The sequence below is a fragment of the Tyto alba genome, unplaced genomic scaffold (assembly GCF_018691265.1).
Source record: "Tyto alba isolate M040663 unplaced genomic scaffold, T.alba_DEE_v4.0 Super-Scaffold_18, whole genome shotgun sequence".
NCBI classification, from domain to species: domain Eukaryota; kingdom Metazoa; phylum Chordata; class Aves; order Strigiformes; family Tytonidae; genus Tyto; species Tyto alba.
Genome location: NW_024881280.1, coordinates 13,806,029 through 14,049,821, shown reverse-complemented (window position 1 = coordinate 14,049,821; position 243,793 = coordinate 13,806,029). Strand labels below are relative to the sequence as shown.

The 243,793-nt window shown below is 37.7% G+C and overlaps 3 protein-coding genes and 1 long non-coding RNA gene across 5 annotated transcripts; 1 reads left to right on the top strand and 3 right to left on the bottom strand.

Annotated features, from left to right (window-relative positions):
* Positions 1-365: 365 nt before the first annotated feature.
* Positions 366-14,711, bottom strand: LOC116959590 (fibrinogen-like protein 1-like protein). Its single transcript, XM_032984719.2, has 6 exons — positions 14,695-14,711; positions 13,480-13,530; positions 8,924-9,145; positions 7,469-7,664; positions 5,557-5,725; positions 366-2,105 (listed from the first exon to the last, which is right to left on the bottom strand). Exons 5-6 carry the CDS (start codon positions 5,702-5,704, stop codon positions 1,405-1,407), a joined length of 849 nt encoding a protein of 282 aa, XP_032840610.1. The 5' UTR covers positions 5,705-5,725; positions 7,469-7,664; positions 8,924-9,145; positions 13,480-13,530; positions 14,695-14,711; the 3' UTR covers positions 366-1,404.
* A 7,178-nt stretch (positions 14,712-21,889) lies between these two features.
* Positions 21,890-32,130, bottom strand: EMC7 (ER membrane protein complex subunit 7). 2 transcript variants are annotated; one of them, XM_042790998.1, is made up of 5 exons: positions 31,830-32,130; positions 28,672-28,791; positions 26,616-26,754; positions 25,989-26,069; positions 21,890-23,874 (listed from the first exon to the last, which is right to left on the bottom strand). In XM_042790998.1, the coding sequence occupies exons 1-5, from the start codon at positions 32,048-32,050 to the stop codon at positions 23,722-23,724; spliced, it is 714 nt and encodes a 237-aa protein (XP_042646932.1). In that variant the 5' UTR covers positions 32,051-32,130; the 3' UTR covers positions 21,890-23,721. The 2 variants fall into 2 exon arrangements, with proteins under 2 accessions (XP_042646932.1, XP_042646933.1); XM_042790999.1 differs by lacking the exon at positions 21,890-23,874 and adding an exon at positions 25,305-25,433 and having other exon boundaries at positions 31,830-32,094.
* Positions 32,131-44,730: 12,600 nt separating this feature from the next.
* On the bottom strand, positions 44,731-64,181 carry KATNBL1 (katanin regulatory subunit B1 like 1). Its single transcript, XM_042791078.1, has 10 exons — positions 64,065-64,181; positions 56,018-56,145; positions 54,404-54,444; positions 53,755-54,034; positions 52,291-52,409; positions 52,056-52,106; positions 51,885-51,974; positions 51,228-51,317; positions 50,726-50,819; positions 44,731-49,213 (listed from the first exon to the last, which is right to left on the bottom strand). The coding sequence occupies exons 2-10, from the start codon at positions 56,129-56,131 to the stop codon at positions 49,181-49,183; spliced, it is 912 nt and encodes a 303-aa protein (XP_042647012.1). The 5' UTR covers positions 56,132-56,145; positions 64,065-64,181; the 3' UTR covers positions 44,731-49,180.
* Positions 64,182-65,743: 1,562 nt separating this feature from the next.
* LOC116959585 lies at positions 65,744-190,213 on the top strand. The gene is made up of 3 exons (XR_004405961.2): positions 65,744-65,800; positions 173,510-173,618; positions 190,129-190,213. It is a non-coding gene; the product is annotated as an uncharacterized LOC116959585 (long non-coding RNA).
* The last annotated feature ends 53,580 nt before the right edge of the window (positions 190,214-243,793 follow it).

The following is a 243,793-nucleotide window of genomic DNA, read 5'->3' as shown; positions in this document are numbered from 1 at the left end:
TTCCACTTCCCAATGAATTTCTCTTCTTAAGGAATCCTGGCAGTTGTGGTCTTCTCAAAACACAATACAATTTATTTTCTGTGAAGTAATTTTCATGAAAATTATGATATTCTATTTCAAAATTAAAAAGCAGGAGTTTTCCAGCATCTGTTGGTCGAGTTTCTGTAACTGAAATATCTAAGAATACATACAAGATATTCTGTTGTTATCCTGACATTTTGTATAATGCAACAATGAAAATTCTTCAGTTGTCATTCAGCTATTGCAATGATATAGAAATGTGTGAAGTAACCCAAACAGCTGTAAAAGAAAACAAGGTCTTCAGGGTTATCAAAACAGAAATCCTCCTATTTATTACTTTAAAACAGATGAACTTATCACGAATCTTAAAGATTCTCTCTTTATTTTTTAATCAGATAAAAGGTACTGTTTAAACAATGCCAAGGTTGGGTACCAAAACAATTGAAGCTAGCAAATGTGAAATAAAGCCAACGCTCTTTTCTTTTCTCACGGTGGTATTAAAAAAAAAGAAAGCTGAAGCACATCATGGAACAGGGAGGAGCAACAGTCAAAACATGGTAAACAAAGTGGAGTAATTTTCAGAAAAAAAAAATGGAGCAATAAGTAAACAATTACTACATCAATTTGATCTTTCAAAATATGTTCACCGAGTTTCTTGGGGAAAAATTCAGACGACTTGTAAGCTTTGGATAAGTAGCTTTAAATGGGAAAGCTGATGATCCCATTAGCTGTGGGTACTCTAAAAAGAAGGAAGAAACCTGTGCTGAATACTTCTTTGTGTGTGGGATCATTAAAAAGTAGCGATAAAAGGAAGAGTCAATGAAGGGGAAAAGAAGCCATGGGAGATGAGGCTAATTCCAATTTTATATAGTAAAATACTGTTCACTAAAGGTAAAAAGGAAAGTCCTGGTGCTGTCCTATGGTACACAATACTCCAATATGCATTTTGTAAACGTAGGTGCTTCACTGGAAGTTTCCTTCCTGCATGATATGTGAAGATGTGCAATTATAGGAGATCAATCACGAACATTCATACTGGAGAAAAGCCTTCTGAAATGAATGTATATTCATGTATATCTTGTACAAGACATCATATCCTGGATTTCATATCTGACTCCTCTTACAGCTAAAATACTATAAAATTAGTTATTTAAATCTTCTGGTAGAGGCCTCGGTTTTTGACAGTAACTTCTTCTCACTTGTGTGGTTGGTAGATGTCTATGTCCTGGTCCAGTCCTGGATGATACGCTATCATAAAGCCCCTGCAGAGGCCCAAATTAAATTTTCAATCATGATTACTTATTGTGATTATTTAATCAGTGTGAGTTCACTTCAGTCACTGGACGAAAAATCCATGTTCCTTTCAAAGTACGCGTGCCATATCTACAGTTCAACTTTCTGACATGGACAGGGCTTGGTTGGAATTGACAGGCTGTGGTCAATGGGTTTGATCATCATCCATGCAAACTTGCACATGCGTTGCTTGTTGCAGTCTTTTTGCCAGTATATCACGTTCCTACGATTTAGATTTGCTCCAGCACAGGCATCGTACCACCAGCCTCCCCCAGGAATGCCATTGTGTTCCAGTTTAGCACAATTCTGAAAAAAATTGTCATTGTCTCTGTCCTTGGTGGTGAACTTCTGATTGTCATGGAGATAAGCTTCTGTGTCCAGGGTCAGAGCATCAGTGGCGTTGCCTTTGTATAGACCAACCCTGATTCGGTATTGAGATTCTTCATCTTCAATAAGAAATGGTTCATACTGTCCCCACTTGATTTCAGCATTTAGGTTTACAAGTTTAACTCCAAGTATGTATTGCACAGAGCTGCTAGTTAACTGATGCATATATTCATTTCCTAACCAGTGGTTGTCATGAACAGAGCCAAATCCATACTTGTAATCCTGCCAGGTCCTATCAAAGTCGACAGTACTATTGGCTGTAATGTGCTGGATTACTGTCCAGCCACCATCCTGCATGTTACAAGAGACAACAATTGGGTCCTCCTTTGGCTGGATGATGTAAAGACCATCTCTGGAATTTCCGTTGGAGCGCTGAAAAATCTCAAAACAATCCCTTGGATAGTCTGAGAAGGAAAAAAAAAGAAGTTTTAAAGTAAATTTCAGTTCAAATAGTAAATTTTCAATATTGAATTCTGTCATTCAGAGCGAGTAAACAATTGCTTTTGGACTGGAAGCCCACTCTGACTTTATCCCAGCTGGTGGGCAGCTAAAGTGATTTTGCATTTATGGCAGAAATGTAGATGAAAAGCTAAAAGTTATGTACAGACCATTCCTTTTCCTCCTGCACTCTTGCAGTTTGAGTAGTCGGAAAGTTTGCAATTCCCTGTGCCCTGTGTTGGACCATTGTGTTTAATTACTAGAGCTAGCCTTATCCTCAACAAATAAATCTAATTTCTCTTTAACCAATTTATGCTTCAGGCATCTATAACATCCTTGCATCAAATTCCAATAACTATGCCATGTGTTCATTTATAAAAGTGAGATATTAAAGCACATTTATTGCTAATACAAAACTTATAAACATCTGAGGATTTTCTTAGGAACAGTTCTCATGATTCAAACTCCAGGCTAAATCTTACCACTGATTTGCAGGTGGAACTACAGTGCTGTGCAGTGCTGAATACCAATATCAGGAAAGTAGGTGAAAGTGCTTTTCCACTTATTGCTTATCCAGTAGACTCAGGGGGTGATAAAAATGGCATATAATCCTTGAGATGACCCTCTCTGTTGGGCTGAAATATATATACTGTGTTTTTTAAATGTAACTTGCTTATAAGGTAACTTCTTGCTGTAGTATAGTATCAAGTGTTTCTGAGACTAAGGCACAATACTCTGCTTTTTACAATTGATTGTGAGACTTCTAAGAGCCAGGATATAATTTAAATATACATTTATGTATGTATGAATTCATATATAAAAGATTCCTTCTGTAGAGAAGGATGCTATTCAATGTCTGTTCCATTACTCAGAAACACATTTATGAATTGAAATCACTCACTTTTCCATATAGTTGAAAGGCATGTCATTATGTCATTATACTATGGAATATGTGCAATTTATATTTAATAAAAACCTGACAGTTTTAGTATCTCTATGATAAAAATTCCTACAAGACCACCTGTGATGTAAAATGACAGTTTTCAGATCTATGAAATCCTATGTTCTGTCCTGACAATGACTGATAGGAATTTAGATACTGTATTTAGAACTTAAGTTTTTCGTCTGTGAAACTGGGATAATTCAGGAAAACTATGGCAAGATGTCCTATTTTTTTTTTCAAAAATTTGCAAAAAATGATTAAGGAAAAATATTTCCAAAGATAAAAATTTAAAATAAAAGCTCAGAAAAAACTCTCCTCTGTCCAAAACACTGACCAGAGAACCTCTGCCGTCCCTTTTACTGACCACATTGCTTTTCTTTTCCTGAACACACAAACAGAGCCTGAAAAGAGTTAATCTCATTGTATGGTGTTGAGACCAACAGAAAAAAAGTACACTGAACAGTTTGGTTAGTGTAAAAAAAAAAAAAAAGAGCACCCCAACTTTCTGGAAGGAGAAAGGGACCATGAGTGACTATTTTATCTACTACTGGTCCTGTAGGGAATTATATCATGCAGTCTTCTTCAAAGAATTATTACATTTCTTCTCTTCCAACTGGAAAGCATTGTAGACTTCAGAAACTGTCACTACTCTTGGAAATACTCAACTGGTTCCTAGTCTAATTTTATCACTGTCCACTGTCCATCTTTTTCTTCCTTGTGTCATGTTGTCCTTTAGTTAAATAGTGCTTCTTCCTGGGTGATAAGCCCTGATGTACCATGAGGACAACTATATTTTTAATCAGCCTTTGTTTTGTTAGGGTAAATTCTGTTAGGTTAAATAGTTCTTTTTATTATTTAATTCAAGATAATTCTTCTGTTCCTTAATTATCTTAGTAGCTTTTCTGCACCTCTTCACTGCAAATGAATCTCCTAGAATGTTGGTAAAATTTGCACAGTATTGCAGATGGCCTTATATAGTGCCACTGATTCTTCCCAAGTCTTATTGAAAAATATCTGTTGATATATTCTATGATTGCATTTGTATTGCTTAGTTTCCTTTAATCTAGAGTCTGGCCTTTGGATCTTTATAACTGGTAAGGTCCTCACCTTACAGTAAAACCTATAATTTTGTACCTTATTTTTCATCCCAATGGTATTACTTAAGAACATATGATTTTTTTTTTTTTTCTGTGTAATAGTCTGATTTTTTGTATTGGCATTTCTCTACTTCATGTTATCATTACATTTTATCAGCATATTCATATTTTTGCATCACTATATTTAATAAGAATACTGAAAAGATCACTTATAAGCAAATACTTCCAGTCTCACCTTGACTTTATGGATTACTTTTCTACTCAAGTCACTGTCATTTTCTTTTCAATTTCTACTGAAATTATAATGTAATCCTGCCTCCTCTGATTTAATATTGTATGAAGTATTGTATCATAGGCTTTGTAGAAGTCCAGATGGACTAAACCTTTTAAATAGTATTATTCATCGTAACAGTACTGTGTTAAATATAGTCTTTTATATTTGATATTTAAAAGATTATTGGTACTTCTAAGCCACTCAGGACAGATTTACAGGAGTATATAGGCTTTCCAAGGTCTTACTTTTATGCCTTTCATTGCCTAATAAAATCCACAGACACTAATAGAGTATTTTAAATCTCAATACTATCTGCATGGTATTATTAAATATCCCGAAAAAGCAGAACTCTGTACATGACTCTGTACCCCAGCAGTTAGAACATCCCCCTAGTAGACATCGCCTGACTCCAAACCTGATCCCATGATTTTATAGACTGATTATTTAAGCGATTTATATAGTGATGTCCAAGACAGCAATATATACAGTGACATTTATATTTGCCCTTCTCAGTGAATATTATTCATGCAAAATACAACAAACTCTATCAACAGATAATGAGAAAATCATTTAGGTTGTTGTTACAGGATTCACTTGGAAAGTGAATTTTATAAGACCTCAAGTGCCATCAGTCAGAGGAGGAAAATGAATCAATCCCACTACTCTTTTTTGTGTATATTTTATGTGGGATCTACTCTGGCAAATGTATTAGAAAACCTAATTATGTATTATAAAACCTAATGTATTACAAGACCTAAGGTCCAGACCTTGCAAGCTAGCTAGGCAGAGGGATGCCTCAGTTATAGGTACCAATGGAATTTAGGTACTGAGGTGTCAGATGTAATCTAGATATAACTGTCCCAAGAATAAGTCTTCAAATGCCATAAAATATTTTTTTTTTATAAAAATACTGTTAATTTCTTCTGAATTAGATGGCAGCTAAGCAAGGCTTTTAAAGATTTTGGACTTTGGGGCAGGATATGTTCACATTGAAAAGTATTTTTGCAGGGCTAACTTTCAGACACGCTGGCTGAAAATGTTACAGCAAAGCAATAAAATAAAACACAGCATGCATCCAGATCACTCACTGTCTTCACGAGTACCTTTTTCATTGGCGTTACCCAGTCTCTCATAGCCTCTTTGGGGTAGAAGGTGGGCATTAGCCAAGACCACTGCCTCTTTGGTGCTCACTGACACAACGCAATGAGAGAGTAAGAACAGAATAAATCCCACTGAGCTCGTCAACAGCATCTTCCTTCCAAGTCAGTCCTCCTGCAGCAATTCAGAACTGTTACACAGACTGGAATTGGAAATGTAAAGATTTACAACTTTTAGTATGAAAGTCCTGAAGGAGAAAGGTATTGAAATACTTAGCTTCAATATAGTAAGCCTCTGCCAAAAATTGGCTTCTCCCATCTTTCAGGGACCTCTTCTTTTCCTCACACCCTATTTCTGCCTGGTCATTCCTCTGACACAGAGCACTGTGCTGCAACACTTAGAATGTCTCTCACATCTGTCACCCTGTGCCATGCTGGGCAATGAAACATAATGTAATTTTGTGTGTGACAAAAAGCCACATAAAGTAATGTAGTGACAAAGAAAAAGCACATCTTGTATTTATCAGAACCGAATTTTGCTTATTCCTCAAGTCCAAACTGTAGCGAAATAGAGGCAGCAATGGTCAAACTGTCAGAAACAATAAATTGACTCTGATGACTGTAATTCAAACCGTTCTCAGAGATATGACTTTCCAAGTGCTGGGAATATTTCCATGCACTGAAGAATTCACTTCAGCACATCTGGACTACGTTTGTTATGAATTTCAATCTACAGCTTTACATAATAGGTCACAGGTTTAAATCAGCTTTAAAAAAAAAAACATGTTCAATAAATAAAGCAAAAAGAACTCTTCTTCAGCTTCTTCAAACCCCACAAGGGTTCACTATATTAAATCTAAACAGTTTTGAGCCTCATTTTGGGGTTACATGTCTAGCAACCCTCCATCTAACATAGCAAGAAGGCTTAGGCTGTTACTGAACTAAATTCTGGGGTCCTCACTTAGGCAAATCCCAGCTTGACTGAAGAGGAACTTCTGTATCAACGACAGCTTAGACTGAATCAGGATAACAAATGTTTCCTATACTCTCAAAGGACACAATTACTTAGACTTAAGCCAAACTCTTTTCATTTTTTTTTTTCATTTTATTTTAAGGACTGAGCTCCCCACAGTGGCTTTGATGAGTGGCAGAAAATAGATGTAGCAAGCAGCTCACTGTTCAGAGCTTATTTCCTGCCAGCGTCAGCACACAGTCTACAGAGGCCAGTACCCTTCTCCACAGTGGTTTATGTTGCAACAGAGCCACATTCCTTATAAATCTAATGACTTAGCAGCAGATTCAGCAGTTTTCCAGAGTGAAAAAATATTCAGCACGTTTTTTTTTAAATGTCCAAGATAAATCATTGTAATAAACTTTAGGTTTGAGAGTTAATTTTTATACCTAGCATACAGAAAACCAGCAAAACAGAATTTTCTACTGTATCTGAAACTATTCAGTAATAATTCTGATTCACTATTAACATGCGATTTGTTATTTTATGCAAAACTGGTCATTTGTCATCGGGATCATAATGAACTGGAAAATTACCTTCCAGGAAATTTGGCACAGGGTTTTCCTTAGAGCATTTAAGTTCTGCTGTGCCTGCATTTCTCACTGTAATGTATCCTTTCCCCTGAAAGCTTCTATTATTGTTATTATTATTATATTATAAATAACTTAAAATCAAAACCAAACCCACAAGCCTCACGAAACTTTAGGAAATCTGTACTTGGATCTGGAGTTAATTTTTCAGCTGTTTTGTTTTTCTTTTACCATTTTTGAGTGAACCAGTCTTTTTTCTTCCCTCATATTTACACATTGAAATGATTTACAGATCCATTTAATTCCAGAAGAGAACTTGGTATTATAAATTATTAACATAGCAACTGAGGAAAACAGCACTAGGCAGGCACCTTACCTCTTTCAAGTGAAGCTTGGCAAAGAAAAATGTGTAAAAACGAATGACCTCATACTCTACAGTTGCACTTTGCCTGCTACTTAAGTCCAGGTGAATAAATCAGCTCCAACATGCTATCTCAAATGCAGCAAAATTGCATCTTCATTATTTCACACTGTGCACTTACTCTGGTGGACTTCGCTCTGACATATTACACCTGCAAGTAAGTATGTATGAATTACAAAGTACAAAGTTCTTCCATAAGGATTAAAACAACATAGTAACTAAACTAAATTTCCTTGATTAAAAAATAGACACAGTGATCGAAAACCATGAAGAGGTTTTAGCTAAGAAAATTACTTATGTTGCTTAAATACACACAGGCAGATTCTCAAATTTACTGTGTCATTTTGCATGAGTGAATTAACTGGATGCTATACTGCTAGTCATATTTAAAATTGCATATAGAGAACCTGATTTTTAAGTATTAGGAATAAACCAACCATAAAAACCTTGTTACTTCATGTTTTAATGCGAATGAATCAGAAGCGGTGTCTCAGAGCTTTAAAAAGGGGGGGGGGGAGGGAAGCAGGTCAACAGGTTTCTATTTTAGTTTATTTGGATCAACAAGATTTAATTGACATTAATTCAGATGAAAACTGTAATGCATTAATTGTTGCTATATATCTGAAAGTTGGACTGTCTATCTGCATGGCCTTTAGATGATCTCTAATCCAGAATTTACCCTTTTCAAGAGGATTCAACACCTACATTTTTTGTGCTCTTTGATCCAGTTTGCAACCCACTTTGATCAGATTCCATCCCTGAAACAAGCCACAATTAAAATTAATGGAGCATCTAAATTCTGTACAAGATCTGCTTGAGGATTTGCACTATCCATAATTTCTGTTCTTCTATAATTCACCCTCAGTTAAAGCACAACATGTGAGGATTTGTAGTTCATGGACAATTAAATAAATACATATAGTAAATGTTTTTGGGAAGATTTGCTTGTAACATTTAAAATTCAGTGATATCTCTCTTCATTTTTAAAGTACAAGCAGTGCTTTATTATACATGAGGATGGCCACAGGAAGTCAGAACAGTATCTCTTCCCTGACACTGGTCAGTAGCAGAGCTACAGGGAAAAGTTTAAGAACACAGTCTCTCCACTTTTAGCATTATGCATCTCAGGGGATTTATGATATCTGTATGTTTGACATACATAATTTCTGGTTAGTACCAAGCTTTATAAACCTTAGTTAAGGCATGAAAATAGTGAAAATAGAAAATTGTAGCTTATGAAATAATAAAAGTTCTTTGAACAGATACAGATCCTGCTGAAATAGTATGCTAAGAAAGGGCAGAAGAAGGTACCTTTCCATTCTGCCCATATTGATACACTCTAGAAAATATCATTGACTTCACTGGTATTTATTGATAGGTCTCATGTCACCATGATATAAATTGGGGTACCTTTGTTTTGTGCCTTTGATGTCTACGTTTTCCATCACTGTTTATCTCCTCCCCCATCTTCCCATTCTTCTTGATGTTTGCTTCTCTTTGTTGATTTCCAAACTTTCATCGGAGTTGGCAGAGCAGAAGTGACATGGGAAGCATTTAATTAGAAGACAGAAGAAAGGGCAACAGCATTCATCCACTCATGCTCAGAAAGGCATCTATTTCTGTAGATTAAAACTTTGAAAAACAATGGAAATCATTACACATCTCTCTGCTCTTGATCAAGTATTTCAGCCCTGAAAATTATACAATGATCTCAAGGTAGGACTTCTTTACATAGGCATGGTTTGGTTGTATACAGATTTCAAAATAATGCATTATTATAATAACTTATTAGCCATGTTAATCAAGATACTTAGTTTCTCACCCCAATGACCACATATTCCTTCTCTACAATATGCTGAAGTTTTAACTATCCCTCTGATTCTGCTCAGCCTAACTGGCAAGCGTTCATTTGAATTTTTGCAATGCAGCCTCTCTTATGTGGAAAGTTTCTTTACAAGTTCTCTTTATTTTAATAACTCAAGGCACACCCTTGCAAAAGAAAAAATTGACTGAGATTGATCAATTTACTAACTGCATCCAGCTCTGAAGTTAGTTGCAAAGGCAATCAGGATACTATATTGCAACTGATCAATCAGACTCTCTGTGTAACGGACATGAAAAATATCCATATCTAACCCATATCATGAAGCCATCAGTTCTAGCAAGAGCAAAGTAGTGTCAATTTAACTTTAGTAGTCTGGATTATTATGTCAGTAAATACAGAATCATAGAACTGTTTAGGTTGGAAAATACCTTTAAGATCATCCAGTCCAACCATGAACCTAACGCTGCCAAGTCCCCCACTAAACCCTGTCCCTAAGTGCCACATCTACACACCTTTTAAATACCTCCAGGGGTGGTGACTCAACCACTTCCCTGGGCAGCCTGTTCCAATGCTCCACAACCCTTTCTGTGAAGAAGGTTTTCCTGATATCCAATCTAAACCTCCCTTGGTGCAACTTGAGGCTGTTTCCTCTCATTCTATCACTTGTTACTTGGGAAAAGACACTGACACCCACCTTCCTACAACTTCTTTCAGGTAGTTATAGAGAACGGTAAGGTCTCCCCTCAGCCTCCTTTGCTCCAGGCTAAACAGCCCCAGTTCCCTCAGCCGCTCCTCATAAGACTTGTCCTCTAGACCCTTCACCAGCTTGTGACCCAAGTGCAGGACCCAGCACTGAGCCTTGTTTAACCTCAAACAATTGGCCTTGGCCCATTGATCCAGCCTGCCCAGATCCCTCTGTAGAGCCTTCCTACCCTCAGGCAGATCACTGCTCCTGCCCAGCTTGGTGTCATCTGCAAATTTACTGAGGGTGCACTCCACCCCCACGTCCAGATTGTTGATAAAGAGATTAAACAGAACTGGCCCCAGTACTGAGCCCTGGGGAACACCACTTGTGACTGGCCACCAAATGGATTTAACTCCATTCAACACAACTTTTCAGGCCCAGCCAGCCAGTTTTTTTCCTCAGCAAAGAGTACAACTGTCCAAGCCATGTGCAGACAGTTTCTCCAGGAGAACACTGTGGGAAACAGTGTCAAAGGCTTTACTAAAGTAAACAACATCCACAGCCTTTCCTTCATCAACTAAGTGTCATCTTGTCATAGGAGATCAGGTTAGTCAAGCAGGACCTGCCTTTCATAAATCCATGCTGACTGGGCCTGATCACCCGGTTGTCCTGTACATGCCATGTGATGACAAGATGATTTGCTCCATAACCTTCGCTGGCACTGAGGCCAGACCGATGGGCCTGTAGCTCCCTAGATCCTCCTTCCTGCCCTTCTTGTAGATCGGCGTCACATTTGCTAACCTCCAGTCAGTTGGGACCTCGGCCGTTAGCCAGGACTGCTGATAAAAGATGGAAAGTGGCTTGGTTTCCGTCAGCTCCCTCAGTATGCTTGGGTGCGCCCCATAGACCGGTGTGTGTCTAAGTGGTGTAGCAGGTCGCTAATCATCTCCCCTCGGATTATGGGGGCTTCATCCGCTCCTTGTCTTTTAGCTCAGGGGGTTGGGTACTCAGAGAACAACTGATCTTACTATTAAAGACTGAGGCAAAGAAGGCATTAAGTACCTCAGCCTTTGTCACTGTGTTTCCCCCCACATCCAATAAAGGATGTAAATTCTCCTTAGCCCTCCTTTTGTTGCTAATGTATTTATAGAAATATTTTTGTCTTTTACAGAATTAGACAGATTGAGTTCTAGTTGGGCTTTGGCCCTTCTATTTTTGTCCCTGAACAACTTCACAACATCCTTGTAGTCCTTCTGAGTTGTCTGCCCCTTCTTCCAAAAGTCATAAACAATCTTTGTTGTTTTTTGTTTTTTTTTTTTTTTTCCCTCCTGAGTTCCAGCCAAAGCTTTCTGTTTAGCCAGACTGATCTTCTTCCCCATGGGCTTGCCTTTCAGCACATGGGGAGGGCCTGCTCTTGTGCTTTTAAGATTTCCTTCTTGGACGAATGTCCAACCTTCCTGGACTCCTTTGCCCTTCAGGAATGCATCCTAACAGACTCTGTCAACGAGTCTCCTAAACAGGCCAAAGTCTACATTCCCGAAGTCCAAGGTGGCACTTCTGCTGACCCCTTTTCTTACTTCTCTGAGCATCAAAATCCCTATCATTTTGTGATCGCTATGCCCAAGACATCTCCCGCCATTATGGGAAAAGCTTTGACACAGACTAGCAACTTGCATATCCAGGGCCTTCAAAGGGCTTGAGATGGGTGATTTATGACTTTGTATTATTTCCAGAAACATGTAAAAATGCTAACTTTCATGCAATAAACTTGTTCAGCATACTAAGGAACTTAAGAGACAAAGTTCTGACAAGGCAAAACACATAAAATGTAAAAAAGGGCTCACTGAGTATCTTTCCTGATTTTATGGGTTTGTGTTTTATGGGTGCACAGCACAAGCAATTGCTTTGGGAAAAAAATGAAACAAAACAAAACACAAAAGCCCAAACAACAGAACCAGGCCACAGAAATACTTCTGCAACGATGAATGACTTTGAATTACTTTGCAACCTTGACTAAATGCACTTTCCTATCTTTGTATAGGATCAGTAACAGAAAAAAGTGTTCCTAACAGTTTTTACTTGTTCTTGAACTTCTGAGCTGGCAATGGCATATGAAATGCGTGTTTTGTCTGACAACGCGGAAAGCAGTTATTGACTGCTCAAACACATTGCACATAAGACTATTTTCAACACAGCTTCTAAATCTCTTTTTACACATTCATTATTTGTGAGATGAACCATTATTTGGGAAATGAACCAAGGTATATATTTTTGAATGAATGTAAAGCAAAAGAAAAGCTTCCCTCTTAGAAACATTTTACTTTTCAAATGTTCAGCAACTTTTTTTTTTCTATTTCTTTATGAAAATATTCCAGGGTCTGAAGTAAACACTAAAAACACACTCTTCATGTCTTCCTGCTGAACCACACACTAAATTCTAAAGGTGTAGAAACTTAATTGAAAAGGGTTCACTTTAACAAAAACACTGAAGTAGGACCTAACTTGAAAAATACATCCAAATCCATCATCATGGAAGACACTGGAAAATAACTGGTTAGCTGACAGATAGGACTAGTGGTAATGAAAAACTTAAGTTACTCAGGTAGCTTTAGAAAAGAGTATGATAGAACACATCTTGTATATTACATTTTTATTCTAAAGGTGGTAGAAATTGCAGGTGAAAACTGTTGGAGAGAATTTGTGTGAAATGCAATTTAGGTGGCACCTATGTTAATATGGTAAAAATTTTGATTCTGAGGAAAGGAAAAGTATGTACAGCATTGTAAGGACAATATATTTAAAAACAAACAAACAAAAGCAGACCAAGAAATTCAGGCAACTATTTTCTATCCTCTCTTGCCAAGAGTCTCAGAGAGAAAGGCTCTTTAAGGGGGCTAGCAATTAATAAAAGGTACTATAATGAACAAGAAGTGACAAACTATTTCTGATTAAGAAAGATAAGAACTATACTAAAAGTTCAAGAGGTTTGGTTCAAGAGTTCCTTAAAAATTTGAAAGTCAGAATGAAGTTCTGCAAATGAGTGGAATAAAAGGACAATTTACTGAGTAACTATATAGGAATTACACAATAACAGGCTAGAATAAAATTAGAGGTTAAAATTAAAAAGGTTATCATTAGCAAGGGACATAAAAAATAGACAAATATTCTGCAAATGAATTGGAAATAAAAAGTAAAAACCAAAAATCCATTATTTAATGGGGGAGGAGGGTAAATGGTGCAGATTTGATGCCTTTTTTTACTGCAGACTTTATAAAATGTGATCAGATACTTAATGAAATTAATTGTAATGATGGAGTAAGACTAGAGGCCAGATTATGCGAAAAACATCTCAAAGACACTGACGAAGTTTTGTATTTTCAAAGCGATAAGGACAGGTTAAATTCCACAGGCACCTTATGAATGAGGAAAAGTCCTCTCTAAACCATTTATAATTACCTTTTAGAAGTCATGGAGGTCCCAGAGTACTTCAGTGGGCATAGCAGAGGCCTATCTTTTAAAAAGGAGAAAAACTAAGATAAATAAGGAACAGTGAGCTACATTTAAAAACCCAGAAAGTAAGAGAACTACAAAAACTGGGGAGTGATAAGGTGACGAAAAGCATTCAGCATCGACTGGTGAAGAAGAAATCAAACCAGGGTTGCTTCTCCCTCTATACAGAATCCTCCCTTTCCCAACCTTTGGTCTTTTCTCTAAACATTCCATAGAAAGTTTCCCAGAGCCCATTAAAAGAATCCCATAATAACCTTTAAACAATTCCAAAGTGTCATTCCCCCTGCATTCCATAGTGAGTCCCCTGTAGGCAATACTTCACTCTTCAAGTAGTCCTGGGAGAGTTTCTTTGTGTTTCCCATCAGGGACAATGGTCTAATCACTCTCCTGTGGTAGTCTTAGGAGCAGTCAAGTCCGTGTCTTCCAGTTTTCACTGATTAGGTTAACTAGGGCTCCTTTGCCTGTCACTATTCATCTGAATCTCACCAGGCTTTTGTGTTTACCATGATTAATTGCATAGTCTAACATGGGCAATGAGCACAACCTGTGACTCGAGAGGTTCAAATTTGACGTTTGGGAGAGCTTGTTCACCAGGAGTAGTGCAGCATGGGAACAGCTTTCCCAGATGGGCTGTGAAACCTCCATGCTTGGAGGTTTTTAATACTAGCTAGACACAGCATGACTGAACTGAACCAGTGCTGGTGATAATCCCGCTCAGAGTGAGATTGACTGGAGACCACCAAAATGACTAATGCTTCTATCATCAGCTGTCTGGACTTCAGAGATAATAAACCTTAAAAGTATCTAGCATTTCAGGTTTGATCCAGATTTGGCATATTTCAAAATATGATTCAAACTCAGAGTCATATTTTAAATACTACTTATACTAGATATCAGTCAGCTTTCAGGATAATTTTAACTACAAAAAAGACATTTAGGAAAATCAGTAAAATTTAAATATTTTCCATCTCAATGCACCAGTTTTACCTCAAGTATTTGATCAAAAACAAATAGCAAAGGATATTTTATAAGTACCTGCACAAATATTTGACTGAACAATTTTAGCTAATTATCATCCAAAAGATTTTAACCAAACAATGTGCTGATCTTTGATTTGAATCAATTAAGTATACTGTATATTTTAAAACATTGTAGCCTAACCTTGTAATATAGGAGTCTAAAAATGATTTTCTCATCTGGGACAAGAAGCAGCTGGGAGCATTGTCATGGCAACCATCTCATTTCCAAAAGAGATTCTGTGACTTCTGTTGATCTCTAACAACCTCACAGCTGAAGTAGCATTGCTAAAAAAAAAAAAAAAAAACCAAGAAAAAAAGAGGGGCTTTTCATATAGAGCAATATACCATTGCAAGAAATGCTTGGATCAGAAGAAGAATGCTTCAGAACATAAGGCAGGCTTTAAATAAACAAATTAAATTCTCAGATGAGTTCAGCGAATAAACAAACCAAAAAAAACAAACCCAAAACACATCTATCCCATCACACGTGTCTGTGCAGCTGACTGTGGAATCAATCTCTCTTGGAAATTATGGTTATCACAGATCTCACTGTCTCACATTAACTACATTACTTAGTTTCTTGATCCTACTGTTGTTTAAGGAAAATGGATAGCAATGTGAATAATACACAGGGGGTGGATAGGGTAGGAGCAGAAAAATTTCTACTAAAACAAGAACTTTCACTGCCCACAGTTCTCCCCAAGAGGTTGAGATCACATCATAAGACTTAGATTGCTCAATGTCTACTGAAAGGTTTCAAGGAACTGGGGTATTAAGAACCTATAGTCTAAGAACCTATACAGACTAGAAAACCTGTAATATCTCTTTAACACACTGATTTTGAAACTTAACCTATAGAATTTAGAAATTAAGGGAAGTTCATGCACAGATCTCAGGGTTATGGTTTAAACTCTCGCTTATTTACTTTTGCTTCAGTTTGGTTAGCTTAATGAACTTTCCAAACTACTGCATTGTAAGCATTCCTGGTTACGGCATACTTGGGCCATAGATAATGGTCACTCAGAGACTATCTGGAAGTGCTACAGCAGTACAAGACCATACACACATTGAAAAAGCACATTCCTACAGTGTAGGCTAGGAGTTTTTCATCACCTACTAGCTGCAGCTATCATGGGGAATAGCCATAATGCTGTGTTCAACAGCTGAGACCAATACCCTTTGAATTGGCTGGAGAAAGAGTACTAAACTTCCCTTCAAAAGTATCACTGCATGGAAGAGCAAGACCTTCAGATGCATTTACATATTTTTCCACAGGTATTTATATATCCTGGCCACACTGGTAATTTTGGTCCATATTTTGTTCATAAAGGAGCTAACTGAAGCAAGTAAGCACTGCTAAAAATAGCAAATGCAGCAGAGCCCATTTCATGGTTTGGACTTCTGTTGATAAACTGTATTAATATTCTCAGTATCACATGTTGCTATTGCAGAAATTCCTGCTTATTCAAATTCCTAACTCAGAACATTCAAGAATTATTAGGCAGAAAAAGAATGTAAACACCAACTATATGTAAGTATTAAAAATACATGAAGAAAATGTAGACAATGTAAGCACCATTTAAAGAAAAAACCCCTGCAAACAGTGCTTAAATCAAGTTAGATATTTAAGTCTTTATAGCCATAATCACTTCCCACAAAGAACATCTGAGAAAGTGGAAGTTTATCTAGTCAAAAAAAAGTTTAGCAAATTTGAACAACGTACAGATTAAAAAAGGCTAACAAGGTAGTGCAAAGCTATAAAGGCACTTAATGAGCTTCAGAGGACAAGTTTAGTTCATCATATATAAAAGGTGCATAAACAGCTACAATGTATGAAGGAAAACATGCAGATTTTTTGTAATACAGATCTAAGATTGAAAGAGGCAAAATTCTTCGAGTGTGTTTCTTTCCTGTGTGATACTAATGAAGTGGACTGAAAGCAGCACGTGACTTACAGTGTTAGGTACTGGGATTTAAACTGACATTTTTCATGAGGAGCTACCCAGGCTCTCTGGATATTTTCTTCATTTTTTCCCCCCCAAAGGAAAAACTGTGAACAGTGCATTTTGTTAAACTTGCATTTTCAGTGAACTATGGCTGACTCTGTACAATCTCTCTGATACTCTCCACAGGGTACACTTAAAGGGTTTGAAAAAATTCTACAATAAAATAAGCCTCAAACATATTACAAAGAAATCACAGCAATTTGATCAGATCTTTCTAGGACAAATGACCTCTCCACCATTAGCTAGCTACCTGGTGATAGAAATAATTGGTTGCTACCACTGAAACACTTGAAAGCACAAGTGATGTATACAATTATTTCTGCCAGCACCAGCTGAATAGATTTTGCTACAGCAATTTCAACAACACCCTTGTAGTCTTCATAAAAACGGACAAATAGGAGAGAAAAACTGTGTAAATACCATGTGAATACAATTAGAAGGAAAACAAACCAAGACAAAAGAGGGAGTATCAGCACTACAATTCAAATCCAAAAATGAGAGGATTACAAAATAAGGTTTCTCAAGGAATCCCTACTGTCTGTAGATTCACATGCCTAGCATGTGGGTGACCCCTACAAAGCTACAGGCAGAAACATTATTTTCATGAAAGAACCATCTGGATCCTTTAATCGCATACCTAGGAACACCACCATGGTTCAATTCTCATCACTTTTGCCGAATATGATGGATGCTGCATTTACTCCACTATAAGCCTGTCTTTTAGTAACTGCTTCACCTCTCATCGGAGCTTTGTAGATGTTTAGCACTGCAATAATGCCACCTCATTAAGAGGCTTAATCTTGATCTCTGACTTCTTTAGCTACTCTTTTCCCTGAAGGGTGTTCTGCTACCATGGTCAAGAAATTATATCTTTATTAATGCATCATATATTTTCCACGTGGCAAGCTGAAGCATCTACAGATGGTTGAGAAAACAAACTGGTAGGAAAAGAAACACTCCACCCCACTCCCAAAAATTAGTTCAAAGTCTTAGTCTGTTCCAATCCCAGGAATAGGAAGTATTACTCCAAGTATTCAACTGGATTCTCATTGCATCTGCACAGTAAGCAGCAGTCCTGTGCCCTGCACACCAGACTATGAGGTTGGGTGTCCTTCTCTCCATTCTGAAACGCGAAGGGAAACAGTACACCTGTGTGCACCAGACAGCAAGAAGATTCTTAAAGAATCCAGAGACCTTCTGAGGAGAACATTCTAATATTTTAATCAGAAAATATTCTTTTAAAAACCTTTTTATTTGCTCTGTTTTCAAATGACTTTCACCACCTTTTATATTACTTTTTGATGTTTGTATTCAGCTTTAAAGAAACAGTTCAAAATCCAGTTTTGGTCAAAAAATGCCACGAAAGGTTTTCTCTTTGTTGTATGTTCACTACCATTTGCCCTTGACTGAATGAGTCTTTAATTATTTTTGTTCTTATCAGCCATGCAGAACCAAATACATAATAAAAGTGAGCTCAACTGTAATCTCTTTTTGTGCATCAATAACCAATCTAAGTAGATAAATTCCACTTGCACAGAAAATTATATTGTCGTTAAATCTTCATAATATTACTGAAAACAAAGTATTACACAAGGGTCACTGCCAGCATAATTTGAAGGAATAACCCTGTAATTTCAAAAGTAGACAGGTTTTCCTGAAGAATCAATATTTATTATGAGAGGATTCATAATCCTTTATGGATTTTGAAACAACAGAAATAAAAACCCCAACCTCTTCGCGACCTCAAGAAATTTTCACTAGCTTAACCTCAAAATAGACTAAAATTCAATACCATACCTACAGACAACTTTGTGACTGAAAGCTCCCTGAATGGTGTATCATTTTATGACCTGAATCACCAGATTTTACAAACAGTATTAAGTTCAAAATAGTCATTAAGATCTAAGGTCCTGTCTTTACAGACACTGAAATGATGAAAGCAGTAAGATCTTTGAAATTCTTTATTTCCCCCCCCCCCCCCCCCCCCCCCAATTGATACCACTTGCTTTTTGGGCTTTCTGGCACTTAAAGTGTAACAATGTGTTTTGTATTTAGTCAGTCCAATGGCAGAGTATCACAAAGAACTAAGCCAACACTAACAGTGAGGGAAAGGTGGATTGCTTGGTGGCTAGATTATACTATCTGGGGAAGAGCCCTAAACGGGTGCCCAGTTTTTATGTAGTGACCTATGAAAAGACTGATGAACTCTATCTCTTGAATGGCATAGCAATCTTACCCAGCTGGAAAGTACAATGCTTTTTTTTCACTCACGGGGATAATAAGCAAATTCAGAAGTCTGTGCTCCCCTAAAAACTGTGACTAGTTACGACATCAGACATATATGAGGCATGAAGTCCCAGCCATCTTCATTTGCTCTCTTATAATTGTTTGCCCATATATGCTAGCACTACTGACAATGTTGCAATCACCTAAAAGACTGCCGAAAACATCACAAACCCATTTTTTTTTAAGCTATTTTCTTGCAAATCTTAATACTTGGATCAAATCTGCCACGACAGCAATCCTTAAAATTTCTTCAGTCTTTTTCATGTCCTTACATTAGCTTAGGGGGTCTTTCTCCAAATTTTTCTCCTTTCAATCATCTACGCCTTCAAGTGTCTTACTAAATGAAACACTGCCAGAGAACTTCCCTGGACATGTGGATCTGCTGATTTGTATTACCAAGCTTGTGCAATAGTTGTCAATACACTTTTGGATATGTCAAGTTACAACAGCCTCCCTCCACTACCAGTAATTCCTGGATATGGTAAGGAAGACAGCATCGGCAAGAAACAACTCCTGCGATGCGGTGTCTACGTGCTGCTCTGGAGAGTACAGTGCGCACAGAAGTCGCTCCAGGCAAGCTGGCCTCAGTGCCAGTTCCCTGTTCAGTAACCAGCCTTTGGAGACACAGATCACAATGAAGTCCAGTAAATAGGATCCTTTCCAATGCCCTGTGCACCACCTGTGCACCTTGTGCTTTTCCTGCCCAAGAATGTGCAAAATGTAGCCTTTCAACATACTTTCTTCAGTAAATCTGCTTTGCCACTGATCTGAAGTTCAAAATTTCAAGTTCTGTATTCCTTAGCACATCAACAGTAAACACTTCAATTCTCCTTCAGTTCATTAAATAAGCATAATATAGATATGATGTGTTAGAATGAAAACCATGAATTACCTCTCAGGATCTATTATTATTTATATTTCCTATTGGTTATTTTCCAAAAAGAATTAAGTTTCAAATGAAACAAAAAGATCACAGGAAAACAAATTTGTCATCTACTATCAATAGCAGCAGGATTAAGGTCAGACATGATGTCTTAAAAATTAAAGTGAAATCCTCTTAGTACCTTAAGGTACTACTATCACTGTTAGCCTCTAAAAACAAGGTACTTCTATCAAACTGTGAAACAAACTTTGCCCTCTTTGAGCTACTGATCACATACAACCTTTATGCAATTAAAGGTCCATGAACACCCAAGTGGAAATGTTTAAATGGATCTTAGTGATTTAATACACTTTTCACCAAATTGGAAAAGAATACATACTTAAATTGCCTAGATTGTTTTGGAAATGACATGTGGTTACTTTAATAAATATGTATAAAGAACTACATGTAAATGCTTAATAAAGGTGCTCTTTGAGATTACTTACTGGATTTTCTTCAGTAAGATCATGCTATCCAAGTACCTGACACTCTTTACTGAATTTATCCTTACAATTACTTTTGCGAGACAAGTTTCTCATTCTTCATACACAAGAAATTGGAATAGAAATCATAAATGGTTTGCAGAAAGCCCGACAGTTGCATCAGAATCCAAGGCACTCGATTCTAGAGTTTTAAGTCCTCTCCACAGATACAAACCTTAACCACAAGCCAGCCTTTCTCTTTGAAACAATACATACACCATTTACAGAGCTGTTACCATCCCACTTCCTTAAAAAGATAAAGCATCAACGAATATTTTCTTTGTTTAGAAGAGTGAGGTTAGATATCTATACATTACATTTCTTCCTTATAGGTGAAGAATAGAAGCATCTTTGATTAAGTAATTGATACAATGATTTCAAACTGTTCTGAACACCTTCCAGGCCATCTTAAATAACTCATAGTTGAAACAGACTTTGGCAAAACAGACTGTGTCTCCTCTCCTACACAGCCTGCCATAAGCTCAAGAGCTGCCCACTGAGTCAGAACATGGCCAAATGAGCTCTTAGGCTGCAAATCCCTCAGGTGCAGTGAATTAACTGCATTACACTCTGCCAGAAACAGAGAACAGTTCCTGCTTTTGACTGCATGGCTCTGGTGCTTACTTTCTGCTGGCTCTGGTATTCCTTTGATCCTTCTGTGAGCTGATTTAACTCTAAAAACGTAACAAATTCAGCAGAAATATGGACAAACGTCTCTGGTTAAGTCAAAGAATGGCAAATCATGAGATGTACCAGACCTTGTAGACAGAAGACAGCAGGATTATCCAGTCCAAGCTGAAGGAGCACGTCTTCCTTCTTCTGGCAGAGGAAATCAGCTTGTCTGTAGTCTAAGCAAATCCTGTACAACTTTAATTTCTGTTCTGATATATCAGCTGCTTCAACTTACCATCTGCCTTATGCTATCTCAAGTAGCCTCCCTAAAAGGCAGTTATGGTTTTTGGGAAAACAGAGATGTGAGACCTAACACTGAAGACAGACTACTAAAAATCGGTAAATAATGACAAGGAATTAAAACTGAACTACAGCAGGCATTTACTTTCTGCATGAAGACAACCCTGCATTATACTAGTAACTGCAATAGGAAAGCTCTCAAATAAGTTGGTACCAATGTAACTAGCATTACTTCAGCAGCAGACTAATACACTTTATCACAAAGGTGTCTGAAAAGGAGAGGAATAGCATGCACGACTGAGGTAGTAACATCAAGTAACAAGATTTTTGGGCTTGGATTGTTCAGATAACAGGTTTCTGGGGGTGGGGTAGAGTCTTCTGTTACAGAGTTCTCTGTTGAAGGCAGGGGAGTGGTACACTGCATCTGATCTTGATGCACAAAGAAATCGCCTGGACCTTCATATATCAATTTTAAGAAAAAGAGCAGTGTTGAATATTCTATACGCTCCTTCCAAAGTTTTATTAGGATCCTTACAATTCCTGTCAATTTTTTTACTCTGAACTCTTAACAAAGACTTTCATCTTTTCATGGCCTGAATTCTCCATTCTCCCTTGAAGACAGATCAAGACTTTGAATAGACACAATGAAAGATGGCAGAAATACTGTTATTCTTACCTTTGTACCAAGGAAAAATGCACATGTGTGATTAATTATCAAACAAACTGTGATTAAAACAAGTTAATGCAATTTAATTGTCATTCCAATTACTGTTAAACAAAAGTAACTTGTGGCTTGTACTTTCCAGGACAGCATAGTAACAAAGCTAATTGCTCAATTTTTGAAGAACTGCTCCCTGGTTTTCCTATGAATTTTTCAGTAAGATGCTGCTGAAAGAGAAGGGGTTGGGTTTTGGGTTTGGGGTTTTTTTTTTAGTTGTTTGTTTCGTAGTTTGTTTGTTTTGAGTTGTTGAGGCAACCCATTTCAGTAAACCCTTCCAACAAGAATATCCAAAAATCCTCCTGTCTCTGTTGGTTATATTTTACTTAATATACAAAACAAAAAGACCACTCAAGCAAAACAAAACCAAGATTAAAAATGTGCAGCTTACTTTACAAAGACTGAAAGCTTTCATTGTCCAAAAAATACTGGTTTATTTCTTCTCCAACATCTTAAAATTTGAATTAATCCTATGAATGAGTACTTACTCTTTTGCAGCTTTTATGTTTCAGAGCATACTTCTAAGTATGTATTTTAAGACCATTTATAGTCTTCCTATGTGTTTGGAAGAACAAATTGTACTGCATTAGAATTGATCTTGCTTCATGTGTACTTTAGGTGAATGTTAAATACCATTTTTGGAATCAGATATACATTACCTATACTGCACAGACACTAAGAAGTTAGCAACTGTAAAAATGGAAAAGAACAGCATTTATGCTAAAACCAAAAAACCCCCCAAACAGACAACAAAAAAAGACTTTCAGACAGTTGTTAGTGTGTTTGGTGGGTATTGCTGTCATTTTAATTTGCAAATGTTCATCTAGTGAAAAAAGGTCAATTTTCTCAACTTTTCTCTGAAGTTACTGGACAGCTTGAAAAAATATTGTAGTACAGGCACACAGGCATGCTCAAAGTTTTGCCAGTGACACAGCATACCTAGAGATAGTCATATACTTTGGAACATAATTTTAAAACTGAGTGGGATTTACCTTCCTACTATACTTTTAGGTCTTTCCTTCAATTTTTAACATTTTGTTCTGTATTTGGCCTCAAATCTTACCATTGATAAGATGAATGCACAGCACACTGAAAACAGTAGAAACCAAAAGTGCTGAAGAAGTGATACATGTGATTTAGAAATGAAAGATCCAAGATAAATATTCATCATGTTATACAGATACCTTAGATTCATAATTAACCTTATAGAGCTTAGAAGACTTTCTGATGCAGGATGCTCTGCTTTTCCCCCTCGCAAAGAGTTTTTAGCAGAAAGTAGATCAGAATAAAACTGGGCAATAAAAAGTGGAAAGTCCTTGAACAGAAGTGTACATGCAGCAAACAATGTAAAATAAAATTATTTTATATGTAACATATATGACCAGCTGATACAGCAACTTAGTAAACCCACAACTCAATTTTCAAAGGAAATTTGTTCACTTCAGAACTCTACAGAAAGTGTGAAACATTAAAGCCATCTTAAGACTGAACTCCATTTCTATTATCTTTGAATTTCTTTTCATACATTGTCTTATAATAAGACATTCATTACTCTTTAGCACATCATATAATTTATAATAATTCTCTACAGAACAACATAGTTAATTCAGTATCATCAATAACTTTATACAGATACAGGATTGAAGCCATGTCCTCTTTTGCTCACTGTCAAGTACAAAACAGCTTATATAGACTAAAAAAAGCTACACACCACAGTTGTAGCATACCGTATTTTGTGCCTGATTAAGATTTACAGTAGTGGCTTTTTGATCTTTCAAGACAAATAAACATGATACCACATAACAAACAGTTGTGCAAACTCAGGCTTAGGAGGAACACTTAACTACCTCCTTTTCCCAGAACTACTTTTCCCTGCTTTACTGCTGCTACTACCAGACTTGCTGGAAGATTTTGAAGAGAAAAGTCTTGTCATGAATTCAGAGACATCTGGCAGCTCATGGTTGGAATTCAGCATGTTCATTGACTGCTCCATTTCCTGCACACAAAGATTAGAGAACCTTAATAGCTAGTAACAACTCTGGCTGTTTCTAAGGCATCAGTTGAAAGACTGTATCAGTAAGATGCCAAATTTTCCCAAATACTGTTTTACTATTTGTACTTCTCCGGAGTACATATTGCTATGTATTTTTATGCAACCACAGCCAAACACCCCACTACAGACAGAAACATAAAACAAAACCCCAAAACTAAAAGCACTGGTGTACAGAAAAAGGTAACCATGTCTTAAGCAGTCTTACAAGGCAACCGATAATAATAATAAAAAATCTAAAATAAACCCAATGCCATTACTTATTTTCAGCATTACTTTCCTCCATTTTAAAATTTAAGCTTTTGTTTAGTTTTCAGATCTGTGTTCTCATAGATTTCACATACTTTTGTGTTTTCAAATTCGTATTATTTATGCTAAATCTAGCAAATTTTTGAACCTGTTTAAAGGGATTAAGTATTTTCATTGCTCTACTTTGTAACATCAAGCTAGTGGTGTACAGTGGCTAAGTTTTCTTTGTTTCATGAAAGGAACGATTTTAATATGAGACCATTTTCCCAGCAAAGCTTAATGTAACTTTAGAGTTTAGCATAGTGGCTCTATGAGATGAATTAGTACAGTTTAAAACAAACAAGCCAACCCTGAAGTACTTTTAATGCATACAACAGCTGAACTGCACATCCACAGTGCAATGCTTATAGTAGTTGCCCACTTAATGCATGACTGTCGCCTTGCTCTTCTAGTTACCATTCAGGAAGATATAGCTTTAACTGTTTTCAAGGTACAAATGAAGCAAAAGCTGTTATAGTAGCCTTTGTTCCTATTGCATCTATACTACATCTGCACTTAAAGCCTCTACAACAAGCACAGTTACTAAACCACTAACTTTATATATAAACTAGTACTGCGCTGATTCCATAAAGAAAAAACAAGCTAACTTCAAAAATGTAATATAAGCTCCATACCCTTCACAAGCAAACTGAAGCTGGATATACACTTAAGAATTTAATACATGGTCATCTAGAGAATGCTATTACAACTGAGTTCTTAAAAACTACCTTCTCCTATTTTTTAAAGATAATTTAAATTACAAGCAAGATTCCTGCAACTTAAAATTTCTCCTTACCAAGTCATATCAGTCAGCTAATAAGAACTAAATCATCAGAAATACTGATGGTTTACCATCAGAACAGCCTGTCTGTAAGCAGCATCCCATCAGAGAAAAAAGTAAGGAATATGTGATTTTTTTAAAAATCAACTTCTAAAGTTCAGCTTGGTTTGAAGAACTTGCCACGGTTATCTAGCATATCTTCATATCCTGTTTTTAATCAAAATTAAAGCCAAAAGAGTATTGTATAGCTCAGATACTCTTTTTATGGGTATTACTTTAAAAAAAGACTCAAACACCTGTAAAGTACTACTGAAGACAGTGGTCATTCAGAGGAAAAGGAGTTTAAATTAACCAAGCCCTCAAAAAGCAGCCACCCAAGACAGACAAGAAAAGAATTAGCAAACACCTTGAATCTCCATTTTGTCCTAGCCTTCTGCTATTCGGCATTTTGCATGATGAAGGGACAATAAATCAGATAATTTAATGACTACATTAAGACTCCATTATTATATGCACTATTGTGACATCTGGATTTAACAGTCTCGTAAATGATGTGGTTTAGATTGATGGATAAGAGAACCCCCACACCATACTCTTCTCAACACACTTGACACTTAATAAATGATGCCTAAAAATGAAGCGCTAGATTTAAACATAGTGCAGAAATACACTGGCAGTTTCTATTTTTATAAATAGCCTTTGACAAATTAAAATTTATCGTTCTAAAGAAACTCTAGAAAATACCACTCATACTGTATAATACCATAATACTTTCAAAGCCGTGACAAACAACTGAACTCTGTGTTGTGCTGTTTAACAGCAAATTAATGAGTTGGAAATGTTAGAATTAATTGTTAGAACAGCAACACTGTATTAACTGGATAAACGATGCCCATTAGGGCTTCTTTAAAAGTCCAGTTTTATTACTTTTCTGTACCTTAAAATCTCATCATCTTTGTTCTCTATGTCTGCACCAACTGAATGTACTTACCCGTCTCATATCAGGATCACTGGTGTTGACAACTTTAGGCAAAAGCACAAATATCAGTAATGGAAGAACCATCATCATCACCTACACAGGAAACAGCAAGTACTTCTTCAGCTCGTTTGTTGCTCCAAACATATTTTAGACATACTGACATAAAGCTTTAGCTAAACAGCTGAATTCTACAACTACTGCATTCTGAGTCAGTAACTCATCTAACAGTAACCCCCTGGTCAGGAAATAAACCTGATAAGGAGGTATTAAGTTTTAAATAACAGATTTCAAAGTTGGACCAATAAAGTAAATGTTTGTTATGTCTTTCAACTGTTATAATTACAGTCCTGCAACGTGATGATCTTCACGCTACTAGAACAACATCATGTTTTCAAAGCAATCAGACTATGGGCTATTTCCAGAGAATGTATGTTTAACAGGGTGGGTATGTAGGGGAAGAGAGGTTACAGAAAAAAACTTTCTATTTTAAACAAGTAAGAACCAAAGAAATAAACCAATCCTTTCGGAAGAGCAAAGTGTGCACAGATTTTCTCCATTATTTTATCCTTTGTATTCTGAAGAATAGCTACACTTGCATCCCTAGCATACTTTTAACCTTTGTCTGTTGCCTATACATACCATAGGGTTCATGAGGAAATCTGTCCATCCCCAAGATTCTCTCTTTATAAAGTAAGAAGGAGGTCCAGAAGATTTCATCTGCAGTGGGTATGGCAGCCTGACGACTTCAGAGGTTTTGATGTAATTCACGTATCTTGCTCTAATGGGCAAAACGTAAATAATTAAAAATATAAATACAAGCTTTAACAACAACAAAAAAAAAATATTTAATAATATTCCAAGTAAAGTTTTCATAATAGGCTACAAACAAAACTATCTGCTAGGCAGTGTCAGACAGGCTTCACTTCTTAGAAGCCAATTTCTCTCAGTAACACCCTTTGTGGCATCAAATGATACTTTGCCTTTTTTCCAGGCTAGCTATTAAAGCATGCTGAAAAACTTTGTATGGAAAAGAGACTTGCAGATCAGAAATATCAGAACTATTTTTTCAAATGTGACTCCTGCAAAACATTTTTCCTCACCAGGGTAATGAGCAAAAAAAGCTACAATATTTAAAGAGAAGGCACAGCTTTGAACAGTAGTTTAGCTTAAACAGAGCTTGCTCCAGGCAATAGCTATTTTTATATTAATACTACCTTTTCCCTAAGTGCATTACTTTGCATTTATCAATACTAAATCTCAGTCTTTATTACTTTATAAGGTCTTTCCATAGTTCTTTCCTAGTATTCTTCACCTGGGCCTGGTATTTAGATAGTTACTTGATACTGTCGTCTAACTGTCACTCTTCACCCATTTTTCATGATTTATGAATATTTACAACTCCTTGTACAACTCCAGGGATGCCTCCTGCCCATTGCAAGAGAAATCATTTATTCCTTCAGAATTTTTCACCAATATTCATCCACAGAATGTCCCTCCTTCTTACCTTATGACTATGTATTTTCTTCAAAAGCTTTCAAGATTTTCAAGTAGATCTTATCAAACATGTATGTTATCTACATGCTGTTTCCTCTAAGAATTCTAGCATTTTAACGCAGAACTTCCCTTTGGAAAGCTCAGTTAACATTTTCCCTGTGTTTCACATTTTTTCACGCGTCTCCCAACTCTACTCCTCTTTATAGTTTCTACATGTTTCACTGGTAGAGATGTCAATCTAACGTGTACTTTGCTCTGCAGACATATTCCAGCAATTTACTTAATGTCAAATTTGTTACTTCTAGCCCTCAGATACCAACACAGTGCTGAGAGGTTACACACACTATTTTGTCTATTTCACTGAGTCCCTTCTGTATTTATTACATAGTAGTTGTTGCCAGTGAGATACTGTCTAACAAAGCATAAAAATTTCATAAAGTTTGGGAAAAAATCTAAGCACGAACAAGCTGCGCTATTATTATTCTAAACAGACTGTTGGCACCGTTTTTAGCTTTGAGACTTCAATGTTTAAGCTCCCCTAAAAATACTGCTGCAGCATTTATCTTGAAGTTTGTATTCCTGTAAAGTAACAGCATATTTTATTAGGTACCGTAAAAGACAAACTTGAAGTCGAAAGTGTGCCTGTACGAAGAAAAAAGTAACTACAAACATGTTCAAAATCACCTTATTAGATAGGATAGCCATTTCTCTGTATTACTTACCAAGTAGCATGCAATTACAGATGTATGGTTACAGTTGTTAAGGATAATGTAACTGACCGCAACAGGAAAAAAAAGCTAATGATGCTACAGAAATACTGCAGGGTGGCAACTACTAGCATTTGCCAGTAACTGTAAGGAGTACCTTATGGAGGTGTAACAGAAATATTTTAGAAAGATAAAGCCATTAATTGACTTATGTGTACATTTTATTTCAGGATATCTGTATAAGAAAATAACAAAAGTAAACAAATAGGAGGACTCTTTTTAGCCATTTCCTCTTATTTAAGGCCATAAATAAGAAAGGAAGAAAGAAATCAGACTTTGGATTTTAAGAAATGTGCTCCTAGATGTGATGTTAAAAGAAGCTGAAACATATGGTCAGAAATGGAACATCTGATCTACAGCACTGTTTACATCCTGTACTGTGCTGTCAGGCATACTTAATAGGTGAATACAGAAGCAAATCAGGAAAAGCTCACCTCATTTTGCCTTTTGAAGTTATGTCAACTCGCACAGGCTCAAATTTATGAGCAGGGGATATAACTTCCACTACGTAAGATCCTGAAGGTACATCGTGAACCACAAAACTTCCATCGGTCCTGAAATAACAGTAAGTTCCACTACATTTCAATATGCTCTAGTACACAATAGAGGGTTATTTGTTTGGGTTTTTAAAATAATAAACTGTAATATTATTTTATATTATAAATCTTAATAGAACAACAATGAGCAAAAGGAAAATTTAAATCATTCAGCACCCATAATATCAAGCCGCTCAAGGTCACCATGTGCCACAACAGTAGCTGAAGTTAACAATGAGGTTAAAGATTTTCTCATGCCCTCCAGCTATTGTCTTGCTGTAGGAGTAGTTTAACAGCCTAAGTAAAATCTGAAATGGTTAAGATTTCATGTATTCAAATGATGGCAGAATCAACTTACACCTTCCTTCCTCCTTCTGAAACACACACAATGAAGTTCACTTTGCTTCAGTATTTTACTGGAAGCAAAACCCACCAAAACTGACATCCTACATAGCGTAGGTAGATGTTAGAGATGACTTGCAATGCACAAAAATTGCAGTTTGTGCCTTTATTACAAAATAGAGGGGTTTAATTGCTCCTTTTAGGACTAGCCCACACTGGAAAGCTCTACCACAACAATAAGGAAACTGAGAGCTCCGAACATACACATAGAAGGGATCTTTAAACAGACTGCTTTTATTTTAAAATATGAAACTTTAATATTCGATGAAAATATTAGTAAAAGGATACTTGAAAGCTTCGGCACCAGTTGCCGTTAAAGTATAGAAGCTTGTAGTTTTCCTCCTACATGCTTCCAGAAGTCTCCAGGAAGAAAAACCTAGCGTTCTCTATCCTTTTAAAATTAATATTAAAAAATATCTCTCCCCTAAAATTAAGACTCAAAGTTAAAACAAAAGAAGATGTTCAAAGAGGAAAAAAAGTAATAAAACCTGACACTTTAGAAACTTGCATCAGGAAAACAAATAAATGAACCCTTTTAAAAGTCAACCCTCAAAAAGAATTTTGTCTGTATGTCCTTCACACAAGTTCTCGCTCTCAAAGATGTACATCACTGAAGGACCTTCCTACCATGAAGACAGAAGCATATAAACAGTACTGGGTAGGTGGGTTTCACTAACACTTTATGTGAGTATTTGAACCTCTAAGAATGCTTACACTATCTTATATTGCTACTGTTGTAAAGATCTTTCCCTAGGAATTTTAATTTTTTAGTCTTTACAGTATTATTTTGATAAAATTCAATTACAGTTGCTTCCAAAATATTTAGATGACAAAGCAAAATCTCACTTCATATAGTAGTATCCAATACTACCTTTTAGAAGAAAAAAAAGTTTAATTTTTATTATAGTGAGAAAGTTGATCAGACTTATGAAAACACTTGTACTAGAGAATGACTTGAAATACTCAAAAATCAACTTTGTCATGTCAAATAATTATTTTCCTCTTTTTGATAACCGGAATGGCATCCATGTAATATATAATCAAAACCTGCCTAAGACACGATGACAAAAGGTGGTGACAAATATATTTAAATGTATTTGGTATATCAAAAGATCTGTCACTGAAAGTGAAGGCTCTTTCTACTGAGCCTGAAATACCGTTATTTAAGAAAACTGTTCTTTCTTCTAATGCAGTTCCTACTAAAAGTATAATGCCATCCAATTTTGCACTTATTACAAGTGACAAAAAAAGTCCCAACCAGTATTAAAGAATTTTTGCTAAAAGGTACCATGCTTATGGTAGGGCAACATCTACAAATATATTTATCAAACTGAATAACCTATATAGTATTTATTGTTTGGCTTTAAGTTATAACAATGTAATTTGATAGTCTATAAATAAAACTTATCAAATTAACATAAGCAATAAAGCTATCTAGCTTACACTCTCATAAATATGGTATGCTCTTAGCTCATATTTCAGACAACTCAAATTCCAAGCAAGCATTTGGAAACTTACTAACTGCATGGTATTTATTAAATCAGTTCCTAAACACGGTGTCAGGCTCCCACAACTTGGTTTTACTGGCTTATCAGGTGCTATACTGACAAAATTCCGCAACTTTTGCAGAGTAAAATCTGTTGTGTTAACCTAACGACAGTTCCCAGAGTCAAATATCACTTCAACTTTTACTGCAGAGGGAATAATTAGAAATTGTTGGTATTTATGAGATGCTATATCTTAATTCCACACAAACTTTCTCACTTTAATACATAATTTTAAAAGAAGTGTATTATACTGTATTAAAAATAATAAAAAGTATTTTAGACTTAACCTCTTCTCTTGAAACCATCAGATAAATTCAATTCTTAATTCTGAGGATATTTTCCACGTTTTGATATCTCGAGATCCTTTGCTGACCTGAACACATCCACTACAACCCGAGGCTGAACAATCTAACGTGACGTTTTGCAGCTTCCAAATGCATTTGCATGACCTTATGTGAAGCACAACGTCATATCCCTTGAAATGGCTTTTACTGGTACAGTGAAAAAGTTTTTCACAGGTACTGTAATAGGTAACTACAACTGCAGCTTTCTGCCACAGACGTTCTTCCAGAATGAGTAAAAGCTTAGCTAAGGAGTGGGTCTCAACAGTGACAGTATTTGCACCTACAAAAGCTGAGAACAAACACTGTACTCCAGAATTAAATGTAAACGTGTTTGTATGGTTGTGTTTTATTTTATTAAAAATCCGCTCCAATTTTTTGATCGCCAAAAAGCCAGCAGCCTCAGTAATCCGTTCGTTTAGGCCCGCACCCCCTCACCGACAGCCCCACCGGCTCCCGCTGCAGGCCTGGCCGTTCCGTTTAACCCGAGCAGGTGCAGGTGCAGGTGCAGGGGTACCAACGAAGCCAAAATCGGGCGGGAGACGCTCGCCCCACGCTGCGCGCCGCGAACCGGGCCCAGGCCGCTCAGTCGCGGGGAGCGGCTCCGCCCTGCCACAGCCGGCCGCCATCTTACGGCTGCGGCCGGGCCGCCAAGCGCGCCAGGGGCGCGCAGCCGGCGGGAATCCCGAGCGGCACCGGCCCGAGGCCGGTGAGGGGCGGCTCCCGCCCCGCCGGGCCCGAGTCCCCCGCCCCGCCCGCCGCTCACTTCAGGAAGCCGACGTGCTCCTCCCCGTCCACCAGCACCCGGGCCCCCGCGATCCAGTCCTGCGGCTTCACGCCGGGCACCACGGCCCGGCCCTCGATCTTAAACCGCTCCCCGGGGCCCGCGCCGCCCGGCGACTCCGCCGTCCCCGCAGCCTCCGAGCCGCGGGCGCCATCGGGCAGCGGCAACGCCAGAAGCCAGAGCAGCGCCAGGGCCGCCGCCATCGCGCCACCGCCTACCCCCCGCACCCCCTCCCCTCACCCCGCGCCGGCCGCCTCCGCGCATGCGCCCGGCGCAGCCCGCCGTGCTGCGCATGCGAGGAGGGCGCGGGAGTTCGCGCGCATGCGCAGCCGAGAGCGCGGAGAATGGGCGGGAAGGCGTGAGAGAGCCGCCCCGCCTCCCCGCGCGCTGAGGGGGGAAAGGGCGGCTCCGCAGCGCCGGCCGGGTAGAGCTTCCCTCAGGATACCGCTCCAAGGAGCACGGGCTCGGGGGAAGCCCCTTACCTCGGGCACAGCGCCTGCATAGGCCTCGGGGAAGCTGCCCTCACTACGGGTGGTACAGGTGCTCCAGGGCTGGCTGGCATGGAGATCTTCCTGATCGTGCCGCTGGTGCTCTTGGCCCCTCAATGCAGCACAGTTGCTAAAGCTGTTTTCCGGAGCTTGCTCTGGCCCTGCAGTACATGTAGCTTGCAACCTGGGTAATATGTCCCTATACGCATTTTTTTTCAACGATTTGCGTAATCCAAGGTAAGAAATGGAATGGGTGCTGGAAAGTCATAAAGGGCTCCTTTGCTTTGCAGTTTGTGAGTAGCAACAAGATAATTTGCTACTTAAAATCTGGAAGGACACAAGCGTGAACCTGAAAAACATAAACGTATAAGAAGCAGATGTATCTTCCTTGGTAACAGATGAATCCATTTATAATTAAGACAGTTTTAAGTTAAATCTTAATAGTTATCATGCAAAGATTAGTAAGTTTTTCTAGGAAAAAGTTACAAAGGTGCTTACAAAATGAAAGGATTAAATTGGTCTCTAAATCAAGGCCAATAGTATCTTTTAACTAGTGACTTAGAGCACTGCAGTTTGTTTCTGATGAGTAACTAGAACTTGTTGAAAGTACAATAAATATGCTGAGAAGCCATTACTTAGGATTCTTCTGGTTTGAGACCAGAGGGCAATCGACCACCAGGCAGCCACTCACTCAGCCCTCCCAGCGCTGGGAAGGAGAAAATGAAGCAAAAAGGCTTGGAATCAAGAACAGGGAAAGACTACTCATCCGTTACAGTCACAGGCAAAAGGCAGACTAGGTAGAGGAAGAAAAAGAACATCACTTTAATTCAAACACTAACTAAACCAACACTCAACAAACAAGGTGAGACAATGAGAAGCGCCACCACATCCAAAACCACCTCCCCTGGTCCCTCCCTTCTTCCCTGGGCTCAGCTCTGCTCCCAATCTCTCTACCTCCTCCCCCAGTGGCGCAGGGGATGGGGGTTACAGTCAGCTCACAGCTCTTTCCTGCTCGGGAGGTGGGATGAACACCGCACATTCCTCCCCTGCTCCACGTGGCTCCCCTCTCACAGGAGACAGTCCTCCACGAACCTTCTCCAGCATGAATCCTCCCCACGGGATGCAGCCGTTCCCACGCTGATCCGGCATGGATCACCCCCGCGTGTTGCAGTCCTACCAGTACCAAACTACAATGGCGGGAACCACTTCTCAGAGACCTGGCCTCCTCTAAGCGCAGATGCCTGTCCTGGTGTGCGTCCCTCCTCAGGGAGCCTCTGCTCCACCGTGGACCTCCATGGGTGGTAGGACGGCAGCCCTGCCACCTCAGCATGCGATACAGGTGTGGGCTCTGCACCAGTGCACCTCCCTCCCTCCTTTCCTCCTCTGACCTGGGTGTTCACATAGGTGACCTTCTCATAACAATTCCTCACAAGTCCCTGCCCCCTTTTGGGTTCCCCTTCTTAAATATGTTATCGCAGAGGTGCAGCCACCATCGCCAATTGGCTCAGCCCTGGCCAGAAGAGCTTTGAGAAGCTTCTCCCAGGGGCCACCATTGTAGCCCCTTCCCCTGCTACCAAAACCCCACCACACAAACCTAGCAGAAATAGGCAGGCAGAGTTACAGGAGAAAGCAAGAGGGCTGTAATACCTTCCCTACCCCTATTTTCCCTTTACACTGCATGTCCTGTTACATATTCATTGTCATATTATGGCTGCACTTGCTTCCTTTTTACCTCTCTTACATCAGAGTTAATTACTGAACACATTGAAAACATTATTTAATTATTAAGCATGATTACGTTAGAGACGATGAACCTAGCAATCATTTGAGTGGCTTGCACAATGCTATTTCTAAGCTTTCATATCATGCTGTGGGTGTTTGCCTTCTAGGTGAAAAGAACAAATTCCACAAAAAAAGTAGTACAACTAGAAACAAAGAAATAAAAATGTCCAGGTATAAATTTATCAAAATATAACCAACTAATCATTTTCTTCATACATCATCTGGGAGATGCTATCAGATTTTTTTCTGGAAGTAATTTCACTGTTAGCAAAGTTGAGTCTGCAGCTTGATGTCAAGTGATCAGAAGACAGATAAAACTGCCAAGCAACAGTTTCAGTTCACTTGAAACAACCGAATGATTCCATCAAACTCCTAAAAGTGCAATCAAGGATGACCTCCATGTTTGATAGCTCTCTTCATTGATGGATTCACTCCCTAAGTGACAGCTACACAGAAACTGGCAAGTTTCTTAAAAGTTCTACCCTGCTCACAAGCAAAGTCTCGGTTTTGTCTGAGTTACTTCAACCAGCTGTCGCTAATGCTACAGAACTGTCAGCCAGATGGATGAGTTGACAGTCCCTAACGGGTTGAAAAAAGAAGATCTAAACTAACACAATGCCATCACACTGATAACACTAAAATCCGTATCTCCAGATCCTCGTTGCTTTTGATTTCATGTACAAACCGAAAAAGCAGAGGAGACCTATTCAATCCCTCTGAGGTCTCCCAATGCAACATCAAAATCCATGAGCATCATATGTGTTTACAGAGAATCATGTGGTCTAGGATACTGGTGGCAGTATATAGTAGCAAGAGAATTTTTCTCCCCTAAGAGTAAGAGGCATTTACAAAAAAATGTAGAACTTCTTTTTGTGCTGAATCCTTTTCACAGTCAGAATGCTAGAAAAACTTGCTATATACATTTTTTTGCTTATAGTTCACTGTTAGTAAAGCATTTAATTCATTTTTGGACATTTCAGTGCAACTGCTCTGAAAACTTCTATAAAGCTGCGAGCACCTTGTCTAGTATTTAAATATTTGCTTTTGAAAATGAACATGACCCTGTCATTGATACTGGTTTACTTTAATACACCGGACCACAAACAGCAGCAGCCCACCATCTGTTTTGTATGTGATTCAGGCAGCAATAAGCAGAGATGTTGACCTTCAACAGACAAGCAGGGAGCAGCTTCAGCCATCTGCCTCTAATCTTACTGTAATCTTTGAGTCAGTCCCCCAGTATAGGTATACAGGTAACACCCAGTGCACCAGATGAGCAATGCTGGTTCACAAATGTTCAGTGGAAGCAAAGACACAGCCCTGGCTGCTATAAAGAATAAGTAAGAATTAGATGTGCATCAGAATATTTACAATTACTTTTTTTTTTTTAATAAACTAATTAGAGGTGAGAAGAAATCAAAATGCCTACCTAAGCAAGCAGATCTGTGACAATACACAAACTGAAGGTAGATGGAAAAATTCAGCATAAAGGTACTGTGAAAGGCCACAGCCAGGTAACTCATTTACTGAGCTCTCTCCTTCACAAGGAGCTTTACCATGATTAAACACAGAATTAACAAAAATTGTGCAGCATATTACCTTCAGCACTGATTTTTTTTTTTTTTAATTTATTGTAGCGTGGAATCATTATGCCATCTATTGGCAATTTACAGTGCTACACTGGAAACATTTACTTTGTTTCATGTAAGAACATAGACAGAACAAGTCAGGATTGCAGCCTAGATTCAGTGACAGTCTTTGTGCTGTCCTGAATATCAGATGCCCTGAGAGGGTCCTAATTCTGACTTGGGGCAGAAGGGTGCGCAGGCCACCATCTTGACTTGCTCCAGAGTACCAGTCTGCTTCAGAAAGGTTGCCTGTCTGTGCTCTGGACATTATCCTGCATTCCATCTCTGACAGACCGTTGCATGTTGGGGTAGAGAATCTAATCCCCTGTAAACTCGGTAGCTGTCAGAATAATCTCTGCATCTCCAACACATACATCCCCTCAGCATGGAGTCGGCACATATACTTAAAGACTTTTCTGTCTCAGAGGGCTAACCTTCATCTACCCCCTTGTTTGCTTTCTTCTCAAGTTGACCGGAAAAACTTCACTGGAAACTTGAGATTCAGATACCTTCCCCAAGGTTTTGCTATATGCTGAAGAGCATCCAACAAAAGCTAAGTCATGGAACAAGTTTTTTGTACCCTGACACTCTGTGTTTTCAATTACCATACTGTACAGCTTCATGAAAAAAACCACTTTGCCTTTTCCTTAAAGGTGTTACTGGGTGGGTGGGCGGTAGAAGATCCAATGTTCCAGTACTCAGGATTGTCCCGCCTTCCTTTTCCAACAGCAATCATACTTGATACTTCTCTTTCAGGCTTACCTTACTTCCATTGTCCACCTCTAACTTCAGAACTTCTGTTTTTTTTTTTTTTCAGGAATTGTTTCCACCTTTCTGATAATCTATGTTCAAAAACATAAACATTTTAGAACACTCTTTGCAGGAGTTAGCAAACGCTGACATTGAGATTGCCAGATGATAGCCAGGTTTGTCTGGTTGCGATTGACTGAACCGATCTTTACTGAACTCAAATTTCATTCTTTGGTGTGAGAAATTTGATTATTAAGTGCAGGGAAAAGGAGCATAATTCTCCTGCTGTAAAAATTTCCAGACTCCATCTTGCAAGAAGAACAGATATAGGTGTAACACGATGATAACATGGAAGTTGCTTTACAGTACTCTGGTTGTTGTCCTCATCTGCTCCTGTTCACTGGACAGTTTGGCCCTACAGCTCTGTTAAGCAGCAATTGTGCATAAACCACACAAGCAGTGTGTTTAAGAACTACAGCATCCATTATGCTGACTATGTAAGAAGCAATGCCACACAGGATGGAGCTACACACGTCCTCAGATTCCTGTGTTGTTGCTTCTGTGGACAGCACCTGTAATCATTCACGTAAGGCTAGAATGACACATCACTCTGACATTTGGTTTCCAAAAATATAAGCAGTTTAAAATCCTTATTTCTTGCCATGCAGTCTAAATGCTGTGTTGTTTTTTACATCTGGATTCTACTTCCATAATGCCACAAGGTGGCCTCCCCATAATACAGCATTATCACATCCTTTACAGAATGACATGTATTTTTTTTGCTTTTACCACAGTACGGTTAACAGACCACCGCAAAACAACATGCCTTTCTTTGAAGCTCAAGATGATGTTCACATGCTGTGTAGAATTGGTTCACCTCAGACAGGAGGTCAGAGCAACACAAAGCAGCTGCGGGTGCTGCAGTAGGATGTTGTACCAGAGTGAATCCTGTTCAGGAACCAGGTGACACACAGTCAGAGCAAGTCAGCGAGTTGTCTGCCCTACAGAGAGTCTGGAAAATCCTGTGTCCAACAGCCCAAGCAGTTGCTTAAATTATGCTACAGTCGCTTCTCTGCTAGGAGACACTGAAGAAAGGCAGGCCAAAAGTGGCATGGGGCCTCCTTCTGGCTGGAAGTTTAGGCATCTCTGGTCTATCACAAAATTTTATGCTGATTTTCAAGGGGGTGACTGACCAGAAGCCACTAAAGATTGATTTGCACCATTTCAGTGCCCACCTTTCCTTCTTTTTTTTTTTTTTTTTTTTGGTCTTTATTTTACACAATTTATAGTGGGACTTGAAATTATAACATTGCAATTGTAATTGTACCAGCATTTTCTCAATGATAAACATTCTCTTTGGTGTATTAAATATGTTGTTACAAAAACTATTGCAGTGTGTACTGTTAGCAAATCTGGATCCAAACTAAATATGAAAGTAGTAAAACCTGTGCACTTGTATTATTTGACAAAGCAAAATAAACAAAGCTGGGCCTTCAACTCATTCTCTTATTTATAGAAAATTACAGTGACTCTGCATTCAGTTGGCTGTTTCTTGATCTCAGAAATGGAGAAATATTTCTGCAGTGCTTTGGGTTTTTTTCTGTATTTTAGCTACTCCTACTGCTTGTCAGCTTCAGCAGTAGCTGTAGGAACTTTTTTTTTTTTAAACCACATTCAAGCTGTTCTTGAGAAGCTGAGACCTGTTACCCTCCTTGGCTTTAAGTTCCTCTGCACCTATCCTTCTTGTACAAGACTAGCATTTGATATATATAACCTTACACATGCACAGCTGATACCTGAGGAGTTTATGAGTTGCTCCTTCTTTGAAATTCAACACTTAGAAGAATAACTGCTGATAGCTTTTTCCTATTGTTTCGTTTCACTGTATTGGCCTGTGATTCTTCTGTAACTATTCTCAAACTATTATTGAAATAAGCAACTTTTGTTCTTCTACCCTTAAATCTTTGCCTTGTTTATCTGAAAAATGTGGAGGTGCACTACAATTCTATTACATTGTAAGAAAGCTAAATATGAATCCTGTTTTTATGTTTAAAGTGAATTCCTTTTTATGCTGAATCATCAGACTGGGCAAATAAAGATGTGCCTTTATGAGCCTGAGTTAGTACATCACTGAGAACTGCTCAAATTAACTACAGTGGTTAATTGCACACATTATCTATCATTAATCAATGGCAAACAAGCTAATTTTCTATGTGTTGTTACATTGCTATTCAGTGTGTTAAACGGCTTCATTAAAGCAACATGATTAGCAGCTTTGCAATAAGTAGTGGCATTTCCTGTCTGACTCAAATATATCTATGTCAACCTTAGACTAGAAGTAAATAAGAGTCCTATGGGAGTACAGTGATTCTTTCTCTTTTTTTTTTTTTTTTTTTTTTAATAGTTCAGCCTGAAACAGGATTTTCCATTTCTCAGATCAGCACCGTGGGTTTAAAATAAGTAATTTTTAGATTCATAATACAAGATTTATCATATAGAATCTTTCCAATTGCAGCATGAAGTCTTGTACTTGTCATGTAATTCATGGGTTTGGACACCTACCTTTTTTTCCTCAAATTTGAGCTATGTAGGAATAGGTCATTTTTATATTTCCCATAACAGTCTGTTAAGTTTTTGGAAAAAAATAGTAGTGTAAGTCACCTTCAAATGCCTCTTCTCCCCCTCTAGCTATTTGCTTTCATTACTTTAAATGCATTTGACAGCAGACTCCTCTGGGAAGCTCTGTATAGTAGTAGCTTTGCCACAGATAGCAGGAGTCCTGAATTTAATCTTGTATTGTGCTTTTAGAACTTTTATTTTAGGCAGATAAAACAATGATCCACAGAAAAATTATTGCAGGATTTTGCTTAAACTTTTACTGTCTCCTGTAAGTCTGAAGACTTCAGCAAAGCATCTTAACAGTGGTGTTCGCTCCAGGTATAGGGAGTCTAGTTTAGAATTGCTTTTTGCAAGTGTGAAGATGTGCTTTTAGATATTGACATGTCAAAATAAGAAGTATTGAAAAGGGGAAGCAAAATCAAATAACTAGCATGGCTACGTTGTATTCACGCAAGAGCTGAGGGACAGGAAAGAAATAAAATGTATAAACTCTTAAAAAAATTACATCAATGAACTGAAGAAACAAACCAAAACAACAAATGAAACCACACAACAAACTAAAAGCCACCAACCCACTCATCTCCAAAACTGATAATCTCACTATACATGATAGCCCTTTCCTCCATAAAACAGCGTGATGTGCGATGAAAAAGCAACTGGACCTTTTAATGGCTGCAGTGCAGGAATCTGGAATAGAAGTATTTTTCAGCAAGGCCATGGAGAGCTCAAGCTCAGCAAGTCCCACTGCAGGGTTGCACACAGCCAATTATCTGGCTGGACAGTCTCTGTGGCAGACAAAACATGGGGAGATTAAAAAGTCTGAGCTTGTGCACTGAAAATTAGAAGATTCTCCTGGCATAAGAAGCATACAGTGGCATCTTGACCTAGAAGAGGCACATGCAGAAAACACGTACTTTTATAACTGATTCATGAATATAGCTTTAGATATGATTTCAAAACATCCTCTAAGGGAAGTTCTAAGAAAGAATCCTACTGAGGGTTCAGCAGAAGGGTCTCTGACTTTTTTAGCAGAGGCAATGCTGTGTCTGAAGCTCACATGGAGCAGAACAGGGAGCAGGGCTGCAGCTGGTCCACACATGCCACAGCTCTGCATGACTTACTGCTGGTGGTGCCACGGGGAGAAAAAGCAGTATACAAGACAGTAGCTGTGGTTGAGGCTGGGTTCAAATACTCTCGAAAGCAGTAATAACTGCTTATCTTCCTTTTATAGCTCTGCTGGGTGTGGGAGCAAAAGGTAGAGCTTGCTGGAGCCATCTGACTCAAATTAGCTGTTCCTCTCACTCAAGCCTCTCACTGTCAAGATGGTAGAATTATACTGCTGGAAAGCCACCACAAAACCTTCCTCAAAAAGCACAATGATGCTAAACACCTGTGAAGATACCATTTCAGGCCGTTAAAATCAGTTCAAGTTCAGGATGTGTTTCCTGGCCAAAAGACAGCTTCAAATAAATGCCTGAAAAATCTGACAGTTATGCTGAACACCAGGAAACATGGGCAGAAGTATCTTGGAAATATACCTCAGAGCTAACAGATAGAACCTGCTCTACAAAAGGTATGAAAAACAGCATAAGGTTAACAATAGTCAAATACTACAAAGGAACCACAGAACAATCCCTTTTGTTAGAAAAAAAAAAAAGTGCTAATGAGGATACAGAGAACTGTGGATAAAGAGATTTCTCCCTACAGAAGCCTATTACAATCAGGGTTTAGATTTGGTGAGTTTATGGAGGAAGAACTAAGGCCTTGCAGTTCCTTGCACATAAGCAGAATTCTTGGCATGAGAACTGTTTCATCCAAACTAGACTTGAGTGAGTCACCAGAGGCTAAATTCTCGTTTTCCAGAGCTCAGAGAACTATTAAATGAGGAAGCACGTATCAGAAGTATGGATGCCAAAGCCTGTACACAGAAATGCTGCAATACGCCTTGTTAGTCCCCAAGGTAAAGGCTGATGTTAGCAAGCTGCCAGTTGTGAAGACAGCTCCAAGGGCGTTCTCCTATTTAGAGCCCTTCAGCATAAGGTAGTTGAGGTCATGTACCAAATATTCAATCTAGAAAGTAAACTGCTAAATCACAATGCACTAATCCTAAAACCCCACAAATCTGTAATGTCAGAGAATCCTCATTCAGGGAGGCATTCTTATGTTCCCTTTTTAGTGAAAAATGGGTGGCAACATTTGTTGCCATCTGGCTATGGCACTACTTTATGCTGGAGACAAGCAAATTTTAGTTTTTCAGTTGGGGTGGGTTTTTTTGTTGTTTTGGTTCTGTTTTGATTTTAGCTCTAGTAGCAAGCTTCTCTGTTCAGCTGGAAAGCAACTGATACTCCTTTTTGAATCCAGAATTACGAGACCAAAAGAATCCCTTTACAGATGTTGAGACATGCCACTAATAGAAGCATAAATGCACTGGAGTGCAGAAGGAAGTGTAAAAGTGATACTCCTATATAGCAATGAGTGCATGCACATGCTTACACAGCATTGTGTGAACAAGACGCATCCTCACTCTGCCCAACTCCCTGATCATTTTCTGTGGGATCAGAAAACCCTAAGAGGCACAAACTTGCAAAAATAAGAATTCAAGGAGGCACCAACAAATTTAAAGACCTGTACTCAGAGGGGGAGGCAAGATGGTTGAAGAACAGGGGGGAAAAACCCCCCAAAACACTCGCCTCTAAGCAGCAGGATTTCTCCCTAACTAGTCACCAGCCCGTTTGTAAATGTTCAGAACTGTGGGCATTTTTAACTAATAATTGGTATAATAGTGCTAGAATATTTAAGTTTAAAAGCCATTTATATACATACACACAAACACTCCTAATACAACAGCTTCTTTGTAATCCTGGTGACTGAATTAGCCGTTAGTGTGCATCGTTCTGCTTCTCTAGTGCTAATGTAAGGGGTGAACAAAATGGTAGCACACACAGTTGCCATGCGTTATTCAGAGGTATGAGGAAGTTTTCACAGTTTGATGGCACTAAGCTGATAATTTGGTTTGTAGTGAGAACCTGGAAGACTCGAGCTACAAAACATCACTTGGGAAACCAGGTGTGCTGAATATGAAGACATTTGATTCTCACTTGGATAAGTGACAAGCTGGATGTGGAGCTGGGGCCTCAGCCAAGCAGATGTGCTCCAACACGTCAGAGGGTGGGAAAGCAGCAACTGGGAGGAAACGTGACAGCTCTGCAAGCACCAAGTCTCCAACCTTCCTTTGCAACTTGCCTCGTTGTTGTGGAATCAGGCACACAGGACCGGACAGACTTTCTGCATCACCAAACCTGAATCCCCAGCTATTGCAGGCAGTCTTCTCAGGCAACAGGAATTTTTGTACTGTATCAGAAACAAACCCTCCCCTTCCCTAGTTTTAATTTTCTACAAGTCCACTTCCTACACCAACAGGCCACCAGAGCAGCACACAGCAAACACAGTCCTGATGAGTTTGCCTTTATTCAAGGCCTCAACCCCCTTCAATGAATATTGATGCCACCACTCAGAAGGCAGTAAATATTTTTAGAGGGACCCCTTGCAGCACTACCTCATCATCCAAATAGCAGATCTAGAAATCATAATCTTCAGAATTCTCTCTCTAGCAGAAAGTACCCTAACTGTAGCATCTTTCAGAAAAAAAAAAAAAGGCAAGTTCACAGTTTTACTTAAAGTACCAAAAGGTTCGTTCCAAGACAATTTATTTCAGAAGACAGTTGTTCTGCTTGGCCGTGTTCACTTCACAACCAGCTACTCAGCTTATTCTTGTGCTAATGCTGGCTGTTGGCATAGAATTACTCTGGAATTAATGCTTCCACCAGTCATCACTCATTTTGGTTGATTAAAAAAAGTCAAGCTTTTAGACTTACCAGAACACAAGGCAGAGAACAGAACCTGCCAGTTAATCTTCAATCCTGTTTTGCTTTACTACTACACTAATAACAGCCAGAACCTCACAATGTCAAAAATAGTTTTACCACTACTTATACAATGATGGTTTATTATATTTTTGTAATTTTATTTACTTTTTTTTTTTTCTGCAGCTAGAACATGAAATGGCACAGTCATCCAGAAAAAAACTAATTCAGCAAGGAATTTTTTTTCATTTTCAGTCAGAAACTTAATGTCATTTTAAACAAACACACAAAAATGTCTGCACCTTTTAACTTGGAGACAAAGTACAATCAGCAGACATAGAAGATTTCTGCTCTCCAAACCAAACACACAATAGTTCTTTTTCTGCATTCATTGTAGCAGTTTCATCAGCATGGAAATAGCATTTTTTGTTTCTTACAGCCAAGAGTTGTCAAGACTTCAACTCCTCAATAATCCATCATTCCACTTTTATCTAGACTAAGTAGGTAATAGCACAGCTAATTCACACGTGATAAGACAACTCAACAGGAACGAAATGTGCATCCTCCTCACAGCTGACTGTATTTGTGCAACTTCTCCATTTAGAACCAAACATGCCACAGGCTTCTTGGATGTGGCAATCCCCCTCTGAAACAGTATCTCTAAAAATTATTTAACTCTTGAAGAAAACAAACTTGTCTCATGCAGAAGAGAGGTGTAATGAAAGCCTGTCATCACAAAAGACAAAAAGGCTGGCTGTTTTTCTGAAGCTGGAATACTTTTTGTACTAAGTCTTGCAATCCAGGGAATATCTGAAACAAGAGTGAAAGTGGCAACTGCAAGATCCAAACATAATTTAGACTTTTTGAAAGTGAAGATCAATAAATACAGCTCGAAAGAGCCATTGATCTAAATTACAAGAGCTATTTGAAAATGTCTGCAAGTCACTTTAAAGTATGATGCTAGGTTGCATGTGTATTCCAACACACACCCACAAGATCAGGCAGTCTTGGAATGTAACATTATCTTGATATTTAGATTTGATATTTAGATTTGTTTCAGCTGTTTCACGATACACATAGTACTCACCAGGAAAAAAAAAAAAAAAAAAATCAAGAATATGGTTGAAGTCTCAGTAAAATCCACCAGTTTTTTTCTTTCAAGCCTATACATACAGAAAACAGTCTCCTTCCCAAGTTCACAGAACACTATTATTCACAGAAGTGTATTAAAGCAAGTCATAAGCATATTTGTAAAAGCATTTTTATCACGTGTGTTTTGGCAGCTATCACTTGCGAAAGGGAACTGAAACTGCTTTAAGCACTGAAATTAAGGAATGGGGAGGTAGAAGAGGAGTGGAAAATGTGAACATGGCATCCTTGTATTTCTACAGCAAAGTACAGATGTTTCAGACCTCAGCAGTTGTTCATCTACACTGTAGCGCTCCAAGTAACTGAAAGTCATCTGTATGAATTGGAAACTACTATGTACCACATTCAATGTGAAAGTTAGCAGATCTCATTTTAAAGCAATATGATCAGCAGCTACAATTTACATATATACCACAAAATTCTAGCATGTCTGGAAACAAAAATATTCTAGCTCTGCAACAGTTGAAGTCTGTGATCATTTCTATTCTATCCCACCAAGGGACAGTGCTACACCTCCTGCCTCCCATACAGCAGGTTAGTATCAGAGTCCAGTTTAGTATTCAATAAAAAAAAAAAAAAAAAAAGAAAAATACTGCAGCTATGGTTAGAGTGAAAACACTTTATTTTTTTTTTTTCCAAGTTCAAACTCAAACTTGCAGCCATGAGCGCCCACTTCAGTAGGTATTAACAAAATGTGTGAAAAGTTTTAAAGGGAAAATTTTCACAATTGCTTCAAAATGAATAGTGTTAAATAGCTAGCCCTCTGTTTTATCTAGAATTTTCATCCTCCCCTCCCCACTTCCAACAATAGATACTCACAGTATATTTAAACTAGAAGAGGAAGACATAACATCAAGTGCTGAAGAATGAATGCGTGGGGGGGAAATAAATACGTGCATTTGGTCTCATTCTAAGACCAAGCCATTTAGCTAATGTGGAATAAACAAATTGTTTAAAGTAGTATAATATAAGCACTAACAACACAAGCATGCTCAATCTTCTCTGAGTGAATCTTTATCTGTAGCCTACAATGATTACTGTGTGTAGGAAGGCAGACTGAAGACAGAAATGAAACCATGCTGTCTGGCTTTTACCAAGGCTATTAATAACTGCTTAATTTTTTTTCCTCTTCTAATGCAACATCAGTTCAATATAAAGTTCCTTCACATAAGAACCAACTGCTTTCATAAACTAAAGAATTTGCATTATACAAAAGTTGGAATAACTTCACACCAGTAGCATGATTTGCATGGTTTTGTATTCTGAAATAGTTGACTATGAACCACCTGTTTCCCTTTGTACCAAGAAACAGGGCACAAAAGTGTAACTGCAAATCTCCACACTGACAGACATTCAGTCTTCTGTAAAACTGGAAGATCTGGCAAGATGAACTGGCAAAAGCAACCACTTGCTAGTTTCAAAATGCAAGCTTTGCACAATATACTTTCAAGTTTCTATGAACAAAAGCGTTCACCATTTCAAGAAAAAAAAACCCAGAACACACTACAAATCAGCACTATAGCATCCATCTTCAAAACCTTTATCTCGTCAATGCAAAGATGCATAAAGACCTGTAACTTCAAAGCTGCCTACTTCATGCACCCCAAAATGAAAACTAGAGCCTGCTTTAAGATACATATGGTATAATGCAGTGGGGCTGATGTCCCTCATCACAGGGCACGAGTGCTCTTTTTGTCCTTTCCTATTCTCCCATCCCTTCTGTACCCCAAGTGTTAGAACTGCAGCCTCTGATAACAATAAGGCAGCCTACAGAAAGGGAAAGATCATTTTAATTGTATCTCACAGCAGAAGGTAAGCTCCTGGAGGGCTGATGCTAATTTTTCAATAGCAGCAATAATTTGTAAGTACTATTAAGTAGCCTGGAACTGCAGTACCTGTGTAATACAAGAGTGTTTCACTGTAGAGTACTCTTTACTAAGAAAGAGGTGTAACTCCTTCAAAATGGAGCTATCCATAATCATTAAGACATACTAGCTTCTTTGTACCCAGCTAATTAATGGCGTAGCTTTTTCCATCTCCACTCTTCAGCAAGCTATCAGCAATACCTAAGCTTTGATTCTTATATTAACAGAATATTGTTTTGTTTTGTTTTTTTTTTTTAGCTTTGGAGAAAGAGGTAGTTTCCAGAAGGATTTTTTAATTTCAGTTTAGGGGATGGGTAAACCCTACTTCAAATAAAAACTCTTTCAGTAAAACAGCCTCAAGTACTCTCAGGGATCAGGGAGGCGACATACAGTTTTTCAAATACATTAACTTTGTATCAAGTAATAACAACATGAACAGCAGCTTTGCAGAGACATCCCTCATCCTCAAGTATATATATGCTTCTGCATCACAAGAACATACAGGATAAAGGATTAATTCTGCCTGCATCTTTTGGCACGTCCTAGAAACAGCATTTTCAGAAAGTACCACAAAGATTAGCATTTACAGACATGATTGTTCATAAACTTAATTCTTAGATTCACTGAGACAACTATGTGGATTCCATGGAGTTACACAGCTATTAAGACATTTCACTTATGTCATCTTTGAGCAGATATCATACATATACATTCTGTTACAGCAAAACTGATTCCTAGCCATTTGAGAACTAGAGCATACAAGCTGTGCCTGAGCATCAGATCATAACAGAAAAATTATTTCATAATGGAGAGACACCAGAATCCTGTTCTTAAAGTCTAGTAGCTGCCTGAAAACAGTAACAAAATTAATTTAAAATAAGGCACAGATACTAATGACTTAATGTTTAATACTGTATTATTGATGCTGTCAAAACACAACTTTTGGCAGTTAAAAATAATGCATTTTATTAGATATTTCTCATTAGTAATCCTGAAATCAATCTTATCTTACAACTAGAACAAAAGCACCATCCACAGTTATGATTTGGAAATCTGCACATGGCCATGGATTTACATTACAAGCCCACGTGTTTACATCTACATTGAAGGTGGATTTTTGAATACTAGAGTATTTAAAGTTAATAAATTACAATGATTACTTCTTGTATTATCAAAAATTAATGGCCATGAGTTACTCTGTCTATTAAAAAAACCCAGGAGAAAGTAAGATCTGAGTTTCCATCACCTTTACAGTATTCTCCTTGAGGAATAGTCCAAGTTTCAGCAATTGCTACCCAGATTACGAAGCTAGTCTTTATGTTACTTTTACATTTAAGTGCTCAACAGTAAAGCAATACAAGACTGTCCTCATACTGTAGTAACTTTAATTTCTTAATTGACAGCAAGACCATCTGGAAAGTAGTAAGTTCTATCTAAAACTGGTTGATTCTGAAATCTCTAATAGTACATAACAATTCTAGCAAAAAGAACTTGGCTATGTGCATATCTTGAGATTGTCCCAGAGAGTTCCATTTTGGGATGTCCCAGAAACTCTTCCCTGTAGCCAACTGCCCTGGGAAGTGCAAAGCCTTTGGTGGTTTAAAGAATATTCAAATAACTAGAAGCACCAAGTTCCAGTGACAGATTTCTAGTTGGCCTTTAGAAGTCAGCAATAATGATACGTAAATTCAATACAAAATGAAGCAACAGGAGGCCTAAAGCTGTTGACCACTACAGTTTAAAATTCATTTATTTAATCTGTAAAGCAAAAACCACTTGGGGCTATCGAAAGTCTTCTCTCCTGCACATCAATAAAAGTGCATATGCTTAATGCTAGGTATGAAAGCAACCCTTGGAAGTACTTACGTTTAAGGAAGCAGACAAGTTGGTGATACATGCTGTGCATGTATATTTATGTTTTAAGTGAACAACTGGCACTTCATAAATTTTAATTGGAAAAGCATGCTTCCTAATCACAAATAAAAAGGAGGCAATAGCGAGCCTAAAAAATCCAAACTCCCTCAGAGCTATTAAACTATAGCTTTTACATTGAAATACTACAGGATAGCAACAGGGCAGTGAAAGAGTTTATAGCTGCACTTTCATTGCTGTTGTTGGTATGACTTTGCATCATTCATCAGGATAGAACTTGATTAATTTTGCAAAAGCTCTTTGTCAGTTTCTTGAAGGAGGTAGTATAAAAAGGGTGCGATTTGAATAACATGGCCTCTCTGGCTGTAAACATTTCAAACAATAGACATAAATATCTATGATAAAAAGTACTGTGGAAGAGATTATTCTAGAAATTGTTTTTATGAACTTGAAAAGAAAAACAGTAGATACATTTAATATATTTACTTATTTGCATGTAGTTTAAATGATACAGAACAAGATTACTGTGTTAGAAATCCATGTACAATATAAAAACATTTGTTAGACATAAATTCACCATTCTGCTGACATTTGCAATAACTGTTTATCCAAGCTTAACTTCAGGTATTTATAATATTTTTTCATACATGAATCTTGGTATATGTGCAACGTTTCATTAACTACACAATGTGAAACCCTGATTTTTGTAGTTTTTCATCACAATCTGAACATAATAGCTATTTGCACCTTAACACATTGGCTTTTTGAAACACTAGTAATTAAGGCATCTTTGCTGTATAGTTTCTCAATAGTGCAAACAAAAACTGTCTTTAATAATTTGATTAAAACATAGAAGTAATTGAATATTCTGAAGGTTTTATTATAATTGAAAGATAGTTGTGCATTTTGGAGTCCTCTTGTGAAAGAAACGTTTAAAAGTTCTTAATGCTGATTGTTTTGTTGGTTCTTCTGTCTTGCCTTCATGACAGCATAATTCATCTTCTTTTATGAGACGTAGTAAAATACAGTAGCATTTAAATGAATACCTAGTAACTGAGTGAATCCCAAATGCAGCAAAGGCATACAGTTTTCATAGTGCACTTTCACCTCACTGAAGTAAAAGTTGCTCCTACTAGACATTTTTCCACTTCAATGTGAAGTAGATTGTTAGGATTTTGTTAGTGGTTTCATTAAACAGCTTGACAGTTCAGTTGTCTTCTGCCAGTATTTCTCAAAAGGCTTTTGGAAATAGTACATATTTCAGGAATACTTAGGGGATTGTTTCACCACATAAGCACACATAGTTTCCCAATCATGTCAGTGTAGCTGTAATAAATAAGCATTTACATCCTAGAAGGAAAAGAAAGGAGAAAGCGTTCGTCACATTAGTTATAGCTGTAACATTGACTGTATGTCTGAGAGAGGGTAACCCATCAGGACCATAATACAAAAATAATTACGTTTAGGCCAAATTTCAGAACAATTTCTCTCCAAGATTATTTTCAATTAATGCTTTCGATGGCATTTCTCTATATACTAAGAAGCCTGCAAGAACAGTGAAATTAGTTTCCAAAGCCATCAATTTAGTCTGTTTCCCCTCTGCTCCCTGAATGCACAGTAAAGAAAAACATCACGAGATAATGTATTTGAAACATGCTTAAGAGTGGTATTTCTTCATCCCATCCCTCCAACATTCTTGGACTACTCTTTTTGCTCCCAACTCGTTCAAAATCTATCGTGACATGTGTTAAGAAGCAGGCAAATGAACAGAAAGTGAACCTGAATCCTAGAAAAACAAACTGACACTGGCTGTAACTGCAGTGTTGATCTACCAGAAGAACTCGGTAGTCTGTATTACAAGCTCCCATTGCTCTACCAGTTGGGAGTTAGAACTCAGTTCTGCATCCCTACTGACTGAAACTCTGCAAGAAGTTTGTAATTATCCTTGTAGAGACATCAAAATTGAAGTCAGAGGTGCACAGCAGTCCCAGAACAAGAAATAAATTATTTGTTTGATACATCAAAGTGACAAATTCTGTAGAATTATAGATTCCACAAAGCTCCTTCAGATGTAAGTAAAGCATGCAATCTCCAAGTTCTTTTCAAGTTCACTCAAATCTTGCACATAACCAAGTATCTGCTTTAAGTCCTTTCTCACTGTCTACCTTCATCAGGTACTTCCATGTGAAGTTTCTCAGTGTAACTCTTAGCGCTCAACCTCAGGAAGCCGTTTTTATGGAGATGAGTATCATGAGCAGCAAATCATGCTTTTATCAGAAACACTCATTATATTACTGATACCACAACATACCAAGAAAGGCAAACGGGGGATTTATTTCAGATGGAGACACTCTTCTGCTCTCCACAAATGCTTCTCAGCATTTTCTAAGCACTAGGCCAGCAATAAACTTTAGAATTTAGTATGTTGTCACTTGCCCCAGCCATCTGATGTGCAAATGCTAACATTGCTGGGAGAAGACTTTCCATGCTGCATTCACTTACAGGTACAGCAGATTTTAGAGAAAAGGCCTGTCCTTTCACCATCTACCTACTCATCTGGGCCACTTTTTACATCAACTTTAAAGCTTATTTCTACTAGCTATTTTATTAAGGAGATGCTTTCTCTGTAAAGAAAACAAAAATGATAAAAAAAAATTAATTGTTAGCATTCTAAACCACACTACTATTAGCCTAGGGAATCCACTCCAGACTTCTGTAAAAATTGTGCAATATACTTGAGCATTAGTGGAAAGTAAAGGTGTTTCTATCTGTCAATAGTTTAGCATAAGTAACATCAAATGAGAGGCACACCACAAGTGATGCAACTATGTACATTACTAAACACAACTGGACTTGGATTACCTTCGCTATATTACCAGTATATCCTGGAACCAGAGTAAGATGATTCTCCTGTTCCCATAATACGCTTAATTGTTGTTTTAAAATATGAATATTTCTGAAAAAGAAATAACAATTTGTAACATATATACTACATTTCAGTAGATCTTTTGACTGAAACACATAATACTGCATATAAACTTATTCTATATGATAAATATTGACACAATATCAGAAAAATTTTGATCCAACTTCTACAGCATTTGTATAAGCCCTGATATGACTGTTTTCTACATGTATTAAAATTCCAGTAAAAAACCCCCAAAACATGACTATCCTTGAAGTTCCAAACACCACCTGTGTCTTAAGAACAGAACTTCAAGTACTTTTAAGCTTTTACGTTAAAATTGTGAGTATAATTTTTTCTTTTGTAGATAAGGTGTGCTCCTACTGATCAAAGTTAAAGAAGATTGAGATGGAATAAACTATAGAAACACATTTAAATATTTCCCAACACTATACTCACCCATCTTCTGCCTTTTCTGCATGTGCAGATAGTTCTGACCACCATCGTTTAATGACAGCCTGAAGCCAGTTTAAACCAACTATCACATATCTGTAAGAACATATTTTACACATTATGCTTTTTTCTTCCCCCCTCCAATATCTACAGGTCAGCTAAAGTGTCAAGACAAATTGGTAAGCAACTTAGAATAGCAAATGTGTTGCTTTCTAAGAGGATAAAAAGATCTAGACAAATTGGCAAGTTTAAATACTTGCCTATGTTTTCCATTTCAAAGTGATAAACTGAAGCACCTGTTGAAAAAGTACATATTCTTCAGGTATTTTGCCTGAAAATTTTGCCTTGTTTCCTTGTTATAAAGCACACTAAAACCCTGGTGCTATTCTGTTTTATTGTTTAGGATAACTAAGTCTGCACAAGGGCAAAGCAAGTCCTCCTTGGTGCTCAACCTTGCACAAGAGAGTTTTTGCACCACTGGGTTGTTAAAAGGCGAAAGGATCACAGGAAAGCTCCCCTTCAGGTAGGTGTTCCCTGAGAAAGGGAGGGCTGGGAGGAGGGGCAGAGGGAATAAGAGTCAGAGGACTAAACACCATTAATTTCTAGGGCACCGCATAGCCAGGGAGTAAATGTGTTTTGAAAAGATCTGAAACTGATACTTACTCTTCATATTTGCTTTTAAGCAGTGATTTCACTAAAGGCAAAAGATCTACACAGCAGCCAACTGAAATATATGGTTTTTCTTCCTGTAAACTTAAAAGACAAGAAGTTTCAGAAGCGCTTGAACTTCAGTGTGGTTATAATAGATTCTTATCCCCCACTTTTTGTTTGTACCTGTTTGTAAGCACAGGAAGGCAGTCTACTACTACTCCAAGATCCTGTATCCTAGAAACATTAGAATAAAATCAGAAATGTTACTAGTAGAGTACAAGTTGAAGCATATACTTGTTCATTAAATCATAGTGGAAGCATAACAAAGTTACAACATTTCAGGAACCCCTAAAAGTACTGCAGCATATTTGGGATTGATACCACTTTAAGCATACAAAACAAGAGACACTCAGTTTACCTCACTAAGTAGGCTACCAGTTCACTCATACTTCTCCTTCTCCAAAAGGTTAAAGCTACATTCAGCCTCAGATTCCTGCTGAAAAGAACTTGAGCCATCGTTTCATGGTCCTGAGAAACCTGTATATTTTTGAAAATATAGACATTTACCACAAGTAGTCAGCAACAACACAATAAGATGCTCTAATAGAGGAATTTAGTATATGAAAATACACTTTCCTACATGTATGCTGAGGAGTTTTTTTAGAGATTTGCCTAACAATGGCCTTAAAACCACAAATTTTCCTTAGAAGTGGACACAAATAGATTAAGACTACTTTACCCAAAAGCTGCAAGAATAAGGTCTGTAGATACCTAAAGAGAGGTATCTAATAATTGAATAGAGCTTTCATGAGCGTCAACCTGTAATTCTCACCAACTTTGAGAACTTTTTACTTAGATGCTTATTAATTTTGACACAATCTAGACAAAAGTAATTACGTGTATTATTCTGAACTCTGACAGAAAAAGTTTATTTCTGAAAACACTTGTTCTTGGAATGAAGTTTAGGTATTTTGTTAAAATAGACCTTGTATTGGAATAAACACTGCAGAGCTACCCACATCTCTCAAACCAGTTAAATAGTCACCTGTGGCCAATGATCTGGTCTAGTTTCTCAAAGGATGAATCTTCCCCAGTCTTGGTTTCTTTACCCTTCTTTCTGCAACCTTTCTATTCTAGCTATTCTGCTGCTCCTTCCTAGAAAGCATCAAATTTAACGGAGTGCAAGAGTGCCACAGACATGTGCCTCCAGCCCACTGGACTCTCAGGGCTGTCTCTTCATGGCAGCCCACGTTTATAGTACCATGATAAGACAGCATGGAGATAGGTCTTCAGTCTTATCTTCCCTGCCATACCTCACACTTTAAACACCTACAGGCCTTCACTGTCACAAACCCCGTTTCATTTAAATATCTGACTTTTATCCAGTTTCAAAAGCTCTGCAAGCATTTACTGGGTTTCATCAAGCAATCTTAAGAAATACAGTCTTATACAAACATTTTAGTTTCACACAAAGCTGGTACTGCTCTTGAAAATGGTCCTATCCTACTTCACCAACTTATCCCTACCCATACGCTAACACTTTCACATTTCCATAAACATGCATGTGGCTGTGTGTCATGCCAGATCACGAAACCTAACCAGGTCAAACCAACATTTTCATTTGGTGCTGGTACAATTTTAACGCAGACTAGCCTGGCAGATCTGAGCTTCTGTGCCCAGATACATAGGGAAAACTAGCAGTACTACCACTGTTGGCAACTGTATCACTGTAAGCTGACACACAGACTCTAAGTCACAAGACCTGAGCCAATCTATGTTAAGAAAAATTATTTTCTTTGAAAACTTTCACATCTAACCACACAAAGAAACTACAAGGAATACTTTTTTTTTTTTAACTAAAGTTTCTATAAACTACACTTACCTCTGAAAAAAATCCACTGTATTTGGATGAGGGGCCTTCTGTTTGAGATGAGCCAGAATCACTAGAATTCAGCAAGTGTGTACGACTGTCATGAAGTTTTGCTGGCAGATTCCCTGCACAAGCCAGTTCATTTTCTTTATTTGCCATGTCACAGCCCCTAGATTTAGGGAACTGTTTCTTTCTGTAACAAGGCTTTGGAGAATAACAATGAACTTTTCTTTTACAATATACTACTTTGAAAAGAGAGAGGGGACTGGTCACCGTTTTTCCAACTGTTATTCTGCAATAATAAAGCAGTATTTTAGTGAAGGTTACTCTAAACCTAAGCAATACTTTCTATTATTAAAATATATCATTATGAATTCAGAAGTCAACTTGCAGGTTATTTAAAACATTTTATCCCCAAGATATACTTCCATGACATTTGGATTATCAGAAGTAAGAGCTACCACCAATATTTTTCTCCTGCTTTTATTAATACAGAGATGCACTATTATGGAAGTAGATACAGGAACCAAGTATTGTCATTAAAGTTAAGATCTATCTTCCATTTGTCTCTGCTTGGGCACTGTAATAGATTTAAACTGCTGTTTCCTCCCTGCCTCCCTCTCACTTGAAACTCAGACTCTACACAGAGCAGCCCTCCTACCTGTTTGTGTATGAAGCCAGCTGTTTTGGAGATTTCTTACCCTGACAGAAAGGAAATAGAGAAGAAAAAAGCTTTATTACTAAAAAGGCTCAAATACTCCCACAGTTTGTCAAAAAAGTCCTGCTTTACCATGGCCTAAGTTTGCCACATATACCCTCCCTTCCACCCACTCTTCCTATTCTCCAACAAAAGCACAGCTACATTAGCCCTCCTATAATCTTCAACTATTTCACAGTGACCTACAGATGAACTAGCTCTGCCACACCTGTCCTTGGAGCACCACAGTCAGCTGTAGGCTCGGGGTATCTTTGGCAAGGGGTGAGACCATGACAGCACAGAGATTCTTTAGTTACTAGCAAACTAAAAACATGGCTAATATAAAAAGCCTACCGGAATCTGATGGCAAAATTGCATTACTTGTTTCCCACATACATTTAAAGGCCTGTAATATAGCAGATGCTAGTATTGGGAAGCATGACAGCAGAACATTTCACCACCAAAGCACAACAAAAAATCAAGACTGCTGTAGACAACACCAGCTTGATTATCCTGAATTCATTCATATGAAACAGATTAGCACTCTGACACCAGTTAGGCTGCATAGAACAGTGATATTCTAGAGGAATCACAAAATTTATTCAGGGTTGTGCCACACAGATTAGCAAAACCTTTGAAAAGTCAAGCAACACAATTCAGAGATGAATTTCTAAAGTCTTTTTATACCATAGTCCTCAATGTTTTAGAGGTCCATGTAAGGAAGAGTAGTTGAACTGTAACATTCTGGTCTACTTTATCATTAGTAAACTAATTATTAAAAATAAAAAAAGCACCAAGATGTTCAAGTTAGACATATGCATTTTCATATAAACAGGTACTACGCTCATACACTACAGGCATTTCAACTTGAAAATTTATACTACTGCTAACACTTATGTTGTGCACATCAGCAAAACAATGCTATGATTTTGTTAACACCAAGTCATAAAACCATGTGGGTTTTAATACATAATTTTAGTAAGCAAACAGACATATTGTCATCTTCACCACTGTCTGAAGCAATCTTACAGTAAATTTATCTCCCTAGTGTTTCCTCCACACTGCCCTGCCTTATTTTTCATCCAGTAACAAAGGTAAGAGGTTATGAGAAAATGTTTCTGACCAGCAAGAATCCAGTGAAAGTATACGTGTTACTAGACCCTGTGGTAGGTGAAGCTGTATGGTAACAAGATGACAGGGTATTTCACCTACCCCACCTCCCACTTGTGCCATGTAGTCCTCTTGGCAAGAGAGAGCTTTTTGATGATAGAATTCCTCTACTGAAACAGTTCTTGGCTATACTGCAGAAAAGCAGGTATGAGTAAAACCATACCAGTACCTACTGCTCACATGGACAATACGATGCATGTACCTGTACAGTCACTGCCTGTGCCTATTATAATGCATAGTTTTCATAACATAATTGCTGTTCATGCTAAAGTTCTACTGCACATCTAAACATAAAATGACCAGTAGTGCTGTGCTTCTACTTTTAAACAACTCATAAGTAAACATTCAAACAAGTTCATAGTTAAGTTTCATCAGAGGACATAAAAAAAATCCAAGAAAACAGCTTACCTCCTTCATGATCTTTTTAGTGGAAGAAGAGATTCTTTTTCTGGGGAGATCAACGGGATGCCCTTCAATATGTAATACTTTCTGTTTTCTAACATTGTGGGCTTCAGATGCCATAATCTCTCAAATCACTGTTTTCAAGGGAAAGATATTTAGTTATATTTTCTGAAACATTCAGTTAACTTTCTTCAAATGCAGCTGGCTAAACCAGTTAGAGTACCAATTATTCACAAGATGTTCCCATCATATAAATAATCCAAGACATCGTACTTTGGCAAGTGTTAGTGGGAGACCTTATTATTACTAACATACAGATGAGTGCTTCAAAATTCCTATTTAGTTTTCCAAAAAAAAAGGGGACAAACTCAAGCCCCTCCAAAGAAAGACGTAGAGGTCCTGTTTCCAGACCAGCTTAGTACACTGGCACTGAGAGGTGCCATACAGACAAGAATTCAAGTAAAGAATAAGGCAATTTATGATACTCCTTCCTCCACATCTCACACTATGAATTTCATCTGTCACCTAGAGAAAAATGATTGATCCCACAACTGTTGTCGATCGAAGAAAGGCAGCCAAATAATTCCTGTTTTTCAGGAAAAAGGCAAACTTCACCAAAATAGCAAAGGTTAAAAAAAATGGAAGCAAAAGATCTCCCCTTAATTTATTGGCAAATCCACCACCCGTTCATTTTTCTCAGCATATAACTTTGGCTATTTTTCATATTAAAAAAAATAAATTTTTATTCCACAGTTAACCAGTAAGAAAATGCCTAGACTACTTTGTCTTGAAGTATGCAAATCACAGAATCAAGAATCAAAACCAAGACTGAGACAGTTGTACATACTGTTTTGCATTTTTTTGTAAGCGATTCAGAAAATCCATTGCTTAAGATTAGATTCAAAAACTACATCATCATGGAGCACTAACTACTCTCAAGATGTTTTAGCAAGTCAGCCTACCTTACTTTTAAAAGTCAATTACTTGCTTTAATTTTATTGATTCCCCTAAATAGTAAAACTCTGGTCCCAACATGAGTGACCCAATCTCTCCCCTCCCCCTTTAGTACCAAGTTCTACCCCTTTTCCTTTATGTGTCAGATTTATCTCGCATTAAGAACTTCCGTATTTAAAATACTAAGACACTGAGCACTGAAAAAGCCAGATGGGAAACAGCTTATTAGCCACAGAACATCTTTCAGTGCAGTAGCTAAAGGCCACCAAACAAACCAAAACAAAGTAGAAGGTATATTCTTCACATAATGCATATTAAATTCCATATTGTAGGATACAGAGGAAACAAAACCAAATTATTTAAATCTGTAAGTTATTTAGAACAGGGTCAGTATTAAGGAATCTCATTTGAGATTGCGCTCAAAAAAATGAAGATTTACTGACAGAAATCCTTATCCTGTAAAAGATGGGAACATGGAACCCTCGGGTAAATGACTTGAGCATGCATTGCAAATGGCAGCATTATTTAGGTCAAGACCTTTAACAGTTGGTGATCCATACTTTTCTAGACACAAGGCTGATTTAAGACTTGTTCATTAATTTGACTCCTTTCCTGCATACTATGGGATGGTGACAGAATAGTTGTCACCCTGTGAGTGTTCTACACTTCCAGGGCTTCCAGCCACCAGGCTTATAAATAAACAGTAAAAAAGTTGTGTTTTTTTCCTGAAGTTTAAAAGAAGCCATAAGAAGAAACAACTCATCTTCTTATCAGACTGGTTAAAACCATTGTTTGGACTCAAAATGGGCTGTATGTTAAGATTTGAACTTGGAGCACAAGATAAACAACTAAACTTCTGAAGAAAAGCCCAACCCAACAACCCTAAAATCCAAAGAAATCCAGCCTTACATTCAAGGCTGACGAAGGCAGAAAACTAGGAGGACTTTTTTTTTTTTTTAATCTCCTAGTTGAGAATGTTGCAGAGGGGAAAGCAATAAACTCGAGAATAGGGAGTATACCCTGCAACCACCAGAGCTAAACCCCACAGAATCATCCTGTCAGATGCTTAAAAGAAATCCATAATCTCTGTTCTTGAAGAATAAATTTTGTGACTACTCCCATGACACACTGACAGTTTACAACTCTTCATGCATGAGTGATCTCTCCTTACTCACTTCTTTAATAAGTGACCTCAAACTACCCTCCTCTTTCATGATAAGCAGCAAGAATCTTATCTCCAGTACCTAAGAGAACTGTTAAGCTAGAATGCTTTTTACTTAATACAAGTGTAAAATATCAGAAGGCTAGAAAGAAATGTCTTACCAAGGAAAATCAATTAGCATATCAGTGTTTAATATTGGGCTCTAAAGAGCCTAAGACAACATCTCAAAACACCTGGAGGTATCTGAACTAGAGAGGTATTATCCTGGAGGGAAGGAAGTTCCCTACAAAAAGTTGAGTGTATCCAGGAGAAAAATTAAGAGACACCGACTAATTTGATATAAAACATAATGCCCCCATGCCTCCCAGTTTATAGAGGAAAAGACAACACAGTATCCATTCCCTCTTTAAAGACTGGGAACAGAAACCCCAAAAGGCCAACAGATGATCAGATATAAAGGAATATCCGATCAAGTGAAGTAAAATTGAAGTAAAATCCTTACATCTGTGTTTACTGTTCTATAGTTTAAAGAGGTTTCCATAGTTTAGCCAGTTTTGTGAGGGTCTCATGATGCAGAATGCAGCAGTGAGCATATAAGCAGTAATGAAACAGCTGTGTTGTTAACCAAGGTTCAGAACTTCTCCCTTAGAGCTGACAAAGCACCCAAGAAATCACATGTGGAATATATAGTCAGTATTTAAAGGTAGCCTAAAGGAAGATGCACACTGACATCTCTGTTGTGAGAATTAGTAAACAATGTAATCAAGGATAGAATCAGTGGACACGAACGAATAGTGTATTGGGAAAGATTCAACCTGGCTGTTGTGAAGGCAAGTCCTGCCTTGCAAAATTAATGGAATTAATTGAGAGTACAAAGTAGTACAACATGGATAAAGGCCAGCTAAATGATAGAGTCTACCTGAGGTTCTAAAGAGCTTCCAGAAGTCCCTCACTTAAATCTTCAGGAAACTAAGCAACCAAGTGATTAGAGGGAAAGCTTTTGCATGGAGAAATAGCTAAGAGTCATAAACTGTCCAAGCAATTCCCACACTGACTGCAGCCACCAAAGGAACCCTGCAGAAAAAATTGCATGGTTTATGCTGTTCAATATATTCATAGATTACCTCACAAGAGGGATGAGGAGTTAAATGATTATGACCATTGACAGTACAAAGTTATATCAGACACTAAAAATGAGGGCTAATTGAAGAATTAGAGAAGGACTGATGTACAATAAGCAGAAGCAATGATTATAGATTAATATAAAGCAAAGCCTGAGTGTCTGCAGGCATGAGGAAATTCTGGGTTCCCATATAGAACATTACAGGCTCTGAGCTAATAATTGCCACCCACAACAAGATCTGGATATGACAGTTTACTTTAGATCATCTGCATTGCTCGGTGCTCCATATGGAACAATAAATAGTTAGAAAAATAAACTGAACACTGTCATGACAGTATATAGAACTAATTCCTACCTGTGTTTCAAATACTGAGTCCAGGCTCAGTCCCCATCCTTTCAAAAAAAAAGCACCCCAAAAACTCAAAAGACTAAGTAAAAAAGAGTTCAAAGGCAAGTTAAAAAACAATATGGAACACCTTCCTTACATTCAACAACTGAATAGATTAGGCTTTTTCAGTCTGGAAAGGAGGCTTCTTGTAGCAGAGGTGGGACATAAGACAAGGGCCTACAAAATTAATGGCTCAGGGAAGCTGCATAGAGATTATTCACGGTCTTGTCCAATATAAGAATGAAGGGTCAAAATACACTAGCTGAAGGCGGGTTCAAAACTAACAAATGGGGGTAGCTCTTTGTGCAAACTATAATCACTTTGAACTTGTCACAGGATGTTGTGGACCCAAATGTCTACATGGGTTCAAGGGTAAACTGAAAATTCATTAAAAAAGATAGACACCAAAGTGGATTCAATACAGAAACCCAATCCAGGTAGCCCAGAGACAGAGCAGAATACAAGCAGAAGAATCTGGTACACCTAAACCTAACACTGCTATAATAAACTTAGTCCACTTCTCAAAAAACATGCTTCCAAAGGTTTAGTAACACATGATAAAGTACTCTCTGGCCAGCAGTTAAAAAGACAAATGCTAGAGGATGAAAGGCAATTTACAGGGCTCTGCAGCTTTCATTTCCTATCTGCTATCAAATGATATCATCTAGGGATAGCTAATTAGACACTACCACCCACTTATTTTGGGATATATATGGAGGATTTTTAAACTGGCATTAGATACTAATTTGTAGAGGACCAAACAACCTATACCTTAACATCTTGAATTTTTGCCTACTCCCTTGTGATGAGCAGAGCTAGTTGTATTCAGAACAATCTCTTATATCATCTCATTAAGGCCAGTGCAACTCCTCTGCTGTACAAAATTTTAAAAATAAACTAAGGATAGAACACAAGTCCCTTCAGCTCTGCCTTAGCCATTCATCATATAAGCCCAAATTGGTTTATAACCGTCACAAAGTAGACTACAAATCTGAACAGAGATGCACCATTTCATTAAGATGATAGGCTCACATTCCACCAATTTTCCCCATAACATGGGTAACTTCTCATAGCAGATACCAACCCTCCTTCCTCCCCATCTTACTCTCCTCAATTTTCAGGAAACAGTAGTACTAGAGTAGCAGCAGCCATATATCCTGGTAAATCAGCTCAGTTGTCCCCACAGTCCATAGCTAGTACCTGTGCAAAGTTTTCTTGGTGGGTCTACTGCTATTTTCCAACTCCGATCTCTCCCAGATGCAATACAACTCTTCAGGTCATACCAGAATCGTGTAAAGAAAGTCAGCATTAAAAGACTTTCAAGTGCCTATCTATCAAAGGCAAGTATTAACAACTCTGCCACTCCCTCCCATCATCCTGTGTTCTGGGCACGGCCCCCAGAGAGGGACAAACATTTCTTCGCATGTTATGTAACCTACACATGTATTAACATAACATTAATTTCTTACAGAACGCAGACTGGAGTAGTTTGCATGACAGCAAAGCTAATGTAAAATAGCTAGATTTTTTAAGACATCAGCAATACCCTTTAAAACAAACATCCTTCCTGTCCTACTCTTTGCCCAAATTCATAACAGCTGTTTTTTCCCTGCAGCATTCCACATGCACTAGCTATTGCAGATGTTCCCATGACTCTCCCCCACCCCATACTAAATCAGGTGCAAGTTCAAGGATGACAATATTAAACTCAGATGAAAGACTTAATTGTTACTCCCCAAGAAGGGGAGTTCATGCTTTGAATGCATTCAGAACAGGTATACATCAGGGAACCAGTAATGGTCAACTAATCTCACTAGTCATTATCAGATTAAAAATGCTCATGAGAAACTTCCAAGAATGGCTATTCCAAATTTACTTCCAAAAGGGTAATTTGTCTACAAAAATAAATCAGCACTATCTTATGATGTAGAAGTGATTCTGTAAGCTTGGCATAATTTCCTTTCGTTTTAACTCTGACAAATGTTACAGAATCCATCTGCCTCTCATTTTTAGATGGCTTCTACATCCTTTGAATATAAAACAGGTTGTGTGTTTTTTTTTTTTTTTTAAATTCTTTTTTCAGTAATTTATGCCCTGACAATTCACCAGGTGTTAAATACTAAATTCTCCTAAAGAAAATTAAAGTTCAAGATTCTAAGGAGTATGCTAATGAAAAAATTTTTCTGCAACACTATAAAAAGTGTTTCTTACATGCCAGCAGGACGAAGTTTTTTAATGTGCTATACCTGTCAGGCCTTTTGTTCCAGTTTAAAATTTAATGTGTGGAGAAAAATTACAGGAATTTCATCAAATTTGCAGTGGAGATGAATACTATTTGAGTAACTAGCTGTGGTAAGTTAGCTTATTCCTACAATTTAAGCTCATTTTCCTATTACTCTTACATATGGAATTTGTACGTGGCCCACTGGCACAAGCAGTCCTAATGAACCTCTGAAAATGACCACAAGTCAGTCAGGTTAAGTTTACTAAGGATGAATCCAGGTGCAAGTTCTCTCTCCTTCTGGAACTAACCTAAGAGTTTAATAACTGAATCTCATTCACATTCTGGAAAAAATTTTTTCTAGAAAATGTTCAAGTAAACAAGTACCCAATTTTCTGCAACTGGAGCTACCTACCCATTTACAGATACGTTAAACTGCCATAAAGTAATATTACTTGTCAGTCTTTTAGTCCTTTCTGAAGTCACCCTTCACTAGTGAAAAGATGCTTTTACCTGTTCATTTTCACCCTAGGAAAAATAAGGTTGGAAAATTTCTATTAACAACATTATCTGAGAGTTGTTATATAGGAAATAAAGTTCCAATATGCTGAAGCTCCCACATTAATATTTTAGAAAGTCTTTAAGAAACTACTCATCAAATTAAATATGGGAATTTTTTTTTCAATTCATTGCTCAACCCAAAGAGCTTCAAAAACCTGCAACAAGAATTTTAAATTAAAACCTAGAGCAAGACATACTGGAAAATCCCTCAAGCTCCAAATTTAGTGGAGGCACGGGTACTCACCTCATCCCCACTTGGCTGAACATACTCTGTGCCTACACTTCACATAGCTTAGGATCACACAACTTCTTATGCTACCCTCAAATACACTTCTATTATTGACTGTAGTCTGTTCATAGTATTTAAAAAGCCTTCTTAATTCATACCCAGTCACCTTACCCTGGGATCAATGCACCAAACTGTTAAAATTTTAAAAAGTTTGTTTAAATTATGCCAATGGAAATATATTAAAAAGTGAAGTTTCAAAACCGGGTGAGAGAGAATATATACACACACTATTGCAATAATACATACGTGTTAGTATACTCACACATATGATTTTTTAATATATATATAAAACACCTTAATATTATTTCTAAGATAGCATAATGAAATTCTGAAAGTTTAGGAATTCAAACTAAGGGTAACTTAAGCTCAATGAAATAACACTACAGAAATTTTCATCAAAACTAGATGCACTAATAATAAGAAATTAATGTGACAGCTTCTGACTAGAACAAGTTGTTCTTTCCAGTCAGCAAGGCCGAAGAGGCACTAACCTGACTTCTGTTATGGTTTAATTCTACTAAACACAAGCAATTACCTTTTTGCTTTCCTTTCCTGATTACAACCAGAGAATAGAAGGAACATAAAAACACGGGAGTTGAGAAGGCAAGAGTCATGTTCCAAGAAGAGTTGGAATAAAGTCGTTTTTAAGCAAACTGACTTAACCTTGCTCCAAAGCACAGCATGTTACGAACACTGCAACAAAAAGTTTCTAGAACTACCTCCCAATCTCCTTAACATATCTCACTACTCAGAATTTATTTGAAGTCTACATCCAACACCATGCCAAGCCACTGCAGCACAACGGGGCAGGGTGGTGGGGGAAGGCGGCTTTTTAACTAAGTAATTAATACAGGATCTGATCTTCAAGCATCTGAAGATTCCCCCGCCCCCCCCCCCCCCCCCCCCCCCCCCCCCCGCCCTTTTTCCCCACTGGAATCTGTCACACCCAGGGAATAAAACCCGTCAGCAGGCCTCACACCCAGCCCGCTACCCTCCCTTTCGGAGCGCTCCAGCCTTCCCTCCCCTCCGCGCACTTGCCTTCCCCTGCACACGCCTGCCCGCGCCTGCGGCCGCTGTCACCATTTTAGAGCAGACAGAGCTGCCGGCGCGGGCTCGCTGAGCTGCTGCCGCCGGCCGGAGGAGCCCCCGGGGGGGTCCCCGCGGTGCCGCCCGGCTCGGCCAGCGGTGCTCGGCGGGGGGAACCGCGAGAGCGGGACGGAGGCGGCCCCGCCGCCCGCAGCCCTGGGCCCACACCCCCACCCCCCCGGCCACGAGGGACCCCGCCCGCGGTCGGCTCGAAGCGGCAGCTTCTCGGCCGCGACCCCGGGAACCTCAACACCCCTCCGCTCACTCACGCGCCGCTCATGGTACCGGGCCGGGCCACGCCGAGGGGGGAGGAGGAGGAGCCACGGAGCCCTACCGCCGGGGCCCAGCGCCCGGAGCCTGCGCCATTCAAACGGCGCCGCGCTGCATGCTGGGCCTAGCCCCGCCCCGCCCCGCCCGCCGCGCCGCGCCGGCACGCGGCGCCCCCTGGCGGCCGGTGCTGCTGCTGCGGCTGCCTCGCGCCCCGCCCCTCCCGGCCTCGCCCCGCCCCGCCCGCCCCTCAGGCCACCGCCCCCTCCTGCCTGCCGGGCCCAGCGCGCCCCGCCCCGCCGTGCCCCACCTGTGCCGGTCGGGGTCCGGCTGCTCGTGGGGAAAAAACTCCTCGTCCTGATACGCTCCCACGCCTCCTCAGGGTTCAGCAGGCCGCCTCGCTTCCCGCGGCCCGCCCGGTGGCGCAGGTGTCGGGCCCTCACGCCGCGGAGCAAGCGGAGAGGCGGGCCGCTGCCCCGGCGGGCCCTGCAGGCCGCGGTCGGGGCTGTGGAGGGGGGGCCGCGTGGCGTTCCACTTTGGTGCTGCGCACCGTAAAGAAAGCTTGCCGGCGTCGGATTATCCTCGGATGTTTATGCTGTAGCAGGAACCTCGCAGCCCTTGCTCCCCACCGTGTCTGCAGGCTACTAATGACGAAGCACGGTCATGAGTGTGTGATGCTCAAACTGGCTGAAAAATCCGTGCTGGCTCCAGATTATTAGCTGAGTATGAATAGCGTTAGTACTCCTGAGGCTTGGGTGTTACTCAGGTTCTCTCTTTCATCTGGTATCACATCTCAGAATAAACATAAAGCTGTTGAGAAAAATGGCTTCTTTTAGTGATAAATGGAGGGGAAAATGAGGTTTATTCCACATCTCCACTCACTTTGCTCTTCCTTCCCATCATAAATTCTGTATTGAAGTGTGTTTTCTTGTGCTACCTCCCAGCATCCCTGTAAAATAGGGACTTAATCTCCCCCTGTTATAGGCATGTAAATTTTGGCTTGGCTGAAGTTTTTTTACCTACTGTACCTTAGTCTCAATTCTGGGGGATGAGAGGGCAGGATTTGACAAATTACATCCTTTCTTCAATAAGTTAACTGGGCACGACAGTTTAAATTGTAACTTGATTATTAAAGAACTTTCTCAGTGTCTGAATAACTCCAAGACTATCTGGATTTAATCAGAGGCTACATTACCACTTTTTGTGACCTGCTTTTCATTTTACAGTATCATCAAACGTTAAAACAAGGTGATCTATAAGATACTAGTTTATGACACACATCTGCAATACAAAGAAGGCATTTGATAGCATTAAAAATTAACTGCAAATATATAATTATGTCCTTAGGTCAGGCAGTGTTTTGTCTCAAAAGTTTAATAAACATATTGATCTGAAAAGTCATAAAAGTCTTTCACCATTCCAATTCCCAGTCTAAATTTATTAATGTTAATTCTTCTAGTGACAATATTACCCTATAGATTAAACAGTTCTCACCTTCTATCATGTCTATTTGCCATAAGAGAATAATTTTATCCTCTCAACATTTTAATTTTGCTAACGTAACAGTCTTATTCTCCTATTTCAGGATAGCCTTTCTGTTTGCTTAATCATCCTAACGTCGCTCTTACCTTCATTTTTGCAGATGTTGCAGTTTCAGTTCAAGCTGTTCTGTGTGCATAGTGTTTAATATATACATGGTTGTTTTACTCATCTGAGCATTTCAGCGGTGGATATCCAGGTACATATTGTCAATAAGCGTTTTTAAAAATTACTTTCTTTGAGCTGTGTGTGCTGACAAAAAATTCTATCAAAGGAAACAGATAATATGTTGTTTTAGAGGATGTGACAATTACCAGATGATGCACACTTAAAAATGCTTGGACTTTCTAAACCAGATCTTTCTTGCTTTCTTGTGAAGTTTGTCAGGAGCACATGGTTAGATACTGAAATGGATTTAGAAGATTGCCAACTAAATGTGGTTACGTTGGGTGCTGACGCAGTGGCAGAAGTGGCAGAAGCGCTTGTTATGTGTTGTCATCTTATGTTTAGCTTTTAAAGGGCAGAGCAACTGGTTTGTTTAGTCAAGGCTGTCAAACAGAATAATATTTTTGCTACTGGGCCTGGTTATTAAATACATCTTCTGAAAAGAAGCTATCCTGCAAGTCCACATAGGGGTCAGATTTTGTAGTAGTAATATAATTTCTGTCAAAGGCCCAGTTCTGTTTTCAGCAGCACACAACTGTACCCTAGCTACTTAGCAATGACCACGGATCATTTAGCTGCTAATATTAACAGGTTAATCATCTTAGGGCTCAGTTGCAGTCATTTCCATGAAGAATTCCCACTTCATTTATATATCTTCCTTGGATTCTGTTTTTGATATGCATACTCTCACCTGTTTTACATTTACATCGGGGCCTGGATAAACAGTCCTCTTACTTAAGCATCCTTATACCTTTTCTAAATATCTTCCTTAGCCTATTTTCTTTTAAATTACTTTTTGCTGCTGTCTTCTCCAAATTAAAGAAAAAATCGGAGTTTCTAGTATTACCTACAAGGTACTGAAAATTCATAATCTTTTTTGAAACTTTATTTTCCAATTCCACATTCCTTTTCATGATGTTTTAATTTGTGTTAATTTGATCAGTAGAGGAAAGATCTAATGTTGCTGCTTTTGCACAGAGCTAACAGAGGAGTGCCAGTATACTATACTTGCGGGATACTTTTAACAGGTTTGAAGTTTGCATTAAGAAAATAGTACTTCTCTAACTTTGTTTATTTTAATCCACTCGAGCCACATTTGCTACACTAGTATAAACAGGAGATTTTGGCAGAAGACATCACTCTAATTATTGAAGCTCAAGAAAGAAAATGTCATGCATTTTAAATAATTATTTGCAATAAATTAAAACCTTAACCAATTTTAGCTGCAGTCCAAATATCAAAAACTGTATACTTGAGGAATTTTTAATATTTAAAAATTTTTGGCAAGGCCTAATTATTTTCAAGAAAAAGAATTACCCGTGAGAGATTCCAGTTTATGTAATCTACCTTAGAAGAGTGTTTTTTACTATTATTAATATGACACATAGTGTGATGTGTTATGATGACTTTATGGACAAAAGATGGGGTATTTTCAGTCCTTAGAAACATCATAGTTGTAGATGAATTAAGCAGGTTATCATAAATAAAGCCAACCAAGTACTTATATATACTGCACGACTTTCTGTGCCTGCTGTAAGTGAAGCTATATGAAATAGGAAGTAAGGAATGAATACTAAGGCATTAATATAGCACCAAGGAGCTATGCTTACCCTTTCCCATCTCTCAGGGGCAGATTTTATAGTTACTTTCATGGTTCCCTTGTAAATAAGTTCTTTGTGCACTGCTTGACAGGTTTGAATAGTCAAATCTTCCAGATGGGTATAAGAGTATAATTAGATAAGGTAGTTACAGTGTAATAGAATTTTATAAGATCATGATATGTAATCTGAATCATGTTTTTCTGCAGGAGTGAAGGAAAATTGATCCAAATATATGCAGATGTAATGTACAGAAATGTAAACATATCTACATGTAAAAAATAACCTACTAGCTTCTTCCTCTTGTGTTCCCGTATTTTCAAAATTTATATTGGTATTAAATACATTTTCATTTTTAAAGAATTTCAGTGATTGAGTCTGGATATAGACAGACTCAGGAGTTCCTTGAATTGTTTCATTTGCAGTTACCTTGAACTCCAAGTTGTATGTTTGGTATCATTTTCACAAATGTAACAGTAGTTCCTCTAGCAATTTATGGTGGAAAATATAAATTTTGGTAGTGATTTTGCATGCAACAGAGAAGTCTAATGTATAAAAATTAAAAGCTAGAATGTGCAGCAGAGCAAAATATTTGTGCAGAGGCAAAGAAGATTGTGTGGATAGGAGGCATAAGTTCACCAAAAAAATCTAGTTCTGCTGTTCAGAACTGATTAAGATGTTATGACTGTGTAGCGTTACACTGTGATTTTTTTTCTGCAACCTGCAAAAAGGAGTTGCATCTTATTATTTCCTGCCTTTTATTTGTGTTTGCATTTCCTTGTTATGATGCCCCTTTCCATTTTTCCAGATTGCATTTCTCACAGTTACCTGCAGTAAACTTTTCCTTCCAGCTGTTACATAAGTACTACTATCCCAATTGATGCTGTTATTCTACCAGCAGCCTGGCTTTTTTTTTTTTTTTTATATTCCTCCTTAAGTAGAATTTAAATTCAACAAAGTGCACTGATGTTTATGTATCTCCTCCTAGATCTGCCCAATAGATGTCTGGGATGTGCAGTAGATGGGATATTTGAGGGACTGGTAGTTACTTCAAGACTATTACCTGTTTAATCTTTAGCCTGCAAGTTGGAGACAGGATGGCTCTGGCAGTTGGTAATGGGATAAAGATTTTCACCTCTGAATTGCCAACTCTTGGCCGGATTAGTAGGAACAGAATATTTCCACCATCTGGTGTCTGGTCAATGACCCATATGAGAGAAATCAGTAGCCATCCCTGCTACTGGTGAACAGCTTTACAATTAAAAAACCCAACAAACCCACTGTGAGAATGGTTGCACCAGAGACAGCTCCAAATGAACATGAGGATTAAAAATCCCACTAGAAACCTAATGGTCAGGCCTCATCACACTGAAAGGAACATAGGGAAATTTGTCACTGTGGGATGTCAGGAGGTGCTATTTCACTGGGAATATTCAGTTTATAGAAAACTATATTTTAAAAAAGCAAACAACTGATCATTCTTTGCTGCAGATTACAGCAGCGTGTAAGAAAAGCGACTTGTTTTTTATGTGACGCAGAAAAGCAGGTATCAACATCCTCCAGAATCCGATTGGTCTTCAAAATGCAAATATCCATCAATAATACTTCTGGTTGGAAAATGATGGCACTACGCAAATAGAGCATAGTTCAGCTGAAACCAATTCTCTATTCAAATGTGTGAAGTTTCTGCGTTATTGCAACCTGAGACAGGTTAGTTCAGGTTGACTTAATGAATAATAAGTTATGAATCAGTATGCCACGCTGGAATTCTTTGTAACATAGCACTTCTGAAGACTGCATCCATTTCCTATTTTAGAAATAAAATCAGATGTAATTACAGAATCTGTGATTTGAGCTAGTGTCTAAATTTCCATAATCTTCTGAAGCAATTTTATGTCTGAACATTAAATCGCCACTTAAGAGAGAAAGGAAAAAACTGTACTGTAATTAAAAAAAAAGGTTATATTGAAAATTATTATTATTATTTGTAACGATAATATTTTAATACGGAAATAATAAACCAATAATAACCACTTTAGGGCTTTATTTAATGTTCCTGAAAAAAACCCTGTGCTTTTAGGGTGATAATTTTGAGATAAACTAAACACCTAGGCCTTAATAAAGAGATTTAAGAAAATGTATGAAGGATTTAGGATCTGATTTTCTGGGTTGCTAACACTATTTGGTTTTGTTTGAATTCAGACATCTGAAGGACAGTTATCATAGTTTCAGACCCATAATTAATAATACGATGAGCTACTAATGCAGTATGCATTCATCTTCGCATGAAAACGATGCTGTTACACGCCGCGTCCAGTAAAAATGAATCAAAAATTGGTGTTAGACGTTGGTTTTCCCTGCTTCCCCGCCGCTGGCCAGGAGGTGGCGCCACCACGCCGGCCGCCCCCGGCCTGGCCCGCCTGGCCCGGGCCGCGGAGCGCGGCTGAGGGGCCGGGGCGGCCGGGGCCCTCCTCGGGCCGGGTCCCCCCTCGGGCCGGGGCCCCCCTCGGGCCGGGCCCCCCCTCGGGCCGGGCCCCACCTCGGGCCGGGGCCCCCCTCGGGCCGGAGCCCCCCCAAGACCTGGTCGCCCCCTCAGGCCCGGTCCCCCCCCAGACCCGGGCACTGCGGCTCCGCGCCTCTCAAACCAGCCCCTGGTGTGATCTTCCGTGGGCTCGTGCTAGGCCGAGCAGTACGGTTCAGTCAAACGCACCATTACTGTTTTAGCTGTGGTTGTGTATGTCTTTAAAGAGATGGAATAGCAAGAAACATACATTTAGAAAATATCTGTTTTGTTTATTTGTTCTCTCTTGTCATAGCTTTGTATTTTGAATCCTTTGTCCAGCTTCTTTATGCATCTACATACTTAACACTTTTCCTTCATTTTATTACTTTTCTCAGTAACTGATTCTTCTGCCTGCTCCCCCTTATCATTTAATCCTTTTTCTTGGTCTCTTGAACTTCTTTCAGACATCCTTACTGAGATGCCCAGATGTTGTTTAAGTTTAAAGATTATAAAAAAAAAAAAAAAAAGAAGACAGCTGTCATTAAGATATGCTTAAGTAACTTCAAATAAAAGATGGTATCTGTTTTTCAAGCCTTATTCTCTTTGTATAGCTTTGCTGAAATAGATATTCTCTTGCAATTGTGAGTGACTTTCATAAAAACTCCACACCTTTATTCGTGTAAGTTTAGCATTGTATACCTATGGTTATCTTGTTATTTTATCTTCTGTCAGTTTCCTGCCTCATGAGCTGTGGATCACCCGGGCATCATAGCCATTGAATAATTTTTTTCATCCACAATATTCAAGAAACAAAACCTGTAGATTTTCTTTGGAACAAATGTAGTGAGTTAATTCTCACTATTAATAGCTTACAAGGGCAGTAGGCTTTTAAAATAAACAAGCTTTGCAAGCTTTTAAAATAAACAAGCTTTGTAAAATATTGTAATTCAGGGTGGCATAAGGTAAATACTGAAATTAATTTTTCATGTGTATGGCAAGAATCTTCAGATTTCAATAACAGACTGTGATGGGTGTGATCTCACCTGTGGTTTGTATACCGGGATTTCACTTTCATAGCAGCTACAGAGTACATAATGGCGTTATGTTCTCAGATACAGAGAAGTTGGCCAAGGCATTTCACCTCAAATATGTGCTTGTTTTGTTAGGTCTTTAATGTCATAAACATACAGATTTTTTTTTTTTTTTTTTTAATACTTGTCTCTGCGGATTCACTTGCAGAATAGCAAACAAATACAGCAAAACCATGTTGCCTTCAATTGCAGCTATTTTATTTAACAATTCTTGTTTCAAAAACTTTACTAAATGCAATAACTTTTTGTGCTGCTTTCTATACCTTCATTCTTTTCAATTTAATTTATTTAATTTTCCCTTTAATCCTTCCATGTCCTTAAATCTTTTCATTCAGCCTAACCCTTCAAATCCTATAATTGCTCAAACAAAGCATTTTAACCTTGTGGCCTTCCTGGACTTTTGCCTGTTGCTTATGACGTGTTGGTCTCACTTGACTAATGATGTTTACTGCTGCATTTTCTTTCCTAGGATACTCATGGAAAATTTCATGCCACATACCTCCTGTTTATAGCAGGGCTCAGTATCACAGTATTACTATGAACACTGTAAAAATTGTAGTGGCTGCTTTCTACTATTAGAACAATTGTTTCTTTTAGTCAGCACGTATAGTTGACCTTGAAGTAAAAAAAAAAAATCCTATTTTCAGCATTAAGCATCTATATTAGTGAAAAATTCTAAACTGTTCTGAATATCTTGTGTAGTGAGAAAGATATATTTCTTTGGGGGTAATGATAAACAGAAAAGTTATTAAATCTGCATCTATATTCTGTGTTCAGCCATTCAGAAGCTGTCATGGAGCGTATATACACATGTTAGTATAGAGTTGTGTATAGATAGCTTGAATCCTATAAGATCAAATAGTAGAAGACAGTGCTTGTTACTGTTTTTATGACGTGAGCAAAATTCTCTAACAAATGTTTGAGCCACAGCTTCTAGTCCTCAATTGTGTGTGTCTTACGTAATTTTATACATCACATATTTACCAGATGTATATTCAGTGATTTTCTTCTGATGTACATGCATTACTTTAAACTGCTTAAGCAAACCATGGAAGCATTTATAAAAATAAGCTGGGATGAGTTTTAGGCACCGGAGTCTTGTACATCTGGACCTGACACAGATTTATGACCTTACCTTTTCCAATATGTCTTTGAGAAAAGTTCTGCCTAAGAAAACATGAGTTCTCCTTATAAGGCACACTAAGCTCAGCTGGTACCAACAGAATGCCTGGAACTATTTTCTCAGTGCAATTTCTTGGGAGGATATTTTTTCTGGGCTTGAGTAACCAAGCCTAGGCTATTGAAAATGAAAGGTTTGTAAATCAACTGCTCTTTTTTTCCTCTTTTTTTTTTTTTTTTTCTATTTAGAGTAACCAGTATCCTAAATTCACTTTCCTATCCCATCCCAAAAAGGACATAATTATAGGTACCAGAAGGGGGAAGAAACATGATAAGAGATAGGATGTGGGAGAAGAGGCATTTCCAGGAAAGAGACGTTAAAAAGGCCTGCACTGTACAATTTGTGGAGGAGATGTACGAGCTCAGATTTCCTCCCAGTGAAGTCAATGAGAGCAGAGCCATCTCATGAAAAAGCTTACTGATTAATGAAGAGCACTGAGAAAAACACATTACCCAGCATACATTTCTTGTATTCCTGCAAAGATTAAAGAAACCATGAAGCACCAATTAAAATGCAGATGCTGTGGCAAAATGTATAGTTAGAGATAATACAGTTTTTTAGACCAAGCTAATACTGTTGGAAAGTGGAAACCATTTGGGACGCACACAACTTCTGTGCATGTGAACCAGCCAAACAAATGTCTCTATCAGCACAGTTTAACTAAGCAGTTGAGTTCACCTCTGCAGGATGTTACTTAGACAAACAGCACAATATGATATGATATCATATGATTGAGAACAGGATTTCAGTTAGATTAAAGTTAAAATGTTACAAATACTGATAATTTGAGGGATAAGATTGTAATTGGTAGGAAAATGAAAAAAATTGCACCATTTTAATACTGCTGCAAGACCCATTATTGTCCTCTTCCCTTTAGAATTTGTCACTGCTGATAAAAATACCCTATATTTACTGAAAATATCCTAGACTACTACATTGCTTAACTGTTTAGGAGAATTCACAGTGCAATATCTTTGAGCTTGCCATTGCTTGCATGAAACTATTGCAGCTGTGAAGAGAAGATATAAGTGAATTAAATCAATTTAAGGAACAGCCATACTTGTTCACAATAAGCAATATTGAGTCCCTGCAAGCCTTTTTAGTAATAATCATAATAGGCATTATGTTCAATGAACATCAAAAGTCTACCATTATCAGAGCAACAAAGCATTGTCCGTTTCTTCATTTTAGACCTGATTCTTGCTGTTAATCAGGAGTAATTCATTAAAGAAGCAACAGGTTCTGGGATATTTTTCTCTTTTCACTGAATGTCAGCCACAGTAACTTAACATGCAAAACCCTCTGTGTCTATTCTACAGCTTAATCCTGTACAGATCCTACCCATCTTCATAGCTCTTTCTTGTTGGTTAGTTACCATCTTCTTATTATCTTTGTTGAAGCCTGTCAAGACAAAAGATGGTAATTCTTCAGGGAGTTGTGATTTGACCAGTTTTTAAACTTTTACTTGTTTTCTGCAAGTGTTGGCTATGACATCATGAACGTTTTGCCACTTTTGTAAAGGGTAAGGAGATACTAGGTTCTATTTTGATACTTTTAAATCTGGCTTCATTTTTATTCTTTCTGTGGCTGTTTATCTGTATTTTGCAATATTTCCTTTTTTGTCTACAATTTTTCCAATTTGGATTTTAAAAAATTGTGTAGATAACTTGCAGGCTGAGCCTTTTTCTTTAAGTAAGGGAGTTAAGCCTTTGATCAATCTGATTTATTATTTTCACATTGTAGGCTACATAGTCTGTTCTTTACCTAGTTCACTTCCATGAGATAGAGATTTGGAAGACTGATAAAATAATTCTTCCTGCCTCTTTTATTATACTTTTTTTTTTGCTGTGTACCTGCTTCTGTGTATCTGCCATCCAGATTGTCCCGACAGAAAGAGGAGCGAGAGCTGTAAGGGGGCTGTGTGGGAACTTCAGACGTCGTCTGCATCTCTGCCTATTTTGGTCTGTTGCTATGGGATTCTTTGCACCTCTCTGCACTTAATATGAAGAGTTGCTGCCTCCTCGTTCACATTTTAATAATGTGTCTTATGGTGTATTTAACGGCAATGGCATTCTTACACTGTCACTGTCACATCTGGATCTCAGATGATATCTCTATTTTTATTTTTAATTATATTTTGCAATCCTGTCATCCTTAGTTTTTAAAACATAAATTCTGTGACTATTGATTGAAGAGAAGCTTTGGAGACTTCAAGAACTATTTCTGTCATTTGCTGGTTTATTTAAAAACATAAGGATTCAAAGCAGATAGTTTCTGCCAAAATTTGTTAATGATGTAGGGCTTGTTTCTATTCAGGGTTATCTGAGACAATTTGTCATAACTTAAGTAAAACAGCTATTCTCAAAATCGGATTCAAATAGACTACATAAGTTGTTTTTAAGCTGCAGTGGAATTAAATGCTGAGGTTGAGACAGTCCCCATCCAACAGTGAGCAAAAATAGTGTGCAGCTGTTAGGCAACAAATGTGATCCAGGCCTGCAAAGAAAGAACAGGGTGAGGAAATGGCATTTTAACTGCAGTGCTGCAGTACCATCTCATAACTCTCTGTTCTCCTGTGCCTGTACTGTTTCTCTCTTCCTTCAAAGTATAGAAAGTTTAAATCAGGGCCTAAATGGTCTCAGACGTCAAAAAAAAAGCTGGTTATAACTAGTTTTGATCATACTTTACTTCTAAGCCTGTTATTCTGCATCCCTCCACATGGTGTCTTCATGGACTGTAAATCCTTAAAAATAATTTAGAAGCCAGTTCCCTTCGAATCCAGCCTTTCATTCTTCTTTCCTTCTGTCCCATGCACATACATATTAACACACAGCTTGTGTCTGAGCCATTCGTGCATTTTACGAGATTTAAAGCTGTTTATTTAAAAGCTAGATTTTCTTCTGAAGGAAGGTGATCTAGTAAATGAATAGTTTTATATTGCTTTAGAGACTTAAGACTGTTAGGAGAAGCTGATTTTAGTTTTGAGGGCTTTGAAGGGATTCTTTTTTACTTTCCAAAAACATACATTCAGAAGTGGTGTTGTTCAATATGCTACTGTAGGTGGGCTTCCCAAGTAAGTTAGTGGAAGGCAGCAGGTGAAGAATTCCCCTAGAAGAAAGGTCAGAGGATGGAGTTTGTTCAGCCTGGAGAGCAGAAGGCCTGGCGGCATCTCGTCACAGTCTTTCGGTACCGGAAAGGTTAGCTGTGGTGGAGAAGGAGGTGCTCTCTGATCAGGCATGCATAGGGACAGGATGAGGCAACAGGCCCAAGTTGCTTCAGGGGAAATTCCCTCTGGATATAGGAAAGATTTTCTTCACCATGAGAGAACCTAAACCCTGGATTAGATTGCTCAGAGAAATGCTGGAATGTCCCTCACAGGAATTACTCAAGACTTGGTTGGCAGAGGCCTGGATAACCTAATCTAAATCCCTGCTTTCAGGAGAAGTTTAGACCAGATCATCTTGAGAGCCACATTTTGACCTGGCCTATACTGTGATTCCATGGTCTTCTTGTTACCTAACTTGTAAATTCAAAGGTCGGAAATAATCTGCCTTTAGGGAGAAAAATAAAATATTACTGCTAGTGTGATGGTGAATTACTGTGATGAGAACCGAAAGCATAGTGGTACATGATATATAGACAGAGACATACAGAGAGACATGCAGAAAGACATAAGACATACAAAAAGAATATGATATATAAAAAGTCATCCAGTCAGGCAAAGTCCTTCGCAGGCTGCTTCTCCTATTTTGTGACAGGACCAGTTGCAGTGATTGTCTTAGTTACTGGGACTGTGGTGGGATAGAAATAAGCTTCTCAGACACTTCCCAGACTTTAGAAAGCCAGAATAGCCCCTGTTTTCCTTGATATTGGAGAGAGTGTCAGAGTGCATGGGTCATCTCTTCTACTGAGAAAGCTGTGTCTTCCCACCTAGTCTTATAATTCAAATACCTGTTGTTTATAAAGCAGTGATATATTTTGGTTTTGCTTTACACAGAATAAAATAATAATTTGCATAGATAAGAACTGCCTGGAGACCTGGGTCAGCTATTATACAAGCTAAAAATTAGTTTGGTAGTTTTGTGTTTTGTTTTGTTGTGATTTTTTTTTTTTTTTCCTGCAGAATTTTAGGATGGAAACAAAAAAAGAGAAGAGAGGACTTTTTTAAAATAAGTAACTAAAAGTATGATGGCTAGTATATTTATTTCTTTGTGTACATTGACATTAGAAAACTAGCATAAGAAAGCCTGGAAGTCCTCAAAAAGTCAGGATATAAAGGCGGTATTTCAAAAGATCAAGGTGAATGGAAATGAGGGGTTTAACTGAATTAGTATTCATTAATAGTAAATAAAGAGAAACACCTACCCTGCCTTTATTTGGTGTTGAGAAGGCTCTATGAGGCATGAAGCATAAAGCATAAAACTGTAAGTTAAAGGGAAATGGTTACATTTAAGAAATTACATCACAGCAAATTGCCGAGGACAATAAAAGACTTGGAAGCCACAAAAAGCAGGTGTCGCTATGCCTTTTATGTAGCCAGTCGCTGGTGTTCCAGATCCAGAGCTGTGTGTGATATACCTCAGCTCCCTCTCTGATGTGTGGGAACATCAGAATCTTTAAAAGATTATTTGAACATTTTTCACTCTGGATAGGGAGCCAACTCAGAAACAGTAAGTAGATGAATGTGCCTAAAATCCCGTGCCTTAGTGGAGCAAGAATACTTCATATACGTGGCAGGCAAGTTTTTCATATATTTATCTTCAGGTTGTGTCTGCTGCTGTGAGTGAGTACTGTGACTGCAAAAGTGATAGTGGTAGTGGGTTGATACTACACAGTCTCCCCTGTTGTGATCGGCCTGTATGTCCCCGTAAGTAGTCTGGGTAGGAGATAAAGCTCTATTAACTGTCTCCACACTCCACATTCCCCCAGCATTTGCCCTGCCTTCATCTAGATGTTAAAATAATAGAGCATCCTGCACTATTTTATTTCAAACCCCTACTGCAAGAAGTACCTATAATAGCTGCTGGTTCAGAGCACTTTTTCATCCAGAAAGTGATAGACACAGATTTGGTGCACTTCTTAACTGAATGGAGTTGAAACCCACTTTACTGCTTTCCCAGAAAATGTCTTAGTCACCGAATTGTTGGCTACACTGGTTGAAGGGCACTTTCTTGCTCCTCTGAAACTGTCAGACTGCAAAGGAAAAAAAGAAATTCCAGGCTCTGTTATAGAATGAGAAAGCCCAGAAGGAAATATGATTATTTAGGGAGTATTCTGGCACTTGCAAGGTGTTGGTCCCTGTTTACATCAATGTTTCTGCTTCTTCTATTAAGCATGCATTGACATTTAAAATGTAAATAAAAAGATTAGGGAGCAAAACATAGAAGCTGTGCTCCCCCACCCCCAGCTGAACTCCCACTTCCCTGATAGTTTTATCACCCTGCAAGTCTTACATTCCTTCCTGCATGGAATCATGCCACAGCTCCAGCAGGAAGGGAGGACATGGTAGTGTCTAACAGAGGAGGCAGAGCTCTGAGTCAAAGCTTGTAAATATTCTTATTAATCTTGTAAACAGTTTTATTATAATAAAGCATAAATTAGCTTACATGCAAGACAGCAACTTTTAAGGAGGGAGAGAGTTCTCTTCCCAGGTCCTTGTTGGGATGCACAACTAGCTCCTGCTGCTTATAATGAAAATGTTCCAGTATCTTTAGGTAAAGAAACCTACAGTCACATAAGATTCTTCCCCATGCTTCCTCCTTTCCAGGGATAAACTCAGCAAATTAAATAATAGTTTTGTCCATCAAGATCTTAAATCCTTCTAGGAGCTTGGATAAAAAACTGTCCACAGTGAAATAAATGACAAATCTTTCACAGTTATTGTTCAGGAGTAGGTTAGGAGTTCATGCTTGGCAGCTTTTGTAGTATGTTTCTGAAATTTGGTCATCAGCTGGTGCAAAAGTGTAGGCACACATACCTCTCATTCCATAAATTTAGATATTCTATGTCAATGTAAAGCCCTCTTAAAATCTTAATTGTTACTTTATAATTTTTTCTTCTCTCATCACTTCTTTATCACATGGGCAGACTTTTGTTTCAACTGCTTCAAGTAAAGTTCTTGAGAATCTATAATATAATTTAAATGAAAGAAGATTTGGGGCTGAGATTCCCATTTTGTCGGTGGTTTTGAGAATTCCCAGGTCAGCCTTGGTAATATAACAATAAGATATAAAGAGTATGAGTCATTAATAGGTGCCACTGGTTCATAGCCATTATGTTTAAATTGAAACAATTTTGCAGATACTCATAACCACTGTGCCATGACCTCAGTCTCTGAAACAAGTTTATTCTTAAAAAGCTCCACTTTAGCAATAATCAGAAAGAAGTGAAATCCCAAATTTTGTTAAATGCTTAGGTAAACAAAGTAAGTAAATGAGTAATGAGTAAAGGTTTAATTACTATAGTAGTCAATTTACATTTTAGTAAATTGCAGATGTGGTCAGTTTTTAAGATAATTTTCACAGAAGACAACTTTTTGTGAAGCATAGTGTAAAATAGTGCCCATTTTGTTACAGTCCTTGATAAAACCCAGTCATTCTCATTCAGTGAGAATAAAACAGTGCAGTACCACATATATTTCACCTTATTCAAATTCTGCTTTTCAGAAAAAGTAATTAATTCCCCCATCCACATTTTTTTTTTGCCTCCATCAATAATATCTCAGAAGTGTACAGATACTACTCATTTTCACCACAACTCTGCAAAAGGAAACATTATTAACCTTATTTAATGAAGGGGAAACAAAGATTTAAAGGACCATGTTCACACTATCTACTGTGATCTCAATTCAAGATAACAGTTAGTGGTTTAAGCCAATCACTCTTCAGGGCTGCTGGACCCTGGCTGCCAATTTTGCCAGCAAAGGGAAGCTAAGACTGTCTTTTTGGTGTTATGAATTGCACAGCAGTCTGGTGATCTTACACTGTATTAAGAAGTTTGAATATTGTTCAGAAAAATCAGGTAAAAATAAACATAAACTTTGAGTATCGAGCTTGGGGCATTCATGGTGTGATTTCTTCACTGAACTTGGCATTAAACATTTAATATGCTTAGACATGACTTCCAATATATTTTAGGTACATTTGTGACTGATCGGTATTTTTGCACAGCAGGCTGAAGGTATTAAGCTTGTCATCTAGAAGCATGTTCTACTGGCAGTCTGTGAAATGTTAAATGATTTGTCAGCATTGCACAGGAATACATAATAAGTGTGATATTGGACAAGGAAGAGCTGTGGAAAAAAGACTACATAATTAAAGGCTATATCATAGTGCAGTCAGAAACAATGATAATTTAAGCAGTTCCTACATTTCAAGTGATTGGTTCTACACTTAAATATTTTCTTAATGTATTTTTGTGGGGATAATTTCTTAGCTTAAAAAAAGAGAACTCAGAGGCCCCAGAAACTCCCTAGTGCAACATGGCAGTGAAGTACATAATCAAAGAACAGAAACAGTGCAAATTGCCACGCAAATATATTGAGCTAACAGAATAATCAATAGAACGATGTGGTTTTCTCTATGGAGCAACACTGGAGAAGAATGAAGTATGTAGCCAGTGGGTTTCACACATATTTATTGGTAGCAGATGTGTAGATAATTTGGGCACTTCTATTTAATTCCAAATTCTGGAGAGCATTCTTTTTGTGGACACAGACAATTTTGTTTGATTCTCAAATTGTTTTATTTTTAATAGAGTGGCCAAATTTAGGTGAATTTTCCAAGAACAGTGAAATTATCTTCCTGATAGAAAGACCAGTGTTTTGCTTCTTTCCTTTTAATAAAGCATGGGCACATAAAGGTGACCAGCATTTAAAACTGAAAATCATGCATTTCTGCTTAGCTTTTTCTGAGAATTGATGAAATGCAATGGTTGAAATATAAAGAGAAACAACATGGAAAATTTGAGCTTAAGTATCCAAAAATTGGCAAAACTTTAAGTAAATGTAAACATGTTTCTAAAAATTGGAACTATTAGTTAATCTCAACAGTAGCACAACCAGCCCTACATAAATTAAAGGTAGATTTTGAAAAATCCTTTATACCTCTAATTCCTCTGAATTAGCAGAATTTCTTTTATAGAAAATACTGTCTATGTTCAGTTTGTGGGACTAGGAAGAGTATCTTTTTTGTCTCCAAGTCTCTTTTCCTGTATTTCTCGAAGTAACATTTGAACTTACTGATAAATTTCAAGAAGGTTTTCCATAGGTGTAGAAGTCTTAAGGATACCAAATGTTTTTCAAGTACTGTGAAAATTTGTAGCAAAACAGAGAAAAATGACACACATCAGTGCTACTATGGAGAGATGAGGTAGAGCAGAAACTCTTCTTGGCTTGCCATGCCTCCTACATGCGTTTTACAATGAAGTATATCTACCAGATAATAAAAATAAATCCAAACAATTGCTGGATGTAATAAATTAGTTTTTTTAACAATTCCTTTATCTATACAATCACATTTGCTAATCCAATTTTTGTCTTTACTGTTTGAATCTTATATATATTACTCCCATCTTTATATTTACTAACCCAATCTTTATATTGCTATTTATTTTCCTCCATAATGATGCATCTGGGTGACTGTGAATGCCATTTTCTTAGAACACCAGCATAAATCCCCAACTAAAAGGAAAACAGAATTTCTTATGCTCAGTGGCATATCCAATAGTAATAGAAACATGAGACTGATCATTACATTTACACTACTTCTGTCCCCCATTAGTTTAGCTTTCGGCTAGATTTAAGTAAGCAGAACATCCTGGGGAAGTTCACTCTTTAGAGCAATAGGAGGAATAAGCATTCCTAATGACTATTAGAGATGAAAGATTGTTCAAACAATATAAAACACCACAAGGCAACAGTCTCTTAGGTCTGCTGCTTCTTCCTTTTCTTTTGATTAATTGGTTGGAAAATTCCCAGGACTCCTGAAATGCTTGTGGTCAGCTCAGCATTTCCTTATAATTTGTATTTTATAGATTACCTGTCCAACCCATATGATAGGTACCTCTTTGAATGACAGTAGACATCTGTGTAACACTGTATTGTGGGAAGTCAATTGTGACTGAAAAAATATAAAGTATATTATATTGATTTATAGTGTTGTGCAAGTAAACTCATCTTTTCTTCCCAATAGTTTTTTATACAGCTTAACACAAAACTATTTGAAGTGGACCTAACCTCATATGCTCTGGAAAAATTTAAGAATCAGCATGGATCTTTTTATATAGTGGTCAGAGAAGTAATATTTATACAGTCTTACTGTGTACTTAAGTCTGCCTTTTCTTTCCCTTCTCCCAATATATATACACTTGTTCTCAAGAAACAGTATGGTTTACAGAATAGAGAAATGAAGTTTTGTTATGTAATTTGTTATATTTTTGATGTTGGAATGTAGTTTGAGTTTACAAAGAAGACGCTGTGGTTTCAGCCTTTTACAGCCTCTCAGCATAACCCGATGTCTTACATGGTTAGCTCTTTGGAATAAAGCTTTAATTACTGTTTACCTTTCACAGATACCTATTGAGATTAAAGTACCACCAATCAATTTATTTGAATTCTTAGTTAGCAATGAATCCATTTGAGAAGGATTTTATGTATTATATGCATCAATCAACTTTATGAGAATTTAACATTTAAATTAAGGAATTCTAGTTCTTTTCTTTCTCTCTTCCATCTGCCTTGCTTCTCTATAGTTTATTTTGTGATGACTTGTTCTAACTTGTCTTTTAAATTAACTGTTCCAAGGTGGGTTATTGGGACATTTGTCCAAGTGATTGCACTTTGAGCCCTCCCTTATAACTTGATAAGATGTTTCTGCAAAGTAGAATGGATATCTATGATACAGTGAAGCTCGCACAACATTTTAAAATTTGTTTAAATTCTGTAGCTTTTCTCATCTTTAAGTATGCAAAATCTTTAAGGAATTTTTCTGTGCAAAACAGAAATCAAAGCAATGATAAAGTCTTTTTTGATGACATTTACTTTGGAAATGAAGTCATAAATGCTGTTGTTAAACTTGGCTGTTTTAACTTAATAATTCACGTGGGATTTCATTTGGATTCCATGTGGCCAAAATAGTTTTGTTTTAATAAAAATGCAAGTTGATTATAGGTTTGTTTTGTCTATCAAGTAGCTGGCTATTTTCAGCAATGTTTGTGGTTCAGATAAACTCTAGTGACTTGCCTCCAAAATTTCGAACACGTTTTTTAAGACTAAAATTGTAGCAACCCCCCTGAAATAGTCTTTGATGTAAGTGATTTTTTCAAGCAGTGACAGGTCAAAGTGACAAACGGGGACTTTCCTCAGAGAAGCTAACGAGTCTTTTCCCATTCTGCTCTCGTTTACACTCTGCCTGAAATTCTAGGAATCTTACCTGTCCAGCTACTGCTTTTACTGTAAGAAAGCCCCCATGGCTATAATCTGCATGGGTTTTATAAATCCCTTTCATAATCAGGTGTGTTGTAAAGAAATTTCTATTATGAACTTAATGAAGTTCTCTGCCAAACCCACAGAGAAAAGACACCAAACACAGGGAAAGAGCCAACACTTCTGACCCCATTCAATTTCTTAAAATTGATATTCCATACAAGTTCCAAGAGGGTATTTGTATTTCTGCTCATTAAAAAGATCTTAGTGAAAATAGGAGGCTGTGTTAACTGTCCTTTCAGACTTTCTACTGTAATTTTAATTTCCCTAATTCGTACCTGCATGTAGGTCCATATACAGTGAGGAATAAAGATACTATTTCACAACTCCTGGGTACACTGAATTTTTATTTTTACAAAGGTCAGGACTGTTTTGCTTCCCTGTCTGCTTTCCTCTTGTTGTGTGAAACATAACAAAACAGGAGCACCTTTAACATCACCAGAGTGCTTGCATAGAGATCTAGGCTAGATTATTCACTAAATGGCTTTCATGATGGGCCTGATATTGTCGTTCAGTTAGGTCTTCAATTATGTGGAAATTTTGGATCAATACAGAAACCATGGATAAAATTCCTATGAATGCTTCTGTCTGTGTATTTTGTGGTGTGTTTTGGTACTTGTTTTTGATATGAAAGGATATTATTTAAAAATCCTTGTTGCTCTCTCCCTTACATGATCTTCAAAGAAAGTCAAAAGCCCTTTCTATGCAGGTATTCTCTTCTACCACAAAACACAAATATTCTTTCCTGGAATGTTTCCTTCTAAGTAGCCGAGAGGGCTAAACTTCTTTCCTTTCTAATAGCTTGTTTTATGGAGAATACTTACAGGAAAGAACATGTCTTCTTTCCATTTGATTTTCATTCCTAAAGCAAAGATTTTAGCCTCTTTATCTACTTCACTTCATTTTAAGACAAGTAGGATGGTTCATTCTTTGTCTAAGACCCCTTAACCTTGTTTTTTTCAAGTGAAGTTAGCTTGTGTTTCAGCACTGAGGCTGAAGAATAAATTAAATCCTTTGTGGCGTTTGCAAATCTTTTGTAATACATATTGGAATTTGTGTTTATGTATAGTATGCCTCATTCTTCAACCAATTTGATAACTTACTGAAATATGTGGTTTTTAAAGGGAGGAAAAAAGCAAAAATTTTTATTAAAATTAGAAAATAAGTATTCTTTACATAGACTTTATAATAGCTGCCAAAACATAATCTGAGCAGAATTACACTTTACAATTAGTTTTTGGAGTAATTTTCAAGCATAAAGTGCTTATCTTATTCTACTGCCTTTGAAATTATCACTAAAACTGTCACGCACATGGATAGTGCAGAAAATTTATGAAAATTATATCTTTACAATTTATGTTTTAATATAGGAGCCTTTCATAAAAACTCTATATTTATTATGTGTATGAGGAGAAACTCACGACAAAAAGAGTTCTTAGTATTTTCCGAAATCCTACATATGATTTTTATAACTCTGGAAAATGATCTGTTTTAGAAATTCCAGAGGGACAAGTATTGCATTGGTCTTAATTTAGTTTTATAACACCTGCCCTTTGAACAGTTATGAAGTAAAACAGATGTCGTCCCCTAGCTTATCAGCATGAAACAGAATTCTAAGAAATTGTATATCTTTTCACATTCTTGTAGGCACTGTGATTTTCAAATTTATATTCAAAGAAATTGCATATATCATTTTGACATTCTAATTTACTGAAAAATTTCAGATAGTACCAAAACATCTTTTGTGAGCACACAGTTCTCATTTTGTACAGAACGATGAGTCATTTTAGCCTACTGCAATTGTAAACAAGAAGAAATTGTTCTAAGAGCACACATGCCTTCCTGCTACTGTTCATTTTAACATTTATGTAGGACAGGGTGGAGCAGCCACAGAATTTTCACTGTCAAATCTTTTCAATTGCTAGACTTCTATCTTATTTTAAATGCTTTTAATCCAAAATTTACACCTGTAAAATAAACAAGTTTTACAAAAAAATTATCCAAATATTTTTTTGTTTCAAATATTTTGTTCATCTTATGTCTTTCTTTTATTTAAAGAAATCAAGACTGAACTTAGGAAGGAAAATATATCTGAGTCTGCACTGTCTGATTTAAGTAATATTTAATACAGCTTTATTTCTATGCTGGCAGTATCTCAATAATTTGCCTTTGATGTTTTTATTTGGTAATGAGAAAAAAGAAAGGCTGGATTCAGTAAGGTTTGACACCACAACAATTAGTTTTTTAGGCACTTCATCCCTGGATTAGAGTTCAGAACCCAGTTTTTATTATTACACTCCCTCAACAGTAGGTTTGAAGTGAAAGATTTGTAAAGGTCAACTGCTAAGAAGGAATCTAGGCTAAGTTGAGGTGAGGGGCAGTCTCAAATCCCATTCCTGAGACTACTTCCTCCAGTCTGCAGGGACACATCCACTTACACAAGATCTCCAGCACTAAATGACCTCCTGGAGGTAGTCACTGATGTCTTTTTTTTCCTCAAAGCACAAGTTAGGCTTATTCTTTCTTTTCTGAATAGAGAGTGGTAGCTGGAGCATATTCTGAATTTAATTCTCAACTTTTCTGGAAGGTATTTACCCCTACATCCAACAGAATTTCCTGATCAGTAGGCTAGAGATTGCCTGGGCACTTACTACCTTTTCTGAAGAAGCTGTGCAAAAGATTATTGGAGGTTAGTCAGGGCCACCCAGCTGAGAGGTGGGTGATTGCTGAATTCCTGATTCAAAGCATAATTTCTGTTGTAGCTTGAAAGAGAATACAGAAACAGACAAGATTGAGAGTATCACAAATGTACTTACTGCAATTTATTCCTATTTGGATACCCAGCATTGATCACACAACACATGGCCACTTTGAAGAAACACAGACGAAAATTCTGAATAAAATTATGAGGCAGAATTCCTTCAGATATTTAGGGCAACAGCAATCTTTGCCTATGCTTGACTGGATTCAGTGCATTAGGTTGTAAGATTTTCTGTGGTGCAGATACCATTCTGGCAGAAGAGGCAGAGCCATAATAGGCCAGAGGCGATTGGAGTGTGAAGATGTATTTTTCTTACTCCCTTCTAAAGGATGCCCCAAAAGATATGTCATGATTCCAATTGACACTGTCTTTCTCAGAATACCTAATTCTGAGAATTATTAGAGAAGTGTTGTCCAAGAAAATGACCTGCTTCAAAGTTAGTGCTTGCTGTCAGGAGCCAGGGCTGTTGTGATGATTCAGTGTCTGCTCAGATGCAGTGTGATAGAGGGGACAGTCTCCTTTAGGGGATCTATACTTGTTTTTTGCTAGAGCCTCCTTCTGGAGATTTCATAGGTGTGGATCTACTCCTGTTCCCTGGCTTCAGAGAAAGCTGGATTTTCACTGCTGTTATTAAGAACAAATTTTGGGCTTGTGACTGTAGGTATACTTAGTAAGGTCAAGAATTGTAGTGAGAATAACAACACAATGTTAGCCAAGCCTTTGATTTGTGATAAACCTGAGTTTGTTTTCATACTTTAGGTAAATCGGGTTTAGAACTTAGTCATTCTCCACTGGAAATCAAGAGCAAGATACCCATTCCCTTCATAGGTGCAGAATCAAGCCTTGGAGGAAGTAATAGATGGCCCAAGGAATTCTAGCACAATATATAAGTAACCATGTCTGGAAAATATAAGGACAGTGCCTGGAAAATGGTAAATAATTCAATATACATATTTCTTACTGTAAGCCTAGTTTTTACTGCAGCTGATTTAGTGAGGATGTACTACACTAACATGTATTCCAGTATCTGCCCACCCAAAAGTCCAGACGAGTGATCAGTCATTTTAGGAGCAGCTGGTTGTAGGCATGTTTGTTTTTCATAAGGTGTTCTTGATCTTGGTATATTTGTTTCCTTCTCATTCATTTAAGAACAGAAGACAGTTTATGTAACTGCCTGATTTTCCATAACTTCCTATCTGCTTCTGAAATAAATGTTTGATTATTTAATTTACAGCTGAAAGCACCCAGCTTCCTATTCAAACGACCCTGTTAAGATGTGTGAGGAAGCTGTTCTAGTTGTTTCTTCAAAATGCTTTTGTTTTGACATTTCCCACTGTAATAAAGAAATGCACAAACTTAGATCTTTTCAAGTATTTTGCTTTACAATGTCTGTGAGTCATGTACAACTCAGAGAAAACATTTGTGAATTTGAGAAGCACTACATGTATATTAGATATTTGATTGTTTGTTTGTTTGTTTGTTTTCTCAAGGAATGTAGACTAAAGCTCACCACTTGGAAAAGTAATAAATTTAAAAAATATTACTCATTTTAATAAGGAAGAAAACTGTTAATAAGCTGAGCCTTACTTAATGTGAAGATCTAAGTAGTTGTACTGGATTTTTAAATTATTGTTAGGATTACTTCTGGACTATCAGCAGCAATACTAAACAAGTACCACTCTGTTGGAACATGACATTTTTTTATAGTATCATGTGAGTTGGAAAAGACTTCCGGAGGTCATCTAGTCCAGTGTCCTGCTCAAAGCCTCTCTAGGGTCCTTGGCTTTACCTCTTTTATTGCTTGTGGTATGAGAAGTGGTGGAGGTTCTTCTGTGCAAAGTATGACTTGTGAGCCACAGTTAGGACACCACTGGCTTGGTAGTAAGAAGAGTATGTTTGTCTTTTTAATTAGTCTTTGCTTCTCTGGATCCATTGTCCTTTGAAGCTCTGGTGAGTAACCTGATGCGTACCTGTGATCTTGACCAAAGTCAGGCAGTAAATAACCAGCTGAGCTGCATATAAAATTCAGAAAGCTGACACTAAATCGTTTGCTCAAACCCTACTCTCTCTGGACCGCTTTGAAATTCTTATCTGAGAAGATCCTTATGGAATTGTGTTTAAGAATTATTCTGAGGCATCAAACAGGAAAAACTGTGTGTATCATGGAAATAATTGCTGCGTGATTGCTCTACACCATATGCAACAATATGTTCAGCTCTGTACTTATCCCTAGCATCCATAAAACATGAAGAAGAGATATTTTCTATTGTCATCCTACAATTGTTGGTGATCTGGAAAAAATTAAGTCAAAGAAAATATAGATGATCACATTTCAATACTGTTTTTTTATTCTGTTCCCAAGATAGGCCCCACAGTATTAATAAATGTTAGTCTGAGCAAAGTTTTACATTGGCAGATGGTCAAAATGGAGGAATAACACTGCTTGCTCAACAGGTCTTAGTTAGAATTAGTTTTATAATGTAGTAATTGGATAAAACATAATTTTCTGATAGACTGAGGAAAGTACCCTCTAGCGCTTTCATTGTATATAAAAAATAATTTCCTAACTGCTGCACTTAATAGTTTGTTAGCTAATAGTTAGTTCAGCAATTTTATTACTGGTTACAATGTTTGGTCACAAAGGATCTCCTAAAGAAATCGCATTCAGATGAGTTTTTTTCTGTTGACTGCAGAATGTGAGAGATGAGGTGTGGGTATGGATTAAAGGAGCAGCAGGTTTCTGTGAAGACTTTTGGTGGGGTTGTGGACCTGCAGTTTACAGGGTTCTGTTATTTACTGCTCAGGAGTATGCATACCATCGCACTGCAGGGTACTGTATTTCAAGTGCTGTCCTTATTGACAGTTTTGTGAGTTTTGTGAGTGGATATTTGATAGTAAAAGCAAAGCTAAGATTCTAATGTAAAAATTGCTATTTTTATATAACCTTTATGTACCACAAAATTTTACAATGTTTATAAACAGGGCTGACAATACAAGCTCCATGCAAACAAAGGCTGGATTAAATATGTTCCTCACCTGACTGCTAGGTACACAGTAGGAGGATACAGGATAGAAGAAGATGACATTGCAAGTTTTGATAGCTGCCTCCTTTTGATGTGAATGGCCTCCCAGTAATGACTGAAAAGTGACACGCTATTCCAGTTAGGAGAAGAAACTAATGGTGCAGTCAATACCGTTAAAAGAAGGTTGAAATACAGTAAGAACTTTTATTTCCCTGACTCAGACAGTAATAGGTAAGAGGCAGACATAATCAGTATTGTCCTGGCTGGGGCTGGACTAGAGTTCCCATTGGTCTGGCAGCGGGAGGAGCTGCAGCACCCTGAGACCCCAGGGGCTCCCCAGGCCCCAGTGCCCTCACCTGTGTGCGGGGGCGGGGGGAGCACAGCTGGGGGGCTGGGCCCGGATTGGCCGATATGCCATGTCATGTGACATTGTGCTCACTATATAAAGGCAGGAGTGGGCTGGGAGGTGCTCTCACTTCCGGGAGTGCTGCTGTGGGGCTTTTGTGTTGGGGATTGCCAGCTGGGAGCAGGCAGGTGTTGGTCGGCAGGAGGTGAGCAACTGTATTGTACGTTACCCGTTGATACTGCTGTTATTGTATTATTCTGTCACTGTTATTAAACTGTTTTTATCTCAACCCGCGAGTCTCCCTTTGCCCCTCTGATTCCCTCCCCATTCCCAAGTGGGGGAGGGTGGGTGAGCGACTGTGTGGCGTTTAGCTGCTGAGTAGGCTCAAACGATGACAAGTATGAGTTGCCCAAAGCTCTACATTTTCAACCATCCTGAGCAATAAAAAACTCTTACCATCTTTGTTCTTGGCACCTTACTAAAGGTGCTTGTTCCTGGGCTATGTTGCTGTTTCTGCTTTCAAGGCCATCAGCTTTGCTTTGCTAGCTGCTTAAGCCTTCACAGTACAGTTACGATCTGTTTAAATGTTGTGTTAGCATTGGATGCTTTCCTTCTTTTGGCTATCTGGTTCCTTCCATAAAGGGATTTTGCTTTCTCTGTGCTTACTTTGAAGGATGTGTGCCAAACAATCGCATCCCCAGTTTCAGTTAAGTTTCCCTGTTCACACTGGTATGAAAGAGAGGAGCTGGAGAAGTGTTGAGTTTTGAATAGCTTCAAAAAAGTGAGTGGAATTAATTTTTGTTTGCTTGCATTATAGTGATAATGCAGGTAGTCGTTGATGGAGTAGGAAGTCAGTCTGCTTGTATAAGTAAATGCATACTGAGTTTGGTGGAATACATGGGATGTTCAGCTGGAGACTGTTAAAAACCATCCTAAAAGAGACTTTACCATGTGAACCAGTGGAGATTGAGGAGAAAGTAAGCAGTCCTTATGAATATATGCATCCTACTAATCTTTATCAGGAAAGATCTATTTTTCTATTAGATTATTTTCCCAAAATACCTCTTCAATGTATTTCCCTCTTGCTTTTTTTTTTTCACCCCAACTGAGGAAGTGGGCAAAAGCATTCACTATCAGGATTCTTTGCAAAATAAATCTAGACAGCTGATATCAAATGTGTATTTTTTAACTATTTTGTTTCCTTTGAGGAGATTCTCATGTGAGGTATTGCACTGAAGAAAATTGTGAAGGCCTTGATACAGAGAGTGTGGTGAGCCCTTCACGTTTCCACACTTTGTATTTTTAGATTCTTTCATCTTTAGCCAAAGTCTGAAAGTTCTACTCACATCTCTCTTAAAAATCCTGGGAGGAGAGGTGGGCACAGTTCCAGCATCTCTTCTAATCATACCTCAATGTAATCTCTAGTAACATCAAAGTGGTTGGAGGATGATGACAGGAAAAAAAGTCAGCTAAAGTTCAGTCTCTGGATAGGCTGTGTTTGCCTTTAGATTTGTGTAAGGGGTGAGGGGGTGATGTTGTTGAACTACTCACATTGAAAAGTTAGCTTTTCCTGAAATTAAGTCCATATATGTCTGGATAATGAACTTTTCAATAACTATTTGCCTCCATTAATGTGAGGGGAAGCAGTTCATGTAGGAATTCAAGCTAGTGATTATTTTTATCCTTTAAATATCAGACGCCTGAGTTTAATTTCTAGAAGCAATGCCTGACTTGCTATGTGGCAGTTTTAGACAGATTTGCAGTTGAGAAAACACCTGTAATTGCATCTCTAGTTACAGAACTTCCCTGTTTCTGTATGGAGCCAGGTGTAGGCTGTATATATTTAATTGATTTGCAGAACTAGAAAGAAACTGATGCTGGATGTCACTTGCACTAACATTTTGAAAAACAGTCATAAATCATTCACTATGTCTAGTTAGGGCAGGTAAGAGAGTGCATTATCCCTTGAATAAAAGCAATAAGCATTAATAGAAGTCCCTTTCAAGAAACAGCCAATGAATGCTGAGACCCTAAGAATATAGACTTCTCTTTGCATCTGCTCACTTTAACTCCTACTGAGTTATTTACACAAATTCTGCTTGTTTTTTCAGAACACTTGCTAACAAAATTATCACTTCTAACTCTTGCAAAATATTTTCTGCTGATCACTTCTTGGGTTTTTGCTGCTTTCTTGAAGGAACATACTTATTAAAACATCATCAGTAATTGCCTTGTAGATCACAGCCCAACAAAGAGCTTTCTAGCTTGGACATTTCTCTTGTCAACTATCTCTTTCTTACTATGTCAGATGGTCTTCCTCCACTGAGGTATCCTGACCAATATCACAGTTAGTGTTCCCAAACATCTGGTTACTTAAAGAAATGTCATTTCTCATAAGAAAGGGCTCAGGTTCAAAAGAAAGGTATGTGAGGTGTCTTGCTGTTGTGTTTTCTTCCCAGTGTGATACTTGCCAAATTCTGATTCTCCTGATGATAGTTAAACTTACGAAAGCTTTTCTCCCTTTTTTGTGTACAAATTGCACATGGTGGAAAATATCAGGAACATTTGAGTAAGAGTTAGTTTGGATGTACTAAGAATGACATGTTTTGCACTGTATAAGTCTATCAGTCTAGCAATTTACAGGAAGATGTTTTCCACTGCATCAATTTAATTGAAGTTTATTGAAAAAATTGTATCTGAACACCTTCACCAACTTTTTGTTTCTCTCTTGAATGTAGTATCTGTGATTGAGAAAAAGGTAATTTCCTAATTATTGTTTGCAGATTCATTTGCATGTACCCAAGTACCAGCTATGTAGGAATAAACAAGTCTTAATCACAGGCATGAGCTGAACACAGTATGTGCTCTTTTCTCCCTATTTGCTTCTTATGGCAATTCCTTTCTTCTAATTGTTGAATTTGTAGCTTGATTTCCCTAAAAGTGCAGTAATGATCTGTTTGTGTGAAATAGCTGTGATGGAATAAGACTAAATTGAATTTAACTTTAGGCTAAATGGAGGGTCTTGGAACTTTGAGCAAATCAAACAGACTTGTACCTTGTCTAATACAGTCATGATTTTGTAAACCTCATTGTAACTCCATGTATGGCTCCCTCTGTGTGCTGGGTTTGTGTGTGTAGTGGGGGAGGGGGTTATGGTGGTGGCCCCTGTGAGAAGCTTCTTGAAGCTCCCCTGGCTCCAAGTTGAACCTGTCTCTGCACCAATTGTCTATGTATCTTAAGAAATGGTGTTACAGCATGGCTTCAAATTGTCTTTATAGTTTATTTATTCTTTCAATTTTAAGCTTGCAAAGGTGATGTAACCTTAAGTAGAGAAGGTTTGTGAGAGAAAGCAAAGTTTCTCTTCTGTTTATGGCAATTTGAAAACATTTCAGTAAGCTTGGATCACTCTGAAGTGGTATGGATCGAATGCGGAGCAAACCTGTGATAACTGGTAGCTTACAGTGGATACCATAATGGCTGCAAGAATATGAATCAAATCCAAACAAGCAAGCAGATTTAATTCCTACTTGAACTATTGGTCAGACTATTTGTTTTAGGTCCATAACAATGAATTGCCATGGCATTCTTTTAAGCAAGCATTAGTCCAACCAATAGTCATGGCTATAATGTACCTTTAATGTTCTAAGTCTTCAGGGCTTGGCAGCTTCACTTAAAATAGATATTTTTGAAATAATGAGGCAATTCAGTACTTTCTTTTAGCAAATAAATTTTCCATGTAATTGACCACAAGGAAACCAAGGTCTTCTGGAGCATTCCTTTATGGAAACTTTCCTTTACATTTCAAACGTACAAAGTAGACAAAGGATAGACTCTGAACCTACAACTTCCACTGCTTGAAGTCAATGCCCTGATTAGAAAAGTGTATTGGGAGACTGTATCCGAGTTTTACAAGTCATTGTTTAATAAGGCTTAATGTACATTCATAAATATTTACACTTAGTCACATACATGTAGACAACATTAACGAAGTTGGACATGGCCACTTTTATCTTATTTTCTAGACTCTGAGTAGCTTGAACTAAAATCCTTAGGTCTTGTCAGTGAACATTAACCAGTACTGGAATTGCTGATATTCATCCTGGCATGTGCAAGGAAAGTCTGTTTCAGACTGACAAATATATTTCTCAACTAAAAAATCAAGAATAATAGATATTTTGGGGCAAATTCTGCAGTTTGTGTTAGATAAGTGCAAACTTTCAGGGCCAGCGATTATACCATTTAAGTGTAACAGTTGTTACACTTTAAATTGTAAACTTCACGTATATACATCTGTATTTCTGGTTTGGCCCAATCTCTATGCCTGATTTGTTCTGAAAATCATAGATTTATTGTTAGGGTAGTGGACTATTACATTATATGTAGCCCATTCCCCAACTATATAAAACATTTATAAATTATGAGGAAGCATAATATTGGCGGTTTTTGTTTTGTTTTATAAAACTTATGTAGTTTACTGATTATTTTTCCTATTTGAAAGGTGATAAGATCACTCAATCATACCATTCATTGCAGCTTTGGAATCCATTGATCAAATTTGGTCAAAATATATGAAAAACAGAGGTACATGGTTCTAAAGGCACTTCAAAACCAGTGAAGTTCCTACAACTTGATAAAAATATTGTAACAGTAAAGTATACCTTCTGCTTCTCTGGGAAGACCAGGAAGGAGTGCAGTAACTCCAGTACCTTGAAGTAACAAGCAGTGATAAGAAATCACCATGTTGTTGCATGAAAACATCTAAAAGTGCTATTATTAGGTATTAATCTCTGATCTTGCTTTGCAACAAACCACCAGAGGATCTTGTGATACTGTAGCATTAAGGGTTTATAATGTATCCAAGCAAATTAATGTTAGAGAAAAAGCTCCATCTTTTACCCATTTTCCTCTTCTTTACTGGAGTTTTTATATCTTTTAATGTTTCCGTTCTCCAAATATTTACAGTCAAAATGTGAAAATAAGATGAAATCAGCATTAATTCGTCATATAAACAAATGTTTTGCCATAACATCTGTGCCACTCTGCATATTGGATTTTAGTACCTTTTCTTACTGCTATTTTAAGAAAATGTTAAAAATAGTCACACAAAATAAAGTAATACATAGAGCAAGGACATTTGGTTCCACATAAAGAATTTGTAGAATTCTGTTTCTATATTATTTAAGAAAGCTCAGGACTTGCATAGAATCTTTAAACAGTAGGAACTCTGCCACAGCAGGTGATGTATATTGAACATGGCAACAATTAGAATGACATTATGTCCCTCAGTATCATTTGCTTGCCTTTTGTATTTCTGGTATGTCTTTTAGATTACAGTCATTAGTGTTCCACAATTTCCTATTGTCCACTAACAACAAAGAGTAATAAAAACTTTGGAAGTAAATGACAAAAGGGAGATTCATATGGGATTATGAGGATTTTTCACAGCATAGAGAGAATTCAACATCTGATGTCTTCATTGCAGCCTCACAAAAGCAATTTCCAGTATTCTCAGGCTTGTAGCAAGGACAGTTGAAAATCCAGGCTAGACAGATAGTTATTGCCTTGGCTGTGGCTACTATCTGTAGTCATTTAGAAAATATACCAAGTAGACAACCTTATAAAAGAGGCATAATGTCAAATCCACTATTCATTCAAAATTTAAATGATGGATGAAAAATAATGGAGACTTATATTACATTTTGTAATTTTCTTTAGAAAACAACACTTTTTTTAGCAATGTAAATACATTATTATTTTAATATCAACTCATGAACTGTATTTTGAAGTAAACCTTGGAATTGAAGAAACCCAGCAAGGAGTCTGAAACTAAGAATGTGTGTAATAAAGTATTTATGAATATGTAGTAGTTTTTCATAGCCCTCACTCAGTTGAGAGAGAAAGAAATATGAAAAGATTTCTGAGGAAAAGGTCGGTAAATTTTGTTAACTCTGACTAACTGTAAAAATTCAAGATCCTTTTGAAGGTTTGACACTTTTGAATATGAACTCACTTGTATGTCCCAAAATTGCCTTTTGTAGATGGAAATTATTATTAAGTAATCCTGTAGTTTTCACAGCTTGTCTATACTTTTGAAGTTCACTTGGGCTCAGAAGACCTCAGAGTTTGGTGACCTGTATGCCATTGCTGGCCATTCCACTTCAGCAAAGGAAAGTGAAATATTAGATTAAGATGATGCTCTGGGCAATAATGGTTGTAACTGTAATAAAACTCCTTGATATCAGATTTTAAGAAATATCAGAGTTGCAATCTTGTAATCCAAGTTTCTGGATTTCAAGGTTTTAAAATGAGTAGAAGATTGGGGAATAGAAAAACATTATTTGTTTACTACTTTCTCTCTCTATATATATATAAATAAATTGTGGGAATATGATTAACTTCTATTACTGTGAGTTTATTTCCTATAATAATTAAATGCTCTAAAATAACCCTGATGTTCCAGACCTGTTAGACTTCAAAACTAAATTGTGTCCTTGTTGTTGAAACTTTAGGTGGACCTTTCCCAAACAAGCATTTGCTAACTTCTATTTCAGTACTTTTTAGCGAAGATGCACTGAATCCAAAAATCCTGTCCTGACACAAGGAGATGGTGTGAAAGTTGGGAAATTCCTTAATAGAATTCACAGGCTTGGTTTAAAAGTATAAACTTTTTTTTTTCCTACCAGTACTATTTAAATCAATGAGGAAAAAGAATTTTAACTCCCAGAAAGCTGAACTTATGCATCACCAGATGTAATTTGTACACTACAATTTCTTAGTTTATTTCCTCCTTTGTATACAACTAGTTGATCATACCAACTTGTTCCAATGTTCATATGAAGTTGTTGATCTGGACTTTCTGGGTCATAGCACATCCTCATGGGTAAACACGTAATGCTTGATAAGGCAGCATGCTTGAAGATATGGATTTGTGAGGGAAGAATATTTTTCATGTTAGACAGTTGAAGCAAAACAAACTCCAAGCCAATCTGGACAGTTTTTAAGCCCAGCCAACATAGCTGCACATTATCTGCAAATCAGTATCAAGAAAAGTGGCTCTGTGCCTTGGACATTAACATATTTTAAGGCTGTGAGGGTACTCTGAGTGTGAAAGCGAGTCTATGGCTTTCACTCTATATGCGTAGCTGCTGGGCATCTGTCCAGCCATTTAATTCATGAAGTGGCCTTCTCTCTGCTTCAGGTGAGGAGCTCTAATGCCTTGGTTGGCACAGGATGTGTGCAGTCCCAACCAAAAAATTCCAGTTGTCTGGCACTTGATTTTTTGCCTTTGAAGAGCAATTGAAACACATCTCCTATTAAACAACCTTCTGTTCATTCCTCTTACCACAGTGATGTGTTATGGAATAAACTAAACCGATGACATCACTTGACGACTTAAAGGTACTCAGCACCAAACCATTCAGGAAATACTCAGACTATTGCAGAATCAGGCCCCTAATTACAAACTTATGTGCAGTGTTCTGGTTCTTTTCTGCTACTGATCTCCCATTTCAGTGGCAAATATTTTTTTCTTAGTAATCTGCCTCTGTAAGTCTAAATGTGCTCCGAGGATGAATAAGGCTCCTGCAGAATGTGGGCCAAGGTTCCATAGTTGAATTTGAGGCACAACTTATATTATGAGGTTGTGACAGAAACAATGCTTGTTGTCTTTATCAGTTAGGATCAATAGACTAAAACCTCATTTTTACGCTAGCCTGCATAGTAATGGGCCTGATAGTCTAGAGATCAGCAAGCAGCCTCTTGGGAATTATTACACAAAACCCAAGATTTTTGCAGTTAGGCACTATTATTTTCTTGACTGAAATTCTGGATAAATAATTGCCAAATTGTTGGTACTTTTACAGGACAATTTCTAAGAAGCACATAAGACTTGACACAAATAGATTTGCAATATCTGCCCCAGAAGTTAGAAGTGCTGTCTAACTAAATAATATGAATTTTAAAATAGGTGGCTAATGCATTATAATTTTGATGTAGGAAGATAGAGGGTTGGTCAGCTATTACTATATTTTCAACTTCACAAACACATTTTGTCTAGGACCAGCCAGCAACAGGGCTGTGACTTTTCTTTTAGCTTCATTCAGAACTGTACTGGCCCTGTTTTTTACAGACCATGATTTCTGGCATAACTCTGGTAGTCTATGCACTGAGGAGAGGAATGAGCAAAGGCTCTGTTCATTCTTCATACAATCCTACTCCTGTTTACTGACAATGCAGAGTTCTGTCTAAAAGTGGATGACATGACTAGAGATAAAGAGAACTGTGGCTTGGTGTAACATCTGCAGAAGTGAAGAAGGCTTGTCGTGGAATGCTATATTGGCCCCTACAGACCTGGCATTTACATACCTTTTAAAGCTTAATTAAGCAGCTGGAATCTCTAGGTACCACTGTAGAAAACTACACATGGATAGTCCATGTATCTGTATGATTGTACTCTGATACCTCTTAAACACCACCAAATTCTGTTACATCCTTTTTTAGAGAGCTGTCTGCTTTTATTTATTTATGTATTTATTTGTTTGTTTTTCAAGGCCTTGCATAGTGTGGGCTTCATGTTGAGGTTGCACTGGATTCTGTTAATGTGAATAATAGAAACCGAGGGTTCTGCCAGTTAAAAGTAGTATTTGAAAACTACATATCCTCTTCTCTTTTTCTCTATTCTAGCTCTTCGGTAAACACATATTTGGAAGTAGAACTCATAATAATATAAAAGTACATTCCTGTTATCCATTTTCTTCTTACAGCCAGAAGTCAGGAAGTACTTTAGCTAAAGACTTCAACTAAGGTGGTGCAAATATTAATACTTCAGTTCCCATTACATGCTATTGAAGCACTAATGGATCTACATATATATTGAAGTACTGATGGCTCTGCTACATGCCTTACAGCAGCTGAGGAACAGCAGGGCTTCAGGAGTGCTTTTAGCTGTATTGCTGTGTTGTCTGTATTGTTAGTGTGTTCTCTGACATGATTCTTGAAGGATGCACACAAAGAGTTTTTCAGAGTACAAGATACAAAATACTGCAGGAAAATTTCGTCCTGAACCATTTGCTTGACACTGATTTTTCAAGCTCCTGTTAGAAGCTGTTGAAAGGTCCAAAGCTTTATATTCTGTTTTCTGTGATGACATGTTATATTGATAAATTTCTGTAAACAGAGAACAGAACCCAGCTCTTCCTCTGGCTTAGTCTGTCCCATGCTGCCTGTTTTGGGGAATGGAACACTTGCGGTTGACAGTGTTGTATATTTTTATCATGCTTTTGCTTTATTAAGTATTTTTTAGGGGTATCTTAAGCCTAATCATGTTCCTAAATCCAAGGAATTATTGTGAAAATGGGAAAATAAGTGGCAGAAATGAAAACCTGTTTTATGAAGCAGTCATCCTGTTTTCATTCCAAAGTTCAAAGGACTGAAACTGTCAAGGAATAAAAATATGGAGAATATGTGATATATAAAAATTGCTTCTGAGCAGAATGTTTTTTAGGAGAATTCATCTGTTTGTTTTTAAATGATTGAGCAAGGGACAGCTGTAGACACTTAAAGGCAACACAAAAAATATCTCAAAGTAATTAAAAACACTATGTTTTGACAACCTTTTCTTCAGAAAAATAGAAAATGTTTCAAAGGAATCTCCTAATTCATGAAGCAGATCTATCCTTTTTTGCTTCGTAGCGTGTCTTGTCAGTTCCTACTACTGAAAGTAAACAGAGTAACTCATAACAGCTTTGTCGTCTTTTTTCCCAGGAAAAAAAGGTCTGCCTGGCTTCTACCTCTTTATTCTGAGTTGTTTATCTGTCAGAGTGAAATGACTTCATTTATCTATATGACAATTCAAATCAAATATTGTGTCTGGTCACCTGGCAATTAAGTCAATTATTTTCCAGTATGCAGTGTCTACTGGATATGCATCTGCCCATTACCCTAGAAAATGCTTTAATTTTAATTTCGGAACTCTATATCTAAAAAACTTACCCTGGCCATTCACTTTCCTTAAAATTTCTTACCACCAAGGGCATATAATGATCTGCTTTCTTCCACAATAGTTGCATTTCACTGGTGAATGATCAGTAGGTATTACTTTGTACCTCTCACTTAAGCTTTAGGGTTTTTCAAAATGAGCCATTTAAAAAAATAATGGGAATATGGGACAAGATTACGCTTATACAGATGTGAAGCTAAGCTTTCAGTTACCTTTCTGCCCTAAAAAATCATAGAACCATAGAATAGTTTGTGTTGGAAGGGGTGTTTTAAAGATCACCTAGTTCCCACCCCCCTGCCACGGGCAGGGACACCTTCCACTGGACCAGGTTGCTCCCAGCCCCGTCCAACCTGGCCTGGACCCTTCTGGGGAGAGGGCTGTGACAGACTGAGAGCTAATGTCTCAGTTGTGGTGGTGGTGTAGCAGTGGTTGAGCTGCAGGGGGGTGGGAGGCCGATCAGCGCAGGGTGCGGGAGCCGTGCCAGGGAGAGGCAGTTCTGTGTTGCTGGGCAGGACAACTCGGAGTTTATCTGAGGAAGGGGCTTCTGACCACCCAAAAGACCCCTTGTGACCTCCCACCACAGTGGTGCCTGTGCAGAAGACTGAGAGTTATATAAGCTGCACTGGTGTTCAGTAGCCATAGAAGTCCTCAGAGCCGGGTGACTGGTGCAGCCAAGAGGCAGGGACTGGCACCCAAACACCACCCTCTCCTGCCTCATGTATAAATGGGCCCAGGAAAGGCCGCCCTTTTCCTTGCCTCATACGTAAATGAGCACAGGAGGATCTGCCCCCTCTTGCTTCGCATACAAATGAGCCAACGTATCTAAGGACCAGTGAGCCGTATCATGGTGGGCACTCACCACCACCTCCAACAGATCAGGAACTGGAGCAGAGAAGTTGCTGCGAACCCAGGGTGGTGATATGGATCTTTCCTTTACTTCTATTTTTTTTTCTCTGAACATGTGCTTACTTGGAATGGTGTATCTTATAACTGAGCTAAAACTCTTGATGTCCAAAATACAAAGCAACGATGTACTAATTTGGAAGAGGTATAGTCAAACTAAGAAGGAATGTTCGTTTTTCAAACTGGAACACAGGAGTAAACAAATTCAGCAAATCCAATGAGAAAGTTCAGCACTTTCCTGAAGTGATCATACTGAAGGTCCAATGACCTCCCAAGCAGCTAGTTGAACTCTGCGTGTGCATATGCATGGTGCAGGTTCACCTCAATGCAGATCTGAACTGAAATTTTTCATTACGAATCCCGCCTGGTTTCCCCATATGTGAAAATGGGCAGATCCTAACTACGTACAACTCTGTCTAGGAGGCTCCTAGGACACTTCAGAGCATGAATAAAAATTTTATCTGAAAATGCTTCAAGTTCAGACAGCTGCATGTAGAGGTTCTGAGCCTATTCCTGAGAGAGGAATAAGAGTGAGAGGAGTTCCTTGTAAACTATTATTTCATTCTGTTAATAAATTCCAGACCACAGCAATAAGAGATAGGGTACATTTTAGCAGTTATGGGTTGGGGCATATGAATAAGAAAACTGTGTCCAGAGTGACCCAGTAAACGGCTTTATTAGAGCTCTGAATCTCACTCAGTGGTAGTTGACATATGACCACAGAAGTTGTTTTTAAGAGAGAGAGTGCTGGATAGGAGCTGGGAACGATCCTCGGCTATTTTCAAGAAATTCCACGGCTGTTTGATTTCCATGTAAACAACTCATTAAAGATGAATTGCAAGACCATAGCTTCTATGATACCCTCAAGACTGACAAAACTCAGAGCCTTTGATGTCTACAGTGCAGTTCTCCTGGGACTAGGAATGGCAGAAACTGGATTGAAAATATGGTATAGAATTAGATGAGGTAATATGCCTTAGCTTTACAGCAGTATATCCTTTCCTGTAACCCCTGGAGAAGATGACGTCTATTTATTTTTTGCTATTACCCTTGCCTGACAGAGCAGAAATATCCAGCTTAGCACTGCAGGGCAGTCCTAAATGGTGCAAGGCTTCATTTTGAGCTTTGGGAATGAGTCCATAGGTTTTGATTGTCAGAGAAAAAATTGTGCCAAAACATCTACAATAATAAACACTTTAGAAGAAACTCTACTACACCCTTTACTTTATCTTCTAAATCTGATAGGGGTGTCACAAAGTGAACATTTCCCACATTGCCTGGCCAGCATGTCTGTAAAGTGACTTGGAAATAGCACATTTGAATGTATTTTAGTATTCCTTGTTCTCTCTGCAGAGGCTGCCAGCCAGTCTACAAGTAATGCCACCCGAGGACACTACGTTTTTGATACTGTTTGCTTGCCTTTACAAACAAAAGTAATCGTGCATTGATTTGTTTATATTTTTCTATGTCAAGTTTGTAACAAGCCGTGCCATTGTAATGGAGTGGAGATGTCACCTTAATTTTTCACCTACAAGCAGTTGCTGCCTTAGGTAAACAAGGATTTCTGTTCCTTCTGTTTTATCCTAGATGGTCTTAGACTGGAAAGTTGCAATACAGGATGAAACCACACAACCCTTGTTTTCTGTTAAGAAGACATTTCCATGAATAGATGAGACTCATGCCCTCAAGGTCACTATTTTGGCAAATAAAGTTTTAAAGGAAATATGTGAGAAATTATGCCTATTCTAGAAGAAATTACAGGAAATGTATAACTTCATTTCTTAAATACTGACATTTAAAAACCATAATATTTTAAAACTGGACTTTAGGAGTATCCTTGGACCAGAAGAGAACTTAACTATAAGTTTGGAAGAAACAAAAGGTAAAGAGATTTGAACCACTAAAGTAGCAAGACACAAAGGATGGCAAAACTAAGAATAGCTCTGGCAGCACCCTGCGTGCGGCTTTTGTGGGCCACAAGACCTTCTGAACACACCTTTTGGAAGGCAGCTGAAGCTCTTGTCGCTTTCCAGCATTTGTCCTTTTGCTCAGAGATACTACAGAGCAGTCAAGAATTTCCTTCAAGACAGCCGCTGAGCCAATTTGTTCTCTTTGTCTGGTACTGAAAATGTTGTTATATCTAGTCTGTACTGCCCTGGTTTGGTAATACATTTTTGACTTCTGAACTAGATTTTTCAGTCATGCAGTCTGATCACTTTAGCAGAATTTCTTTTGTGAAACTGGCATTTTTATGCCTCTTTTGGGCAGCAGAGGTTTTCACTTCCTATACTCTGAAGCTGCTCTCAAATCTTCCTTCAAGTGCCCCTGGCAGTGAAAGCATATGCATTAATTTATGAATTTTTGACTAATATTAAATACTCAACTTTATAAGAAATGTTTCAAATATGTAAAAATATTTCTCTCTGACAGACTATATGAAAAAATACTTATATTATTTTCCTAAACTTTGTGTACTTGTCAGCTTGCCATATGGTCACCTAAGGACAGGGACTTGCCATTTCTGAATTTCTGGAAAGAGTCTAACATACCACAGTTGTTGCTGAAAACAAATCACTGTATAGCATTTATAATGTTGCTTTATTTTTTCAGTGGTATGTTAGTGTCATATTCAAATTATTCAATCATTAATCTACATAATTTATTACTGTCTTTTTGCTAGCTTTATATATAGTGTATTTTTTATATATACATGTGTGCATGTGTATATATGTGTACGTTGAAATGTGTATTTTTATCTATATTGGTAGAAGTAATGCCAATATATTTACCATCTCTCCTTATGGTATATCTGAAAGTACATTACAAACTGTAGAATCTCTCCTTTTCTGCTGAAATTGCTGCTTCTCTAAAATGTTTAACAACTAAAATGTTTAACAGTGTTTATAGGAGTAAGACAGAGCAGACAGTTTTGAGAACACCACAAGATTATACTTAAAGCACAGTCACAGAGCATACATATTTTATACAGCATATGAATGCATATGCACTTCATATCTTACTGCAGTGCAAATCACTTGGCAATACTCCGTCTGTGGAGCAAATATGTCCATGGAAGTTCTCGGAGATTCTTCTTTCCTTTGGGACAATCTGTGGTTCATGTACATTTAATTCCAAGATTCTGCTTTTTAATTCCTTCAGAGATCATTCTCAGTGCTTCTGTTAGATGTCAAGATCAGTTCTGTGCATACAGGGGGGCAAGATACTGGAACTGCAAACTCCGTTGTCCCTGAAAGGAGAATTTTGCCTCAACTGTCAATGCCAGTGAAGGAGAATAGGTCTTGTGAAATAATATAAGTTATACCTATAGCTATTCTTTCATAGTTAGAATGTAATTTAAGATGAAAGCAATGGTCAGAATTATCAGAAGCTTTTCTCTGCATTCATTAGCCGGGGACAGACTAATTCCATTGTCGGCAGCTTTCTCTGTTTTGTTGGATTTATCCAGGTGTGTACAAAAGAGATATTCTTTAACCTTTTCCAGGTTGCATCTGGCAGCCTGATTTATGAATGGATAATTTTTCTCCAAGTCAATTCACTCGTACAAAGGCACTGCATCCACAAAATCAGTCGAATTGTTATTGTTAGAAATGCCCCTCTACTATGGCTACTTGCAATAGAGAAAAGATATATCTGTTCCAAGTTGTCCCCGAGATAAAACTCAATGCTACCCCAGTCCCTTGTGTTATGTCTTTACTGAGTGAAATAAAATTTACCAGATGATCTTGGCCAAAATGCAAGAAAAATTATTTTACAGAATTCACTAGCTGTACTAGCTTTGCTGAAATGAATGCCTGAAAATAATGTTTTTTTTTCTAATTAGAAGCATTTAAAAAAATATTTTACATGTATAAAACTAACAAATTAAGATTCTTGGTCACATTAGACAGTTTACTTATGTCTACCATGGTACAATCATACAAAGTACAAAGATTTATCTGTGTGCATTTGTGCAAATTCAAGTATGCAAATCCACAACCAGTTCTTATAATGCTCCTTTCTAATAAGCCATGCACCACCCTCTCTAGACCATCCCTTGCCAGGAACAGATAGACATTCAGCTTTCATTCTACTTGCAAGTTTATTTTATATGTATTATTGGCCAGACTTGGGTCCCTAGGTGGTTCTGCTCTCCCTAGGTTAGTCTCTTCATAAAAATCAATCTCCACCGTTACACTTGAGCTGTGTAGTAAAAAACACTCACTGGCAAACAATCACTTTCCCTATTGCTTCCTGGAGAATTCAGCATTGTTGTGAATCCATCTGAGAAGCCATGGTAATGGAAATGTCAACAGAAACCAGACAGCAGTGTTTAGAGAGCTATTATGAAAGTTAGCTTCTGTTCACACAGTTCTCAGAAAAAAGAAAACTTCCAGTTTCTGAAACTGCAGTGTGAAGGGGATGAATGTTTACCAGATTCTTTGTTGCCAGCCAAAGAATCCATAGAAAGCATATTCCATCATATGTTTACATAGCAAATCACATCCACATACAAGTGCTGCTTTCATCAGTTGAACTCCATGGAAATGCTCAGCTGAAAAGGCTTGAACTAAAGCATGTTGAAGTCAGTGGAAATTTTCACATGGACTGCAGCAGGCTTTCTTTCAATCAAGGTTCTAGCTCCACCTTTACCAGTTAAGTTAAAGTAGCTCTGTAAGCTATAGGCTCATAGCAGATTGTGATCTGTGCTAGACTCAATCTTGTGACATGATTATCCATTTTCATGCTGCAGTAAAACAATAGTGAATATTGCACCTTTTCTGTTGATAAAATCTTATCACTGCATTCACTGTAGAATAAGACTGTGTGTCTTTAAACTAATCCACAGAGATGAAGGGTCCTCTTAACGTGCACCAATTGTCCTGCTTAGAAAGGATGGTTTGATTTGGCTTCAAAGTACATATGAATTATTAACCAGGCCTATGGCAATTTCTTTCATATATTTTTTGGAGCTCTACTATACAAGGTCAAGCAATGTAAATGGTTAGGGTATGGCCTGCCATTCAGCTCTTATGTCTCTTCTGTATTTTTTTGGAGTCTGGTTTGGGATGACAATTTGAACAAGGATATTACTTCAACGGATAGTGAAGAACAGCCTCTGTACAGTCTTGTGCTGAGTTCCTGTGACGTGTATTTCTTCCCTTTCTCTGTAATGATCCTGGAAGGTTTTGTCTTTTTTTTTTTTTTTTTTTCAGTTTGAGCCATGAGAATTTTACTACATGAAAATGACAAAAGCCAAGTTTCCAGTAGTGAGTACTTTACTGTTAGATTAGATTGCTGAGGACTGAAATTGTAAGTCAACACATCACAGAATCATAGACTGGTTTGTGTTGGAAGGGGTGTTTAAAGATCATCTAGTTTCAACCCCCCTGCCATGGGCAGGGCCACCTTCCACTAGACCAGGTTGCTCAAAGCCCCATAAAAACCTGGCCTTGAACCTTTCCAGGGAGGGGGCAGCCACAGCTTCTCTGGGCACCCTGTTCTAGTGTATGTAATACATATCCTTATCTCTGATGATGAAATTGATAAAGAGAGATTACTTGGATACTAAGATCAACGAAACTGTGGTAGTGCAGACTTCAGGGGAAGTCAACTGGAAGAGCTGAGAGCTGTTGGCTGACCCAAGCAGTTAGTGGTGTTACTGGGCTAATCATCTATTCACTGATCCTGTTTTCAAACTTTCTCACTGTGTCTCTCCATAGGAAATTCTCACCTTCATGCATGTATGAAATGATACGTCAGGGCAATGCATAAAGAAGCGTAGGTTCATATCCAAAGTACTGGATCAGGGAAGGCTGAGGAGGGCAGTGGAAAATGTTTCTCTTTTCCTAAGAATTTGAGAGATTTTAAAAGATTGTTCTCATATTTAAAGGTTAGCAAAAGTCTGCTGTGAGAACTTTTGAAAATAAAAAATCCTATCTTTTTGCAGCTAGCTTATCAAATTATGTGTTTCATTTAAACAGTTTATCATTTGAATATATGAGTAATTCAAATTCAAACAAAGTATAACAGTCACAGGCTGTTTCTATCTATAAAATTGTTCTAAATCCTTGCAGGTATAAAAGATAGATGTAGAACATGACTTCAGAAAAACAGTCTGCTAACAGGCTACTCAGGGCTGAACTTTGCTCTCAGCATGCTCTAGGGACCATGATGACACACATTGACCTTAGACATAGAAAAACATATAATACTTTTTTTCAAAACAAGAAATAGTGGTTGCTCTGCTGTCAGTTTCTATAAATCTGGGAACAGAAGCTGTGAACCAGCTTTCTGTAAAAACAATCTCCTAATAAGCCACAAAGTGCATGTTTTTTTGTTATTCCATTTTAAATAGTCACTTAACTTTTTAGCCTACCAAACTTGACAGAGTACTTGGACTTTCTGTAAGCTTCCATTTTCTGTGCCATATCACTTTTCTTTAGAGCAGGCACACTAGATTATAAATCTAAGATTCTACCTCACAGTTTAGTAAAATTAAGGAGAGACTGAATCCAAAACCTGGAATCATACTCTCTTGAAACTGAAATCTTAAAGTAAAAACAGATCCAATTTTATAAGATGGCTTTTTCCATAAATGAGATTCGTTTTGAGTATCTGCTTTTTATTTCAGTATTTTTATTTTATGTCAGAAGTGAATTTGGGTGCTGGATTTAAAAAAATCTTAGTCCATATCTGAGTTTTGTCACTGACCTAGCACAGGGTAGAATGTCAGTTCAGATATTTCAATCAGGTTCCCCTAGTTAGGTTCAGAGAGTTGTCTTATAAATCTCCAATTTATGTCTTTTGCACCCAGAGATCAGTTTAGATAGGAGATCGCTCCCTAAAAAAGTTGTTGGGGAAACAAAACACACTGTAAAACATGACTAGGATCACTTTGAAAGTTTGAGCTGTTAGTTAGTGGTTACTTAAAAATAACCTTGTGGACTTGTAGCTGAAAATTCCAGTTTTATTTTTAACTGTATGGGTTGCTGTAGGAAAAGAGAACAGAGCACACAAGTAAACTGAATTCACAGGAACAACACATTAGTGAAACAAAAGGGCAGCCAGAATGCTTTACTTAGAACTACTTAAAAAAGTAGGTAAAATTCCACTGATTGCACTTTTCATTATGTAAAATCTGAGATTATGGCCTTTTCCCAGTTAGTTCTAATTAACTTCGTGTTAAAGATAATTAGAAAATATTGCATTTTGATTTTTTTTGTCTGGTTATAAAATTACCAATAAGAATGAAAACTTCCTCCTCTCACTAAAATTTACATTGATATTTGTCTGTGAAAACTGAATCACAGACATATATGCACGTTTCCTGCTGAACTGGCTGGTATTTCAACCTGATGATGTAGGCAGATCAGAACAAAGGAGAGGATTTATATGAAATATTTATGGTGCAGTGCTTACCCTTGCGTCTAGATAGCAGATACTGCTGGCAAAGCTCAGAAAGCCCCCTTAGGTACCCATTTGGCATGATGAGTTAGTAGCTAGATATGGCTGGATGACGCCAGCAGTTTCCAATATGCTGATATCATTTATTCATTTGTGTTGCAGTAGTTCCAGACCCTGATCAGAGAGAACTCAGGGTGTATATACTGTACACACAACGAAAAGTGATGTCTGTCCTGTAAACCTCTGCCCTTGAGGCACTGAGATAAACATTGCAGCGCCCGAGGTGTGGGAGAAAAATAAGCATGTTTATTAAATTTGGGATTTAAGCATAAGTGGCTGGCAGGCTTGCTAGGAGACTGTGGTGGAAGCAGCTGTGGTGGACAAAGAGGGGAGAGAAGGCACAGTGGTGCTACGGCCAAGTGTCGCCTGGCGCGAGAGCATGCTCCGCTCCAGCCAGTGCTAACGGTGGGAGAACAGCCCCTCTCTTAAGCTGGGCTTTTTCTTTCAATTTTTTTTCCCCTCCGTCACTTAAATCATAGTTCAGAACTTCAGAAGAGAAAAACTGTTTCCTGCTGATGTTTGGCAGGTTTGGGTGAAGGATATGTGATATTAAACAGGTCTGTAGATGAGCACTGTGTGAGTGAGGACAAGCTGACAACCTGCTGAAAGCCCAGGGGCTAGGGTGTCCTTGTACACTGTGCTCAGCTTATACTGACATTAGTATTTCAGCTGTCTACTAATGGGGAAGGACAGAGAGCTGCTTCATTTCTCACTGTTGATGGAGTCATATAGAAGCCAGGATCTCAGCTGTTGTTTCTTACCTACCAACATTCTAATGCTATCAGCAAGAAGAGCTCTTAATTTGCTGAGTGTAAATAGTTCACTGCAATATGAACGCTTTATAGAAAAAGCAATGATTTGAAGTGAACCAAGATGCCTTATAAGGACATAATTGTAAGCACTAGAGCCTCAGCCTGCTCCCAGATCAAGGTACTAGATCCCTCTGACTCTGCCAAACTGGAGCAATGACTCAGTAAAGCTACAGATTCCAAGGATGTCATCAAGCTAATAAAAAGTTAGGAATATAGCAGAAAGATGCCTTCTTTGATATATCTAATTGGAGATTTAAGCAGTGATATCTGCCAAGGAGTAGTCTGAGGTGATGAAGTGAAAATTGCAACATAGTTAAAAGTCATTTGAAGGTCTCTTTTTATGGCATGAGAGATCTTACTATGCTGAGAAGTTACTGATATAAAGACATTTTGTACCATTCCTAAGAGAGGCAAAAGGGTTTGAGCTACGCTTAAAACTGTATAAAGTTTATATATCTGGTATTCAGGGTCCAAAATAAGTGAGTGAATTAATCAATTCATTGTTGTATGGGAATAATTTCCAGTTGTCCCTAACCCATGCTATGCAAATTTAGAGAAGTGAAAGGGTAAGCATGGTTTAATTACTAATGCCTTTTTCATGTTTTTGGGGCTATTAAGGTATGAGGTATTGTCCTCAGAAAAAATTACAACAAATATCTATGAAGAAGAGATTAAAAAATAAAATTTATTGAAAAGTAAGAGGGCCAAGTCCTAACCCAGGGAGCAAATAGTAACAGCACTGACAGACTAGCAATGAAAGATTTAATCCGTTCAATTTGTAATAATGTTGATAGCAGAAAGGATCAAATATTGCAATACTAATACATTTTTTGGCAAAAGGGTTAAAGATGTGATGGGGACTTGTGAATGGTATTTAATTCCTACTTTAACCTTTCATGTGTCTGTTCTTTTGGGGGTATCTTCACACCCACATGGTAGAGGAAATGAGATTTTTTTTCTCCTTTATATCTTTAGGGTGTGCAACCCCCACTTACCTTGTGTTCCTCACAGCACCCACAGATTGCCACTGGTTCCAAGCATGCAGCAGCATCGTCCTGCCTTGCACCCTGCTGCAAGGAGGAGCACCTCTAGCTGAGGTACAGAGCAGAGCTGCTGCTTGCTTCTCATCCTTTTTCTTCAGGCAGCATGAAGTAGAAACATAATATAGAAAGGGGTGGAAAACTAGCATCACAGGTCAATTGTTAGCATTAGCACGTCGTAGTTTTTACTTGATTCTGCTTACCTTTAGATACTACTTCTGCATTATCTGTAGGTTCTACTCCACAACATCTGCAACCATAAAAATCATGTAGATAGAGTAAGAGGGAATCTTTATATGAGTTAGGACATGTAAGAGTTGTTTTCAAATGGAGGAACAGGATTTTTTTTTTCCTGTTTACTGAAGTCATGCAGCCCTGATTATTCTAAATTTTGGCTATGTGTAAAAGAATGTAGTATGACATAAAGTCTGACAGACCTGAGATATACTGACTGCCAGCCTACAGTGAAGTTCCTTGTTCCAGCGAGTTTCTCCTGGTATATTTTGAAATACTGCCTATGGAAACCAATGCTCTGTACTTATTAACAGCTCTGGTATACATCAGCCTTTGTTTACAGCTTGATTTTTTTAACAATGCAGTGAGACTGTGCCTCTACTGATAGGGTCAAACTTCAGGTTATTCTTAAATTCAGCTAAATCATTTGTACCACCTCCATCTTGGTTTAGAGCTAGGCAGTACTCCTGGATGCTGTAGTATGAGGTGCCTCCTGCCATCATTAGCTCTCCTAAGCCAGGTTCTTCTGCAATAAATTTGAAACTCACCCATGAGCCACCAGATTTGACCACAGGCAATTTACCACAGCAGTCATGGAGTCCCTTGCTCCTGGCTCTGGGCTTCTGGACCTTGTATATTTTCAGTGTACATCTGAAAACAGACCATGCCGGGAAGGGAACACAAGGTGGAGACATGTATCAGAAAGTCTCAGTTTTGCATAATGTAGGATAGAGTATATTCATACTTGATTTTAGAAGAATAATGTGGACACCTGTGCCGTGGGCTGCAAGATATATTTGAATAGGTTGCTCGAGGTTTTACTCCAGAATCTGCTATATATATACACAAGTATATATATAGCACATTTTACTCACGATCTTGAAAGATGTAACTCCCTGCAAGGAGCAGGGAGTTGCGCTTGATGATCCTTATGGGTCCCTTCCAACTTGAGATATTCTCTAATTTTCTGGATTCCAAAGGAGCTGTGATTGAAAATAATTCTGAGGCCCTTATTGTGAAGAGAATTTGTTTGCCTTGTTTTGTTTAGGCCTGATAAAATGGGAGAAGCAATATAATTATATATTCATATAGACATAAAAGTTGAAGGTCCCCTGCTCTTTGGCAAAGTGTAGTATGTCTTGTTAGCTTCCCTGGCAACTACCGTCTATTTTCCAGCATGGTGACACACTATGGAAGAGTCTTGAGTGGGTGGGAGGTGTGAGGAGTGTGCTTGGGGAAAGTAAGTGGTAAACTAAAGTGGCTGAATCGTATTAAAAGAAAAGAGAGCAAATCAGTGGGGAGACCAGGGGCTGCAACAAGTCATGCTATTCTTATAGAGAGAACATGAAGGGAGCAGAGGGATAATGTCAGACCTCAGCAGATTCAGACTCAGCTGTGCCAGAGAAGGTTTTCATGAGACTGTAAGGAAAAGTCTATCAATCAGAACTGTTGTTTCCTCTGTTTTCCTCTTTGCCCTCTCAAGAAGTCTTCACTGGAGCTGTGCTTGATGGTGTGGACCTGGTAGGCAGCACTGAGCTGCTGTTTCTGCCACAGCAAGTCCCCAAGACAAATATTTAAGCAGGAAGAATGGAAAGAAAATGGTTAACCTCCTCCTTGCTATGCATCACTTCTCATGAGCTCTCCCTCCATCTAGAGATAGATCTCACTGTTTGGGAGTCCGTATTGCTGGTGATGTCCATACACGTTAAAGAAACCTGTCTCCGTTTCCAAAACTAGAAGTGGAAGTTAAAATGAAGTGAGAGGAGGAAGATGTGCCCAGATTCCCACAATAGACCAAAGACAAAGCAAAGAGTATCTTGCTTTTTCCAAGGGTCTGTATGCTGCTGACTCACAAATTCTCTGAAATGCCACTTTTCAAACAGTAGTAGGACCTAAAATGAAGTAAAACTGCTGAGAGATTGAAAGATTACCTTTATGACAGTGCTCAGGTCCTGTTATGAAAGGTACTATATAAGAATATAAAGGGCCTAAACCTTTTTCCCACACTGATAATAGCAATTAATGAATTTGAAAGAACTGGGTTTTATTAATTTACTTACTTGGCCATGTACCCGGTAAGACAAATTCACAAGTATTTAAAGTTCTTCCATACAAGGATTGAATTCCTTTGAAATTAAATGATATAAAAATATGAAAACAGTCTGCAGTTGAATCATTCTTATTTTTTTTAATATAGGTTTATTCAGCAAATTGGCTACCAGTTGAGGGCAATGGTTTCCATACTACGATTTGTGGTGTATTTAAAACAGATGGAAGCATCTCAAAGCCTGCTTTGTCCAAAGCCAAGAACATTTTTTCGGCAAGAAGTCTGAACTTGTTGCCACATAAACAAAATGAGTGATTTAACTTAGTGTCTACATATTTTGGATTGGCAAAAACTGCTGAAAAAAAGCAAAGCCAGAGAGCAGACTCTATGAAAATAGGAAAAGAGAGAGCAAGAGAGAGATACACACGCACATGTGCAGCACACACACAAACACACGCATCCTGGCAGCTGTTCAATCTGAAGTGTTTGTGTTGTGAGACTCTAAGCAAGTAGTAGGGTGTTTTGGTCCATCTGGAAAATTTCTTACACTTTTTATTCCATGAGTTTAGGCACCAGTCTAAATATTGAAGAAAGCATATTTGGAAGCTTTCTATTGGCTAGTCCTAATAACAGTTAAGACTTTCATCATTAAGCCTTACGTTTTCTTCAAGTTTGTTTATGGTGTACAGATTTAGTGAGATGCTTGCCAAAAATTCAAATGTGTTCTAGAACTGTAAAATGTAGGAAGGTAAAGAGAGTAGATAATAACCTGAACAGCTCTGCATGTGTATGTTTGTGTGGAAGGGGCCAAAGGCGCTTAAAAGAATGTCTTTAGGGTGAGTTTATTATCATGCTCTTACTGTGTATGCCATAGAGGCCAATGTCATTTTGGACTAAGGCTCATACACTGAGCCGTTTGGTCCTGAACTCTACCCACTTGATTTTGTAGGTTTTGTATCATTTTGTTTTGTATCATTGGGTATTATCAAATCCACAGTTTCTGGAGACACTGAAGTTCTGTCCTGGAAGTGCTCATGACCGTGGACTGGGCATGGGAGCAGGCACAGAATATTGTGCATGCCTGACTGTCACTGACATCCTTTGGCATTGGCACTGCTGAGCTGTATAGCTGTAATTCGCCGCTGTTGTTTCCTTACCTGAGGTAAAGTGGCTAGTTAAAGTGTACATTGGACTGTTTGCTTAAACGTCTTCTAACTTTGCTTAATAGTTCCTCCAGCAAAATTGGTGGTGGTGACATTAAATGAGAAGTTATTATGAAAAATGTCAGTCATGGCATCAGAAACAAACTGATGCCTTTTCTGAGATTTCAAAGCCTGTATGTGAGCAATACAATATTCAAGAACAGACAAGACAGGAAAGTGAGTTCCAAATGTCACTGACAAAAACATAATAAATTTCTGCTTAAAAAACCCCTTAGGACAGTCCAGGAGTGCTGCTGTTTTGTTGTACTACATTCTCAACTGCAGAATTATTTTTTACTATATATCTCAATTTGAGAATTGTGGGGCACACAATGAAATTGTCAGTACATCTGTGAACAAGCAAAAATGTTTTTTTCACAGAATTAATAATTAAATTATGGAACTTATTAATACTTCGGAAGCAGAACTATTCTAGATCCAGAAAAAGGGTAGACAAATTAATTTCTGATAGCAGATATTAAACACTGATAAAAGTGTAGTCAGGTCAGCAAAGGCAAAGTCCAATTTAGGCATCTTAATCAGACATGGAATACCATTTGTCTGCAGTGAAAACATGGTGGAAGATGATTCAGAACTGATTTACTCATGGTGAGCTTGATTCAATGGCCAAGACTTCCTGTTAGAGAGAAAGCGCAATGCTTGGTTTTGATAAGAAACAGAGCCATTAATGGCACCATAAGTGGTAATTCAATTTGTATTGCTGACAAGATTTTAGAGGTATGTGACAAATGGTCTCCAGCGCAGGATCTGACAGGATCTGGCTGACCTCTGTAAGGCTTCTGTAAGAGACAGCAGCTACAGAGGCACAATGAAAGATATCCAGGACACATTAAGCTGGTGATGGACACGTGCCCAAGCAGCATTTTGAATCTGTGTTAGGGTCTGATGCAGGTGCACATCTCATCATTCACAGCCCTGGATTTCCTTCAGAATTAAATCTAGATGGGGAAGTGATATCCTGAGATACATGGCAGAGTGCCATTGCTCTGCATTTTAGATAGCCTATGAGAGGCAGAAATTGGAAGAAATAAAGCAGTTATCTGGGCAATGAAATCTTGCAACTAAGAAAACCTCTGTCTAAGAAAAAACTAAATGGGGCATGTATCTGGCACAACACCAATGATCTATTTAAATTTTTTGTCACAAATATTAAGACTTCCTGTCAGGACCATTTGTGATTGTTGTACATAGAAAATTCTGCACCTAGATATCTTCATGGACCTCTTATATGTCTAAGATGCATTTTCTGAGTGGATGGGGGTGTTGAGATGTAGTCATGATTGTCCCATACATCTTTCACTATTTCATACTTGATGGCTCAGTAGTGCAGGAAATCACCACAACACAGAAGACAAACTCAGACTGTGTGGTACAGTTTGAATCAGTGATTCTTTTGTCTTCATATGACCTCTCCTTTTCTCTGCTAGAATTTTATTAGCACAAATAGGCCAGATTTTTCTTTTGTGTAGCTCTGGACTTGTGTGACTATGCAGTTTTTTTGAAATGTGCCAGATTATTAGAAAACAATCTTTGAATGTCATTCAATGAGAAAGAGATATCAAAATTCCTGGGATTTTAATTTGGTTTGCCAAAAAGCATTCAACAAACATATATTTGTAGAAAATGTATCTTTCGCAGTAATGTATTTTTTTCTGAAGTAGAATATAATGAAACATATGCCAATAGATAATCAAGCACAAGGGCAATTTAAATGTGACTTCATGATTGAGCAAAAAGTGTCACTTCATATCCAAAATAAACAGTTGAGGAAGCACCATGTGAGCTCTAAACTTGTATTTAAAAACTATAGTGCAGGGGGTTTTATATTTTAATTCTGTCTCAATTTCAATAAAATGTATAACATATACTTAGAGGGATACTAATTTCATTTTACTGAAATCCATTATTTTATTAAAGGCATTAGCTCAAAACTTGTAGTAGAATTTACAGCTCATTTAATGGATATGAAATTAATAAATTCTTCAGAATACACCAAAGCTTTGGAGAGTTAGGCCAGTACTTTCTGCAGAGAGGAGATGGGATGGAAGAGGGACATACCACAATTTTTTTCTTCATCTGATGTTCAAAATGATACTTTTAAAGTAGTTGTATATGAAGCCGCCATATGAAGACTTGTGATTTCAGGCTCCAGTCAGTTTATATTAGGTGCTCCCTCTACTTGCCATATCCAATTTTAACAGTGCTTTACTAATACTATATTTAAAATCAAAACCAAAAAGCCTTTTAAGGATTCTGTTGCTTTGTGCTCCTTGTTGGATTTTTGCGGTCAGAGAACCACATTTTTGTTTCAAATCCAGCAGTTCTGTTATGAGAAAAAAGTAATGATGGGGAAAAGCTTGCTCAGTGATGATTCCTAGTGTATATCAAATGGAAGAAATATTGCTTATACTGAAAAATGGCTCCCCTGATTCCAGGCTTTACATGCAAGGTAAAATTGAGAATTTGTAATCTGGAAGAAGGTAAATTGTACTAACAGTAAGGATTGTAACACCGTATCATGGGAGATGTACAGAATTTCAAATGGTTTAACTCTGTGTATGTGGTCCATGCTCATAAATTGTCTGTTTTAATTTTGATGTAGGTCTCGAAGATATGTCAGAGGTCCCTGAATAGCAGTAAAGCCAGAGTCTGAGATTGCAGCCAACTTAGTGAAAGGTGGAGGCAGGAAGTGAAGCAGATCAGCTTATTAGCTACTGAGCCTTGGCACCTGGTGGTCTTCCTTGCATTGGTGCCAGTCCATCTTTAGAATTAAAAACACAGGCCTTTTGTAAGCGTAATGATTTTTTAACTAACCACTTACTGGTCATTAAAAAATGTGATACTGAACCAGAGGTGGCCCAAAGCTTCTCAGGAATGTGGAAGAACATGATTTTTGCTGTCTTGGGAAAGGATCCTACCATAGAGAAGGGTGGGGACAGACAACCAGGAAGCCAGGTACAGGGAGGGACCTTGGAGAGTGGGGATTGCTGCTCCCATTGCCATGGGAGGATGGTCTGACAGCTGCTGTTTGGGGGGACCTCAACACCACAGAATGACACATCCATACTGGTTTGGAAGCAGCCAGACTGGTTTTCCAGACCTCAGGTGTGGAAAAAGGAAGCAACCAGGTCATGATTATTGCTAACATCCCAAAGTTTGCTGCCTTAGAAAACCTCCTGCTTTGCCGGAGCCTACAGCAAGCCCTTATTGACCTGATACAGTCAGTTATCAAGCGGATGAAATCTGCATTATTTCTTTAATAGCTTCTCAGCTTTCCACTTGCTGATTACATAGTATTTCCTGTATCAAGCTTACTTTCATATCAGATTCTCCTTGAACATACCTATATGTCAGAATTTTACCTGTTTACAGAAATGGCTACATTTCTGCAGGCAAAATATTATCGAAGAGCAGATGATTCTCTGACATGTAACATATATCCTTAATGTTGCTCCTCAGGATTTTGTCTGCATGGACAGAGGACTGAATTTTTACCAGCACTAAAAATCACCCTCTGAAAAACTGAAATATATGGATGGCCAGTGCATTGGAGCATTGGATACATCAGTAATAACACACATTTTGTAAAGTTTATATTTGCCTGTGTATTCTGGTTGTATGTGTGCAAAGAAAATCTCTGGTTGATTATGCAGTTGAGATCCAGGAATTTCTGCTGCTTCTTATTTTAAGCGTGAAACACTGTCTGTCTCTGTGGTCTGTGGTCTGGATAAGTAATTTTTTATTTCTTCTGCACCTTTTTCTAGTTTCACAATATGTCCGTCACTCACAACACTGTGGCTAGGATTTGTCAATGTTGGTAAAGGGTTTTAAAAATAATGCCTAACATAATTGCTAAATTTTAGTGTCACAGAGTGTACCAGTTAGACACTGGGCTTGTATTTTGTGCTGGATGGCACTGTTCATGTTCATGGGTGATTATCTCTTTTTTTTTTCTCTCATAATACCTTTTTTTTGGCCGGATTATTTACTGAACAGCAGCTCTTCTGAGACAGAAAGAGCCCACCAGCTCAGCTGAAATGGTAGTGTTGGAACCATTGTAGAGAATGTCTGGCAATGAAAAATCCTTGAAGGAGGATTTCTCACCAAGGTCTAAGGTCTACAAAGGTTTCTATTGATAACTGGGACCTCCAGGCCAGCAGATGCATGTTATACAGGGAGAGGCCATGGACAACCATTGAGTCAACACAGAAGACATCGCTAAGGCAAATGCTCAACATTCAGCCAGGACCAGCAAGCTGTCTGTGCTCTTCCTACACTACATTCTGTGCTGTGCGTCTGTGCCTAATACTATTTAATTTACTGCAACTTCACTTTGTAGTTATTAGGGTCTCTGTGTGTCTAGCATTTTGGATAACACGCTGGTACAGCCTGTTCTGAGAAGGGTTATAAGAAGTCCTGCTAATACCAGAATGCCTGGAACAGTTACTGGCTACGTAGGAGAATAGAGTACTCTGGTTTGAACAGTCATAACTCTCTGTGCTGAAAAAGAAGAGTAAGATACACAGATTCCTTCTTTCTTCACAAATTCCTTCCTCGTGTGTGTGCTCATTTTGCAGATCACATTTTCATAGTTGCAAATTGCTTGGAGAGAGAGAGAAGTACTTGGTAGAAGATTATCTTTCAAATATACCTTGAAATACATGCTTTTCAAGTGCTAATAAATATATCATTTTCTGAAAGCATACCTACTTTACTTTATCGAACACAATTTTCAAAAACAGAGACTGCAAAAGTATATTTTTTAACTAACTAAGATTTCTGGATGAATAAAGAGAGTTCGGCTAAGTCTTAAAAGATGTCTAGGATCCTTAACTGTAATAAGTGCTAATTGAAAAATACTCTCCAGATTATACTTCTGGGGGTTTTTGTGTCTGGTTGAGAATGTTAACTCTGAAAAATGTCTGGTTTATTTTTAGACTTTTTGCATGAGAAAGCTAGATGACTTAATTTAACTGGAATATTTCAACTCAGCACAAGTTAGAGAAGTCTTGATTTTTCTTCCATCTCCTATGTTACCTCATGTTATGAAAGTACAAAAGGAAGTAGCATCAGATGATCTATGCATGTTCTTTAAATCCTAGCAGTTTGTGTTGGCAGTTGTCAGACAGTATGTGGCAAGCACCAGGTCACTTACCAAATGTAAAGCTTTCAAGCAAGTAAACTGAATCAGTTTTATGGGGCAGAGAAGCATGCCATGCAAACCCATTTTGAATTACAGATTTTCATAACTAAGACACTTGTCTCCCAACGCTTTCGAGGTAAGCCTGGTTGGCTATACTATTAGCCTTGGTGGTCCACAGCATAATTTTGTAAACACAAAGTTAGAGTGTGCACAGTCTCTGAAGAGAGGTCCTTTTCGTTTATCAAGTTTCTAAACACAAGGGCTCAGAAGAGAACCCAGGACAAAAGGAGTCACCCTGTGTTCAAGGAGAGATGGATATCATTTGGAAGTCATTTGTTCACTGAAGAGATAGGAGGGAGAAAACATCTGGTGACTGTCGGGAAGCTTGCCAAGCAAAACAGGAGTTGCGGTTGATAGTTAGGACATGCTAACAAATCCAAGGAAAGTAATAATTTTGTACAGAAGCATACAAGACGCATACTACACATAGTTTTCAAAGGATGACCTTCAAACTAACACAGCTGGAATTTTTCTGTGATCCAAATTATACCTGAAGGCTGGTTATCTACCTTTGCTTTGTGTGAAGAAAGAAAGCAGAGGCTGAACTGGTTTTTCATAAATATTTTATATATGCACAGAAGAAAACTCACTTTGTCAGCTGTTCCTCAGCCTTCCAGATAATTTGGAAGACATATTTATACTGGAACTAGGAGATAAAAACCTATGAGACAGAAAAAATATATGTGTATTATGTGATCAAGATTGAAGTCTCTCCTAACCTGTCAGTTTTCCATTGCTGAACTTTGAGAGTAAACATCCTGGCATATATTAATTTAGAAATTTTAATCTGGGATGCTCCTGTGCTTTCCCTATCATAAGTGACACTTTAACTCTGGTCCCCTCATGCAGGTTTTGATGGCTATATTATGTGGATTATGTTAATTCATTTGGTCCTGTTTGAAATTGCTGTGATAGACTCCAGTTTGGGCTCTGTTTTTATTTGCCCTGTTCATTGTCAGAAGATGAATTAACTTGTGGAACAAGGTGCCTTTGACAAGAAAAAGCGTATGGTAAGATTTTCTGTAGCTGGTGATACTGTTACGAAGCAGTTGTGCTTAGAGTTTTGAGCTTTTTTTTTTTTTGGACAGGTGACTAAAGTATCCTGAAATATCAGAAACTTTGCATCTCTATCATCATAACATAGGTGAGCAAGTAACCATCCATAGATGGGACTTTATTACAGCTTCACAGATTTAATTTAATGTATTTCTAGGCTTCTCAGAAAGCACAAAAGGGAATCCTTCTGAAATGTGCCAATGAACCTTCTGTGTCAGTCTATGAATTGTTCTGAATACATATCCTGGCGTAAATGAGATGTGGCATGGCAGAAGCTGTTCTTTCACAATTGAGCAAAGCTGCCCAAACATGGAATGGTACCTATAGCTCCAAAACATGTACAGCAGGGCATTGCCTCCTCCCTGCCACATGAGCAGGCCATGATGAAGTCAGCCTTTGCAGTGAGATTGTGGGTTATTGGCTTTGAATCCATAGTATTTTGTCTGCAACATTCTTAATTTTGAGCAAGATTCTTAATTATTGCCAGCTATAAGGGTGGACTTTTGCTGCTTTGACTGCCAATTCAGTTTAGTCAAAAAAAGTTATCAAATATTAAAAGCCTTTCAGAGGGTAAATTCTTCACCTGCAGTCATAACAGAAAGGCATATTTCCAGGAACTAGTGACACTGCAATCTCACAGGCAATCCACTTTCCTTATGAATCAGGGAAAGGCAGAAGCAATGGGAACTGAGAAAAAGAAGGGTAAAGTCAAGGAACAGACTCTTCATCTACTGAGTGGTGAAATGGGGCAGGTTTTTCTAAGATAAGGTGAAACCAAGATTATTTGTGTATGTAGTGTCTATACACAGCGTCCTCCTACTCACCCACTGTTGTGTGCATGAATCAAAGTCTGAAGAATGAAAGAAATGCTTCAAATCTCCTTAAGGATATCTTAATAATTGCCAGAAATGTGATAAGTTCCTTTATTTTTCAGGAAATTACTTGGGACTGGGGCTAGCTTTAATATTTGGATAGATCTTTTGGACAAAGAAGGCTCAGTGACCTATTCCTTCACCCTGTTGTTCCACTCTTATTGGCAATTACCACAGAATATCACAATGTGGCTACAATTACTGTTAGCTGCTTAGTTAAATGGAGTTACACATCGGACTTCGCCGTCCTTCTGCATTGCCCACCAAGCGTACCCGGGTCCTTGGGCAAAGGTAATTCCACGTATGGGTTTACTTTTACCTGAAGTAGGAATAACTGAGACAGTCTTCCTCAGCATGTTTTTAGGGTGCACTACCGGGACTCTATCTCCATCTACAGTACGTAGAATGTTTGACTGGGCAGGTCCAGCCTTGTTGGCAGATCCTCTAGTATTGACTAACCAGGTGGCCTTTGCTAAATGTGTGTCCTGATGCTTGAAAGTTCCTCCATCCCAAATGCAGAAGCACAAGAAAAATGAAAGCAGCAGTCTGTTAAATAGACCAATGTGCCTGTTTAAGGATTTATGATAGACTGGGTCTCCAAAAGGCAGAATGAGTCTCATAATTTTCCATGAAATCTTAAAAAAAAATGATAGTGAACAGCAGAAAACTAAATATAATACTGTTACGATTTATTACGAATCATCAAGAGCTGAGAAATACAGCTTTAGTTCCTTGGTGGTATTCCTTAATTCCTGTATCTTCTGGAGCTCTCTAGTATTGGTAATGCTAAAATCCATATAAGAAATAAACTTCCCAACTATCTGGAAATAATTTTGATGAGTGAAGTCTTCTTACTTCTACTTCAGAGGTCTTCTGACGGACTTCACTTCTTTATATAGAAGATATAAATATGCTTTTAATGGACCCACTGCTATGTAATCTCTTGTGAAGACGGTGGCCAAATGGAAAGTTTAGGGGAAGACTACATTTTACAAAATCCCAGAGACTGTCAATATTTTAATTTCAGGCTTACTATTCTGTCCTGGTAAGGAGGTATTTAGATCTCCTGCATATCAGACTCCATGGAGGACCTAATTATGTCCTCAGCTTTACTCAAGGAGATTACTAAAAACAGGTGCTATGAAAGCATAGTGCCCGTGGAAATACACAGACAGGCTGTAAACTGCCTCAAAGAGGCTCTGCATGTGAGATCAAAGTGACAAGGTGGGGATTCAGGCCAGCAAGCAATACAGGGATGAAGGTGGTTCTAATCTGCCCTGTTTCTGCGGAAGAGAAATGATCATCCTGAAGACAATGAGCCAAGAACAAATGAATCCCAGGTTGGACAGAGACCTAAGACCAATTCTGTGAGACTCTGGATTTCAAGGAATGACTGTGAACTCTTTGTTACCCCTGAGAAAGGTGGGAACTTGAATCGCTATGAGTCCTTTGAGTGGCCTCTCATTTCCACTTGGTATCAATTAGAAGGAATTTTTTGAGGAAAAAACACATCACTTAATTTTTATGTGTCTCTTCAAACATATATGATTTTATAAAACTACTAAGTTTTACTGTTGCTATTTTCATTTCTTCAGGATGAAACTCTTGCCAAATGGTTTGCTTGCAAAATTTGTCATTAAACATAGCAGCATAATTAGCTATGGGTAAGAGACTTTTGTGGTGTTTTGGGTTTGCAGATCCTCTAGAACTTTTTCTGCATTTCATAATCCTTTAAACTGGTGACATGTGCCAAGTCTTTTCCCCCTTAATTTTCTCGCTCAGCCAGTGTATTTGTAACTGGGTGGAATCATGTGTTATTTAAATAATGACTCCTGTCTGAAAGTAATTTCTGCCCTGTTTGTGGAAGAACTGTGCACACAAAAACAAAACCTGTGGCAGCTTAGGATTTCTATTTGAAATCCTGAATGGAATAAAGTGAGTGAAAATAAAGCCTCAAAATATTGTGTCTTGTAACTCCTTGTCCTGTTCTAAACATAGAACTTTGAATTAATAAGGGGTCCAAGTTCTGGCACAAATAGTTTTCTCTTTCATTTTAATAATTGCCTGTGTTAGCCAGACATGGTGACAATGAACTTTGATCCTTACACTGGTATTTATAAATCTTCAAGTTGCATCCAGGTTGATACGAGTCAAATAATTTCAAGATTGGTTAAAGTAAGTTGTTGCTTGCTAGATCTCCATAGATCTATTATAAGAATAGAAAAATTGGAATGCATTTTACATTGTCTCTTGTGAAGGAGATTTGGAGTGTTAGAAACCTGGAAGATTAACCTTATGGTTGCCTTCATATCAACAGTACATTGCAAAACCACCTATATTCATCAGATAATGCCAAATAGCGTGGCTCCAACATGTTTTATTTAAATATTTGCATTAAACTATTTCTTCATAATAGATTTTATATTATATACATATAAAAATTATATATAAATATATACATACATATATAAGAATGCTGGAAAAAGTAATGTTTTATATAGACTTCTGTAGTTTACCCTGGAACATGTTTTTCTTTCTTCCTGTCCAGCTTTAGAACTATCTCTAAAGTATTATCGGAGTAATAAAGGAAATGGCTAAAATTCCACTAAAGCAAGGTAAATATTTTTTTTAAACATTGGATTATAGTAAATCTAATCCAGCCTGCACAGTTAGGGATTCAGTGCTCTCCACAGCACTACTTCAATTCCCAGAAAGAATGATTGTAAGCAGAAATATAATATTCTGCCAGGAAATCACTGGTTCCGAGTTATTAGGTTCCAGCCCTGGTTGAGACTGAGGCAAAGAGACAGCACAGGAAGCATTCAGAGTTTTTCGTAAGTGTGGCTCGACATTCTTTAAATAGTCTACTTCCAAAGGTAATGGAGATGATGGACTGCTGCAACTGAACCGCAGGTGCAGAGAGACCCTCCTGTAAACTGATTATTTCTTCTTTTCCTGCTGAAAGGATAAGCTCAGAGTGAGCACAAGTATTTCATTCTGTTCTCTAATGCTCGAAGTTAAAGCGTTTGTACCTTCTGCAGTCTGAAATAACCATATTTATATTTGCATGAATCCTGGTGTGTGGGATGCAAAACGTTATGTTCTCTTTGTGTGGAGCCCACAAAATTTCAATCTTCACTAAACAACTTCAGCCTTAGTCAGAATCTTGGATCAAGAAGCCTCCAAGGTTAACAAAGTTGCTCTTTGATGCCACACTCTCCTGTGCTAAGGAGCTTTACAGTACCTGTTAAGACAATCCTACTATATACATGCATGAAGTAGATAATTCAAACCTGAAAAGAAATAGTCAGCAGTGTATTGGTTACAAAAATTGGATTTTTTTTTTTTTTTTCTATCAAGGGAATACTGGTATTTTATTTTCATTTTAATTAAGGAACATTTTTTGGAAAAAGCATCTGTTTAGTTAAGGCCAAGAAAAACATTCTGTAATGTCGCTCTTTTGTCATATGTGACATGTAGTTCAGGTATTTCATGTTCCTCTTATCTTCTCTCAGTTATGTTTTCCAGCCAGACAACATCTACCCCTTTTATTTTTCTGCATAAATCCTTATTGATTATTCTTGGGACAGTTCTACTAGTTCTACTTAACTATTCTAGTTAACAGATCACTACTTAACAGAGCTGCAGTGGTCAGCCTTAATTACAATATTAAATACCACTGAAAGGCTGTTTACATGGATTATAATAAATTTATTTCAGTCCAGTTAGAAGTGGACAGCTATTGTCTAGAATAAAACCCCATAATACAGTTCCTGCCATAGCAAACATTTGCATTGATAGTTATAGCAGGGGTAAAGGACTGCATTAGCTATGGAGAAAGTTCCTTTCTATGCTATAACTATATAGGAAAGAAAACTGAACTTTTTATTTTTTGTTTTTCCCCGTCTGAAGCAATTAAGTTATTGATACAACCATGCTCTGGTGTTTAGGTGACTCAGGTAGCAAGCAGGGTCCTCTTAATGTTCACTCTTTCCTCTTGAATCCTTGAAACTGCTCTAATGACCATTTCATTTACACAAACCAGAAGGATCTTAAATAGTATTTACCTTGGCAAGTGTCCTGCATTTCAGGCTTGTCAAGAGATTTGCTATCTGCTGGCAACCTCCAGGCAAGTCTGTGCTACTGATTAGCAGATCTGATTAATATCTTAAAATGGGTCATTGAGAGGTTTGGAGTAAATTTGCGTTTTCTTCTGATAGACAGAAATGTAAGTGTTGGAATGTAAATAACAAGTGTGTGAATTCACACAGTAAATTCATGAAGAAGATATTTTCAAAACCCCCAAGTAAACCAGAGATACACATTTACGTAATTTCCTTTTCTCCTCAGTGTTTAGTTCATAGGGTCCAATCACATTTCAGGTCACAGTAACCATCAATGAGGAAAATCATAAAATAGTTACACAGATATAGTAGAAGCAGAATATCTTTCTGACTGATGTTCACTCGACATTTTTCCACTGGAATCTTTATCAGAAATTGTAGATTTAGCAAAGGTAAAATGTTTTGCACAACTGCTAATTTCTGTGAATGTTAATTTCAGAAAACACTGGAAAAAAGCATAGCTATAATTGTCATGTTGATCTACTGAGTTTTTAGTAAGAAGAACAGCTGGATAAACATTTTTTCTAAAGTTAATAATATGCTATTAGAGGTATGAGATGCATCTCCAATGTAATCTTCATGAAATAATCATGTTTTTAACCTCAGCAATAAATTTAATGCTAAAACATTTGGGTTTGCCAGTCAAAGCAACAGAAAATAAAATAAGGAGCCTACAGAAAAACAAGACTATTTAGTTTTTCTTGGATCTTGTGGAAGGATATTACTTTTAAAATTGCAGCTCTGCTACCTCATCTGTCAGGTTAATTTCACCAATGTTTTCCATTTCCTCCTGTTGAAAACCATTAAAATAATGATATTTAATATGAAGCCTCATCTCAGTTCGCTATTTAAGACAACTGATGTGAGTGAAAGAATTTGGGTCTCTTTTTCAAAGGTTCCAGTATTTTCACTGTCCAGATACAGCCTTCCTAAAGTGACCTATTAGTTTATTTTTGTTAATGTCATAAATACTTTTAAAAATTTAAGACTTGTTTGTAAAACTGGATTAAACACTGTGGGCCGATACTGTTTATTCTCGTTCCACACCCACTCAGGGTAGGAGGCTGCCCGCCCGCTATCTCCGCCTTACTGAAGGGGGGGACAGCGTTAGGAATGAGAATTTGTTCCCCATAATCATTCTGCTCGCCCGGTCCCTTTATCAAGGTTAAGACGGCAACAACAGTTGATCTGGCGAATATGAGAGGGGGCAGTTTGTATTGTACTCACCGGGCAGGTTTGCTGGTATGGAGGAGGCAGAAGATGCAAACCATGTGATTGCTTGAACACTTTTACTACTTGAATTCTATTTTTTTTTTTTTTTTTTTTTTTTTTTTGTGTGTGTGGTTGATGCACTTACCTGCAAGTTAAGAGGCCAGAGCCCTAAACTTCTCTTTGCTCCTGAGGGGGTGTGAGGGCGGCCCGGCCGCTTCGGCCCCTCGCAGCGCCCCCGGCGGGCGCGGGAGCAGCGCCTGCGTGGGCAGCCGGGCCCCACGCACGGAGCCGAGCGGCGGGAGGCATCACAAGGCAGGCGACCCGCAATGGCGCGTCGGGAGCTATTTAATGCCACAGTGGCAGTTTCACCTCTCATTTGCAACAGTTTTACCCTTTATTTGGGGAGAAAATGGGTGTATTCTTAACTTTTAAGCCCGGTAGCTCCTGGCAGTCTTTGTTTTCGACTCCCGCCTCCCCTGAAGCGGCCCCCGCCACGCCCTTGCAGACAGCCGACAGCCGCTCGCCCCTGCCGTGCATATCCCTCCCCTCTCTCCGTGCCGTGCATATCCCCCATTTCCCCCCTCTCACCGCGCCCGCCACCCCCTCCCGCCGGGCAGCTGCGTGGAGGAGGCGCTGCCGCGGCCGGGCAGCAGAGGGCGCCCGTGCACCGCCGCTGCGCCGCGCGTGGCGGAGGCGGGAGCGGGGAGGGGCGCGGGTGTGTGTGAGGGCGCGGCGCGTGGCAAGCCCTCAGGAGTAGCTCCCTCGGTTTGGGCGCGGCGGGGCAGAAGCACCTTCCCCGTCCCCTGGCCGGGCAGCGCCCGAGGGGGGCCGGCTGCCGGCGCTTCCTCATGAGAAGCGCTTCCCACGGCCCTCGCCGCCTGTCTCCCCACGCTAGTGCCGTTTCTTGTACCGTCACCTGCACCTGCCGCCTCCCGGACAGCCCGGCTGCTGAAACCTTTTCAGGTTAAGACCTCCCGATGTAATAATTTAAAAATCTCTCAAGTGTAGATTTCAAAAGGCAGGGGAAAAAAAACCCTGTGCTGTCTATGCACAGGAAGATCCAGGCACAGTAATGGTTCTGCATGGACACATGTATTTATTTTAACTGCCTATCTAGACCATGAAAAATGGTATTCATTTAAGCCTATATCTGAACAACATCAGTGTTGAGAGTTTTCCCTATATATTTTCTAATCTTGCAGGGGTTTAAATATTATTTTATTTGGAAGGGTTACTAGTTTTTAATGTAGAGCAAATCATAGTATGGCATTTCTAGCATCCTGGATCTAAAGTTAAAGATTCTCAAAAGGCAATAGCAGATACTCTGTCAAATGCAAGAACTTGACTTTCCGATACCATACATTTTTTTTCAAATGCCATTTTCTTTAGCAATATGCCAGGTAATGGATAAACAGGCAGGAGAGGCTTTGGAGAAACAAAAACAAAAACACCTTGTTTTTTAAACTTCAAAAATAATTGTTTGCTTCTGGGCAGTGTTAGTTCTGACTGGGAATACCATCTTCCATTTTGGAAATAGAGGTATGAGAGGTTTGTTATTGAGACGTTAGAGAGAGTGGGAGATCTTGTGGTCTGAAACAAGTTTCAGGGCTCTAATTCCACATCCTCCGCAATATTTACAAGGCAATTCACTTAGATGTAATCTGGCTTTACTCAGTGGAGTTCCTCCTGATCCATACACTGCAGTAGAAATCAGAAACAGATACTCCACATCTGTTTCTGGTTTTCCACATGGGAAAAATAGCTTGGAACCAAAACCTAATATCTAAACTTCAGTCCATACCTTTTAATATTTTTACTGAGACATATCTCCAAGAGGACTGACTTGCCTGCTGTGGCGGCAATACAGGGTAATTCACATCCTTTGCAGACACTTTTTTTAAAATGCACAGCACTAGAAGTACAGGACTATCGGTTACTTCAGTGCACCTTCAGTTAGCAGTGCTTTTCTGACTTACCTCAGCGATCAGTTTTAAAAGCCATGTGTTTTCTGTGGTTCTGTCTCAGATGCAGTGAAGCAGCAGCACTGGCATCGAAACATACCATAGCAGGGTTTGTGGCCTTTCCCAATGACTAGGTTATATCATGGTTATAGTTCTAGATGTTAATATATAGAATAAATGATAGGCCCTGAAGTAAAGTCTTATAAACATTGTGCACTGAGGGAATGATGACATCATAAGTAACCAGAAGAACAAGGCTTCTGAGCTTGCTGTTGTCACCAGAACCTTCTTTAATTACATCTTTGTCCACAGTATTTTCCCGTTTCACTTTTTTCCCTTTATAATTCAGAGAACCAGTTAGAATTTTCAGTAGAAAACATGTTGCTAGTAGAGGAGTATAATCTAATGGCTGAAAATTCTAACTATCAACATCGGTATTTTACAGAGCCCAAATTGGTATCAGAATCAAATGTACTTGACTGAATATGACAGTTCTGTCAACAGGGGATTAATGCTCAGCAGAGTTTTTTTGTCAGACCTACTTCTTACACAGAAGTCAGGGATGGGCTGAGAAGGTAATTCAGGGTGAGTTAGTTTTCTCCAAGGTTGAATAGTTTTCTTTGTAAAGAGATGATGACTGTATTTGATAGGTGTTTCACGATGTAGTGTGCTTCCTGCCTTGTACCCAGCTCTTACTGTGCATATTTGCTACATAAAATTGGAAACCGGGGATAACCAGATTGGTGGATGTGCTGAACTGAAAGAGTCCATTTGGGACTGCAGGCCGCTTGGAGCAGTTCTGTTGCTGGATGCTGGTTTTCTGCGTCTGGCCTTTAAGAAGGATGTCTAAACATCTCTACTTGTGTTGACTTACAGTTTTTTTGTGTCTTGTTATAAATTCATCCTTTGATCTGTGCTTCCAATGGAAGTTACTTATTTTAGAGAGAACTTTGTAGAAAATTTATTATTTTTTTCCCATTTTTTTTCCTTTTTCTATCATGTCATACTGCAAGATACTTATCAAATGATCTGAAGTGGTATTACCAATTCATTACATGCTTTTAAAAACTTTCAGCAACAGAATCTGTGACTAAGTGTTACACTGCATCTTCTCAGGAGACTTGTGTTTAGTACTTTCAAATGCCAAAAAATAATGAAGAATTAGGCTTTCTAATCCAGTGGTTCTTGAACTGGAGTTACATGGAGCATCTTTAAAAATGTGTACTTGTGGAAATATTACTGATTCCAGTGCTGTTTTCCTCATCTAAATCCAAAGGCACATTACCATAATTAGTAATCTTACTAACAGTGACATTAGCTTTTTAAGCAGACACAGTCTTAGAGTTGTTTTACCCCAATAAATTTGAGAATGCCTGATTTCTTACTCCATCTACATCCACATTAGCACAGAGGAACCTTTTTAATGATAAATATATCGAAAAGAAAGAACAAAAATCACAGAATTTTAGCAAGTGGTTTTTTTTTTTTTTTTTTTTTTTTTATTGGCCCTACTTTATTCATTCACACACAAAACTACCTGGCTGTCTGACTTTCATCGTACATCCTTTGTCATCTGTATCATGATTTGTGTGAAAAGGGGACTGAAAAGAAAATCATCCCACAGAACAAAGCTGCGAGTGACACTGTTAAAACAGATTAAGGCTTGCCAGTGTGAAATGGGAGGTGGGATCACTTGCACGTCATCTGTCGAGGAACTGCTTTGCTGTCCCTGTTACAAGGCTCAGAGGAGCCATGGAGCTGGGTAAAGGTGGGTATCCTAATAGTGTAAGGAGAGAAGCTGAACTGGTTGAGATAACACCAAGTTCTAGCAGTTAATGTCAAACAGACAGGTCTAGACCAAATTACTTTTTGTGGATGGCCTCTGAAGATGGATGTGGCTGTAGTACTGGTGCTTCTGGCAGCAAGGGGTTGAGGACGATCGTGTGGAGCACACTGATGGCTAGGACGCTGCTGGAGCCGTACCAGTATTGGTTTGCATGTAGTTGTTCTGAGCTCTTGTAGGTGGCAAGAAAAGCAGGACTAATAATTGTAAATACTACACTAAATATGAGAAACTGGCTATAATTTAGTGAAGGTCAGAAAGGTTGTTAATAGTGCTTGATTAGTTATAAACAACTGAACAATAACCCTGTTCTTTGAGGTAACTGCCATCCTTCTGTGTGACAGTTTAACAGGCCTAAAAAACACAATGTAAGAGCCGTAGTGCTTGCTAATTTAAAACATTAGCTTAAATTTTACATGACATAGTGTAGCATTCTCACAAGCTGTTTAATGAAATTAGAGGCTTGTGCTTTAAGTTATAATACCCATGGCTGTAATGTATATATGACACTTAACGTCCATGCTAGGCTATCTCTGCATATGTCTGTGTAGCAATGAGAAGAACCATGCAATATGCAAAGCTAAATTCTCTTGAGTTGGAGGGGTGACCTCGTGATGTGCCCCTAACTTGCCATTTGCCTGTATTTACTATTTGCTGTGTGCTGTAAAGATTGATTCAAGCAGCGGTCACTTACCTGATTCCATTATTCCAGCCATTGAGATACAGACTCTGAATGTGGTATTTTTTCTCTCCTGTTTGAGGAAAAAAATATTTGCCAACTTAATTTTTGTTACAGGAAAACACATACTCCATGTGTCTTATTCAAAGACCATCCAAAACCATGCCAAAACCAGGACCATCCTGAGGAACTCCTCTCCCCAGGCTTTAGTGGTTTGTGTTAAATAAAATCTGGATTCACAGCTATCCCACTGAGGTTTTTAAAATCCTTTTTTAAAATCATCTTTTGCCATTTTTGCATTTGCTGACCTGATGCTCTAGAATTCTATAGCTTGCCATGGTTTTTACTTCTTAAGTAATCTATAAATTATCACAATACCATGCCTTTCTAAAGTATAGTGCTGTAATTATAGTGCTGCAATTACATTCATTCATGATTTATGACATACCTTCTGTGAACAAATAGTAAACACTGTATCACATTGTGATGTATGTGTAGCTGCATGTTTCTCTGTTGTTCTGCCAAATACCATTCCGTTGTTACTGGTATTTTCTATAGTGTAGAGAAAATCAATTTGTCCTTCATTCAGTTAATCCCTTCACTGTAATTTGAGGCAGAAGTCCCAATCTAAGGTGTTGCAAAAAGTTATTCTAACATGAGGATTCATTCACATGTAGTTGATTGCATGTGAAAAAAAGTAGTAGTATAAATATGCAACACATAATGTTTGCTTTTGTTTCCTGAATACCTGCTGCTGATTTACACCAATTTGAGTTTTGTGGTTTTGGCGGTATAAAGGTGGTACTGCATTTGTGCAAAATGCATTGAGAAGTAAGTCACAAACTCTTGTGGCAATAGCCTTATTTCTTTATAGGGTCATTGAGATGGAAGGGCTGGGTGTAACCAGGAGAGATGGAGGTTTCAATGAAATCTTCAAGGTGCAAATGAATCACTGATACAAACTCCTGTTTGTTTTAGTCCTGTTGCGTAAATAGGAAGAGCTGAGTTGTTGCTGAGCAGCACTCTCAAAACACTGAACCAGCTGCCACAGAGCTCCTTGCTGTGTCTGATATTTTGCAGCCTTTTTTTATCAGGATGCAGATTTGGTGAAATGTGGGTATTTTATTCTCTTATTAGTAGTGAGAGCTGGAGTGGAGGTGTTCCCACCTTGTAAAGAAGTCATACTGAACGACAGCATAATCCTCCTAAACCACTGAGGTCTGTGTCTTCCCCTGTGTTACCTCTACTTCTTTATACAGGATCAGGCCTTAATTTTTTTTTTAAGAAAGGACATTAATGCATCAGAGGCATGTTTTAACCTACAAAAATGAGTACAAGACAATCCAGTTAATGATCTGTGAAAGTATTACAGAATGAAAATTGTTTCATTTATCATTACAAGTGTCTCTGGCAATTACCATGACTAGCTGTTTTTTCATTTTACAGATTGAGAAAGCAAAATTTTTTGGCGATTCTGCAGAAATTAAGCACAAAGTCTGATTTATCTGGATCATCTTTAAGATGTATACCTATAGATCACTCTTTGTAAAACTGCTAATACTTTACACGTTGTATTTCATATTTTCTGCTCTGGGAGAATGAGAGTAAATTTTTATGATAACCAGACAGATGAAATCTGTGAAGTGGTTCACCAAATTTGCCTGGAATTGAAGCTGTCTGAATCCAGTAGTGGTAATGATACTTAAAATGCTGGGGGCTTTCTTGGTTGATGTTCACCAGCCTAGAGAGTCTCCTCTCTGTTGAGGAGGTTTGCACAGAACCTTCACATTTTTCTGGTTGGAAGGAAGACATCTAGTCCAATATGGAGGTGTCAGCATTCACTAGATGTACTTTGTGTAAAATAATAATTAAATCAGGGACTAGGCTGTTTCCCTGCTGGTTAGTAAGTAATTTTTTTTTCTGCTCCATCTAAACTAATACATAAACAGTTTTTTCAGGGAACACAGTTTGGATAGAAGAAGAAATACATCCAACAGTATTAAAAAACTTTACAGTGCATTTATTAAAGCCAGACTCCTGGGGACTAGGGAAGTGGCAGAGGATATGTGTTTTCTTAATTCTGAGTGAGTGCTTCAATTGCACAGCAGGTAAAAGAATTTTTGCCTATTTCTTATCTCATACCTTTGTTATCTTGATTTTTTTATTCTAGTATTTGGACATACAACATTTTGGAAGGATTGAATCAGTTTGCTTTTCCTAGTCTCCAATATTTTTTCACCTTAAAATTATTTTTTCAACTTTTGTTTCAGATCAAGCCAAGTTTGGGTTTTTCTGTTTAGTTCTGTAGCTAACATGACAATTTAGTTATTTACAACTTCACAGTTACTCTAACTTTTGTTTTTTTTTTTTTCTCAGAGGCTCAGGCTGGAAACTGTGGTGCTGTGTTTCAAGCCTATGTTTCTAATAATCTTTGTAGGGGTTTGGTGAGTGATCTTACAGCTGTGCCTGTTGCCTTGAGATTCTTTAATCTTGAAATTTACTTTTACAAAATTAGCAAAATTAAACTTGATTATTAATTAACCTTAATGCTTAATAATACAATGTTCTATTTGTGCCTTTGGAAGTATCATAACTCATTCTCTCCAAGTGTAAGTACAAATCAGTTCCATCTCACAGGGTATTTATAAGCTTATTAGTAAGGCCAACTCTTAACACCAGAAACCTCCCTGCAATTTACAGGGGATTGCCTTGTTTCCTGCCCAAGGGGCAGTCTTTTACTGATGTGAGGGCCCCTTTGCCCTCTTTGAATTAGGCTATGGCTTTGCACATTAGACATTAATCTCAGTTAGGAATTCTGGCAAGTGTTTTCTGAAAATCCAATTGCACAGTATCCACAGCATCCCCCGTGTTTGTATTGGCAGCCACAGGTTTAAACAATTACAGCACCTAAGCGAGACTTGCCCTTCCCTTCCTTTCCTGAGACCATGTTGGCTATCCTTGATGTGGTTTACTGACCGTTCTTCCATTTGCTCTTTAACAACCATTTCCAAGGCATTCCCCACAACCAATGCAAAGCTGCAGAAATCAGTCTATAATTTCCTGATCAATATGTCCTAAAAATGACCTTACTTTGGTGTCTCACCACACTTTCAGTTCTTTTCAGTCTCTGTTCTTTGAGTTTCCTTTCTTTGAGTTGAAAAAGCCATAATTTCCTACCAGACTTTCTATAGGGTTAAGTTTTGTGAGGATTTGCTACTTGTAGCTGATAAATCGCAGGAGATTCCATGAAATAATCTGGGGCTAAGAAATGGCAAAGGGAAAGCAAAGAAATTAAACAAGTGATTTTTCATTGGATGGTGAAGAAATTATGCCTCGTAGGACTTAAAGATTTCTAGATCTTATAATGAAAATCAGTGCTGCTTCAGAAACTTTCATGTCCCAGATCACATTATCTGCCAGTTTCTTGCTTTGTTGAAGTCCGTGGGCTTTTTGCTTTCATAATTGAATAATTCTTGCAGATGAAAATAAGCTTTTTAAATAAAAGACCATTCAGAACAGAGGCAGAAATAGTGTCTTTGACCCATCCTTCTTTCACATCTGCTCGTTATAAAAAATCAGAAACCCTGTAAAGCTCCTTTGCCTAAACTAAAAACTAATTGAAATGGTGGAAAAGGAGGTAGAGATTTGCTCAGCAATTAATGGAGAAGGCTGTTGGATATGTCATTTTCTTCTCTGGTAATCTCTCAACTAACTCCCTTTTTTATCTTTTACAAACTTCTCTTTCATTAGAGGAGGCCCAAACAAAGAAGAAGAGATGGCATATTATTGAGTTGCTTTTTGGTGGATACTTAAGCATTGCTAAGGTCCAGGCTTGGACTAAAGTCTCAGGGTAGGCAACGTTGCCGAACTGTTAACAGGAATAGTGTCATGCATTTAGTCTGCGCCACCTAGAATTCTCCCACACAGTTTCCAGACATGGCTTGGTTTGTTATGTGAGTTAGGCCCGTCCTGTTCTGTTTATCTGATCAGCGTTTTAGTAGTTGTAACTTTGCTGATTGTCTGTTAACCTGAGAATATTTTCCTTATTAGCAGTGGCATTAAGGCAGACCAATTTCTAATCCACTGTTCTATTTCAGGATATTTCAAGTTAGAACAAAACCTGTGGGTGCATGGAAAAGGCCTTGTGATTGCCCAAAATCTTTAGTATTTTGGCTTCAGAAGGATGTATTCTCTAGGAAAAAAGGATCATAGCTTTAATTCATAGAAAAGTGTCAGAAATAAAGTATCAAAAATATTTTTCTTTCATAGGGAAGTATTTCCACAGCTGGTGGTGAGCTAGTGCGCTCTGAAAAAATTTCTTGATTAGGAAAAAAGGGACATGATAACCTGGGTGGACTGATAAATATTGTTTGGCTGAACTTTGCCTGTGTGACAAGGAATGTGCATTGATTGATAATAATGGATGGATAGACTACTTTCTCCAAGTCTTGCTGTTCCAGGGCTGTCCCACAATCGATCAGTTACCTTCTAACAAAATTAATAAGAGACATTTGGGAACATTCTCAGCATTGTGCTATCAGTTCTATGTTGCTTGAATAATATTTTATAATAGAAAAGTAATTGTTAGTGCTTGATTTGCAATATTTAATAAAGCTAAAAGTTCTTGACTGCAGTAACAAAAAAAAAAAAGAAGAAAAACAGATGGGAAAAATAGTTTAAAATTTGGCAAAGTATGAAATGTTTCTTTTCATAATTTTTGTGATAAATTGAATTAAAACTCACAGTTGCTCTGCATATTATTCACACAAGACCATTTTTGGCCATCTGCTGTTGCCAAGTGCTAGAGATCCACATTTCATTTTTTAGCACTGGCCTGCCAAGTTATATAAAGGAAATGTTTGCCCTCAATGTTGTTTTTCCTAAATTATTTGGAATGCTGTGTTTCAGTCTCCTTTGGGTCTATTCATCTTACAGAAGTTCTGTATTTTGTCCTTTCTGTTCATCTTCCAATAATAGCAAATGTCTTCTATCCAGAAATCCTTTCTTCAGTCAATGAAGATAGATCCCTCAATTCCTTGATCCCCAATACCCTTCATACAACCTATGCCTGTTTTTCCTGTCAGGGAAAGACCTTTTAGGAATATTTTTTCCCCAAGCTGTTTACCTTCATCCTTGATTGGTTTTCCTTCCCTGACTCACCATTTCTGTGTCCCCCTTTGTTATAGTTACATAATACTTACATAAGTAACAAAAATGGGTATCAGAATTTATAATAACAGAGAACCAACTGACTGTTAATAAGGGAATCTGGTCTGGCAGATTTAAAAATTCCCTTTGTCTTTCAAGACAAAGCTGATAACTTCACGTGGAACCTTTTAGAAGTGGGTAAAGTGTTGCTGATATGGTGTAACTAGTGAAGTGTGGTCATGAAATGTCTGTTTTTAAATGAAGAAGCAAAGAGTGACTGGCTTGACAGCTCATCATTTCCTGAGGTGAAGTGCTATGTAAATTAATTATGGAAATGTGGGGTTTAATATACCTTGTCCAAATTAAATTTGCTGCACATACTTAGCTAAATGTTTTGCTGTTTCTACGTGGCTGCATGTATATACTGAGAGGGAGAGATCACAAGATTAAGTTACACTGAGCCATCACACATGGTGACACAGGGGATATTACTAATTTCTATTCTCTGAGAAAAAGGGATGATTCCACTAATAATAATATGTGGGATTTTTGGTAAATTAAAGACTTGCACTAGTACAGATGTGTTTGTTTTTTTCATAAGATCAACCATGTACTCCTACTGTGGCTTCATTTGGCAGCTGAAAAAAAGAGAGTCAAAATTCCTGAGCTACACTTAGTTACTGGGAAAAGAATTTGGCTATTGTGTTTAAAGAGCTTATTTCATAGCTTTTTTCACTTAATGATCCCAGTTTCCAAAAGAAACCCATGTGGCTCTGGGACTTCAGCACATATGGGATCTGCATCTTTGTTGCTGACTCCCTCTTCTGTTTTAGAAAGCAACAAAATAAACGGATGTGTGACAGGAGGTTGACTTATGCCATGCCACAAATGTCCCAGACTTAAGGTACAGTTACATCTGTGTTAATCTAAGCATCACAACAATGTAAACAATGGTATCTGTGACTAACAGTGGAGCATTGTTGAGAACGTTTGTGCCAATTATATTATTAATGATGGAATTTCAGGCACGTGTTTGGATTACCTATTCATTTAGATCCTTTCCTGTTGTTGATTCTTTCTAGCAGTAATTTTTTCCAATTACAGGAATAGTTAGGTTTTTTTCCTAGAGACACTAGGCCTTTAGTATAGGTAGGAAAAGAGTCTGTAAGATGGTTTACATAGCCGTATCCTCAAAGGGGCTGCTGCATAGTGTATCGTTCAAAGCTTAGCAGAGTGCATACCACAGCTAGAGGATGTAGAACATCTCAAGGGTCCCTGTGGCTGTTTAACTCCTTGAAATAAACTGTTCCTTCCAGCATGAGAAGGAAAAAATACACATTTGCGTGCCAAAGCTGTGCAAACACATTCATCCAAATAACGCTGATCAATTATGTAAAAAAATGAGACATTTTAGGAGCAAGAGGCAGATGAAGGGAAAGAGGCACGATTTATTTATTTAATGATCATTTTTGCTTAGAGGCACCCCACACAAGGAAAGAGCAGCTGCTGAAAGAGATATTCTGCTTATGCAAACAGAGGAGACTGGCTTTTTCTTTATTGTTTTGAGAAGCAGACAGTGCAATGTTGAAAAACAGACCTATTTAGGAGCACACCCTTTTTTCTTCTTTGGGGAAAAGGTAGAAATACAATGTTTTTTTAGTTAGATATGTTGTTCTCACTGGATGTGGAGCAAGGTATCCATTTCCTAATGCTGTCAAAAACATTTGATATTTATCCTAAACGTGAATGAAATTCCAGGTATCAGTGGAAATTCTCAATAGTTGTGGCAGTTTGTAGAAATACTATTCTATTCCCAGCATATTATAGTCAGAACAGACTTGCATAAAGATGGGACAAAGGCAGCCTTCTCTGTGGTAGAGATGAAATACATCTTCTTATATTTAGGTGTAAACATTAAAATGATTGTATCAACAGTTCTGTGTGTATGAAGTCTCATCTGCTAGAGGACTCTATGTACATTTTGGAGAGTCGTTTTCCCCCTTCAGCTAGGTATGGCTTCATAATGCAATTTGAGCTTACCAAATATCTGTCCTGTCTTTCTCCTGATGTAGAGGAACTGATAAATTAGGGGAAACAAGCAGATTTAAAGCAATTGTCTTACATGTTACTAATTTCTTCTTGGTTTTCTTGTCTTTATTATCCATCATTTTTCTATTCTTTCATTTCTTGCCCATGTGGTATTGTTTTTCCAGGGTTTCATTCCAGGTTCCATTTTCTTCTCACCGCACTTGGCGTTTATACAGCACTCAATAGTACTTGATTCTTTGCAGCAATGAAATGTTATTACTCCAGGATACAGATAGGAAAAATAAAGGAAAAATTCTAAATGATTTGTCAAAGACAACTTTTGAATCAGAAATAGAATATAAAAGACATACTTTGTTTGTGCTTCCGCTGAATTGTCCAGAAATTAAATCAGACATTTATCAGAGGAGCTTTCAGAGTGAAGCTGGATGCCTGGGAGTAAGCTCTCAGGGCTTAAGGTATGCTGCAATCAGAAGCTGACTGAGGAGCAACCTCTTCCTGTGTGTCTTGCAGACTGTTTTTGTCCAGTCAGAGGAATCCATGTTGAAGATCTGTTGTAATAAATAGGGATGGAAACTTCTATTTATTTTCAATTAAGTCCTAGACAGCATTTATTTGCTTCTTTGTGTGTGTGATTGTGGTTAAACTACTGCTTGGTATTGCAGTTCTGAAAGGACAGGCTGGGCAGCACCATCATTCCTTAAATGTAGTTAACCTTTTCCTATCTTCTACATGTCTAGAGGTAGCCCTGACCAATCAATACAATACAACAAATACCGCATGCATGTATGTTTACATAAGCTTAGAATATATTACAGCTAGGTAATACAGAACATCCTCAAATTGCTCTGTTCAGGGAGCATTGTGGAATCATGTCTTGGAAGATGGAGAATATTGATATAGCTGAGAGTGTGGATGTTGATTCTTCTTATTCCCAGCTGCACATGCAGAGTTAGTGTAAAAATCCTCCTTTGTCATCCTGTAAATTCCGTGGGCCAAACTCCTACATACTCTTGAAGTTCTCTTACAGTAGAATTTTGTGAGACATGGACTGTTACTCTTCCCTCTTCTTAAACAAAAATTGAGGTTGTAAACTTCTTTTTAAACAAAGTCATAAGCATTTAATGATTTTGGGGTCAGCTCAATGCACTCCAGTCCCATTTCTATCTGCTGTTTTGTTTTCCATGTTTCCTGTAATGAAAAGTGTTACAAAAGTGGTCTGTAGTAGTTAGTAAGTAGATTGGAAGCACGCAATGCAGGGCATTGTCTAAGTGTGGAATTAAGGGATTTGAACCCTAAAACTGTCTTCTCTACTGAGTGATAGCTTGGAATTACAGTAATATCCACAATTTCCATTGGCTTCATCCTGTTCCCATAGTAATCAGCATGTCATTAATTGTTAGATTGTTTTTATGGAAGTTGTATTTTGTGTATTTTTTATACTTCCGATGTCTCAAAATATAAAGAGGTATTAAAAGTTTTTATTTCTGAGGAACCTTTATGGTGCATTAAAAGTATGCTGATACAAATAATGTATTTGATCTGATCACAGTTACTTTAAAAATTATTTGTTTAACTGAATATGAAAAGATTTTCAGTGCCTTAAAATGTCTCCTCATCATGAATGAGAGCTTGTTATGGGTAAAGTGGAGTAGTAATTGCTGTATGTCCTAGCCTTTAAGGCTTCTGGATATCAGAATTGAAAATAATCATTGTAAGAGTGGTTAGACAATTTGACTGGAAGGGAAAACCTGAATCTGTGTAAATCGGCTAGACTGGAGTCTACTGAATGCAAGATAAACAGACACAGAGAGCTAGTTAGTCCTTTAAATAAGATGTCAATTGAATAAGTCCTTATATAGCAGTCCCAGGAGAAAAATCCTCTTCATCCAGGATCTCATCTAGCAATCTTCTGTCGGGAGAAAAGTTTAGGACTGCTGAACACACGATTAGCCTTATCAATGTTTGCTGCCATCTGCAATAGATAAAGCAGTGCTGTTCTCTGGTCACCTGGTAAATTATTTCCTCGCTTCTACCCATTTTTGTGTCTCCCTATCACTTATTTTTATAAACTGCTTCTGTAAATTGACAGATGCCTGTAGTGTCCCTGTGTAGGAAAAATTGATCATAGAAAGTGCAATGTATACTCAAACCCAGTTGAAAGCAGATTTATTTTCAGGAACTATAGTAGGAACTAAAGGATTTGAGTTCTAGATAAACCAAGAACAAAGGCATGGCAAATAAGAGGCTAAAAAACCTTTTAAGTTAATACATATTCACTTATATCAGGCACTATGACTTAAAAGCAATAAGGCTTTCTGAAGTTTTGCAGGCATACTGAAAATTAAATTGCTATCTCTATTTGACCATGGAACGGGCAAGTATGGAGCAAAGGCAGCTTTAAGGAAAGGCTTTTGTGGTTGCCTGATGAGCAAAATATTTTTAATTGACCAATTGCTTAATGTTACCTAAACCTGTTTGCCTATACTCTCACCTAAACTCTTAAAAGTGATAAGTACTTTCTTTCTAGCATTCATGTCATCAGCAGCTACCCACCTTTTCCTGGACTAAAAATTCCATTTCTAGTAGTTCTTCAACTTTCATCATCTGCTATGTTCCTCTACTTTGTAGAAAAGACAACATGAGCATTTCTGAAATGATGAGCTACCACCACTCACCCTCACATTTCATGGGTTGAAATAGAAAGCAAAAAATTGAATGTTCATAGCACAAGGATTAGACAAACCAGACAAAAGTAATGCAAATGTTTGCAGATCCAATTTGTTAATGAAATGTTTTTTAATCAAAACTGCCTCAATGTACATGGAAATAATCTATTAATGGGGAACTCATTCTAGGAATCTGTCACTGAGTTACTAAGAAAACTCATTCTTTCAGATGTTAAAATTCATTTGCAGCCTTTTCTGACAAGTGGGTTCTTTTCCTTGTTGGGTGGGAAAAATCTTATTTTTCTAACCTAAATTTTCCCCTAGCATGCTTTTATTTAATTTTCTACTTTGTGAATCTCCTCTCCAACTACCTATCAATGCAGTCAATGCAGGAGTGACTTTTTGGTCTGTTGCCTTATCTGACTGCCATGGCATGCAATGTTTTGCTTCTTAGATGTCTGAAAATACAAAGAACATGTCATGTCTATGGAAAATATTAATATGAGAAATTATCTACTACAGAAATTTTATGAGAGACTGGGGCTTACCAGGCCTTTGTAACAGTCTCTTGAAGGGTTCTTAGCAGCTTAATGACTTATAGTAAGATTTCAGCTGAAAAGATATTTTTCCTTTTAAAAATTGACAAATAATAGAGACATGCTATTATAAAAGAAAACCATGTTATCTGAACCAATTAAGAGAACATGGAGTCCTGTCATCTGGATGCTGCTTCTGTGTCTGCATGGAGCACGTCATTGTCTAGGACTTTGTCTCAACAGGAGACAAATAATTTGAACTGTTACATGGGTATAATCTCCTACATGAACACATTTATTAGAGGAGAAGTGCTTGCTTACTTTAGCTTAGAACTCTTTCCGTGTGATGCAAACAAACTTAAAAAAGTTTTGTGGTATTGGAATCAGAACATCCTCATGTAAGATTGTATTACTTCAAGTTTACATCAAAACTGTACCAAAACAGTTCTCTTGTGAGGACAAGATTGAGTTCTGCAACCTCATATGCATGGTCAGCAAAAGGAGTGATTGAAAAAGCTTGTTGTGCTCCACCAAATGAGTAGCTGGGAATGATGGATTTGAAAGAGAATACTCTGTGGCTAAGAAAGTAAATCACTACCTGGTGGGCAGGAGGAAAAAAGGTGTAAAATATGACTATTTTCCACAGAAGCAGCTCTGTAATTATATCTTATAAATTACATGTCTATAGAAAAAAGAAGATCCATTTCATGATACATAGACATTGCTTTCATAAAACAAAGAAATATGAAGAGAGAGAAATAAATGTAAAATAAATATCAAAATGAAATTTTTTTAATATTACACATTATGCACACCTCCCTCTCCCCACAGGTCTCCAGCCCTTCTCTTTCTAACAATGTCCATGTTAACTATCTGCATGTTAATATAATACACAGTAAATGCAAATTGTAATTGCTTGTATAGGTTTATAAACAAGTTAAAACAGAAAATTCTAGAAAAATTGCCATCACGAATACTTTACACCACACTGATATCTGATATTTTCCTAAAATTGCATGTGGGATGCCTTCTAGCAAAGAGCCAGAAAATGCTGTATTCTGTCTCAGTGCCAATGTCAGCATGGAGTCATGACTGATGCTTTCCTGAGCCCCTGTCAGTGATGGCCACAAAGACAGCTCCTGTGGAACCTCGCCAACTGGTACAAATTAGAGCAGCCTTCAGGATGTTAAAATTTGTACTGAAAAATTGGCCAGGCACACATTTGGCCTCAGACAAAGGAAGCAGAGTGGTGACTTGACGTCTCCCTCTGAGCCCTTTCGTGTAGGCTGGTGTAAGACCAATCTTCAGACTTCAGCAAACTTGCACATAGCAAAAACATAAGCAAAAATATCCATGTTTATGGATAAAATCACCTAGCTGATTTTGAATATTTAGTCACAAAGTTCAGGAGGTTTTGTGTGATTTTTCTTTTAGAGTGGGTTTGTTCCCATGACAATTTTTAAATATGTCATTTTAGCAGTTATTTCTTATTTTCACCAAAAGGATTAAACAATGATCCAATACTGAAATGGTGTTCGATAGCAATAGCTTTAACATGGCTGCATTCCTGTTATTTATGAATTAAAGGATGTCTGGTTTTTTTTCCCCACATTTTTGGATATTTTGGCCTTTTGCTTCTGGCGAATATTGTACAAAGTCACTGAATATGCCTGTATGACACAAAATGGGAGTGATTACTGGGTAAAGGAGAGATGTGGCTGTAACACGTCCTGCAGTTTCAATCTGACGAGCAGACCGGAGAGAACAGTTAAGTTATTAGCTCCTCCACGTCCCTAAGGTGAAGAGTTTTGTGTTAGGATACTACCTAGCTATTGGATGGGATTTTTTTTTTTTTTTTTTTTTTTTTTTTTAATTTTAAATATCTGGTTTGTGGAGAAAATGATTGAGAAAAATGACAGATAGGTTATATTGGACAATAGCAACATGTATAATATACTTTAAATAGTCCTGGAGTATGAAGCTATCTCATGCAGTGTCTCAACTTCACAATAAATGTTATATTATTTTTGTTTTAACTGAGTAGCTAAGTCAGCTTGCTTTTGCATTTTTTATGGTAATGAGTTGAATGTGACTGTATTCACTCCTGAGCAGCCATATGGTTTATATAAGTTTACAAATGAGCAGTGTCTGTGTATAGACATAACGCTTTTTACTTGGAAAATTAAGCTGAATTTTATGTCTTCATGTAGCATTTGTTCTTTACAGGTGGTGCCTCCTTACAATGCTTCCCTTTTCAGAGGGCACCTTGGTTCAATACAGAGTTTCAGCAGGCTGCCGCTGCCCAGCACCACCACAGGATGCTATTTAAGTGTCTAAATAACAGTGACTCTGTCACACCATAACTAAATGCTGGTTTATTTTCTCCTCAAGTTTCAGAATTTTCAGTCATACAAAGAAACCGAAATGCCTTGTTTGCTTAAAAATACAGCTGTGTGATGTTTTCTCTTTAAGATGGACTGAGAACTGGAGGTTTGCTTGTACATGAATTGTCTCAAGCTAAAGCAAATATGACTGGGTATTTGCAAAATCTAGCATCCCACTGTGTTATCTAATTTGCCAGAATAAGCATCAGGTGTCCTGAGATTTTAAGTCAATTCTGCATGAGGATTAGTTTATGCACTTACACAAAAATGTTTTATAATGGGTTTTACTTTATTTCTTACCTGTTGTTTTTCTGTATCAAAACCATAAGTTCTGATGTATTTTTTCAGTACCTAAGCTTTTGGCTTTGTCTAGTATACTCAAGCAACTGACTTCAAAGTTTCCCTGTGCAGCCTATTGTAACGTGCAAGACATAAAGAAAATTTTATAAGTTTATTCTTACAAAACATAAATATCTTCAAGGCCCAAATTTAAAGAAGTGTAGAGATTCAGCACTGCTGAATGTCAACTTTCATGTTATTTATTCTCAAGGAAGAGTATACAAATATTTATATTGAACTTTCAGTTACGTAGACCAGAATTTTATTTTGTGTCTATGTGTGTTTGCATGCTAAGTTGAGCCTTCATCTCTGTATTTTTCTAATACAATCTTTCTAGTTTTACTTCTCAGCTTTCTTAAATCATTGTGAACAGTGACAATTGTCATTGTCTAAAAGAAGAAATTCTAGAAGGATGAACCCTCCAGAAATTATCTTAGCTAATGACATTTTAAAATTTTTCATTTATACGTGTACATATGATTATTTTTTAATAGTAGAGAGAAAAAAGTTCATGACATAGAAGAGAGTGAAAAGAAGAAAATGAGAAGTGGATGCTAAAAGGAAAGTAGAAAATAAAGAGAGAAAGGAAAGGGAAAAGAAAGTGGAAGATAAAGGGAAAAGGAAGGGGAAAGTGGAAAAAGAAGGGAAGGGGGAAGAGAGGAGGGAAGGAGTGAAAGGAAAGAAAGAAAAGGAAGGAAGCAAGAAAGAAAACAAGGAAAGAAAGAAATAAGGAAAGAAAGGACAGAATATTGAAAAAGAACAGGTTATTTGTAAAATAATGTGTTGGGTAAAGAAAATCAATGGAAGATGAGAAGATAAGAGATGTGGCCAGGCAGGAAAAAGGAATAAAAAGAAGAGGCAGAAATTCGATTTGATTTTACTACTGGTGGCTTTGAGATGAGGAATAAAATATTACAATTATGAATACAAACTTAATGATTGATTTCAGTCAGAATATTGATCAGAAGAATGTTTCAGCAAGAAAGCCAAGACATGGGTGAGATAGATTACTGTAAAAGACATAACCAGCTTCCCCTTCATGCAACTCCAGTATTTGTGGTCTCTGGGGAAACTGGGAGTGGCAGGGTGATATAGCCCATCCTGAATCACCTGTGTGCTTCTTTTGATGTATTCAGCACTGCTGACTTTCTGGATGAGCTCCATTTTCATGTTTTATCTCTGGTCATCCAGGACCTGAGGGGGAAACGTTCCTGTGGTGTGATGGAGATCTGTTCAAGCTGCTCCACTACAGGTTCCCAATAATACCTACATTAAATGGTGGCAGTAAGCTTTGTCTCTTTTCAACATAGTTTTACATCATCTTAATGTAGGAAAAGGACTCCAGCAGAGAGAAATGATGGCAGCCTCATTTAGACCCTGATTGAGAAGACTACTAATGTGCATGAGTTTAAACATGTGCTTAAGTGCTTTGCTGGATATCAGTTTGCATCTCTTCAAACAGGAAATTTATTAAACATGAGAAGAGGGAATATTTTGTATGGAAACACATGGAAGTAATTTCTGGTTTATATTAACGGATCTGGTTTTAATGTATGAGAATATGTAATGCTATAATTGTTGGAAAGCCAGATAGTGAAGATAGGTGAGGCCTCTACCAAAGGTCAGATATTCTAACTCTTCTACTTAGACTTTTTTTTTTTTTATATGAGCATGATTTTTTTTTTTATTTATGGCAAAAATATTCTATAAAATTTAATAGTAGATTGTAATATTTCTTTTCATATTTTTTATAAAAGTCCAGTGATTAAAAACCCCCAAAACTGCCAAAAGATCTTTTTCTGCTCAGACCAATAGATGTTTAGAGTATGTACAGGACTATAGCACTGACAGTCTGTAGTAAATTATAGAATACTTTTTAAAGCTACTTTACAAGGTAGCAAATATCTTGGATCTGAGCATGTGTTGAGAAATTGAATGCTTGCATCCAGCAAGCATTTGTGCGTACTGATGTCTAAAACCCTACAGTAGTAATTAAAAATGAGCGTAACATATTCACCTATGGAAAACACTTCAGAGTCATGTGCCCCTTCACTGCAGTACGTGGCCACGGGTCGGACAGGATACTGCCACAGTGGATCTTTCCTCTGAGGCAGGTCTGGCATCCTCGAGCTGAGGAAGGCACATGAGAGCTCACTTAAGCAATGTTCCTTCCCTGACAGAGGGAGATGCTGCCTGTGTGTCTGGATTAACATGGGATTAAGGCATCCTTCATCTCCTTTGGGCAACAGCGGTTCCCTGCTGTATTCCTTTTCTGCTCTTTTTGTTTGATTTCTCAGAACAAATCAGAATTCAAAACAAGTACATAACTGGAAATGAAATATGACAGAATCTGCCTATGTTTGGAGAGACAAAGATGCAAAAGTCAAGGCAGAAGGTGTGGAGCTCTCTCTTTGCCTATCAACCACAGGGACAGATTTATCCATCCCAGTTCAATATGTTGTTGTAATAACGCCTTGGAAACTTTGTTGTATACAGTTGTCATCACATGGGAAAACTGTTTATACCAATTGCCAGATACTGCTACTTTTGTTGTTGTTGTTTTTACTTGAAGAGTGTTGTGTTTGTTTTTTTTTTTTGTTGTTTGTTTGTTTTTTTGTTTGTTTTTTTTTTTTTTTCTTGAAAAATATGTTTTTTTCCAAGTGCTGATGTTTTTAAACTGAAATGCACTTGTTTTCATCTGGTCAACAAAACAAGTGCTTGTTGATATCTTTGCTGAGCTGGCAGGCTGGCAGTCTTATATAGTATCAGGAAAAAGAAAACACCACTTGTAATAACAGATTTAGTATGATCACCCTTACTTTAAAGTGAAAAGGAGGAACCATACTTCAGCTTAAAAGAACCATCCATGTAATTATCATTCCAGCTGTAAATAAATATATCCCAACAGTGGTTAGGAGAATGTGTCTCACTGTACAGCCTTTATGTCCTCAAATCAAAATAGACACTAATGATGCTGAACGTTCTTCCTGTTGGCTGTCACCTCTCCAGAGAACCATCTAAGCAGCAGACAGAAGTTGCCCTTAAATCACAGTAATACTCTGTGCATTTGGCATCGTGGAATCGCATAGTTACTCTCTTAACGACTTCCAGAATGGCTGCTCTGATTACAGGTCAAAAAGGCAACATGAAACATTAAAGATACAGAACTGAAGTGATAATCAATTGAGATTTAATTATTTATTTTGAAAATGTTTTACAAAACTGCCATGGATTTCATGATAGGAAATTGGTTCACATTCTTTAGGGAAGTGGTGTCCAGGTCACTGCCTATAATTTCAGTGGGATTGTGTGGTGTCAGGGAAGATTTTTATCAATATAGTGCTGGCAGCGGAAGTTACATTGTGATGCCAAAGGGAGTGAAATCTTATGCAAACAAGTACTGCTTTTATTTAAAATGCAGATTGAATCAAAATACCTGGACCCAAAAATTTTAGTTTTTTTCTTTTTTTGTGAAAGGGTTTAAAGAACCTCATCCAGATTGTTATGCAATGGCTGAACCAAATCTTTAAAACATAACGTTCCCCAAATCCTTGATTAAAAAATCTCAGATGCTGGAATGTTACAAATCCCCATCTGAATTTGTACACAGTAGCTCAGCTCCTATTCTAGAGGTAACTGAGTACTATGATAGTTCTCTAAATTACATTTCAAAACAATATTTTGTGTTCCCTTTCTACTGAAATTTTTGCTAATTAAAACATCACCAGTAGTGTTTGCAACTGAAGTAAATTTAAAGCAAATCTTTATTAATTTTGAATTATGAATTTTTAGTACACTTATTATCGATCTTGTATTCATTCAGTCAAAGAATCCTGGTACACATCCAGTGGTGTCCAAGGGACATATCTTACATTTAATAATGATTGGTTATGATTCCCCAGGATTGGCTCAAAATCAATCCAATTTTCCAATTATTATTGTTGTTGTTGTTATTGTTGTTATTATTTAAGATATAATTTTGTGAATAATTTGAAACTATTATTTGAAATCATAATTATGACAATTCACAGCAATTATAAAGCTATCGAACATTTACCTTACATTTTTCTGCCCAGCCAGTAGTGATTTTTCGAGATGGCAAAACTTACACCTGTAACAAAGATGTTAGAAAGCTATTGTCAGAGAAGGACCTGGAAAGAATGTTCTCCCTCTTTTCAGCTCTTCACAGCAAGACTGGAGTCTGAAGGTTGGAAGGGGACTCCTTTTTTTGTTCTTTTTTTGTTCTTTGAATTGATATCTCTCTGCACTTTTGGAAATAAATTAATATTTGTGCTCAGTCCCCATGTGGGATGGATGCTACTTGACTTAGCATCCTCTGTTTTACAGCAGATCTGACTTCCCTCCTGGGTCCAAGATCCATTTGTATTAATTTTGTATTGAAGAACTGATGGTGGCACTGTGGAGAAGCTGGTGGAACAGACCGACATTTTTCACTCTCTCTGCCTTAAACTAAGTCTTATTGAAGGCTAGTATTGTCCTCTGAAAGAGCTGCCTGGGAAATGTTCTTCTATGTAATAGAAGGTACTGAGTTTTTCCAAGTATTTTTACTCTTTATGGGACAATTCTTTCACAGTTTTTCTTTTATTTAGATATATTTTTATGTATTTTGGGAGAAGGAAAGTCAGTGAAGGAGTATAACTGCTGTGAGGAGAGACATATCATACCTGCAATAGTCAGTAACTCCACAGACAATACAAGGAAGTGGGAAATATAAGTGGACTCCTTGTTTGACTGATTTGATGCAAGGACAGAACACTTTAGTGTCAGATGAATGTTGCAGCCACAGGACAACTGGAGTTTCTAGCATGATGACTCTGTCTGATTACATCCTGCATCTAAGAAACATTTCCCAGTGAGGTTGAATTTCCACAGAAAATTTCCATTTGGTTGAGAATAGGCCCACATATGGCTTGCAAATGCTTCTCACTGATAGTGGTAAAATAGTTACTAAAAAGAAAGTTGTTGTCTGGACACAAGTCACATTCACCACCTTGAAGCTACATTGTTTTTCTTAATGTGCTTAAAGAGGTGCAGTCAATTCTAGACAGGATGGAACTGCTCTGTAAGTTTGTTCTTAAGAAGCTACCTTAACCAGGGCTTGTCCCATGACGTACATCCCTTTTTTGAACTAGCTATAGTATCCATCACCGAAATCTGATTCTACTGGAAACTAGTCATTCTTTCCAGGACACAAATTTTTCTATTCAAGAGACTATCAAGCTGAGCTTTGTAAGTGTCCATGAGATAATGCACGAGGACAGGTGTTTAGTATCTCAATACATGCATGCAGACTGGTGCAATAAGGCCAAATCCATATAATAAGCACAGTTGCCACAAATCTTAAGTAGCTACATTGGTACTTTGGGTTTAGCCAAATGCCTGGTATCTAAATGCAAGAACTTTGTTCTGTGTTTCCATCTGACTGATATTTCAGCTCAGGTAGGAAAAATTCCAAAACCAATGTATTTCTGAGATTGGGACTTCCTAGGGAACACACTATGCACCTCTTAAGAACACTGATTTGACATTGAAGGACCACGTAACCTAAGATGCTTACTGTCATGGTGCCAAGAGTGTCTGAAGTCTAATATTCCATATTTTGAGACAAGTTGTATCTAGGGGTTGCTTCAGTAAGCATGCACCCTGCCAATATATAATTTAAATAACAGATGGGTACTCAAGCAGAGGGGCTTTGACTTCAGCATTCTTGCTTCTTCACTTGACTTAGCTCTAGAAATACTTCCTCAGATCAAATCTCCTGGAAATGTGTCAGATCTATCGTTTGGATGTCAGTTTGAAAATAGGTTGATATATTCTGCATATGAAACTTGATGAATCTTTTTAAATGAGAAAACAGTGCAGAGACATCTGCTGAATGAAGGATTTAAAATATGATTTCTCTTAGAGATCACATACCAGGTTCTGGATGAAATGTGTGGTGTGTGGTGCTCTTAATAATATTTAAAAAATAAAATGACAGCTCAAAGTACCAAGTCCATGAAAACAGACATGTTTTTTAATTTATTTTATTTTTTTTTTTTAGTTTTGGTAGCATTTTGGCTGCTATAAGTTATTATTTTTTGCAATCTCTATACTTAAAAATATATATATATAAAATAATGGCACTTGCAAAGGAATATCTTTGAATATTGTCTTTTTACAAAAGAGCACATGTGGTCTGGAGTTTTTATGCTTTTCTATACAAGAGATGTGAGAGACTCAAGAAACAGAGCTAATTATTGCCAGACTATCCACACTGTATTTTCATGAAGCCTAGCAGCCCCAACCATAAATCAGGTACTCATCAAACGAAGAGGAAAAGTTAACACATGCCAGTGTAAGGGTTGAATCAGAGAAAAGAACAGCCTTGGTAAATAAATAAATATTAGAAAATGTATTTTCCTCTGGGCAGGTTGTCAAGGAATGGGATATTCAGTGCTTTCCTCAAATGCATCTTGAAACTGCCTGATGTCAGACACCAGACATCAGGCAAAATAGACTGTTTGCTAGAATACGGTTTGCTTATAAAACTCCCCTGTATCCGCAGTCTCTTGAGAAGGCTGTAAAGTGCAAGAAAGGTGTTAATATCTCTTCTACAGAAATTCCATATCCATACCTGCTCTTTTCATAGGCAGAAAAACAATGGAAATGTGAAAGCTAGCAGAATTTAAAAGCAAACACGTGACTAAAGGAAGAGCAAAGTGATAAAGCCTTTAAATACAGAAGTAAATGAATGATTTTGGCTCCATCAAACAAAAAGAGCAATAGGAAGTGACAAGTCTGTAAAGGAGCTATTCTTACTTTTACCTCTTCTTTCCCTTTAATAGTTTTTCTTTCTTTCAGTGGAAAGTGTTGGCTTCTTTTTCCACCTTGTTTATTTTTTCCCCTTTCTTTTGGTGAAAACATGTTTCCTTCCAGAAATCCACTCTGCTTTCATCCTGGCATAAACTTCCCACTGTCCTTAATATCCCCTCACACTTATAAAAAGAAGAGGTAAAGAATGATTTTCTAGTTTGAGGCAAGACCTGTGCTCTAACTCTAGTGTGCACATATGCTTCTTGTAGGTTATCCAAATGTCTGCTGAAGACCACTCCATCCAAGTCCACAAAGATCTGATAGAATTGTCTGGCTGAGTGTCAGCCTTTAAAGGAAATAGTTATTTTGGATGATTCACAGTGACTGCTTTTTTTGCTACTGCTTCAGTAATAAACACACTATTTCGATGACTCTTAGAAACAAATCCTGCGGTCCTCACTCAGCAAAACTCATGTTGACTTCAATAAGCTTTCCTGATCAAGTTTTGAAAAATGGCCTTGATATTTGGCTGAAAATAATCTACCTGAAATGTGTGTCCTTTTCAAAACATTAATAAAATGTGTTGATTTTATTTACTTTTAAAATGACATCTTTCAATAACTTTGCCAACACCCCTCCCAGCCCAAGAAAAAAACCTCACCATTGCTGGAACTAAATGTCCTTCAGGCATTTGATTTTTCCCAAGAATGCCAGGACCAAAACTCCTTTCTCAAGTGTTTGTGAATTGGAAAAAATGTGTCTTCTGGTTTCTGGCACACACATAAGCATAAGTTGGCTACTTTTCCTCTGCATACTTTAATGATCATAATAGTTTTCCATTACTTGTTGATTCCTGTTAATAACGTAGCATCAGGGGATTGCAGTGAAAGAAAGGTTGCTAAAATTCTGACTCACGTGTAGCAAATGGAAAGTTGGATGGGCAGATGTCTGTGGCTTAGCACAACGGAAGGCTCCTCTTGGTGGGTCAAGACATGTTACTGTAATAAACTCAGTCAGTAGTGGTGTGTGGCAATTTACTACAATGAATATGTACCCGAAGGGGAGGATAAAATTTGACACTTAGATTCTGCTTCAGTTCTGGATGCACCTGTTTCTTGTGAATGGCAGAAGGATGTGTGACAGCTGCTTATCTACTCATTCAGAACTGGAGATGGCTTCTGGCTACAGCTGGAGAAACTGGAAGTGCTGCAAAAAGGCTGGGAAAGGAATGAGCTAAATTTAGGGATAAGGTTATTTTTCTGAGTCTGATACTAAAGTTCTTGCTTAGTATTAAACAAAAGTGATTTTTTGGTGACTCCTTACCATTGTGGCAGGACACAAGATACGCACAGTCTTTCTGTCACACCATACGTAGGGGGATAGTCTGAAGGAAGAAGATGTAGTTAGAACAGCAGCACATGAGCTAGAATTGAAGTTGAAAGACTCTGGCTGCCTGGATCATGGCTTTTTCACCAGTGCAGATGCCTGATAAAGAGTTGTTTATCCGCAACTGGCATTTTTGTCCCTGTTGTATGGAAAACAAAAAATGCTAAAAATAAGTGCAGTGATAGCTTTTTTGGCTAGCTTGCAGAATAACTTCAGAAGTTCAGGTTTCCACTGGCTAAACATAACCTCTCAGCAACCTAGCCCAGAAGGGGACTTTTAGCACACACTGATCACTGGATCATACAAGAACTGTCAGGCAGGACAGGCTGTGGTGAATGCAGCAAGACCTTTTTAAAACACTTTTTTTTTCAGTTCTGGTCCACATCCCACTGCTTCTTCTGAACTTACTGGTCTTGTTTTCCTGAACATATAGCCCATCTCCCAGCTCAGACAAAATTGATCCATCACTGTTCAACCTTTCTCTTCTTCTTCCTCCTTTTGAAAAGCATTCCTATTTTCCTGAATTGTTTCTTGTAACTGAGATGCAATTTTGCACTGAAATAGTCATATTGCATTAAACTGCCTTCTTAAGTACTGGTTCTCGTAAAGGGATTGACAAATACAAATGTTACCTTTATGTTTTTTCTTCCTTGGCAATTCTCATGCAGTTAGGAATGAAGAGTTGAGGTCAGAGGAAACAATTATTTAGATGACAATTGCTTGCTGCTGCTGGAAAACCCAGAGTAAATTTCTTCACTTTGAAGGCAGCACAGGTACTTATGTTCTCTGGTGGGAAGAAATAATCTTCTATCCTCAGTGATTTCTCTGCTGGATATGCAAATGCACTCTAGTCAAGTTCCCATGTTAAGGTAAACAAATTGAGAACCCTTGGGGATTTCAAGGTAGTTCAAAACTTTCCAGTCAAATCAGTGAGACTAGAATAGGATCAACAGATACATTGGTAAGACTATTGCTCTTGCTCTTAGATGTCTTGTGTCGTACACCTAAGTTACTTATACACTATTAATACTTTTTTAAACAAACACAGTGCTAAAATGTAGCAAATCTCAGGTAAATATAAACAAATAATTAGTCCTTTTGTTTATTTTATATGCATATTTAAAACACTATACGTGCTTTTAAAGTATTCTGAGGAAATTGTGTTTGTTAACATTCACTAATTGTGGGAACATGAAATGCATCACTTATGTTTTGGTCAAGAAGCAGCTTTTCAATCACCTTGTCCTGAATCTTTCTTCAGGAAAGGATCTGGGTTCAGTTTTTCCATTTGATACAGACTGTGAGGACATTGTGTAAGCAACACCTGTTTTAGAGGGCTGAATCGTGGTTTTGTTCTGCATCCTGAATATTTACATTCAGTTACATTGCTTAGCTGAGTTTCCAATATTAGACATGTTTGAGTATTTGTTTTACTTCTTTAGAGCAATGTGTGGCCCTCAAACTGTGTGCTGAAATCCTGCACTGGGAACCGACATCCATGGCATTTTAGTATATTTGAAACTGTGTTCTACTCGTATCCAAATAGTCGATGTGCGTATCTATTCTTTTTGGATCAAACCAATTGTGATTTTGAAAAGTTTGATAAAAAGTTGATTTTTGTCTGTAGTGGCTTACTTTCACTGCCTAGTATTACTTCAGGAAGATTAGGGTTGCAAGGGTGCTTTTGGGGCTAAGTGCAATGCAGTTGTTATCCTAGAAACCTGTTTCACTGAGCTACATGTTGAGTTGTTCTTAATATTTTTTTTTTTAATAAACACAGAAGTTTTGGGAAAATACATGGAGAAAGTATATCAAATCTACATGCTGTAAACCTATAGAATGCTCAAGATAGTAGTCTGCATCAGAAATTCTGAAGCCAATAATAACTTTGTACTAGTCTCTGGTGCAGGGTCCTGCTACCGAATTCAGTTTTCACATTGCCTTAAGATTGTTTCTGGGGTTTTTTTGCAAGCCTGTCCCTGAATTTTGTTCTGCACTTGATGTTTTTTTTGAGGAATAGCATGTTTGGTGAAAGTGACTGCAGTCATTGCTGGACTAGTGGGAGAGAATTTACTAGGCAAGTCCTTGCACAAAATACGACCTATGAATCGGTAGGTAATTTCAGTATCTGGCAGTTGCTTTATCATCCCAAGTCATGCTTTAATTACAGATGGAATTTCAGCCTTCCAGGTGTCTGACTTGATCTCACTGGCATGCATCCTTGTCTTATATTGCTATTGGAACTTATGTGGGGTTGTGGGTATTTTTTGTGTTTTGTTTTGTTTTGTTTTTTATTTTTTTTTAATATATATGTCATGATGAAAAGATGGTAGTGGATGAGTTTCACTTTAGTGAAAAAACTCCAAACTAAAAATTTCCATTTAATTTTTGTACTTTAGTTGGAGGGATTGCATAAAGTAGATACCCAATTAATCATGTTGGTTTAGAAACTGTTAAAATGAACATCATCTTTAAAAGAAAACCAGCTATTGTAAGTAGCTGTAGCATTAGTAAGTTATATCACCATAAGCCAACCCATCTAACACAATTCCCTCAGAGGTCACATAGCAAGAATCTCTTCTTACCGCACACCAAATGTTTCTCATTGAAGTTGGCATTGTTGACTTGTTTGTGACATAAGTCAAGCAACTAATAAAACAAAGAAAAAATTCCTTCTTACCACATGCCAACTCATTTTCACTGGATATGGTGTTGTAAAGGTATTTCTGATGTTTCTCAAGCAACTAACAAAACACAAAGAAATAAACACTGTGACTAAATACAAAATAAACATGTCTCCATATTTTGGAGCTTTATCACTCATCCTGGCTGTCTCCAAGCTTGCCTTTTGTTTACACTAATTCCCAGCATGACTTAAGTTCAAGGACTCAGGTGCACAATGTAATTCTTGTGTAGCTCGGCTGTACTGACAATTCAAATAATTCATTCTTTGATGTATAAACCTGACAGTTTACTTTTCTAAGTAAGGAATTGTGCTACAATTAGAATTGCTTTGAAGTCTGCAAGTATTTAATAGGTGAGAGTAGATGGTGCTCAAGAATATGTAGCATTGTTCTTGAATAGTAAGAATTCTTGCTATTGTGCATTGCAAATGGTTAACATTGGGCAATATTTCAGGTAAAGTTTTTAACAAAAGATATCATTGGCTTTGTAATAATAGAAATACTGACTCAGGAAATGAATATTCATATCCTTTAGTAAATCTTTTAAAGTAAATATTCAACTTACATAAAAAATAATTGAAAATTAAATATTTAATGTTTAGAAAATAAAATCTTGATTTAAATATGCTAATTTGCAATACATTTATATATGTAAAAGTGTGATAAAAATACTTCTGTGCTACATGTATGACTATATAACACGATGAATTTGTGTTGTAAAGGAATTATTCTCAAGTGATTAAAACAAGCCTCTATCAAGATGATAACTCAGGCAATAAGGTATTAGGATTTATTGCTTGGCTGCAAAATAAAAAGCTTTGCCTAACTTAGGCAAAAGCTATGATGATTGGTACCTTGATTATTTTTGTGCTGGAAGTTTTACTTGGATATCTGTATATGAGTGTAAAATTATACTAACCATTTTGTAAATTGCTGTATTCAATGGAAACTTCAGAAGTTTCCCATTCTTCAGAGGTCTAGTGATTCCATTGCCAATCCGCCTCTCCAGGGATCTGTAATTCATATACCTAGATTACATGCTTAAAATTTCTGTGTGTTCCCCCATAAATGTCACAATTAGACTTGAAGACTGAAACAATCCTGCATGAGTCTTCAACAAAGGCTGCATATCTGGAATGTGGAATGATATGTGCTATACTTTATCACTATGGAATCTACAATTGCAATTATTTATTATATTTAGATAACTATTTCTTAGACAAGAATTTGCAAGGAAAGTCACGTATTTAGCCTCCTTTGAGATCTACAGAAGTATCATGAACATTATGTTATACAAACCAGATATCAAGACATGATAGTAAATGAAACTTTGCTATATTTTCCAAATTAATTCTGTACATTTTCTGGGCAAGGGACATTATTTGCTGGAACCTTTTGTTTGGCCACTATATCTAATGTGTTAAGTTTAGCTCCCCACCCTTAGAATTTACAATTAAATTTACAGTTGTTTACTTTCAAGAGTAGATACAGTAATATATTTAAAAAATAAGTAAAATGGATAATGGAAAGAGTGTACCCATGCTCATGCCCATGGCATGGGGGTTGGGCTAGATGATCTTTAAAGGTCTATTTCAACCCAAACCATTCTATGATTCTGTGATTCTAAGATAAGAAAATACCCTTCTTTCAAATTAAAATAGGATTTTCACTGAAATTACTACTAGATTACACTAGATTGTGTCTACTGAAACATTCAAGGGATCCAGAGAGGCAATGAAGAAGAAGTTTTACTTTACATTAGACAAGAGAATTTATTGTTTCTTCAGACATTCTCAGTTTACTTGCTAGTAACTATAATCTTGGTCACAGCCATCCAGAGCTAAGATAAGACATGTCAGGATTCCCTATGGCACACAGGTTCTATTTTTTCCCCTGCTGCATGACACATGGTCTCCAGTTATAAATATATCCAGGAATTTTCATCCTTTGCCTCTGCAGTGGAAGCTAGAGATTACTTAAGGGCACATTTTATTCTCTCTTGTGCAAGTATTTCAGGAGACATGAGGCTTCATTTTGGAATAATTAAAGTCACATGGCTGTAAAACTGAAGTTAGAGTAATCAAAAATTAATATTAAGTCTTTAAAACTGAAAGTGAAAACTGTGATTAAAAGTTTAAAAGGAATTTTTGATGTATGCTTATCTGATAAGCAAATGGGTATAAATAAAAAGAAATTTCCATTCTGAACCTCTTCTGTTCATTGGCTACCACTAATTCTCTGCTCTTTCTGCTGTGTCTTGATGACTGCAACATGGAATGAGTAACAGTATCTTTTGTGCTCTTCTGTACATGTTGTCATATATAATGCCACTATCCTATGTTAAAGTCTTGTAAGTAATCTATTTCTAAAATATTCAGCATATGACTTATTGAGAACTCTGTGGAAGGTGTCACTCATTTGCGTGCACTATCCTTTACATATATGTACATAATTGTAACTTTTGTCCTCTTCTCCCATGCTTTTTGTTAGCTTTTATGAAAGGTGTTGCCTTTAATGCCTGAACAGTATTTGAGCAAGAATGGTGTGTACCACGTAAAGTAATTTTCAACATATAATAGTCTCTAGTGTGTGCTTTTGTTAGTTCCCATTTCAGGCTATTCCAAAAGTTACTCTGAAGTATAAAATGAGTCTTGGGTTCTAGCTATTCTTGATGGGTCCCCAACTGGACATGATTACCAAGTAATTTAATTTAATTTTCTCTTTTGTGTATTGTGGCCACTGTGGAAGGATTCTCGTTTGCTATATGATTGGGCAAGCCATGGTTTTTAAAATCAGAAACATGATTCTAGATATAGCTACCATTTTCCAAACTGCAAATTAACTTCCTTTAGAGATAAGAAGGCCACTGCCACCTTTCTTTCAATAAGCAACAAGGATCCACAGACATATTTAAGACATGGAATAGACACCTGCTAGGTAGGTTGACAGCCTGGCCGGTTCCTCCTATCAGGTCCTCCAGCTCTTTCTCACCTCTCTGTAGATAAAATGCTAGCTTTGTTAAAGTCAGTAAGAGTTATACCTTTAATTTGAGCAGGTCCAGGAGTTCGGTTCATAAGTCTGAAACTCACAACATAAATCTCTTCCAGACAGCACCATTGCTAGAAGGAAGTATTGTTTTGCTTCCACAGTGATTGATCTGAGCTTTTCCTTCTGCTTTACATGATCTAGAAAGCAGTATATCTGAGAGCACATCTGCCTTCTGTGTTTTAGGTAGAAATATATGAACCCTTTTAATCACAATTGGGCAGTTAGATCAAAGTGACTTGAACCATAAACAAGGTTTGCAAGGATTTGGAGATTTGTTCTTTGACTTTCATGTTTCATTTTACTGTGATATTTCTTGTTTCTGTCCAGAAGCAGAAGCACTGATATATTACAGGAAACATGGCTCCTATGAAGTTCTTAGCCTCCGTAGAAAAAATTTCCACAAAGGTATGATATTTCGTAATGGCGTCCAGAATTGAGAGATTCAGAGAGTGCATTTGTAGATTACATCAGCATCTCAACTTTCAGATACTGGTTATCTGAAGAAAATCTCTGCATTTCTGAAGACTTACCTACCACCTTTTTGTTTGAACTATGATGCTTCCCAGAGGCTTTGTAGGGACTGGAATCTTAGTTCTGGACTGAAAATATTCACTGCGTCTTTTGAGTTGTATCTCAGTGTAGCAATACGTAAGAAAATAATCTAAAATGCTTTTTATATAAAATGAAATAGAATTAGCTATTGTGGCTCAGCATCTGTCAGATGTCCTATGCCTGAGGTCATTGGCTTAGGTCTTGACAACACTGATGAGATTAGTTTGTCATTCCTGGTGTTGAGTTGCAAATGTCTGGATTTGGCTCCTACTGGCAGTAGCTCCAAGGATAGGAGGAAAAACAGTTTATAAATTCTTTAGAGTTCTTTGGAGCCAAGAGCCACTGTTTCGGTTGGCATTGCAAGCAATATTATTTAACAGGTACTTGATGATATGAGGATAACTGAAGAGTAAACTAAGGAGTGAAAAATACTAAAAAGTTATTTATCTTATAGAATACCTGTTAAAAAAGGTATACATAAGTATCTCCAGTAATGTTTCTCATCACGCATAACTATTCTTTCTTTGCTACAAGGATAAACATTCTTCAGACAGATCACTCACTGCCTCAGCTATGTTTACCACTCTGTTTATTGCTCATTTTCTTGGAATATATTTTTGAAAACTGAGCAATTGTATTTTACTAAGATTTATTGGGTTTTGTCCAATAAATTCCATTGACTCATTTTCTTTTCAGATGTCCAAACTGAAGTTAGCTGGGAAAGGCAGACAAAGCACGACAGGTTTTTGTTCACTAGGAAAGAAAACAAAACAGTAACTCAAGTCATGAAGCTTTTATTTGGGGGGGGGCGAGTGAGCACTTATTGTTCCTTAGTGAATGCAAACATGTGAAGCTACTGAGATTTTGCAGAACCATCACAGAGGAGGCTCTCAGACCTTGTTTCATTCTTGGCTGATAAGTATCTAATGAATGTGATAGGGTTCTGAGAAGATACTCCATAAACTATGGAGACATTTAGATTTTAATTTTATTGGTTTTATCATCCATCTGATAGAATCCAATAGAATCCCAAGCCTGGGATTCTCCCGTCTTTTGAGATCATGAAGCCAAATACGACAAAAATCTTATTGTTTTGACTTTGAGAGACTTCTTCATAAGTAACTAGTTCTTGGTGGTCTACTGGATTATTTTTGTAAAGTCTCTAGTTGGATGTTAATGCACCTGAGGGCAAATATATTTTCTGGAGCCTACAAAAATGATCCTCTAAAATCTGTACAAAAGCTTATAAGTACAAATGTTAATTGCAGGCTTTATATACCTCATCTGCATATTCATTTGTCAGAGTTAAATATATTTGCAAATAAATAAATACATTAACGATGAGATAAGCTAGTGTTTAAGGCCTCCTGCATGACAGATGCCATTATGCTTCATCTCATTATCAAATAACCGATGTTACTTGTGAAGGAGATTGGTTTTGGTACACAATTTCAGTAATTTTGGCTGCACTGTAGGTGGCTGGTCTACAGCCAGTGGTATTCACTCCACTGATTTAAGGTACTTAGGATCAGCTCTCTGCAAGAATGACACATTATTTTTGTGCTACTCCAGAGAAATCTGGTAATAATTCTTTTGCTGCCTTTGAAGTTAGTTTCTGATTTTTTTAGCTAGTGGCTAACTTCCAGATATTTAACATGCCTTCAGAAATTATTGGGAGTTTCCTCCGGTTGCTGCATGTTATCACAGGTGAAATTTAAATGAGGAATGCTGCAGTTGGAAAGCTTTGAAACCTACACAATGAACCTTGGAATGACTGGTAGCAGGGAGCTGTCTTTGAAAAATGCGGTTATAGTTCAGATTCTCTGAAGGTTTAGCTAGTCAAAAAAAAAAGGAGTTGATGAAAACCAGCAGCCTTGAAGTTTGATTCTTGTGATTTTTCAGGTCATGGGCCAAATTTAACTACAGGCATAAGTAAGACTCAGCATAATCAGTTAAAATTGCAATACACTAATATCAAAAAGAGTAAAACAGAGTAATGTGGAAGACCTATTTATTCTGTCATTTTCACAAGGCTAGAGAAGATCTAATCTTTTTCTAGATGAGAGTCTTGACCAAAGTGTTAAGGGTGGATGAGCTGGGAAAACACTGTTTTGAAATTATGACTTAATAACAACATTTCACTCTGCACACACTGATCTGCAGAGCTGAAGCTGTGGGGAGAAGGAGCCAGGAAATGCAGTAGCAATGAAGCCAGATACTGGCTGTAGCTGAGCAGCTCACAGCAGAGCTGAGGGCCACAGGATTTAGCGATAGTCACTCTTCTGTGTAAATGAGACTAGCTAGGGATAAATAGCAATGATAACAACCTGATGTGCTCTCATTGTAGTTACAGCAGAGTTACACTGATGTAATTGTGACAGAAGTTAGTCTCATGAATTTGGTACTTGCAGATGGGAATTCTGATCCAGACCTTGGAAAATCTATACCCTGTCCTGCTGAAAAGAACTCAGTATTCATGCTTGAGTCCCAATTAAGAGTGTTAAGAAGTCTGAACTGTGCTGTTGTCCCTTTCTTTGAAACTTGATGGTATTTTTCCTGGAAGCAGAAATAAATTTAATCCTTGAACTGTTGCAGATGTCTGCAGTAGGTCAAAAGATTTATCAGTAGACCTTTCTACAAAAAGAACTTTAAAATGTTTGAGCTTTTTTGATTTTTTTCTTATTTTTTTTTTTTTAACTGAAAGGTGGAAGTTATGTATATGATAGTTAGGTATATGAAGTTAGGTATATGATTCTATACATTCTTTGGTTTTTTTTATTCATTTCCTTTACTTTCTGCTATGGACTTTTGGAAGAGACAGGACTGGACAGACTTTTGCTCTTACACAGAATTGTTAGTTAATGCCCTGACTTTCCTAAGTGCTTCCTTTTGCCATTGTTCAGGATACTTTTGGCTAAGATTCTTCTAGAGTAAATAAGCCTTTCTTCGGGAAAAGTTTTCAGTTCCTTTCAGTGGAGCAGTAGTTAGAGAATTGGGCTGGAATGATGACAGATCCTATTCAGGTTGTCTTCTACCTGTTTCAGAATACTCTGGGATGACAAATTATATTCTGACTCTCAGACCCATAGTTTCAACACCTAGTCACCAAGATACCTTTTGAATGGGAAGGTTTGGCTCTTGACACCCAATTCCTTTCTGGCAATATTTCCTACAAAAACTAAAAATGTTGAAAACTTGGAAATTGCTATGAAAACAAAATACATGCCCTGCAGACAGCTCTGCCATATGTGCTTCAGGTTCCCTAAATAAGTATTTCTAAAAGCTTACGCAGTATTTAAGCTGTGTCAGAGTAGTAGATTAAAAAGGTTTCTGTAGTCCACGTGGGTTTTATTTATTTATTTATTTTTATCAGGTGTGCCTAGAGAGTAAGAATAAGTATTGCTTTAAAATATGTCTGTGGGTACGTATGTACACAGAATTTAAAAGAAGTGGTAAAAAATAAGCAAAGTTTCATGTTTTGTGAAGCCAGTAAATGCATATCTTTGGCTCAAAAGGATTTGGTTTCATCTCCCAGTTGGAATTTTTGAGTTTGTCTAAAAAACTTTAATTGGAGGATGTTGTTCTAAACATGGGACACAGGAACAGCCAGGATTGGGGTTCAGATCCACTCTCTGTACCAGCAGTACCTTCTTCAGCCTTTAAAAATGTTACATTGCCATAGTCTGAATTAGAGCTATTGTGGGAGCCAAGAGGAAGTCAGTACAGAGATAATTATGAATTTACATAAATGGAAGACTATCTAGACAGAACTTTGAGTCTACAGGAAACTGCAATGGTTATGAGAACAATTTTTTCACAGGAATTAGATTAAAGATGTTCATAGGCTTTTCATATGGTACGACATTTTTACTCCATAATAAAACTATTTTTGCTGAAAATATTTAGATACACTTACAGCTAAGTAATGGATTACATTCCTCTTGGAATGCATCTTCATGTGATTTAAGCATTATCTTGAGTTCATTCTAGAAAAAATAGATAGCAGAGGATAATTTATTAGCAACATGGTAACAGCGGGAAATATGGATTCAATAATAACAAAAGTGAAGTATATCTTAGAAAAAACAATTTGTACGCCGTGTCCAGCTAAAGAATACCAAATGCTTATGCACAAGATATTAGAATATTGACTTCCCAGGTCCTTGCTCAGAGCCTTTATCTTATGGTTAAGAATTGTTATATGTAATATTGCTGATTGCCCACTATCAAATTAATGGATGATTGCAGTCAAATTTCTTTTCATGTATCTATGCTCACAAGGTCACTATTATCTTTGAACCAGTTTGGTGGTTCTGCAGCAATGACAGCAGAGGACGAATTTTGAAAGAATGTAGAATAGTGCAAGACTTGGCTAAAATAGAGAATTTCTGGACGAGAAGAAAGAGAAAATCTGTTCTTGTGAATATTTCAAATCAACCAGGTCTTAGTGGATTTTTCTTTTATTTAGGTATCTTTGTTTACTCTTTACGGGTTCCTGTAGTTGTGTGCAGTATAGATCCTATTTGCAACTCCTCCAGTGGTTTCTAGATTATCTCAGAAAATGGATTTAATGGGGTTGTTAATTTCTTCTTGGTGAATGGAGGAATAATTGGATATGGTAACAGGAGTCATGGTACATCCTGAGTTTGGATGCACATCTCTGAAAGGGTAGAATGAGTGGCAAGGTAACTCAGTGCACTGAGAAGAAGAAAAAAAAGGAAATACATTTTATGAACTGAGAGCTACATACGCATTGACAATATAAAGAAACTATGACTTTCTTAAGGGAGGGCGAGTAGGGGGTTGCTTAGCTCATTTGCTGTTGTGCTCGGTAAATGTTATTGCATACACTGTCCTGATTGTTTAGCAGATGGATTGGTAAACATTTCTTTGTGCTGGAGTAGAGCTTGAATTCAGAGAATTCCTGAATGCTGTTTCTGAAAGGCAATTTTTGAACCTTCTGAACTGCATTATCTTCAGTTGCTTTTCCATTTGTAGTTATTCTACATTACCACATAGCAGAAAAATCAGTATGGATTTTTACAGTGTAAAGTAGTCTGTAGTGGTGCCAATAGTAAAATGAAGTTGATATTATAAATTGGCGTGAATTTGGGGTGGCTTTTTTGCCTAATATGCAATTTCAATGTGCATGGTACATTTTTTTGGTTTAGCTTCACCATGTGCAACACGAAATGACTGTTACTGGTTACTGTATGGGGTCCATTCTTATCATCATGAAGATCTCTTTCTCAAACTCTTTGACTTACATGCAGTTGCTGTAAGACACTATGTTTTATGCTGCCAGAAATATGTTTTATATGCTGCTTGTATATCCAATTGTAAATGATGTTTTCACCTAAATATACATCAGAGGGACCTATGCCACTGATGACTTGTTGGACTTTTCTGTACTGGATGGAAAGAAGAAACTGGCCAATTTCCTTCCTTTAGAGTGCTGTTTTCTGACCATAAATTTCACCAAGTAAGCACACTATTGCCAAGTTGGCTTTGTACATGTCTAACTTCTGAGACAATTTTATAGGAAGTCCTATGTTAATCTTTATAATTGAGATATTCCCATCTGTTCCCTTTCAATTACATTATTGAATGCATTTTATTAAACATGCTGGTATTCACAGATACCTCCTACTCCCCCAACCCTCTTGTTTCTCTTTATTTCTTTCTGCATGGACAAACCTTTTAGTATCCTTCTCCAAATGGACCTCTGCAATTTAGGGTGTTTCACTGTTATTGATAATCTAAGAGAAAACTCCACTTCCTTTTTTTTAGCTTTTAGAACATTGAAAGCTGAAGTATTAGAAAGTTTTAGTAAACAAACATTTTTGGTTGTTCACAATATCTTTATTCCTGTGTTACTGCTGGAAATACAAGCGGTTATATCTTTTTTACCTAATTATTCATAACTAGAAAGCTAATAAAACTTGGAATTATCTTGAGTAATTCGGAATGGCATATTTCCAGGATAAAGAAGCAAGCTCCTCCCTCGTGAGGTCTCCAGAGAGAGTGCAGCTGACCTCTGCTTGCCTGAGTACGAGCCATAAATCTCCTCTTTAGTTTGCTTTGATAAAAATCTATCCTGGTCCTTGCTTGAATGAGGATTGCAGGGAGTGAGAGCTTGGCCTGCACTGAACATGGAGTCAGATGGGTCTAATATTGGTACTTAATTTTTTACCTGCACAAAATTTTGTTGTCATAAAAAAAAAATAATAATTACTTATTCTTGGGTGTGAAACTTGTCTGTGTCAGTCTAAGCCAGAACAGCCTCAACCATGTGTCTGTATTTTGGTCTGACTTGCTCAAGAAGCCTCAGCACGCCACACAAAGCTCCTCTGTCTCTAGGTTGAGTAACAGCTATATGATACTCCCAGACATACCTTTCCTAGCCACATGACATATTGCCATTCCAAGTACTGAAAGACTGTATATTTCTCTTTCCTGTTATTATAAATTCCATGTAAAAACTAAACTTCAGAAATACAGTGAGGTATTTGCCAGAGACTTGAACCCAGGAGAGAGAGTTTTTCTGGGATCTCTTCTGGCAGTTTGGACCTCTCCACACACTCAGGTGGCCCTCAGGGGACGTGTGGAGACCTACACTCAAAATGGGGGTGCAAGAAAAAGAAATGTTTTTATGGGCATAAGAGGTAGTGACCTGAGGTGGCCCCTGTAAATCAACAAAAATATGCAAAAGGTTTTGGTTGCATGAGCATAGAGAGGGCTTGAGTCATCTAGAATAAAGTAAAGGGAAAAGGAATGTGTCGGAAGACAGCAGGGATAGTGTTAGGAGAGTGGGAGAGGAAAAGTCCAAAACGGGCACTGGGTGCAACAGGCTCCAAAAATGAGAGATGCCAAGAAAGAAGAAAAAGGGATGTGTGTAAAATTAATGTCAGAATCTCCATTAGGATTTCTATGAAAGGAAAGCAAGGCAGCAGGACAGAGGTAAAGATAGAAGAAGTATAAGGAAAAAAAAAAACCACTAAAAAACTTCAAGAGAGTCCCTCAGCCAGACCTGCCTTTGCTGTGAAAAAAGTGATGAGATTCTGGAGGCAGGAGTAATCATTCCTTCCAGATGAGAAGACAAAATCCTTAGGAGCTTTTGGGACAAAATTAGCATGGAAGAAGTATCAATAATGGTCCCAAAGCTGAGAGGGATATGGGAACTACTGATCTAAAAGAGAGGGAATCATCCAGGGCAGTTTATGTATTTGTGGCATGAAGCCAGAGAATGGGATTTATCTGTCATAGAGCAGCCTTACCAGTGTAAATAGTTTCAAGTGCAATTCTTACAGCTCCACTAATTACGGACACCCTCCTGTGAGGCTCTTTATAAGTGACATTGCTTCCCGTTTATGCCCCCAGCCCTTGCCCCTGCCACTGGGACGTCAGCCCATCTCTCCAAGTGGCAGCAGTGTCAGCTGCAGGCTTTAGGACTAGGAAGAACTTCCTTCTTTGTACTGTTTTTGCTGGGGCTGCACTGTTCCTACCTGAAGTTTGGCACTGAAAGCAATATTCTGTGTAAATGGTAGAGTTTAAAAGAACCCAACAAAAACTCAATTGTATAGCAGGATAGGAATCTGCAGCCATTTTAAACCATCTCTGAACTGTCGTTTCACTTACATCCTTCTCAAGAAAGGCTCCAAAGGTGCTCATCTTCAGAGGCAGTCTACTTGCCTGTCATTGGATTCATGAGGATTGGTAACAGTTTTGATAGGTACCCATAGATGTTTTGTTTCAGAGCTAAAATTTCTCCCTGTTTCATCCTTTTGGTTTAACACTTGATACTTTTTTGAATTCACTTTCATCATTGCTCTGACAGATTTTGGTATCTTACCTGCAGTCCCATTATTTGCATATTTTCATTTCATTCAGTTAGGTTCCAGATTCAGATGTGATTCCTTTTTTTGGTCTTTGAGAAACATTAATTCTGTTTTTTCTTGAAGAGTTGCTGCTATGAGCTAAGCTACCTGGAGTATTTAAAACTGTGTGTCTAAAAGGCAAATTCTGTTCTTGTTTATCTTATAGACCGGTATCTAAAGTTTGAGTAAACAGTATTTGGCGTGAACAATTATTTTCTTTGATCTGACTCCCCTAGGGTGAGATTTTCCATTTGGTTGGCTCGAAGGAAGGAAGATTAATTTCCAGGGAGTAATGGCCACTATCCATTCAAACTTGCTTTGTTTGTACTAATCTGTATCTGAGGGAAAAGAAACTAGGGGATGTTATATAGGAAGGAGGAGAAAAAGTGAGACCGTATTATATGAAGGCTTTCATACTGCTCATGTTTGCCTGCAGTAGAGTTGCTGTTAATTTATACCAACATATGCTTGCTGAATTGGGGGCACAAGCTAGTTTGTGGAAGAACAAGACCTAATTACACCAACGGGAGAAGAAAATGTAGACATCTAGGCTTAGAATTAGATATTCAGCTGTAGATGAAAAGAGGATTTGCAACATCCCTACATCCCAACCAGTATTCTGGCTTAGCCTGTGTCTACAGTGCATGGCTGGCCTGAGACTGTAACTGAACTCCAAACTGTGAGAGTCCTATACCATAATTGTCCCTTTTTAGAATTGAAAAGCCTCCAAAGAACTTGGTTCAGAGGAAAGACAACTTGACTGTGAGATCTTCCTTTTGTAATGCAGCTGGGACAATTGTCCATCATACTTAAGACTGGTCTGAGAAGGAGAAACTAATGGCAGAGAGAGTAAAGAACTTCATAGAAAACCTCTGAACTGTATCTGATGGTATGAAGATACCTGTCATGAATTGCAAAGTCAAAAAGTTTAGCTTAAATCACTATGTATTTAACAAGCCAGCCCTCTAGGATCCTACTCTGTCCGTGTAGTTATACGATTTTTCTTTTTTTTAAGTTTTATTTTCCATGACAGCAGTACTGCCAAGAAAGCTTTTCTATATTAAGAGAAGTTAAACTTAGATCTAGGAACAAGAGAAAATGGATGTACCTTAAGGAGAGTCTTGATTCCTTTGTTAATGGGAAAAAATTGCATTTATTTTACTGCAGCTGCTGGCCTATCTATTCAGACCAGATGTTTTTTACTTTCAGAAGAATGTTACCAGTTTCTCAACCGCACAATATTTTGAGTAGATTGCATGTGAATGCTGACTTTGATACATGGTAAGGCAACTGCAAAATTGTTTACAGGAAATTATATTTCAAACAGTAGCATTAAATGTTGCTGAGTTTGATGGACAAAAAAACTGCATAGAGTGTTTATGAAGTTCACCCTTCAACAGAGCAGAAGGAACCTCACTGAGCATGGGGTAGAACATTGTTGTACAAGTGCACACGTTCCTATGGGAAACTTTCGCATTTCCTCTCTGCTTTTTGTCTCTTCTGTTGTCTCTGAGATCAGAGATACTGTACACAATTTCTTCATAAGCTGGATTCACTAGACACTGTTGAAATTATGTATCTATGTAAGCACATACTGAGTGCATACAACTACACTGACGGATGTTCAAAATTAGCAAAATACTAAATTTGTAGAGTCTGTTCTTCTTCAGAGTTTTTGATGTATGAGAAGTTTTAGAGAATGAATACCACTGTTTCTCTCTTCTTAGAAAAGGATGTAGGAAATTATGTTTCCAAATGCAATAGGCTTCAAATGTATTTCATTAGGATGTGGCCATTTGATTTAATTCCCTCAGAGTCTGATTATGAGCCAACCTTTTCTTTCCCAGAAAGCACCAGAAAAATGTTTTTGAAGTACAGCAACAGTCAAGCCTTTAGATTTATACTAAGGGTGAGTTGTGTTGTGATGTATGATTTATAACTCACTCTGATTTCTGACAGACCAAGCAACACACATGTTTATTTGTATGGACACCAGACGGTCTTGTGTTGACAAATTTATCTGAAGATGGAGTCTCTTCTGTCACCCGTTTTCTGTTGTTTTTTTTTTTTTTTTTTTTTTTTCCTGTTCTTAGCTTCAGGAGGGGACATTTTTCATTTCCCCAAGCAGGTGTCTATAAATATTTTGGTGGAACAGTCGGATCTTTTCTGTCTGTCTTCAAGAGATGTGATGATTTCAACAATTACTGCCCTTCATCAGACGGGCATTCTTGTTGCCTCAGCTGCTGTGAGGACGTGTAGGAAAGGTCCCAGGAGTCATCCCTACTTTTTCTCTAAGACCAACTCCATTGACTGACTCAAGGCTAGAAAAGTTTCTGTCACTGTATGAGATACTGAGTGGACTCATAAGAAGGAACACAAGGCCACTGGCAATGTGGGCACTGATGCTGTGTCATAGCACCTCCTGGCATGTGTTGTGATTTAACCCCAGCCAGCAACTAAGCCCCACACAGCCACTCGCTCACTCCACCCCAGTGGGGTGGGGAAGAGAATTAGAAGGGTAAAAGTGAGAAAACTTGTGGCTTGAGATAAAGACAGTTTAATAAGTAAAGCAAAAGCTACGATTTCCAAGCAAAGCAAAATGTTCATTCACCACTCCACATGGTCAGGCAGGCGTTCAGCCATCCCCAGGACAGTTGGGCTCCACCATGCATAACAGTGATTTGGAAAGACAAACGCCGTCAGCCCAAATGTCTCCCCCTTCCTCCTTCTTCCCCAGCTGTATATGCTGAGCATGACGCCATATGGTCTGGGACATCCCTGTGGTCGGTTGGGGTCGGCTGTCCCAGCTGTGTCCCCTCCTGACTCGTTTTGCACCCCCAGCCACTTGCTGGTGGGGTGGGGTAAGAGGCAGAAAAATCCTTGGCTCAGTGCAAGCCCTGCTCAGCAGGAACTGAAACATTCCTGTGTTATCAACACTGTTTCCAACACAAATGCAAAACATAGGGTCATATTAGATACTATGATGAAAACTAACTCTATCCCAGCCAAAACCAGCAGACATGCTATGGAGTCAGGATCCTGAATCAGTCAGCTTCAAGCACTTTTCTGCAGTAGTGTACTTATACCTGTACCGGTGTATCCTGGCTCACCACACTCTTTGGAGTGACACGTTACTGTATCATTTGCCACCAGAGCAGTATCAGGGTACAGAACTTCTTCAACTGAATGATTGTCATGGGGATATTTTGACTGAGTCTCTTGCTGCACATCACAGACCACCAACTATTTACAGTGCTCTAAAGGCATGTGATCATACGTACAGGCAGTACACCTAACTGAAAAATGGTGATGGCAAGTTACCTTTTTTCAACTGCTTATTCCATGTAATAACAATCTGGTCTTTGATTAAGAAATGTCCCAGAAAGAAATAAATGGGTTGTCCAAAGGATCAGTGAAACTTACTGTGCACACAGCTCTCTCCCATGCCCCAAACAAGAAAACTGAAAAATATTATTTTTATTGTCATTACTAACTTCTATATGAATCTTTCTTAATGCAGTTTGTACAATATTTTCTGTAAGAATACAACTTTTCAAGATGATGGTTTCTACTAAAGGTGGCCCTGAGCTTGGACCAGACTATTCCAAGCTCTATGAGGAAAGGAAGTGTGTGGAGATCATGATCTATACCTAAATCCATGGCCACATTTTGCAAATGACCTCTCTCTGAAAAAGACCTGAATGCCTCTGAACTTTGAAATGTTGGTGCTGGGAATCTAGAACTGCCCTCTGCTTTTGTATTTGTGATTTTTGCCTTTTTCTCTTAAGTCCTGACTCTTTGTTAGACTGTCTTTGAAATGTATAAGGGCCTTCCATTTATGTTACTTAGTTTCAACATTGTTAATGACTGCTCATCCTTTTCTAAAAGCTGAGGCCATCATGGAAGCAAAATTGAGCAAAAATTTTGTTCAGAAAGTTAAGTTGTTATGGCAGGTACAGCATGTGCTGTTACCAGTCACAATCACCTCTAGCTCTAGCAAGCAGATCGCAGTTGCAAGACCCAGTTTGCTGTAACTTTGGATAGTTCCATAAATTTAAGTGGTGCTGCTTTGATTTATAGCAACAGCGACCTGGTCCTCATTGCTTTGCATGAGAAGAATAACATATCTCCCACATATACTATATTTTCCTGCATATAACATTTTTGATTACCCTATATTCATTATTACTGACAAGGGGTGGTAATCCAAAATCACAGCTTCTATGGAGGCTGGGGCTATTTTGCCAAGAACAACACCATATACCAGCTTCTACTTCAGGATGAAGTCTGTTAGTATCTAGCAGATTTGTTTTTCATCAAAATAGAGTTAATATATGTGGCCCTTTAAAGGCTACATGGTTTCTGAAAAGGACTCTTTTGGGATCAAATTGCATTCATTGCAGAACTTGATATGGAGATGGTGAAGCTCATTAAAGAGCTTTATGGCATGTAGTCAATGCCACTACTACCACAAGTCTACAAAATTTTTCCAGATTTCAATTCCATGCATATTTTGGTTTCTTCTGAGCAAAACCAAGTGACACTGTAGGAAACTATAGGCTAAGAAAAGAAGGAAATAGGATGTGTTTCTCCGTTTCAGTAAGTCCTGCTAACTTGCAATAATATATTGCGTATCACTGTAAAAATCATTGAAATGCCAGACCAGAACACAAAAGACAGTATTAGGCATAGCCCACCCAGTTTCAAGAAAGGATTTAGATTCCAGTGACCTAACTAGCTGACTGACAACTTCTTTTGACCAATTTCTGCTTTAGGAACTGTCAAGTATTCTCACGTTTTTTCCCTTACAATAGTTTATCACGTTTAATCTGACATTCTTAGTGGTGTACTTAGTCACAGTACATTTTAGTAAATCCTAAAGTTCAGGCACTGGAATTGGAATTTAAGAAGAATTCAATAATCAAATTCAAAACAGTGGTTTCCAAGTCTTCACTTAGTCACTGCTTATGTAGTTTTTCAGCTATCCATGTAATTTCCTGTATCTCCAGGTAACTAAAATTTTGCTCCTGGACATGGACAGAAGTGTTTCAGCTTTGGTTTTCTGAGTGTGTCGGTGTCTATCACAAACATATTGACAGACTAGTAATTCCATACTTAAGCTGCTATAATGAGATGATTTTTGTTTTACCTGCCAGGAAGCCAGTTCAGGCTGTGAACTGAATGTTATAAGAATTACAAAAGCACACTTTTGGTAGCGTCACCTGCATTTTCATGGCCTCCTAAACATTTTGGAAGAAGCTGCCAAATTGAGAATTATTGTCTTGTAATTCTTTTGCAACTTCCAAGGTTTCTTAGAGGCATCATATTAATTCTTTTAGGAGCTCCCAAATCTGGTAGCCCAACAGAGGTGATGCTGCCACATCTCCATGTTCCCAGGTTCAGCCAGTAGCGAGTCTGAACATGTATTCACAATAGAAACACAAACACATATACAAATATACAGATATACATGGGTGGTCACACAGATCAACAGAGACAGAAAACGCAGCACTCATGCAAACACAAAGAGCATCAGTGGCCTCCTCCACTTCCTCTGGGTGCTTAGGATGAAAGCCCATTAGTATAAAATAAATAAATATATACACATATAAGCCAATATGAGTCTCGCACAATTCAACAATATCCTTTCCAGAATGACTCCCTTACCCCTGGACTAAACCCACTCAGTCTAAAAGGAGACCCAGAGTACCTCTCCCACAGACTCACAGAGGGTCACCTCCATTCCATGGGAAGCTGTGACAGCTTCTCTCTTTCTAGGTTATTAGAGTAGGTTATTAGAGTTCCCCCATCTGCCGTTGTGTCTCTCTGCGCCTTCATGTTCATGGAGATGCTCCTGTAATCACATTACCTAACAAATTCCTCTGTGTCTGAGGGTATCTCGAAGATTTTTCTGAAAGACTGCTACAGATAACTGCAATGAAAGTGTGACAGGGATGCTAACAGAGGAAGCAAAATACAATTGCGGCTTAGTTAATTAATTTTAGTTCCATTTGGTGCACAAATTAGAGCAATATTTTCTTATCCTAAAAAGCACTTGTAAAAGAGTAATGCTTTTAAAGCTAAAATCACAATTCTGCTTATTCAGCCTGGAGAGAACTGATGAGTCAAGACAGATGACAATGATAAATCAGGAAATTTGAGAAAATTACAGGAAAACAGAAGAAACAGATTTTTTTTTAAAGTTTGGCTTTTTGCTTTGTATTGTTTTACCACTGTGGTGAAATGTTGATGGAGGGTGGTAGAGGGGTGGGTTGCTGTGGATGGTGTATATTACAGCTGCCATTATTTCAGAGAGGATCTGTAGAACAAGAATGTGATACAAGGAAATGCAATATCACACTTGAAATTGTGCTTTCCTATGCATGTAAATTTGGATTTTATTTCTGAAATTCTGATCAGTGAAATGCAGTCTTATTTTTGCCCTGGGCCTGCAGTTACAGTGTGGGAGTAAGAGATGATGACTTTCATTATGTGGCTGCTACAAGCTGTGAAAACTGAATGCCCAGCCCATGGGTTACAACAGTAGCTCCTACTATCTGAAAGCATAGTTTAGAGCTCAAGTCATTTTGTTTGCTTAAGAATGTCTTTCATGTTGAAGTGATAATGTTGGCACACATTAATGAGAATTAAGAAGGTAGGGAGCACAGTTTATTTTATTTTATTGGCTATGAGGACATGGATGTTGAGGAAAGTTTTTAGAAATAACTTATGCGCATGACTGAGCCAGGACTGTTAGATTCTAATCCCAGTTCTGCCACTGAGTCACTGTGTGGCTGAAGGCATGTCATGGCTACCTTGGGACAGATACTGCCTCAGTGGGCTCAAGCTACTAGAAATCCAGAATCCTAAAACCACACCACTGTAGTAGTCCAGACACAGTCTGCCTGAGTAAGCCTGCTGCTGGGCCCAGGCTAACATGTCCTAGCTCTCAGGTAGGGTTATTAATGTAGATGCAGTTCAGGGCCAGCCTGGCTCAAAGGCCTGGCTTGTGGTGGCCCTTGTCCTGTAGGTCCAGGTGTCTTGTCACTGTGATGCTCTGACTTCCAGTCCTGGGCTCAGTGCAGGCCAGATGAACTCAGGTCTGCCTACACTTAGCAGTGCAGAAAGGCCTTTCATAACTTTATGTTTTGTTATCCCGCTGACAACGCTTTTTGAAACATGTGGATTTAAATATTGAGAGTTATTATACATAGGTGCAGTGCTGACATACGTAATGCATATATAATGGTTAAACTAAACCCTAAGTCTGACCAACTTTGCAGGTTTAAATATAGCTAGAAACCTGGTTCTGAATTTTTGCAGCTAGAAGACATATCTGTTCTTTACACTATTACCATAGCATCTTATATCTGCTTTAAATATGCAAAGAAGTTTTGAAAATGATGATATCAATGGCCATAAATTCATTATTTTGGCTTTCCTGTTGGATGGTCTAGGACATGAAGTTCCTTCTATGCAGGAAGCAGGTAGATGAAATATGCAAATAATCTTGGTATACAGCTCATGTGCTAAGCAAAAGAAAAAGATGCCTTCTGAAATAATTATGTTGAGTTTTATGCTATTATTGATATTACTAAGTATGCCAACAGCAAGAAGGTTCTAACCTGACTTTGAGTCTGATTCTGTTAGGAGCCATACAAACACATGGTAAGAGACAGCCCTTTTGTCAAAGACTTTACAATCTTCAGTCAGAAGTTTTATTAAGACCCACTTCTTCACATGTTTTTTGAGACAGAGAGGCAGCCAACACTGTGACTGCAAATCCAAACACATAATGCTTTATGAATAACTTTATTGAAAGCAGTGGTTCTAAAGGTGCAACATGATGTTGAAAATTTAAACAAAAAAAAAAAAAAAAAAAGAAGAGGAGGAAATTATAAACTACTTATATGTTTTAATCAAGGTCCCAGCCCAAATTTAAGGAGGAATAAAAGGTGAGGGTGAAAGGTTAAAGACATGAAAATCTTTACAGTAATGAGTAAGGTGATAAGAAATGAATGAGGAAGGACATAATAGGGGTAAGGGTGGAAGGAGAAAATTAAGTAAGAGGCAAGGGTAGGCTGACTACATGCTCTACTTTAAGTTGTATATTAATTTTCTGTGGCATTTAACAGGCAGGAAATTTTTGACATTATTCAAATTAGAAAAGAATCTTTTGTTTGTTTAAATATGAAAATACATAATCTCACCAGTATCCCAACCTCAGAGTTGTTAGAGAGAGATGAGAAATACATCCATCAGTAAGGTAGGTATGGAGGTTTCTAACTAATGCAAGGGTTTTCCTTGTTTTGCAGCATAGTGAATGCTAGCCCCGGTCCTGTAAATAGATAAGATAAATGGGACTATTTAGGGAAACAGAAGAGAGGTTTGGGTTTTCGATTTTAGCACAATTGTTCTTTTGAACTCTATTGCCATTTGCCAGTGATCTTCTGGATGAAATACTGATTTTCTGTCCCATGAGGAACATTTTTCCATTGTGATTTCTTTTGAAAATAACATTTTCAGAGAGCATTTAAAATATTTGAACATGCTAAAATATCAGTATACATTTTATTAATATTTTCAATATTTTTCCTCCACAGCTATATGGGAAAGAAGGATTAGTCAAAGAAGAAGAAAGAACGACTGTGAGCATGCACGTGGCACATATGTAAGAATTTACCTGTTGGAGCCAGGCTTTGTGTCAAAAAGGTAGGTTCTCTGACAAACTCTGGAATCACAGAATTCCCACACATGCTTGAGCTCTCCTGTGGCTGAAAGTTATCCAAGAGCAAGACAACCATAACTGTTGTGTATTCAAAAGGCAATTGGACAGACAGGCAGCATGGGTGAGAGCTGAAGAAGTCTAGGTAGTTGGCTAAGGGGTGGGCAGAAGGATAGTCTGGCACTCCTCCTGCTTCTTCCTTACTGATCGTATTTAAATCTACTTTTCCCTTACATGGGACACTCAGATTTTCCTTTCCTACTTTTTAACTTTAAAAGCCGCCTCACCTTTCCTCCAGTGGCCCATTTCCTCAGCCCTAATATTCCTCCAAGGCAGAGCAGTGTAACTCAGAAGAGGCCAGTGGTACTGTTATCTCACAGTAAAGTGGGTAAGAATGAAAGGGGAATCAGGATTATCCAGATTTTCAGGATCAGCCTAATTAGTACACAGCTTCTTCAATATGCCTCCTTCAAAGTACACAGGTCAGACTCTTTGACAAGGAAAATGTATTATTCTTAATTGATAATGGAGTCTTAAATTATTCCTCTATTTATGGCAGCAAAATATTTCCAACTGTCTCCTTAACTTAAATAAATGAATAAAGCAGTATGTATTTAGAAAGTCATTAACTTTAATGTGCTTCACTTCCAGCTGCTGGACTAGCCAACAAAATAACATTTGTAAAACCTGACTTCATACAAAGTTCTTAATTTAGAATGCTATTGTGCAAATCTATCGTGAAGTCTGGGAAAATTAGAAATTAAACACTGATATTCACTACAGGAAAACAAAGAAAATTAATAACTGGATTTTTTTTTCAACTTGCTTGAATATTTAGATAAACATCAGATAAGATATGGGGGAGCAACATGGAAGAGGCTTAGATAACTTTTCAAATACATTAAAATTTAGAATAACAGACTTAATATTCTTCACATTTTGATAGAATTTTACCAACTGTTATTCTCTGGACTTACCCCAGACTGAATGACATCAGAGAAATTCCTTGTATCTCCTCCTGAAGGAATACCTGATCTCCTCTATGTAAGAGCAATGCCAGAGATTCCCTGTTTGCAGATGTCTTATGTCAGATGCTGAGAAACAAAAAGCTGATTTGTCCAGTGCCCGTCCACAAAGACTAAGTATTGGCCTTGTCAAAGAATGTAAGACATTAACTGATGGCTTCTGCAATGCCATGGGAGATGGTTCAGAGAGACTCTGCAGCAAATGTGCATGCAATATAGGGATCCTCTACACACTGTCAGAGTATGTCTGCCGTGCACTTACAGTAGCTCTGATCCATCTGATATTAGACCTATAGCACTGACAGGGGCCACTCTCCAAAATTATATAAACAGAAATGTCAGTCCACATTTTCTTTTCAGATAGACCCATTTTTAATAGCTAGTAAAAGAAACTTTACCAGTAAAGCTATCATAGCTAGAAAAATCTAGGTAGGAAAAGGAACTTTAAATTTCCGAGGAATCTGCACTAAAACAGAGCTAATGCTGCTTCTACAGTTCCCTCTCTGCACTTTGCTCAGCTTAGATGCTATGAAGTCTGCTCAGGGCTCTCTGCTATTGCACTTACTACTGGCATAGTAATCACTATAAGCTGAGTGAAGAAGTTATTTTTGGCTTTACCTTAAGGATCTCAAGTACAAAAATGACTTGTGAAGATTCTGCAACACATTGAAACATGTCAGCAAATCATGTGCTTGAAAACTCAAGCTGGAGTGTGAAGATGAAGCCATGGGTATTTCTTACTATTGCCTGGCATAAATAGCTAATGGCAAGATTAATCACCTTATTATATATATTGGCTTGTTTTTCTAAAATCAAGGACTATATCTACATAAGTTAGATCCTGAATAAACTGTTTTCCAAAAATGAAAGGGTGTCCACTGTGATAAGAGATATAGCACAGTTACTATGTATGAACACTGGAAAATGACATTTCCTTTATTGGAATTCAATCATATAAAATTCTTATGTTTAGCATCCAGGACTGGAAGAGCATTTGTCAAGGAAAAGCATATGGTTTCTCACACAGGACTGCACAGTAGCCTATTATGACCATCAGACCACTGACTAAATGCAGTGAATGTGAAATCTGAAAAGTAGTTATAAGGCTACAGTTGAATAGCCAATTTGGGAATTGAAATTTAGGGTCTAAAGTGTTTTTTACCTGGGCACCAAATTCTCCTGCCACTGGAAATGAATAACTGACATTGACTTTTTAAACATTGCTTGTCTCTAAAGTGGGAAAACAAGGCCTTTGGGTATACAGTGCTTACCGCAAATCATAGACATGCTCTGTTCTTTGTTTTCTCAAGCTTGCCATCTCCTTCTTTAGCCATCCACCCATTCTGATTTTTGTTTTATTAATATTGAACATTCACAGATACAAATTCTTCTGCAAGTGATTAATTTTACAAGTGAAATCCTTACTCCCTGCCCAGCTTTGTAAGAAAACAAGCCTATAAGGATCTCCAGACAGAAGCAGAAGCCATTGAATTTAGCTCATGGTTATAACTAAATATATTTAAACGTATGCATATACAAACACCATTCATGTTACCTTTTTCACTTTGTTTCTTGTTCACTATATTGTCTTCTAAATCAATTAAAGGACAATGGTGGGAAAAATTGTTTCACAAATATGAAATAAGCATAATACTAATCTAGGAACAAGGAAGATGCAAAAATGTATAAATAGATGACAAAAAGGAGAGGAAAGAAGGTGGGTATTTCCAGTGTCCAAATTTATGAGGGAAATATTAGAAAAGCAGAAAAATCTCAAAAAGAATATAAGAATATAAGAACAAAAAGTAGAGTGATGAGTGAGGTATTCCATTACAGACTAGTGAAGATGTCATAGTCTTAACGTATGCTTAACTAAAGATCAAATTATATGCTCTTTTGCAATAGGAATAAAAGACTCTCAGATTCCACATAGACAGATTATATGAGCAAAGTAGCTAAATTAATGAGCTGGGGAAAAGCAGGTTGATTAATCCTTAGCTGTTATGACTGTGGTGAGGATTTGATAAAAAGCCAAGAAAAGCAACCATAATAGGGAGCTCCTATTAAGCTTTCTAGCTGAGAAACAATGTTGAGGTGTAATTTTAATTAGGATTGTGAGTGAAAGACAGCAGAAAGTAGCTTTCACACTTAAGAATTGATGAGTATGAAACATGTTCCATATTAGTGAGGAACAGTATTACATTTATTAAAGTTTATCCATTTTCATTTTGTGGCTGAAATATTTTTTTTTTTTTTTTTTTTGCATACTGTGACTACCTTTTTGAATATTCACTAGACTATTATTTTAAAACTTCTTACTCAAGGAAAGAACAGTCTCTGAAAAGTAACCAAGCAGGAATAACTCTTTTTCTAGTGACCAGAGAAATCTAGTTTATCTGAATTTAACGTTTGAAAGTCTACTCCTAGAAGAGATGCCTTAGTTATATAAATAATCAGGTATAACTTTACTTGTAGCTTAGAAATCAGAAGAACTTTTTAAAAAGTGTAGATTTCTTAGGGAGCAGTATGTGAATGCCAAGTCCTCCATTTACCCCTTGGTCATATTAAATTATTATTTCTGTGAAATATGTGTATAGTGCAGTTTTGTATGCAGTGCATACTGCAATCTTATGCATTAGCCACTAAGATTTAGTTACATTAATTTAACTTCTTTGACCTAAGTAGCCCTGATGTAAATCTTTTCAACAGCTTGCTCTCCTTTAGCTGCTGGGGGATTCTGCAAAACCTTATCACTGCTGTCTTTGTACTCTTACTCTGAGGAAAGCTGCGGCAACATTGACATCAAGTAGCTAGGAAAACATCTGCATGCACATTACATTGACTTCTTTGGGTTCAGATCAGCTAATGAGCTGGCTGCTTCCATGTAAATCAAGTCAACCAAAAACAGTTAATGCTTTCATCAGGTGAGCAGTGCTCTGGAGTCTCTTTGAAGGTGGAGCCACATTCACTGCAGTGGCTGAATGTTGCCCATATAAACACCCCATCTCAAAGATGTTGTTCTGTTTTTCAGACAGGCTTACAGTTGTTGAGAGGAAGCATGCCACTGTGCCAGGTACCAGAAGCTAGACCAATTTACTTTGAATTTGTGGAAGGGGGGAAGAAAGAAAACACCTCAAAAAATCCCATGAGTGATTTTGGAGACATTAACAAAATAGAAAGCATGAAAAGCTGAGATCACATCTGGGATTTATCACCGTGTTTTGATAAACCTTCAGGCTTAGCCAGCACTCTATCCTGCACTAGGGATTCAGTGAAATTACAGCACACGTGTTCTCAACGGACTTTGTCCGATCAACTTTATACTTGAGTGTTTTTGACTGGTTAATTACCTGCATAGACAAGTGAGGAGTTCAGAGAAAGGTGACTTTTTCTTGTTATGAAAGTCAAGCATGAGAAGTATTACCAGCGAGTGTGACCATAAGTAGAAGAATGGGAATTGTTAATTTGTTTTACTCCTAATTTAAAGGTATTTTCTGGATCTTTTTTTAGAGGAATAGATCCAATATACTTAATATCAAATTGATGTGTTGACATATTACCATTAAATGAGAGATCCATAAAAAAAGATGCTTTTAAAATTACTTGGCCTCAGATTAGTTGTCCAGGGCCTTTAACAGTGCATGATCTCTGAGGTGACTAAGCGTGGCAACCCAGCTCAATTTTCTGCTTGGAAAAGCCAGGGAGAGAGACCTAGCTAACAAGATTTAGAGTAATTCTTCTATTACTATACTTTTAAATATTTATGCAGAAATATGACAGCTTTGACTTGGGAGCTGCTAACAGCTGTATCCCTAGAATATTCTGTAGATGAGGGCCCTGTCTGAATGTCTAAACATGCTGAATTCATGGCCATTTTCAATCTAGGCAGAGCAATGGCATTAAAAGTGCTCTCCTACAATGTCTCTAAAGACAGACTGCTGGGCAACATGGAATTCATGCCTCCCTTACTTGTCCATCTTTTCTTTCAGAGTCCGATTCAGGAGAAAGCTGGCTCAGTCAGGGGTTTTGGGGAAGTTTAATTCAGAATGCCTGATGCAGGAATTCTGCACAGATCCTACAGTTGGGCAGATTGGGCAAATCTTGGTCAAAGTAATGAAATGAAAAGCCATTGAGGGCTATACAGAGACACTGTCAAGCTGTGGGAGTGCCTGAATCCCAAATCAGAGAGGACACGATTGGGCACATCAGTCATATCTGTGTGCGTTTGATGGATATTTAACTCAGTCAATGGGAAACAAGGAATAAAATTCTATAGATTTGTTCCTGTATTAGGCTCCTCTTGAACCTAACGTTTATAGCCCAAATCTTTCTTCTTGATTCATAAACTCTACAGTTCTTTGGAAATGCATGATGGACTCTGAGATTTCACAAGTAAGAAATCAGAGATTTAAGAAAGAGACTTTTTAATAAAAGCCTAGTAAATAAAGCATTTACATTCAACATTTCAAACCCTCTCTAGTCCATTAAGCAGGTGAAGCTACTGTCCTTACATAAAAGTACACTACAGAAATTAATTCAATCTCTGAATGGCTGGAGAAGGACCCCATCTCACACTTTTGAGAACACATATCTAAGTACTGGACTGCATTCCCAGTGCTGTTTGTACATTGTAATCTGCAATGGTTTAATGAAAAATAGATAGAGAAGCAGTCTCTCTAGTTTTGTCTGAGATGATCTGGGACATCACCCCATCTTTACTCCAAACAATGTAGGGTGGTTATTGGCCTCTTGAGAGGATACAAATGTAAAAGTCTATCAAAACTAAGCACATATAAATTGAAATTGTTGCTTTGTTGCTCATTTGAATGTGTTTTTTATCTTTCTGTTATTGGATAGTTTCTGCCTCTGTTTATTTAAATGACACTTTAATTCCCTGCTTCCTGTTGGCATTTAAATGCCAGAATTTGTTTTAATCTTCCCTTTCATAATTTAAAGATGTAGCTTCTAAGTCTTTTACTAAAGATATATTGAGTTCTCATATGGTACTTAGTCTTTTGACAATGCTTTTCTTCTTCTGTCATGCATTTTAAAATGTGAAAAGCACAAGTGGAAGCCCATGATCATTTAACTATCTACCATGACCACTTCAGCATATGCTCCAGGTCACAGTCCCTGTCCTGTGAGACTACATTACTTCTTTACTATTGCTGCATGTTTCCATTTGGCTGAGTTATTAAAAGCATGGTTCCTATAAAGGAGGTTGAGAAGAGCGTGCAGATTACTCAGTGTAAGCAGCCTGTCTGCACATTTAAGTTTTTTAGTCTTTATATCTTTCTTTCTTGAACTTCACTAGATATAGTTTTATCTTTTGTTCAGATAATTTGTGAAAGATATTCAACAGTATTTGACAACAATCTATCCCCATTCAAAACCTTCTTAGAAATACCTACACTGGAGGATGAGTACAATCTGAGGACTATCAGTTAACTAGTTTTTAACTGATTTTACATGTGCTTTGTTGATTCTGAATTCCTCTTAGGAGATTTAAATATTATATCAAACTAGGGGTCTCTAACACTGTGCAGTTGTAGATTCTGTCTCATGTACAGTTATAGTAACTGGCATTAACAGTGCTATTATATTTTACACTTTTTACCTATATAGCTCATATTACATATTAAAATGCACTTTTAAGAGTATCACCTGTATTAAGCATACTTTCTCTTCCAGGATGTTAGTTCACAAGCAACTTTTTCCTAAAATTGGGATTTCTACTTGCTTAGAAAAGAATTACTGAGGGAAAAGAAGTAGCTAACATGGTAATACAGCTAGTTAAATTGCAATTTTAGTGACAAGTGTATGATGTCCTCTGTATTTACCTACAATCTTGTTAGTAATGCACATTCTGTTATGTGCTATTTTGCTTTAGTAAGTAAAAAAAGCATTTATGAATAAATCAGAAAGGTACTAGTCAACCATGTATTTGGAAAGAAATGAAAAATGGTGTATGTAAACATAAGCTCTTTGTAACTCCAGATACAGTAATATCAGCCACCTTGCGTGTGTCTGGCAAGCCAAGGCTAAGTGACAGAATACAATGAAATGTTAAATTAGCCTGTAAGGGATCCTAAGGACAGAGGATACATTTTATTTAAAGAAAGTAACATTGTACCTCATGCCAAACTGAGGTAATTTCCTTCCCCTTTCTATACTTCCTAGGTTTCCAGATTTATAATTTTTTATGGCATTTGCCAGAGCTCACCTGAAGAAAGCATTACTCAAATAAAGTCTAAAGGAAATATTTTTGTTCAGAATCCAGACCCATAAAGAATAACTACTGTATGTTAAAGAAAAAAAACTGTGTAATTTTACTGCTAATTATGCACATAAGCCGAATAAATAGAGCACTGTTGCTGTGTTAATAGAAAATTCACACATTGCTGCTTACAGCAATGCACTGGGGTTGCTTTCTCTATCACTAACCTAATTAAGGGATTTCTTACCATGTAAAGTTTGTCCTTTCTTGGAAACCAAAGTAGATTGTGTGAAATAGAATATACACATGATCCCACTGACTGGGAGTATTATTATTTTCAGTGTCTACTTCGGTCAGTTATTCAAGAACTCAGCTATTTCTTGTTAGGAATAAAGGAGCTTTAGTTTAATTGAATTTATTTAAAATGTATCACTCAGTGATTCCAGAAGGATTGTGTTAGCAACACTGATATTAATAAATTATTTCAAGGTCAAGAGGCCCAAAATTTAACCAGCAGGAGCTGGACCCACAAGGACATGTATGAATGTAAATTTAGCAGTAAGGTACCTTTTTTAGTCACAAAACTATCATGTAGCTGCTGCTTAAAACTGTAGGAGCATAAATTCCCCCTGACACTTACATATTCACCAGTGAAGCTTTTCCAGCATCTACATCTGCTGCAGCACCCCCAAAGTCTTGACAGCATGGGCATACATGCTAGTTGGGCAAGTCAGGGGCTTCAGTCCCTTTGCAGAGTGCGACAGGTTGTCTCGCGGCGAGCCCTTTCTAGGACTCTGCCTTCCCACGTGCCACCCGTGGGCACCCATTTCACCCACGGCACCATGCAGGCGTGCAGCTTGGGTGTAGGAGTTCTGCCAAGCAGTGGGACAACTGCTGGTGACTGAACTGAGTCCTTTATTTCATATATTGTGACTTTAATAAACAAAGAGTGGAAACTTTTTGCAGTGCTATGCTGTTCAGACTCTCTCAGGCAGCGTAAATCCACACAATGAAAGTTGATAAATCCAAGAAAGAAGGCTGAGACTTCATGAAGTCCTCTATTGCTCTCTGTGAAAGATGCAGAAATGGAGTCTGATATTCTTGGGAATGTGTGATGATAATGCAACTGCTGTATGACAATAATCACAGAACTTTTTTTTTTTTTTTTTTTTTAACCAAGGAAAAAAGCGTGACCGACCTCTGTCTTCCCTTCTCTTTCAATTTGGAGTTACTAGCCAACAAATTCTTCAACTATGTCCTGGTTTCCTGATTCATATTTACAAAAAAGTGCACATGCTCCCATCTATCATCTTTTTTTCTGAGTATTAGATATTATCCAAGAATATTTCACAGCAAATTAGAAATCCAGATGAGTCACTGATTTCAACAGTGACCCAGATCTGCCTGTTTTATGTGTAAGAATGTTTTGTACAAATATTTTACTTGGTTTCATTAGTTCTTGAACTGTGGCTTCCTCCTGTTCAGCATGTTGATGTCTCTGAGCAGGTGGATTGCCTGCTGCCTTTGGCTGGGGCTGTGAGGTGACTGTCAGTGGTCACAGGCAAATCGTGTCACTCTGAACCAGCTGATGCTGCTTATCCCTGACTTGCTGAGTATCTTGAGTGGTCTATATAGCATATATAAGGTCTAACATTGCACTTATATCCAACAGAAAATGCTGAAGTTAGTGTTTTCCTTATGCCATTTTATGAGCATCAAGTCTTGTGGTTACATTTTGGAAAAAGTTTTTCATTCCAATGGTTAAAAATTAATGCCTGAGATATCTTAGGCCGGCATCTCTCAGTTCTGCATCTTTAATGTCATACAGTCTGAGACAAGGAAGTTTCCCCTGAATTTGTCAGTGTTTTTCTGGTCTGCTCATTCATGAACAGCTGATTTCCATTAATATTAATGTTTAGGTCAGCAGAGCAGGAATTATGATTTTATTGTAGAATCCTCTTAGCAATTTATACTCATTTCTTCCCAGAAAAATTCTTCTGCATGCAAAAATGTTGATCATTTTCAAAAAGGATGGCCTAATCACCAGACAAACATTGTAAAGTGTGTTCCATGATGAGCTAGAGAAATACATTAATTTCTTTAATTAGATGTTAACTTTAAATAAATCCTGTGCTCTTATTTTAAAACCAGTAATCAAACTGTTACTGTAACCATGAAGGTCTACTGATACAAATGAATCCAGATCTGCAGGTTGAAGTCATAGCTTTTGTTAGACTATCTAATATAGCAAAAAGGTTTACTTTGTATGCTTTTCCAGACATGACATCTGAAAGAAAGAAAAAAAAAAATAGTATAATCTTATCATATAAATCCTAATAAGGTAAATACAGAAAATATAAAAAACACAGATGAAAGATGCAAACTGATTTAATATATAAATGAAAAATTTGGATTCTGTTAAATTACTTTCTTTCAAATAATGAGGGATTTTACTTGTACGCTGTCCTCAAGCTCCCCACCAGAGTATAAAGAATGAATCAAGGAGGATGATCTCTCTCTTATTTCTCTATAGCAGAGAATGGATGTGGATTTTAGTCCTAGACTGGAATCTAATTTACACACTTGCAAATGCAGTCTTACTGAAAAGATTTACCTGTTCCCAGGCAATAAGTGATCTTATCACTTGCATCACTGGTACATCTCTGCTCACTTTTGGATTTTTTTATATATCACGTGTTAGTGGTAACACATTTTGTGATTCCTCATTTATGTTTTGGACTTTTTTATCAGACAAGTGAGGTTGCTGGACTTCACAGACTCAGTTTGAACTGCTGAGGTAACTGCTGTTTTCTTTTATATAAACCTTGTTTTATAAAATTCAATGAATACATGTTTCTACTGCTTCAGTGAAACTTCTGCTACAGCTAATAAAACTAATGCATTTGTAACATTAAAAGTGTTAGAAACTATAGAAATTATATACAAGTTATAAATTGTATGAATTGCATAAATCACTAATAAGAGGATCCTGTGAAATCTGTTTTCTCTCATGAGATAGTCTCACTGAAATCAGGGGGAGTGCAGAGCACAGAGATGATGACTCCTGTGAATAGTCCTTTATGAGCATTACAATAAACTTGAACCCATTTGATTCCACAGGATCTACACATCCTGGTGTTGTGAGTTCTGTAGGCAGACTTCTTATTTTTTCAAGGTGCAAGTTCATAGTGCCTAGCCAGTTCCACAGGAAAAGCCTGCAAGCTGAAGCCCTTGGGTTTGACCTCTTTTCTATACTTAAAAACACTATCATAATGAGAATCTAGGAGATATACAAGTGAGCATTTAAATATATACTATTTAATTTTTCACTTGTTCCTTTTATAATTGAAAGGAACTCTTCATTTGAGAAACCAGAATGAAAGCTTATACCTTTTGAGATGGCTTACTGTTACGAGTTCTAGAGACTGAATTTATTTCTCATTGCTAAAAATACTTTATTTCAGTCTAGGACTGAGACTTCCTGTTGGCATGCTGTGAGGAGGATCCAGCATTGTTGCTTATACTATCTATACTTATATTCTGAGCAGCTGAAGTATTTAAACAAGGTATGATACTATTTAAGACAATACATACTGGCTATGGCCAGGCAACTTTACCCATTCATGGAAATAAAAGAATCCTGCGAGCAATATTATTCATTGCTGTTTCAAATTGTAATATAATAAAAGATGGCACTCTGCATCACATTAAAAAGCATTAACTAAAAGCAAATTGCCAGAATTCACAGCACAGCTCATGGAAGACCAAGATCAAGTACCTTAAGTTCAGTCTTTGCTTCATATTTTTCTTTCTTTTAAAAAGATGATTATGTCCAGTTACTTTGAGCCAAATTTTCTATCTTCACTCCCCAATAAAATATGTTTTTAAACTGTAAATGATATTATATTTTCATATCTGTGTTTAAGACTCAAAAAGTTATTTTTAGGTCAGGTCCTCCTTATTATTAGAAAGACATCTTTCTGGTCCTTCTGGATGACAGAAAATCAAACCCAGATCTAAACTCCAAGATTTTTTCCTCATGTTCTGTGATCTGCAGTAATAATTTTTGAAGTGAGGATTGTTAGAGCTGGCAAAGGAAGGCAACTCCTGTGTTCTGTTTATTTCACAGAAGTGTACAAGTAGATTTGGCTGGCATCAAACTTCAGGTTATCTGAAAACCAAGTGTTGCAGCACACTTCATCCTTCTTGTAACACTGTTGCAACAATTTTTGCTAGTTTGGTATCCACATCTGACCTGCATTGAAGTTCAATAAATGTAATATTCTTGACAGACTCCATTAATTTGTAAGAGATTTATAAAGCATATGCCTATTTGCTAGCTGATTCCATTGAATAATTCCATGCCTTCATCAAAGAATTTATCTTTTACAAGTAAAATTTCATTTTGAATCCATTCCAGTGACAGTTTTAGTCAGTGAAAAAGATGCTGACTGGTCCTCAGAAGGACTTGAACTTTTCCTTGAGTGAAGACAGCACTGTGAATTCTGAGGTTTTTAGGTTGCAAAGGATCAATAGTTGTTGTTTCTCAGAGCAATGTGGAGCCTCTACCCCCCCCACCACAGTCCAAAGTTAGCACAGCATGGAAATGATAAAACTTTTAGTGATACATGAGCTCAGTCAAGTTCTTATGTCACTTCAGATGACTATAATGCAGCAAGGACAATCACTGCTGGATTTAATTGGCATCCTTGTTTCTTGTCTCAGGAGAGGTCAAAGACTAGTGGTCAAAGACAGCCAAATCTGAAGATCTCGTACAGTCCATAGGTAGCATTTGACTTCTGTATTTGGGGACGTGGGATCTGCAGGCAGAAATGATCTTTTATTATGAACTTGCCCATTGTCGATGTTGCTCAGATAGGAGGAAGGGAAAAGGATTAGAGTCTTCAGTGAACAGCGTTTAAGTTTCTGCGCAATACCCTCGCTAAATCTGCTTCAACATTTGCCTCTGATTGGATCACACTGGTTTAGCTGCAGTGAACATGGATTAAAGGGACTTTTATAATATACGGAAGACATTTAGATGATATGTAAAATATATTTGCTTTCAATATTTGTTACTTAAATGTATAAACCAACCTTATTTTGCCATCACTGAAATTGTTCCTTTTTAGAGGGTAGGAGCTCCATTCATTCCAGTGGCCACATTCCCATTGATTTTAGAGGTTTGGAATAAGACTTCTAATCCTTATCATGTTTGCTCAAAGTTTATTTTGCTTGGATACCGAAATCCTCCTTTATGCAATGTTTATTTAGTTTCTGTATTAATTTAAACACCTTCAAGGCAATGCTGGAAAAAAAAAAAGATGAGTGGAGCACCTTATGTGAGTCCAGATTCAGTTTCTAGATAGACTACAAACAGGCTTGGGTTTATTACGAAATGGAGAAGCATGTTTTCTTATTACCCACATTCTATATATTCAAGTTACAGGTAATGGAATATTCTGCATGGTAGAATACACTTCTTAATGCTCAGATGAATCAAAATTATTAAGCTTACATTTATCATAAATCAGAAAAATGATTGAGAGGATATAAAATAGCAAAAGGTGTATTAACCCAATTACATATTGCTCACATTTTTCTGAGGCTAAGCCTAACCCAATATCTCAGGTAGTTGTGAGGAGGCAGTAGAAGCTTCTGACTAAAGAGGCATTTTGAAAGTGTAATAAATGACTAAGTTGACTTCAAGTTGTTAGTGCTTTGTTGGGCCAATCTCTGTTCTCCATTTTAAAGCCTTGCCAAGTTTATGTTACTGTGCCATGAACCAGGGACCTCTTTCTACCTCTGTTTCATTCTTGCAAACAATTTGGCCCAGTGGAAATGGCTCTAGTGGGGCTACACAGATGAAAAAGAGGAGAAATTTTTGACCACCTAAAGAGTAAGATATCTAAGTTAAATTTTTAAATGCCCAGATGACCAGCAAGCTAATACTAACACTGCAGAGAGTCTCAGGTTCTCAATAGCTTCCACTGGTAAAATAGTTACGATAGATAAAAACATTGCAAACAGTACAGACTGTAGGCATCAATGGATGTAACTCTTCTGACTTTAATGCAGATGCACCTATGTGTCAGCAGTATGGTGCTCTGCATGCTAGGTTTACAGGACTAACATTTTATATATTAACTGTGAGCAGTGACAATTTTAGTCTTCCATTTAACTTTGATTTTTCTGAACAAGATAAATATTAAATAATTGCGAGATTTTTAAATTTTAAAAATAATAGAAAAAAAAAGTGTTACTGAACATTGTTTGTGCAGCTCAAAAGTAAGATACTGAGTTTTCTGTTTCCTTTAAAAAAATGGGGGGAGAAACAGGTCTGACTACTTGTATTGACTACTTGTATATTAATATGAATGTATGGTGCATGTGCTCAGGAATGACCATAAGTTCTTGAAGTGCTACAGGAACTCCAAAGAAGTTTGGACAAATGATAAACAACTGAGGAAGTGATTTATTCTGGGGACTTTGGTTAAAAGGGAATTACAGTAAAGTGGGAGGATGGTAGTTTAATAAATACACTGGATATATACACAAATATATCCACAAATGTATGTCACTGAAGGTAAAATGATGAGATACTGAAAACTGATGTGTATTTTTAACCTTCTCCCATTCCATTCCAGTTGGTTTGCTTTCTAAGAGGCACGTTTGCACATCTGGTTGGAGGAGAGAGATTAGGCTGAAAGGACACCTCTCTAACCATGACTGGGGGAAGAAAAACCAGAACACATTTCAAAAACATACCGTATAGATTAGCCATATGGTTTCAGTGTATTTCATTTGTTTTTACAGACAGAAAACAAAAAGCTTCTTTTACAGGCCAACATTCAGCTCCGGGATTTAGAGACTGCAAGTGTAGAAATATCAAGACATGACAAAATACAGAGTATGTGAACTGGGTAGAGTAGTCAGAACATGCTTGTTCACTGTAGTGCACCTGGCATTTAGACTCAGTATTAATTTCCCTACTCTGGTCTTCCTTATCATAATAGCCATTTTCCAAAACATCAGAATCTCTCCCTGTTACATTTGACACTGTATGGATACATATAGCAGTGTTACAGTGGGATTGTGACTCTTTCAACATAATCTGTTGTTGTCTTTAACATACTGACCCTAAACAGTATTTTGGAATGTCTTCAGAGTGCCGAAGCATAAAATGCTAATTCTTCTTTTTTACTGATTCTATCAAATTATGATGTTTGGTTAATTTATGGTCAAAGTATGAATAAAATTATGAAATTTGTTTTGCACAAAGTCCTAACAAATGGGGATGGGGAACAGACACAGCAGCACAAATGGGCAGAATGTTACTGAAATGTGGTTACCTAGAAACTCAAGGGAAGCCAGCCACTATATTGAGCAGTGAAGTGATGTTTTATACTCTGTATCCTTGCACTTTATCTCACTCCTTTCCTTTATGATTCTTGTTATGTGGGTTTGCTGCATCTTATGTAAAAGTTTGCTGTAAACTTTTGGAATGTATCTTCCTGTGTGGTCCCTCAATTAAAATACTTAATTAAAAGGAAATAAATTATGCATACAGAAAAAAGCATATAGATATATAAGAGCCAGAATGAAACAGTGAAACTATCCCTATTCAGATTCTGGGCAGGTTCTCTTTCAGATCTTGATCTAAACTCCATGATGTACAGCTTGATCTGTGGTTCAGCTGGTGGCAGCCAGAAGTCTAAAAGAGTAATGGTAAAAAGAGAATCCTCCTAGGAAAACCAGTAAAGCAATCCTGCTGCTGCCACCTTCCCGCCTTGTTATGGGAAGGAGTAGGTAATGTAGATCTGGCTTCCTTGTTGCCATAGCGGTTGAAAGCACACTATCCATCATCCTCAGGTCTGTCATGATATTTCAGGTTTACTATTTCTGCTTAAGAATACCAAGGGATGATGTTTGGTTTTGGAAAAGTCAGCATAGTTTTCAATGAATGTCAGAAATTCTTGCTTTCTAAAATCATTCCCAATATTTAAACCAAGTACTACCTCTTGGAAGCTAAATCCTACCCAGAATCATGTGGCCTTCTGTGAGTTAAAGGTTTTGAAAGAACCACATACTGGTCAGGGTAGTGCTAAAAGTGCAGCCTGAATTTAGGCTGTAGTTTTCATTTGTGTCTCTGAACCATGAGGACATCGTTTTCTTTAAGCATCAAGAAAGAAAAAAAATAAGTTGATTGCTGCAGTTTTACTGTTAGCTTGAGGAGATGCTGCATCCCAGGCATTGTGAGGCCCTGCACCATAACATGCATTGGAATTTTTCTACAGACTGTAAATAGATTTCTTCATAAACATTGTAGGCAGAAATCTATTTTGGGGGGGCAAAATATTTAGCATTATTGTTATTTAAATTGTTTCACAACCCATTAAATTGCAAGACAATTGTCACCTATTTCCTAATGCACACAGACATCCTTATTATTATGACTGGTTTCGGAAGCATCTGTTAAATTTCATAGTAACTGTAAGGCTCAGAAGATGCCAAGGAAGAAATGATGGTATAAATGTAACTGTAATTCCATCCTTAGATCATACATACCTATTCAAAATCCGGAATTATAGTGTTTTTTTCATACTATTTAATGTAATTATTTAAATAGCTTGTAGATGTGCTTAATACTTGCTATTTTTATATTGTCTGTGTCCAGTTCGCAATTTTCATTCATGAAATAGTCAAATATGATTTGGGGATTATACCTGACTTTAGCTTGCTTTCTAGTTGTCTATTAATTGTGTTTGATATTTAAAATTCAGACTGCTGTGATTGCATATGCATGACGTTAGGCATATCTTAGTTCCCATCCACAGATGTTAGCAAAATAGTCCTGATATACCCTCTTAAACTCCCGTCTACTGGATATTCTGAATAGTATTTAAACAAAAGGACCAAGCAGTTACTATGGTACAGCTCACCCCCAGCAAAATAAGATTTATCAAATCCTTTAATCTTTTTTTTTTTTTTTTTTTTCCCTCCACAAAAATTAGATACTTCATTACCTGTCTTGCCAGATAATTTCTAACCTGTATTAGAATTAACTCAGACACCTTTAATTTCTGTTTAAAGAAATGCATGAACTTATTATTGAAAAGTTTTGGGTGGTTTGTAAATTTCTTCTTTTAAACAAATCTGTGAAATGATCAGTCAACCACTATATATTGCCAGAAGTCTTGCAATTCAGCACTCAAACAACACTTTATTCATACAGAGCCCTTCTGTGGTCTATAGGTGACAGTGCCTGAGGAGGTACAGTAAGGGAAACAGAAGGCTCCCTTCCTCATCTCTAATGTGTTTGGCTGCAGACGCTGCTAGGTAAGATGCTTTAAAATGGTGGAGACACACTGTGGCAGTTGTGTATTTTTATGTAAGACTGTTTGTTTTTAAAGCCTAAAGGAAAGGAGGTAAAGGTTTCCTGTGTTCCATAAATACAGCTAGGTCACTGGATAGTATAATCTTGTGGTTGTCCAAGGGGAAATTCCATGTAACTTTATGTGATTGTTAGACTCTGTCTCTCAGCTTTTTTTCATCATGTCCTGAAAGGCTGTTAGGAGAGAAGTGAAAGGTTAAAGGGAAGTTAGGGCTTGGTCCCAGGATGTGCTGAATGCCTAATGTCTCCCCCCTTCCTCTGGAGAAGTTAATGGAAAGTAAGGTTCAGCTTTTCACAGCAGGTGCTTTGCACTCCACTCCTTGTGGTCTTCATGAAATGGTGAAAAGAAATTAAGAGATACAGTCTAATAATCACTGCAGATGCACTAAAATATAGATGAAATACCTCCATTGAACACTAAGGTGCTAAAGGAAATGGTTTGGGTGATTCAACATCAAGTACTCTTCCTTCTAAATAAATACAAGCCAATATCCCAGCAGAGCATATCAGGACAAGGATCTACAAGCAGGCCTGAATTTTACATAGAGGTATCAGTGAATATCCTTATCAGTGGGAACAAATAAATATCTGGTGGTTAGTTTTTGAAAATAAATGAGTCTTCACATTAATACACTGCCTGAAAGCTAATCTAGGAAAAGTAATTCTGGGTTCATCAACTGCCCCTCCAGGTTTGTTTGGAATAGACACAATATTCCTCCTGCCTCATTCTGCCTGTGGTTGGGGCTGCAGTATTTAGCTTCTTAGTTTTATTTTGCTGCAGGTGTCAGGATGCTCTCTGTAGATTATATTTGGACATTGGGATAAATTTTCATCCCACTGAAGTTAGGGGAAGTTCTGCCATAAAAATGTAGTCAGTACAGATTTTATTCTAAGTCTTTTGAACATCTTAACATTGGCTCAGAATGAATGAAAAACATCAAGTCTTTGTGGTGCATTTTGTCTATTTCCAGCACTGGAAAAAAATGACTTGGATGAATATTCAACATAATGTATTTTATAGTTACTCTGCACTCAGATAATTGACACTCTATTCTTCCTGTCAGATTATTTCAATGTGTATCTATAACATTTTTTTTTGGTGGTGTTTAGCATTATGCTTTTATCAAAATAGTAAAAAAATTGTCATACATGAGAGGAATTACAAGCATTATTTTTCCCTTCCAATTAAATATGCAGATTATAGAGTTGTGTACATATGATGGATTTGAATTTATCCAACTCTTCACTGCCAAGATCCTAATGGTGTTTCTGACATTCCTGATAATGCCATCTATGCAATTCATTTAAACTTGGAATATTTCAATAATGTTGGCTTGACAACAAGATGATTTTCATTAAGTGTTGAAATATGCAAGGGTTTCTGCCTTCCTTTGTCCCTCCAGAGTACCAAACTGGCAGTGTAGGTTGATGTTCTCTACTCTCTGATGGAAGACTCAAATAGGTTTACCACTATATTTAACAAATGCAGTTGTTTTAGACAGCAGGATGGGAATACCAAGAGGGCACCATCACTCTGGGCTAAGATACACAAAGCTCTAGGGAGGTAATTTGCAACTTAATGATGGGAGACAATAATACTTTTTTTTTTTTTTTTTTCTGTATGGCTGTAGTTCATTCCTTGCTTTTAAAGGTCTTTGTTTCAGTATATAGTAGGGCAAAACATCAAAATGTTTGGTAGTAGACTTTCATTTGGTTCATAAACTTTGTATTACTGTTGTGTTCCAAGGGAGGCAAAAATGAAGAGCAATTGTCCAAATTTTTCAAAGACCAGAAAACACGGGACAGATCAATTGAACTCATTAGGATGAGAATAACTTTCCATTTTACAAGTAAATAACTGGGCATATTCAAAATAATAATTCATCATAGAACCCTCAGAAACCTAAACAACTAATTATATGAGCTAAATTTTGTACCAGATATCTTAAAAACTAAGAGCATTAATTCAGGGAGGATCTGGATTTCTCTGAGGAATTTGACTCCTAAATGCTGTTGAAACATGGAAAATATCTTTTGCTTGTCTGTTAGGTGTTGCAACATTAGTCAAAAACTCCCTAGTAATTTACATAATACAAACAAAAAGTAAGATTGAAACATGGGAAAGCAATGTTGTCTCTGCTTACAAGGCAAAAATACTCTTTACTGAAAATACATTTAAATTATATACTAAAAGAACTTGTAACTGGGATTTCGCTTCAAAACTTATCTGTACAGAGCACATTATATTTAGGGAAGTGACTTTAAATAAATATACTATGGTTACCATGTTCCCATTTGCTAACAGCTACCACATGAAACATCTGAGATCACAACTGTTTTCCCTGCAATTAGAATGGGATATATATTTGTGGTAATTTTGTGGTAACCAATGAGAATGTTCTTTGTGTGTGATTTCCACTGTACTTGGATACACAGATTAGAAGAAACAAAACAAAACAGGAACCGTGATTAAGATTTGATTGGAATAAAGATCATCATCCCAAAAATCTACCGTTTACATTTAGCAGATTACTAACAAAAATACAAAGATGAAGACACTTTTTATCTTTGGCTATTCAATTTAACTTCCACTTTGCAAAAATAGAAATGGGTATATCCAAACAACACAAAATAAGAAGGCAAATGTTGGAGAACAGTAGTGGAAAAGTCACACACCCTCTAACCCCAGGAGATACTTCCAGAAGTCATATGCACTGTGATAATAACTCTCCTCATCAGTCAAGTTGGTCTGGTAAAGAAATATTCAGTATCTGCAGAGTGTGTCCACCCCTACTTCAGCATCAGGGAAGTGACTCTGTCGCATCAAATTTAGCCATGATTTTCATGTGCTGACTGCAAAGATTTGTGTTCTTAGTGGTTGCTTTTATCATGAGAAACAGCTCTTCTTTCTGCATTAATTTCTTTGACTCAAAATATTGCTTTAGGCAATGAGCTACTCTTTCCAGGTTATGGTCTCATAAGGAAACGAAAAACAGCTCATGTTGTAATGAGAACAGGTTTCTGATGTTTTCATCTTTTGGTGTCCCAGAAATACCAGGAAATCAACCTCTTCAGAGGTAGGTACAGATGAAAAAACAGGAAAGAATGTTTAGTCCAAGGGATGAGTAAAGCTTCATTCAGTCTCAACCAGTTCAACAGTTCCTCTGTCTTTCTTCTTATCTCCCATGATTTCCCAGTGGTTTCAGATGATTCAAAGATTTATTTCCCATCAGTACAAGCTTAACAGATGTGCTGAACCAAATTCTCAGTACAAGTTATACCGATTACAAGAAATTGTTTTCATTCACAATTTTTCTCTGAATTGAACCTAAACATCAAATAAAAATATAAAAAAGAACAAAGCATATAATTACATGACAAGTAGTTACAGCATCATACATAAATGACACAAAACATCTTTTGGGCAAAATGTATTGAGCTTTCACAGAATGAAAAAATTAAGTATAGCTACCAGATTCCACTCTGGGTCTAAGGGATTTGATCCCCACAGAATTCAGTATTATAGTCTTGAATCTTTCCTTCTTTTTATGTACAAATTTCCTTCCCTGACACAACCCCCCTCTACTACACAGATCCTCTGTACGCAGTAAGATACTGTGCTAAATTTGCTCCTGTTGAGACAGTGATACAATTAAATACATAAAGTGATGCCAGTGACACAATTAAATACATAAAGTGAGGCCAGAGACACTAGATGCTCCTGTTATTACCGTGATATGTGTTCTGAAGAGCCCACCCACCTCTGCCGAGCCAGAACAAGGTGGGGAGCTAAAGCTCTACCAAGTGCGTACAAACTCCCAGCACTGCACGTTGGTTAGGAATCATGTCTTGTACTGAACTGTTCCATCAGACATTTTTAAGATCTCATTAAAGGATTTTAAAAATACATGTCACTCCAGGAAAGCTTTATGGCTGGAATAACTTTGGAAGAAGTCTGACAATTTTACTAGCTTACATTGTGAAGCGTTGCCTCTTTCTAAAGTTCAGTCACTTTTGGTAGGCATATAAGAAGAGACGAACAAACTGGATAGAGGAAGGACTAATGCTCAGCTATGATTATCTCCTAGTGATTTATTTTTGTCATATCCTGGAGATGTGCACCAGAGTCTTTTACTCTAGATGATTGCAGAAAATTGTATAAACATAGATGAAAACAGCCTGGAAGCCATATGGGTTAAGTTTCACAATTCAAACTATTTGGCAGATCTCCACTGGACGTAAGACCTCCAGACAGCTTTTGTTCAAACCAATAACAGAAGTATAACTGCTGTAAAATATCAGCTTTATTTTCACCAATGGATTTATTATTCTTGCATGCTGAAGTTTTCTGTTTATCTCCCAACAGGATAAAATACAAAGGAATGAAATAATGATTCTGGTAACTCTAATGCCAAGAAATATAATCTATATGTCTAACAAAGTGGCACCCTGCCTCTCTACCGGTCTGCTGCATTATTTTACAGTGCTCCTTGCTTTTAAGGAAGATTATCCACAGGGGTATCATTAATTTCACATAGCTTTAAGCATAGGTGTCCCACCCATGTATACGATTATTCAGGGTTTCTACTCCTTTTAGGAAATTCAACACAAAGGGGAAATCTTTGGTTTTAAAGTCTTGCTTTAACCTTAAAAATCATCTTCATAAAAATGACATTGTATGATCTGAATCCATGTTTCAATAGTTTGCATACAATGTTTTCTCAGTATCATCATCCCTGAGGCAGACTGGATATGGCTAAACTTTCCTTTGGTGATTGTTAGCAGGCCATATTCCAGATCATATTCCTTGCACACATTACACTTACATCAGACCACATATATTTAACTGGGCCTTTGAATACATTGGAAATAACATAGCATTAGCCTCTTTGGTAATATTGTTGAAAGACATCATAATGGTATGATGTACAAAAACACTATTTCAGGCTTTTCATTAAACTCTCCCTATCTTTAAAATCCACAGCAAAACACCTCTGTTTCATTGGACACATCTTTTAAGTGTTTTTTTCTGGAAATTTCAAACCAGGTATAAGAAACATTAAAAAGAAGATGGCCTCCTCCTTAAAGTAATAAACATAAATAAATAAAAATATGTCTGCTCTCTGAATAATCTGTGAAAAATACATGATTTACTCTTCTAGTGTAGCAGCTGTGAGCCCTGTCAAGCAGTCAGTCAACACAACAAAAATATAAAAGAATAAAAAGTGTTCCACTTATTTCTCATCCTAATAGTGTGTTGGATTTATAATTTCTGTGGGCATGACTTACATATTGAACCAAAAACCTCCAGCAGTCCTGACCTGAATTGGTCCATTGCTCAATTTCAGGTGGATAGATACATTTATTTTAAGAAACATGACTGCAGAATACATGCTACCTAGTAGAACAGTTTGGAGAAATTAATAGAATATAAAAGCATGCTGAACTGAAAAAAAAATTTGAACAAGCCTTTTAAGTATAAATCTAGTTATGACATTATGACAGCAGTGATGGATAACAAGTTAATTATTAAAGAAATACTGAGCGATCTGTAAAAATATCCTTATCCTCTCTATTATTTAAAAAGCATTTCAAATAACTTCTTGAATGTGAAAGGGCAAACCTTGGTACTTAGCCCAGAAAAGTGGACTTCAGAGCTCAAAGTACTTGAGGGCCTTAGTAATGGTTGTCTGCAATAGGAAGAGATCCTTCTCCCTGAGCAGCTGAGTGCATCAGAGATCCATACTATGAAGAGAAACTCAGATGTGTGTCAGGAGTTTCTGTACAGTTCTTGCTGTGAACAGAAACTAGGATTCTAAGTTTCCCCTTCCCTCTAAAGCAGAATAACATGCATCCTTTTTGGCTAGACATTTCAGATATCTACTCTCCAGCAGAGTCCCCACTAGAATTGTGTTGGAGCATGGTAATCATTTGACAGATTGTGTTCTGTATTCTTCGCATTTTGTGGGTGTCTAACACAGTTGCCTTGCCACCTAATCATCTTCCATAGAAAGAAATTCAGTTATGTTTTACTAAGCCTTTATACAATGGTAGTTTGAAGAGAATGAAAATGTACCTTCCAAAAGTAAAAGTGCCGCAATCAAAACTTCAAGTAAATTGTTTTATTATCTTTTTTTTTTTTTTTTCCCTTTAAAACTTATTTAAAACATTAATAGCAATGTTTAGTCAGAAAAAATAGCTAACTGTAAAACTATCTTTTTATTTTCAAGGAAGTCTGGTTTTACATGAAGATGATAAACATACATCTGGGCCTTCACTTATGAGTAATTTAATGTAACCAGAATGACCTCTGCCTTGAAAGGCAGTCTGAGAAAGACATTGTGTTAAAACTTGTGGTTTGTCTCATGAAGAATACATTACCTTCTTGTTTAAATTGAAAGCCACATTTTGAGTCTTTTTCTATTCACATGTTCTGCCTAATATTCTGAATATTTCTTTACATGTCTGAAATCAGTACAGTTCAGTTGGTGTGATGCTAACACTACAGTCCACTGTGGACTTTGCAATACTACTGGGTATAACCTGACAAATGTAGTTGGAGTTAAGTCTCACCTTTTGCTGTTCAAGGAAAATTTCTGGATTCAGTTATGTTCTCTTTATCTTCCTGCATGTTATCATGAGCCATTGAAAGAGACCCCTAAGTGCTGAATCTGTCTCATACAGCTTCTATGGGGCACACAGTACTTTCTTTTGGGTCTTCTGGGGCCTTCTTGGCGAGACAGCGATTATGTTGCTATCTGTTGTTTGCCCTCATGGCCAAAGAATGGCAGTCAAGCCAGGTTTGCAGATAAATGTAGAATCTTTTCTTAGACCAACTGCTATAGCTGGGTAAAACAAACAGGCTTTCAAGCAGCTAAAATCTTCTTCAGGCTAGAGACATATTTGTCCTACTTTTCTAGCTATCTGTCAAAAGATATTATTTCTCACTGCAAATTTTGTGTGATCTGGATGTGGAGCACTTGCAAAAGTTTCACACTCATCACACTTGGAATACCTTGTTTTACCAGTTACTTTAAATCACAGTCAGATGAAATGTAAATAAACCCATTCATTCATAATATCCAAGATACACAATACAGTTGCCAATTTTTATAAAAAATGTGGAAAAAAAAACCCCAAAAACAACAATAAAAACAAAAGAAAAGCTATATTTAACCTGCTTCCATAAAGTTAAAAGTTAAAGATGTCTCATTCACTGTTTTTACTGTAAGACATTAGACTTGCCATAATTTGGCATACTTTATTTTTCAAGTGGCAATGTCAACAGAGACCCTGTTTGGGTAGAACATGTTACAACTATTGATTTTTAAATCCTGGTAAGGATCTAGTCAGATATAACGTTTTTCTTGATACTTCTTTTCTCCAAAAGCCCATATATTTCTAGAATTTACTTACTTGAAGTTAATAATCTCATTCCTATAGCTAAAATAACACAATACAACACAAAATAGCTGTCAAACTACACCCTCTTTCTTAGTCCTGTTTTTGTACAAAGATCTGGGAACAGGCAATTAGTCAGCTTCCAGAATTGTCACTGGTAGAATGGTCATAAATTATTGGTGATTGAATCCTGATCAATATATCACAGGAAAATTAGAGTAAAAGCCAAATCAATTTACCTATGTTGGCAAGTCATAATCTCTGGGCCAATATATTTCCTACAACATCCTGACTGGCTGACTGATTTGGTACAGATTGTGGGTCAAACATGAAAGCCAACAAAAAGGGAGTTTCATAATGTGGTCAAGGAAGAAAAAAACAAACCCCAAACCCCAACAAACAAGTAAACAAAAATAAAAGCAGAATATACAAACCTGCTAGAAAAAGGAAAATGCTCAACCTCATATTGTGTCCCTCAGCTCATGGTACTTGTAAATGTTAAAGAGAAGATGTTATCTTATAGAAATGTCTGATCTCTCCTACTATGGCCAGTGTTTTGCTCTTGTACTCTTTTTGATCTCACTTATGCCAGTCTGTGCAGCTCAGAGCTGATTAGCAGGGACCCATGCAGTAAAGGACCAGTGCACAATTTTCAAGGATTCCAACACTGGCAAATCACTGAATGTAATGCTGAAAGGGGATTTAATTAATTCAACATATTAGGTTAATGCTTCTATATAGTGCATATGAAATGGGAATATTTTCTGTGTATTGCACCTGTAAATATCTTTTCCCTTTACCAAACCCTAGACAGCATGATTAAGCAGAGGGTAAACTGTTAATTACTTCTGGTTTTCTAATCATTGTCCAGTCTCCATGGTCTCTCTAATGACTGAATGCAAAGCCAAACCCAGCTCTTGTCTTGAAATTCCCCAAAACTTGGTAGTATCAAACCTGACTTTTTTGTCAGGCTTATCTGTTAATTTTGTTCTCATATACTTGTATTTTAAACATCTTTTTTTTAGCATAACCAAGCATGTACCTTGAGATGTGCTTAACAGGCAATGCCAGAAAAGGCAAACCACAGTGTTCATTCGTTCTGTTCAGTGGTGTAAACCTTCAGTTAGAGACTAATAAGCTGTTACCTTATATAGGGCATCTTTAAATACTTGGTCTTTACAACATAGTACTTGTATATATTTATGTCAATAGAGTTTTATTAGAGAGCTCTATGCACCTTATTGCAGGCACTGTTGTAGGTTAATATTGTAGAAGTAAAAAGGAACTGAACAGTGTGTCCTTGTTTCAAATGACAATAACAGCTTCAGATTTCATGAGTATGGACTTAATTCTGAGAAATACTGAGAATCATCCTAACCAAAAATCCTGCTAATATACAACACTTATTAACTTGAAGTCACTTGCAAGAAGCTGAAATTATTCCTGAAGTTTTTACTTTTCCTCAAGTGAAAAGTCAAGAGTCACTGTAGCTGTTGTATTGATTTTAGTTTAAGATTTCTATTTCCCTCTTCCTGTCAGCATTCCTGGGAGCATGGTGAGGCACAAAGACCTCAAATGGGTTGTATGGGCCACCATGGTACTCCTGGGTATCCGTAGATATTGTTCTTTGTTCACAGAAGAGCACAGAAGAGTGTGATTTCACTGTAGCTGAACAAGTACTGTCTATGCTAAAACTCCTTTTTTTAATCCACCCACCAAGGACTTCAGCCACAAAAGGACTCAGAGGAACTGTGTACTTCAGAGCTCAAAGTGCTTTAACAGTGTGGGCTTTAAATTGATAGAAAACATTCCAAAGTATGTGTTTTCCTTTCTTGTTCTTACTAATTGCATTTTTTAAATTATAATGGTGGGATTCACTAATGTACCTTCTGCATCCATATATATCTGTGGGCATTTTGAGTTGCTAAGATTTTTTTAAAACAACTGTCATTCAAAAATCACTTGAAAGTTTATATTCCTGCAAAAGGCTTCAGCTTAAAAAGAGTTTTAAAGCAAGAAAAATAATATCGCCTCATAGCAATAATTCATGTTTTAAAATACGAGCTATTTCAAGTTATCGAGCACAGAAGAAAATTATAATCTTTATCTATTTTAACTAGTCATTTCTTCTTGCCTTCTTTCCTTCCTTTCTCATATTTTGGAAACCAACTAACATTCTTCCTAAAAAAATTACCTAAAAACTGTTCTTGGCTAGCCATTGTGTGTGCTGAGGTTTTGATACTGAGAGCATGCTAATGGCCAAATTATAAACCCCTGAGAATCAGAATTCAGAAGACAAACATTAACAGACCCTTAACTGCAGTAGCACAAACCAAGATACTATAAATTATGGGGTGGTGGTGTTAAAAGCACTGGCTTCCTGGTATCTGGCACCCAAACCCTTTTCATTTGGGTATATATCAGGCTTCAGAGAGGTTGCCACTTGGCCAGTATTCAGCTGGCAGAGATGTTTGTTTAAAGTTCAGGCCAATCGATGGCTCAGGCCTGCAATAGAATATTTTGTTGTTATGCCATGAGAAATATTTACCCTTCTCTGTTTTTTTCTCCTTCCTTCAATCATTCACTCTCCTACCTAGGATTTCTATGTGAGACAATACTTGCCAGGTTTTGCAGCTATATATATGAACAATTCTGGCACAGTGTTTTAATGAGGTAATTTCTGTCTGTATAAATGTACATGCAGTAAGCATAGCTTTATGGATTTCTCATGGATCGTGGGCATGTACTTGTGGTACGCTTGCCTTTGCATGAGCACGTGTTTGATGCCAGAGTCAAAAGGAAGCTTTTAACACAGGCTTCTCAAAAACTTTGCAGTTGCAGGCTTCATTAAACTGAAATTGTCAGTAAAATGAATCTTTATGTCCTGTGTTGACCATAAGCCACAATGTGACACAACTCTGTCAATGCCTTTTACAACTGTGACGTAGCGCAGGAAGTTTAGCATCACTGTTCCCACATGCTGTTGCTGGCTGTGGCAGCAGCAAAGCTTTTGGATACAGTCAGCCAAGTCAAGCACACAGCTTTTACCATATTCTTTCTGAAAAAGTAACCAAAGGGCCTACTCTCTGTACTTAGTTCTGCCTCAGGTGAGCTTTCACAAATGTGAAGTAGTTGTCTGCATGCTGAACTGAAATGCATCATACTTAGCATGGTTGTTTACTGTTCTGATATAATTTTGATGCTTATTGCTAAGGGGCACACTCTTCAAATTCATTGAACTGAACCAGATAAAAAGTACCTAAAGCTTGGAATGCTAGAATAGGTTATAAAAAACTTATTCAGCACTGCTCTTGTACCTATTTATTCCTTCCATTGTATTTAAAGTATAAGAGAACAGTTCGGAAATATATTGCCCCTTTCTAGTAAAGAAAACCAGCCCAATTCTTGTTGCTTCTATAATGCTGAAGCCCCTTTCCTGAGTTGCCACTATCAGGTGCTGTCTGCCTTGTCAGAGCTGGATGAAAATATTCCACCAGACACTGATCTTGTCTAAGGTAAGATTCTTCTCCACACAGAGTTTCAGAGTGATGCCTTGATAATAGTTTCAACAAATCTCCAGGATTAAGAGACAGAACTTCTCATGAAAAATGTGCTGTGATGTATCAGCAGCTCCTTCCTTGCCACTGTTTTTTATTGCTCTGTTGATTGCCTGGATCTGACTCTGAAACCATTCATAAGTAAGAACTGAGTATGGCCAATGCAAGATGAAGTCTCCAAAAGAGACTTCCAAAGGGATAAAGGGAGAATCACTCCTTTACTCTGAATCTGACCATAGACCCTCACCCACTGTTTTTTGTTTGCAACTATGCTGGGCAAAATAGATCGGACTATGGGTGAAAAATACCTGTTTTTTTAAAGAGATTTGTATTTATTGTCTCACTGCACCAGTGAGATACTTATTAACTTCCTTGAGGCCACACTAGCTCTCAGTGAAGACTTTTTCACTAGATTAGGTTTCACTATGCTTCCTAGGCTTTACATATGTTCATACAATGGCACCTTTGCCCTGTGGAAGGACAAAAATGTCTACCATAGAAATGACACAGAACATCCTTAGACAAAGCCAATGAATATGCTGCATAGTTACTCTGCAAAATTCTCTGTTAATTTGAGAGGGAGCTGTAAGTACTAATATAGTTAACAAACCCAAACAGTCAAGAACACTAACCCCTGAGTCATTCTGTGTATAATCCTAGGATGCATCTCTGATAAGACTTGTTACTTGCTCCTGAATGTTGAGAGAGTATTTGTTTGGAGTCCACTGTTTGTGTGCATAAAATCTTCCTCCAGCCAAAGTCTTATTTACTTATTTGTAGAACCATCTTGTTGACCTGTATGTAACCAGCTGTGTTGTGAGATAACAGCGCTTTAAATAAGGATACACTGAAAGGGATTAAAAAGTCAGTTGCTGAAAGGGCAACAAGTTTTACAGGAGAGTGACACTGAAGAATTGAGGACAATAACTTCTTAAACTACTTGAATGTCATCTTCGGGAGCACATCTGGACTCCATCCATATAAACAGTAGTCTGATGAAAAGCCCTGTTCCAGGAATAGCCTGTGTCCTTAATTTGGGGGCTAGTAAAGGTCATAGAGAATTAAGTGTGATAAGCAGTTGCATTCTACACAGTCCCTTGGGAATCTATAAAAGTAATAGGTCAGATCTAATTGCTCACTTCAACACATAATAGATTGACTCTTATTAATTTTGTTTGTTTGTTTTGCTTTCAAAATTAGTGAGGTGCAGAACTAAAGCCCTTTTCTTTCATTAGGAAAAACTTAAAGCTAAAACATACATGTGGGAACATATATGTAGGGAACCTACGGTAGCCTTACATGTAGAGAATATCAGCTATTGTTCTGTTCGTTATTTGCAGTATGTGGTATTCTTGGCATGTGGACATAAAATATGGTAAACAGGCAAGGGTAATGGTAACATTTAATTATGGCCCTTGTACATGATATATTAATATGTATATTCACAGGGCAAGTAACCAGTGCTACTTAATGAAGTAAAGCAAAACAAATTCAGACTGCTTATAAGGAAAACATCACTTAATTGCAGCAATCCATTAGACTATGGAATAGCTTCCCCAGGGGAAAACAGGAAGCTTATTTTCTGAGTCATTTAAAAAGAACTTCCATAAAACTCTGGAAAATATGGTGTAGAAACAATAACTCTTGGACAGAAAATGAAGCATATTGCTTAACACGTCTCTTTCTTCTCTAATATCCATGCTTTTATAATTTTGAGCCAGATTCTAAAACTGAAGGTGAATATCCTTAGTCACAAAGACCTGTAAATTTGATCGCAGTCCGATTCCAGTTTAGAACTGGACTCTGAAATTAGGAAACCCAGAAGTAGAACAGAATGCATCTTTCACAGAAAAGCCCAAAGCCAGGGTTATGTATTAATTTTAAAAAATGAGCCAGGATCTTCTCTGGTATAGGTGTATTTTGAAAACTTTTAAGAACCTGAATTGAGTCAAAAGTGGGTTGAGGGTGAAGTTGGAATTTTTTGAATTTAGATGAAAATTTTCAAAACTCAAATAAAACCTGAGTTAACAGTACAGGCTGAATTCCACTTCTACTCTTTGATCTTACTAAAAGTCAAGCCAAGGGGATAAGAATATTGATGGATCAAAACTAGAACATATAGAAAAAGTTTTGAAAAGAAAATGTATTGCTTTTGTTCAGATGCACCCAATACTTGTACACAAACAGTACTATTGTTCCTTCTTACCAATAATTAAATGCAGCGGTAAGAAAAATTTCAGAGAACTGAAGCATAATGCAAAACTCAAGCAGACTTCATAAAAAGCCCTGGCAGTTTCGTTACTTTTGCTCTCTACAGAATTTTCTTTCATTTGTTTTTTACTGGTGATATCAATGGCAAAAAGAACTAAACTTGAACAAAGTAACAGTCACTAGTTAAAACTGAGAATTTCAGAAATATCAGAAAGGATTCTTTCAATCAAATTTCCAGACAAAATTTTAGAAAATAAAAATTATCCGATGCTTATTTTTGTTGCAGGACTACAAAACATTCTGGAAACTTCAGCAATGAACTAAAAATATGACTGCTTCCAAAGGGTTACAGTCTACTTTAAGCTATTAATTGAAGGAAAGCTGACAGAAAAAATAAGAATAATGATGAGGCAGAAGTAATTTATGAGAAAAACGTGTTTGTCTCATTTCTTGTGATAGATTTGGTACATAATATGCTTTCCTTTTAACTCTACAGGCATTACGTAGCCATAATTACAGAATGGGGTTTTTTCATTATTGCTTAGCTAAAACTGTAGAAGAGCCCAGATGAAATCTGTGGAAATATTTTGGTTTTCTTTTAAAAATGCAGAAGATATTTTTGCCCTAAATTTTCAAACAAACCGTATGTTGTAGTTTAAGGGGTTTTTTTGTTTTGTTTTGTTTTTTTTTCAGATTTTTATGAAATGTTGGCTGTTTTAGAAACAAAATATTTTGAAAACTATTAACTATTCTCCACAGTGATGAAGCTCTGTACTGCCTACCATTAACTACTGGTGATAATATCTGCAATAGAGGATAGGTGCATTTAAAGTTAGAAAATACTTTGTTTTTCCATCTCTTCTTCCTTTTCATCGAGATTTATATAATTAAAGTAAGTTAATTTGATGACTACACTTTGTCTTAAAGATGTAACATTTTGCTATGAACAAGAAAACTATTTCAGTATAACGAAGTCAACGTATGAAAGGAGTAGACAGTGTCTAGGGAAAACAGAAGAAAAAATTTCATAATAAGAATTCTATTGTGGTCTTCATTTTTAATTTACACTTGGAAATAATGAACACTGCCTCGAAATAGAAGTGTTAACATGCATTTCATGTTGTTTACAATTCCTGACTAACAGAGAGACTACAATTTCAGGAAATCTCAAATTGAGAGACTGCTTCCTTTCCAATACATTCTATTTCTGCCACTCACAATTCACTCACATAAAACTAACATCTATTAAAAATAAAGATGACTGAAAAGAAAATGCAAAGAGTAACTTTATCTCTGAACAGAAGGCAGGAACATACACAACTATGGAGGGCACAGTTGAAAAGCTAAACAGAACATTATTGGAATAAGATTGAAAACAAATGCTTTCGGCAACTTTTCCTGAGCAGGGCTGTCTTTTCTCCGCAGATTTCTTTAATTTCCCCTTCGCTATTGGACTTCTTTCTACTGTCCAACAACTTACCTAATAATGAGAAAATAAATACCAGCCCTTGAAAAATATGACCACATGCTTCGCTTCCACATGGCTGTATATGAATTCTCAAAACCAGACCCAGTCTTTCTCATGCATGCAAATAAAACATTGCTTTCATGTGATCAGTTTATCTAGGAAAGTGTGGTTATCAGCTCTGCTTCTTTTACTGCATGCAGACTAGAGTTTGGGTTACTCCAGCTAGTCTTGCAGTAGCAGTTTCTGAACTTGAACAAAATCAAACAGTTGCTTGATTTTCAATCTGTGATGCTAGGTTGTTTTTGTTTGTTTGTTTGTTTGTTTGTTTGTTTGTTTGTTTTTAAAAAAAGTCATAGCTCCTGATATGGAAGACTATAATCAAAGACTGAGAGTAGTATGTAACCTTTTTTTATTTAAATATTTTAAATTGTTGATGTGTGCGGCTAGCACTGGTAATGCACAAGTCTCCTTTGGTTTTGGGATGGGAAGTTACTGCTATGCGATTACAGGAGACCAAGAAAATGTGCATTAAACAGCATGGAAATTCATCAGGCAGTAAAACTGGACTCGCAACAGCATGAGAATAATTTTTTTTGCATGTGGTTTGTCATCTCCCTTTCAGATCTCAGCAGGAATATTTCAAGACAAGCCTTGTTAATGTTAATTGTATTATTTCAATTTCAGTTAGAATCAGATCTAAAGGGAACCTAAGTAGAGGAAAGAAAAAAGCCTAAAATTTCCAAACCCTGGAGGGAAAAAATGTGCATTTGGAATGTATGAAGATAATTGCTGTTGGGGAAGTTTTCAATCTGTTTATCAAAATTTAAAGCACATATATGCTCAGCTGTAGTCTTTACTGAACATATTGTGGTAGTATATTTATGAAAATTGGCACTATGGATGTTCATAATGATGATAATGTCTATTTTTAGAGCACTAACAACATTTTAAGTACTTAATAGATTTATATAGGAAAAGGATCCTCTGTCACAAACAGTTTACAACTCCAACAAGAATTAATGGCAGTAAGTTTATTTTTTACCAGCTGGATCCACCATTCTGAGATGTTGCTCAGAGAGCAAACTATATTGCTTAATCATGGGGTGTAAGCACCTGGCTAATTCTAAACTTCACTTAAAGCTAGTCATGTCTTCAAGTATTCCACTGAATACTAACATTTAAATACCTTACTGAATTAGGCCTTCAGATTCAACCATTATTTGTGTTGATATCTCATGGTCCTTGCAAAAGAAATTAAAGGAAGAATTTGGAGAATATGGCTTAGGGACTGGATTTTGAAATGGAAATTAAAATACTTTGACAGCTTTGTGGAGTTCTCTGAAAGTTAGATTTTAAAGCAAGCTATTTACATTTAAATATATGTTTTATTTAGATATTTAAAATAAATCTCCCATGAGCTTAGTCTGCATATAGATATTATATTTAAAATGCATACATATTTATATGTATGACTTGTATTTGAAAGCAGAGCAGGCATTAGGAATAGTATACACTTACTGCCAAAAGGTAAGTCTGTTAGAGCAATCATTTGGTCCACCAGAAATGCTTTACTGCAAACAGGGCTACTTTGTGTCTGTGGAAAAGGAAGTGGCTGTATTGAAAAAATCAGCAACTACTGAACAGCCTCTTCTCTGTATACTTTTGCCTAAACAAGGAAAATACCCAACAACATGTGCAATAAAGAGGCTTTGAAGGAAAGTAACAAAGGCTAGTCCAAACCTGAAACCTGCCACAAAATGGGGCAGACAGAAGACAATTTCTAACCTGTTATTTCTAGCTGATCAGGTAGACTGACACAGGAAGTAATTACTTTAAATTTCAAGTATCTTACTGGAACTTTGGTCAGTTAAATGTTGGATGAAAATAGTCAGCAAATTAGGTATTGTTCACTGAGTGGACAATATATGGAGAATGACAATTATTCATGCATTGTTGCCAGAAGCTCCCCCAGACAGGTCCAGTTCCTGCTCTGCCTTACTACAAAATGAAAAGAAGACTTTACACTCAAACAGAAAGATCAGAGATGACAAGTGCATACAAATAGATGGGGCAGAAAAGTAAGTAGTCCATAAGTATGGTAGTCAGCACTGTAGAGCCATCTCTGAAATCTACTTCAGGATATAAAGTGTCATTGTTACCTGTCTGTGAAACATAGGATAGAAACAAGTTGTTATTCCAAGGGTAGTCTCTAGAGGAATACGTGTCTGAAGACATGACCTTGCTACTTGAACAAATCCTGGTCACAGACATTCTTTAACATGTGGTTGGTTGAATGTAGCTAAAACAGTTTCTGAACTATAACTAATGAGAGGGACATCCATTTTCTGAATGAAAGTGGACTGAGAGGACACTTAAGTGTTTATATCCCTTCCCATAGTGGTCTATGCATCCTTCTAACAGTTAACTCTCACTAGGGAAACACTTTTCAAACCTTACCTTTTCAGACATATTTATTATGCCAATGTTATAAACAGTGTAGGATTTGGAAAGACATGAAAAAAGCCCTATGATATAGTTGCTGTGTTATAACACTGAGTTTCTAAAACAGCAGTATGTTTTTTCTGTAGTGCAGCTAGCCAGGCATCTCACTGCCAGGTTTCCATGATCTCCTAGGGTAACATGGCAATCATTTGAGAGTTTGAGTCCTCGATACTGTAACTAATAAGGAGCCACAGAACGCAGAGGGAGGGTAGATCCACAAAATTCACCTGTGGAGGAAAATGGGGAAGCTTCTGTATACTCCAGCTTATAGAGCAGAACTACTAAACTGGCTCTTTGTTTGGTCTTGACACAGTGCCTACTAGCATAGCAATACAGCCTTAAGGAATGTTTTTGCTATCACATGCATAAAAGCATCCAACCCAAAATATAATGAATGCCTGCATTTTCTACATAATTCACACATTTGTATATATATGAGGGTATATCCTATTTTTGTGACCAATTCACAGGCATGAATGCATACATGTGTGCAAGCATATGTGCAGTTTTGATTTTCTGTTTATGAAAACGGCACTGTGGGAGAATTTTATTAACAGATACTAAAATGTGGGCCTCTCAGATGCTTCGTAAAGTGTTTCACTTCATTTGTACTCAATGGGACATTCAGAATATAGGAATCTGACATAGCTCTTCACCACATATACACGTTGATATGTTGAATTTTCAAGTTCAATATTCCTTTTCTTACTTGGAATTTTCATTCTACCTACTGATTTCGTTCAGTTTGGTGTCACAAAACTGTGTGATGATTATCAGGAGCTCTGATCATTAGGATCTTCCTTCTTCTAACATCCATGAAACACTTGCTTTGTTCCTTTCATTTTCACTAATTGAAAATTTCAGTTGTTCAGTTGTGGAAGCAAGAAGAAGAAATGGTAGCACTATGGTCAAGAGTTTCTGAATAATTTGCTTCATGATTCAGAGGAATGGTATGAGGAATAATCAAGAGCCAATACTAGCAGAGGCAATAGGAGTCTCTACTGTAGGTTAAGATACTAAAAATGTCAGGAAAGAGACTGACATTGTGGCATTGTTTCTGAATTTCCATATGTTTCCTTGTGACTTGTTTTACTCACTAATTTAATAATGAGTAAAACCTTGAGCTGGCATCAGAAACTAATTGAGAACTACATGAACAGTTTGGTTATAACCAAACTACACAGAAAATAGACAATTTCATCTATGAACCACTGCAACTGGTGAGCTACTTTGAACATTGCAGATCAATGACAAAGGAGTGAGAGCTGCTAATAAAATTATCATTTAGCAGTCAGACAATGCAACAAAAAAGAGAGTATCACACTTTGCAATATAGTTTAATGGAAGAACACATCTGACCATACCAGTTGATGATCAAATCCTCCTTCTTACCAGTTTTCCATTTCTACACGATCCATATAACTGGTCCACTGTCTTATGATCCAAATTTTAGTATGTTTATAATTTTCAATTACAAAATATGGAAGTCCCTCTATTACTATGTTATTGTAATACTTTTCTTAGAAAATGCATAAGATTTTTTGACTTTTGTTAACACCAAGTGAAATATAAGAGAGGGGTTTTAGTCCAGATGCATTGCCCACAATCAGGAAACATTCTTCCACTTTCTTAGTATGACTGAAGTTAAAAAGTAATCTTACTTTTCTGGCAAGTTAGTCTAACTCTATTCACAAAAACTGAAGAGCTGACTCAAGATGAGAAATCCTTGTTTTTCAAACAGGGTGGATAAATAACAGGAAACTGATGATAAGTCTGAAAGTGTGAGACACACTACCAGAGTGGGTCATTGACAAGGATGGAGAGGAGACATCCAGAAAACACGGGTACCAAAGGAGGAAATGCTGGCAAATAAAGTGAGAACCAAACCACTGTGTTTTATAGCTGAAAAAAGTGGATAGGCTTTTGGGCCCTTCTGGCCTGACACGGAAGCAACAAGACCCCTTGTAGGCATAGCCCAGTCAAACAGAGGAGATACAAAACTGGCAATCTGTCCCTTGTGGCTTCAAAGGAATCCAAGGAATGTTTGGTAACAGAATAGTGTTTAATCCTTGTTTGCATTATAAATTCCAGTTCTGGTCATTGCATTTAGCCTACCTAAGTTACTTACGTGTTTTCAACTGGAGAAAATTATTCTTCACTTCCTTCTCTTAATTTGATTAAAGAATTTCTCCGTTGTAGAAAGTCTATTTGTGAGGTTTTTTTGCACCAAAAGTGGCAATTTTTCAGGTAAAAGTGAATTGCTTCAAAATACTTTTGAATCTTTGTGGATTACAGCTCCACATAGACGTAGTAATAATAGACAAATAGACCCATTTAAAACGAATGCTAACTGCATTTTGAGTGCTCAAAACAGGCGCAGACTCAGCTGCCCTTTTATTATCTAGCAGCTTCTGAGGAACCTATTACATATTTGATTGCAATATTCAGTTGGGTTTTTTCATCAGGTTCATTGCTGTTACTGCCTCTGGATCATATACCTCAGAATTCTGTTGTGGTTTTATTTCCTTCATTTGGCCATTCATTTTCAGAGTCACATTTTCAGCTATTTCCATGGTTGCCACACCTCAGGTATTAATATTAAACTTCTCAGTATGACTTGAACAGAATGTCATTTTTAAATTTATGTATATAATCTGGAAAATGTATGAACTGATGAAGTCTACTAGTAGCACAGACAAAAGTCTTATTTGAATACCAAGATGATCTTATTCTACTAGGGATGAGCAGATAGTTTAGAAGGAATCCAAGGCTACCCAAAGCAATCATCTCCTACCCTGCTACATTAACACCAGGTATTTGAAAGTGGACATTGAAACACTCCAAAACGTCTTTATGTGGCATCATGGTGAGAGCTCCATTGATTACTGTCAGGATAGAAGCTTTAGATTCACTACACAGACCTCCACCACTCAGATTAATGCTTGATTATTGTAGACTGTATCATTGTATTTGTGCAGTAGCATTTCAGGCATGAATTTTACAGCTGTTTATTGCCAGCTGAAATGTATTTATGTTCAGCAATTTTTTATTAATTTCCATGGTTTGCAAAGAAACATGAACTAGCTGAGCCAAACCTTTCTTCCTCTTATGTCCTAGCCCGTCCACCAGGTTATGTTGCAGACTCATCTGTCTCCAGTTTACTGTCCCATTCCTCCATTTTTCTCACTCTGACTCCACTCTTTTCCTCATGCTTATCCTCCCCACCTTCATCCTCCACAGCTTCCATACATCTTTTCCATTTCAAATCTCTCCACTGCCAGCTCATACCTAATCCCCCCATAGCCTGGGCATACAGAAGAGGCTGCCGTCCTTTTCACTCTGTTTGCTGGGTCCTGAGGGCCTTCCTGTCCCTGACCACCCCCTGGGGCTCTCCCACACTGCCCACAGCCCAGGACCCCATGCCAGCCCCCGGGACTATCAACCGCTGCCCGAGGGATGTCACAGCAGGGCTGGTCTCCAGCTCCCCCCTGCCCTATTCTGCCGGGCCCGCCCGCAGGCCCATGTCCTGGCCTGGCCCCAGGGAAGTCCTGGCCCCCAATGCCCGGCGCTGCGGCCACCCCGGTGCCCCTCGACTGCTTTGCTCCTGGATGGGGGGTGCAATGGGTCCTGGCTGCCGGGCCCTGCCCTGATCCCTGCCATGGGGAGCCCCTGGCACTCCCGGCTCCAGGGAGCTACCAGACCATACTGCACCCCAGGAGCATTGATAATCCCCACAGGGGCTGGGAACCCCATTTAAAAGGCTGACTTGTTCAGCTCTGAGCTACTGCACGTTCAGTGTAGGCAGAGATTTTAGGAAACATTTGCCAATCAGCAAATATTTACTACAGTTTCGTGTACAAATTGTGCCTTCTGAAATGTTTGTCATTTGGACAAGGTACAGTAGAATTTGTACAGTTAGGAATGGGACATCCTGCACCAAAGCATGGGACCGCTTCATCATCTTAAAGAGCGAAGGAATTTATCACCCTGGACATAAAAAGCTTTTTCTTTTTTCTCCCCTCACTTGCCCTCAGAAATTGCTTAGCTGTTTTGACTGAAAATTCCCCAAATAGCTCAAATAGCAGATAACTGCATGGAAGGTTTCTAGCTAAAATTGGAAAAAATTCTGAACTGGAAGTTAAAATTTGGCAAAGTTATAACAAGTTGCAACCAACTGGAAAGGGTCAAAGCAACTTGTAGAATATAGGTGGTGCTCCCTGCCACACCTATAATTCATCTAGTTTATTTTTCTTAAGCTAAATTCATCCATTGACAAATTTATGAGCTGCTGAGTGTTGTGTTGCGTCTAGGCTTCAGAGTACTTTAAATTAATACAGGAAAGCCTCTCTTACACTGAGCATGAGGCGTATTTGAAATGCTGGCTATAACATATTTTCCAAAAATTGTTTAAAACAATATAGCCCCATAAACACTGGTTGACCATACTCAGACTCGCCTCACTCCCTTATACAGAAAATGTCTCTAATAGTTTGCTAGTATAACCTTATAGCATATATACGGTGTTCAGGAACAAATAAAATTAGATCTTTTTTTTTTTTTCTCTGCTGGAAAAAAACCTAGGTGATTGAAGCCTGAAACTTCAGATTTTCTGAGAATTACTTGTACTCTGGTGATTGACTGCAGTCACAGAACCAGCAGGATGGAAATTAATCCTTCCAGCCTCCCTTATTTTCCTCTCTTATCCCTGAATAGCACAGCTCCATAATTCCCTTTCTTCTCCAACCCCTAGATCCTTCTCTCCTGAAATGCCTTTTGTGCAGCTGCCTTTTCCGTGAATGAAGATAACTTGAATTTTGGTAGATTGATCATCTGTATCTTCTGTGAAGAAGGGAGAAAAATCTTGATCTTCACCCGATTAGTCCAAATGCGAATAGTGCCCACACTTGCTGAGGGGAAGTATGTATGGACGTCTTGGTCACAGTTGTTTCATAACTCTTTAGGCAGAAGGACATGTATCTGTTTAAAACTGACATAGACTCACCAAGATCTACCTCAATCTTCCTCAAACTCCTTGAAAATGTGAATAGAATCCCAACAGATGTTTTTCTATAGGATCAGGTATGTTGTGTGTTGCAGCCTGATACATGATGACAAATGCAGAGATATTCTGTTGTACCATGAACTGATTTAACCAGAACAAATGTCCACATTTTGGTGGTTTAAGGCATAGGTGGTAGACCAGCACTTTTGAAGATCTGATATCTCTGGGAAAACTTGCCTGCAAAGCAGTGCACCCAAATTGTGCATTTTCCCAGTTGACTAGATTCACTCTGTTTTCAAAAGCACTCTTGCTTAATAGTGTCCAGAATCTGGCCCATTATGTCTAAATGACTGAGAGCTGTAAACAGTGAAAGGGAAAAGTAAGAAACTGCTGAATTTAAAGGCTGAGAACAGTGTGAGAGGGTGTTATGGCCTTCCACAAACACTGAGCAACTGAAGAGGCAATGGAAGGGATTAGTTTGTGCAGCAGAGCAGTTTCGCTTGAGGTATGCCAGATGTCTGAACTGCAGCAGAGGACAAAGTACAACATTCAGAACTCACTGGGTTACTGAGGATATCCTTCAGAGTTTTCTGCCTCCCATGCTACTTTGTGGACTGAAGAGTAAATCTGATGACTTATGTACTTAGTGTCATTCTCAGTATAACTCCAAATCAAAGTATATTATTATTGCTATTATTATCCAAGACTGAAATACATCCCCTAGGAAATATTGTAATGCTTCTTTTTCTTATAAGGAATGCTGTTGATTACGGTGGTTGAAGCATACTGCTTTGATGCAGTGATTTGGGTACAAAAAGTGTAATATCCCCCCAAAGTCTTGACTTTGGTGGTCTGTCTTCTCTCTGTCCTCATTGAATGTGACAAATTATATTTCAATAGCCTTGGCTAGAGTATGTTACACAGTAATAATACCGTAGCAGGAATTCAAGAAAGATCTTCAGAAAAGTTGCTTGAGTGGTATAGCTGATGTAAATGAACAAAGAACGGGGACTACTGACTGGTGAAAACAGCAGCAGTGAAAATCCATTTTTCAGGTGAAATGGATTTAGTTGAGAATCATTGCTTTAGACTATTTCACTTTTTTTCTTTTAACAGACATAAACTTCCTACTGTATCTTGACAGTAACAGGCTACATCACAAAACAAATACCAAAAAAGCAAATCCAGAAATGGAAGACAGGCTTGGCTTTTTAGTTGACATTCAAGCTGTACCTTTAAAAATGGGCTATTAAACACTACAGAAGAAAAACCCCAACAAAACAAAACAAAACAAAACAAAACAAAACAAAACAAAACAAAACAAAACAAAACCTGAAATGATTAAGTGCTTTTGTTACATAAACCAGAATAAAGCAGGTGCAGCTTTTAACTGTCCATAAAAGGCCAAAACTAACTGCCTTCAACAGGAAGCATTTGTAATGAATTGAGTGATATGTAGAAGAATTTTTATTTGTATCTTAGGAATGCATAACTGGAAATATTATGAGCAATTCCTTGACAGTTCATATTCTACTTAGAAAATATGCTAATAATTTGTACAGTCTCTTTAACCTGGCTCTTCAAAAAATCTTCCTGGATGCTTCAAACAAGTACATTCAGGATCAAATATTTGTTCTGCTGTATTGCTCATGCAAACCGATTTACTATCACTATTTTATTAATGAGTTTTACATTACTGATTTCTATTTATAATTTTAGCCCCAAATTTTTGAAACATTTCCTCAGAGAAAAAAAAATAAAAATTAAAAAGTTTGCAAGTGGATGTCAGTATTTATTCCCGACCTGGAAATGGCTTCTTTTCAGGTATTTATTCTCCAATATCTCTAGCCTTTTTGGATTCATTAACAGTAAAATTAAAAGCAGTACGTTAACTTGCATATTTTAATTGACGAAGAAATTTTCAGGATTCTAGTCTTTCTCTTAAAAATCTCCCTTCCTTATTTATGGAAGAGCTCACCTGAAAGCTTGCATCATTCTCCCATCAGATGAACAGAGACAGAGTGAGAACTCTGACTTCATTGGAGGCAAATCTGTCAACATCAGGAAAAATTAGAAGCCTGCACTGCAATGTCTGACATATATTTATTTCAGATCTTAACCTGAAAACCATTTCTCAGCAGTGCTATAGCTACTCTGGATTTTGTTCATTTTCAGTATCCAACACTGAAAACATTTTTATTCTATTTGTTCAAATAAATCATACTCAGAGAAAGGATGCTGCAGTAGTGAATACTCTACACAGTCCTTAAAACTACAGATTGTCCTGCACCATGGTGTGACCTTGCTTGATTCCTTTAGCGTTAGCTGGCAAACCTACATTAAGCAACTGCAGTCCCTTTCCTTTGTGGGAAGTGAATACCTACCCTTTCTCCCCAGTGGCCGTTCCTGGTGACCCTGCTATTATCATTCCTATTGTATTGAAACTGTTTTTTCCAACTGATTGCTGAAGATATTTCCACATTTCTTGCCAAGGACTTGCTAATTAAAGATAAATTTTTAAAAAAATTCTCCTTCTTGCTCTTAAATCAAATACTCTTTCTAGAAGTACCAGAAACTACACTATGTTAATTTTCCCTCTAAAATCCATCTTTGACTGCTTTAAACTAGGTTATTTGTACCTTGTCCTTTCATCTCAGTAAAACAAAAAGGGAACGTGGCAAGCTGACCCTGGCTGGTTGCCAGGTGCCCACCAAAGCTGCTCTATCACTCCCCTCCTCAGGGGGACAGCAGAGAGGAAATATAATGAAAGGGTCACCGGTTGAGATAAGGACAAAAGAGATCACTCAACAATTACCATCATGGGCAAAACAGACTTCACTTGGGGAAAATTAATTTCATTTATTGCCATTCAAATCAGAGTAAGGTAATGAGAAAAAAGCCCTAGATCTTAAAACACCTTCCCCCCACGCCTCCCTTTTTCCCAGGCTCAACTTTACTCCTGATTTTCTCTACTTCCTGCCCCTGAGCAGTGCAGAGGGATGGGGAATGGGGCTTGTGGTCAGTTCATCACACATTGTTTCTGCTGTTCCTTCCTCCTCAGGGGGAGGACTCCTCATTCTCTTCCCCTACTCCAGCATGGGATGCCCCCCATGGGACACAGTCCTCCATGAACTTATCCCTTGTGAGTCCTTCCCACTTCTTCACGAGCTGCTCCAGCGTGGGTCCCTTGCATGGGGTACAGTCCTTCAGGAACAGGCTGCCCCAGCGTGGGTCCCCCATGGGGTCACAAGTGCTGCCAGCAAACCTGCTCCAGCGTGGGCCCCTCTCTTCATGGGGCCACAGGTCCTGACAGGAGCCTGCTCCAGCACGGGCTTTCCATCGGGTCACAGCCTCCTCGGGCATCCATCTGCTCTGGCGTGGGGTCCTCCACGAGCTGCAGGTGGAGATCTGCTCCACCATGGACCTCCACGGGCTGCAGGGGCACAGCCTGCCTCACCACGGTCTTCACCACGGGCTGCAGGGGAATCTCTTCTCCAGAGCCTGGAGCACCTCCTCCCCCTCCTTCTTCCCTGACCTTGGTGTCTGCAGGGTTGTTGCTCTCACATATTGTCATTCCTCTCTCCAACTGCAATTGCTGCTGGTGTTGCACAAGTCTTTTTCCCCTTTCTTAAATATGTTATCCCAGAGGTGCTACCACTGTCGCTGATGGGCTTGGCCTTGGCCAGTGGTGGGTCTGTCTTGGCGCCAGCTGGCTTTGGCTCCGTCAGACATGGGGGAAGCTTCCAGCAGCTTCTCACAGTAGACACCCCTGTAGCCCCCCCTGCTACCAAAACCTTGCCATGCAAACCAAATACAGGGAAATAAAGTAACCATGATTTGCTCACACCTTACAACAGTCCACACTAAAAGGATGCAAATATGATCTCCTCACTTAGGCCCACAAAAAGGCTTCTAGAAAAAAGCAGATGGCTAGTATGACTGTAACAGTAGTTCAACATATTGTTCTTTGTTGACATTGGATATGATGATTTTGGACGACCACTATTTATGAATCTTAAGTCTTACCATCATGCTGTTATACTGCGAGTGTACTCAGTGAAAGTGGAGTCTGTCAGTTGATAACTTTGGCTGCTGCACATCTCTGCCTGATGGAGAAAAAGGTCATGGGTAATATCTTGATGGATAACCTCTTAGACAGAGGTATATTGGGAAAAGGCAATGACTGAAGGTGTGAGGAACAGACACATAATTTCTCTGCAGGTGATAAATCTCAACAGCAGAACAACAATATGTTGATCCTTGTCTTTAAAACCCTAGGGGGATATGTGGGTGCATGTCTCCATGGAATATAAAGTAGCTTGGGCAGAGGACAAGATCAATTGTAATGGCAGGAGGAGGGAAACAGTTTAACTATAGATTCAAGGAAGATAAATGAAAGCAAGTAATCTGTGAATGGAAGAGTCATAATTAAAAACACAAGTAAGAAGCAGAGGAATTCCAGGCATCTTAGCTCTGGTTAGAGCCTAAATATATCTCTGGAATGGTGGAGAAACTGATACAGAGAAAAGGACATGGATGTGTACATCTATTTTAGTTAGTCTTTTCTCTCTATCTCTTTTCAGATTCTTGTGAAAAGTCTTATCTGCCTATTTCTATATCATTACATGTCTTGAACAGTACTGTGTGTCTGTAGCTCTAAGAGAATGTGTTTTTCAGCTTTGTTGCACAAATCCATGGGTAAGATGGGACCTTGGCTCTCACAAATCAGGATTCCATATTTTAGTTTGGAATTACCCTGAGTCCCTCTAGTTGAATGAGAAATAGATGACTTCTTAGGGCTCTGAGACAGTCTGAAGTCATGGATGCTGTTTCCCATTGAAAACCAGGGATATTTCTGGGAAACTACATGTGTCTGGTAAACTTTCTCAGAAGGGCTTGAAAACTGGAACTGCTCTCCAACTGTACGTTCAGAGGTCCCTGCCAGAGTCCTGTAACTGGATGTTGTTCAAACTATGCAGGCTTTGATGATCTTCTGACTCAGTAAAGTAGATTCCAAACACAGGAGACTGAGTAATGTCTCCTACCATGAATTTTCTACCATGGATGCCCGTGTAGGTCTGTAACTGACTCAATTACAGTTATATCCGTTCACACTTGAACAAAACTTGTTGATTGTTACTGATATTGCCTGATGTCCACTTTCTTATATGTTGTCTTTTTTCTAGAGGCAACTAATATTCTGATTTTGTGCCTAACTGCATCATGCTTGGTGGGCTTTATTCATGTAGTAGGGAAAGCTCTCTTGATCTTACGTTCCATTATTATCAGAAGTTTGTCTCTAAGTGAGCACATTGAACGGAAGAGTGTTACTACATAGAAACAGGCTAAAGTTGCCTATTAGTTGGCTTTCTGATAAAGTCAACATCATTATGGAAGCTTTTACAGGTACACTGGGAAAGTTACTTAGAATAAGAGAGTTTTAGTAGCAATTTATTACCAATTATTCATAATTATTATAATTTTTCATTAATAACCTATTAAGCTTGGTTCTGAAATCCTCTTATGTGTTAAGCCCATTTATCTTTGGTGAAATTACTTCTGATTTGCACTAGAAAAGATCAGAATCAGACCCATCATCATATCACATCACTCCTTTTTCCCCACTCAGACACTGTAAAGCTTCCTTTTAGTAAGGAAGGTAAGAGCAAGTCTTTACTGTTTGCATTTCAGAAATGTAAAAGGGATTGATATGATATAGACTGTTTCAAAGTTCACAGGACAAGGCTAGTACCGTCTCTTTTGCCCAAGTGCCAGTAAACCAACCTTTGTCCTGAATTGTATAGTTTGTTCAGCTGTGCTCCTTGGCCAGAGTGGTTGGAGTGGCCTATTGAAATAATTTACGAGACTTCTTGTGCTGTATTTGCTTCAAGCTAGAAGGTAACACTTTTGTGGTATTCCTGCACTAAACTCACAAAGTAGCTCAGTCAAGTTTAAACTAATTGTCAATTACTTGTATGAATTAAAACAACTTGGCCAAATTCACTGCTGAGTTACAATGAACCAAGGCAACCTGAGGCTGCTTGCTGATAAAACTTGCATAAATATAACTGAAGGGAGAATCTGGCTTATTTTCAATAACAGTAATGCATGAACTAGTGAAGCAAAATGGAAATGAAAGATAGCCTTACACAAAAATAATTTCTTCCCAACAAAATTATGTACAGCCTTTCCCCTTGAATGAATCAAGAGAAACCTAGCAGTTCATCTTTACAAAATTCTGGTTTGCTAGATTGAGCCTAGATCTGCCTCAGTGGACTGAAGCAGGTAGGCACAGTGCAGGGTACCACAGGGTACAGTGCATGAGAGGTCAGCTATAGACCTCTGTACTTCTAAGAAAATGTGACATACGTAAGTCTGCATCCACTGTTTAATGAACTAGAGTATAAAATGCTCCCCAGACAGAGTCAGGAGGAAAACCAGCTGTCATTACCACTTTCCATGCAGTCAGGCACAGTAAAGGGCTTTGTATAATATAGTGAATGATCTGGCAGGAGTTACAGATATGACTCCAACTGTAATGCATCTTGGTCTGTTGAGCTGAGCCAGACTGAACTTCATCTCTCTCAGCCTCCAGTAGCATTTCAGTAAATGGTATTTTTCAATAGTTACTGAGACTTTGCCAGCTATTCCGATGCAGATTGACTCATACCCCATGTAAAAGGCACATTGGTTGGACTCACTCTGGATTTCTATGGCATTCAACAGTTCCACTCATTGCTGGGTCTGACCATGACAGTTTGACTGGCCCTACAGAGGAATGTGAAACCCTCTCATACAAACAACTAAGAGTTACATTTTAGGGCTTGTTTCTCTAAAGTAGGAGGCTTGCATGGAAACAGAATTAAAGGATGGAGAAAGTCTGGTTTGGACTTGAAGAAAGGGAAAAAATAGGGGGATTTTTTTTTTTTAATGGTAACTTTTTGGAACTTCTGAGGTTTTCCATTACAAGGATGTCTATTTGTAGATAATACATCTAATTTGAAAAATGGAATCCTGTGGCTTGATTGATTTTGGTTAAATAATAATAAATGGTAAAGCATGCAACATTGTAAAGTTTTATTAATCATATTTGTCCAAAGCATAGGGTAGTGAGGAATTTTGAGCAGTCTCTGGTTTTGAGCAGAGGCCATATCTGTCTGTATGTTAGCCAGCATGTACCAATAAGACTGATAGAGAAAACAGAAGGCCTATTTGTGTTCTTAATTAAGTCATGCTTTACCTAAATTCTGTGGTTTACCTGTAATCGTCTAAAAAGCTATTCAAGTATTTGAACAAGTAAATCTGCTTTTTTATCCAGGTGTTACACTACAGTTTTATAATCCAGTTGGGTATGGTAAAGGTGTTCTTTTTTTTATCTCTTTCCCCTCTGTTGATATATAATTCCTGTTTTAGGCTCAGCTGAACAGGACATGTTCTTGATTTCTCAGGTACTGGGAAATCCCAGGCTTTCTTCAGACTTGATATTGACAGGAAATGAATGTTTGGTAGGTTGAACCTTATCTGTAATAATCTAAAGAAGGATTAACTAATATTTTTCTAAATGTATAATATGGCAGTGTTTCTTTTCTTAGGGAAGCATTTGTAGACCAGTTAGTATTGAGCAGAAAAAAAATGTTTTCTGAAGTAATTTTGAAAAGCTATGCCATACTAGCACTGTTTCAGATATATCTGAAATCTAAATATTGCAGGATATCGTTGTCACAAGAATAACCAGGACATGTAGAAAAAATAATGTTCCCAAATTAATGAATGTATCTTTTTTTTTTTTTTTAATTAACAAATTAACATCTGTGGAATCAGATTTTGAAATTTCTTTGATGATGCAAAACAGATCACTCTTCATTCTACATCATGCTCTTGAAAGTCATCTGCTAATGTCAGTTCATGTAAATGTGGGAACTTTGGAAGGTTAGACATAAAGTTTCTGTCACTTTGTCTGCAGGATTGCTGTAGTCTGTCACAAGAACAGAGCTGCACTCTTGTCCTGTTGAAGACTTTGCTTTCTTTTTGTTGCTTTCCACAGCTGAATGTTATACAGTCATTAAAGTCTTAAAGGTTATGGTTAAGGCTTTGTTTTTATACACACATATTTATAGAACATGTAGGGTAACACACCACATCAGAAGAACAAATGCTATGCTTTTCATGTTGCTGACACAAATGCCACAATATGGTATAACACGTAGTTTTAAAAACAAATCTCTTGACGACATTAAGAATAACTTGGTGTAGGATCTAGCAGAGAAGCTGCATGATCTTTGGACTCTTTGTGGTATGTGGCAATTATAGAATATGTTGCCAAGGAAGCTCCACTGTGGAATAAGCTTCCAAATTATCTGTCGTGTGTCTGACCTTTAAGCGTAATTCTACACATGCTTCAGATAGATGGTCACATTTCAGACAGTGAAAATCCTTGGATTTTAGCTAGCACTTTATATCTGCATAGTGTCATGCAAACCTATTAATCTTTATAACATATATAGTTGATATCAGATAATAGATTGCACTGTAGTCTTATCCGAATAATCCATGTATCTGAGGAAAAAGAAAATGAGGCCTATTAAGTAATCTTAGTATTAGTACTGTTGGATATAGCTCTGTCTGACACAGCTGGGAAATGTTCATGAAGAGTTGCCAAGGGCTGAGTATTCCTTTAGTGATAAATCGAGAATGAGTTCTTGTTTTTCAGTTCTTTGTTAAGTCTATTAGGCTGATTGATTATACAAGGAAAATACTGTGAAGGCATTCAAGTAAGAATATAAATAAGATACTTGCTTTCTGTTTCTCATGAGGGACAAGAGACAATCCAGTGTGCAGGCACCCCACACAGGCGCTGAACTGCCATCATGATAGGTATCAGATCAAACCCATCTAATTAGGACACATTAATAAAATAAACAAAAGTTACTCATCTAAATCTAATACTAAATCAACAGCACAATTCTGGAAGTTCCTTCTGTGGTGACAGACACACACTGAATGAGCTGAACTGTAGCTTATATTCCGTGTCTTGCCTGCATACATAAACCTGATGAAAAACTGGAGAGAACCTGCAGGACTAATGGCATCTTTATCATGTTTCATAACTGATGGAAGTAGAGCAGTGTAAGGTAGTATTGCCCTTATTCTGGCAGCTAATCCATTCTCTTTACATATCCATACTTGGGAGAAGGCAGTGAGTAGTTTTGAATTTCTTCAGGCAAAAGGTTAGAATTTGACACTCCTTGCTGTTCAAAAATAAAAAGGAAAAATAAAAGAGAAAAAAAGATTTATTATGTTTTGAATCTGCTACTGGGTGTATTATTGCTGTGTTGTTTTTTTCTTGCCAATCAAAGCCCAACAGATTTTTATTTTTGTGTGGCTTACCACAAAAAGTAATACTTTTTTGTTTTCTTTGCTGAGTGAGAACACAAAAGCAATTCAATTTTAGAAACTTTTTGGTTAAAAATAGATATGTCCTAACCCTTTCTGTCTTCACGGTATGCTAAGTCTGGTCAAAGTATAATATTTTTGCCTACTGTTAGTTAGATTAAAGTTCCCAGGGCAGACAGAGTGTTGGAAGCCAGAAAATGAGTATTCTTCTGCTGCTTCATAAACAATATCACACCTAGCTGGGAAAGGCAGAGCTTTATAGGACTCTTGCTGTTAATAGCGTGTCCTTATTTCCCCTGTTTTCTTGCTTTCAGTACTATTACTGAAAAGTTATATGGGCTTTTAGAGTGACCATGTTATAATGAACTTACAGTCATAGTGTGTATGCATAAGAATATGGTTAAGCAAAACATCAGGAGGAGGGAGGAATAATTAACATTAAAGAAAAAACAACCCAAAATGGAGGGTTATCCTTGGGAACAAATCAAGCAGCTATCCCTAAAAAACCCCCATTGCCTGGATTTAGAAAGAAAACAATGTAGGTTTTCTGTCTCTAAGCCCTCTCTTTCAAAATACTAACTAAAACTGCAGTTTCTGATTTTTAGTCCAGTTCCATGATGCTTTTGCCTAGGTTAGAAGGCAGCTTGAAAAGAGGAGTTGGGATTGATTCCACCTTTTGGGTTGGTGCCCAAAGAATTTGTTTAACCTCAGAGATATCTTATGGGGAAACATAGCCTGTCACCCAAAGTGTACAGTGACACTGGAGATGTGGTAGGAAACTATCTTCACCTCTCTCCCGTGTTGACTTGTTCCTGAATGATAACATCCAGCCTAATACAGTGCAAGTTGCTAATGCCACTATACTAACAGCTGTCTTTTCCACATCAATCCTTGGGTTTAAAAATATTTTTACTGGGATTTTCTGAATAATAGCTACCATACTGAGTGCTTAATGTAGTCATGCTTTCAATTACAAAAAGATGTGATAAAATTAAGGACTGTGGTTGATTTCTGAAATAACTACTTGATGAATTTACTGAACATGAGTTATTAGTGCCCTTACCATACCTAAGTGATGAACAGATTGTAAAAGTATGGGGACTGTTGTGAGTATAAATTTCCAGTGAAAAAGTAACAAAAGTACTACCCTGACTAATCCTAATTTCAGTTGCGGTATTTATTTTAGAAACAGGGAAACAAACATTTGCAGTGATACTAAATCTGCTCGGAGTTTAGGTAATCCACTAGGTATTTAACCCCATTGCTTAATAAGAAGTGAATCTTATTTCTAATCTAAATTTTCTACCTCTGTTTCAACTGACTGGATAGCGTTTGGATCTGTTATATATATTTAAACCCTAAAGGACCTCCAAACACAATTTTACTCAAATACAGATAATCACACTCTATGTCCAAGTACCTCTTTGATAGGATGTGACAGTGTTGCTCTCAGTCTCTCTCTGTTTTTCTCTGTCATTTCTCTATTTTTTTCCTATCCTTTAATTTTCTTATAACTCTGTTTTTTTTTTTGGGGGGGGGGGGGGCAGGGTGGGGTGAGATGGTGTGTGGATGGCCCACATGACTTAGTACTTTATCTAGAATCATGCATATATATACTCCAGCAATCTATACAGACTTGTTTTAGGTATTCTTTGACATTTTAAAATAGACAAATGTAAAACTGAACACTCTGCAGCTCCCCCTGAAACAGCCAGCATAACAAACTGTTCTAAATCCAGGAGCAGAAGACATTTATGATCATTATGTCACACTGTCAGAGCCTCCCTATCCCACTGGGGCTAAGGGAAGAATCCAGGACTTGCCAGGCAGTAAGGCATTATGCAGTCATTTTCAGTCCTTCTCTACTTCAGACAACTTCATAATCAGGCGTAATGGCTATAACCAAAGAGCTCCCCTGCTTATCCTGGTTTACAGCCTGCACATGGGGGGAAGGAGAAATAGGCTCAAGGAACTGATTCAGTTTCTACAAAGAGAGGATCATGTGCATTTTTAAATTCTGGATGAACAGGCTAAACTCTGAGCTATTTATCTGGATGACAGGGGTGAGGGTAATGCCACATTAAATAATAACTGAGCAGATTTTTAATATCTCAGACTAGGATCAGGCATGTGCCTTTTCAGGAGGTTAACGATTTGTGATTTGCCAATTACATATCAGATGACATCTTGAGGGTATTAATAAATCTTAATAAGTAAGTTAGGTAAATTAATTAGACTAATAATTCATTTCTAGTGCTGGGATTTTTTTTTTTTTTTTAAAGCCATTGTACCTTTCTGCTAATTTCTTGCATGCGGACTATAAAATAAAACACAAAACACCTTATATCTGGTCTATAAAACTCTGGTACATAATGATGAACATCATAAGGAGGAATGCACAGTTTCATATAAATTTTGCTTGTTTATTTTGGTTGGATGCTGATAGAACCTGGCAGAAAAGCAGAAGCAATGGTTCTGATCATGGCACCTATTCCAATAGATTGCTAGATGCAAAATGCTTAATCCAAAGCAGTTTTGAACTGATTCAGACCTTGACCTCATTAGAGCTGCTCTAATGAAAATGTACCACTTGCTAGTATGACAATTTAACAGCATGGGAGCTGATCTGTGAAATTCAAGTGATGTCAGTCCCCTCATGCTTTATCAGAATTCTTTTTTTCCCAGTAAGGACAGAACTTCTGTCATTTTCTGGGAAGGAGTACACTAAGTAGCTCCATTTCTTATTGTTCAAACAATCCTGGGATTTGTTCTACTAAGCCTAATGTTGCATGTGGTTGGGACTCAGGCCAAAGCTTCTGCTAGTGTTTCTCTTAACCATGCCCGTTCTGTTCCTCAGTGCTTTGAACCATGCAAGCGTAAGCACATCTTCATGGCTTAGGAAAACTCAGACTGGCTTATTTCTGTTACTACAGCTGGGCAGCATCACCTTGACTGCAATAGGGTTTTCTGAACCCATGGGAGGAACGAGATACAAGCTGACAATATGCCAAAATGGCATCATTTTAAGATACATTCTGCAGGTTCCTCCTATCTCCGCAACTGCATTCAACTGAATAGACCCATTTTGCTAGAACACTGTGGCAGATACTGTTGTTTAGTGCAACTGCAGGAAAGCACAGCTGTTCTGCATTTGACTGAAAACTTTTTCCAGAAAGTCACAGAAAGTTTTGTGCTGAACTGAATTCCAGTCTTAATAAACAAGTTAAATAAAACCTCCTAGAAGCTCCTTCATATCTTGATGCACTCTCACTTTGTCTCCAAATACTTCCCTTGTCATGCTCTTCTCAATACAAAACAATATCAAAATTATGTTCTTGTTTATGAGAGCTGCCTGTGCTTGGAATTGTTCAACAATCATTGAAAGAGTATTAGCTATGATCATTGAGGTAGTGGCACCTGAAAAAAATAAGTTATTTGTGTAGTTATTGCTTATTGAGAGGTTTGACATATGAAAAATTTACTGCTTGGGAACATTACTATGGGTCAGCTGTTCTGCTTGTTTGCACTGTCTTATATCACAGTAAATGTGAAAGATTTTACCATTTAATAGAAGAGAAATAAATAAGCACATGTTTATGCTTCAGTGTCACAGGGGGGAAATAGCATGGAGGGTGTTACCATGCTTTATCTGCTCCAGGGTAACTTATTTGTGTTTCAAAGCACTGAGATAACAAATCTTTCAAAATTCTGGCCAATAACCTTTTATTTTTGAACAGTGCAGAAGAAAAATAATTGCACAACAAAGTTTCTGGCTTTTGGACTTCATTGATTTATGTAAGCGCACTTAGAATTTTTCCTTCTTTCACAGACCAAGTTGCCATTAAGGATCGTTGTGTCTGAGATGATAGCGTCAATAACCCTTGCTTACTTGAGTTAGGTATTTCCTTGAAAAAGAAACAGTTGTTTTCTAGACTCGATACAAATTGGGATGTCCACCCAGCAGGAAATTTCAGCATTTCATTGATTGATTTCAATCCCTATCAGATCAAGTAACTAAAATACAATTTTTCTTTTTGCTTGTGATGAAACATTCCAAAATGGATATGCAGAAATAACCACATCTTGTTGTGTTTTTTGTTTTTAAATTGAAATGCCATATTTCAGTACTGAAGGATGAAAATGTTTTGATTTGGTTTGTTGAACTGACCAGAAATATTTCTTTTCTTTCTCACACTGAACTGCACTTTTCTAGAGTTGTAAATTATCTCCTGGGTATAAAAATTGCCTCTCAAGAAAGGGAGAATTCATGTTGTACTCTCTGAGGTGGTTCTTATCCTAGATGAAATTAATCCACTCAGTCAAATGACTGCACTGTATTATGTGAGGACTTGGTCAGAGTCATGCTTCATATGTGTGATTTAGGTATCTGAACCTGAACTCTCAGGAAACAATGTGTCATGATGAAGTTGCTGCTTAGATTTTGAAGCTTTGTTTCTTATTTTGATCTTTTTTGTTTGTTTAGTGTTTTCTTGTTTGTAAACTCAAAACTATTTCCAGGGTGGCCCCTTCCCTTCCCTTCCCTTCCCTTCCCTTCCCTTCCCTTCCCTTCCCTTCCCTTCCCTTCCCTTCCCTTCCCTTCCCTTCCCTTCCCTTCCCTTCCCTTCCCTTCCCTTCCCTTCCCTTCCCTTCCCTTCCCTTCCCTTCCCTTCCCTTCCCTTCCCTTCCCTTCCCTTCCCTTCCCTTCCCTTCCCTTCCCTTCCCTTCCCTTCCCTTCCCTTCCCTTCCCTTCCCTTCCCTTCCCTTCCCTTCCCTTCCCTTCCCTTCCCTTCCCTTCCCTTCCCTTCCCTTCCCTTCCCTTCCCTTCCCTTCCCTTCCCTTCCCTTCCCTTCCCTTCCCTTCCCTTCCCTTCCCTTCCCTTCCCTTCCCTTCCCTTCCCTTCCCTTCCCTTCCCTTCCCTTCCCTTCCCTTCCCTTCCCTTCCCTTCCCTTCCCTTCCCTTCCCTTCCCTTCCCTTCCCTTCCCTTCCCTTCCCTTCCCTTCCCTTCCCTTCCCTTCCCTTCCCTTCCCTTCCCTTCCCTTCCCTTCCCTTCCCTTCCCTTCCCTTCCCTTCCCTTCCCTTCCCTTCCCTTCCCTTCCCTTCCCTTCCCTTCCCTTCCCTTCCCTTCCCTTCCCTTCCCTTCCCTTCCCTTCCCTTCCCTTCCCTTCCCTTCCCCTTTACTGTGTATAACATAAGTATTGTCAGTAAATATAACTGTTTGGCTGCCTTTGTTGCTAAATGCTAGAGTTGTTAAAGCTCTCACTGAGTCTGGAATTCTGCAATAATATATCATGACAATTGTTTCAACATTCACAGCTAAAATGGCATTGTCTGCCATGACCTGTCCAGATTTCCTCTTCCCTCAGTACTTTGGCTTACTTCAGTATAACTGCTTTCAGCGCTGTTGCCTGTTAACATGGGGTTCTTGATGGAAGAAACAGTACAGAGTTTTTCCCCAGATCTTGTGACTGCCTTTTGCCAGTCTGTAGCCCTCTGCATAGATTGTCCATAGCCTTGCACCTAGATATCACAGTATCCAGCAGTTAATTTACTGATCTCCTATACTGCTTTTCTTTCAGCAGTCATGATGGTTGCATATAATGTGATACGCAAAATTAGTAAAATACTGCCTGTTGCCTAGACTTACAGTCACAATATTAATGTGCACCACTCTGGTAACCATTAGATTTATTATATTCTGCCATGAACATTTGTAATATGGAAATACACATGCGCATTTAGAACATAGAAACCACACAGATGCAGAACATTTTACAACATGTATTTGAGGCAGTTCAGAGTTGCTGCTAAAACATTCCAGCATGTGGAGAAAGACAGATTGTCTGATTTTGAACAACACTTATGAATAAAGTCATACAAAGCTTGGTTTTGTGAACGGAAGAAAATCCGTTGTGGTTTCCCAAGGTCACAACGGAAATGGGGTGAAATCTGACCAGCAGGGGCTTCTGTGGGACAGGGTATCACAGAACTAAGCAACTAAGCTCTGTCAAATTAAGAATTAGTGCTACAATAAAATTATGTTTTTTTTTAAAGACTGTCAGCTGTGTAGCATGTTGAAGAAGCATTATTATTTTACTGTAAAGCAATTCAAAGAGAAGACTTCTATGCAAAAGCGTACAGCTAGAGATGTGATGACCCAGTGGCTAAACCTTCTTTTACCATTACTTCTTTAGTAACTAATATCACATTAGGTTATTTCCTGTACTTTCTTTGGTTAAAGGGACCCACCGGATATTTTTTTTTGCCAATGTCAAATATTTCGATTAGTCAGTAAATCTGACATCTCAAGTATATACCGCTGAAAGAAAGAATATAGTGATGAGTGGTTGGAGAAACTGCCTGGTAAGCAAGCTTTACAACACAAACAAAACATTATCCAAGTACTGAAGCCAAAGGAGAAATGAAACAAAAGTTGGAGCTCAGTTCAGCTGTCACTAGAGGAGGAAATGCTCTTTCAGATCGCTGGTTTAACAATCAGATGGAGAATTTAGCTGGGCTTTGTTTTTCTTATTATTAAATCAGGAGCCTAAAAATATCAGGCCACTCTCACAAATAGAGCTGGGCAGGCTATTTTTAAGGAAAATTTATTTAACAAAACCTTTGTACAGTGTGACTGACCCTTTAAGTCCAGTGACCACTCTGCTGCCTCTGGCAGGATCTCAGAAGGGAAGTAGGACTAAGAAGATATTAGAAAATGTCTGGAGCTCCCAGAAGTACTCCTTCAGATCTAGTGATCAGTAGAAGAGAAAGAATTGAAAAGAGTTATTTTAGAGCCTAATCAGGGCAACCTGAGGGTATGAACAAAAAAACTGATGGAAAAAGCAGTGCAAATGACCTCTGAGATGGAGAAATGTGTTACAAAAGGAAGGAAGGTATTGGAAAAAACTTGCTAAAAGTGTGATAAGTAGGCAAAATTTGAGGAACCCCAAAGATTATAGTCATTTTTTTCAATGGATGACATGTAAAATGGGAAACAAATAAAAGCACGAGTGGTAGGCTGAAAGAACCTAAAAAGCTCTTCCCTGGGAAGGGCTCCACAGGTCTACAGCATGGCTTTGTGCACTTGTAACTGGTGCACTGGCAGCAAGGGTTGTGCTCATACGGGCCCTTCACCTCGTGCTCTTCCAAATGATCTGTGCCTGGTACCAAGCCTCCTTGTCAGACAACTCCCTCAGCTTGTAGCAGATAAGCTGGACAAGGATCCTGATGCAGACTGCCTTTTGTGGCTGCCTTTGAGATGAGATGGTACCTGCTGTCTGACCAGACAGCTAGCCTGCATACACTGGCCCTGGCCCAGCTCATGGCAGAGCATGACCTAACCTCTGAGCAGGCCACCCATATGTGGTCTTTGCAGCATGTCTGCTGAAGGGGCTGCTCTGAAGACTATTCTGAAGGTCCAGGGCACCTCCAGCTGTAGGGCCCAGCAGCCCCTCTTCCCATCCTTGGCCTTCGTATGAGGCCTATGCAGGCTGAGCGCAGGCTAGTCTTTTGTTGTCATTTGTGTGACATTAAAAATAAGTTTGAGTGGCCCAGGGATGGCTTGTTGATGCTTCATTGTCACTTCAAAGACCGCTATTTGTAACTCTGTGTGTTGGAACTGTATTCACACAGGTACTGTATCTGCTCCTTGGCTGTGGGGATGATGGGTTGACCGTGCTTAGATGATGTTGAACGTTTCTTGTGAATATATGTGAAAAACGCCTCCTTTCTATGAACTGTCTTATGGACAAAACTTTCACTGCGTGCATGTTTGGGACCATTTGACTATCTCATCTGCTCTTATACATAGTATACACCATGGCATTTCACACAGATATTTGCACAGAAGAAGAGCAAAAGGCTTATGTGCCTCATAAAGATACATACAGAAAGTGATTTTTCATAGCAGCTGTGGGGTAGGTGATTTACTTGAAGCACACACTCTGACAGTTTATGTCACATTTTATACTACAACTTGAGAACAGATAGGCTGTATTTTAAAAAAAGGGCAAGCTCCCTGTGAGAATTTAGAGCATGATTAATGAGTACTCTAAATTCTGAGATCACATTTTGATGGAAAAAAAAAAAACAGCACCAAAACCCAAAACGAAAAGAAAACAAAAAATATGTAACTCAAGAAGACTGTCTGTGGGAAGTATATGTATTTAATTTCAATTGTGTTTGGTTGTATGTGCCACGAAAACTGTATTTCTTTTACCCAAAAGAGAGAAGGAGAGAAAAAAACAAAGTCATCATGAAACTTAAAAGGAAAGAATGCCCCAGAAAATGTATTAGTTCTGAAGAATATTACAGTTGTCATAATGCTGCAACATTCTTATTAAATTTAAATGTGATGATGTTTTAGACCATAGAGAGAATGACCTGCAAACTGTTGGGTCCTGTATTTGAACCTCCCCTGGAATGAGGGGGAGAAGAGGTATTTGGCAGTGTATAGTGAATGCACATTCACTACACTTGGGTGCAAAATGCAGAATCTGAGCTAACCCTGTTAAAGAGCAGCCTAAGCAGAGCTACCTACATTCACGGAGAAGCAGATAAGGAATGCATACCCATCCTGCTCTGCTTAGAGGGTGATAACCATTGTCAGCAGAACTGAACAGGCAGCTGGGAGAGCAGCTAGACTTGTCAGACATGATCTGATATCCAACTACGTCTGACCAAGGCTTTAAAGTGCTGGTTCTGCACCTGAAAATCTTTTCACATACTTCAATTCTTTGAATGTTTTCCTTTCTATAAAAAAATGCTGAATATGCTTTGTGAGAGGTCAACACAGATCTCCCAAAATCTGAAATAATGTTAGATTCCAAATCCTATTTTTTTAGGGAAATTCTGTTCATAAAATGAACAAAGTAATCTATAATCTGAATTGTAAGGATAACTCACTGTTAAAATAATTAAAAAAACATAACAAACAAACAAACAGAACCACTCTGGAAAGTCCCATAGAAAAGGAAGGAAAAGATTTGTAATTTAGAATTTGAAGGTTTCTGTCACATCGTCTGAATCGCTGTCCTGTTCACAGGCCTTCAGCATTTTCACGTTGGAAATACCTTGGGCAGGTATGCCACTTACATAGCCAGGGCACTGTTGCCCCATGGCCAAACAAGAACCTGTTGATGGCCTCTTCCCCTCCTCATAGTGAGGGACTGACTTCTTATCACAGCCTTCCCTATACAGTAACCTTTGGTCACTCTTCAGCATCACTGCTCTATGACCCTGTGGTCCTGGGAGTGTTGTCCTAGTTATGGTCCTAGAAATCCCAGTGCTTTGTCATCACCTTTGCCATCTTCCAGTGTCTTCACTTTCAGTCTAACAGGAAAGTAACTGCTCTTGTAACCCTGTGCCAGCCTCTAGGACCTCACAACTTCTCACGTACTGGCCTCCTCAGAGTGTATAAATGCAAAACATACTGAACATGTATTTTCTATGTAAGAACATTATTTCAGATGACTGTCTGGCAAAGAAAATGTTTCTGGATTGGAAAAAACAGACTAGCTTGCAAATGCTGCCAAAAGCACTGAATCTTTTTTGAAGGCAGACACTTTGGATGCTTCAGCTGGCAGAAAATCACTGGGGGATATTTTTCAAAATATAAAGTACTGTCCTTTTGAAAATGCCCAGTTCTTTAGAAGAATGTAAAGTGTATTCACAGGATACTGGAACACAGCCACCTGTCACTGCTAGAGTAGGAATAGTTCTTGCAAATCAAAATTGTACTTTATATTTTAATAGTACTAATAAAATGGACTGAAGGAAACTCTTACATTTGAGTAGGAGTTTATTTTTAGGTAACTCAGTAGCTGAAAATAGGACTTCCTATACATAGGAACCACATTTTGCCTCTGGTGTGGGTGTTTCTGTCTGTGCAAGCTTGGATGTGACTACTGGTGATGGATGAATTATCAATTCTATACTCATGGTAAGCCACACTTGCATTGCTTTGGAAGCTTAACAATGAGCTGCTGAAACACTGAACCCAGAGTTATAGAAATAAACTCAGAATAAAATAGACATCTATCCACGTTATGGGCACCAGTTCTGTAGACATTCTCTGAATTGAATTTAGAATGTGGCATCCTTGCTGACTGCTACCTCTTGGGGCTTTTAGAAATGTTTTTGAATGAATTATATAAAAGTCTGCCATTTCTCCACTTTGTTACATATTCTTGTTCATGTGTTTCCTTTCATAACACATCTCTGTGAGAAAAGTTCAAATAGTCTGGGAGAGAGGAGAGGCAATATAGGCTGTTGGATCTGTGAAGCGGAACAGTAAGAATCATGTTAAGTATTGTCTGCCTGTTTATGTCGAGCTGATCTATAAATTACCATTACACAACTTTGTAACATGAGCTATAAACGTAAGTATTGAGAAATGAATAGGTCAGAGAATGAGAGTGAGTTCATTCTGTTGTGATTTCAAAACCACAATAGTTTCCCCCTTTCCTCTTCTCCCAGAAGCAGAAATGGAATTACGTCATTTTACCTAGGTTTATCTGTCAGATTTTCCATAATTAATTTGTAGATTCAAGAGTTCAAGCAGCTCAAGAGTAACTTATCCCTCTTTATTTTTAACTTTTTCTTTTTCTTTTTTTTCTAATTTATTGAAAAACAGCCATTCACAGTATATTGGATTCTAGCCATTTTTCATAATAATAACAAAAGGGATTTTTCTTTTTTTTTGTACATGTCTTTGAAAGAGGTTACACTGAGAGCTTTCCAGACTGTAGTCTAACTGCACACAAGATACAATATAGACATATTGACATCAGTGCTGATGTATTGGTATCGACAGTTTTTCACAGCCTGGAAGGACTCGCTACTCAGAAAGCAGTTTTGGTTTTGTAACTCAGTCTTAAACTGTTAGCAGCAAAGGTGATCATTAATGCAAAAAAAGCACTTGTACACGTATGGTGCATAAAAAATTGAAAACAATAAAAAATTGCTGATTTCATAAATGGAAACCCAAAGATTCTTAAATGTTGAGATCCATAGGATTGTGAAATAGTTTCTTCTAGAAACCAAAATATGTGAATTAAGCCCCTCTGGTACATTCAGAGCACTGAAAATATGTTGTATGCAAGTCAGTGTAGTCTTTGGAAATGAACAATGTGGCAACACAAAACATACTTCTTTATATTCAGGCATAGAGAGTGCACAGAAAGCAAGATGGTGCAGTAGTAGGGGCCCCTACGACGGCACCCACACAGCATGATGCAGCTCAGGCAGAACAGCTCATGGAGCAGCACGAGTGAGTGCTGCTTGGTCCGTTGGATGAAGCTGTGGTGATTCTGCTTTTGAAGCCCCCTCATATGGCAGTAGTTGAGAAATTGAAGTGCGTAGTTTAGACAAGAGCTAGGAGGTTGAAATCCTTATTTTGGAATATTTACAACTTCAGGAGACAAGCTCAGAGGAGAGGAAGAAGTATCATTGCCTAGAAAAGTGATTCTGAATCAGAAGGAATCTAGACTATTAAACCCACAGTTTAAAAGGATGGGAACTGCTGAAATGGTAGCTTCATCTCAATAGAAAGTAATGATAATGTCTATTAATTCTGATATTTAAGTGTTCTTTTACTGTGTAAAAATTCTGTGTATTCAGTAATTTTTTTCAAAAACCTATGATTACAGGGAAATATGCATACCAGTACCAAAGAGAGACCCATCCCAGTACATCTCCAGGCACATCTCCAGTACATGTCCTAGAACAGTTTAATTGTAACAAGTCATGATCTAGTCTTGAAATACTCTCTTCTGTTCTAGGGAACAGTCTTCCAAAACCATATTTGTGTCAGAAACTTGCTTCAGTGGGAACTCAGATCTTCCCTGTTACCAGTGAGTGCCATACTACTTGAGCTAAGGAGTTATGTTTCCTCTGGCTTATTCTTTATGTTCCCGTGATTCCTGCCTGCACAGTTCTAGGCACCTGGGCTCCAATGGGACTGCCTGGGTCAGATGCTTCAGCTCAGGCCCACTCCTATCAGTCATGGAGATGTAGCTGAGATCCAGAATGGTATCACATTTCTTTTCCTGGTGGCTCTGTGTGCAGAGATGGCTGGCTCTTCCCATGATCACGTCAGTCTTGGCCAGCAGAGAGGCCACCTGAGCACTCAGGGCCGCTGGGGCTCAAGTGGGAGCTCAGTCCTGTGGCTGATGTGACAGTGTCCTCAGCTGGCCGAGCTTCCACGTGCGACACGGAAGGATCGGTTCCCCTGGGACTGAGCTGAGGCCAAGTAACTCAGTGATGCTCCTTGTGCACTTTTTCTCTAATGGACAGTGAGAGATGGGCTCCTCCAGAGTGCAATTACAGGAATAACTGTTGATGCTTTTGCTCTGACTCATTCTTAAAAGCAGCCTATCAGTCTCCATTCACTATTTTGGGAGCCTGGCAATACACACATCCCCAAAAAATCTCCTTGCTGAATGACTAAGGAGACAGGTTCCTAACTGGCACTCTGAATCATCTTACTGTGGCCAAGCATCTTTTAGCTGTTGAAACATCTAAGCTGGATGTGCCTTAAGCCAGTCTCTGATAAAATCAGGAATCAAACCCAAGGATCCTAGTTCACAGGTTGTTTTTTTTTTTTCTGTAACCATTAGAAAACAGATTGTACTTTTCTACCTCTAGGTATTTTCCATTATTTCAACTTCCTTCTGAAACTCAGAAGTAAAGCTGCTTGCAGTATTTGTCTTTCAGACACACAGGGGAAGTTCTGATACAAATATAGAACCAAAGACGGTTTGTCAATTTTTTTTTTTTAATTTCATAATGTATAAATTTTAATGGAATACGAAGAGGTAGTAATACCTCTTTTCTATTCACTTCATGCAGCTCTCTGAGAATTTCTTTTTTTTTTTTTTTTTCCTAAACTAAATTAAATGCAGATTGGTATAAGCAATCTTCAGTGTGCACATCCCCAAGCAGTTAACTTTGTACAATATGTGTTGTTTTAAAGATTTAACTATAAGAAGCATATTTGTTAGAACCGAAGGTTTGGGTTCAGTGAAAGACTGTTTTCTGTAAACAATACTCAGACACTTCAAATCATATCAGAGGGAGCATATGTGCTACAGTGGGAGCTGTGCTAGGAACCCTGTCTTCAGCTTGTCTTCTGGAGACTGCCAGTGCAAATAGAAGACACAAGAATGTTTATAACTTACATGATGTAGGACCCTCTGATTTCCCCTGTCACTTTTAATGATTTTTCTCTCTGTGTTCAGCCTTTCTAGGGTGACTAGTGTATGCAGTCCCCTCCTGGTCTTCACTAAACTGAGGAATTGTGGTTTGATCTGGCAATATTGTCTTTACAGTGAAGAAATACAGGAGCAACTCATTAGGATGCTTGTATTTTTAATCTGCTTCCTTTTCCTAGGCCTTATCTTCATTTGACAAAGCACATGGTTTCAGCCTAGACATCTTGTGGATTATTGCCTGATTATTGCCTACCATTTTCTCATGGGAGTGGTTGTTGTGAACCTCCTGGCTTTATCTTCACCACCTGGGTGGTTCCTCAGCTTCTTCCAAGGAAGCACAGTGATTCTTAATCTCAGTGATAAGTCAGGTGAAATGGTTCTGGTGCCACAAGTAGTAGCTTGCAGCACATTTTCTCCTTGTGGAATACTACTGTCATAATTTCTGGCAGGTAACAGTGAAGTTTTCTCTACCTATCCAGGTTTCCCATCCCTGGTGCTGCTTATGCACACCCTTTATGTTTCTGGATGTTTGTTAAACAACCACCTTCTGCTATAAATGGTATTACTCAACAGGGTATTGAATATATTTTTTTTTTAATAAGTCTTACAAATATACTAGCAATGGGCTACAATTAGGTCCAGATGAGAGAAGGGGTGCTCCTCTAATACAATCCTTTTGTCCTGGTGTCTCTGCTCCGGTCAGATAAAAGGATTAAAGTGCACCTGTTGTGCAGATGCTTTTGTATGTCAGTATGTTTAATAATGAAGCAGTTTGTTCCTCTTCCATTTCTTACGGTATGTATATTGTGAGCTTGTCCCTAATTTAATCTGCCTACTTAACTTGTGGTTTCCTGCTTAGTTTTTAGAATTGTTTTCAGTTTTCTCATGAATTCCAAAGGGTACCTTCCCTGTGAATTCATACATATCTGGTTCACAGGAGACATTGATGGCTTGATTTATGAAAAGTATACTCTTATCCCTCAATATCTGAGAGTCTTGCTCTGGGATAAAATAACCATGGTCTCCAGAAGGAGGAGACCAGTGTAGTACATCCTCTGGCAAAGCATGACAGGTGCCATATGTAATCTTAAAAAAAATAAAAAAAAAAATAATAAAAACAAATTTAGCATAGTATTTTGGAAAACAGGGTTGATTTCTCAGCATATTTTCTGATGACACCATGTAATTCCTATTTAAGCAGACAGGACATTTCTCAAGACTATCTTTTAATAATTAGAAAGAAAGTGGCCAACTATCTGAAAGAAATCTTAGTTAGGATCTAGTTAGGAACTAATTTCTGGAGGACGTGAACTTATTTGGTAAATAAACTTGTAAGTATGAGACAACTTTTTAGGGAAGGTAAAAGGTGGCTACTTCAGATATCACTCCTGTGGCACCTATCCTCATTTAAACTTTCACTTGACTGTCATTTATCTAACATGAATTTGAATGTGATAGGACATGCATTGAGAGTTTTAGCTCCAGTGAGTCATTTATAATGGGACATCACAGATGTGTAAGGATTATTGTCATTAATGTGCTTCAACTACATTTAAAATATGTGCACAAAAGTACCAAGGACAAGATTGTCATATCTGTAAGCAAAGTTTTAAGCTCAAAAATCCTTAGCTTACAGCCAAAAGAAATGGTCTACTACTTCAGTGGTAGTAAATGCTTTATTAAACACTGGCTTCAAATACGTGTTGGATCTTCATGGCATTGGTAAAAAATAGGCTATTTTATTTTGTATTTGCAGTAACGTCTTTCGTGCTTGACTTTGGTTACTAGAGTTTTAAAAAAATATGTTATTGGAAAAGGCGTATAAGCTTGAATAGTTATCTCGATAATTGATTGAGACTCATTTACATTTAATAACTTCCTGTTCTTCCCATAAGCACAAAGGGCTTATACATATATAACAAAGGGCATCTCTGTTTTGGTTTAAATGCCCCAATTTAGTACAACTCTGGTGTGAATAGATATTATAGGCAATGCACGCTCTCGGGTATGTTTGTATGTGCTTCAGTTTGAAACAGTCATCCCCATCAATTTTGGGATTTTTTTTTTTTACTCATTGCAGTATGGAGAACCCTTTCTAAATCAAGATCCTGTGTATCACTTTGCACTATAAAATCTGGACTTTCTTTTGAAACTTGCACTACAGCTTCTCCTACTAATGGGAATTTTTGGTCTCACATTGCAAACTCATGTGAACTTTTCTCTGTGTATTGATCACTTTTTCCTCCATAACTCCCATCCTTTTACCAATGAGACACAATAACAGGCTCACAAATCAGCCTCCATCTCTCTAACCATTGGATTCATCAGCTAAAATGTGAGAGATGCCTGCGGAAAAACCCAAGTCTTTCCTCAGTTAATTAAGGATGTACTTTCTGTAATTAATACCAATTATTACCTAAACAACTTTGAGAAAAGGAGGCAAAGACAATTTCTTGGCCATGAATATCAGAGCTCTGCCAATGAATTTAAGGAGGTTAAATGACCTGACAAAATGACTGAACCCTCATCTGGTAAAATAATAAAAAGGCATAAGAATTCCTGTATAGCTTTCCAATTTAACAGTGCTAAGGGATTTCTTAAAAAGAAATGTGGTATAGGGAGGGGAAAGTGAAAATATAAAAAGGCAACAATGAAATTATTTTATTTGTGTCTTCTAAAATGAACAATTATAATATGTTACTGCATATTGTCCTCAGTTGTGTTTCTTCTTGGCATAGATAAGTTTCCAACTAAAAAATGGAAGGCTAATTAAAGAGATTTTCCATCTTCTGCTTTTCCTTGCCACAGTTTCTTGTGGATAGGGACATTCTGTGCAGAAAAGCTGTATTATATAAGCAATTGATTAAAAAAGAAAAACAACAAATCAAACAGCATCCCGTTTGGTTTTGACAATACCCTGCAGAAAGATACCGTTAGCATTTTTCAGACCTTTACAACAGGCCTGATCTGGTGAAGTCAGTGCAAATCTTTCCACTGACATCAGTGGGCAGTGGATCAGGGCTCATTTATGTGCTACTTCTAGCTGTGTTTTCTCCATTCTTTAATTCTGCAGTGTTTTCATGCAGAGATTTGTTGAAGTTGATAGAGATGATTCTTGCATTTTTTTGTAATTCTACACAAGTGGCAAATTTTGTGTTTATAAGCATCTTTTTGTACTGTGAGTTGTACCACTTGTTTAAAGATCCTATAGGAAGAACCTACAGAAAAAAAAATGTATTTGTGCTGAGAGGATATAGATGTGCAGGACAATTGTGTAGGAGCAGTTTTGTCTAAAGACTACCAAACCCCAGAAACTTCTAATGTAAAAGCTGCCACAGAACTTCAAGGTTTCAGTTTCAACTTCTGTGTGCAGAAGACTGCTGTGTGTTCTTATGTATCTTCAGGGCATGCTCCCCACGCCACCTTGGACTTAAAATAAAACAGTGCCCATTAAGGTTAGTATTAATTTTGCCAAACTAAAACAAAAACAAAAACAAAAAAAAAAAAAAAAGGAAAAAATATGTATTTTTCTTAGGGATTCCTATTTCATAGAAAATTGTGCTTATTCCAGTGTGAGTGTTCTTCCCTTTTAAAACTCAAAATGGCCTACAGCTGCCCAAAGCCACTCATCCTAATTGTCTATTCTGGAAAAATTTGGGATTTAAGCAAAGGAACCTGCGGACAGCCACTTTCTAAAGGAGGATGGTAGGGTTGTTTCTGTGGAGGATAACTCATCTGCGGAACTTAAAAAAGGAAGGTGAGGGAAAAGAAGCAACATGGAGAGCTAGAGCAGGGTACGAGACAGTTATGGGATCTGGAGTGGGTTAGCCTGCCTTCTCTCTCAAATTTGCCAAAATCTCGATAATTCAGTGATCAGAAGAGCCTCTGGAATGACAGAAGGAGGAACTGAGACAGCCTTGCTGCTTCTCCCCTCATAACAGTGATAGGACAACGGTGAGCAAAGGTCAGTATGGGTCATTCGGTCTTTGTGTAAACAACAGCAACCTTTTTCACAGCGAAGTGTTGCTGTGCATCACAGTTTGGTTGTTTCTATAAAAAGAACAAAATACTTCCTCCCATCAATTCTCCATCAGAGTACAGTAATGAAATGCCCAGCTGCAGATGCAGCAAAATCCATTCCAGTGCTGCTCAGTTATTGTCTGTCTCATCTTTAGCAGATGGCTGGACGATGATGTCTGCAGTAATAAAAATATTAAAAACAAAAACTGCCAGCTGAATTGGAAAATTGACTAATTTCTATTTTTATAATGTGGTACATGAAGCCATTATTTCTGAGGCCTGTAATGGCCACATTCATCAACAGCCATGTGAGAACATTTAGTAGTGAGATGAAGCAGTACTAGACTGCTCGATCCCTAGACTTCTGGAAAGAGAGGGCACCTCACAGCATATCCAGAGCAGGCAGGAAAAATCTGGCCAAAGACTGCCCCGTACTGCTTCCATATGTCATTCAAAAGAACAGTGTTAGCTGTAACACACTGGTAGCAGCAAGAGACATTCTTCCTCCCCAAGGCAGACTATGAGGCTTGCTTCAGCACTGCTTTAATGTAATGTTAAATCTAAGCACAGTTTTTTACAGATAAACTGTAAAGCAAAATTGCTCAGATAGACTTTTTTCTACTACAGGTTCTATGTTCTGGATTATACAAAAATGGAGGCTAAACTAGCTATAAACTGAGATCTGACATAAAGTGATGAACAGATGATGCTGTGAGAATACTTGCTGCATAATGGTCTTAATTCTCTTTATACTGGATAGATCTCTAAATGCTAGAAGATCATATGGCACTAATTCATTCACTCATGTGAGGGCTATCAGGAGGAAACCATTCTTTCTCTCCTGGAGAGTGAGATTCTATCACTCTATTATTGAGATGCATTGTCTGGATTGTATTGGCAACTTTTGTGAAATTTTAACTTACTCAAAACATAGATTAAGGCTTTTGAAAAAGACAGGTAATTTCAGAGCTGTGGGTTAATAGCCCATTATTTGAAATGCAGTAGGGGATCGGATCCTGATTTTCAGGAATTAATAAGCATCCTTCTTGTACTCAGACTCCACAATGGTGTCTTGATTACCTCAGATAATCCTATTGTCAATATCCTGACATTTAGAGCATCCAAACAGTTTTGAAGTTCTGTTACATATATTCTAGCAGTAGTATTCTTAGTTAAATTGATGTTCTCAGATTATACTGAGATTTGGGAGTTTGCTTTTCTTTATTAAAGAAATTCACTGGGTTATAAAAACACCAGATTTATTTTTTTTTATTTTTTTTTTTTTTAATGCTATTAAAGAGAACAACCTCTGGACTTGTTGCGTCTTTTTATTCAAAATTCCATTCAGCAAGGGGGCATGAAAAAACAATGCAATATGAAATGTTGTCCTGTTGCAGTATAGTAGACTCTTAAAATGTGTAGTACAGCAATTAGTGTTTGTTTATTCCATCTTCTATGGTCAAGAAATTAATTAGTGTATTGCTCGAAGGAAGGAGGATGCGCAAAGCAATTTGTACACATCACATATTTGTTGCTCATCTGGGAGAAAACAGACTTTTTTTTTTTTTCAGAGACTGTGCACACCTTTTTTTATTGGTATATAGTCAGATGTATGTACTGAGCAAGACTCTTATTCTCTCCTTGCCACCCCTTGTAACCTAACAACTATAGTGACAGTTTTCCCTTTCAGTGAAAGGTAGATGTGGACCAAACCTTTGAAAACTAGGGCATACCTGTCATTCCTTATCTTATTTAGCCTTTTTAAAAATAAATGTAAAATGCTACTGGCCCACTTTATAACAGTATGAGAAATAGTGTATGTGAGCAAAAGTGTTTTAGAACTGCCAGTGCAAAGACAGATGGAAGGAAAATTATTCTTAATCTTGGTTTGATGTTTTCCAGGTGATGCTTGCCATTTCATAATCTCTAAGGGAAGATAAAATTTCTCTGTGTGTGGTTTTGTCCATTAAGGATTATGTTTAAATCTGAAGTTCCTTTAGATATCAAAAATATACTTGGACACTTGCTTTATCTACAGAATAATAAATTTATAAAATAAAATACTTTCTCTCTTTGACTCCAGCAATTTGTCACTGAAGGGTTTCCTGAGCTAGACATGGAATGTGCACATTTAACATCCATGTATTCCATTAAATTCTCCAGTGTCCTCTTTCTTTCACTTGAGCTTCACTCATGCATGAAGTTCCACACCTTAATGACGTGTTCAGTGAAGATGTGCCTGCTGCTCTTGCTTTGAACCTGCCACCTGTTAGGTTCCACTCATGACCTATACTTCTTACATTTGAAGAGGTGTTGAGCAATCCAGCCCAATCCACCTTTAATTTGCTTCTCATGATTTTATAAAGCTTTGTCATACTTCCACTCAGATGAGTCCTTTCCAGTCACGACAGCCCTAGCTACTTGGCTGCTCCGTGTTCGGCAGCTGGTGCGCTTGCTGTCATTACTGCTGCCACTCTCCGTACCTCCCCCAGCTGTGTTCTCTCTGTTCTTGAGAATGGGGACCCACCTGCATGTAGGACTCAAGATGCAGCGTGGGTTTACACTAGTAAAGCTCTGTGCTAATCTTTGTTCCCTACCTAATAATTCCTATAATTTTATTTGCTACTTCAACTACTATTGAGCAGTTAGCTGATGTTTTTCTAGTTCTTACACCTTTTATAGCTTCCAGACTTTTCTTGTGGCGTAGTGGTCATCTCAGAAACTCTCATTTTGTATACTTGGAATTTTTTTCCCTTATTTATGAAGAACCACTCACTCTTGGTTATTTTCAATCTGCCACATACTAGTTTCATCTGATATCCTCTACTTCTTGTATTGGAGAAATCTGAAGAACCAGTAGACCTCAAAAAATATATTCAATTTATTAAATTATCCTTTTTCTCTATTGTCTTGTTTAAGAAACAAGTCAAACTAGTACATTCCACAATGATCTGGTGGTCAAACTGTGAGTAATTTTTAGAAATTTTTTAGGATATTTTTTAAAAAGTCAGTTCAAGAATGTTTTCATGCATCTCATGGAAGTGGCAGGAGATAATATTAGAGGAAGTCATCTCCATGCTCTTTAATAGAATCCCTCAAATAGACATAGGATAGAGTACATGCTGCTGCATTATCCTAAATTAACAGATTTGAAGCAAGAGAATTTGCTTGTAAGCTTTAAAGGACTGAATGGGACACTACTGAAAGAGAGTTCTCCCAAACGTAGCTGAGCCTGGCACACAGCCACTCTAAACATCTGGTTGGACAAATGCTAAAATTTCTAGCTTGCAAGTAATTGACTTTTAAATCAATAGAAATATTTTATTCATTATTTTGCCTTCATTTTATTTTTGTGAAGCTGAAGTATTAGAATGGAGTTGGGTAAATTTCTGTCTTGCGTGCTTTTAATACAACTTTGAAACTGGTTATATTTTGTGAAATGAAGGTTAATCCTTGATACCAATTTTTTTGTCTCTAAATTCCTATATATTTTTCCATCATTAATTATAACAAATTCTATTGATTAGTTACAGTAATTTTTCATAATGGGAAAGAGCTAAACTGGCAATCTCTAATGCATTGTAAAATGGAGTTTGCAGTGCTTTCATCATGCATAATGCACATTCTCTTTCCTCCTGACATCTTGTAGCAAGGAGACATACTGGACCGGTGCATGCTTCCTATACTACCTCTGAGGGGAGCCATTATCCAACAGTTCTGATTAATGCCAAAGAAACCCTATATCTTTGTAATCCTTGCAGGATTACATGGACCTGGTTCTGCTCCTGTTTAAGTGACATGAATCAGAAATAATCTGCAGACACATAGTCTGCATGGCATAATTCAATAGAACAGACATAAAATAAAATCTTTGCAGTAAATTCTGTTTGTTTTCAGTATGGTACATGGATGAGAAAGAGTAAAATGAAAGTGCAAAGAAGAAATAACTTTCAGTTCTTTCTCATTTTAATATCTGGTTGTGTGTGATTTGGTAAAGTTTATTCAGGAAAGAAGACATTCTCAACTACTCCAAAGTTTGATCATGTATAACTATATAAGTATAGAATAATACTGTTGATTTCAACATTATAATGGTACTTTATCTATTTATCTGAAGTTGATGGCATGTTCTGCAATTTGAAATTTCATTTTCAGCTGAAACCCTGGGTGACAAGCATAATTTTAGAGCATAATTTTATCTGGAAAGGTGAAGGGGAGGTGTAGAAGGTGGTGGAGGAAGAGAGATGAAACAATTCAATGAAAAGATGGGGGAATGATATAGAATCATTATTGGCATGTTATGGCTGGTGTTGGCAAAGAAAATATCCGATGACTTCATGCATTTTGTATTACTCTCTAGCCTCCTAGAGTTTGGTTTGCAAGTGTTCTTAAGTGTTGAATTGTCCTGATAGAAGCACTGTCTAGAAGAGTCTACAGGAGTGGGCAAATGATGCAGTTCACGGCTGCACTGTGGATGAGAGATTAGTGAAAGTTTTTCCTGTACTTTGAGCATGTGCTATTCCATGGAATATTTACTTTAAATACAGGCTAAATACATTTCATTGGTTGCAGTGAAGTCCAGAGTGTATATATATATGACATAAAGTTATCCAGTTTTAAGGAATGTTTTTTATATATTTGAAATACACCAGTGTTTTTCATGATATTTTCTACATAAACTCTGTATTTTTTGATATTTTTATTTTACACCTCCCAGAAGGCAAATGACTGAAAAGCTATCAAACTTTGGGAAACATGCTCTTC

Bases quoted from the DNA above. Each gene is read 5' to 3' on its own strand.
- LOC116959590 (XM_032984719.2), bottom strand. From the start codon at position 5,704: ATGCTGTTGACGAGCTCAGTGGGATTTATTCTGTTCTTACTCTCTCAT. The intron at 2,106-5,556 runs GTACTCGTGAAG...TTTCCTTCTCAG, and splicing joins GGGTAACGCCAATGAAAAAG to ACTATCCAAGGGATTGTTTT.
- KATNBL1 (XM_042791078.1), bottom strand. From the start codon at position 56,131: ATGGCATCTGAAGCCCACAATGTTAGAAAACAGAAAGTATTACATATT. The intron at 51,318-51,884 runs GTAAGTATCAGT...ATGTTCTTACAG, and splicing joins CTTAAAAGCAAATATGAAGA to ATATGTGATAGTTGGTTTAA. The intron at 50,820-51,227 runs GTGAGTATAGTG...TTTCTTTTTCAG, and splicing joins GCAGAAAAGGCAGAAGATGG to AAATATTCATATTTTAAAAC.
- EMC7 (XM_042790998.1), bottom strand. From the start codon at position 32,050: ATGGCGGCGGCCCTGGCGCTGCTCTGGCTTCTGGCGTTGCCGCTGCCC. The intron at 26,755-28,671 runs GTGAGCTTTTCC...TTTGCCCATTAG, and splicing joins ACTTCAAAAGGCAAAATGAG to AGCAAGATACGTGAATTACA. The intron at 26,070-26,615 runs GTATGTATAGGC...TTTCCTGTGTAG, and splicing joins ATTTCCTCATGAACCCTATG to GTGATGATGATGGTTCTTCC.